At 51.6% G+C, this 283,277-nt stretch overlaps 6 protein-coding genes across 16 annotated transcripts; 4 read left to right on the top strand and 2 right to left on the bottom strand.

Annotated features, from left to right (window-relative positions):
• The first annotated feature begins 10,683 nt into the window (after positions 1 to 10,683).
• Positions 10,684 to 20,761, top strand: AMN (amnion associated transmembrane protein). The gene is made up of 12 exons (XM_059915873.1): positions 10,684 to 10,756; positions 11,567 to 11,685; positions 11,789 to 11,833; positions 18,393 to 18,480; positions 18,623 to 18,840; positions 19,010 to 19,147; positions 19,340 to 19,448; positions 19,571 to 19,653; positions 19,857 to 20,034; positions 20,123 to 20,312; positions 20,387 to 20,480; positions 20,551 to 20,761. The coding sequence occupies exons 1-12, from the start codon at positions 10,714 to 10,716 to the stop codon at positions 20,635 to 20,637; spliced, it is 1,392 nt and encodes a 463-aa protein (XP_059771856.1). The 5' UTR covers positions 10,684 to 10,713; the 3' UTR covers positions 20,638 to 20,761.
• Positions 20,762 to 22,888: 2,127 nt separating this feature from the next.
• CDC42BPB (CDC42 binding protein kinase beta) lies at positions 22,889 to 134,807 on the bottom strand. Its single transcript, XM_059915055.1, is given in 38 exon segments — positions 22,889 to 24,256; positions 24,258 to 24,284; positions 30,723 to 30,793; positions 30,900 to 31,005; positions 31,429 to 31,546; positions 31,627 to 31,744; positions 31,867 to 31,951; positions 32,039 to 32,136; positions 34,956 to 35,552; positions 36,532 to 36,594; positions 36,722 to 36,938; positions 38,146 to 38,227; positions 39,444 to 39,583; positions 40,140 to 40,276; positions 40,954 to 41,059; positions 43,212 to 43,289; positions 43,587 to 43,676; positions 47,241 to 47,320; positions 49,185 to 49,279; positions 49,602 to 49,750; positions 52,288 to 52,393; positions 52,847 to 52,971; positions 53,342 to 53,447; positions 53,552 to 53,796; positions 55,060 to 55,170; positions 57,038 to 57,280; positions 58,478 to 58,611; positions 59,493 to 59,612; positions 59,692 to 59,858; positions 61,804 to 61,883; positions 63,286 to 63,534; positions 65,268 to 65,468; positions 67,308 to 67,401; positions 75,655 to 75,803; positions 83,065 to 83,160; positions 86,964 to 87,047; positions 93,022 to 93,113; positions 134,368 to 134,807. Coding segments are annotated over 38 exon segments (5,250 nt in total). The 5' UTR covers positions 134,543 to 134,807; the 3' UTR covers positions 22,889 to 24,040.
• Positions 134,808 to 147,445: 12,638 nt separating this feature from the next.
• Positions 147,446 to 168,670, top strand: LBHD2 (LBH domain containing 2). 5 transcript variants are annotated; one of them, XM_059915056.1, is made up of 4 exons: positions 147,446 to 147,755; positions 157,771 to 157,857; positions 167,352 to 167,508; positions 168,545 to 168,670. In XM_059915056.1, the coding sequence occupies exons 1-4, from the start codon at positions 147,711 to 147,713 to the stop codon at positions 168,640 to 168,642; spliced, it is 387 nt and encodes a 128-aa protein (XP_059771039.1). In that variant the 5' UTR covers positions 147,446 to 147,710; the 3' UTR covers positions 168,643 to 168,670. The 5 variants fall into 5 exon arrangements, 2 of the variants coding, with proteins under 2 accessions (XP_059771039.1, XP_059771040.1); XM_059915057.1 differs by lacking the exon at positions 147,446 to 147,755 and adding an exon at positions 156,201 to 156,285; XR_009501025.1 differs by lacking the exons at positions 157,771 to 157,857; positions 167,352 to 167,508; positions 168,545 to 168,670 and adding an exon at positions 152,384 to 152,881.
• Positions 168,671 to 173,248: 4,578 nt separating this feature from the next.
• Positions 173,249 to 186,771, top strand: EXOC3L4 (exocyst complex component 3 like 4). Of its 4 annotated transcripts, none has more exons than XM_059915062.1 (13): positions 173,249 to 173,374; positions 173,908 to 174,096; positions 177,957 to 178,378; positions 179,271 to 179,922; positions 180,894 to 181,005; positions 181,216 to 181,338; positions 181,708 to 181,808; positions 182,011 to 182,091; positions 183,219 to 183,333; positions 183,903 to 184,022; positions 184,106 to 184,258; positions 184,936 to 185,057; positions 186,273 to 186,771. In XM_059915062.1, exons 3-13 carry the CDS (start codon positions 177,973 to 177,975, stop codon positions 186,463 to 186,465), a joined length of 2,178 nt encoding a protein of 725 aa, XP_059771045.1. In that variant the 5' UTR covers positions 173,249 to 173,374; positions 173,908 to 174,096; positions 177,957 to 177,972; the 3' UTR covers positions 186,466 to 186,771. The 4 variants fall into 4 exon arrangements, with proteins under 4 accessions (XP_059771045.1, XP_059771043.1, XP_059771042.1 ...); XM_059915060.1 differs by lacking the exon at positions 173,249 to 173,374 and adding an exon at positions 176,452 to 176,591 and having other exon boundaries at positions 173,425 to 174,096; XM_059915059.1 differs by lacking the exon at positions 173,249 to 173,374 and having other exon boundaries at positions 173,425 to 174,096.
• A 9,646-nt stretch (positions 186,772 to 196,417) lies between these two features.
• On the top strand, positions 196,418 to 209,908 carry TNFAIP2 (TNF alpha induced protein 2). Of its 4 annotated transcripts, XM_059915066.1 has the most exons (13): positions 196,748 to 197,465; positions 199,314 to 199,677; positions 199,986 to 200,631; positions 202,823 to 202,937; positions 203,092 to 203,214; positions 203,401 to 203,501; positions 204,122 to 204,220; positions 204,814 to 204,937; positions 205,837 to 205,959; positions 206,156 to 206,311; positions 206,500 to 206,621; positions 208,096 to 208,228; positions 208,677 to 209,908. In XM_059915066.1, exons 2-13 carry the CDS (start codon positions 199,329 to 199,331, stop codon positions 208,839 to 208,841), a joined length of 2,256 nt encoding a protein of 751 aa, XP_059771049.1. In that variant the 5' UTR covers positions 196,748 to 197,465; positions 199,314 to 199,328; the 3' UTR covers positions 208,842 to 209,908. The 4 variants fall into 4 exon arrangements, with proteins under 4 accessions (XP_059771047.1, XP_059771049.1, XP_059771046.1 ...); XM_059915064.1 differs by lacking the exon at positions 196,748 to 197,465 and adding an exon at positions 196,418 to 196,502 and having other exon boundaries at positions 208,096 to 208,790; XM_059915063.1 differs by having other exon boundaries at positions 196,749 to 197,465; positions 208,096 to 208,790.
• Positions 209,909 to 276,723: 66,815 nt separating this feature from the next.
• LOC132360011 (ras-related protein Rap-2a-like) lies at positions 276,724 to 278,807 on the bottom strand. Its single transcript, XM_059915067.1, has one exon. The coding sequence runs from the start codon at positions 277,958 to 277,960 to the stop codon at positions 277,358 to 277,360; it is 603 nt and encodes a 200-aa protein (XP_059771050.1). The 5' UTR covers positions 277,961 to 278,807; the 3' UTR covers positions 276,724 to 277,357.
• Positions 278,808 to 283,277: the final 4,470 nt, after the last annotated feature.

The raw sequence follows: 283,277 nt of genomic DNA on the forward strand, positions 1-283,277 counted from the left end.
CGAGGGCCCTCTCAGACAGCCCTGTACCTGCTGAGGAAGCCGGGCCCCCTCGTCGGCTTCTGGAGCCTCCACTGCTTCATTATCACAGATTCCAAATCTCTAGGCCCCCACAGCGAGCAGTCCGGCCCGCGTGCAGGCAGGGACAGGGCCGGAGCCACGCCTCTGCGTCCCCGGGCTGCGGGCTCCCACACCACCCGCCGCGGGGCCCTCCGAGCATTCCAGAGACTGCTACCCGGGGGGCCGCCCGGGCTGAGCCACAGGCGTCCCGGGGCCCGCCCCCCTCTCCGGAAGGGTGGCCCTGGGGTCTGTGGTCCCAGCCTGCGCCTGTCCGGGCGGCATTTCCCACCCCTGTTTACCTTCTCTCAATGGTCCAACTGTGACAGAGCGGGGCCCTGCTCCTGTGCCCCCTGCTATGCACCACGCTCCATGGGTGCTCTTACCACTGACGGGTGCTACACGTGACGGGTGCTTCTTAGGCAAAACCAATGTGTGTGAACCGCCGCATCTGTGCCACTCATCCAAAAGACGCGCCCACGATTGGCCAGCTGGGCCGCGCACCTCAGACTGCCTGCCTCCGGGCTCCCCGTGGCCACGCGGGGGACGGTGGGGTGGTGCCCGGTGGCCCCCGTGTCTCTGGTGCTGCCCTCCGCCCTGGGTGTGCCTTCGCCCCAGTGCCTGCTGGAAGCACCTCCTGGCCACCGCCGTCCCAGGCTTCCATAAGTGACCTCATGGGTTCCAAGCACCTGCCCTGCCCTTCGGCAGTTAAAATGCTCAGTTGTCTTCATCTCTTTTTCTTTCCCATCCCCTGACCCCAGAATTGCTTTGAGGGCGAATGAGTGTCATCAGTTCTGCCCAGTAAGGAGTCGTGTGTCCCCGCTCAGAGGAGGGCCCTCCTGCAGGTGCTGTGGGACCACTGTTCCCTCCAAGTGCCCAGACCTCCTCCAGGCCTGGGCCCGGTTCTGCCCTGGAGACCCGGGGGAGGGAGTCTGCCCGGCGGGCCCCACCCAGCCTCAGGTGGCTCTCCCAAGGCCGGGGGTCACCAGCGGACTTCCTCCCCCTTCACGGAAAGTATGGGCGACGTGAACAAATTCAGGATAAGCAACATCTCGGTCTGGTAAAAAAAAATTCTTTCCCTCCCCTGGGTTGGAATCCTGTTGGGGGCGGGCCGCTGGCAGTGCCCCAGAAGCATCCGTCCCTTGGTGGGGGGACTTTTCCAGCAGCTCCTCCCGGTGGGAGACGCCAGGCCCCTGGCCGCCACCCAGGAGCCCAAGGGACCCAGCTTCACTGTCCCCCGGTGGGAGGCTGGGACACGGCGGGAGCTTCAGGTCGTGGCTCGGTGACGGTTGGTGGTAGCGGGTCGCACGCCTCCCTGGTGCCCGCGGGCCCTCCCGCCACCAGGGCCCCAGCGACAAGTGACGGGTGCCGGACACGGCACGTGGGTGCGCTTTTCCCGTTTACCAAAAGTGACAAATTCCGCACAGAACAAAACCGCTCCAGTGCCGCAGAGGAACCGACGCCGAGTCCCGTGCGGGGTCAGCGCCCCTGCTTCCCCGTCGCCGCCTGTCCTGGAAGTGAAGACTGGCCGGGTCCGCCTGCCTGCGGGCCTCTGGGCAGGGGCGGGGGGCCAGCACGGAGCCCGGCGGCCGGGCGGGCTCGGCGAGTGCCGGGCTCTGGCTCTGGGGCGGGAGCATCCCAGGCGGCTCACCTGGGCCTCTCTTTACAGGTTGGGGTTCTCAGTTTCCCGGGTTTGTGGTGACGCAGAGGAGACGGGTAAATTGCTCCGAGACCTGTCACACGAGAGGGTGGCGCCAGCCCCCGAGAGCGAGTCAGGCGCCGTCACCGAGTGGCCGACGAGGAGGGCCGCCGTCCACCCCACCCCGGCCCCGCCCCGGAGCCCAGCTGCCAGCTGAGCCGAGGCTCTTGGCCAGGCGGCCCTCCTGCCCCCTCCTGTCACCTCCCTGTCCCGGTGGCCGACTCCACCAGGCCCCCCTGACGCCGGCCAGGACGGCGCAGCCTCTCCCCAGCAGCTCGTCTCCTGCAGCGTCCCCAGCCGCCCGGGGCCACACGTCCCTGTCGACGCCCCCTGCGCTCTCAGTGTCATGGGGGTGGTCGCCCGCGGTGGGCCCAGCATCCTGCAGCCCTTGGGCAACATCAAGCAGAGGAAAGGGCGGCTGGACGAACCCTTAGGCACAGCAGGGCCCCGAGGGGGTGCGGAGAGAGGCGGGACCCCGAGTGCACCCTGGGGGGCGCGCTGGCCCCTCCAGCCGTCCAGGCCCGCTCCTTCTTCCCGCCTGCACGTGGAGGAGTGACCATCATCCTGTGCTGGATGCAGACCTTTCCGGCCCCAGCATCGCTGCCTGTCTTCACAGGTTGGGCAGGAGATGAGATTCCTCGTGGGGCCTCTTGCCCACACCTCCGCTCTCCAAAACGTGTCCCTCTGCTTGCGGTGATTATCAGTGCTGGAAAGGGCTCAGGTGGAGCCGTAAAGTACTATTTTTTAACTTCTAGTCCAGATCTTTACTGATCAGGCCGCCGAGGAGAGCTGGGGGGAATTCCGGGAGTTCCTTTGCATCTGTGACATGAAGGGGGGATCTGTCACCCAATCTCCTTCTCAGCCCAAGACCATGATTCTGCCTTCTGTTTGCAAATCTTGATAGTTGTGTTTTTTCCAAAGTAGAACGTGTCCACTAGGGTCAGGTCAGACAAGGTCGGCGTGAGGCTCCAGTGAGGGCAGGTGACCCGGTCGGTCGTCTCTGCTGTCTGTCTGGCGGTGCTGGTTGTCACCAGGGCCCCGGGGCAGTGGGGGCGGGGCGCAGACCTGGAGGCGTCCCGGGCGTTTTCTGCTGGCCTCGGGTGACCCAGGCCACAGGTGGTTGGTGCCGTTTGCGGAGGCCCGAGTGGCACCAAGCAGTGCTCGCATTTCATTTCTGCCACTGCTGCTGTGTCTAGAGTCTGTCTTGTGAACTCACGACGAGAGAGGTGGAGTCCAGGACGGCTGCACCACTCCTGCAGTTCGTGGTGATCCGGGTCGTAACTCAGTCCCCTTAGACCAGTGAGATAACTTCCACAGCAAACTCAACGACTTAATCGGTAAACACAAAAGCTGGCATGATTTTCAAGGATTTCTGTAAGAATTCTCTGTAGAATAACGTCTGTGGTAAAGGAAGCGCGTAAATCCACGCAGACAATCGTGTCGCATTTCCAGAATCGATTCTTTCTCTGATGGCACCCTCTGTGTTCAGGTCTCTTACCCAAAACAAAGACCAAAGAAGGCCAATCTCTCATTTGACTCTGTATTTTTAACCTGCCTGTTTTAAAAATTGCATCTGTATAACCGCTCGCTGTGAGGACCCATCTCGACAGTCCAAGTGATTGTGACCAGTGATTCGCGTCCCGTGTTCTTCTGCTCTTCTAAGAAAAAAACCACAAAAGGACAGTGTAAGTCATTGCCCAGCAATAATCATGTTGTTCCTGTGGGCTAGCAACATGGCTGACTTCCTGGTAGCATTATTATGTTTGATATTTTTGTTCACTGTATACTGTGTGTGGTTTTATTTGGTATTTATTTGTGTTTTGAGGTCTTGCAACGTTTTTGTGTTTCTGATGCTAACAACTAAAGTTTGTACGAGCGTAGAATGCAAACCTTTGAGATGCTGAACTGTCTGATGAGAGGGAAATAAATGTTACTGGGAGTCTTGGTTTCTCTCTCACACTGACTCACAGGCCGTGAGGCACCCCTGCCTCCCGCGGTCGGGCCCCTCCAGAGGATTCCGCGGGCCCTGCCTTGGCTTCCCAGCCTTCCCTTCAGGCGGTGGCTTTACCTTGAGGGGGTCCCCGGGGCCTGTGCACCCAGCAGCCGTGCTCAAGTCCATGGCTCGGTCCAGAGCAGGCCAGGGGGGCCCTCACCCTCCCGGAGATCCTGTCCCATTTCCACCACTTTATCAGCTGTGGGACTTCGGGCTCTTTGAGCCTCGGTTTCCTCGCGTGTCAGGGGAAAGACAGCGTCTGCCTCCTTTCTGAAGCCGGGGGGCTGGCTGTGGGCCCCGCCGGTGCTGACGCCGAGGGTGGTTGTGGGGCCTCCGGGCGGCGCCTTCCACGCCGCCACCCGCAGTAGGGACACTGAGGGCACAGGGCCAGCACGCGCCTGCCCGGCTCAGCACCAGCGGGCCGGTCTCCCCGGGGCGATCAGGCCCCGGAGCAGGAAGCCCTGCGTCTCCCACGGTGTTCCCCCGAATCACCAGGTGTGGGGGCTGCTTTCCAGCACCGCGAGGCAGCGCGAAGGCCCTGGGGACCGCTCAGCCCTTCCCCCACTGGCCCTGGTCCTCCACGTGTCGCCGCCGCAGCCCCCGAAGCCCGTGCTCAGCCTCACCCCTTCTCTAAGTCACGGCCTGGGGCCCGGGCCTCCACGTGCACCCACCGGGCAGCAGGAAGGGGCAGCGCAGGAACCAGCCCCCAAGGCTGCTCCCACCCAGGGGCCCGGGGCCTGGCCCAGGGGTGCTGCCCGGGCCCCAGGGGCTCAGTGTTCCTGCCCACCCCGCACCCGGAGCCCTGCAGGGGAGCCCGTGGCCCCCAGCTCTTCCTACATTGGGTCCCCCCACACAGGAGCTGCCAGAGAGGGGGGCACATTCAGTCCCTCCATCTTGGGGGAGGGGGTCCCAGGTCCACGCACCCCTTGCGCTCCACCCTCCTCCCTGGACGCTCAGGCCTGGCGCCCCACCTCGGACCTGATGCCACCACGGGTGCTGAGTGAGGCCCCGGGGGCCCCTCGGCCCTGAAGCTGGAGCGCCTGGCGGGTGGCAGCGCGCAGTGTGGACGGCGCCGCGGGCGGGCAGCGCGCGGAGCCGTGTCCGCGGGGTTTCCAGCGCCACCGGAGGGGCCGCTCAGCTGGAATTTCGGAAGCCGGATCCTTTCCACCTTTTGGAGTTTTTTCCCCTGCGTCGTACGGGGCAAGAATCGGCAACAACTCCCAGGATGAAGGGCCCGCCCCGCGGTTGCCCCTAGGCCGAGGCCGCAGACCCGGGCGCCGGTCGGCCGCAGGGCTGTTGAGGGCGGGGCCTCCCGGCGGCTCTCCGGGGCCTGGCCCCGCCCCACCGCGGTCCCCGCAGTCGGCCCGGGGGCGGCCTGGTCCCCGCCTGCGGAGGGACCCTCGCCGCCTCCCTCAGCCCCGGGCGCGGGGTGGGCTGCCTGTTCTGAGCCCTGCGATGACAGGGGGGCTCCAGGGGAGCTGGCTACTCGCTGCCGCTGTCCCCTCTGCAGCGGGGGCAGAAACGCCGCCACGCTGCCGGGACCGAGCCGTCCCGGGAAGTGTGCCCGGAGCCCCGGTCCCCCGCACGTGCCCCGGACGCCCGTGCTCTGCAGGGTCTGTTTTAGGTAAGAAGAGCGAGGCCTGGAGAGGAGGGGGCGCGGCCCCGGAGCCACCCTGCGCTTTGCTGTCTGCTGTGTGGCCGGCCTGTTTGGGGGCCGCTGGGACCTCACGGGGTCGTTTCCAGCTGTGGGATTGAAATTGGCGTCGGCGGCCTCTTAACCCCCCCAACCCCACCCCCCAGGGGAAGCGGCGCCAACGCTGACCCCGCAGAGGCCCAGGGCGCGTGTCCCTGCACAGCGTCGGCTGCCTGGAGGCTTCGTCCCGAGCCCGATCACAAGATCAGAAGTCAGAGATTGAGAGGAAGCTTGGAGTCACCCAAGCCCCGGGCCCCGGCCTTGCTCCCGGGTGACCCCTGGACCCCAGGGGAGGCCTCGGAGTGCGGAGGGCAGACCCCAGAGACGCAGGCAGCCACTGCCCCCGCCAGGCCCCGGGGGTGGGCTGGGATCTGAGGACCAGGAGAAGGCTGGCCCCGGGGTGGGGCTGCGGAGCTGCAGGCAGAGCCCCCCGCCGCGCCCAGCACCTCTGTTTCCTCGTGGGTAAAATGGGGATAGCAGCGCCTCTGCTCGCAGGCAGTCGTGAGGCCGCGTGAGGCCGGGTGGAAGGCGCTCTTGGGGGGGAACGTGTGCTCAGCCAGTGGTGCCGACACACCTGGACAGAGCACCTTGAGGTGACCTCGGCCTGCTGGGCAGGGTGGCCCGGCCCTGGACTTGGCCTCCGGTCATTCAGCTGAGAGGTCTCCAGCCACCGACAGGCACCCCGGGAGTCAGGGACCACGCGGTGGCCATGGCCCTGGGCTCTAGAGGCTCCCCCTTCTCCCAACTCCTGCCGAGTTTGGGGCGCGGACACCTAGTTGACGCAGCCTCCGTGGGTCCGGCCCCCTCGTGGCGGCCCTCAGACTCGGCCCCGTGTGGCCCGTCTCGTCCACTCACTTGTCCTCGCCCAGCCAGTCCCAGGGCTGGGGAGAGGGGTCGGGAGGTCTCTGACCTCCAGCTGTGGCTCCTCTGGGCCCAGAGGCCTGCGAAGTTCCCCCGACAAACTTCCCCTCCATACAAAGGCTGTAGGGGCGGTGACAAGTTCCCCTCCCCCCCCGGGGAGAGGGGGCAGGCAGGACAGCGCAGGCCCGGGCTGGACCCTTGCGGGACCCCTCCCCAAGGTGGGGGGCAGCTCCCAGGTCAGTCTCCCCCGATGTCCTCCTCTTCCCAGCGTCCGCAGACAGAAAAGGGATGGCGTGTCCAGGGCTGAGCATCTCCTGGTGCCCTGTGAGGCGGGCACTGCCACCGGCTTTGCAGGTGAGGGACGAACCGGGTTAAGTGAATCGTGTGGCCTTGCCCTGCATCCACACCCGGGACAGCCTGCCTCCGAGCCTGGCGCCCACTGCTGGACAACAGAGCTGCCCCGCCTGTGCTCCCTTGGCGGACAGGTGGCCAGCTCAGCCCCTTCCAAGCCAGGCGGAGACCCCCGTTCACACCCCCCTCATGTACATCAGACCCAGCCCCCAACACTGCCCTGGCCCCACCTCCTGCTGTGCTCTTCTCACCTTCCTTGGAGCCTCAGGGCCTTTGCACCAGCCGCTTCCTCCCAGGTCTCAGCTGGCATGTCCCCTCCTCACAGAGGCCTGCCCTGGCCACCTGGCCTGAGGGCTCCCGCACAGCCTCACGGCACACTCCGGCCCTCCCCGGATGCTCCGTGCTTCCTCAGAGCACCGACCAGCCCATCATCCGTCTCCCCGTCCAATGGCAAACCCAGGAGGCTGCGCTCCCAGCCCCGCTGCAGGCCTGGTGCCAAGCGTGTGGATGAACAAAAGGCCCAAGGAGAAATCCGGAGGCTGCAGGGAGGCCACAGGCCCGAGGGCGGGGAGTTTTCCAGGGGTCAGAGCCCCTGAGCTGGTAGGTCGTGGGGCGGCAGGGCCTGGGAGGTGACCGGCCGGCCCTGGGGAAGTGCCAGCCATCCCTTCCCCTCACGAATATTTTTGGAGCATCTCCTGTGTTGCAGGCAGTACGTGAGGAGGGTGAGCAAAGCCCTGTGGGCCCCACGGGGCACGTGGTGACAGATGCTGACAGTGGGGTGTTTGTGGCCAAGGTGGCCTCTCTGGGGAGGTGACCATGTGCAGAGACCTGAGTAAAGGGAAGCCCTGCTGAGGGGGGCTGCCCTCTATCCTCCCCCCACCCCCGCTCCTCCTCCTGGTGTCCAGGAACAAAACCATGTGTACTGGAGCTTCAGTCCCTCCAGAGCGACACTGAGGCCCAGAGAGGTATAGGAACCTGCCCAAGGTCACACAGCCAGTCAGGGACAAAAGTGCGGGAGAAGGAGCTGGGGAATTGGCCTGGGGGGGCATGGCTCTGTCCCCACAGACTTGTGGGGACGGGGGGGGGGGTCTGACTAGGGACCATGGATGCAGGCAGGGTGGGGACCACCCACACCCCCAGGGCAGCAGGACTCACTCACAGTGACCTCAACCAAGGGAGGGCTGCAATGGCCAGTTGGAGCACAGCAACTCTGGGCCACAGGATTGGTGCTCAGTTGGAAACAGGAACCTCACTGAGACTCTGCACAGTGGCCTAGTTGGGGAGGTAGCAGGTCCAGGTCTCCCAGAAGAAGGCTGACCACAGAGGGCAGTCAAGCCAAGACAGAGCCAGACAGACAGACACAGAGACTGAGAGACCGGACAGCCCAAGCCCCTGGATCCAACCTTGCCTAAAGCAGCTGCTGCATGGATTTCCTAGTTACTGGAAGAAATTCTCTTTGAGACTTGCATTTTCTCCTACTTCTCACTGGGGTCCTGACCAGTTGGAAAGAGTGTGCACATATCTGTACCTGCGTGTCCGGGCACCTGTGCGTGCAGTTGCAGGCCTTCTGTGAACACAGGTTAGGGTTAGGGTTAGGACTGCATCTCAGTCCAGCCATTCCTTACCTCATGTCTTTGCTTCTGAGTCATTCCAGGGACCCTTTGGCAGCTCTGGGCCACGGCTGGTGCCTGCCTCCTGCCTCGGTGCGGATGCCTCTTTGGGACACCCTCTGATAGCTGGACCCACCTCCAGCCTCTGCTCAAGGATGCCCCTTTCAGCGATGGACGCCAACACCCCACAGCCGACAAACCCCGGCTCCTCCTGTTCTGCCACTTTCAACGCAACCTGTAGCTGCAGCTGTGACCTCATCCTTCCAGTCTCAGCTTTAACACCACCTCTTCCAGGAAGCCTTCCTTGACTGCTGTGGAGGATGGAGCTTCCTGTCAGCCCTACCGGTGGCCAAAGCCAAACTCAGGACCACGCAGGACCACTCAGACCCACCTTCCCCATCCCAGGCTGGGCTGGGAGCCAACCCCTCCACACAGATCTGGCACCGCTGAGCCACTGAGAGCAGGTGCCCCGATCCCACCCAGGAGAAAGGGTGGGACAAGCTGGTGTGCTCACTCCCTCCTTCCTAGTCAGAGAAGTCTCTGTCCCTACCCATGGCATAAAGTGCTTTGAGTGCTCCCAGCGGTGGGCCCCATCCTCCTTGGATGAAATATCTTGTGTTGGGGAGAAGCAAAGACCCAGGCAGAGAGAAGAGTGCTCATGACAGGAGGTGTGCAGGTGAGAGGTAGGTGGGGATGCAGGAGAGGGCAGGTGAGCCGGAGGGAGGGAAGAAGGTGCTGTGTAGTTCCCCTTCACCCACAGCCCTCCATCTATACATCGACCTCCATCATCTACCCCTCCATCCATCCTTCTGTATTCACTCATCAACCACCAAGGCATCCTGAACCCAATGGCCCACCCACTATTCCTCTCCCTTCCAGCAACCATAACCAACAAGGCGTCATCTGTTGGTCTCCCACCATCCACAGGTCACCCCATTCATCTCACCATTGATTCACAGCCCATCCCTTAATAATCAGTACACCATCCACCCCACCACCCATAACCATCCAGGTTACCAAGCCCAATCTCTCTGCCCTCCCACTCACTCTTTACCGTCCCATCTCCAACAAATTCATCCTCCACCCACTCACCACCATCCATCCCTATGTGCATCTTACAGAGAGCCAAGCACCCACCTCTCCAATTAAACACAGCCATCTACCCCAGACTCATCCCTCCAGCATCCCCCATCCTCCATCCATTCACCCATCCTGTAGTGATTCAGTTTATCCACCTGTCCATCCACCCATCCATTTATATCCAGTCATCATCTCTACTCTCATCCATCCGTCCACCACCCCTCTACCGACCATCCATTCACAATTCATCTGAATCCCAGTTGCCATTCATTTATCCACCATTAATCCATTCATCCACCATTCAGCTCATTTACCACCCATTTCCATCCATTCCATCCAAAATCCACAAGCTTTTTTCACCCACCATCCATCTCAACAAGCCATCCACCCGTAGACCATTTAACATCCACAATTTATCTTTCACCCACCAACCATCCATTTATCCAGTCACCATTCCATCTTCCACCCTTTACACTATTCTTCTTCATCCAACTACCATCTACCATCCATTGCCCATCTTTCCACAATCTACTCTCCTCTATCCATCCATCCACCATCTGTGATCATCCATCCATTTATCCATCCACCACCCACTAACAACTATCTACATTTACCTGCCACCCGTCATCTGTCTACTCACCGTCAACCATCGATCCTCTATCCATCCACCATCCGCTATCTCACCATCTGCTATCTCACCATCCGCTATCTCACCATCCGCTATCTCACCATCCGCTATCTCGCCGTCCATGCATCCATCTACCATCCAGCACGCGTCGATCACGCACTACTCATTTTCCATCCTCTGTCACTCATTTACTGTCCACTTGTTTATTCACTCACCATCTCCCATCCATCCAATCCTCATCCATCCACGAACCAGCACAAATACGCTCCACCACTCACCGTGCACCCACTGTCACCCGCTCACCATTCCTCCATACGCGAGACACCAGGCGCCATCTACCTGCCACCGTCCACAGTCCATCCAGCCCAGGAGGCAGGAGGGCCTGCTTGGGAGAGTGGACACCCAGCCCCACTAGGCGGGCAGACTGGGTGCAGCTCCAGCTGCATCTGGGGCAGAGGGGGTGTGGGAGCAGAGGTTGTTTACCCGCCGCGCCCCCAACAGACCCGTTATTTTGGGCAAGTCGGTCCGACAAGCGCCCAAGGTCCTCCAGTCCTGGAGGGCTGAGTGTGTGGGAGGGAGGGGGGCGGGGCCGGGGCCGGCGCCTCCGAGGGGCCTAAGGGTCGCTGCAGGCGGGTCTGGAAGTAACTGTGTAACCTTCCCCGGCCGCCCCCGCCCCTCCCCGCCCGGTCACGTGGGCCCCGCGGGGCAAAGTCTCCCGGTCCGAGACGCGGAAGCCTGGGCGAGATGGGCGCGCCGGGCCGGGTCCTGCTGTGGCTGCAGCTCTGCGGTAAGAGGTGGGGAGGGGGGGACGCGACACATCTGGAGGCCAAGGGCCCCCGAGGGGCGGGCGGCGAGAGCTTGAGGGGCTGCGAAACCCGGCCGGGCCTCCAGGTCCCTCCGCGCTCAGCGCCCGCCGGGCGGTGCGGGAGGCGAGGAGCCCGGGCCAGACCTACGCCCGGACCGCGCCTGCCCTCGGGCGCTTGTCCGCCTTCGACGTGGGCACCGCCCCGGTCCCCGCCCGAAGCTCCGCCGCCGGCCTCCGTCCTCCCGGCCCCGAGGGCGCCGCGGACCCTCCCCGTCGCGCCCAGGCCGTAGCGTGTCCTCGGGGCCGGCCCCCAACCCCCGGGAACTTTAAAAACTGCAGCCCCGTCCCTGTTCCCCTCTCTTAAGCCCCTCGCGGCCCCCTCAGGACGCAGCTCCAGTTCAGAGCCCGTCTGGACGGGTCCTGCGGCCCCCCCCCCCCGCAGCCCCTTCTACCTGGCAGAGGCCTCCGCTGCCCCATTCGCCTCCGTCCCTTGGTCGTCGCCATCCTTGCCTGGCCCGGTCCTCGGCTCCAGCGCGGGGCGAACTGGAGGCGGGCTCGGAGGCGATCTTGGCGGGCGTCCCGGAGGAGGGCACGTTTGAGCGGGCTCTGCAGACCCCGTAGGAGTTCGTCAGGGAGCGTCGTGGCCAGGCTCCTGCAGGGTCTGGTCCGACGCCGGGAGCGGGAGTGGCGAGGGCCTGTCTGGGCGAGGTCGTCCTCCCTGGGCCACTGGGGCGTCTGGGCGGGAACCCCGGAGGCCGGGGGCCCGGGAGCACTCAGTCGCCCCCTCCCCAGCGCTGACGCGGGCCGCCTACAAATTCTGGGTCCCCAACACCGACTTCGACGCCGCCGCCAACTGGAGCCAGAACCGGACCCCGTGCGCGGGCGCCGCCATCGAGTTTCCCGCGGACAAGGTGCCTGGCCCCCACTACTGGGGCCGGGGTGGGGACCGGCGTGGTCCGGGCCACTGGGAGCCCAAGGGTGGGGTCTGCTCGCTGATGCCGCTTCTGCCTGCAGACGGTGTCAGTCCTGGTGCGAGAAGGTCACAGCGTCTCGGACATGGTGAGGCCGGGTGGCAAATGGGCCCCAGGTCGGTGGGGGGCTGGTGGGTCCCGCCGGGGTCAATTCCATGCCCCTTTCTTGCCTCCTGACTGGCCTGCACTCGCGTGGGGGACCCTGCAGTCCACTGGCCGTCAGCCTCTGGAGGGGCTTCGGGAAGGTCCGGGACCCACATGGGAGGGGGGGACGCCGGTCCTACAATCCCAGCCCAGGCTATGCCCCAGCCTTGTTGGGGGGTGTGGAGGGCGCCTCTTATCCCCACTGCCCTCTGCCTCTGGCCCCTGCCCCCCTGTAGTCTGTCTTCTCCAAGGTTTGCTCTGGGAAAGCCCCCGCTCCCGCCCCACCAAAGCCTTTCCCTGTCGTGGTGCTTCAAACTCCACCAGCAGAATTCCAGGGGACCTTTTTCTCAAACTGCTTCACAGTGTGAGTTCCAGGGTGGGGGTCCTCACCCGGAGGCCGCTGGACTCTGTGGGTGAATAGGGGCAGTCCGGGGGCCCAGGCCTGGGACTCAATCTCTTGCCCAGATGCAGGATCTGGGGACCCCTTATTTCCACCTGGAGGCAGCTCGGTTAATTGATTGTTTTCAAAAGCGGCATTAATTCTGGGAGCCTGGCGCCACGTGGGGCAGGGCTGTGGGCGCAGTGGAGCCCCGCCCTCACCTGCAGCCTGGGAAGGGGGCATGGGGCAGGATGTCCCCGTCCCCGCAGATCCGGGGTCGGGATGTCTTTCCCACATTTGTCCAACCCAAAGACTAAGGTGCGGAGGGAGCAGTGAGGAAGAGGTGACAGCAGAGCCGGGGAGGTAGGGGCGCAGCAGCTGCACCGAGGGGACCCGCCTCCGCAGTCCTGGTAACCAAGGCAACCAGGCGGCGGCCAGGAGCGAGCAGGGAGGGGTGCCTGGAACTCGCAGGAACCCGCGGGCAGAGGACTCAGCTGCGGGGGAGGGTGCCGGGACCTGGGGGCTCCTCCTGGCTGACTTCGTTACTTTGATGGTCTCCTTTGGAAGAGCTTGGGGATCCTAAAAGACACAACATTCGTTCATTCATTGTTCACTCGCTTATCGGGTCCCTCCATCTGCCCCTTCCTTCCCACGCCCCGCCGCCCAGACGCGAGCCCTTCCCCCGGCCAGAGGCGTCCGCGCGCCTGTACCCCTGCGCACGGCCCCGTGGGCCTCTCCCCCGCCTCCCCTGCCTCTCCTCCGCTCCGTGGGGTCAGCTCCCGGAGGACCCGGGTGGGAAATGACCAGGGGCGCAGGGACAGGGGGCCGAAGGGACCCAGCGCTGCCTGAGGCCCCTCCCACCCCCGCTGCACGCGGGTCCCCAGCGTTGTCGGCTGCTGAGATGTCGCCCTAGTAACAGGCACGACTGTCAGTGATTTCATTTGCGTTTCTCTTGGTTTGGAACTTCTCTCCCTGAGATTTTTCTCTTCCTGAACCCTTCTCCCCTCCCATTTCTACCCTTAGCCCAGGTTTCTTGTTTGGGGGAAATCTCCTGTTTTCTACCCGTTAATGATTGTTGAGATACTGCGTCTTCTCACTGTGGACTTTGCCTGCGTTTCCCTTTGCTGATCAGAAACCCCCATTATTAATCTATCGAATGCAAAAATCTGTTGCCTTATAACTGTGTTTTTGGTGTTTTGTTTAAGCATCTTTTTCCTGCTTCTCAGTCACAACCATAATCAACTATATATTCTGTCTGTTAAGTCACGGCTTTGCCATCAGGGGCACATGGCTGAGTGGGGCACTAACTAGGGAACCAGGCATATTTTTTCCTCCTTGGAATGAGCCCAGTTTCCAATGAATGTCCTCCTCCAAACCAGCAGCCTTGCCCCCTGGCTTTGTGGCGCTGCAGTCACTGTTCATCAGCTACCCAGTGAGGGCTCTCTCTGAGCTTTTCCTGCAGTTCCTTTGATCTTTTTGCCAGTTCTCCTGCCGGCACCACACTGTCCCCACTCTGAGGCTCTGCCAGTTGTCTTAATATCCCACTGGGTAATTTGCCTTCTTCACCCCCCTGTTACAAGGTTGACTAGTTCTTTGTGGATCTGATTGTTGCAGAGAGATTATAGTGTAGGTTTATCAGGTAACAACAGCACCAGCACCAAAACCCTGGAATTTGATTGGGAATGAGTGATACCTTTATACAAGCAAGTCATCCATTCAAGAACGTGGATTTTCTCTCCAGATATTTCAGATCGTTGGTCATAAAACTTTACTAGAGTCTTAAAACGGTCCACATGAGGTTTTGTGTAGTATTGGTTAATTTATGAATACTTTATAGTTTGGTTTCTATTGCAAATGGTGCCCTATTTTTAAGAATTATATTTTCTATCTGGTTATCTTTGTAAATAATGACCGTTGTTCCTCCTCTCTTCCAGTCCTAACTCCTTTTTTTTATATATATATAAATTTATTTATTTATTTATTTTTGGCTGCATGTGGCCTTCGTTTCTGCGCATGGGCTTTCTCCAGTTGCGGCGAGCAGGGGCTACTCTTCGTTGAGGTGCGCGGGCTTCTCATCGCAGTGGCTTCTCTTGTTGTGGAGCACGGGCTCTAGGCGCGCGGGCTTCAGTAGTTGTGGTGCACGGGCTTAGTTGCTCTGCGGCATGTGGGATCTTCCCGGACCAGGGCTCAAACCTGTGTCCCCTGCATTGGCAGGCAGATTCTTAACCACTGTGCCACCAGGGAAGCCCCCCTAACTCCTTTATTTCTTTTTCTTTCCTTGTAGCAATGTCCAGGGCCTCTACCCCTATGTTAAACAAAAGTGAGAAAATTAGGCATCCTTGTCCTGTTCCAACATGAAGAGAAGTCATGTCAGGTTTCTCCCTTGAGTGTAATGTTTGCTGTAGGGTTTTGTACATAAACTTTATTTAATTGTGGAAATTCTAATCTATTTCTAGTTTGCTGGAAGCTTTAAAAAAATCATAAATATGTTGTTGAACTTTTCAGGGTTTTTTTCCTACGTCCATTGAGATGTAGTTTCCCCCTGTCTCCTTTAGCCTATTAGTGAGGTTTTCTGAGGTTGAACCATCCTGGTAAGACTGATGTCCTTCTGGCACCTTCCTTCAGGTGCAGGTCAAAGTGTGCCACTTCTTCAAGACACTTGACTTCTGTCATACTGATTTTGCTGGCACAAGACTCTCCACTACCGTCTGCTGGGACACCATCGTACATACTGCAGGGAAGTCGTGATGGGAGCGTTCCCTATCCCATCCTTCCTGCATTCTTGGGACATAACCCTATGATCGCCATATATTTTTAAAACACATTATTGGATCCAGTCAGCTAATATTTTATTTAGGATCTTTGCATTTGCGTTTATAACTCAACTGAGCCTATAATTTTTCTTCTTTTGTACTGTCCTTCATTTGGCTTTGGAATCACACTTATACTGGCCCCATAAAATGGGCTGGCAATTTTCACTCTTTTTCTGTTTTCCAGAACAACTTCCTGTAAGAAGAAGTTAAATTTTCCTTGAGGGTTTAGTATACCTCACCTATAAAAAACACTTGGACTGGGAATTTAGGGAACAGGAGGTCTTTGACTAACATTTAAAACTCTTTGGACTTCCCTAATGGTGCAGTGGTTAAGAATCAACCTGCTTAATGCAGGGGACACGGGTTCGGGCCCTGGTCTGGGAAGATCCCACATGCCGCGGAGCAACTAAGCCCGTGCGCCACAACTACTGAACCTGCACTCTAGAGCCCGTGAGCCACAACTACTGACCCTGTGTGCCACGACTACTGAAGCCCGCGCGCCTAGAGCCCATGCTCTGCAATGAGAAGCCACCGCAATGAGAAGCCCGTGCACCGCAACAAAGAGTAGCCCCAGCTCGCAACTAGAGAAAGCCTGCGCGCAGCAACAAAGACCCAGTGCAGCCATAAATAAATAAATAAATAAATAAATAAATAAATAAATAAAATTTGAAAACAAAAACAAAAAGTCTCTTTAGGGACTTCCCTGGCAGTCCAGTGGGGTTAAGACTCCGTGCTTCCACAGCAGGGGGCGCGGGTTCTCAGGTTCGCGGGTTCATCCCTGGTCAGGGAACGAAGATCCCATATGCCACACAGTGTTGCCAAACAAACAAACCTTTAATGCTTACTTGTCTATTCTAATTCTCTATTGCTTCTTTTTTTAAAAAATATTTATTTTTCTTTATTGTTTTGGCTGCGTTGGGTCCTAGTTGTGGCACGCGGGCTCTTCGTTGCAGCACGTGGGCTTCTCTCCAGTTGTGGCGTGAGAGTTTTCTCTCTCGTTGAGGCACGCGAACTCAATAGTTGTGGCTCACGGGCTTAGCTGCTCTGCAGCATGTGGGATCTTAGTTCCCCGACCAGGGATCAAACCCACATCCCCTGCATTGGACGGCGGATTCTTTACCACTGGACCACCAGGGAAGTCCCTCTATTGCTTCTTGCATCAATTTTAATATTTTAAAATTTTCTAGAAATTGGTATATTTCATCCAGGTTTTCAAGTTTGGCAGTCCTGATTTCTTAATCTTTTCAATACCTGTATCTTCCCTCGAACAAGTAAGTTCTTTACTGTATGTCCGTGCCCTTGTGGTCTCCCCGTCCCCCATCACATTTTATTCCTAGATTTAAACATTTATCAAGAGACAACAATAAGCTTCATCAAAGTATTTCATCACCCTACTTCCCATATCTCTTCTCAGCTTCTGTATTTCTTTCCTTCTTACTTTCTCCTAGCATGTTTTCAGGGCAGGTCTTTGTGTGGCAATCATTCTGAAGTCTTTTAGGCTTAAAGGTATTTTTATTATCTTTTTTTTTTTTTTTTTTTTTTTTTTTAATTTTTATTTATTTATTTATTTATATGTATTTTTGGCTGTGTTGGGTCTTCGTTTCTGTGCGAGGGCTTTCCCTAGTTGGGGCGAGCGGGGGCCACTCTTCATCGCGGTGCGCGGGCCTCTCACCGTCGTGGCCTCCCTTGTTGCCGAGCACAAGCTCCAGACGCGCAGGCTCAGTAGTTGTGGCTCACGGGCCTAGTTGCTCCGCGGCATGTGGGATCTTCCCAGACCAGGGCTCGAACCTGTGTCGCCTGCATTGGCAGGCAGATTCTCAACCACTGCGCCACCAGGGAAGCCCTATCTTTTAATATATGTAACATACTATTCTGGAGTGCAGGGCCGTTCCTGCCCACTGGTGGGCAGGGCTGTGTCTAGGGGTGTGTCTAGAGGTGGCTGTGACTCCAGAAGTCTTCCGGCAGCCTATTCTGTCATATGCTTGCATTGTTGTTGCTGAGAAACCCGATTCCTGAATTTTTTCCTTCCTGGGTGATCTGTTCTTTCCCTCTGCTGCTTTTAGAATGTTCTCTTCGTCTTTGATATTCATGAACATAGTGTTCTGTGATTTTCCTCATTTGGCATTCAATGAGACCTTTCAATCCGAGGTTTCCCAGCTTTCTTCAACTATGGAAAATTCATCTTCATTGTTTTTCAGATATTCCCCCCGCCCACCCTTGTATCTGAATGTTGGTGCTTCAGTGTTGGGCGGGCTCCCATCTCTCCTGGTTTCTCCCACTCAGCCCTTTCCTGCTGTCTTTCAGCTATTACATTTATCATATAGTATGCACATCTCCCGCTTTGGTTCTTTTGAAAACCGAGTTCTTGTTCATGCTTCACACTGCTGGTACCCACCTCCGCCTCCTGAGGCGTATCGCGTCTGTCTGTCCGTGGCTCGTCCCCGGCGCCCGCAGGTGGGTTTGCCTTATTGCTGTCACAGTGCTGCACCCTCAGCTGTGGAGGTAGTTGGCCTGTGACCTTGAATCTCCCCAGTGTCAGCCTCTTGGTCAGGCCCAGTGCTTGGGGGACCGAAGAGCAGGCCCTACCGAGCAAGCTCGGACGCAAGGCTGGGCCCTGGGTGGCTGTCCCCTGAGATGTTGAACCCCCGTGACCCCTGCACTGAGCAGCTCCCCTGGTCCAACCCTCACCTTCAACCCCAACCCTGGCGGGGGCAAGGAGGAGGGACAGGGTCCTGGGGCTTGGAGCGGTGGCGGCGGGTGGGGGCCAGTCAGTCCTCCTTCTCCAGGCCTTCCCCGCTGCCCTACTTCCTCTGACGCCTGAGGCCTGGGCTTCCGTGCTGAAGGGGCTGCCCAGGCTGAGGGGGAGACGGGTGGCTCCAAGGCCCCACTACCCTCCCTGCTGCCTCTGGCACCCGCTTCCCCAGCTGTAGCCCCTCCCCTCCCTCACAGGCTCAGGGCTGACTCCAGAGTCCCCAGCAGCTTGGCTTCCTGGAACTTACGAGCCCCGTGGATTGTAGTTTTCCAGGGGTGACAGGGGAGGGCAATGGCCCTGACAAGAGTCACCCTGCCCCAAACGCCCCACACTCCCAGGTCTCAGGCTAGCTCCTCGCTCCTTGGCTGGCAGCCCTACTCCCTGCGGCCTATCTGACCTCCAGGCAGGGCGAGGTGCCCCCAGGCCCTGACCTCGCCTGCTCACTCCGTGGTCTAGATTCTTCTCCCCAGGGACAGGGGGACCGGGGGTGGGCGCAGAGTGGGACCCTCTGATGCCCCAGTCCACCGCGCGGCGCCGCCTCGGCCTGCGCTTCCTACAGCTCTTGCCGCTGGACGGGGAATTCGTCCTGGCCTCAGGAGCTGGATTCAGCGCCCTGGACAGCGGCTCGCACCTGGACTGTAGCACAGGTGAGGGGGCCGGGCCAGGGGCGGGGCTTCGAGGGGGCGCGTTCGTGGGTGGGGCCTGGAGGGGACGGCGAGGTCCGGGTTGGAGCGTGGCCGGGTTGGAGGGCGCGTTCTGGGCGGAGCTCAGGGTCGCGCGCTCGCCCAGGCGGCCCCGCGCTCTTCCGCGACCCTGACCGCTTCTGCTGGCACGACCCGCGCCTGTGGCGCTCCGGAGACGCGGCGCACGGTCTCTTCTCCGTGGACGCCGAGCGCGTGCCCTGCAGCCACGACGACGTCGTCTTCCCGTCCGACGCCTCCTTCCGGGTGGGTCTCGGCCCGGGCGCCGGCACCGTGCGCGTCCGCAGCGTCCGGGCTCTGGGCCAGGTGAGCCGGGCGCGCGGGCCGGGGCGGGGGCTGGGGTCTCAGCTCCGCGCCTTTGCCCGTCAGTGTCGCTCCCCGGAGCGCCTCCCACCCTGCTAGCCCGGTGGCTTCCGAGCATTCAGGTGCTGTCTCGTCCTCGGGCTGGCTCCGGTGGTCACCCGGCCACCTGCAGACGTTCACGCGCGACGAGGACCTGGCTGCTTTCCTGGCGTCCCGCGCGGGCCGCCTGCGCTTCCACGGGCCGGGCGCGCTGAGCGTGGGCCCCGAGGCCTGCGCGGACCAGTCGGGCTGCGTGTGCGGCCACGCCGAGGTGAGGGCGGCCCGCAGCGGGGTGGCTGGGGCACCGCGCGGCTGGGCCCGGCTCTGCGCCGGAGGTCGGGACTGTGCCAGGGGCCGCCGCGCCCCGCCGTCTCTGGCCCGCTCGCCTTCCCGGGCGCGTGGCCCTCTCACTGCGGTCTGCTCCTCGCCGTCTCCGCGCTGACCGCCGCTTCTCTCCTTCCAGGCGCAGCCGTGGATCTGCGCAGCACTGCTCCAGCCCCTGGGTGGCCGCTGCCCCCAGGCTGCCTGCCGAGACCCCCTCCGGCCCGAAGGGCAGTGCTGCGACCTCTGCGGTGAGCGCCCCGCCCGGCCCCTGCTAGCTAGGACGGCTTGGCCACCCTGGCTCGCCCCCAGCCTCAGTTTCCCTGTCGGGCCCGGACCCGCGGTGCTGACCCTCACCTTCCTGCTTCTTCAGGAGCCATCGTATCGCTGACCCATGGCCCGGCCTTTGACCTGCAGCGGTACCGGGCGCGGCTGCTGCACGCCTTCCTGGCTCTGGTAATGGGGCCGCACCCCGACCCGGGCCCCTGCCCTTCCGCAGCCGCGGTCTGGGACCACCCTCTCCGCAGGGATCCCCGGGCCCCACTCCGCCTCCTCCCTGAGGCGTCCACTCTCCGCCTGTCCACCGTTTGTCCCTGCCTCCAACGTTCCCGCAGGGCCGAGGGGCGGAGTCCCCGGGCCAACTCTGTGCCCCTCTCCAGCCCCAGTATCAGGGGCTGCAAATGGCCGTGTCCAAGGTTCCGCGCCAGCCCCGGCTCCGCGAAGCCTCAGGCGCGAAGGCGGACACGGAGATCCAGGTGGTGCTGGTGGAGACCGGGCCCGAGACCGGCGGCGCGGGGCGCCTAGCCCGGGCCCTCCTGGCGGACATCGCGGAGCACGGTAACCGCGGGCGCCCCCTTCCCAGCGCCGCACCTCTGCGCCGCCCCGCCCTGCTCGGGGCCGACTGAGCCGGCGCCCTCCATTGCAGGCGAAGCCCTCGGGGTCCTATCGGCGACCGCTCGAGAGTCGGGCGCGCCCCTTGGGGGCGGCTCGGCGGCGGGGCTGAACGCGCCGGGGCCGCGCGCGGGGCTGGCGGGCGGCCTGGCGGCCGCGCTGCTCCTCTTACTGCTGGCGCTGCTGGCGGGGGCGCTGCTGCTGCGCCGCGCGGGGAGGCTCAGGTACGCGGGGCGAGGCCTCGGGGCGGGGCCTCGGCGCTCAGGCACGCGGGGCTCACGCGCGTCCCTACCTCCAGGTGGAGGAGGCGCGACGAGGCGGACCCCGCGCCGGCTGGGGCGCCCCTGGGCTTCCACAACCCTGTGTTCTACGCGGCGGACCCGGCGGAGGCGGTGAGGGGGCGCCCGGGGGCGGGGGTGTGGGACTTCCCGCGGCCGGATCCCTGACTCCGCGCTCCCGCAGCTCCCCGCCCCGCAGCCGGACGTCGGGAGCTCCAGCCGCAGCTACTTCGTTAATCCGCTCTTTAGCGAAGCCGAGGCCGAGGCCTGAGCGGCCGCGGAACCGGCCCGGCCCCCCGACCCCCACCACCGCCGGCGTCGTAGGCCCTGCGGGATACCCCACCCTCCGCTGGCCAAGGACAGGGCGGCCTTGCTCAATAAAGGACTTTCCTGCACCTGCGGTCAGCCGTGGACACACTGCTTCCTGCGTTGCCACCTCTCTGCCCCTGCCTGGTGGGATGGTGAGGGGTGGTCCTCAGAGCCTGTGCCGGCTGGCGCCTGGCCACTCGCCCAGGGCAGTCCTGGGTACTACCTGTAGGCTGGGGCGGTCCGAGGCTTCTGGTCTGCGAGGTTCCACCCAGAATTAGGAGGGGGCTGCCCCGGTTCTGGAGGAGCCCATGCAAGAAGCTCCTAAGGCTAGGGAGGGGACTGCAGCAGGGGGGACGGTGGGGAGCAGCAAATCTGAGTGAGGCGCCAAGGAGCGTGGAGAAGTGGGCTGCCAGGTGCTCCCCTACCTCATGCCAAGCTGCTCAGGCCCAGGGCCAGCCAGGTGGACCTGGACTTCCGGCAGACTGGGCTGCGGAGGAGCGGTCCCAGGGACACAGTAGATCTGTCCCCTCTGCTGGGGGCGGGGGCGGGGGCAGGGGCAGAGCTGCCCGCCACAGTGGTGGAGCAGGTCAGAGAGCTGGCAGGTGCGTCCTGCTGGGTGGGGGCTGTTTGGTGTCCATCGCTGCAGGGCCAGGCCTCGCCCTCCCTCTTCTGAGGGCAGCTCTGACCTGGAGGGTGGGTGTCAGGACTGAGCCGCTCTGAGTAGGACACTCACTTGGTAGGGCTTGATGGGGCAGCAGTGGGACGGTGAATCGTGTGTGTGTGTGTGTAAAGTTGTACTGACAAATGCCCAGCTTGAACTGTCAGGGAGGGACACTTCTGTGTAAGCAGCATCTGGAAACATCCCCCCTCCCTTCCCCCCCCCAAGGGTAACCACCTGCGAGCCTCTAACAGTGAATTTGCTGGTAAGTTTCCATCACTTGGGAAGCTGTGCTCTGTGGCCACTATCCTGCCTGTGAAGCTCACCCATGTTGTTGTGGGTGGTCGTTCCTCTTGGTGTTGTGTAGCTGTTGCAATAGCTAATATTGCATTTAAAAAACGACTGACACTTCAGCACCCGTGTTTCAGACCTGTGAGAGGTGCTCACCTCACGTGGGGCAGACATCAAACGGAGGGAGGGCCAGTATCCAATGCCATCATCTCTGACCCCGAGGCCCCGGCTGCCCACTACCCCACATGGCCGCTCACCACTGGCCTATGCTCGCTTTTCACTTTTCCAGGTGCTGTGATTTCAGTCAATTGTCTCTGCCTGTGCTTTGGGTGGTCCCCTTTCAGGTACAGGTGGGAGAATTGTGTCTGTCTGCTCCTAAAATTTGCCATGCTCCTTCCCCAGCTGTGACCACGGAGGCCCACAGTGAGACGGGCCTGGGTCCCCGCCGGCCGGCGGGGCTGTTTTGGCTGCGGAGCCCGGGCCGTGCCAACTGGCGGAGCTGCAAGGGTGCCCAGGACGCCCCCCAAGCATCACCTGCCAGGCACCCGGGGGCTGCTCTCTGTGCTCTACTGTGTCCTCACACCACCACCCTCTTCGGCAGGTGCCGTCACTGCTCACACGTTACCAGGAGCTTACTGGGAGCAAATGATGAAACCCAACTCACCACAGGCTGCCCCCTGCCCTGGGGGCCAGAGCCCCCAATGTGGCCACCCATCCAGCCCAGCCTCCCCGTGAGCTCCCCCCTCCTGGTGGTGGTCTGCCCCACCCTACCCCCCGGGGCTGCTGAAGGGCCAGCGTGCGTCTGTCACATGCAGCTTCCCTCCCAGGGCACTGCTCTGCCTTGCGGGCTCATGGGCACATCCCCCTTTCCCAGCACTGGGGTCCCTGGTGCAGCAGCTGGCCCCACCCTGCCCCGGCCCTGGAGGGCACCTGCTGCTCTCAGGCTGAGTGCCCATCTGCCTGTCCTGGCACAGACACTTGGCCAGACGGGCCCCCTCTCCAGCCAGTGGCCCACCCCTGACCCTGCCTACCATGGTGCAGGGTGTCCCCAGGAGGCCGCCCCCATCGTGACATTGGCAGGCAAGAGGTCCCAGCTCTGGCGGCTGGCTCCTGCCACGTGGACACGAACCTTTTTAGCATGGACCCCGCCTGAGCAAATGACCAAGAATGGCTTCCACAGGCAAGACGGTGCTTTCCAGCACAGGGCGCTACTGGGGGGCCAGACACCGGGTGACACGTGGTCACATTCAGACAAACCACTGAGAACTTTAAAACTGCCGTCTTCTGCTTTATTGACAGGTAAATTGTTCAAAAATGTTCTCACGATTCAATAATTACAAAGACTCAGACTTACATTAAAAAAGTAAAAACCAGAACCCCCAGCAGGTGCCAGCCCCAGCAGAAGGCCCAGGGGGCGGGCAGGCGGGTGCTGGGCGTGTGACACGCACAGGCAGGCCACAGTGCCCACGTCACTCAGTGCCGACTCAAGGTAAGTGCACGTCTTCAACAGCGTTGCCACCGAGAACATCGACCGGCGGGAGAACAGGGAGAAGCCCAGCGGGGCGAGCCTTTATCGCAAGCCTTTACAGAGACAGGAAGCTGCCTGATACTCACAAACGCCGCGGGGAAGGCAGGCAGATACACGCGGGCGCTGCGGGCCGGCCCACCGGGCGGAGTGTGGCGGTGAGTCTACACGATCCAGAAGGGCACTAGTCACGGGGCTCCATGCAGGGCAGGGGTCCTGGCGCCTGCCGCAGGGCTACCCGGGGCTCTGGCTTCCTCTCGGCCCGCAGGCCTCGGGGCCCGGCTGCACGACACTCACTGGTTTTACAGCAGGAGGCAGAGCTGTGGAAGCGAGCGGGAAACGGAGCACAGCTGACTTCACAGTAGTAGATACGGGTGACACTTCGTGGTTGTGACCAGAAACGGACTGACACACACGAGGGACCAGGACAGGGCAGGCTTCACTCAAATGGGCCTCTGTCCATGGCTACAAGGTCGACAGAAGGACTTCTGCATCTGACTACGTAATGGCTAAATGAATAAAAAGGCCACAAACTAAGCTCCACTTTCCTCTGTCTTCAAAACTCTAGGGACACTGGGAATGATATACAAATTCCTACTATTCTCCTAAGGTCCTAGGAAACAGTTTCAGGGAACAGGGAACAGACGCGGCACCGAGGCCATCCCGAGCTGCCTGCTTCCTGCAGAGCCTCCCGGGCGCCACTGGGGTCTGCAGGAGGCTGGCGTCACAGGCCCCCCCGCGCTGCCTCAGCTGGTTCTGGGCAGGAGGGGCCGCAGGCGGTCCTTCGTGTGCAAACGGAACAGCTGTGCAGATGAGCAGATCTGGCCTACCGCCTCGGTGCGGCATAAAACCGATCATTATTATAATAAAGTATTTTCTTCATCTCCGTATCTACAAATCGATTCTACATTTCCTTGGACAACACTGGAGGGTCAGCTCAGTCTTGGCACTGACACTGGAGGCCACCTGGGCCCCCCAGCCCTGTTGTGGTGAGCCGGCAGCTTCAGGCATCGCAGGACGGCTGCTCCAGGCCTTCAAGGGGGAGCTGGCTCCTGTGGGGGGAGTTGGGGCTTGGTGGGCCGCTGGGGTTGGAGCTGTTCGATGGAGTCGAGTGTTTGGTGGAATCCGAATCAGGCTGTGAAGACAAAGAAGAGGGACAGCGTGAGAACCATCGCCCTGGGCCTGTGGAGGCGATGCTGCCTGGGCAGGTGTAGCCCCTGCTGGCTCCATTCTTGTTATGAGAACACACTCTCTGCAAGCTTGTCACGTTGTCCTTGCTGGTGAGAGATCATAAACCAAGGCCCAACCCCACAAATGACTCAGTAACTATTACAAAAAGGAGTAACTCTGCAGTGAAGAAACCAGACAGCATGGCAACCAAGCAGTCAGAGGTCACAGACGTGAAGCTCTTTCATGATAAAAGCATGAGGAACAGAGAGGAACTTTCTCAACATGACAAAGGGTGTCCATGAGCAGCCCACAGTTAACTTCACACTCAGTGGTGAAAGGCAAAGCTCCCCGCTCAGAGCAGGAACAAGACCAGGGTGCTGCTTTCACTGCCGCTATTTGATACTGTGCTACAAGTTCCAGCCAGGGCAAGAAAAGATGGCATCCAAGTTGGAAAGGAAGAAGTAAAAGCATCTCTCTTCACAGCTGACATGACTCTGTATAGATAGAAAATCCTAAAGAACTCCACAAAGAACAAATTCAGTAAAGCTGCAGGGTACAAGATCAACACACAAAAATCAGTTGTGTTTCTATACACCAGCAATGAACAATGTGAAAAGGAAATTAAGAAAACAATTCCATTTACAATAGCATCCAAAAGGATAAAATACAGCTAGGAATAAATTTAACCAATAAGGTGAAAGATTTGTATACTGAGACTATAAAACATTGCTGAAAGAAATGAAAGACCACCTAAATAAATGGAAAGGCATCCTATGTTCATGGATTGGAAGACTATTGTAAAGATGGCAATATTCCCCAAAATGATCAACCTACAGATTCAATGCAATCTTTACTGAAACTCCAACGGATTTTTTGGGGGAGAGGCAGAAATGGAAAAGCCAATCCTCAAATTCATATAGAATTGCAAAGGACTGAGAATAGTGAAAACAATACTAAGAAAAAGTGGGATGACTCACACTTCCCAAACTTACTACTTCAAAATGTACTACAAAGCAACAGTAATCAAATACAGCATGGTAGTATTAATATAAAGACCAATGCAATAGAATTGAGAGTCCAGAAATGCATCTATAAACCTGTGGTCAACGGATTTTTAACAAGGGTGCCAAGACCATTCAATGGGGGAAGGAACAAATGGTGCTGGATATTTGCCTGCAAAAGAATTAAACTAGACCCCTACCTCACACCACACAAAAACTAGCTCAAAATGTAAAAAAGACCTAAACAAAAGCTAAAACCATAAAACTCTTAAGAAGAAAACAGGACTAAATCTTCATAACCTTGAATTTGGCAATGGATTCTTAGATATAACATCAAAAGCAGCACAAGCAACAAAAGAAAAGAATAGAAAAACTGGACTTCACCAAAATTAGAAACTTTTGTACACTGAAAGACATAGAGAATTGTGAAAGGACAATCCAAAGAACGAAAAAAATATTTGCAAATCACATATCTGATAAGGGTCTGGTATCCTTTTTTTTTTTGGCTGTGCCACACCACACAACTTATGTGATCTTAGTTCCCAGACCAGGGGTGGAACCCGGGCCACAGCAGTGAAAATGCCAAGTCCCAACCAGGGAATTCCCTATCCATATTATATAAAAATCTCTTACAACTCAACAAATAATCCAATTAAAAAACGGGCAAAAGACTTGAATAGACATTTCTCCAAAGAAGGTATACAAATGGCCAATAAGCCTATGAAAAAGATGCTCAACATCACTAATCATTAGGGAAATGCAAACCCAAACCACAATGAGATACAACTTCACACCTGCTAGGATGACTATTGAAAAAAATTTTTCTTGTAAGAAAAAAAATAAGTGGCTTTCCCTGGTGGCGCAGTGGTTGAGAATCTGCCGGCCAATGCAGGGGACACGGGTTCGAGCCCTGGTCTGGGAAGATCCCACAAGCCGCGGAGCAACTAGGCCCATGAGCCACAACTACTGAGCCTGTGCGTCTGGAGCCTGTGCTCCACAACAAGAGAGGCCGCGATAGTGAGAGGCCCGCGCACGGCGATGAAGAGTGGCCCCCGCTTGCCGCAACTAGAGAAAGCCCTAGCATAGAAGTGAAGACCCAACATAGCAATCAATCAATAAAATAAATAAATCTTTAAAAAAAAAAAAAAAAGTGTTGGCAAAGATGTGGACTCAACCCTTGTACATTGCTGGTAGGAATGTAAAATGGTACAGCTGCTGTGGTTCCTCAAAAAGTTAAAAGTAGAGCCACCATATGACCCAGCAATCCCACTCCTAGGTACATACCCCAAAGAAGTGATAACATGTACTCAAACAAATACACGTATGCAGATGTTCCTAGTGCACTATTCATAACAACTAATGAGTACATAAGATGTGGTCCATCTATCCACTGGACTATTTAGCAATAAAAAGCACCAACTTTCTGATACATGCTACAACATGCATGAACCTTGAAAACATGATGCTGAGTGAAAGAAGCCAAACACAAAAGGCCACGTACTGTATAATTCATTCCACTATATGAAATGCCCAGAACAGGCAAATCCATATATTGTTAAGACTGGTGGTAGCCAGGAGCTGGGGGAAGGCAGGAATTGAGGAGAAACTGCTCAGTGGGTGGGGGTTTTATCTTGCAGTGATGGAAGTGTTCTGAGTAGACAGAGCTGGTGGTTGTACAACACTGTGAATGTACTAAACAGCCACTGAATTGTTGACTTCTTTAATTTTCGGCTGCATTGGGTCTTCGTTGCTGCGTGCAGGCTTTCTCTAGTTGCAGCGAGCGGGGGCTACTCTTCATTGCGGTGCACGGGCTTCTCACTGCGGTGGCTTCTCTTGTTGTGGAGCATGGGCTCTAGGCACACGGGCTTCAGCAGTTGTGGCACGTGGGCTCAGTAGTTGTGGCTCAGGGCTCCAGAGCACAGGCTCAGTAGTTGTGGCTCACGGGCTTAGATGCCCCACGGAATGTGGGATCTTCCTGGACCAGGGATTGAACACGTGTCCCCTGCATTGGCAGGCGGATTCTTAACCACTGAACCACCAGGGAAGTCCGAATTGTTGACTTTTAAATGGTTATTTTCTGTTATGTGAGTTTCACTTAAATAAACTTAAAAAGAGGAACAAACAGGTCAGTACAGGACAAACAGATACCATGTGCCTCAGGATGCAACACCCCAAGGACACCACGTCCTGTGTGCCGTACTCCATCCTGGGACACACAACCCAAATCTCAAAAGACAAGGAAATGTCAGACACCCAAACTGAGGAGTATTCTAGAAAATAAAAGATGTGCTCTCTGCCAGACAGGCTGAAGGCTTGTTCCAGAGTAAAGGGGCCAAAGAGATGAGGCAGCTAAATGCCACACATGCTTGGGGACTGGGTCCTGCGCCAGCAAAGGTGCTTAACGACATTATGGGGACATGCAGGTGGCTTCATCAGTGTGGCAGCTGTACCATGGTCACGTGAGGGAACAGCCTCGCCCTCAGATAAAGGGCACGATGTGTGCAGTCAGGAAAAAAGTGTGTGCATGTGTGCACGCACACTCATACACACTTGTTTGTTGGTCCCTGGGGAGAACCGGGCGGCTGGGAGACAGGTGCGGGGCCTTTTCACGGTTTACCCAATTCAAAAAATCAGACAAGCCTTGACTGAGGAACGTTTTGCAAAAAAACTGCACTTTTTGTAAACAAACTGCACAGTAGACTGAAGACTAAAGAGACGCGCCTACTAAACGCAGAGCGTGGCCCTGGCTGGATTCTAGGTTTAGGAACAGGACGTCGCCGGGCAGCGGGGAGACGCCCTCCCGAGGGAGGTGCGGGATAAGTACTTAGCGGTGGGTAATACTGCAACTCACTTTCTGCTGGTTCCTCCCCAAAAACCCAAATGGGGAAAATGGGTTAGGTACAGCTTATGTGGGTTATTCACTCTACCAATCTTGCAACTTTCCTGGAAGTTTGAAATTTTTCAAAACAGATAGTTGCAGGGAAAAAAATAAGAAAAAAACCCCCAGAAGACCTACCTCTCTAGCCATCAACCTCAGGCCCTTTTAAGGGAGGCCTATGAAACCTTCCAGGAAAAAAAACCCCTATATGATGGCAACTAAGAGATACAGATTTCCTAAGCCAGAGTTGAGGCTGGTGCAGCCCTGAAGACAGCTGAAAGAGAGCAGCTCAGAAAAGAAGGCACAGATAACTTCACTGATAAACACAGATGGAAAAACTGGCATCAAAATGTTCACCAACTGAATCTCTCACTGTCCCACGTTAAGAGGATTGTATTTTATGCACAATGGCAACAAGAACCTTGGAATGCTTAAGAATTAACTTATTTAGCCACCAACACGCGCAACCTGCAAGAGGGAACCCATCAAGGGGAGAGACGTGCAGTGTTCCTACACAGGGAAGGTCAGGACGGTGAGCAGCCCCCAAATTAATCTACAAATCCAACACAATCCCAGCGAAAAGCTCAACACAGTTTTCACTTTTTCTAGATTATGATGGAGTCAACAAGCTCCGTAATCTAAAAAAAATTTTAACTTATTTTATTTTTGGCTGCGTTGGGTCTCCGTTGCTGCACGTGGGCTTTCTCTAGTTGCGGCGTGTGGGCTTCTCATTGCAGTCGGTGGCTTCTCTGTTGCGGAGCAGGGGCTCTAGGTGCACAGGCTTCAGTAGTTGTGGCGTGTGGGCTCGGTAGTTGTGGCTCGCGGGTTCTAGAGCACAAGCTCAGTAGTTGTGGTGCACAGGCTTAGTTGCTCCATGGCACGTGTGATCTTACCGGACCAGGGCTCAAACCCGTGTCCCCTGCATTGGCAGGCGGATTCTTAACCACTGAGCCACCAGGGAAGCCCCTAAAAATATTTTAAAATTTATTTGAAGGAGAAGTTAAAGTGTTTTGAAAAGTGGGAATGAAGAGATGTGCTCTACCGGCTCTCAGGTTACAGGTGGTGCAGCAGAGGATCCAGGAATACAGACACGTAAACAAAGGAATTTAACAAATAATAAAGGGTAACACTTCAAGTTGGAAGTAAGTGGTGCAGGGCCAGCGTGTCATGTACCTTAGAAAGAAAGCAGCTCAGGTCCTTGCTCACACACACACACACGCTAAGACACACTTACACACTATCACACCCCCTCGCAGACACTTTCACGACGTAATGACTAACAGAAAACCCCAAGCTCTCAGACTACAAGAGAATGTTTATCTTAATTAAAAAGATAAAGACTGGACTGTACGAGAATTAAAAATTTCTGTATGACAATGCTCTTACAATTGAAGACAAAATTAAAAAATCAGCGATACAGGGAAAAATATCTGCAACAGAGTAACACCCACAATCTATGAAGAGTTTCTATAAACGAGTAAGAGGAAAGCATGGTGACTCAAGAGAAGACGGGTAAAGGGCACAAAGGTGGATGCAGAGGAAGCAGCAGCCGATCCACACCTGAAAAGCCGGCCAAGCCAGGAAGGTGAGGACCACGTGAAGCAAAGCCCTTCTGGTTTCCGCTGTCAGCTCAGCAGCCCCCGTGAGTACGTGCTGTGGGTGCCGGGGATGTTAGAACAGCCAGCGCACCCAGCCCCTCTCCTCCTTCCCATAAAAGTGCTGCTGGGGCACAGCCCTCAGGCTGCCATTCCTCCCATCCTCCTCCCCCACCACACACACAGGGAACCAAGGACACTGCAACCAGGAGCGGGGTCTGAAAGCCCAAGAACACTTGAGCCAGGGACGCCCCCACGTGGCCCCCCACACTCCGATCCCAAGGGGCTGTCAGAGGAGGAGAGAGAGGGCAAGACACATGAGGCCACCTGTGCTTTAAAAGGAACATGCCTACAGATGTGTTACAGCCACGTGCATAAAACTACACGGAAAAGTCTAGACAGAAGCCTTCCTGCACTTTTCACAGGAGGGCTTTCATCTCTCAGTTGTGCACGGTGACGCCCACCCGCGGTCAGTGCCCAGGAGGAGAGCCGGGCCCCAGCAGCTCCCTCGGCCCCTCTCCTGATGCCTCCTGAGCTCTCGGCGGCATCCTCCCAGGGCTGGCCCAGCCTCGGGCAGCCACGGCTGGGGGCAAGGGACCAGATGACTCGGGAGCAGGGGCTGGAAGGAGGCCCGGCACCAGGCCGCAGAGGCCTCGGTCCCCCTGAGGCCATGACCTGGAAGCGAGAAGCCACATCTTTCTCCCAACACACTCACAGCCACAGGGTCCATGTCCTCCCTCCTCCCGGCCTTGGCTCAGCCTGAGCAGTCATGAGTGGGGAGCTCCGGGGGACTGGTGACCACTGAGGCCCTATGTGGCCGCTCCAGGGGAGATGGAGTCTCTTCCTCCAAAGAACAGCTGCTTCGAGTCTCCTGCACGTGTGGAGCTGCAGACCCCAGGCCCTGTCCCTTGTAATTGGGCAAGTCTTACCTCTTTGTCAAAGTCCTGGTCAGGATCAGACATACTTCTTAGAGGCATAGCCACGCCGGGCTCAGATCCACCTACGGAACACAGGCAGCCATCGATCATCTTGGGGCAAACAGTTCAGAGACGAACTGAAAGCCCGGAGTCCCAGCATCCAGGCCCCGGCCCGGGCGCCCCTGGTACCTGATGAGGGCCACGAGATGTAGGGCTTGTTCCTGGGCGGAGGCTGGCGGGACAGGCTGGCGGGAGCAGGGCCGGGCCTCTCCTCCTGGGAGGGGGGCACGGCGCTCTGGGGCAGAGAGAACAGCATGTGAGCACGCCCGGGGGGAGCACAGCTGGGCCCCGGGCAGAGCGCGCAGGCCAAGTGCAAAGTCTGCAGCATGAGCAGGCCGGGGCCCTGGGCCTCGACAAGCAAAATGGGCTGGGAAGGACCTCGGGACAGTGGCATCAGGTCAGTTTTGAGCTAAGAATTGGCAATAGTGGCTTTAGGCCAAGTCAAATTCTACAGAAAACACATTTTTTAAGTAAAAAAAAAAACCCCACCAAGTATGCTACCTGCCCACACTCAGATGTTTCAGCAGTCACTGTTGACAGCTATTTCTCACAAACCCCTAACGGACTGAGACGGTGACAGACACCTCAGGAGCATACAGGCAGGAGCCACAGGGGAGCCGGGTGTGGGGAGGGCAGGGGACAGCACCCGCGGGCTCACCAGAGGCAGGTCCATGAGCACCTGCATCCCGTCGCCCGGGCCCATGTGGGCCACGTGGTTGAAGTTGGTGGGGTTGGAGATCATCTTGGATCTCAGCTCCGGGTCTCTGAGCATCTCTCTAGGAGAAGGAAACACCGTGAGGTTCAGGAAGGCGTCCGGGTCCTCTGGGCCCAGCCCAGCCCCCAGCCAGGTTCCTACCGCCGCTGCTGCAGCCTCTCCTCCTCCGGCACCTTGAAGACAAACCGCCTTTTGCTTCTGGTCCGCAGCATCTGCTTCCTGCTGTTGTCAGAGGTGTCAGGCACGTTGAGAGCCGCTCCTGCAGGACAAGGAAAGGCCGCTGTGGCTCCGTGGGGCCGGGGGGAGGGCCACGCGGCCGCCAACTCCCAGGCAGGCCCCCCCTCCAGCCCCCGTCCTCTGCTCCCCCCGAGAAGGGCTCACCCGAGAACTTGCTCTTGAAGTAGATCAGGCGGGGAGGCTCGCAGTTGAGGAGGTTGAGGCTGCCCTCCGAGTTCAGTGGCCGGATCTGCGTTGGAAACCAGAGAGGGAGGCTGGCTGTTGGGGGAGAGGGGGGCGGCGGCTGGGGGAGGGGCCGGGCACCGCCAGGCCTTACCCTGCGCAGGCCGACTGTCTGCACCCACTCCATGGTGCGTACGTCGAAGACATCCACGCCGTACTCGCTGTAGACCGTGACGTGCGCGGGGCTGCAACCTGGCGCACACGGAGCAGAGCGGTGAGCCTGGGGCCCCCCCGGTGCCGGGGGCCGCCCGCCCCGCGTGGGGTGCAACGGCCCAAGCCGCAGGGGCCCTGCCCCTCACTCTAGAGGGAACCTTCACTTCAAGGTTCAGACAAACACAACCGACGTCTGAACGCTTTACCTCCACTCCTGAAACTAAACAGCATTTCAATACCATCGCATAGGTGCCGAAGGTGACCTGTTTAAACACCTGGCTTCCCCTTTAGCTTTCTTATACAACTACCTCAGAAGCCTGTCACTTCAGGCTCAACACATCTGAAATCCAGGAAAGGGCTCAATGTCCTGTTTCTTAAGGCAAATCCCTTCTTTCAGAGATGCCAAAAGGTCAGATTTCTGGGTAAATATTTAAAATCTCCACCCAGAGACTCCTGCTGGGCTCTGGGCAAGGGCGTTGGCTTACCCTGGAGCTTTCAGGCAGCCCTCTTGTAATCGGGTGTGAACACACACGCAGTAGAACGACAATTACTCTCCTGCGATGAGCTGGGGAGTTGGTGCTGTCTTTCCCCTTCCCCGCTAAGGGATGGGACACCGTCAGGTCGTGACGGAAAACCCTCCCAGCGAACCACACGTGTGAGACCGAGGACTGGTGGCCCTGTGGCACCCGAAGTGTAAGGGGCCTTTCCCACGTTTAGGACAGCGGTAAAAAATATCTGAACTATCTGAGAGAGAGAAAGCAGCGGTGGAGGCTGCATCCTGCCATCCTGCCACGGGAGGCGCAAGGCTGGGGTCCCAGCATGCTGGCTGGCATCACACAGCCTCGCCCGGGCTGGCACGCAGAGCTGGCAGGTGGCTCTGGCTCAGCCCTGGTTCCAGGTCCTTCTCCCTTCCAGGGTTAATCTTCCTCATGTTACGCTTAACTGAAGATGAATTTCTAAAAAGCTTCTGCTATGCTGTTATTACAGATTCCAAATGGGCTCTCTGATCACACCTGTTCTTTTGAATACAAAAAAGAAAATACAACAGGGTTTAGGAAACAGACAAAAGATGCTGGAACCAGTCACCAAACTGTCCCAGAAGTGACATCTCAGATAAACCATGAAGCCTTCTTTTTGAGTGCCACATGCGAAAAAGATGGTCAGAGAAATCAGAGGGCCCTGAAGTTAACTCAGAGGACCTTCCCCCACATGGGGGCTTCTGGGGCAGCTCTTCTTACTTGTGAGCATGTGGGGCTTCATCTGCAGGGAGCCAGGAGAGATCTGTGCATACGACTTACTGATAAAGTGATAAACTGAGATGTCCAGTCTAAAGAAAAATTTAAACTAAAAAGTTAAACCTGTGGAAAGAACATGGGCCGTGAAGTCTGACAGATCTGAGTCTGAAGCCAGCCTCTGCTGTGTGGTTTGTGCAGGTCACCTCACCTCGTGGCCCTCAGGGTCCTCCTCGGTAGGATGGGACCGATTAACGCCCCCCCCCCCGCCCCCCGAGTAACAGGAGAGGGGGGCGAGAACACATGCATGCTCAGATGGGGCTTGGGACAAGCAGGCAACACTTTTAGTTCTCCATCCTGAAAGTTACTGAATTACTTTTTGCCAGCTCTAAAACTGACTTGGCATCTGTACTGTGCATGGAGGTGAAACAAGAGAGCACAAAGGTGGAGAGAGAGCTGGAATCAGAGGAGAACGCAGAAAGCTCGGGCATCCCTGCCAGGTCACTCACGGTCAAGATTACAGAACACGGCACTCAGTGACCTGCATCCTGTCAGACGTTACTGGGTGGTCTTGAGGCCATTCCTGCACTGGCCGCCCATGAAGACGAGTGGGTGCGGCAGGGAGAGACCAGGAGGAGAAGCGCCAGGGCCACGCCTCGGCCCTTCCTGCCGGCTCTGGCTGCCCGCACCGCACCCCAGGCCCTGGCCAACGGCTAACAAGGCCGAGACACGTCCAGCGAGCCTCCGCCGGCTGAAGGCCGGCAGCTCCCCTCACGGGCCGGGCTCCTGGTCCCAGCGCCTTGGCTGTTCTGCCAGCTTGCTGAAGCCAGCAACGAGGCAGCCACAAGACTGTACCTTCAGGTAATTAAGGAAAAACCGAACTCCCACCTCCCGCCCCCACGACCCCATCCCCGCCAGCTTGAAACCAACGTGTGCCCTGTGGCTGCCTACTTACTCCTCGTCCCTCTGGCCCTCGGGTGTCGTGACGCAGCCCACCTGCTATTCCCTATATCGAGTGGGCAGAATTTGAGGTTTAGGGTCTTTAGAAAGTGCTCAGCCAGCAGGCCCAGCAGGAAGAGCCCCCCGTGGAGTGCGGACTCCAGGGCCTCGCGCCCAGTGCTGTCATCCACGCAGAAGGACACCTGAGCCGGTTAAGCAACAATTGTTCTCCAGAACAGCTCCTACCCCTCGGAACAATATCTGTCCCAAGAGGAACTCTGACCTGGATATCAGAACTGGGTATTTTCTGGTCACTGGAAACCTTTAGCTTGTTTTCATCACCGTGTAAGTTTATACATCATCATGAAGAACATCTTGTAAAACGTAAAACAGTGCAGGTCCTGTCTTCCCTTGGCCTCGCCTTCCCCCAGGGAGGCCAGCCGTCTCCGTCGGGCTCCCGGGCTGAGGGGCCCCCGCAGGGCCCGTGGGAGAGGAGGGCAAGCCCACCCCAACGGGCCCAGGGTGTGGCAGTGGGACCGCCCTGCCCCCCGCAGCAAGCTGCGGGGGCCCGCCTCTCCCGACTACTCAGCTGAGGGAGCTAGAGGACAAACCAAAGCAAATAGGACACATGCTGACCGGCGATGCGACAGCGGCAACGGGGTATGGCAACAGAAAACATATACATACTACAGGCAACGGGCGCCGCAGGCCACATGAGCTCCTGCGTGCGTGACCTCCGACCTTGTGGGTCCACGTACAGTCCCATGTGGCTGAAGCAAAGCAGGTACTCCTCACTTTTGAGCTCCACAGCACAAAGGGCATCAAAAGACTGTTGTGAGAGGAACGTAAGCGAGGGGTCATTGGGATTTACCAGGTTTAGAGCCTGCCCATCTCCCTGGGTGCTCAACAGAGAGAACCCGGAAGGGTAGCCAACACAGAGCTTGTCCTTGACCACGGCCATCCACTGTACATTGCCAGGGGCCACAAGCTCGCTGAACTTCCTGTGGAAAGGCTTAGTTCTCTGGATCTCATAGCAAAGGACCAGCCGCTTCACCGCCACGAACAGGCAGGTGGGGCTGCTCTTCTTCAGCGTCCCAGTCGCCATGAGCTGGCAGCCTTTTGTCTCCGGAAGCTTGATGTCCACGCTGCTCTCCACACCGTCGAAGGAGGACCATGGACACAGGTGGACGTGGTGGTTCCGGCCGCAGAGGAGGACGGCGACTCTCTCTCTGGGGGCAAGCTCGATCTGGTACACTTTCTTGTAGTCGGCCACGCGGACGATCACTGCAGGACGGGCGTGACAGCGTGAGGCCAGGGCCTCCACTCGCGCCCCACCCGGAGCGCCCCCTCCTCGTCATCTCACACACACCCCTGGCGCCAGGACCCTGGCTGGGAGGTGCCAAGGGCAGTGAGGCCCTGCGTGGGGGGACCTGGACGCCCTTCCAGCTCATCCCTGAACCCAGGAACCATGTTTGGAAAACAAAAAAACCTCACTGGATCCTTGGAGAAACTCGCTGAAGGCTCCCACCCGCTCACTGGGCCCCCAGACCAACCCAGGACCCTCGATACCCTAACAGGGGCAGGGCCTCCACGCGGGCTCTGAGAGCCGGGGGTCCGGACCCCGAGGGACAAACAGCCCGCGGCAGCAGCCACCATCCCAAGACCACGTGTGTTCACCCTTCTTCCACTGTGCCGGGACCCCAGGCTCGTCAGGAAGGGACCACCGCCACCTCGGGGCAACTCCCTATTCCTTGGGGGAGGCGCCCAGAGCTGGGCCCAGGGCGGTGAAGCGGGGAGACTTGGGGGTGCTTTTGCTTTTTCTTCTGGGAAGAATGAAAGGTCAAAATTTGAAGCAAAGGAAGGAGAGTTTTGGTAAGGCCTCGGTGCACCCAGGAATTAAGGAAGCATTTCTCCTCCTGGGAAGCTCTCCCTGCCCCGACTCCCTGCTCAGTCCTCTCCCCGAAGGGCCTAATATACACGGCAGTCAGCTCACCACCAGCCCTCGAGGCTGGTCTCTGCGTTTTACTGGACCCGCCCACAGCCTTCGGGGCTGGGGGACACGAGGCAGAAAGTTACTGGCCATCTGTCCTATCTGTGGCGCATCCTTCTCCTCAGCCGCTGGCCTTCCCCTTTCTTTATACAGCTCTCTGACGCGGTGACTTACTCCTCTCACCCAGGGAATCCGTCTTAACCCGACACGTTGCCACCACCGACCCCGCGCGCGTGGCGCTAAGCAGGCAGCCCGAGCGCCCGGCTCACTCACCGTCCCGGGTCACCTCTATGACGTAGAGCCCTTCCTCGAGGCCGACGGCGATCCTGTCCCCGTCTGCGAACAACGTAAAGCGGTCAGTACCGGCGCGCGGGCCGTCTGCTTCCAAAGCGGCGGGGAAACTACCAGCTCAAACGGGCCACACCGCTGAGCCCGCACGCGGCCGGGACGTGGAGAAACGCACCCAGGATGGCGGCCGTGAGGACGGCCTTGATGAGGGGCAGCGAGCTGTCGTAGGCCTCCTGCGGGACGTGCACCACCAGGTTCCTCAGGCGGTTCTTGTGCAGGATGGCCCGCAGGCCTTCCAGGATCCCCACCCACTTCCTCTTCTCGTTCTCATTTTCCGTCAGAATGAGCAGCGAGCTGGTCTTAGAAGGTGTACCTAAGAGAGAGGCCGTCACCTTCACGACGGAAGACAAAACAGACAGAGAAGAGCCGTAAGACAACCGGACACACCGAACCGACGCCACGCGGCCTGCAGGGGTGAGGGCGGGGGCTGCTGCCGGAGAGCTCGCCTCCGTGGGCGGGCCGCCGGGGTCCTGGTCCAGCCGCCCGCGGGCCGCGACAGCCCGGCTCTCACACGGCGCCCGCAGCCCGGCCTCGCCAGAGCTCAGGTGACTCGGCTCTGGCCAGAACTGCAGTTCACTGTTCACTCGAGAGCCGCCTTCTTGAAGGCTCTGATCACAGCTGAGAAACACACTCTCAGAACACGTCAAGGGACAACAGGATCTCAAACAAACAACTTCCCTGTGGGCGCTCCCCAAACACTTACCAGGGCACGGGACAGCCTTAGTTGCTACAAATCATCCTTTAGGCACACAATGATGGGAATTTTCTGTATTGTATACAGAGACAGTTTCTGAAGAGATGTGATTTAACAGAAAGTGATCCATAGACTTGGTTTTGTGGTCAACCAAATTTCTCTGTACTTATAAAAATTCCCAGTGGAGGGGGATCCACAATCTTCTAGAAGCTTCCTGACGCCACAGCAGCTAACACTAGCTCAGCAGGGGGCACTCCGACTCAGCCAACAAGACCGCTGATAAGCAATGTCTACTGATTTTTCCCCGGCTTTGCTCCAGTTAATGGCCAACAAGTCCTCAGGAGGGAGGCTGAAGGGTCCGTTTCATCTACAGCCAACCGCGTGTCGGCCTCCAGCACCTAGTGCACTGGACTGGAGCAGCCGGGACACAGACCGAGGAGGGAGGACGGAGTGGGAGGGCCTGAGGCTGGGGAGACAGGGCTCTGCCGTGTGCAGAGAGGGTCTGTTACCCAGTAAGGGGAGGGGGACGGGGGACACAGGACACATCGACAGGTGTGAAGGAATCTGGAGAAATGGAAGGTCCGCCCTGGATGTGCGCGAGCCCCTTGCTACAGGACAAGGAAATGCTCACAACAGTCCTTTTATTTTAACCACATGGATTTTTTCTTTTTTTTTTTTGGCCGCACCACGTGGCATTCGGGATCTTAGTTCCCCAACCAGGGATTGAACCCGTGCCCCCTGCAGGGGAACTGCGGAGTCTTAACCACTGGACCGCCAGGGAAGTCCCCCTACGGATGTTTTATTGTTAATGAAACGTCTCTAAAAAATTGGAAAAGAAAACATACCCTGAATATACACGGAATATCTCGGCGTGAAGCGTGTATGACGTCTGAAGCCAGGACTGAGCTCACAGAGAACTCTTCATCTCTGGTAAGAAATAACACACTCAGAATATCGGAAAAGAGACACACACACAGGACCCTGTCCTCCACCCTTTAGGAACATTATGAGAAAGGATACTTTGGGGACTATTTTCTAGAATACAAGGGAGGCTCCTTGCCTCCACCAGGATAAGAAAACGCTTATAATGACAAAGCCAACAAACAAAAGACGAGAATCTTGCATGCGTTTCAATGATTAGGGATGATTGAGAATAAAACCACCTTCCTGAGTCACACTGTTCTATACTGTGCCAGACTGTCCCACAAGTACAAACATACCACATCTTTGCTTTGGCCTGTACCTGGCTATAAACGGGAATAAAATGTGCTGAGATAACCATGGAATCACCTCCAGTTCGCTCTAAACCCTGGGCTACGAGCAGCGCTACGCCTCAGGACACCTGCCAGTGGTCTCGTCACTGCTGGGCCAGGGGCACACCTGTGTGCAGCGAGGGGTGAGCAAGATCACCCGGGGACGTTTCCAAATCACAGGTGCCCAGCTGTTCACCCCTGCCCCATGGGTCCCCCGAATACCAATGCCGGAGAATGAAGCTCCAGGCCAGGCCCTAGCCCCGGACAGGTGCCATACTGTGTGGCACTGGGGGTGGTGACAGAGGGACGGGCGCTCCACCTTGTGAGGAGAGGACGTGGCAGCAGCAACAATAGCTCCGCCCGCCAGGCTCTGAGCTAAGCACACCCTGTCTATTCACTTGCTTCATCTTCCCAACAACCCTCGTACCTCATGACGTTGCTATTATGTCCATTTCAGAGAGTTAACCACAGAGAAGGTGGGGAGGGAAGGGTGCTGTGCCTTTTTGTATGTTGATGGCAGGAAGGCATCTGACTAGAGATGGAAGCCCTAAGAGACGGTGCCACTCAGCAAACGCTGTGGCCACATGAAGACAAGGGCTCACGAAGACAAGAGCACAGACTACCTCAGGCTGTGCAGTGTGTCTCTGGGATCTTTTCTACTTGTTCTTGGGTATGTATTTTTCTTATTAGATGCCTATTTGGCAAATCTTTCAGGGCAAAAACATTCACAGCAGGAAAGTTTCTAGCAGGCACCTGTTTTTGGAGCTGCCCAATAATTAAGGGCGTGAAGGTAGAAATGGGGTTAAAGGCTACCAAGCAACAAACTCTCATTCTCAGATATGTAAGTCAAGTAAACCTCCTAGAACGAGGATAGACTGCGCCACACCGACCTGAGGTCCAGGACTTGGCTGGCCACGACGCCAGGCTGGGTGGACCTGCCCTCGGGCAGATCGTACAGAAAGAGCTTGCAGTCACAGACGACCGCGTAGGCCCGCTGCCACCCCTTCTTCACCCCGCTCGGCTTGGGGACCTGCGGATCAAAGTAACCATGTTCCTCTGGGCCAGGGGTGCCGGCCGCAACAGGTCCGGGCAGCGGGAAGTGGCGGTGGCAGGCCCGGGAGACTTCCTGGAGGCAGCTGCTGTGCGGTGGTGCCCTCCTAGCTGCTGCACGGCCAGTCCAGGCCGGCGGCAGAGCTGCGTCTGGGCCCAGGATGACTCGGGCAGTGCTGGGGAGGGGCTCTGCCCATGACAGAAGGTGACGCAGGGGACAGTGCAGACGGCTCAACGAATGGGTGTGTTCACAGCAGACGTGGAGCGTCGTGGAATGCTGGGCCGGGCACAGCGCCTTCAAATGGCACTTGGCTTTGAAACCATAAGCGCATCAGCCCAGGAGGTGGGGACGAGAGGCCCCGGCTGATGCTGTGTTTCTGGGGGGGTCCTCAGGACCCCAGGAGGGGAGGGCTCCCAGGACCGGCATGTGGGTCGCTTCATGCAGCAAAGGGACCGATTTCCAGGGCAGCTGGGCATGGCTGTGGGTCACCAGGCTGGGTCGCCTGCCTGGGCAGGCAGCGGGGGGAACGTCCTACCTTCACGTAGCCCTTGTAGGCCGTTCCTATGCCTCTCTGTACGTCCACACCAAGAGGCCGCTTGGACTGCTCGGGGGGTATGGGGCACACCTGGGGAGCGCTGTCCTTGCAAGACACGTGGCAGGCAAATGAGCACACTGCGAAAGCACAGGACACACTGTCAGACCTGCGCCCCGAAAGCAGCAGTTGCCTCAGACGTGCGTGGCACCCCAAGAAGGAAACAGTTTTTAGAGCAGTTCCCACAAACGCTCAGGGTAGGCTGGCATCGAGCAACTTTTCCACATGCTCACTAGCACTCGCTGGGGGGCTGGTGCCTGTGCTCGGGGGCTCCGGCCCCAGGCTCGTCCCACCTCTCACCGCGGGACCTCGGCTGGCCACGCATGACCGCCCAGCCCCAGTCCAGGGCGAGAGCACAACACAGAGGCCTAAGATGCTCACAGTGACAAACCAGCAGGAGAGATACCAGACCGTGGTGCTCATCTCTAAATGACCTGACAGCGGAAGATCGTAGAGTTCTTCTTACTCTCTGCTCTTCCTCATCTTGGAGAATGGACGTGGACGGGACGTGGATGCTACGTTTTGTAACAAACAAGGACCAACAGACACCCTGGTCGCCCCAGAGCAGCGCGCTGTCCACTGCAGCATGATCTCAACTCAGAGACCTGCACCGAGCTCTTGTAAAGCCAGAGAAGGAGCATGTGCCCTGGGCCCCTCACGGCTAGGCGGCCCTTGGCCTCGCCGGCCTTCACCGTGACTCCCACGCCCGGCCCCTCTCGGCTCGCAGGCCGCACTCACCCTCGCAGGCCGCACTCACCCTCGCAGGCATAGCCCTGGCGGATCAGCCCCACCATCAGGGAGGTGCAGTGGCTGCACTGCGTGGGGCTGGAGAAGGACTTGATGCTGAACTGGTGCGCTTTCGGCTGCAGGAGGAAGGTCAAGGTGGTGAGACACGGGCGGTGGGGACCGGGGACATGCCTGCTTGTAACCAAGCGTTCCAACAACTGGAGCGCGCCCTGGAAAAGCTGAGCCACACGCTTTCACCACGACGTGCGCGGTTCCCGGCGTGACCCCACGCACGGAGCCTGAGCCAGAAAATGAGTCCACACGTGTGGCCTTCAGTGAAGACCCTCGCTGCCCACACCAGCGAGGCTGGTCGGGCTGGGGTGCCACGGTGACCCGAGCCCCTTGGCTGCCAGAGGCTCTGGGGCTGGCCTGGGCCATGTTCTGGAGTGGGCTGCCACCCGCAGCAGCTTGTTCCTCCCAGCAGGAGTCTGGAAAGACGCAGTGCTCCTTGTCGGGAGAACAGACACAGGACGCCACGGACAATGGAGTGAGAAGCCCAGCCAGCGTCCGTGAAGCCTAACACGGCAAATGAAAGGATTCCTTTCAGGGGCCCGTGAAGACGCGGAACCGTGTGCAGGAAGCAAGGGAGTGACCAACACAAAATCCAGAGAGCGGTCTGACCCCTGACTCCACGAGAATCGTACTCCAAAAGCCAAGCCGTTAGCTGGTCTCAAACAAAATCAAGCCCCCTGTCTCTAGCTGGCATGGCTGCCTGTGACTGAAGGCTTAGAAAAGACCGTGTCTACATTAGAGAAAAGAAAACATCTAGTACGTAAGGCCAGACACCTACTAAGCTTGAAACCAGGGCCTTGTCACACCTCGAAGCCATGACCTACGCTGAACCCGTGCGTACTGACGGCACAGCTCTTCAAAATACATTTACGAAAAAGACAAGTTACGAAGCTGCACACTGAGCAGAATTCCATTCACGCTGAGGAAGAAGTGCCTCCCATAGACCACGTGGTTCTCTGAGGCTCAAAGTGCAGCCAGATGAATGGGAACAAATGTGGAGAAGGGACTTAATGGACACTGAGCACAGAGTGGTTACCAGGGGACGAGGAAACGCGGTCTGGGGGTGAAGACAGAGGGGCGGGGAGGTTAGACTGAAATCAGCCCATTAAAATGCATTCATGTCTCATTGGTTTAATCAAGAAAACACAGAGGGCTTCAGCTGGTGGCGCCGCGGTTAAGAGTCCGCCTGCCAGGCTTCCCTGGTGGCGCAGTGGTTAAGAATCCGCCCGCCAACGCAGGGGACACGGGTTCAAGCCCTGGTCCAGGAGGATCCCACATGCCGCGGAGCAACTAAGCCCGTGCGCCACAACTACTGCGCCTGTGCTCTAGAGCCCAAGAACCACAACTACTGAGCCCATATGCTACAACTACTGAAGCCCACGTGCCTAGAGCCCGTGCTCTGCAACAAGAGAAGCCACCGCAATGAGAAGCCCGCGCACCACAACGAAGAGTAGCCCCCGCTCCCGCAACTAGAGAAAGCCCACATGAAGCAACGCAGACCCAACGCAGCCAAAAAAAAAAAAAAAAAAAAAAAAGACATATAATAAAGTTGGCAGGGTTAATTTAATAAAAGGTACTGGAACAACCAACTAGTCATTTATAATAAAATAAATATGGATTCCTAATTCCTTCCTCAATCCAAAATAAGCTCCAGATGGATCAAAGATTTAAACATAAAAATTAACCATGAGTCTGGGGGCTTCCCTGGTGGCGCAGTGGTTAAGAATCTGCCTGCCAATGTAGGGGACATGGGTTCAAGCCCTGGTCCGGGAAGATCCCACATGCTGCGGAGCAACTAAGCCCATGCGCCACAACTACTGAGCCTGCGCTCTAGAGCCCGCGAGCCACAACTACTGAGCCCGCGTGTCACAACTACTGAAGCCCGTGAACGTAGAGCCCATGCTCTGCAACGAGAAGCCACCACAATGTGAAGCCCGCGTACTGCAAGGAAGAGTAGCCCCCGCTCGCTGCAACTAGAGAGAAGCCCGCGCGCAGCAACAAAGACCCAACGCAGCCAAAAATAAACAAATTAATTAATTAAATATATTTAAAAAAAAAGAAGAAGTATAGGAAACACAGGGTCCTGATGCTTTCTGGATTACACACTACTCAGAACAAAACATTACCGTGTACGTGAAAATACTAAGTTCATCTTATTTACACAAAAGTTGTCTAAATCTGAGAAGGTCCCCCGGGGAAGAGCAAGGTCCCTCCTACCTTTGGTCCCGTCAGAGCGAGGGTCTGTGTGGTGGGCAGCGGCACGGTGGGTGGCCTCTGAGGGGCCCGAGCCACGTCCTGGGGGACAAGCGTGGACAGGTGAGCACTGTCATAGCTCAGCACGCCTCTTACACAGCAGAACTGATTAATAATGAACAGTCCTGCATTTTAATTTACTACATTGTTGAGACACCTGTCAAAGCAGCCCTCATCTGGCTGATGCACTGACAGTAATTCTCAAACACAAGCCGGGCTTGGAGTGACAAGCTGTGAGGCACCAGGGCAGCTTCTGTTCGAGGGCAGCGAGGCGCGTGGACGTGGGGGCAGGGGGCAGACCCCAGGGCTCTCGGGGCGTCAACAGGGCAATACTCTCACCTCCTGTTGTTCTGTGCTTGCGGCCACAGAGACTGGTGGGGACGCCTCTGGCTTTGGAGCTTGTGTTTCTTGCTCACTCGTTGAGCTGGTCTGTGAAAACAAAGGCAGAGAAATAGTGTGGGAATAAAAGAGCTTATTCTGCAGAATTCAGACTCTAACTACATGTTCTTTATTTAAAAAGTGCATTTCATTGGGGACCTAAGGTCCCAGCACCGGTCCTTAGTCCTGGTACGTCCCGCCACGGACCCCACCTCACTCACAGCTGTCCTACCTTCTCTGCGGCCTCTGCCCCCGGCGTTCTAAGGCTGGGGTGGCGACCGCGTGGGAGGGTGGCCTCGGACAAGTCACGACGATCGCCAAAGGCCTCACCCTCCAACTGCAGCCCGGACCCCCCCATCCTCCGGCCCCAGCCATTTAAGGGCAGGAACGGGAGCTGCCAACCCTCTGAGGTCACTCAGCAGTGACTTAACTCTGCACCCAGGAGCCCTAAGATCAAGTAGCCACGTGCTCCATAACCTCAACTCAGGGATCGAGAAAAAATACTAACGTCAAAAAAGGTCTATGGACCTGTGACCAGAAGTAGGAATTTCCCTGGAAGCTTTATGACACAGGGAAGCAATGTTCTGTTCTGATAACTCAAGATTCCCAATTTACTTCCACAATTTGAAGCTCAAGCTGCATTCTAAAACCACCTAAAAATGACTTCACATTCATGAGTGTTCCTGATTCTAACGTTTCCTCATCACCAGCAATTACGATTCACACAGATGCACATACACAGTTTACAAAGCTTCATAAATGTGACACAGAAGTAGCTGGGTAGGTGCCTACAAGAGCAGTATACAGCTGTTATCTTGTGTTCCGAATCGAAATCCCATTGAACCAAATCAGAGAAACACTTTCCAATGGCTGGAATTAATTAGGCTGCTGTCTAAGGAGCCAAATTCAGATGGGAAGGCAGCACATACACAAAAAACACATGCACAACTGTGTACTCCAATATTTGAATTTGTAAGCAAACTCACAAGGGAAAGGCTAGATCAATTAGCTACAAATATAAGCAAGTTTCTCCCATAAATAAGATATGTTAAATGAGTTACAGTTCCATCTTTAGATAAATGAAGGGCAAAAGAACATTAAGTAATTTAATTTTAGCCGTGTAACAGCCCCACTAGTTTCATTTAGTTGGTTAATTAATCAAAAGGATGCAAATGAAGGAGGAGGAGAGGTGCACATCCAGTGCCGCTCTGCTGACGTGAGTGAGGGCGCGGGGAGCGGGGAGCGGCGCCGGCAGTGACTTCCTTCTTCCCAAGAGGCTGGCAGAGAGGATGAGGAGGAGGAGACAGAGTCCTCGGTTGCGACAGATGAGAGGAACAAAACCATCATTCCCACCCAATAAAAACTTGCGTGAAAATACACTGATTCACTCATTGTGGCAAACATTTCTAGTATAAATAGCAAGCTTAATATGGGGAAAGCGGAAGAGAAGCTTCAATCAGACATTTCTCATGTCTGGAAACCCTCCTAGCACACTCAGACTCTGACCAAGGATTTTCTTCTTTCCATCAGGAAATGTCCTTCCTACTTAAATCACAGGCTAGTGAGGGACTAAAGCATGAAAATGGCAGGAGTGCTGGCTACACAGGATAAGGTTCAGAGATCATAACCTCCGCCGCCACTGAAACCGCTCCGCTGGCCGCCCACGGAGATGGAAGGCCCGAGCCAGAAACCACCTGCCACCACATGGATTGCTACTCTGTCCACTAGTTTTACAGAAAAGCCACTGCTGTCCTGCCCGCCACCCCCCTCCCTGCATTGGCAGGCAGATTCTCAACCACTGCGCCACCAGCGAAGCCCCAAAAAACCCTCTTGGGGGCTTCTCTGATGGCGCAGTGGTTGAGAATCTGCCTGCTAATGCAGGGGACACGGGTTCGAGCCCTGGTCTGGGAAGATCCCACATGCCGCAGAGCAACTGGGCCCGTGAGCCACAACTACTGAGCCTGCGCGTCTGGAGCCTGTGCTCCGCAACAAGAGAGACCGCGATAGTGAGAGGCCCGCGCACCGCGATGAAGAGTGGCCCCCGCTCGCCGCAACTGGAGAAAGCCCTCAGACAGAAACGAAGACCCAACACAGCCATGAATAAATAAATAAATAAATAACAATAAGATGTCACTGGTTTAAAAAAAAAAAAAAAAACCCTCTTGACGGGTGAATGTAAACAGGTGTGTGCCCAGAATGGTGGGGGCAACAGATCCGCTTGGATCTTCTAACAACTGATCTAGGCAAGGATCACGGTCGTCCGCTAACCCACGGTGACCGCTGACTGCTCCCGGGGCCCTTCCCAGGGCGGGGTCTGGCAGACACCACCTCCACCGAAGGGTCAAGAAGCTTAGCGTCGCCAGCGCTGAGCAAACGGGCCTCCGCTCACGGGGAGAACACACCACCTCCCGCGCAGAGTTCACATCAAGACGTTCAGCCCACATCTAATCAAGAGGAAGAGTGGAGGGCTTTCTACAAGACAACTGGTCTGGACGCTACAAAAATATCAATGCTATAAAAAACAAAGTGTGGGGGTGGGGGAGACAGGGGCACGGCTCCAGATTAAAGGAGACCAAAGAGACACGAGCTCTGGCTCCTGAGCAGGAGGGAAGGCAGCTGTGCGCTGCGGCATCAGTGCAAACCGTCCCCGCGCGGTGACGGCACTGTGGATAGGCAGGGGAACGTCTTCAACTCAGGAAAGTAACGCTGGAGTATTGAGTGTATTAGGGGTCATGATGCCTGCGACCCATGCTCAAATAGCTCAGGGGAAAAAGGTCCCTGTGCGTGTGGAGAGAGAGGGGGAGAAAGCAAGTGCAGCAACAGGCCAGGTGAGAGATACATATGTTCACTGTACTATTCTTTCAAGTTTCCTGCAGGTTTAAAATTTTCTAATAAAAAGTTAGAAAACAAAAGCAACGGCAAACACATCAGAAGTCCCATTAATGAGATTTCCCTTCACTAGTTTCCCGTTGCGGCTTGCTTCAAGGGGCTGCTGGGAAGGGCCCATCCCTGCAGCTTTGCAGAGACCGTCCTGCCCCCACGGAGTGATGTGAAGAACGCGCCGCGGAGGAGGAGGGAAGCGGGATCCACTCAGACCAGCAGCCGCTCCCCAGGCTGGAGGGGCTGCTCTGGGTTCCTCCTGCGCGGGTCGGGTCTCCCTGAGCAGAGGCGATGAACTCTAGCACCAGGACCGCAACAGGGGCCCGGGCCGGACTGTTCTTCCAAGCCACCCACCTCCGCCCCGGCGAGGCTGCACCGTACTGAAGCGGGAACACGACCGGCTCATTCTTCAGCGTGAGAACTTGTGGTTTAAAAACTGCCTGAAATATTCAGCACACAGGCAGAGGCCGGTGTGGACTTCCTCCCGGAAGATGCCAAGCACTCTCTTAACCCTCCACCTAACTTGAGGGGCCCCTCTGTGAACGTCTCAAACACCCTAACTGCTTCCAACCGTACACGTTTAGCCCCTGGTCAACTGCAGGGTCGGCACAGCTGAGCTAAACTGCCAGGGGCCAATGTACTGTGGGTTTGCGGCCCCGTAGGTAGTCAAATCACAGTAAGTGATGTCTGACTTGTCATCAATTCATCTGTCACTTTAAAAAAATAATTACTTACTCTAAACGTCAGATCGTGCGCAAGAGGTGCAGTGTTGAAGTACTCAAAAATAGAATCCTGAAAATCTGGAAGTTTGAGTCCTGTAAGAACAAAACGAGACTAGTCAAGGTAAAAAATTTAAGATGCAAATACTCAGTATCATCGAGATATCAATTCTCTGTCAGTTAAATGATAAATCTGAGAGAGTAACCGAGGAAGACTATCCGGAAATCTCTAAAAATGAGGGGGTGGGTGGGGGGAGGAGACCTACCAGATACTAAAGCAGATTCATTAAAGCCTCTCTAATTAGAATCAGGGGGTCTCGCCCATGGACGATGAGCAGGGCAGAAAATCCAGGAACAGCCCCCAGGGCCCTTGGTAATTAAATCTCATCTATGATCAGACTCACATCTGAAATCAGTAGCGAGGGGAACTTTTTAATAACTGGCACTGCACAACTAACTAGCCACAGGAAAAAGATAAAACGGGGTCCGCCCCTCAAACTGTACATCATAGTAAATTCCAGATAGGTCAGTAATCTAAATGTTAAAAGTGAGACTATGCAAGCATCAAAAGAAGACATGAGCGAATTACTTGAGCAACTGGGGACTTGGGGGTATTGCCCTGTGACTCAAAAAAGGGAAAAAACTGATAAATTTGACACACAAAAATTTAAAAAAACAACAATAAAAACACCTTACACTTGGCAAAACAAAAAAACACAACAACAGCAAAAAACCATCATAAACAAAGACAAAAGACAAACTAGGAAAAATATTTGCAACTTCTGTCAAATAAAAGGTTCTAGTCCTCAATACATAAAAAGCTTCTAAAAATTAAGAAAAAGCCACAACTTGAATTTTAAAAAATGGGCAGAAAACACAGATACATAAGTCACCAGAATAAGAAATACAAATAGCCCTCCAACATATGGAAAGATGTGCAATCTTGCTCATAATAAGAAAAAATGCAAATGTGGTGCTACTTCTCACCCATTCAGAGTAAGATCATTCTTTGTGGGCGAGGCTCTGGGGCAGGGACCCTCGCCTGCACTGTGGTGGAGACACAAATGCACAAGCATCGGAGCAGAATCCAGCACTGTTGAGGCTAAGTGTATGCATGCTTGACCTCTGACTGGCAATCCCACTTCTGGAAATCTATCCCCAAAATTCACGGACAGAAATAGGAAACGCTATATGCACACAGCTACTCACTGCAGCACTCTGTGATAGCAAGAGACCAGAACAGCCCAACACCCAGCAGGGTGCTGTGCTGTGCTGGGCGAAGGGTCTGGGACCAGCTGAGGGCTGTGGCCTCGCCCGAGCACAGAACAGAGCAGGGCAGGCCTTTGTGAAGTCATGGGGGACACAACTGTCTAATTATACAGGTACGGGTATTTGCTTTATATTTTCAAGGTGAAACAAAGGAAGAATAAACCAAAAACTGTGGCTACCTTTGGAGAAGGCATCCTTGAACAAACTCTACTTCAGAATTTGGACTTTGGAATTATGCTAAGTGCTTTCTTTATGTAACTAAAAACTATTAAACCTAAAAGAAATGAAATCTAAAATAAAACCATTTCATTAAAAAAGGTTTATATTTAAATAATTCAGGGGCTTCCCTGGGTGGCGCAGTGGTTAAGAATCCACCTGCCAATGCAGGGAACACAGGTTCGAGCCCTGGTCCGGGAAGATCCCACATGCCGTGGAGCAACTAAGCCCGTGCGCCACATCTACTGAGCCTGCGCTCTAGAGCCCGCGAGCCACAACTACTGAAGCCCGCGTGCCTAGAACCCGTGCTCTGCAACAATGAGAAGCCACCGCGATGAGAAGCCCACGCACTGCAATGAAGAGTAGCCCCCACCCTCAGCAACTAGAGAAAAGCCTGCGCACAGCAATGAAGACCCAATGCAGCCAAAAATAAATTTAAAAAAAAGAAAATTCAGACACGTTGATTCTAATTTACCAGTATCTGCTCTAAACTTTTCTTCCATCTTCTTCTTCAAAATTTCCATTTCTTCTAATAATTCTCTATTCTTGGCTTCGGAATCCTTTAGTTTGCTAAAATAAAAAATAAACAGCTTTAAGTGCCCAGAGCCCAAGTCACCTCTGTGCTGGCTCAGAGAGTGTCAAGATGTTGGGGGGGGGTGGGGGGAGGGAGGGAGTTTAACCCAGGTGGCCTGGGAAAGCGGCAGGGCAGGCACGACAAGTTCCCCTGTTCATACACTTCAAAACTGCAGACTCTCATGCTCTCATTTTTTCCTGAAAACACTAATAAGCACAGCCCCCAGGAGGTGAAGTGCTCGCACATACCCGTGGCACCCAGGTCTAACTGAACACCGAATAAGTGCCAGCCCTCGGTGGCCCAAGGCCCCGCAGGCACCTTTCAAAGGAGAGATTCATGTCCTTGACCTCCCTCAGCTCCTCCTGGACGAGCTGTTTGGCCCGGATCTCCGCCTCTAGAGCTGACTGCAGTTCCAGGCGTGCAGACATGTCCAGCTTCTGACTACGGCGAACTTTCCAAAGGGGATCCTGTAGAGATCGGTTCAAATATTAAAAATACATTCTTAAGCTATTTACTTGTTTAACAAAATTAATGCTAACAAATAAGTACTTCATCTTCTTTGAATCTTAAGCTTTTATTATATTTAAGTATCAACTCTCAGATGTTATTAAAGTCCATGGGATCCAATTTTAGTTTTGTGACTTCTTTCTTAGAGGTCTTCTAAAGAATAAAATTTACAGGTTTTTTTTTTAAGAATAAAACTGATCCTATAGTGTAATTTCTACATGGCTCCACTACATTCTTTTACAAATTTAAGTTACAGTCTAGGATCACAGTTATCTTATTTTTCCTACGTCTTGAAACATTTTGCTATTTCATCATCTTAGTAACTATGTCCTTACTCATCAATTATTCCTACCCATGATAAAAGACTAAAATAATAACAGAAAGGAGGAATGATGGAATGACCTAGAAGGTTGAAGTCATAGTGAAATAAACCAGCTTGAGGACAGCATTCTTCCATTTTCTTATTGAGCTACCTGATGTATCTCACCAACTTTCAAGAGCATAAGAGAAATCTGGGGAGATTATCTTGTAGACTTTTTTTTAGGCTTTCACTGAATACGGTTAAGAATTTTTCATTTTTCCTCCATAACAAGAAAGAGAGAAAACGGAGTGAGAGAGACGGTTCACAATTAGTGGACAATCAGAGAGGGTACGGAGGAGCAGAGCAGGGCTCCATCTAGCGGTGACAGCGGGACCGCTAAGCTGAGAGAAGGCTCAGGGGACCACATCCTAGAGGAACTTTCTCAAGAATGGGTAAGTGAACAGACAGCACACTTCTAAGGACAATACACTTCTAAGGACATTCTCATCCAGTTAGGCCTTCAACACGAAGAACTATCCACACTGTATTTTGCAACAAGAATCTCAACGGGGGCTTCCCTGGTGGTGCAGCGGTTAAGAATCCACCTGCCAATGCAGGGGACACGGGTTCAATCCCTGGTCCGGGAAGATCCCACATGCCGCGGAGCAACTAAGCCCGTGCGCCACAATTACCGAGCCTGTGCTCTAGAGCCCGCGAGCCACAACTACTGGAGCCCACGTGCCACAACTACTGAAGCCTGCACGCCTAGAGCCCATGCTCTGCCACGAGAAGCCACCACACCAGAACGAAGAGTAGCCCCCACTCGCCCCAACTAGAGAAAGCCCGCGCACAGCAACGAAGACCCAACGCAGATAAAAATTAATAAACAAATTTAAAAAAAAATAAAAAAAAGAATCTCAACAATCCCATTTTGCTAAAAGGACATATTCTTTCATCTTTTATGAGGTTTGTGCACAAACTTTATTTAATGCAGTTTATAAATGCCAGTGTACTTGTAAACATGACTGGAAGAAAAGAAAAAAATAGAAACAAAAAAATTTACTGCTCATTCTATTTGGTGTTTATAAATGTAAAAATGAAAATGTTTTCCAATTGTGGAGCAAAGAACACAGCGGTATTTTTTCCTTCAATAAAATTATGAGCTGTCCATGTTTTCAAAAGTATTGTGTTCTGGACTTCCCTGGTGGTGCAGTGGTTAAGAATCCACCTGCCGATGCAGGGGACACGGGTTCGAGCCCTGGTCCGGGAAGATCCCACAGGTCGCAGAACAACTAAGCCTGTGTGCCACAACTACTAAGCCTGCAAGCCACAACTACTGAAGCCCGAGCGCCTAGAGCCCATGCTCCACAACAAGAGAAGCCACCGTAATGAAAAGTCCGCGCACTGTAACCAAGAGTAGCCCCCGCTCGCCGCAACTAGAGAAAGCCCGTGCGCAGCAACGAAGACCCAACACAGCCAAAAATAAATAAATAAAAACAAAACAAAAAATGTATTGTGTTTTGGTGATGGAAGCGCAAGAAGAGCGAGAGGTCAAGGATGAGCTGGAACCTATCAGAGACGGACTCCTGAGGTTCGGCGTCTACAAGCCGCACGTGCTCCAGGCCCCGTGGGACGGGGGCCCGCAGTTCAGTCCACCCGAAAGTACTGGCCCCCCCACTTTGGTAAATATACCTTCAAACCAGGAAAACATGGAATAAAACTGTGCGTTCACTAAGTTTAATTCTAGCCAGAATCCTAATGAAGTTGTTCCTCTTCACCTTTACTCTTACTCTGTATATTATTCACAAAGTAACTCACACATGCGTATTTTAACAACGGTAAACGGTGGAGGAGAGAAGGGGGTGCGAGCTGCTGCACGGGGACCAGCACCACCAGCCCAGCGCTCAGAGTCACACAGACTGCTGGACAGACGGACAGACCTACACACTAATAAAGCAAACCTCCTCGACGGCGGAATCCCGTCCTGCTAAGTTAAGACTGCGCCACAGAGCCTGCTACTCAACAGTGATTTGCTAAATGAATGAATGGTATCAAAGTAATCTGTGATCTCCTGACGCCCGACAAGATGCTAGCCACACAGAAACCTCCCACGTCACTGAATTACCTGCACATTCACACCTGGAGCCACTGACGATCCCCCAGCAACACAAGGGCGCATTTCAGAGCCAGACCTACCAGTGCCCTCGACCCCAGGCTGGAGCTCCTCAGCGTCTCGAGCTCCTCAGTCATCTTCGACGCCAGGGCCTGGAGATAGCCCCGGGCATCCTTCTCGTCGCTGACCCTGGAGGGGGACGGCCATCCCGTGAGCGAGAGGTGCCCGCCACCCCTCCTCAGGACACGGCGGCCCAAGGCCATGTCACCCCCCGTCACCCGTGACGAGCCCACACCCCGTTAGGGGAGGCCAGTCCCAGCTCGCTCTCTGGGGCTCCTGGGCCTTCGTGCAGCCGTGCTTCCCAGAAGCTCTGCCTCTGTTTCAGCCAGGACACGCGGGGCGGCCCAGCGCGACCCACACCCTCAGGGACTTGGTGGTGCTGTTTCTCCACCTTCAGTCCAATGTCATGATCACTGGACAGAACTGCTGTCCCCAGACGGTACCGATTTGGGGGAAACAGGCGAGATCTGTAGGGTTAGACCTCAGAGACCCAGCGTGCGGTGTGAAGGAGGAGGTGGCAGCTGGGGAAGCCACGACGGGGGCGCCAGCCGGGCCGCAGCGCGGGGCTTGCCGTGCACGTACCACTGGATGATTTCCGCGATCTGGGCTTCCCAGTGGGCAACCGACTCCTTCTTGGCTGCCAGATCCTGCAGTTCATCCTCCAGCTGTCTGTTCTGAGCTGTGAGTTTATCCACAAAGGAACAAAGCTGAAATTAAACAATTGTAACACACAACTCGTTACTGGGCATCCTTAGCGTTATGAAAACTACAAGTTCTTTTGAATTTTGAAAGTTTTCTTTAATCCTTATGAGAGTTTCCCAAACGAATTTTCCAATGTGGACTTTCTGATCATATCTAACTTAAGTCACGTTTCAATACAAATCTTAACATCAAAGTGATTAGAGCTATTGGTTTCAGGTAATTAGCAGCTTGTAACCAAATGAAAACATCCCACGTAAAAGATCAAACATATTACTTCATTTAAAAATTAAAATACTTAAAATACCAAACTTCTAAGACTCAAGATTGAAAAAACTACAGCATCCGCAAAGTGACAGTTCAGATCCTTTAAATCACCTTTTCGTTTTCAGCAGTTAATTTCTTGTTTTCCTCAAGCAGCATCGCCCTTTCTCGTTCATACTTGTCTTTGACTGTGCCCACGGCCTCCTCCATCTCACTGTGCCTGAGAAGGCAGGAGAGGTTTTAGGGGTTCCTGACTTTGCCAACGTTCCTCCCCGGGCCCGGCTCAGCCCGAGGCCTCCGCGCCGCGGGGCTGTGCGGACTCACCGCTCGCGTTTGGACTTCTCTAACTTGTCCTTCAGCACCAGGACCTCCTTCTGCAGGGCCAGCTGCTGGCTTTCAGAGTCGTGCACCTCCTTCTTCACATTCTTCACCTCCAGCACGTGGGAGGCCTCGCGTCTCACCAATTCCTCTTCATAAAACAGGACCTTCTTCTCAAGCTCAGATTTTATCTTGGAAATCTCTTGCTGATGTTCTAAGGCGGCACCTGGCCCACGGCCTCCTTGCTTCATCTGAAGATAAAGGTTGGAATAAATTACAAATCTCTGCGCCCTCCTCGAGGCTCAGGCATCACCCCAGCCACAGCAGACACTTGCAAGCACTTCTTCCTCTGCCCTGACAAAGGACACCGATCCTTCTAACAGCTGCAGGGCAGGCTTTGGGGCGGGGGGTGGTGTCTGCCCTGGGAGGGGTGAGCCCGGATCTGCCTGGGACCCAGAGGCCCCGTCTCACACTCTGACACGAATGGTCCTCAAGGTCTCCTCACGCTGTTCGTTCATTCACGCAACAGTATTCTCTGGAGGGCTGACCGTGTGCCAGGCACCCTCCTGCTAACAGGGTCACACGGGGTGGTGACGTGGGAAGTGAGCCATCAGGCTAGGAAGGTCTTCATCACGGGGGAGGTGGGGGCTCAGCCAGGGCAGAGGCACTGAGTGAGGGAGGTGGGGGGACAAGCTGCCAAGTGTCTGAAGAACAGGAGGAATCGGGGGGCACGAGAGAGGAGGTCAGGGTTATTCGAGCGCTGCGGGAAGCCGTCAGAGGGCACTAACGACCTGACGAGCTCTGACTCTGGTGTAACGAGCTGCTGTGTGGAGAGCAGACTGCAGGGGGCACAGAAAGGGACGGGGAGACGCAGTCACAGGCCGCCGAGTCCAGGCAAAAGGTGTTGCCCGTGGAAGCAAACACGACGGGGAGAAGCTGACACCTCGGGGGTGTGTGCTGGGGGGACGGGCCAGGTGTGAGGGCGAGAGAAGACCCATCGTTTGCATTTCACAGATGAGGAAACCCAGGCTCAGAAAGTGGAGTCCCGGAGCTGAAGTCTCGCCAAGCCCATGAGGAGCCACTAGGGCCCTCCCCCGCTCCCCCGCCCCTCCCCAGCCACCCACTGCCCTCTGGCCCTGGACGAGGCCCCCCGGCCACCAGCCCGGCTCTTGCAGTGTCAGCAGCAGGACATGGGCTGCAAGCTTCTCCAGAAGCGGGCTCCACCGAGTTTAGAAACCCAGACACAGAGAAAGCACGAGGCGTCAGTCTGCTAGGGCTGGCTCCAGACTGCCGGAAAACACTTACACAAGAAACGAAGGAACCCGGTTTTTAAAGGTGAGAAGTTCCCATAAGCTTTCACATCGCGTTCCGGCCCCCGCCGGCCCCGCCCCCGCCCCACGCCGGGTCTTGTCGGAGCCCCGACAATCGCATCGCTTAAGGTGACTCCCGCCCGGCAGCCGCTAAGGATAAGAGTCTGCTCTCTCAGTAAGAAGAAAGACCTAACCGAGCACTACCTTGAGGGCTTCAAGCTCACTTTCTATTTGCTTGGAGAAGTTCTCGCTGTGCTCACGCAGCTTGCGCTCCTTGGAGGCCTCGGCCACGGCGTCCTCGAGCTGAGCTTCCAGCTAAGGAAGGAGAACAGCGCTTTTTATCAGCACAAACCAGCTCCACCGCGGCAGCTAGACCTTTACCCAGAAGGAACTCTAAGCGAACGAAACCCTGGCAGACCTTTTTAATTCTTTGCTCTTCATCAGATTTTGATCACAAAGTAAAGGCTGAGAAAAACACTTCAGGACTTAACTGGAATGGCTGGTTAGTAATAAAACAAGTTTAAATTCTAATTTAAATTGATACTTTGAAACTATATTTCAAGAAAATATACCAGTTTGGGAAAACAAATACTCCGATACCTGTAGAATACAGATTTTTTTTTTTTTTTTAATTTTACTTATTTATTTTTGGCTGTGTTGGATCTTCGTTGCTGTGTGGGCTTTCTCTAGTTGTGGTGAGCGGGGGCTACTCTTTGTTGCAGTGCGTGGGCTTCTCATCGCGGTGGCTTCTCTCGTTGCGGAGCATGGGCTCCAGGCGCGCGGGCTTCAGTAGTTGTGGCATGCGGGCTCCGTAGTTGCGGCTCGCGGGCTCCAGAGCGCAGGCTCAGTAGTTGTGGCGCACGGGCTTATTTGCTCCGCGGCATGTGGGATCTTCCCGGACCAGGGCTTGAACCCGTGTCCCCTGCATTGGCAGGTGGATTCTTAACCACTGCGCCACCAAGGAAGTCCCAGATTCATTTTTTTTTTTCATGGAAGATTTGAAACATACACGAAAGTAGATAGAGTGGTATAATGATGCCCATGTGCCATGACCCGGCGTCAAGAGGTAGCACCCTGGGCCTGCTTCAGCTGCGTGGCTACTCCCCAGTCATTTTAAAGGAAACCCCAGACACAGTATCATTTCACCCAGAACTGGAACGGTCATGCTTAATTAGGGGTTCACTACGAAGAGTTACAGTTGGCTAGAACTACAAATGTACTGGGGTTGCAAAATCAACTGTCTAAGAAGAAAACAAATAGGCATTTTGAGGCCAAAGAGCCCTGAACACGAAAGGAACAAGAGCATATACTTCTGGGCCCTCCCACTCAGTTTACCGAGTAAACCCTAACAGAATTTTAAAGGAAGGGTTGTGGGAAATATGTTGCCTGCTGGTAGTAGAATGTTTGAAATCATCTCGGGCAGCAGTTCAAAGTGGGGTCTTGAGGCCCCCGTTAGGGTCTGCAAGGCCCTTCCCCTTCTAAGTCCCTACCTTAGGAGCTGGGCTCTCTTCATGTACATTATACAAAAAAGCATGTCCCTCCAGACAATGCAGAAACAGATACGAGAACCCGGTGTTCTCTATTAAGTCAGACATTAAAGAAAGGCATAAGCATGTTGCAAATGCCACACTTCTCACTATACTTTAAAAAACCAGTCACTTTTCATAAAAATGTTATGTTAACATGTAATGAGTCTGTTTTTATACTGAAAATTTTTTCAGTTTTAATTTCTAACATGGTAAACATTAAGACCTATAACCACACAAACAAAAAGCCCTTTGGGGCCCTCAGTGATTTTTGAGTGTCAAGGATCCCGAAGCCAGTCTCAGGACCGCTGCTCTGGGGCAGCCGGCGTCGCGCACCTAGAAGCCTTCGTGTCTCCTGAAGCCATGCTGCGGCACATCATGACGTGTTTCTATGGTATTTCTTGTTCATGAATACCCTCTATTCTGCTTTAAAATTTTAGTACTACAGGAACCTCTTTTAGTAACTTCACAAATAGGTAACAAGGGCTGAAAGCTACAAAATAAACGCTTAGCAAAGCGGCTACTTGGCTTCACATGAAATTTAAGACCCATTGTATGTTCAAGTGATTTACGTGACGCAGCCTAAGCTCCCAAAGCTGTTCTACTGGGGTCACCCAGGCACCCCACCAGCACCCCCCGAAGCCCTGAGAAGCTACCTCCTTCCGGCTCTTGTCGGCCCTGCGGGCCTCCTGCCTCAGCGCGTCCATCTTCTGCACAGCCGCCTCCACCTCCTCCTCCCGGTCCCGCAGCTGCCGGGACACCTTCTGCTTCTGGGACCGGAGCTCGGCCATGCGCTCGTTGAGCTCTGAGAACTCCTGCAGGGCCAGCTTCCGCTGCTGGTGGGCGTCTTTCAGTTCCCGGGCCTGGGACTTCAACCGCTCAGAAGCCTCAATCAATTGCTGAACACAAAGAGTTAAATTGCAGATGGTTTACGTTTGCCTGACAAGGACGGGAAGGCGAGAAGCGCTGTCTTCCACTGTGTGAAGGGGTTAAAGTGACAGCAGATCTGGTTACAGGCTGTAGCCACAGCCCCGAGAACTGACCTTCCTGGAAAGAGCCCTTTGTTTGTCCCAGCGCAGCCTGAAGAAGCCCACCTGAGACCAGTGAGACCCTCCTATGATGTGAGCAGCTTGCTCGCAGAGGCAAGTCTGGCTCGGGAATTTCGTACTCTCCCCTGTGTCATCCACACAATCACAAAAGCAGATGAAGCATGAATCTGGTCACCAATCTAGTTACTTAAACCCAGCAGAATCAGAAAAGAACATATTATATACAAAAATGCTTAAGATTTCAATCAAAGTAAAGAACTGAATAAAAACAATCTGCTCCCTGCAGCCGATCCCTCGACAACTGGGCTGCTCGGTCACCGTGGCACCTGCTGGCCTGCGGCTTGAAGCAGCAGGATCTGAGCAGGCCGGCAGGGCAGCTCCCGCCACAGGGAGGAGAGGCCCCTGTGGACCCGCCCACTGCAAGTTTCTCCAGCCCACTTGCGCCTCTGAGACGAAGCCCTGCAGGTGGTACGATACCACGGGGAACGGAAATCCTGCTCGATTCAGAAAACAGACCCCAACCACAGGGTCAACAACCGAATGTACTTTAGGAAACACGGTCCTCACCGGTGTGAACACACTGCTGTCTGAACACAGTTGGACGTGTCTCACTGAAAATCAATGTTATAAAGGAGCCGTGGCCTCTTTCGCAAAGCCTGGCCGGAACTGCAGGCAGCCGCAGGCCGGGCACGAAGGACGGGGACCCTGGCTTGGGTGAGGACAAGCGCCCTAAGCCAGCTGGGTCAGCGCAGGGAAAACCCTGAGTCCTCACACGGGGATACCGCCCGCTCAGCAGGCTCGTGCCCGAGGTTAAAGACGACGACCGGAAAGCGCGCCCGTGCAGCCGAGGCGCTGAAGAGCACCCACGACCGGGATCGGCCCCACGGTCACCGGGCGCCAGTTTCGCTGCTTGTGAGCCTCGGGCAGCAGGGGCCAGGATCCCGCACACAGACGAGGGGCCTGGACATCTTCGAACGTACGCACGAACTCAACCTCACACCCTGCAAGATCACGTAAACCTCTCTCACACACGAGGCCTCTGACTACCTTGTGGAAATCCTCCTTTTCCTGCCGCGCCAGGCGGTACTGCTTCTCCAGGCCTTTCAGTCGATGCGTGGAATCCTCGCGCTCCTGGCGAAGAGCCACCGTGTCCTCAAGCTGTCGCTCGAGCCTATTTGAATCTGAGCCAAAGAGAAAAGAAAGCGTATTCCCTTACATGCAAAACTTTGTGATCTGACTTACTGACAGGGAATTACTTAATAATCCCAAATGCCCTCGAGGCCTTTTTGACCTTCTCTCTCAGGCACGCACACGGCCACCTGCACACCTGAGCAGACCCACCAGTCTTGGCTCTGCCCCGCTGTCTACGCACCCTTCCCCGGGACCGTGAGCCCCAGGGCGGCATGCGCCTCTCTGTCTCGCCCTTGCTCCCTGTGTGAGCCAGCACAGTGCAGCCGAGTGGTGCAGGAGGGTCTCAGTAAGTAATGGACTCAATGGAAGCCCTTTTCTGGATCGGGATGGTGGGTCCCAGATAGGAAACAGAGAGAAGGCAACTGACTCAGGTTTGATTTGAGATGAGAGTCAAGTGCAGCACCAACCCATGTGTCAGGTAAAGGGTTAAGACTTAAAGGTGACTTGAGTCTTCAGGAAGCTCTGATAACCTAGGAACCACAAAACACACACTGTCGTATCAATAGAACCAGCACCTCAAACACTGGAAAGTAAGTACAGCCACTGAGGGAAGCTTCAGAAAGGAAAGTTATGGCAATTCTGTCTTAGAGCGACAAAGAGGAGAATTAAGATAGAGAAATGCAAAATATTCTGAGAGTTTATGCATAAAATATTAAGAACTGATTCTAGCTGTCACTATAACATTATAGTATTAGAGTTAAGCAAGTTGGAAAAATGATTTTAAATAACCTGGCAATACACCAGAACTCTTTGCTAAAGTTTAACCTTTTTTTCCTGCTTTTCCATCCAATGAAAAGGACTCTGAAAATTTTCTTTGCAGAGACGAATGCCCAAGAATAGAGACTAAGCAGTCTGACTTTAGAACACTTACCCGCTATTTTGTTCTTCAGACGTTCGATTTCTTCGTTCAGTTTTTTGATCTCTTTATCCCGGGCCGAACTGCCCAGCGCCCGGGCCGAGCCGTGCAGGGACTGGACGGTCTGGGTGGACTCTGGGGAGGAGACACGCGTGAGCGCCGGCCCGCGGCAGCGGCAAGCAGACCCGCCGGCACAGGCCCCGCTGCCACTCACCCTGCAGCTTCCTGCTCAGCTCCAGCCTCTCCTGTTCCAGCCTCCGGATCCTCCTCTCATAGGCTTCAACCTGCAAGCTGTTCTCCAAATCCCGCTGCACACCCTCGTCTTTGGTTAACGTGCTGGACTGCATTATGCTCTTCAGAGAGCCCCGGTCAGAAAAACAGCTGCAAATAAAGCAACAGGGTTTTCTGATCTACTGAGAATTTACAGTGATTCCATTAGCATTTAAAAACTTCCTGGGGTAAAAGATAAGCCTTTTTAAATTGGCAAACAAAAACACTTGTGAAAAGACTTTACTGTTTATGGAGCCAAAATTAGACAAGAGTCTTCCTTCCTGCAAATGACTGGGTGACAACGGGCAGCGAAGAGGGACGCCCTCAGAGCTGGTCAGAGACATTGCCTCTGCAGGGGAGGGGACAGTAATTTCTTTCTTTCTTGTTGAAGTACTGTTGATTTACAATGCTGTGTTAGTACAGAGCATAATTTCTAAATCATCGCGTCCACTCAACTAGACACTGAAAAGAGAAGGCCTTCTGCACGAGGAGCTGGGCTGGCGGGGCCCGGCTGGGCTCAGGCAGAGGCTTCCCGGGACGCTCACCCCGGAGGCCTGCGGCGAAGTGAGCCGGCGAGGGCATGCTGGCTCCACACTGGCTGCAGACGGTTCCTTCAACCCTCCGGGGCTCATCTTCCCCCAAAGACTGAAGACCCTGCAAGGGTCCTTCAATTCCAGCACTCTCACCAGCACAGTTAAGCTCCTCACCAACGGCCAGCCGACTCACAACACACAGACGAAGGCCGAGGAGGGTTCTCTCCATCAGAGCTTAACTCGGGGCAGGTTACTTAGCTCCTCTGCTTTTAACGTGACAGTGACCGACGTCAGGGACGCTTCTGAGTCCTACAGTGCGTGCAGTGAGGCACCCATCGAGCACGCGCACGTGCACACACACACTCACAGGAGGGGCCGGCTGGTGCTTCTCAAAGGCGGCCCGACGGTGCTGTGCCGGCTGGCACTGCCGGGGTCCGGGGTCTGTTCCCGGAGGAGGTCCCTGGACCCAACCCGACACACCTGAGCCTCGGTTGGGGGGCGGGGCTGGGATCCACAGGTGTGAGAAGCAGCCAGTGAGCTGAATGCAGTGGGAAGGCCTAGAGCCTCTGCAGAGGGGCTAATAAACCAATACGCCCAGCACACCCTGGAACGCCTCTTCTTGGCTGGAAGGTATGCGCCATAACTTTGGCTTACGTGCTGTTTAACTCTGGCATCCACACCTAAAGAGTTTCTACAAGCTTGAGCACAAGTAACCCTCTTCTGCAAGGAATCTGTATCACTTCAGGCACTGTGGCAGCTCCATTTGTTTTATTTCACTCGCCTTTCTTCCTAACCCCTCTCTTCTTGGCCCCGTTTCCTTTTAAAAGCAAATTAGAGCGTCTCCGGCAACACAACTCTGCCAGAGGCCCATCTGAGACAGAGGCCGACGCAGACAAACACCAGCCAGGGGCTCCCGGAGCTGGAGCCACACGTGGGGCTCATGCTCTCAGCTCTGGCGGGGACTGCAGAGCTGCAGCCCCACCCATGGGAGCGACGGGGCCGCGCCAAAGAGCCCTGCAAAAGTGAGTGGGAGCCCTGATGAAGACGGCGCTCAGCCGGGCGTGAATGGACACCGTGCCACTAACTGCGGCCACTGACGTCCCATCAGCACAAATCCTGCCCGTGCCGATGGCCTACAGAGATCAGGCGCCAGCAAACTATGGCCCGAGGGCCAAACCCTCTCGAGCCTGCTTTTGTACCTCCCATAAGCTGAAAATGGTTTTTATGTTTTTAATGGGTTGTTAAAAAAGAAAAGTATATAACAGAGATCACAAAGCCTAAAGTATGTGCTACCAGGCCCTTTATGGAGAAAGTCTGCCGACCCCGCTATATGTGGCATCATGTGCAGCACCAGGTGTGCATTTTTAAAGGACAAACCCATCCTATGCTCCCGTAAGCACAGCCCTCTCAGCGCTCAGACACGGGCATGGCCTCACACAGAAGCTCGCCCTCGGACTGCTCATCCCCACCTCCCCGCCTGGGAAGGCTCCTGCTCTGCTGCTGAACGATAAATGCTGACATACCTTTCCGTGGTGAACGTAAAACCGATGAATGGTAAATGTAATCCAGAAAAGCCCGTATGAGAACCAGGAGGTAATATTTCCTGCGCAAGAACACACACAACATAAATGAAATTATGTTCAAACAAATGGCAAACAGGGAGAAAAAATATTACCCCAGGGTGAACTCAAGAGTGCAGCGGGGAGAACGGAGGGCGCTTCTGGAATGTTGCCTCCATGGTGCCACCTGCACGGGGCCGGGTACCGGCAGGTCCACTTCCCGCTCCTGGCAGGGGCCAAAGCGTGACGCAGTTAAGGGGATAAACCCACTGCTTCTGATGATCATAATGGCACGGGCCCAACCTGGATCAGGCTGCCAACTGTGAACCTCCTGAAGCGGCAAGACCCCCACTCACCGTGACGCTGAGCAGGGAGGAGTGGGGGACACGGGGCAGGGGCTTGGGCTCTGCGTTCTTGGCCTGAAACAGAGGCCAAGGCAGAAGCAGGGTTTGGAACCCAAAGGTAGACTATTTTAGATAGGTTTACTACAACTCTATTGTTCAATATGAGGGCCCTTCTCTATTAAAAATAAAAGCAAAGTTATTGATCTGGAGAATTTCAGCGTGGAAACAGTTTCTTTGAAGTCCAGGAAAAATCCTTTCAACAATGACAATACTTTTCTCAGTCTTTCTCACATCATCTAAAGGTCAGCTCTTATTTTACTAAGAAAAAGTCTATAGGGAATAATCAAGATTTTTCTTTTATTTGGTTGAAACTTCAGTTTCTCTATCCCCAAACAAAGACACACGTATAGACTAATAAGGCTGAGTTTGATGAGGCCAAAATAGTTTTACAGCATATGAGCAAAACTCCCTGGGGGCCAAAGGTATACTGACAAGTGCATCAGAGGCCCTGGCAGAAAAGGTCAGACACCAGACGGGTCCCAGGGCCACATCCCACCTTGAAAAACCCACGACCTGAAACATCAGCAACTCAAAATCGGCCCGTCACCACTGTCACTCCCGACCTCCTGAGGCGTAAGGAGACGTTCACGCACACGCTGAACGCACGTGACGGCAGCAAGTCTGGACATCCTCACGCACAGGGCAGTGAGAAGGACCGGAAACCCCGAGTCCCACGTACTACCTGTGGGGCCGCAGGCGGGCTCCTGGCAGTGGTGACGACGCAAGTGACCGTCTAATGTGATAACGTACCTGGCGCTGTTTCGCAAAGGTACAAAGCCATGAAGATAAAAGTAATTCTGATGAATTCTAAAACAAAATAGCTATTTAATAACTCCATTTTACTCAAATTGAGTAACCCATCATTTTAAAAAAGGGATGTTAAGGACCAAGCCGTAGGCTGGGATAAAAGGTACGTTTCTTGCGACAGTTGCCAAAATTTCTGGAGCCCAGCACAGTTCTAAGATTCGCCACCTGCAAGGCGAGCGAGCCTGTGCGCCGCAGACCCCTGGGGCGCGACACGGGGACGGGCCGCCGCACTTACAGCGTTTCTCAGCACGTCGTCATCCACGTCGAAGTTGGACGTGTCGGAAGGACTGCTCACATCCGGGATGTAAGGGGCTTCCAGGTTTCGTATATTTTCCCAGCTCAGTCCTTGGAAAAATGCGTGCTTCTTGAAGTCCTCCACCCCGTTCTGCCCCAGCCGGCGCTCCCTGCTGCAGATCAGCCTCTGGATGAGGTCTTTCGCCTCCTCGGACACGTCCGTGACGTGGGATGGGAACTGAAACCGCTCCTGGAGGGGGAGGGGGGGCAAATCAGAGGACATGTGATGAAAGCACTCAGAAAAATCTAAGGTGCACAGACATCACAGGGAACAGAGTAGAAACAATAGCTCCAAAACAAGTCACTTTTTATTTCGTGGTAACTAAGTGCAACCAAAGCTAATGAAGCTGAATTCCAGAAAAGCAAACATAAAAATCGTAAGTCCTGCTGGTTTTATTCATGGCAGACTTGTTACCACATTGCACATAAATTAAAACAGTGATAAATTTTCACCTATCGAGGTGGCAAAGAATGTTGACAACAGGCTGTGGGTGGGAGAGAAACTGGCACAGCCTTTCAGAACGCATTTTACCAACAGCTGTGGCAGTTCCACTTCTAAAAATTTAGCCTAGAGAAACGGTCCCAAAGAGAAAACATAACATGTTCATGATGCCATTCTATTCTGACCAAGAAAACTGAAAATTACCTAAATGCTCATCAAAAAGGGACTTGTTAAAATAAGAGATGGTGCACACATACACAGAGAGTAAGGTCCCCCTCCACGTGCTGAGCAGAAAGATGACTAAAACCCCGGTCATATGCAATGTGATGCCATTTATTTAAATGCCACCCCCCCCCACGCCAGCTTAAGTCCACAAGGCCACACACCACCATGGCACAGTGGGCCTGAGCACTGAGCCGCCCCTGCTGTCCAGGGTTGCGGTGGAGACTGAATAAAAGAACGAAGAGACCACTAGGCCCGGCCCCACAGGCGGCAGGCGCTTGCAAACAGCAGGTCTTAGAATTTAACCAAGTCCTACTTGTTAACCTTAACCACGCTCAACACTGAGAAGTGCAAGGGGTGTTTTTCACCATCTATTTATGGCATGCACTTTTGCATATCTGAAGTTTTTATAGTAAGTATATATTAATTTATAAATAAAAAATTATATCTACTTTGGGAAAAGTGTTTTTTTAAAAAAACAGTATAACTTGCTTTGATTTAAACAGAAGACCCTTTACCACTTTAGTGTTCATCTGCTCCCTACTTGAGCAAATAAAGGGAGACAGGGCTGCAGGACAGATGGCAGACAAGTGAGAACCTTGCTGGGGTGTGTGAGTGACAGAGCAGGTGGGGAAAAAAAGAATGCTGTAAGCAACAGGCAGAAAGGATGAAACTGGCATTAGAAAGACATTTGATAAGGAGTATGAAGAAAAAACACAGATGACAAAAACATTAGATGGAAGAAGAAATAATAAACAGAAAAACGAAGGAAACAGAAGCAATGTTGAAGTGAAAAATGAACAGCTGGGAAAAGGAAAGGGGAAAAATAAGAGGAAAAGAAATAGGATCAAGAAAGGACTAAGAACGCTACTATGTTGAGATGTGTGATCTGTTCATGACAACTGACTTCTGGGCAAACAGGTTTGAGAGTCTGAGCTGGCATCTGACAGATCCAGACGCACAGGTCAAAGTGGTCAGTGGGCCACCCTCTCTGGCAATTCCCACCCCACACGGCACCGCGGGTACCTGCGTCCTCCTCCCGAAGCCCACGTCTCCTGCAGGGATCCTGGCCCGGATGAACCCGTCATCCGCCAGGAAACAGGATCGTCGCTGGAACTTCCCCTCCCACCCACGTGTTCCGTGCCAGCAGCCTGTGCAGACTCCCGTCTGGCTGCCCAGCCTGCCCCACCCCACCCCTCTTCCCCAGTCCCCAGTCCTCGGGGCCAGAACAAACAGGGTGTGGAAACGCAACAGCTTACTTCATGGTTCATGATCTTTCCATAGGTCTCCACAAGGGATTCTGCATAAAACGGTGTTTCTCCGTAAAGCATCTCGTACATGCAGACACCTAGAGACCACCAGTCGCACTCAGGGCCGTACTTGCCCATGCCGTCCTCCATCGCCTGCAGGATCTCTGGGGAGATGTAGTCAGGGGTGCCCACGGCCACAGAGGACTGCACCTTAGGGGAGAGGGCGGTTGGTGTTGAAGGGAAACCCTAGGGCATCTCTACTTTCAAATTCCTAATTACTTTCTCTAAAACAGGGACAGCAGATGATGAAATCATCATGGAATAAAACTGGCACCTGATCATGATTTTAAAACCTAAGAATTCAAAATTCAATGCAAATAAGTGTTCCTACAGCACTAAACATCAGGCAGTGTCCGGAATGCACGAGACTCTTGCACACTGGGTCTTTCAACGCCCAAATGCCCACCAAGCCTCCACGTGGCACTGCAGACCCACATTCTCCATTGCGGCTCAAAGTGTGGTCCAAGGACCACGTGCATCCAGCCCAGCCCTTCTCAGACTTTCATGCAGGGACACCATGCACCTGTGAGACAGAGATTCTAAGATGCTGCATTTCTAACATGCTCCCAGGGGAAGTTCAGGCTGCTCACCCACACCCTACCCTCTGGCCCCCAAACAGGAATGTCTGGAAGTAGGTCCAGGGACCAGCTGGGTGCCTGGACACTCCCTACATGGGGCACTGGGAATGGACCTGAACGTAGCGACACCTCTATGGCGAGCTACAACTGGCAAGGTGGCAACCATCCCGGAGGAGGCAAGGGGGCTGCGCAGGCTGAGAGGTCACAGACCGGCCTCGGAGCACGTGGAGTCCACAGGCCTGAGGGTCAGGCAGGACATGGAGACAACAAGCAAGAAGGCCCGTCTGCACAGACCAGGCTCTCCCTGGGTGCCAGCCCCAGAGCCATCCAAATGACTCAGCGGGGAGTCCTCAGGAGCTCCGACCGGGCAGCAGGGCGACAGCTGTCGGGAGCTATCGCAGGGTGAGTGCCACCAGGACGGGAGTGCCATGCAGGTAAGAAAGGCGACCAACGCTCTGGCTCAGACCAAGGCCACTGCTCCCGTCGTTACAAGACTGGCTTCGGGGACAGCACCAATATATCAGTCAACGCATGGTCAAGACTTCCAGAAATAAGAGACTGGCTTTGTGGAGAGAAAGTGAGTAAATCGCTTCACTCTTTTGAAAACACTGTCAAGTGATGCCAGTTTTACAGGTTCTTTTACTGCTGCTTGAAAACCCACAGTAAGAAGCGGGGCGGGGGTCTGCTCTCCTCTGGAGAAGTAGATGCATCAGACTTTATGATATGTGTAGGTTCTAAAGAAGAAAAGTCTCCCAAACACCTCACACTGAGACTGCAACAAGGGCCGCAAGGGAGAACGCAGACGACTCCCTAACGCGGTGGAAGCCGCTGGCTGGAAGCAGCTGAGTGAGGTGCGGCAGCCCCACTTGAGGCCACTCAGCCAGCGTGCTGGTCCAGCTGAGGCCCAAGCCCAGCCTCCCGGCGACGGCCACTCCGGGGAGGTCCTCCTGCTGTGCAGGGAGTGTCCGCTGGCCCTTGGAACAGGGGTATCGAGGCCCCCATTTCTACATCTGCAACACCCCTGGCTGACAGGAAGTCCCGCCCCAGACAGAAGCGAGAGTGCACCGTCACCAGTTAAGGTCTGCCCACCCGGCAGGCATTTTAAGCAAGGACCCAAGGGCTGCCTCTCTTTCACTGCCGTGCTGGCACGCTTTTAGCTGCCTAGGGATCTGAGGAAACCTGACAACCCCCCTTTTAGAAGGCATACGTATTATTTTTGTAAACATAAAAAACAATAAAGATGTTTTAAACTTAATAGAAAATTTCAACTGTCTCCTAAGTGCATTCGCCTTCATTTACATTAATAAACTTGGTTTCTTAATTGTATCTCAAATTGAAAATGTAAATAAGCCCCTTCTAATTGCAAGCAAACCCCAAAACCAAATGGAAAATCTCCAACAAAAATACCTACAGTTCCATCATCATTCATCTTCAAACACGATCCAAAGTCAGCCAGGCGGATATGACCATTCACATCCAAAAGGACATTGTCAGGTTTAATGTCTCTGTTAGTAAAATAAATACATAAATTAACCATTTCCATGCAACACATTAGGTAGGTCAAAGCCCTTGACTGGTAGCAGGTCATCGGGGGAAACGCTAGCGTCAGTCATGAGAGCTGTAACAATCCAAGAAAACGTCCCCGCGATGATGCAGTCGGGCCTGGCAGCAGCAGTCACCACCGGCGCTCATTCCTGTACAGCAGTTAATCCCCCATTAACACGCTGAGACACCGTTACTGTTCCCACCCACCCACCCAGCCTGCGACCCAATGCTTCCAGAGCACCTGCCTCGTGCCAGGCGCTGCTCTCGAGCCCGGGCCTACGACAGTACCAAGATGGCGCTGCCCTGCCTTCACGAAGCCTCACACCAGCTGGGGTGTCAGGAAATGAACATGCAAATGCACAGATATGCACACGGTCTTGGCACCCCTGAGTACAATCCACGGGGCAAGTGCTACAAAGAAACAGGAGGAGATATAAAAAGAGGTCGAGGGACAGAGTGTGAAGCGAGTCAAGGTTACCACTGAGAAGAGACACCTGAGCAACTGGGGCAAAACACCTACAGACCAACAAAGCACCACGTACCCCCAAACTGTATTTTATAGACAACGACAGGGAAGCTCCAGAGCGGAGTAGTCTGCCCGGTTACACAGCAGCAGGAAAGTAAACCGTCCCACTAAACCCGTGGTCTTACTGACTGTTCTGTGCACTTGCCAACACCGGGCAGGGATGCGGGGACGGCGGGGTGGACTTTAAGGAACTAGCCCTCCTTCCTGGCAGAATAAGCTTATGCGACTGGAAAAGCCACATAAGCACGAAAAGGAACATAAGCATTAAAAGCAGAGGAAGACATTCACCAAGAGGAGCACAAGGAGGTTTCCAGCAGCACGACTCGTCATAGCCACAAAGTGGGATCCACCTAACGTCCGCCTGCAGGAGACAAGTAAAGCAGTGGGCTGTCCTCACGTGACAGAATGCTGCACCTCAGTGAAAACACACGGGAGCACCAACTACTCCCAACACCACCGACGAGTCTCACAAAGAAACGTGAGCAAAAGATGATGACAATTCTTACCCAAAAAGATAAACAAAGCAAAAAACCCTTCTAGCACTCCAAACTGAAATAAATCTCCTTAAATAAACACTCAGGAATATGAAAAACAAAACAATATAATCCCTCAGTGAGTCAGAAAAATAAAAACTAAGAACAGGGGACTTCCCTGGTGGTTCAGTGGTTAAGACTCCATGCTTCCACTGCAGGGGGTGTGGGTTCAATCCCTGGTCAGGGAACTAAGATCCCACATGCCCTGCAGGGTGGCAAAACAAAAAGCAAATAAAAAAAACTACAAACAGAACTAGACAAACATAGGGAGAAGTGAAAAGAGAGTTGATTTAACCCAGGAAAGAAACAGAAGAAAAAGACAAAATCTTAATAGAAATAAGGACTAAATTATAAGATGCCAAAGGAGAATCAATTTAAACAAAAATCTAATGAAAGGCATTGAAGAAATGGAGGAAAAGGTCTGGAAGAATAAAAATGAGACAAAGAATTAAAAAGGGTCAGAGAGAAAGTAGCTGGAGACTGAAATGGAAGACAAGCAAAGAAGGCACAACATATACATAACAGGAGTCCCTAAAGAAATCAAAACAATAAAACATAACTAACATTTGAAACTATACTCCAAGAGAACTTTCCAGAAGTAAAAAAGACCTGAATCTACAGACTAAAGGGCCCATCAAATTTAAAAATAAATAAATAAAATGTCCTGTTTTTTGGAGCTAGACAAGTTGATATGGAACAACCAACATGGAAGAATAGCTAGAAAAACACTGAAGAGAAAGAGGTATGATGCGGGGACTTGGCCCTACGTGATTTCGAGCCTCCATGATTAAAGTAGTGTGGTCCCAGAGCACAGAGAGAAAGACGACAATGGAACAGAATAGAATGTCCAGAAACAGACCAAATTCATAAAGAAACTGAGTATATAATAAAGATGTTATCTCAAATCAGTGGGCAAAGACACAAATAAGTTTCATGCTGGGACAACTGAAGAACCTTTTAGTTAAAGATAAATCAGATCCATTCTTTATACAAGAATAAACTCCAAATGGATCAGACATCCATACGTAAAAAATAAAACTATTAGAAGAAAACATGGGTTCTCGTTTTCTCTGGGGTTTTAAAAAAAAAAGTACTTCTAACTATGACTCAAAATCCCAATGTAATACAAGACCAATAAATTTAATACATTAAAAAATCTGCATGGCAAAAGACTACAATAAGCAAAATCAAAAAGCAAATGGCAAACTGGGAAAAAATATTTGCAACATATATTACAGATAAAGGGCAAATATTTAGCAACTGAAGGGAAAAAGCTAGAAATCAGAAAAATGGGCAAATGACATGAAATAAACAACTCACACAGACACACACAGAAAGATATAAAAATGAAATTCAACTCCACAAGAAAGACAAAAAACAAAACCAAAAAAAAAACCCAACTGTACACCATCTCTAATCCATCAGATGGCAAAAGTATAAAAATACACTATGTTGCCAAGGCTGCAAGCAAACAGGCACTTTCATACACTGCTGGTAGGAACACAGAAAGGTATATCTCTATGGAAGGAAACTGGCAACATCTGATAAAGCTAATAAAAAATGTTAGTATATATCTAATATGCATTTTATTTCTCTGTTGGTCCAGTGATCTCACTTCTAGGAATTCACCCTAAAGACACACCGACAATACAAAAAGATGTATGTACAAGGTTATTCATTACTGCATTATTTATAATTGCAAAATACTAGAAACAACCTAAATATCCACCCACAGGAGAATGAACTATGGTACCGATATATGTGGAGTGCTATGCAAATGTAAAAAAGAATGAAGAGCTCCATGAACTGATACAGAATGATTTCTAGGATATATGTTAAGTGAAAATAACAAAATGCATAAGTGCATATTTAACCATGCTACCTTTTGTTTAAGAAAAGGAGAAATAAGGAAACATATCTGCTCATCTTGCATATATAAACACATACACACACACACACACACACACACACACTCGATAAACAGAAAACAAGGAACTGGTTACTTACAAGGGGCAGGGAATGAGGTGGATGCGATAAGGAAGGGAGTGACATTTCTGAGTATAACCTTGTTTAGTTTTGGTATTATCGAAGCATGCTTGTGTTCTACATGCTTAAAAAATGAAATGAAATCAACGAAGATGGGAAGGGGCGCCTGAAATGGAAAGCTGATGAAACCAGTGAACCCAACTGTATTTCAAACAAATAACACAACAGCACTGAAGGGAAATGGGGTAGAAAAAAACCCCAAACCTAAGTAACTTACGGCAGAGAACCTGACACTTGCAGTTGGGAGGTGGGGTTAGGGCTAGGGTTAGGTTTGTTTTTAGTAGGATAAAAGCAGAGCGAGGGTCCCTGGTAGCTCAGGACTTTCTGGTGGTGCAGTGGTTAAGAATCCGCCTGCCAATGCAGGGAACGCGGGATCGATCCCTGGTCCAGGAAGATCCCACATGCCGCGGAGCAACTAAGCCCGTGCAGCACAACTACTGAGCCTGCGCTCTAGAGCCTGCGAGCCACAACTACTGAAGCCCGCGCGCCTAGAGCCCGTGCTCCGCAACAAGAGAAGCCACCGCAATGAGAAGCCCACACACCGCAACGAAGAGTAGCCCCCGCTCGGCGCAACTAGAGAAAGCCTGCGCACAACGAAGACCCAACACAGCCAAAAATAAGTAAATAAATAAATAAATTTATAAATTATAGTAATAAAGCAGAGCGATTCTGAAGCTACTTCAGATACATGGCAGGGCTGGGCAAATGACTGGACGTGATGGTGCTGCTGGGAGCCAGAGGAGGAGACGGAAATGGAACGGGAGAAAGCCAGAAGGGTAACTCATGATTCCCAAATTAGACATGGGTCTGTGTGTATAAATGCAGACGTGTACGGACATGCACTTTACTCTGCCCACTGAGGGGCCTAAAGCAGACACCCTGTAACTCTGAGCACACCCAGCACCCAGATATGGTCTTTAAAACCATTCCCCACTAAAGGAACCAGGGTTCCTCAAAGAAGGTACGAGATGAGCCAGAAACTAAGGCAGTTCTCAAAAACGATGAGGGCATGTCAGAAACATGGGAGTCAGCTAGAAGGGGCTTCCACTGGCCAAATATGGGACAATATAAGCATAAAAAGAATTCAGACAATAACAAATTATAAACCGTTGGGGCGACAAAGGATCCATGTACCCACACTGATAATAAATAGACAAACGGGAGAGAAGGGAGGTGCTTCAAAGTGGAGGGGATCCTGGAGTTTGGAAATCGTCATTTTGCAACCATCACAGTAAAGGCTGGCCCAGGCAAAAATCATCAACAGATACTAAATGTAGGGGGAAACTCTGAAGAGGATGTATGCATGATCTTAAAGTGTCTCCCCACAGATTGCTTTTAGATACAAAGGGGGGAAAAGTCCTAACTATGCAGCAGTGAATCAAGACTTGAGTCTAAGAAGACGGGTGGGGAGGGTCTTCACAAAGGCTGCCCCTCTCCCTTTATACCCTCCAGAGGTGTTCACATGCTAACCATCTGCGTGCACCTTTTTTTTCAATGGTGTTGGATTATCTGGGCAGCATGACTCTCTATTTAAAATATAATATCATCAATAAATATGATTTAAAAAAACCCTGAATTGCCCATTTGCATGCAGGGAGGTTACCAGGAAAGGCCCTCTCAGCACACCCGCAGGGAGGCCGAGGGCAGTGCTTCTGAGCTGGGCAGCTGGCCCCCACAGCACCAACGGAGAGAGCAGCCAATCCAAGAGCTGACCGCCCCCATGGGCCACCACCCTGCTTGGGACTAACCCAGCCCATCCTCCCTCCAAACCCGGTGGTGGCAGCTTTTCCAGTAGAGTCAGGCGCACAGCTGAGAAGCAGCTCCAGTCCCCCGCAAGTGCCTTTTCTCTGTCGGCTGTTGTGACTCTGGTTAAAACGGTGGAATTGGCTGGGGCGGGGCCGGGTGGCTGGGTGGGTGGGATGACAGCCCTGGACAGACTGCAGTCTGATTTTCCTTTCCTGTTCTGCCCGTGACGCGCTGAGAAGGGAGGCCCTCCCGCCCACTGCTGTCCCATTTCTGAGCGACACACAGTGCGCCCGTGAGGCTCCCTACTGCAAAACCAACCCACAGGCTCGGTGGAGGTGGCGCAGGGCTGGTCCCCGTGCCTCCACAGACGGGCTTCCGTGCCAGCCCGGCTCCTGGAGGCCCCGGACCACCTCTGTCTTCGTCCAGTTCCTCTACTCCTACTCTACACCTCTTCTACTCGGCTTTCTAGTTTTTCTTTTCTAAGGCCTTTTTGTTTTCTGAATATTCTTTCTCTTAAAAGCGTACCTGTTCTTATTTCGATCGTAAGCTGTACGTATTCTGTTCTCTCTGGGGATGTGATTTCCCAGCTGCAATCCTCTGGGAGCCTGTCGCTCTCGATCTCTGCCTTGCTGGTATCTGGGGCTGACCTCTCAGGAAGCGGCAGCACCCACCAGGGTGGTGGGCTCCCAGGTCCGAGCTCCCCATTGCTTCTTGCACAGTGAGCCTCGCAGGGATCCAAAGCCGGGGAGCAGCCGTTCTGCATGCAGAAGCCTGAAGTCGCCAAGGCCCACATCCTCCCACGGGAAAGGGCCCCAAGCTACGGTCTGAACCACGCTCCTCAAATCCACCAGTGATAACACTCCCGTGCTGATGAAACTCATTTACTTCTGGCCCCGCCAAATGCAGCCTCAACTTACAACACATCCCCGAGACTGGGTAGGACTGACTTCCTGTATTACCAAACTTTGTGAACTTCCTAGCAAAAACGCAAAGCTTACTGTTTTCACTAGGTCATTCAAGCACTTAGTCTGAATATGGAGTTGACTTTGAGGGAAAAAAAGTTTTCGAATTATTTTAATGTTTTCTACCATGCCCAGAGATTAAAAGATAGAGCAAAACTTCTACACAACCAATTAAGAAAATGAGGAGAAAGCTTTCTAATTAGGGAAAAACAGGAAAGAATAAGCTATTCAAAAGGCAGTCAAATTAATTTCCCTGGAGCTCTGTGACAAATACAAAGACATTCATCTCTCTGTTGTGAATTAGGCAAAGTTCTCTCAAGAAAAGTATAAAATCTAATGTTGAAAACAACAACAATAACTGTTATAAAAGCAGTCATAACGACATTAAAGAAAACAGGAGAAAGAGGAAATGCCCTGTCCCAAACCTCATGGCCCTAAAAGCAGCAACCACTATGGGGGGCAGGTCCCTGGGCTCGCCCATGACACGGGGACCTACGCACAGCGCCCTGGGCAGGAGCGTGTGGCCCCAGGCAAGCTGTCCCCCCTCCCAGGGCAACGAGGTCACACTCTTGGCAGGACTTGAAGGGCTGTTACTTTGACACTGGGAGCCACTGCTACCCTCAGAGCAGGAGCTGCGTCTGCTTAGGAAAATCCCTGACAGGCTCAGAGGCTCAGCCCGACCACAGTGCAAGGTCAGGGGACTCATGACAGCTGCAAACCTCTCGACGGCAACACTGAATTCCACACGGGATCATCTATCAGTCACGTATGTGAATGGAATTAAGATGCTCCCCTCAAAAAAATTATTTCACACACCTCCTTTTCCAGAAACTGCTGGAGGATATGTGCCACCAAATCAAAAGAATAAACCAAGAAACAGAAAGACGCACGACTCAGAAAACAAGGGAGCCCATCCCAGGGAGATGGGAAGAGAACCTCTCCACTCAAAAAGAAACCTCAGGATGAGAGCCACCAGAGCAGGAAGGCGTGGGAAAGACAGAAGGGATGGATCCAGGAAGGTAGACCGAGGACGGCTGGTGTGTCTGAATGTACAGAGCTTTATACTTTGGTCATGATATTTGGGGATAGTTAGTGGCAGCTACATAAAGAGAGAAGTAGCCAAAGAAAAAACAGTGCAATTATTAACTCCAGAGGAAACAAAACTTTACATAGGAAGTGTAACTATTCATACCACAAGGCTCATCTGTAATATTTACACAGTATATTATAAACACCAAACACTGATCTAACCAAAAGTTATTACATTTGACCCCTGAACAACACCGGGGCTGGGGTGCCAACCTCTGCGCAGTCGAAAATCTGAGTAAAACTTCACAGTCAGCCCTCCATACCCGTGGGTCTGCACCCACAGACCGTGTAGGACTGCAGTATGTATTTAGTGAAAGAAATCTGAGTATAAGCGGACCCGTGTAGTTCAAACCCATGCTGTTCAAGGGCCAACTGTATTTTACTAACTGGGGCCAGATGGGAGAAGGAAGTTTGAGAGTTTGTGTGGGAGACAGGGATGAGAGAGAGATGTACTTACCTGTGTCAAAGAGTCAAATCTCCATTTCGACAGACGTGGTCTAAGACCTCCCCACCCCCCACATAAGGTGAAACAGCAACAGAAGCCCGTTATTTAGAAATATGAAAGTAAACAGAAGAAACAAGTAAAAATTGTCCATCATTACCTATGGCAAGGGGCATTAGAGTGGGGGATGGCTGGAGACTCACGTTTTGTTATAAGCCCTGTACAACGATTTGACTTTTTAAAGCTACTGCCGTGAAATACTTTGATAAAAATAAGTAAAACAGAACAAAACCAACAAAACCCCACCCAAACCCCACAGGACTAAAGCACTGTCTTAAATGGCAGAATGAGACCGACACAGAGGCACAGGCTGGCTGAGGCACTAAGGCCGCTGTCCTGGCGGGGGAGGGGGGGAGGGCAGGAGGGGGCCCCCCCACCCCCGCCTGACATGCAAGAGCAGTTACGCTCACTCAATTCATTTACGATGCTGTGATGTGAGCCCCTCTCCTCAACCCAAGCCCCCTTTCCTGAGTGTTTTATGGGTGACTGAGGCATGAGCTCTGGGGGGTGGGCAGGGGAGAACATGAGCCGATGGCAGGTAAATATCAAAAGACAAGGTGACTTCAGCTGACAGCAATTAGAGCGTCACAACAGTCCCGTAAAGCTGGGGTCTCCTGGGAGCCAGGTGCTGGGGTGCAAAGCGGCGGCCTGGTAAGGCGTCCTGCATCATGGCAGTCAAAGGGAGGACCCACTAACCGCACGACTTCCCTGCACAGCCTGCAACTGGGGTCCACGACTCAGGGGGCTCTGAAGGGAATATCCTGACTCATTAAAGGTGAGTTCCATGAAATATACGACACGGTGATTACCTGTGCACGTAATGAAGCTGATGGATGGAATCGATAGCCAACACCATTTCACCAACGTAGAATCTTGCCATATCTTCTGGAAGCTTGTCCTCAAATTTACTGAGCAGGGTCAGTAGATCGCCACCCACGTAATAATCCATGACTAAGTACTACAGTTGGGAAGAGAAGGGCAGAGAAGACAACACCGAGTCACCACGAAACCTCACCGCCAAAGGTCAGCTCGCACTGCAGGAGCTCCGGGCTCCTCAGGTCGGGGGCGGCTTCCTGTCGTTCCTGTCATCCAGGACTTGCCCCCAGAACCAGGGCCCTGATGGACCAGAATGCTGCTGTAGCTGAGAGCAGATTTCAGTAAACACTTATTCTTCTGGTCAATAAAATTTCTACCTGTACAACACAATCAGATGGTCTCAATACAGAAGTCACATTCTATTTATAAACTGATGAAAGGACCACTGGTTTCTCTTTTTTTTTTTGGATTTCATTTTATTTATTTTTATACAGCAGGTTCTTATTAGTTATCTACTTTATACATGTTAGTGTATGTATGTCAATCCCAACCTCCCAATTCATCCCACCATCCACCCACCCCCACTTTCTCCCCTTGGTGTCCATATAAGGGGACACCTGTGTCTCTATTTCTGCCCTGCAAACCGGTTCATCTGTACCATTTTTCTAGATTCCACATGTATATGTTAATACACTATATTTGTTTTTCTCTTTCTGACTTACTTCACTCTGTATGACAGTCTCTAGGTCCATCCATGTCTCTACAAATGACCAAATTTCGTTCCTTTTTATGGCTGAATAATATACAAGATATTGTTGTGGGGTTTTTTTGCCACACCGGGCAGCATATGGGATCTTAGCTCCTCGACCAGGGATTGAACCTGCACCCTCTGCAATAGAGGTGCAGAGTCTTAACCACTGGGCCACCAGGGAAGCCCCCCAAAGGACTGATTTCTTGGTATCGTTAAATCTTCCTATGTAAACTAGCAGTGCTATTATTTTTGATTTGTACAAATCATTTTTTCATATTCTTCAGAAATATTTTACCCCAATCCCCTTCATTTTTACTGAATGAAAGACTCTTTAAACTCTATAGTGCTTTACAATTTTCAAGTTTCACACACATGTTCTCATATAATCCCACAGAAACCCCCTTTTCAATTCCCTACCCCTATACTGCCCCCTCCCTTCCCTCTCCCCAATGGTAACCATTAGTTTGTTCTATAGATCTGTGAGTCTGCTTCTTTTTTGTTATATTTACTAGTTTGTTGTATTTTTTAGATTCCACAAATAAGTGATATCATACAATATTTGTCTTTCTCTGACTTATTTCACTTAGCATAATACCCTCCATCCACCCATGTTACAAATGGCAAAATTTCATTCTTTTTTATGGCTGAGTAGTATTCCATTATATATATGTTATATACATATATACATCTTCTTTATCCGTTCATCTGCTGATGGATGCCGAGGCTGGCAATTGTAAAAAAAAAAAAAAAAAAATGCTGCTATGAACATTGGGGTGCATATATCTTTTCAAATTAGTGTTTTTGGTGGGGTTTTTTTGGATATATACCCAGGAGTGGAATTGCTGGGTCATACAGTAATTCTATTTTTAGCTTTTTGAGAAACTGCCATACTGTTCTCCATACTGGCTCCACCAATTTACATTCCCACCAACAGTGTAGGAGGGCTCCCTTTTCTCCACAACCTTGCCAACGTTTCGTTATTTGTGTTCTTTTGGATGATAGCCATTCTGACAGGTGTGAGGTGATATCTCACTGTGGTTTTGATTTGCATTTCCCTGATGATTAGCGATGCTGTGCATCTTTTCATGTGCCTGTTGGTCATCTGCATTTCCTCTTTGGAAAAATGTCTAATCAGTTCTTCCGCCCATTTTTTAATTTTTTTAATTTATTTATTTTGGCTGTGTTGGGTCTTCATTGCTGCGTGCGGGCTTTCTTAGTTGCGGTGCGCAGGCTTCTCATTGCGGTGGCTGCTCTTGCTGCACAGCACGGGCTCTAGGTGTGTGGGCTTCAGTAGTTGCAGCACACGGGCTCAGGAGTTGTAGTGCACGGGCTCTAGAGCACAGGCTCAGTAGTTGTGGCACACGGGCTTAGTTGCTCCGCAGCATGTGGGATCTTCCCGGACCAGGGATCAAACCCGTGTCCCCTGCACTGGCAGGTGGATTCCTAACCACTGCGCCACCAGGGAAGTCCCTTCCGCCCATTTTTTAATCAGGTTAAAGACGAATAAACAAATAATATTTTCAAAATGTCTGAAGAAAAAAACAGAACGAAGTCCCATAACATACATTATAAAGAATTGAAAATTAAAATAGTTTTGTGTTGATTCACGGATATAGTGAGAGACTAATGAAATACAAAATTCAAAAGGAAAATAAATGTATGTGGAAATTTCACCTACAGTAAAGGCAGGAGAGGAAAGAGCAGACGCAGATTCACGGTGTCTCACTGGAGACCTCGGCCCACGGATAGGCAGCTGAGCCTCAGTCTCCCCAAGGGTCTGCTCCCCGAAGGGCTGGTGTTTCTACAAGTGCAGGGAGGATATTTAATGTTTGAGAAAGGGCATCTCGGGCTATGGTCTGTCGGGTATCTCTGCTGGCTCAGCACACACTATATAACCTGTTCTCAGGGTCCGTGCTGCATTCCCTGGTGAACTGAGCCATCACTGTCGTCAGTAAAGCTGTTGTCACCTGCACCTGACCCGCTTTCTCTGCCTGGGAACCTCGGGAATGGCCACACCTCATTTGAGTGATTCCAGCAGTTGATGACCTGCCTGATTCCAACTCTGTGTGGGACTCGACTCCCCCAGGGCCATGGGTGGTAAGTCTGCAATCGGTCCAGGGAGGGATCAAGCGTGTGGGGGACGTGGGGGCAGGACATCCCAACACTTGGATACTCTTTGTCTAGACCACAAACTGGCACAGGCAGAAGATGCCAACTTCTTAAAAAAAAAAATGTGGAAATAACAAACATCCTTGATTATGAAAAACAGATGATCTTCTTCTGAAGATATGCTAGAGTGAAAACTTCCTGGACAGGAACATTTTCTTTTTCTTTGTGAGAAATCCTCCCCCTCCAAAATTGGAAGGACTTTATAAATCATGTCAAGAGGCACACACGAACCAGCATAGGCAGAAGACGCCAACTCCTTTAGGAAAAAAAATATGTGGAGATGACAAACATCCTTGATTATGACAGACCATCTTCTTCAGAGCAAATGCTAAGATAATAACTGCCTAGATAGGGAAAATACATATATACACGTACATATATTTAATCAGTGGAAAAAATGACTGAAGGGTTCGATACTGCAGGAGGTGCTCTAAAAGCTAATGGCCCAAAATGGAAGCACAAATAATACTCCATCAAGTTCTGTGCGGTTTAAAACTATTTCTCCAGGTTCTCCTGCCACACGAAGAGGACACAGGACCAGAAAAGGGAGGTGAATCACCTAAAATTACAAAACCAGCGGCTCTTATTAGAAAAACAGTTTCATGAACAAACTGAAAGGTAAGTTCCTATGGGTGCATCCCCACGGAAGGGTCAGAGAATGCACTGCTGGAGTGGAGACCAGAGCCCCAAGAGGGCAAAGGCCGAGGCGCTGGGTGCGCCCCACCGACGGCGCTGGGCCGGCCCTTCGCCCGGCGCCCATGGGCCCGGGGCCAGCGGTGCTGGGCAGCCTTCCACCGGAAGACAGTCTTCCACCGCAAGGCAGCCCCTCTGGCTGCACCCGAGGCTAGGGCGGAGGAGCCCCAGGGGCTGTGGAGACCCGACGGGGTCATCCCACCAGTCAGAGAGAGACTGCTACTGCCGGCGCCCCTACTGCTGGAGAAGCTGCTCCTCACAGGGACCGCCCCCTCTGATGCTTTTAAGAGATGGATGCTCTGGTCTGAGCAGTTAACTTTGAACCAACGAACAGAGAGAGGAAATCCCACTCCCCGATGACTCAGCCAGAGAGACAATCCTTCAGTATTATGGAGACCCTAGTACTAAGAGCTACCATTCGTGGTGTAACTATGACGTGCTGTGCCTTCAGGTTCTACGACTTACGGCCACCATCACTGTTAATCCTCAAAACAGCCCTCGCCACAGCTACTGTCATGACCGCGGTTTACAGGTAAGGAAAGGGGGCTTGATGATGCGGCCTAAGTCACCCAGCTAGCGAGCGGCAGAGCTAGGATGTGAACCCAGGCAACTGGACTGCAGGCCCTTGATCTTAAACGCGGCGCACTGTCTCCTGGGAGAGGGCAGCCGTCAGCCTGTGGCCGGGCCTGTCTAAGGAGGAGGCCTTCCCTGCAGATCCCGGTTCTCAACAGCCCTCCCATCCTGCCTCGGAACTCGGCTTTCAAGACTCACCTCACTTGGCCCCTCCGCTGAGAAGCCTCCCTGACCTCCCTGCCCCCTCCTGCCCGACGGCAGCCTCGGCCGGGCCTCCCACCCTGGCCTCCTGGCACCGTCGCCCATCCCTTCCATCCAAGAGCAGCTTCTACGGGCGGGAGTCCTGTCTCTCCCGCACCTGGCACAATTGCGGTCACGCAGAGGACTCTCAAAGGACGTTTGCTCGCTCACTCTCTCAATAACAAACTTGTCGGCACCCCGCCAGGCGACGGGTCCCTGCTCCGCGGGGCTGACATCACGTGGGGGGAGGTGAACACAGGAATTCAGAGTGACGGGGACCAGGAAGAAAACCCAACTGTAGGCGTGGGAGGGCCCGACTGGCGGCCCCCGCACACGGACCACCGCGAGGATCCAGGCCCGGGGGTCTGAAGGGCAGGAGGGCGCCGGCTGGGCCAAGGGTCGCCTTCCAGACAAAGGGACTGAGAGGAGCAGGAACACGGGCCCTGGAGACACGGGAACCAGTGACTGGGGCGGAGCACGGTGAGTGCGGACAGGGTGAGTGCGGACAGGGTGAGGCCAGGCCTCGCGGGCCACGGCGGGGACTTCAGGCTCCCCTCTGAGAGCCATGAGAAGCTGCACCCTGCTCCACGCTTACAGCTCCCTCTGGCCGCCCTGTGCAGGGCAGACTCGAGGGGGAGGGACGGGAGCAGGACCAGAGAGGGGCCCGGCAGGAGGTGAGGGTGACAGCGCTGGGGACGGTGGGGAGAACGACAGCTGCGCAGAGCGCAGGTAATCCGGGGGAAGAGACCACAGCACCTGCGGACGGACACGCGGGTGAGGGAGAGCAGGTGGGTGAGCGGCCAAGATCTTCAGCCGCTAAAGAAAACAGTGGGAGTGAGGCAAGCGCCATATTTAGCTGAGCCTCAACAGTTTGCCTGACCACCTAGAAATCTGAAAAGAAAAACAAAAGTGTATCACAGCGGTGCCAAATATGATTGATGGGCTCCTGGAAAACAAGTTTACAAGAAGAGTAACCTGCAAAGGCTGATAAGGCAGGCAAGTAGAAACGTATTTTTGGAATAAGACAACGCTACCAATTACGTCTTCTGTCACATAACACACAATCCTGACTTAAGTCAACAAGGCAACACCCTTTTAGTTACTGGTGAAGCAAGTTTAATTTTTACGAAATGCCCAGTCTAGATACCCACAGTAGCAACTCTAACGCAAGCGGGCTCTGTGGGGTGGGCTCCGTGTCACGAAAGACCCCTCACCCCACTGCGCCTTGCGCCCCAGCGGCACTCAGGCCGCCCACTTCCCGCCTCGTTCTTCCTCACCTCCTCCCTGCAAGGCAGCGACTGCCCCTAAAAACGCCGCTCGCGGGTGGCAGAGGCAGGAGCCAAACCCGGTCTTGCAGCCCCGTGTTCACGAACTAGGGAGCGCCAGGGCCCCTGCCACCCTTCTCTCTGCAGTTTTCACCATACGTCTGATTGGGCAGCTCCCAAACTCAAGAAGATGCTCCGTCACCGGAATTCCTTACCGGCTGTCCTAACTCAGAATAAGCTGGCAACACGCTATGCTGACTGCAGGAAAAATATTTGAAACAAAAAAAGTTGTCTTCCTTCTGTACAGACCCAGACTAGCATTCCTTAGAGACTTCATTCAGTTCTTATCAAAATAGGAAGTGAACTGGAGACAGTCCACTCAACGCAGGGACACTGGTCCCGGAAGCAACGGGTTATGGAGAGATGGCCCCAGGGCAGGAGGACTCTGCCCTCGGCCAGAGGGAGGGCGCCGGGCACCACCTCCTGCCAGAGGGGCCTGGGCTGGGTCCTGGCACAATCCCTGTATCTGTGTGATAAGCTTGGACAAATGACTTCCTCCCTCCTTGCCCCAGACCCCATTCATAAAATGGTGAAAAACCATGAATGCCTAACTCACTTGGCCACCGGGAAGACTGACCGCGACAACCCACAGGCTGTGCTCAACAGACCCCAGCCGCCCCTTCCATCAAAACACGTATCTTTTCAATCTAAATAAAGAGTATAGCAAACTATTTTACCTAATCCTAGACTACTGAATCTAAGGGATTTCTCTGATGTCTGCAAGGGATTATTTTAAGATCAATAAAAGAAATCCTCCATGACTCCACTTGTTGTAAGCAAATGGAGCCCACTACTGAGAGTGAACTTACAAGTCAGCTGTTCTCGAGAACACAGCCGAGGCCCCTGCCTTCGAAGCCCCGTGCGGCCACTGCTGGGGAAACGTGCCGGCTGTGCCCCGGCCGGAGGAGCTGGGCTGAGACCGACTTCCCTGAGGTCTGCCCAGGCCCCGTCTACCCAGAGCTCCACGGTGCAGACATTTTTAGGTTTAGGCAAACCTGGAAAGTCATTCTCAGAGTTGAAAGTCCTAACAAAGCAGTCGTGAGTCACTCAGGGCCTGAGCCAAAGGTCTGGTTTCCCTTTCACTCCGAACTGGTTGTCTTGCATCTGTTCTACTAGGCGTTGGAGCTCAATTCTACCCACACACGTGAATCACAAAGCTGATTAGCCTACACCGCAAGTGAGCCCCAGCTCCAATCAGAACAAACAGGTGACAAGAACAAGGGGACCAAGAGTCACCCCAAAACCTGTGTCAGCGGCTCCAGTGGGGAGGGCTGCGAACCAGCACGTGCCACCCAACCTGGCCGTCAGGGAAACGTGGCAGAAACAGCCACTCAGTTAAAGGGTCAAACATTTTAAATCCCCACAGCAATTTCTTATTCTTTTACGTAATTCAAGATAGAAAATGTTTTAAACCCCCAGTTTATAATAAACCAAGTGAATAAAATAAGCACCTTATCTAGTGATTAGAGGAAAAAAGTCCACCTGATGATTACATGAAAACAAACCCTCAGTTTTATCTGTCAAATATACATTTAAGCAACGATAGTTCCAAAGTGTCTCACTCATTCTTTAATGGCAGCACAAAGGAATCAAAACACTTCAGTGAGATGCCGTTTGCCAGAGCCCTTAAGTTCTTGGCGAGCCACACCTACCAGGTAATTCTCATCCTGAAAGGCATAGTGCAGCGTGGTGATCCACTGGCAGTCCCCATTCACCAGCACGTCGCGCTCTTCCCGGAAACAAGCCGTCTGTAAAGAATTGGGGAGAAAGTCGGTCTGTGTCCATCGGGAAAGTGCCCTGCAGAGCACAGTCTCAAGTAGACAGAGGCTCCGGAGACAGTGTCCCCTGTCCTCTGGGACGCAGGGACCCAGGCGCACCACCGCCTCCCAGTGGGGCTCCTGGCACCAGCTGAACCCCTGCTCTCTCCTGCTCCTGCAGCCCGACCCTCACCCCAGTGCACCAAGGGCCGCTGAGAACTCACCTCCCCACCTCGGGCTCGCACCCACCCTCCCACACACGCCGCTTCCAGGGCCAGCACGCCAGGTTCACCCCAGCTCACGCGTGCATTTCAGCTACAGCTTCTGAGCTGCCCCCCATTCCAGCGTCGCCGACTTCTCATGTCCCGTCCCCTCCACCCCACCCCCATCGCAGGCCTACAGTTCAGGAGCCACACGGCTGGCGGGACAGGACACAAACCTGCTTACTGATCTGAGTTACAGATCTGGGTCAGTTATTTTCAAGAAATGTGATTTATTTACAGTATACTGATGCACAGGATCCTAACAGGATTCTACTATGAAGATCCATGGCCTGTAGCACATGGGCAAAAGGCCGTCTTTTAGGCTGCTGTGGGTTTTTTTTTTTTTTAAAGAGCTTTAATACACAGGTAGAATCTGTACTTAAAAGGGACTAGGTCTCTGGCATAATTATAATAAGATGTCCTCTTTCTTGACCACAGAAGATTTTAACTCCTCCTTGTATTTCCAACTTGCAAAGCTTAAGAAAAATAACAGCACCCCTAGGGGAGGGTTTGCACACACAGCACCGCAGCAAGCGCTCCACCGGTTCTCTCAGGGAGTCCTGGTGACCATTAGAACTTGTTTTTCTACAAGTTTTTCTTTTCTAAACTTTTAAAAAGAGTTTTTTTCTTTCTAAAACGGGACTGAGGTAGATGTGTCCCGTTCCCCTAACTGAAGCAGACGAGAGAACTACATGGGCCTATCAGCAGCTTACAACGTCCAGATGTGCAGAGACAAGTGGTTCTGGAACTACCATGGCCCCCAGACCACAGGCCTGGGGAAGGGGCAGCAGAAAGAAAACCTGAGTCCTGGGGCCGGGGTCAGCCCAGAACCCCCGGTGTCCGCAACACTGTTTCCGCCAGATTCTGATCCACACCCTCAAGTGCCTACCTAACAACATGCAGCATGAAGCCCGTTCTTAAACCGCGATCGCCAGTATGGTACCCACAGAGAGGAAATATACATACTGTTCAGTAGTTTTAAGAGCAGATAAACTTTCTAATGTTTTTTTTTAATGACCAAAAAAAAAAAGAACTAAAAGCCTAGGCTGGTCTACAAATTATGAACTTCCATTGCCTAGTGACTTTTCTACTGCCACCTCTTGTGGAATTCATGCTTTTAAAGATGAGTTTTTGAAGTCAATATTATAAAATTAAATGTTTAAAATAAGCCTACTAAGGGCTTCCCTGGTGGCATAGTGGTTAAGAATCCACCTGCCAATGCAGGGAACACAGGTTCGAGCCCTGGTCCGGGAAGATCCCACATGCCGCAGAGCAACTATGCCCGTGCGCCACAAATACTGCGCCTGCACTCTAGAGCCCGTGAGACACAAGTACTGAGCCCATGTGCCACAACTACTGAAGTCCACATGCCTAGAGCCCGTGCTCCGCAACAAGAGAAGCCACCACAATGAGAAGTCCACACACCACAACGAAGAGTAGCCCCTACTCGATGCAACCAGAGAAAGCCCACATGCAGCAACGAAGACCCAATGCAGCCAAAAATAAACAAAAAACAAAAAACAATACAATAAGCCTACTAAATGAAACGTGAATAAAAAGATAAATTACCTTAACCAGCATTGTACCTATATTACATTTTTATATGTATCACACACACATATACTTACAGCCCATTATACACATTCTAGGATAATCACCATGATTAGCAGACAATCTTGGACTTGGTACTGAGTATGCCAATTAAATAGGTTCTGTGTAACCAGATTTACATTTAAAAGGCAGTATTTACTTTTTAAAAATGTACTCACTCACGGTGACATCTGGGTAAATACTAACTAGTATGATAAGGTGAGAATCACCTCTCCTTAACCTGAGGACCTCACACACACTTCACTCCAGAGGTTAACATAACAAGTCATATCACATATGGCTCAGCTATCACCTTTCAAAAATCAATCACTCCTGTAAAAATATAAACTTCAATAGAATTTGCTACTAGTATTTCTTTCCCCAAACACTTATTCCTTTCCCAAACTTGCATGCAACAGTAGCTTTTTTCCCCCACAAGAGAACTGCTTCCGTGATTTTCCTGTGTTTGCCAACATGCCAGCGACGACATGAAGAAGGGCTGCCGGGGCCGAGGCTGCAGCACGCGGTGAGGAAGGCGATGGGTGAGGATGGTGGGGAGGACACCAGCGGAGCCAAGAGGGACAGAGGCTCGGAAGGGGGTGGCTGAGGCCGAGTCATGGGCCACCCACATTTCGGGCCCTGGTGGCTGCAAAACTGGTGACGACTCAGTCAACCAACATGCATTTACTGAGCGATAAACAGGTGTAAGACCTTGTGCGGGGTGCCACAGCTGGAAAGAGGAAACGGGTGTGGACAGGGAAGGAGGAGAAGCCACACACAGTTCAACATGATGAACCTGAGACGCCGGGGGGGGGGGGACGCTGAAGCGGAAGTGCCCGGCGAGGGAGGGAAAACCTGAGCTCAGGAGAGCCAGGCGGCCTCAGTGAGAGGCGTGTGTACTGTCCGCACAAGGTGGCGACTGTCATCGGCAGGTAAAAATCCAGAACAAAAGAGGAAAGGGCCCCCAGAATCACAAGGAGGGTTTAGTGACAGGATGGGAGAGGCCAGAAATCACAGAAGGAATGTCCAAAGGAGGAGGTGGCCGACGCTGGAGGGGAGAGCCCCGGGCAAACAAAGGGCAGCAGCGGCGTGAGGAGGGGAACAGCGGCCTGGGTGCAGAGCGGGCACTGAGCCAATCAGAGGACAAAGGACAGTGATGGGGCGGCTCAGAGAGGACAAAGCCAGGAGGTTGATGGCAACGTGCCCTTGGAAAGGAAGGACCCTTGGCCCCGAGGCGAATGTTAAATGGAGGCACACACAGGCCGGGTGGTACAGACAGACACTGGGAGGCAGCGGAGGCGAGCCTGGCGAGGACCAGAGGGAGAGCCTGTGTCTCAGTGGGGGCTGGGTGAGGGGCTGGGGAGAGCGGGGTCGGGGGCACGGAACAGCCGCCACAGGGATGGACGAAGAAGAAAGAAAAAGCGGGTCAGAGGCTGCCATGCAGCAGCCATCTACTTTTATTTATAATCTTCACTCCCCTCGAGGAGGGAGTACAAAACATTTCCAAATTCAGTAATTCCTTCTGCAGAGGGAGCAGAATTGAGATAAATGCCTGAAGGGTTTTGTTTTGTTTTGGTTTTTTTTGGCCACGCCACAGGCATGCAGGATTCTAGTTCTCCGACCAGGGATCGAACCCGGGCCCCTTGCAGTAGAAGTGTGGAGCCTTAACCACTGGACCGCCAGGGAAGTCCCTCCATGGAGGTTTTAAACTGCCCCTGCAGACACACCTGAGGGGGAGCTCACGAGCAGGGCACCTACCTGGTAATGAGTCAGCACCAAGGCAGACGGCACTGGGAGGGGGCTGAGGTCCTGTTTACAAAGGGTGGCCTGCTCTTGTCAAGGAAGGAAGGCCCAGACGTGGTCTTACCCAGCTGGGCTTCATCACCCCTTTCCTTGCATATAAACCCCTGTTTACTTATTTATTTAATGCTCCACACTTACCTCTGCTCTTTTAAGCATCTCCCACTTGTTGAGGATTTTCATGGCATATATGCGTTCAGTGTTCTTCATTTTGACAACAGCAACCTGCCACACAAATGGGAGTTTAACAAAAATTTAGTTAACGGAACACAAAAGGTCAGCACATTTCATATAACTACAGTGAAATCTTAATTGCCTGGAAACCCTGGAAAATGACCTGTTAAGGAAAGTAAAGTTTTCTATGTGAATAAAGATTTGCCCTTTTAAGCATCAAAACTTGATTTTAACCACACTGCAGCTTGAATGATCTCACCTGCTCAGTCCAAAACGCTTCAGTGCTGAGCACCGGTGCACACGGGGGTCTGCTGGCCTCTACTCTGGTGTGTCTGGGGATTTTCACAGTAATGGCTTTTGAAGTTCGTCAGTGGCTCCCAAGCTCCCCTCCTGCATTCAAGGGCTCCATCCCCGCTCACGCCTACCTGCCTCCACCGATGCCCATGTCTACCTCTCATGCCCACGGCCAGCCTTTGCACGTGCCCGGGCTTACCTCCGGGATCTTTTCTTCACTGGGTTGGTGAGTACCTGGGGGGGGCTCTGGAGTGTAACTTGGGCAAATTCACTTCTTTGTGCCTCAGTTTCTACAACTAGGAAATGGATAACAGTAGGACTGGCCTAAGATTGCTGTGCGGATCAAATGAGTCAACACAGTTAATGTGCTCAGAATGGTTAGGCACATAGTTATTAGCCCTTAGCGTGCTGGCTGTCACCCACATTCTTCAAGGTACAACTCAAATGCCACCTCTTCCAGGAAGTCCTCTTGGGACTCCTGGTCTTCATCAAATTTCAAATGAGCTCTTCCATTACTACCAACACCAGATGTGATGTCTGCACCATCATACGGTACATCCTACCCTGTATAAATCAGTCATTCGTTGACCTCAGTCCCCTTCACAAAACCATAAGCAGTGATAATAACTTCTGAGCCTTTCTGCTGCCAATGGCAGGCAGCCACACAGCAGGGTTGGAACAAAGAGTTCTAAAAGTGAATCACCTACTTCCTTGCTTTCTAAACAACACCACCACACAACAACATCGTTGAAGTGACCATGAGAGCTGACACTCACGGAACACTTCCCATGCCTGGAGCTGTGCCGAACAACGGACATGCACCCTCTCAGCTAATCGTCTCCAGAGCCCTGGGTGGTGGCTATTTCTAATATCCTTACTTTACAGATGTGAAATCAGAGGCCCAGAGGGGTTAAACAACACGCCTAAGAAGCGGCAGAGGCTCATCCTCAGGCGTGTGCCTTTTAGGACTGTATTATACTGATAGTCATAATTAGATATAATCCTCCCGGAGCCTGATGACAACGGGCGGGGCTGGGGGTCCACCACGAACGTGCCCTGATGTGGCCCCAGAGCCTGCAGATGGCCAGAGGCACCTGCCCTCCTCTGCAGGGCTCCCAGCCAGGGCCCCCTCCCCACGAGTGCACCGAGATCGCCCTCCGGCCATCGCCCTCAGTCACCCCTCTCACTGCCACTCCATGATACACCACACCTAAGCTGCTGTCTATTCGCTACGGTCACACCACACCTAAGCTGCTGTCTATTCGCTACGGTCTTAGAAACCACTGACCAAACTCGCTACGACTCTGAATAAATTAAAAATAAACGGTGCGTAAATAAAGGCTTTGTGGGCTCTCCGACATGTCTAAGAACAAGAATTCTGGGCACACACTCTGTCATCATGTTAGAAGTGTCTGTTTCTTCCTGGGAATTAGCTCTAATCTGGATAGCTGAGATACTAGAGTTAAAAAAAAAAAAAAATCACATAGTAGTTACTACACAAAAGGTCTAACTTGGCAAGAATGGTAGAGTTGTTAACCTTTGAGGAAAATAATGAAATTCTGAAAATGTTGAGCCTCATGAATGATCCAGATCTTGCTGGAAATGAGACGCAGAACACAGGAAGTTTGATTCTTTACAAGAGGCCTATTAGGGCACAGACCATTTCCAGAAAACATGCAAGATGGCTCTGATAAAATACGTAGAAGGAAAAAGAATGTATTTGTCCATGGAAAACATGTATCAAACCAAGAATATGTAGACGAGGACTTCTCTGGTGGCGCAGTGGTTAAGAATCCGCCTGCCAATGCAGGGGACACGGTTTCGATCCCTGGTCCGGGAAGTTCCCACATGCCGCGAAGCAACTAAGCCCGTGCGCCACAACTACTGAAGCCCACGCGCCTAGAGCTCATGCTCCGCAACAAGAGAAGCCACCGCAAGAAGCCCACGTACCACAATCAAGACCCAACGCAGCCAAAAAAAAAGAATAAGTAGACAAGTAAAATTTAATGTAAAAAAACCAAAAACAACAACCTTCTCTACTGTACAACGACCTATAAAAGAAATAATTTTTAGAGAACCTTGTTTGGTTTACCAGAAGCTTCTTCCTAGCCAAAAACTTAGTCTGAATTCCTTCAAAGAGAGATGATAATCCTATAAATCTCTCCAAAATTAGACACTTCAGCAAAGAAATACAAATCAAAATAATTTTACAAAACATTAAAAAGTGATTCTGGAACATGACCATTAAGTATAATACCTGATGCCAGCCCAGATCCAGTACAAGAGGGAAAAGGTAAGACAAAGAACATCACTGGGCCAAACTGGTATAAGACAGCAGATTGGATAAAAAGTGTTCTATCAGTTCTAAATTTAAGTTTATGAACTATGGTTATGTCAAAGACCATCCCTATCAGAACAGGAACTAAAGTATTAGGGGTAGAGGGCCTTGCTTGACATAAGCAACGTATCCACAGTGGTTCAGTAAAAATTACACACACACACACAGGGAGGGAGGGAGGGAGCAAGCTCCAGCGAGAGCAGCACACTATAATACGATCAAGAAAATGAGATAAAATGCTAACAAAAGGGAATTTGGGTAAAGGGTTAGACTGTTTTTGAACCATTGTATTCATACAACTGTTCTGTTAATTTGAAACCGTTTCTAAACAAAGCTTTCAAAGCTTTGTTTCTTTAAGTCATTCTAGGAACAAGAGAGACGGCAGGGCACAGTGTCTGGACACACAGGCCTTGGGTCACGCAGGTGGGGTTCAAGTGGCGCCCCCATAGCCCGCCCTGGGGCCAGGCCCCCCGCTCCGGCCTTGACTTCTCGTCTTGCCGGTGGGTCAGCGGTGTAGCCAGCGGCCGCAAGGCTTCCAGGGGCTCACGTCTGTGAGAGCACGCGAGGCCTGGGCTGCTCGGCGCACAGTCATCTGCGGGGAGCTGCTGTCACGCCGAAAGCACGGTCCTGGGCACCGCACCCCGGGAGCTGAGGAACGAGCCTCCAGAAGGGTGGCAGCGTCTCAGGAACTTCCTGGGCCGCTGTCCCCGAGATGCTGAGGGGAGGACGAAGGTGTTCTCAAAGCCACTGTGCTCCAGAAAAAGGGCAATGCCCCAGGACTCCAATCCTTGTTTGAATAATCATCTAGAAACGTTTTGCTAAACTCCGCTGAGGTAAGCGTTTCATACGCTCCCCTCAAATCGGACTCCGCGAGCTCTTTCTCAGGGGCAGGGCTCTTGAGCAGCCCGTGCCGTGGTCTCAGCAGCACAGGTACACACACCTGTGCACCAAGGTGAGTGCGCACACAGACTCTCACCCTTCCCTGGCCCATCATTCAATCAGAACCGTATGTGAAGAACACCCTGGATGCAACAATGATTAAGGGCATCCTCACTTCTGTGATCCACGTGGTGCTGTCAGAGACAGAGAGGCTGCAGTTGGCCGCATTTCAGGTACGTGATTACGAGACTCTCCCAGGGGGGCAGCGCGGTGGCGGGACTACAAGCCACAGAGCCCGGAATTCTAGTTGTGGCCGGAAGGCTGGCGCGCGCGTGCAGGGGACCCAGACTGGCCAAGGGGCCGGAGCAGTTGGGCACGGAGGGCTGGCGTGCTGAGCGCAGGCCACAGGGCCCAGGGAGAGACGATGGAGGGGGAGGGGGTGGGGAATGCACAAAGTAGCTGCTAAAGCCTGGAGAGGGAGCAAAGGCAAAGGGGGGGCTCCGAGAACACGTTCTCTTAATTTGGGAAGAGCTAAAAAGTGATCAATGTTATCTTCTTTAAACTCAGGAACTGAGTTTCGCATCAAGTCCTTTGGCAAAGAAGAGTACTAAAAGTAACCGCCAGCTGTTTTGACACAACAATGCTCTCTCCTGTGCTTCCTTTTTTCCTCCCAAAGGCCGCCTGGCTCCTGCCCTGGAGTCTCTCCCTGCCCCTGGCCCCCAACACCCTAACGGGCTCGCTGTCACTGCGGAGCTCCGCGTGGGCCTGGGCCTTGCTCAGCGCTGTGTCCAGCAGCCCGGCACAGCTCCTGGTACAAGGGAGCCAGTCGGTGAAAGTATACAGCGAATTGAATTGGGTTTAGCTTTCAAAGGCTTCCTCTTTCTTCTCACTGAGCAACAACAAAAACCTTCCCTTACCTCATCACATCCTACCTAGAGCTCAGAGATCTGTTACTTCTATGCAGAATTCAATTTTTCCCTGTTGGTGGCCATCGGGAGAGTGGCCACCTGGGGAAGGGTGGGGCTTACAGGAGGCGGAGGCTCTGGAAAGAAACAGGAAGGAACTTTCTAGGGAATAGAAATGCTCTGTATAGACTGGGGTGCTGCTTACACAGGTGTAGACATCTGTCATAACTCAAACCATACACCTAGATCTGTGCATTTTACATGGAAGTATACCTTAATATTTAAAAAGAAAAACCCAACAACCTCCCTGTCCCATCCCAGCCCAGAGCTGAATTCCGTCGGGGAGTCCTGGATCCAGGGTCGTTCCGAGGTCGGCCTGGGAGGAGATGCCGTCCCAGAGGACAAGGCTGCCACCAAAGCAGCCCCCCGGTGGCGCTACTTCCCCTCTACCCACTCCTTGGTGAGATGCGCTCTTAGCAGTGGGCTGGGGAAGGGGTGGGTATGAAGACCAGGCTGGGTGAGGGAGAGGAGGGTATGAGGACGAGAGACGGGGCTCGCCACAGAGCGTGGGGCTGGGGTCTGATCTGAGGTCAGGGCAGTTTCCAAGGAAGAAATGAGGGCACAACACACAACTGCCCACATTCACTCAGCCAGGCCAGAGCTTTCTCACTCGAGTATTTTGAAAGCATTTTCGTAGGAATGTTTTCTTTTGGTGTATTCTACTGAAGCCCTGCAAATAAAGTAGGGCTGTCATCAGGTGCTGGTAGCAGAAGAATCACCAAAAATATTGAGATGTTTTCCAAGACAGATCACAGGCCTGGTTTCCACTCCTGAGCTACTTCAGAACAAAGCAGCTATCTCGTTAAATTCCTGCTTTGCTTTCTTCCACGTATATTTTGCCCAATATGAAGTGTACGCCGTGCACGACAAATGCTGTCTCCCACTCTGCAGCACTTTAGAGTCACGTCCGGCAGGGCTGTGTTGGACAGAGCACACGCGCTGCTGGATGTGACACAGAGCCTCTCATTAACCCACACGCACAGCTCCGCAGCCTGGGCGCGCCACAGGCAAAACCTACGGAGAGGAGTTACTGTAGTTCAGTCAAGCGCCTGACTGTAAACACACCCAGGCAGGCTGGGCTCGGAGCCGGCAGGAGGGACAGCAGCTCCAGGCGGAGCGGGGGGGCCGCGCAGGGCGGGTCACAAGGACCAGGTGCACAAGCTGTTCTCCTCCAGACACAGGGGGCGGGACTCACAACCGCGTGAGGACTGACGGACGGTGGGCAAGCTACGACAGTGAACACCACTCCGATGCAACGCTTCTTGTATTTTTTTTGAAAACCGCAGCCAAGACTTTTTTTGATTGACAAACGGATGTTTTTAAAAACTTATCTGTCAGAAAGAACTATTTTGGTCAAGACAATTTTCAGGGCAATTCACCAGTCACCAGCTTTTGTTTTTTCTCTTCTTAACTCTATCTTTCAGATTTTATCCACCAAGAACTCTCCAAATGATACCAATAATTACCTCGTCCCAAAATCAATGTACAGGACCCTAAAACTGCTGATGGGAGCTGCTAGGCAAAATGAACAAAAATAAGTTTATCTTACCTCACCAAAAGCACCTCTTCCGATTACTTTAATTATTTCGAAGTCTTCTCGATGAAGTTGCATTTCCTTCACCAGTTGTGTAAATGGTTTAGCTACAAGTTAAAAAAAGTAAAATTAACAACTTTAATAAGTTGACAACAGATAAAAATTTAATTGATTGGGGCATTCCATTAAGTTACACTTTCTTTAGAAAAAAACTTTACTTTTTAAATGAATGAATACTTTTTAAGACACTTAATATCTGTAAAGTCATTAACATTTGGGAAGTCGGTATTTATGCCAAATTAGCGTGGATGTTCATACTGGCACCTGTACTTCAATATCTGTTATAACAAATACCATCACAACAAAGATCCCCTGGAAAAATCATGAAAGCTGAGCTCTCCCCGCTGGGCACCCGTCTGCTCTGCAGGGCGGCACAGGCACCGGCTCACCAGGTCCGTGAGCTCTGGGCACCACTTGCCAGCTCTCAGGGCCACAGGGCAGCTGGGGGGGGGGGGGGGGACACAAGGCGTTTCCACGACAACGGGCAACCACCCTTGAGAGACGCGCAGAGCCCCTGACAGTAACGGGGGCAGGGCTGGGAGCAGCACTCCACACCGCTCCCACGAGGTCCGCACACACGTTCTTGAGATTCATTCCATGACCATCCACATTTCAGGAAGAAGAAAACCGAGCCAACTTTCTGTGGAAAGGGACTGGGTTGGACAGTGTCTCCCCAAAACCTGTGAATGCGACCTGATTTGGAAGTGGGGTCTCTGCAGATGTAATCAAGTTAGGATGAAGTCACAAACAGGAATGGGGTGGGCTCTAAATCCAGCATGACTGGCGTCTGCATAAAAATAAGAGATCCGGACCAGAGACACAGAAAGGGGAAAAGTCACGTGAAGATGGAGGCACAGATTCGAGTGATTCAGTTACAAGCAAGGAACGCCAAAAACTGCCGCCACCACCAAAGGCTGAAAGAGACGGGGACAGACTCTCCCCAGAGCCTTCAGAAGGAGCATGGCTCTGCTGACACCTTGACTCTGGACTTCCAGCCTCAAGAACTGTGAGAGAGAAGAAAAATCTCTGCGACCTTACGCCCCCAGTTGGTGGTAATTAGTCACAGCAGCCCCAGGACCAGAAGCCCCGCGCTGTGAGACTCCAGAAGCAGCACCCAAGCGCTGAGCACCCACCCTCGGTCTAGCAGCCGCTCCGTGACATCTCCTACACCTTCTCCTCTTTCCACCTTCAGATCTAAATCCCTATGTTTATGCAGACTTTTATTTGTTCTCTACAGATCTTTTTCAAATCCTCCACGATTACAGCTTCACAACATTCCCATGGTGGGGGGAATGGGCAAAATGTACCAGGGCTCTTTCTGTGTTGTTTCTTGTAACTACACGTGCATCTACAATTATCTCCCCCCAAACCTGCAATCCGGTATTTTCTGGGCTTCTAACTGAGCTCCATATTATGAATCTAACTCCAAATTTTTTTCTCCTTAAATAGTTGCTTAGTACCACCAAGGTTTGACCACCATGGTTCAATGATCCAAGGAACAAAAGCCAGAGCACCACAAGGTTCTTGGTGCCTATTAATAGGCACCAAGAACGGTAAATACCCATTGGCACAGAGATTAGGGAACAGAACACACAGGCCCTGACTTACTTAGGGCGGGGGGCGGGGAAGCCAGGCTAAAGAAAACCCTTGAGCTAGAACTTAAAGGTCACCTATGGTTCATCTTTCTTTCAAATATCACCTAAGATATCCATTCCCAAAAATCCTTATGGAAATACAGACTTTAAACAGCCACTAAAGATCACAACCTCTCTTGGCATCTTCTGGGGGAACCTTCCATGGAAGGCAAAATGGTACCTTCCATTTTACTGTGAAGAAAAACAATCCCAACAAACCACCACCAGGACAGCGAGTCTGGGAAGGAGATGATGCCGCTCCGCTCACCTGTGAGGGACCCATGTCACGATCACACTTGGTGTACACTGCCGAAACACTCGCTCTGGCAAGGGTTCAACACAGCATTCTGGACTCTTCTACAAAAATCCCAAAGACTCACGAAACCTGCTGGCCACTGTTTTAAACGTGCAAATCAAACAGCAATTTCCATGGAAATCAAAGAAAATTCCACCCATAATTGTGCCATGAACCACTTTAACTTCACATGTTCCCATTCCAGCCCCTGACCGTAGACACGGTCAATGTTTATATAGCTATTTTTGTGTATTCTGCTTTTATCTCATTTCTTACATTTTTCATGTTTCTATACCACTCAACTAACATTTTAACAGTTGCGTAATATTTCACTAAGTTGACACACCAACAATTTATAATTGTGTCTACTGAATGGAGAGGTTAAATGTTTTTTTATATTATTTTCTTACGGTGAATAAATCTGCAATGAACTTTTCATGCACACAGATTTTTTACTATTTTAAATTAATTTTGAGGATGAAACTCCAGGACTCTCCAAAGGGCGCTAACATTCTATCTGGTTCCTGACCTGCCTTCCAAGCTGCATCTCCTGAGTCACACCCCCCTCACAGCCACACACTGACGTCTCGTCTTCCTTTGAAATCAGCAGTTCTTTGATGCCTGGCGAGGCGGTGTTCTGCCACATCCGGCTGTGCCCCGTGATGTTAATTATCCATTCATGACACTTGCTCATTAATCACATCTTGATGTTTTTTAATCAACTGTGTAAGCGCTTTACTTTGGCTCTGTCACACGTTAACAGCTGTAAACACTATTCCTCCATTCTGTTGCCTCTTTTCATCTGAACTATGCTATTTTTATTTTATAGCAATTATTACTTCCAATAAAAGTATCATTTTTAATAAAATCAAATTCATTTTTCCTTTGTCATTTTCTTATTAAGGCTTAGAAAGTTATGACTCGTTAACAATCTGACAGTCAATCCTATTTTTGGCCAAATGGCTTTTTAAAATAGTCAACCCATTATTCATCTGCTGTTCAGAGTACGTTGGAGCACGGTGTGAAGTGTTTCTCTTAATTTCTAGTGGTAGCGATCTGTGTGTATGTAAGTGGTCCAACGACACGCTATCCAGTTCTGTTTACTCCTGCCCGATCTGGCAGGAGGGGCCCAGGGAAAAGCCCTGGCTTCCTTCCACTCAAGAGGGTCAAGTCCTACGCGGGACACCTGGTCGCCGTGCCATCTTAGGAGAGTCGTCTGCTCCTCTGTGACTAAGTTTTCTCATCCCTAAAACAGGCAGAAAGTCCCTCCTCCCACCTCAGTGAGGGCTGAGGCAGAGAAGCGTGCAGTCCCTTGTGGCGGATGAGACCTGGCTAGCTTTCTCTTCATCTTTTCTTTCCACATCAATTGTCTTACTTGATGTTCCTCGACAAGTTTTTCTCTTATTCTTTTTATAGAACCTGTTTCTGTTGCTTATGCATTTTACACAGCCCTGTACAATTTCCCTGAAACGCATGAACACGGCTTTATCAGGGCCAGTCTGATAAACGGGGGAAGAACTATGGAAACACCCCAAATGAAAGCTTGGAAAGATAAAGAAACTAAGAGTCAAACAACAGGAAATCAACTATGTGAACAAAACCTAATGTTTAAAAATAGAGAGCACTAAAAAGGATCCAGAAGGAAAGCATTATTTTTGAAAAATATTAAATATTTTCAAACAGTTCTGAGGATACAGTAAAAATATTGTAGTGCTATATAAAAATCATTAAGACTGCATTAGCTAGAACCAGAATAGAAAATTAAATCACAGCAGCAGACCACCCCACGAACCATACAAGTACTGAGAGGCCATGAAATCACTCTGACAGGAAAGACTAATAAGAAAGACGGAAGGACTTACACCCGTGAAAAGGAAAAAGAGTGACATTTCAAATGGGGTGTCAATCAGTGTCAACACAAATACAAGGTGACCCCACCATCTGGACTGGGTAGAGTCAACAGACAGAAACCACACCAGTTATTTGAAGATAATGTAACAGAAAGGACTGTTAACTAGGTAACCAAAAAAGTTGAAAGGGGGTATTTCCCTGGCGGTCCAGTGATTAAGACTTCGCCTTCCAATGCAGGGGGTGGAGGGTTCGATCCCTGGTCGACCCCCGGTCAGGGAGCTAGGATCCCACATGCCCAGCGGCCAAAAGACCAAAACATAAAACAGAAGCAATACTGTAAGAAATTCAATAAAGACTTAAAAAAAAAAAAAGTTAAAAGGGAGCACTGGATTATCATGAGACAGCAGCTGCAGGAAGCAAATGCTAGGCTTAGGATTGGGGAACCAAAGGCAGAAGCTGGGATTTGTGAAACCTGGGCCAAGGGCCCCGCCCAGCTGAAACTCTTGAGGCTTGGCTGCTGCTGCCGTTTACTGGGGTCTCTAAGCACAAAGGCGGGCCCTAAGGGCTGGGACCCAGGGAGCTGAGAGGGGCACTCGCCAGCTAATGCTGGGGTCTCTGCAAGTGCAGGGAAAAGCCCAAACCGGGACCAGCTGCCCACTACCAGAAGACACTTCCTGCCAGGAGGAGGCTGGCTGCTAAGGTGCCACAGAGGAGGGAAGCCGGCAGGAAGCTGCAAGGCCCACCCCCACCTCCGTCTCCCTCTAGCGCCTCCTTTAGGCAGAGCCCAACGGGAACAGGGGTCGGAGCCCAAACTGGGTGATGCTGGGGTAAGGAGGACGTCCGTCCGGGGACAGGAGATTGTTACATACAGAAGGATTGATCACATCAGTAAACAGGTTCAGGATAACGGGGGCCAGCTTCCTCACTGTCAGAAGAGGGAGTTACGAAAAAGGGAGAACAGACCCTACAGCACTGGATTAGAAGTGGAGGTATCAGTGTGAGCTCGTGGTTTTCAGTATGTGGACGCAGAAAAGATGCAGACATAAATGGGTGTGCACACACATACAGAAGCCCTAGCTCTGCCTCTGGAGAGGGCCAGGAGGCGGCAACACCCGAGCAGCAAGAGGCATCACTAGTGACAGATCTTGGTTTCTAAATACCATTCTCCAGCTAAGGGACCAGGACACCTCCATCAAGTCCAGACGTGGGTCAGGGAAGCGCAGGTGAGCCTGGAACATCTTCTCGTGCCCGAAAATAAGAAAGCGCTCAAAGAATGGGAGTGAATCAAAATAAATACGGATAGTCACAGATTATCCAGCCCACTAAATAAAACAAAATCAGGAGTACACACTGATATTAAATAAATCAATGTTAAAATATCTGATGAGAAATGGGATATTTACATAGCTTCAAAGTACATCCAAACGAAATACTTGCTGATCAAACAGAGGAAACAGTGCCTGCGCAGTGCTGTCTGGGAGACACTACCTAAACCAAGCGATCAGAGTGATGCGATCAGGGTGAGACTGTGCGTGCCACCCCAAAGGACGCAATGAGAAAAACACAGTGTCACCTCTGTGATTTTCCTGGCAAAGTTATAAAAGCTGAATTTAATCATGAGGAAACGGGAGGAAAACCTAAATTGAAGAGATATTCTACAAAATGACTGGCCCGCAACGGTTTCAGTCATGAAAGTCAGGAGAGGCCAGAGTCCCCACAGAAGGGAGAGAGGAAGACAGCACGGAAGTCAAGTGAGCGTTGGTTCTCAGGCTCCTCTGCTACAAGAGAACAGCAGACTGGGGCTGGGTGATCCCTTGCTAGCTCCGTGTCAATGTCATACTCCCGACCTGGGGCTAGAGAGCAGCCGGGGCTGCAGGAAATACACGCCAAACTTTCAGCGGGGAGGGGGACCATGCAGGCAACTTACTCTCAACTCCCTGAGGCACTTCTTTATACTGTTATTTGCAACTTTTCCGTAAGTTTGAAACTGTTTCCAAAAAAGTTTTTAACCTCTTTTTAAAGATCATCTGTCGCCATTTGGAAAACAGGCCATGAGGGCAAGCATGGAAGGAGAGCTGGGGGACGCCGCTTCCCACAGGAGGTAAGCGGGGCTCGGGGTGTCGGGCCTGGAGCCCCGAGGAGGCCGCATCCGGTTTCCCTCTGGAGGCGCAGTCACCTGCGACATGGGTGAAGCAAGAGGAGACTCCAGGATGACTGCTGGGTTTCGAGCCTGGGCAACTTGATGAGTGGGTGCCACTTACTCATGTGGAAAGACCCAGGGATGATGGGGTGGGGTGGGGTGGGGAAGGGAGCAGTGATGGAGACACTTCACAGTTACTGCTGCAGAGCCTGAGACAGTGAACAGACCAAACTGATTTTTCTCACAAGATTCTACTGCTGTTTCACGTTTTCAAAAAAGTATCCCTTCAGAACAGCCAGCTGACCTGGGGGTGGGTGGGAGGAGAGAACCAGGCTACGGCTAGGAAACTGGAGCTAGAGCTTACTGGGAGGAAGCAGGGCAGCAGCACTTGAAAAGCATAAATGCTCCTCCACTAAGCCTAGAGCTTGCAATGCTCCTCAGAATACAAAATGTTATCGGCAAAATTTTATGAATTACATCCACTGGGGTGCAACACAGCTTGTCACACACTCTTAAAACATGCAGGATGCAAAGCAAAACCACAACCACCAAAACACCATTAGGGATTCATTTTAAATATCATTTATATTAAGATTAGAAGACAGACATTATGGATAGCTTGAAGAAAACAGATCGGCTGTAATGCTTAAAATAATGTTTGCTTTTCATGGTGATAATGAACTGGTAGATTCTGAAGTAAGACAACATCACTATTCTAAATTTTAGAAAGAGTAAAATGACCTCTCCTTCCCACGCCCTCAACAAAAAGCTGCCGAGTCAGCAAACACTGGCTGGGACGCCACAGTGCGCCAGCACCGGGACACCATGCTGCGGACAGACGGGCACTGCCGCCCTCCGGCTCAGAGAAGCGGGCGCAGGCCCACTGGCTGGCCCTGCGGGACTCTGCAGTCCAGCGACTGTGGGGTTGACACCCACTCGGAGTCCCGCACCACACACACCCTGACCTGCAGCTGCAGCCTCAGACCATTCCCCGAGCCCCCCCCCATCCCCATCCCCGTCCCTCCGATGCAGACCACCATCGCTCCCCTGCTCCTGCAGCTGGTCTCCTCCACCCACTCGCCACCTCTCCAGCCCTCCAGCCCCACGGTACCATCTCCTCCAAAATCAACACAATCCCATCACTCCCCTGCTGATGATTCCTCAACAGTTTTGCATGGCTCTTCAATAGCATCTAAATGCTCACAGAGCTTGCTGCAGGTCTGGGCCCTGCCTGCCTCCCCCCTGCCCCGCGTCGCCCCTGTGCTCCCCTCAATCCCACCACACCCGTCTTTCAGCTATTCAGGCCCTCGCTCAACCCTGGGTGGGATACTCCCTCCCCACCCCCATCTCCCCCACCAGCTGCTACTGTCCCCGGGGTCCCTGGCTCCAGCCAGGTGACTAGGTCAGGAGCCTGCTAGCCTTCTAATAAGTGAGCCTCGCACGTGTATCTGCTCACTGCCATCTTCCCCGCTGGACGGGAGGGCCCAGGAAGGCACGGTCTACCTCCACCTGGTTAACCGCTGCCTCGCAAGCCCCGACACAGACAGGGAACACAAAAGGGAACGCAGTAAGCACGGCTGACTCAACAACCAGTCATCAGGAAAGGTTACTCTCTCCACTGGGAGGGCTTTTACTTTTTTCTAAGGTAAGAATATATTCAAAACCTTGGGTTATTTGCCACCAAAAAAAGACTGAATAAAGCTTTAGCCCTTAGATAGCTAAACTTTAATTAGAAAATTTTTCCTAATCTCTTCATTCTTCTACAACCCAAGATTGTCCCCTATAAAACTTCTCTTGATTCCATAAAGGCAATGAATCAATCAACCAATCAAGGGCAACCACCGGCAAATATGAGGTCCCAACTGCAAGGGAAAACTGGGAGCCCAGTGTTCCCTTTAAACAGGAAAAGGCTTTGCCAGGAAGCACTGGGGGTGGAGGGAGGATCTCCGGCTGAAACTGACTGAAAACAGTTGTGAAATGAGAAACTGACTGCCCCCACCACCCCCCCACCCCCGCCCTACCTTTGGTTTGTTTATCAAGAGAGGAAATAAGATCAGACAGGCTGGAAGGAGTGCCCGGGAGGGGCCGTGTCAGGAAAGAGGGCTGTGTCACAGGGCAGCAGCCCGAGGGCAGCGGGAAGCCCGCTCAGCCCGCTCCCCTCCGCGTGTGCCCTGCGTGGCCTCCCCCTCCCCCCGGACCCGGGCATCACCCAGCCTCTCTCCTGACATGGCCTCAGCCCCTTGGCAATCACACATGGAGAACTGGAAACGGTCTTTCAGATTATCCAGTCCAAACAGTACATTTACTAATGAGGAAATGGGAGCCCAAAGGCCAAATGACATGCAGAGGACACTAGGGGCCGCTCTCCTCCCTCCCGAGCGAACAGCAGCTCCGATCCCGGGAAGTTCCCCCCGCCCCCCCCCATGATGGAGACCCTCTGCTGCCTGTAGCAACTACCCCCCACCCCCCGCTGGCTGGGTACAGTGACGGGCAGCTCTGCAAGGCGTCTCGTGTAGGGAGGAGAGGCAGGCACAGCACCCCAAGGACCCAGGCGTGTGGCCACAGGCAGGACAATGAAGCAGACAGACACGAACTCAGCCCCTGCTGAGCACCCACGGCATGAACTCCCCACGGCCCAGGAATACAGGGCAAGAGCCACGTCTTGATCCAGCACGTGGCAGGAAAAGCAAACACTCTTCCACCAGCCCCAGCTTTGAAGGAGTTCATAGTTCCAAGACGGCTTGAAATCTGTTCTCACAGTTCGGATCGCTGATACACCTATGGAAGAATAACACCCACCATAAAGTTTTTGAAAAATGTGCTTAAATTACATTAAATGGGTTTTACTTGTTTTAATAACTAAGATTTTTTGTTAACTGACAGAATACGATCCTTCATAGGGAGCCCGTCACAAATCCTTCACTATATGAATCAGTTTGAGAAAGCTGAATCTTCCAAGAAGCCCTGTTAATTCCCAAATAAAGTTCTCCAAGTACGAACTCTTCCACATAAGCTGATAATCAGGAACGACAATGCTGTGAAGTGAACAAACACTGATTTTAACTTAATGCAATTTAAGATTTTAGAGGATTGAAAAGGAAGCCCTTATATGTATATGTATAGCTGATTCACTTTGTTATAAAGCAGAAACTAACACACCATTGTAAAGCAATTATACTCCAATAAAGATGTTAAAAAAAAAAAAGAAAGAAAGAAAAGGAAGCCCTTTAATACTGTGACTCACAAGACAAGTGAGGTTCAGGTTGAGTCAGTGAAAATCTGAGAAGCTGGGGTGGGGAACGGGTGAGGAAGTTGCACCGAGTCAACAGTAAACCAGGAAACATCTCATTCCAACAGCCTGCCTGCCGTCATGTGAAGGCGGTTAGCCTTCCTAGACCCCGCTTGGGACCGACCCGGGGGTCAGTCACGTGTTCCTGCATCTTTGCCTCCACTCCATAGTTGATCGATTGCTTTTCTCAATTCCTTTTCATTTGGTCCATCTTGCTTTGTCATTACTGAAATAAAATCCTATTGCCTCACTACCGGGTATCAGTTAGAACTGTCTGCCTTCCTGCCTGAGAGCGGCACATCCCACTTGAAGCCTCCGATCAAGGAGGTAGTGACCCAGAGACAGCAGGTCTCCCCCACGAGCTGCCGTGGCGCTGCCCTTTGGGATTCCTTTGTCAAAGCAAAGAACCTGTGTAAAGTGAGTGACCTTCACGCACACATCTCTTCTCTAAAGCCAATTCCCGGGGCTTCCCTGGTGGCGCAGTGGTTACGAATCCGCCTGCCAGTGCAGGGGACACGGGTTCAATCCCTGGTCCGGAAAGATCCCACATGCCGCGGAGCATGTGGGATCTAAGCCCGTGCGCCACAACTACTGAGCCTAAGCTCTAGAGCCCGCAAGCCACAACAAGAGAAGCCACCGCAATGAGAAGCTCGCTCGCCACAACTAGAGAAAGCCCGCACGCAGCAACGAAGACCCAATGCAGCCAAAATAATAATAATAATAAATAATAATAAAAGAAAGCCAACTCCCTTGCTGATGTGAATACAAATATACATTTTGTTAAAAAAAAAAAAAAAAACCCAGTGTACAACAGCACAATAGGAAAGAGCCAACATCATCACATCCAGATTTCCTGCTACCCAAAGTAGAGTGCTCCAAGGAAACCTTTCCTAAGCCAAACTGGAGTAAAGCAGCAAAGCAATCACCTTAGGATAGACACATCTTGCTAACTGACGCACAGAGACAAAGCAGAGATGCTCTCAGACACAGTGCACAGCTCTGGGGAGATGCCGAGTGTGGTTCCCGGGGAGGCAGCCTGGCGGGGGCCCCTGTCACTGCTGAGGGTGCTGCCTCTGTAACGGCACTCAGCAAAATAAACACTGACCGGCATTTTCACTCTTTGCCTTTTTTCCTAAAAGTGGAAATCGTCCTAGGATTTCTCTTGGTTGTCAAAAACAGGTAGGTCTTTCATAAAAGCGAAGTGGCAGAAACCTAATTTTTGATGAGTAGGGGATATCTGTATACAAGTCAGAAAAATGCAACACACAAGTACAAACAGATGACAGCACTACGCTTTGATGTTTACACCAATGAGACAGCTAGTCTCCAGGCCATTTCTTCTGTGAATCATAGAGACATCCTATATATGTATATTCTAAACTTAAGAAAAAGAAAAATCAAAAGTACAGCATGAATACTGGTTAGCAAACTGGCGGGGGAGGGGTAAGGCTCCCCCAAGATCACGTCCCGTTACTCAGCAGAAAGCACACCCGCACAGCCAGGTCAACCACAACCGCCCTGGGTCCCCGTGTTAAGCCCAAACACCACCAGGCCACTGCGCGAGCCTGGCAGATTTCCCTGGCACCTCCAAGGCTGTCTCCTCACCCGCTGACTGAGAGTAACAGCGCTCCTCCAAGAAGTCACCGCGAGTATTAAATTAGATAATCCCCACAAAGCTTTGAGCACTGTGCCCAGCATACAGTAAGTTCTCATTACACGGCAGCTACTGTCATTATCACTGGATGACACTGTATTCTAATCAGTTATTTCTAAGTCATATTTAACACGTAAACTATACCACCCCAAATTATCCTAGCATCCAGCTAAATTACCAACCAAGAAGGTACACTTGTTACAAACAAGCTCTACCAGGCAGGTTACACATAGATGACACCTGGGTAGCACTTAGTAACTGCCACTCAGCAGCCCTGTAAACCAAGTACCCCAAAAAGGGCCCCGTGCAGCCCGGGAGGAGGGTCTCTTTTGAGGAGGGTGTAACGTAACCCACGAGCACGCCTTCCACAGCAGGGCTGCTGCTGGACCTGCTACATTAGCGGAGGGAGGGAAATTTTACCTGCAAGGTCCAGACCACCCCACAGTGTCCATTCTGCCTGCCCCATCCCTGGTGAATAAGCCATCACTGACCTTCCACCTTAACCAGCATTTCTACTGCCTCCCCCTCATGCACCAGAGAGCAGCTGTGACTCGTGGAAGGCGTGGAACGGCGTTCTGACTGTTGTGATGACCGTCACGTTTCCACACACATGGCTACTTTTCTTCAGTGATGCCCCGCTTAAGAACTTCTTTATAAAGGTGAAACACAAAGGGTCAACTAAAGTGAAATTTATGTCTGAGGCAGAGACTGTGATAGGCCCCCTCGGGTCAGGCCTTTAAGCTGCCTCTGCTTCCCCAACTTGCCCAAAGGCAAGTCACTAATTACAGTACAGTGACTAGCAAAACACACGAGCTGAAGACACGCCTGAAAGACCACCATCAGATATATCACCCTATTGCTTCCGGAGAAAATGGGACAAAAACCTTTTAAGAGATTCATACTTTTTTCTGTAGTAAGTAGAATTTTTGATGTAAGAGTTTTAGTTCTCTTTCTGTTTCGTTTGACCTCATTTTAATACGACAGGTAGAGGGCAAAGTCTACGCGGAGTGTGAATGTGGAAGAGTAACTCGCTGATTTAGAGCATTTCCTAGCGTGTCTGCTGCTGAACCCAGCATCGGAGTGGCCACCAACAGCAGGCCCTGAATCTGCACCAGACGTGAGCTACTACTGCCATCCCCCCCCCCAGCGCCAGCCGCCCTGCAAGCTCGGCGGCATCACCCCCATCTCAAGAGTGAGAAAACTGGAGCTGCACCCTGACCTTAGAGCTTCTTGAACCCAAAGCTGGCGTGGTGCCTCAGGCCTGTGTCTTCTCAGGGCACTGGGTCAGGTTTCTGGGACTGATGGGGAATGCTGTCTCACCTTTCCGCGTCTTAGATAATCTAGTGGGAGAAAAATGAGGCACCGGAGAGCAACTTAGAAAGTGCTGAGGACTTGTCAGAAGGGCCAGTTCTAGTAACCCTCCCGTAAGAGGTCATCTAAGCTACCTTGCTGCTTTGGCATTACACTAGCAAGACAGATATAAGGGGGAAAAAGTTTTAGGTTTTTGTTACCCTCTAATGTACCCCATTCCAGAATTTAACCCAAAAAATTTTCGTCGTTTAACAGAATCAGGGACATAGAGAATAGACTGGTGGTTACCAAAGGGGAGGGGGGAGGGAGAGGGATGGACTGGGAGGTGGGATTCGCAGATGCAAACCGGTACATATAGGATGGATACACAACAAGGTCCTACTGTACAGCACAGGGAACTATATTCAATATCCTGTGATAAGCCATCATGGAAAAGAATATGAAAAACAATGTATATATATGTATAAATGAGTCACTTTGCTGTACAGCAGTAATTAACACAACACTGTAATTCAACTATACTTCAATAAAAAATAAATTTAAAAAAATTTTTTCGTAATTTAATATGGCAGCTTGTCTTTCACTCAATTTTCTACCAACGAAGAAGAACCCAATCATGGAGTGAAAAGATCTGGTAAATTGCTTCTCCTTCTCGACTGCAACAATCACAGCTTCTCGTTCCTTTCAACACTGTTCAATTTTCTAGGGCCTTTCAGCCATCTCTGTAGTTTTTCTTCAAACCGTAAGTCTCCCACACCCTCTTTACTACACTGGTCTTCAAATGCAACAGTTCTGAGGAAATTTCACTTTAACATCTGGAATCATTCACCACAAGGGTGAATCCGAAAAGGCCCAGCTCCGTGGGCAGGCAGAGGTGAGGCTGGCTGGTCCTCGCCACGTCCGCCTGGCCCGCTGCCGGGCGCAGCACCTGCCGGCTGGCATGCTCCCCTTGCTGTAAGCAGTCTCATCTCACAGCGACCCTCTGGTCTGTCCTGCGGGAGGGCCCCGCCTTTTTCTCCATCTCTAACACGCCCTGCAAGATCTGAGGAACGCAGGCCTCCAGTCCAAGTTCAATTCAAACCTCACTTACCGAGGAAAGCCCAACTGGGCACCCCTACCAAGGCCGACTCCCTGCAGTTCAGAGTCCCCTTGGCTTGGCAGAGGGCAGGGACAGAAACACACTGAATACAGCACATGGGTGAGCAAGGTAAGAGCCATAAAGAATTTTAAGAAAAAAGCTGTATGGGTGAATTTTATGGTCTGTGAATTTTATCCCAATAAAGTTGTTAAAAGAGAGAGAAAAGAAACCACCTGTGAGGGTATGAGGGAGGGAACTTACAATCTTTTTTGCTTTTTTTGAAGGGAGATGTGAGGATAGAGGTAGAGGGAAAAACAAGTAAAAGCTCTGTGAGGACACAGCTTTTAAAAGCAACCCTAAAGTCCTGCTACCGTATTAGACAGGAAAAAGAGAGAGAGAGAGAGGGAGAGAGGGAGAGAGGGAGAGAGGGAGAGGGAGGGAGAGGGAGAGGGAGAGGGAGAGGAGAGAGAGGGAGGGAGAGGGAGAGGGAGAGAGGGAGGAAGAGAGGTGTATGCACACATCCATCAGCAGAGTGATTTAGAAAGAGCAGCCTGAGCAAACAGAGGCAGGGAGAAGGGAGCCACAGAGCATCCGAAAGAACACCCAGTATAAATTACATGTAGGGATGTGGAGAAAGATCTGGCCGTGAAAGTGGGACAAGCCAACGTGAACACAGACATAGCATCTTTATCTCTTTTGGGGGCCAGAGCAAGGAACCCACGGATTTTGTACAGGGGTCTGATACAGTGACTGGCATTTGTGTTAGCTGAATAAACGAATATGTGAAAGCATTTTGTAAACTGCAATCCTGTATATAAATGCTGTTGTCAATGATACAATGACTACCACCTAATCAATAAGGACCCAAAGGGCTTTATATACACGTTTCAAAATTATCAGAATCAATTAAACAAATACTTATTACGCGCCCACTGTTTGCAAGGAACTATTCTAGGCAGTAGGAATAAATCTGTGAACAAACAAAAATCCCCAACTTCATCAAGCTTACATTTTAGTGGAATAAGACAGAAAAGAAACAATACATATAAGGAACAAGTAGATTATACAGAAAATAGTAAGCCCTTTGGATAAAAGGGAAAAAAAGCAGGGAAACTGGGAGTGTGGTGGGGCAGGGAGGAGAATTACAATTTATATGGTGACAGTGGTCTGAACAGTCAGATTCTGACTATATTTTGAAGGTGGAACCAACAGGATTTCCTGCTGGACTGGATGTGCAGTGTGAGAATTATCCAAGGCGCTGGCCTACGCACTTGGGAGGAGGGAGCTGCCAATGAGTGAGGTGGGGAAAGCAGGACCGGGCAGACTGCGGGGTGAGCTGCCGGTGTCCAGCAGATGCCCAGGAGGCAGCCGGCAGCCAGTGCACGAGTCTGGATTCTGGAGAGGAGCCCGGGCTGGGGCTGTGAACTGGGGTTTCGGTACACGACTGCATTAGGGTCAGGAGCCTGGAAGAGGTCCCCCAGGGAGTTAGCGGAGTAGAGGAGGGGACCAAGGACAGCCTAGGGAGCTTCAGTACGAGGAGAATGGGGAGAAGAGAAGGAGGCAGCCGGGAGCCTGGGGGAACAGCCAGCACGGTGCGCAGGAAGCCAGGACTTCCGTCCTGACGCTGAGAATTAAGCAGTTTCTGCCATGTGGAGACCACAGGTGGCCTTGACAAAAGCAGTTTTGAGGGAGTGGTGAGGGACGAAAGTCTGATTAGACTGAGTTTGAGAATGGGAAGAGGGAGTGAAGACAGTGAGAATAGACAACTCTGAAGAGCTTTGCTGCTTTAAAAAATAATAATAAAAAGCATGGATTAGATGTTTGACTTCATTTTCACCAAATGTTTCGTTAAAAAAAAACAACAGGACTTCGCTGGTGGTCCAGTGGTTAGGACTCCATGCTTCCACTGCCAAGGGCGAGGGTTCAGTCCCTTGGGAGGGGAACTGAGATCCCGCAAGCCGCAACCCCACTCATTTTGGAATGGAGAAGTCGATCTATTCCAAACCTGTGCTCACATCACACTGATCAACTAGCCCAACAGCACAGGGAGGGGGAGGGGGAGGGGAGGGGGGGGATAGGGGATAGGGATGGGGATGGGATGAGTATTACCGACATCTCAGAGGTTGTAAATAAAAAGGTCACTTTCACTGGCTTAGATGCTAACAATAAACCATGACTCCAGGGTTACAAAGATAAATGTCTCAAGCTTCAATAAGCAATCCACAGAATACAGCTATTTCTTTAAAATGAACATCGCACTTCCCTGGCGGTCCAGTGGTTAAGACTCCACACTTCCAAAGCAGCGGGTGCCGGCTCGATCCCTGGTCGGAGAACTAAGATCCCATATGCCCTGTGTCGAGGCCAAAAAATTAAATGAAATAAACTAAATTAAAATGAACGTAATGGCACTCGACACTTCTATGGCTAGGCCCCACTGCTTGGCGGTGTCACTCCCCTGAAGGGCCTGCCCACCTGCGTCAGGCTCCCTCCCCATGCACCCTCACTAGCACTTTATTACTATGAGGGGGGGGGGGTGGAATTAGTGATTTTACTCAATGGTTTTTCTTCAGTTTTTCCAGATTTTTCTCTACTGAATTTTGAGTAAAAACTCTGATAAATAGACTATATTGATAAACATACAGACTGCCTTATCAAGTCAACTACTGGGATTATACGCATATATACTTTGCTAATACACAGACTTCACAACATGCCAAACTGAAGTATTTAAAACTATCTACGATTTCAGAGTATGGCTTTTTGCTAGTTCAGCAATACAGTAACACAGCCATCTAGAGATGGTTTTATAATTCCAAATCTTACTTGTTAAGTAAATAGATATCTAGGAAACTCAGTAAATGACCAGTTTCACCCTCAGCATTCTGAGTTACTTTAAAGACAAAAAGCAGTACACAGCGCATTCTGTGGTTACAGATGACGCCCTGCAAGTCAGCTGGGCAGGACCCTGCACACACCCAGCGCTGAGACGGGGACGCCCTTGGAGGACTAGGCCGTCACCAGGAAGAGGGGTCGGGAAATGAGCTTAGCTGCGGTGCAGAGCAGGAAGAGAAATCCCTGAGTTCCTCACCCCTTCCCAGCACAAAGCCAGACCCGGGGACCCCCTCCCACACACTTACAACTGGGCTGTGACCCACGGGGGCAAGAAGGAGGGCGTGAGCAGCGGCAAGGAAGGGGACATCTACAACTCTTCCTCCGAGAATGCCTCAGATTTACAAGGCCTGTTGGATTGAGGCTGAGGGGCAAAAAGGAGCTCAACGCTTCGCCCCTGGAATCCTGTAACAGAGTGAGGCCTCATTTACTCTTCCTGGCCCCTGACTCGCAAGTCTGACCTTGCTGGCACATTCCTAGAAGACACTGGTCCCGAGGCTTTTAACAAAGGACACTGATAAAAACGGCATCTAGGAAGGAAATGGCAACTAAGAAGGGAGTGGGGAGAGTAAAATAAGAAAGTAAGAAGTTTGCAAGTCATCAGCAAATTAGTACATTCAAAGGAAGGCAACTTATTTTCAGTAGTCAGTAATTTGGAGGAATTTTTAGCAAGCGAAAATATTCACCAACATTCTGTTATGATTAAATCAAACTTGTGCCACGGTTCAATTTAGGAAACCTAAGAAGACAGGATCTTGACTTAATACTTTACATTTGTCTTTTACTCTCTTTTCCACCCCAATTATTTGATAAAATTATCACCACTTTCTGAGCATCTACATATGTGTCAGGAATGTCATCTAAGTTTCTAAAACCTACAGGGTAGATATTACCTGCTTTTGATAAATAAGCAAACTGAGAAAACACAAAGCCCAAGTTCATATAAATGCTTGGTATTTTTATTCCCTTGTTATTTATCTTTATTTCCACATATGTGACTTCACATTTCTCATAAAATTAAAAAATTTCAATTTTAAAAAACAAGGGAAAAAATTAACTCCACTTATTCTTCTTCTTGTTCTTAATCATCATCAAGTCGGCACTATTTTATCAAAATTTTGTGTGCCATTGCTGCGAATTCAGAAAAGCCTGGTTTTCTTTCTGCACAGGAAAATAACAGCTGCTTTTAATTTCATGATTAGTACACCTTCTGAGGAACTAACGGTCAATGGTAGCCAGTATCATTTTAGTTAAAGGTGAACTGTAGCACTCAAATTCTTTGAAAACTGGTAATCCAAGCAAACAATTCTTTCACTATCTAAACAGAATATTTGATTTATCGCCCTTCCATGCCCCCATTTGTGTCTGTATCTCTTAAGCGAACATACCCTACAACCCAGTTACACCTACCAAAAAGACAGAAGAATGTTCATAACAGGTTTACTTATAACCCTCAAAAACTGATAGCAACCCAGATGTTCACTAACAGGGGAATGGAGAGAAATCTGTGGTATTCCTGCAATGAGATTCTACTCATCAAGAAAAAAAGAATGACCCAGCGCTACACACAACGCTGATGCACCTCAAGGACAGAGCAGGAAGCTCAAGAAATCATACACAAAATATTCTTGATTTCATTGTACGAAACTCAAAACCAGACACAACTCCACGAAAACTCAAAGGGGAAAGAACAGTCTCTTCAACCAACAGTGCTGGGACAAATGGGACAACCACAAGCCAAAGAACAACTGGACTCCAACCTCAGACCACAGACGACGATGAACTCAAAATGGATCAAAGACCAAAAAGTAAGCGCTAAAACTATAAACCTCGTAGAAGAAAACACAGGTATAAATCTTTATGACCTTGGATTAGGCAATGAATTCTTAAATATGAAACCAAAAGCATAAGCAAGAAAGAACGTTTTAATTAAGTTAGACTTCATCAAAACTAAAAATGCTTGCTTCCAGTTGTGAGACAAATAAGCACCAGGGACGTCCTGCACAACATGACCCATATAGTATTAGCACGCTGCTGCATGGTAGAAGTGAAGGTTGCTCGGAGAATACAGCCTTTTCTAAATCTCTCCTGTCTACTGAGCTATCATTGACACACAGCACCATGTAGGTGTTAAGGTGCACAGCACAGTGCCCTGACTTACACATACTGTGAAACGAGGACCACAATAGGGTTAGTGAGCCCCCATCATCTCCTATAGACACAACATTAAAGAAATTTAAAAAAATGTCTTTTTCCTTGTGATGAAAATTCTTAGGATACATAATTACTGACTGTATGCCCCACACTGCACGTTTCAAAGCTGTGACTCGTTTATTTCGTAACTGAAAGTATGTACCTCTTTATCTCATCACAAGGAAAAAATTGTTTTTCTATGTCTTTAACTGGATTAATGGATAAACAAAATGTGGTCTAGCCATACAATGGACTATTATTAAGCCATAAAAAGGCACTGGTGAATCTTACAAACATTATGCTAAGTCAAAGAAGCCAGTCACAAAGACCACATATTTTACGATTCCATTTACATGAAATGCCCAGAACAGGCAAACCCATAGAGACAGAAAGTAGGTTAGTGGCTGCCGGGAGCTGGGGGCAGGGGGGAATGGGGAGTGGCTAGTAACGGGGATAGGGTTTTTTTAGGGGTGATGAAAATGCTCTAGAATTAGATAGTGGTGATGGTTGTACAACTCTGAATATACTAAAAATTACTGAACTGTATACACTTAAAAAAATAACAAACTTAAAAAAAACAGGCATTAACTAATCTGTGATAGGGGTCACAGCAGTGCTTACTAGTGGGGAAGGAGTTCTACACAGGGGGACAAGGGGGTCACAACAGAGCCTGCTTGGGTTCATGACTCATTCATTCATTTACTCAACAGGTATTAGGGATATTTAAAGAAGTTACTGAAATGAAGCAGACACAGTGGCTGAGAGCAGGCACTTGAGTTAGACCCAGCTGCCCCACTGGTGTTGCAAGATCCCTGATCTGAGCCCTGGTTTCCTCACTGGTAAATCAGGGATAATCCCAGCACTGACGGTTATGGGGAAGATTACATGAGACCTGGACATAAACCACGAGCTCCCTGTATCCAGACGTGGAGCCATTATAATCGTGTGTGATCACATGCCCATCACAGAAGACTCACCGTGCTCCCCCCACCTCGATTCCTTTTCCCAGGGTCAGCCCGTGCTCAGGCAGGTGCCAGCACCTGGCCCTCTCCGGGGACACAGGCCTTGCCTCCCTTGCTGCCTCGAGCCCGGCCCCGGCCCGGCCCCTACCGCACCGCCCAGGCTGCTCCTCACGGCCACAGCGCTTTGCGAAGGGCCACTCCCTGCCAGGCCCTGAGGATGCTGACCTCACAGGCCCGCCCTCCGAGAGCACTCCAACACTGACCTGGTTTGAATAAAACAAAATCTATTGCTTCCAAGAAGCATTTTTCAGCATCATCTCATGACCTTCATTATATTCCATGCTCATGACCCGTACATATGGAGCTGGACTCTTTTATCTGAACACAAGTGCGTGGAATTCTTGGTTAATGGGATTGTTATTTACTTTTACACTCATTCAACTGAAAACAAGAGAAAAACGAACTTATGTCAGGGCTGCAAAAAAAATTCTAGCACACGTCCAGAGACCAGTAGAGTCCTATTCAAGCTCCTAAACCTTCTGTACGTAAACCATTTTCATCAGTGTTCATAATGATTGCCCAGAGCCAAATACTGAATGACCCAAGTCCGATCTGACAATGTCTCTGAACTGGATGGTTGACATATAAGGTGTTTAAAAAAAGGGGGCGGGGGGAGGGGGTTTAAAAGTAATCCTTTTCATGGGTGATCTTCTCTTATTCAAAATTCACTCAAGCTTTACCATATTCAGTGACTAGCTCTGTATTTTTGCCCAAGGAATAAATGTCTCTGGAAGGATGTGTTTCTAATGAAATTACATGAATCTTCTAGAACCTACTCCTATGTCAGACATCTGAGGCTACAAAGAAATGCTAGACTGCAGCCCCCAGTGGCCAGACGTGAAGGAGAATAAGAATATTCAAAACGGCAACAGCAAGCCACACAGCAACTCCAATATTTAACCTACTTTCAAGGCAACTGCTTCTGAGCCAGAGAAAAGAACCAGGCAAGCTGCCCTCAGAGTGATGCACTCACTTCCCTTCCAAAAGGGGGAAATAAGGAGCAGCCGGCCTCTGTGCCTGCCTCGGCCCTGACAGGAGGGCGGCTTTGACCTCTGAGCAGCTGTCACCCACCTCAGCCCCAGATGGGCCTGCGCTTCCGGGTGCTCGAGCAGTTTCAAAGCCCTCGCCCTGCAAGACTAAGGTGGAAACCAAGCCTTTTCAAAACGCTCATAAATGTACAGAAGAACCGAGTTGTGTGGTTTTGTTTTTTGTTAAAGAAGCTTATAAAGTTGTTGGAGAAGCACTTTAGATGTGACAAAAATGGCTTCACTCATTGTATGTGCTGTTTATTTGAACATCAACAATTAGATATGTCCAAGGCTGGATGCCACACTCTCCACATTAAGTGGTACATCACATTATCCAACTGAACCCATGTGCATTTCTGAGGTACTTTTTAAAAAGTAAGCGAACAAGCCCTCTGCTTTGTATTTTTTCACTAATAAAATGTCAGCGTAAAGGAAATGAAACACAAAGGAAAATAATCCAGACACTAGAGAAGGTTAAATGTCCTCCTGTATCTTCTATCTTCGGCTCACCGTTCACAAAATAAGTTAAAAAGTAGGAAGGAAGCCGTTTGTATATAAGACTTTTTAAAGCGTCACTCCGGTTTCATCTAGCCATTGGTAAGCCGGTCCTCTTCTCACTAGACGGCCAGAGATGAGACAAGCTGAAAACAAACAAATGACAAAAGCTTCCCGTAAATCAATACAATTTTACTGAAAGGTTGGCAAATGCTAACATTTCAAAACAGGACATCTAGCTTTGTGAAGTCTACCTTTGCACACTATAAGAACCAATCAAAATAGCTTTCTCCTTAAGCAATCCTTCAGTAAAATGAAAGATTTATATTACAAGTGTTATTTGATTAAAAAAAAAAAAATCACACTTCTCCAGAATGTCTGGTGATTCTGAGTGAACTGAATCTGCACACACCCACCCCACCCCCCACCCCACCCCCACCCCCCCCCGCCCCAGTGCTCTCAGCAGGAAGCTGTTTGGCTCTCCTAACATTTCAAGGGCACAGCCTTTGTTTGGCCTGTCGGCAGGTTGGCTTTTCAGAGCTGGATGCACCAGAGGGTACGGCTTCACTGTCAGACACAGCCAAGCATAAACTACTTTTTCTGAAGTCCAATTAAAAAACCAAAAGCTTAAGATCATATTTTAAAAACTGAGTCCTCAGCAATGTCAATTCCAAAGTGTCTCCGGCAAACAACTGTTATGCTATTATTTAAGACCTGCCTTATACTTTACAAAATATCTAAGATAGATGCTACGAGCCCAGCGTGTCTCTTGGAGCACCGTGCTGGTCATCCAAGCTGAACAAGCACCTAGATGAGCTTCTGGCCTTGAAGTCAGCGAGGACCCCTTCCCCACGTCCTGGGCAGCGTGGCCGTTTCTGACACGAAGGACCCTAGAGGCAACCCTGCACCTCTCACTTCCCTCGTCCCCCTGCTCGGTCTCGGAACGCCGTCCCCGTCCCCCACTGGGAGCCATCACATCCTCCAGTGCAGATGACACTCACAACCTCCCAACCAGCCTCGAGGGCTCGTCCCACCCTGACCCTGACCGTGCGAACCCCAGTTTAAGAGGAGACGCTGAGAATCACTGTGGCTTCCCTATGGGACCAGCCTTCTCACACCTAGAGGCCCTGGAACTCTGCGGCGGGACGGGGAAGGGGAGCACCTCACCGGCACGGAGGACGCTGAGCGGCAGGGCGGGCAGGGGGCACAGCAGGCTACCCCAGAGCCCCGCCCACCATCATCTCCAGCCGGGCCCTGGCCTGCCCCGCACAGCCCTCCGGAATCCCGGGTGCCCCGGGTGCGGGCCGCGCGGAGGGGCCTGCGCTGGCGTGACCAAGGGTGGGGGGTTAAGCGAAGGTGCGAGAAGGTGACCGGGAAGGCCTGCGTGGGCACCGGAGCAGCTACCAGAACGTGTCTTTAGGAGACAGGACCGGCGAAGGGGCGGCTGGAGTTGTGTGCCACGGTGTGCAGCGTCACCGCCTCTTCCATAACCCCAACGGTCACTCAGGAAAGGCCGGCGGGGGGTGGGCCGCCTGTCACACGGCTGCACAGCTGTCTGCACCTCCTTCCCCCCCGGGTGGCTTCTACCCTCTGAGGATGCTCCTCGCCCCTTCTTCGGGCTCTGACCCACCTTCCCAGCCTCGGGCTCCCCACTCCCAGCCCGCACCCTCCACGCAACTCCTCAGCACCGTCCAGCCACGCCCTCCACCCAGCAAACCTCCACCTGCTCTGCGACCAGATCAAACGCGCCCGACCGGCTCACGTCACCGAGGCCTCTCATTTCTCCAGACAGAGGAAGCCGCTCTGAACTCTGGCCACCCAGCATTTTCTCCAGCTCCACGCCAGGCAGTGCTCACTGGCTGCCTAAGGACGCTGGTGACAGAGCCTAGCCTACCCGCCATCCCACACAGGAAGAGGGGCACCCGGCACAGGAAGAGGGGGCAGAATCCGGCACAGGAAGAGGGGGAATCTGGCACAGGAAGGGGGGCACCTGGCACCGGAAGGGGGGACGGCACTGGAGACCTCAGACCCCGACACCCTCCACTTCAACTTGCAGTAATAAACTCAGAACAAAACACCAGCGAGTTCTGACAAAAGACAAACTAAGAAAAACTATCAAACATAGAATATAGAAAAGATGCTAATTTCCCTAATATAACAGGGAAATAGTAGGGAATATTAAAATACAAAGTTCTAAGAAATTTATAAGAAAAAGCTGAACAAACCAATATGAAGTGTGGGGAAAAGGGAAGGATACTAGCAAGACATTAATCAACTCTTCAAATTGTCATAAAATGCCGGGAGCGGGCAGGTGGGCTGAATCAGACACGTGGGCTCCGCAGAAAGGAGGAGGGGTTCAATATTCTATTCTCTCATTGAGATTCCTATAATAAATTTTTTAATGGACTTAGAAGATAATACCAATTGCTATCACTTTTATTACACTAATCACGAAAACAAAGAATACCAACATGTGAAAAATTCAAGCCATTCCAAAAAAGGAACAATGACATTTTCAAACATGGGGTCCTCGACTATTTCATATCTAAATGGACAGTGAAGGCATGACAAGGGATATTAGGCTAGAAGTTTTTGACAAATGAGTTTCCTTTTACAAATACTCAAATCAACTGAAATCCAAACAGAAAGAATCCAATCTCCACAAGCTCTTGTCACAAACCACACGGCAGTTTTCCTCACTGGAAGCATATCTGGGCATGAAAATCAGCTACACGCCCAGTTTATCTGTTATGAATTCATTTGTTTTATTGCTGGCATTCCTTCTGGGTCATAAAAGTTTTATGAGCTGGTAAACATTTCGTACAAACTCTGCAAAGCTGCCATGACTAACGGCTTCAGTATTCGGCGTAACAGATCTCTACAGACCCTGTCCTGGTTAACGCCGGTGCAGCAGCGCGTACCCTGGACTCTACTTTCGGAAGGTCTAGGTAATGCTCTAACTGCCAAATGTTTACCTGAGGACTCTCTTTCACTTTGAAGAAAAGAGAATACCATGGGAAAAGTGGAAAACAACAGTTAAATTTCTCCACACCAAACTTTATTTTAAAAAAACATTTAAAGTTCATTTTACTGGAGAATATTTTTCGCAAATAATAAATGTAATATTTTTAGCATCGTTAAACTTGCAATACAATTCACAATAATTACTGTAGTAGGGAAGAAATAAGCCATAAGAAAAGGGATGTGGGTGGTGCTGTGAAATAGATATTAAGAATGGTGTGAATTTTTAAAGCTTTTTTTTTCCTTACAAAATGAAGCTTTGTTTATATTACAAACCAATCGTTATGAAAATGCTACCAGAGAGGAAAAACTATAAAATCTGATGGAGGGGGTGAGAGGTAGGATGAATTGGGAGACTGGGATTGACATATATACACTAATATGTATAAAATAACTAATAAGAACCTGCTGTATAGCACAGGGAACTCCACTTCGCTGTACAGTAGAAACTAATACAACACTGTAAAACAACTATACCTCAATTTAAAAAATAAAAATAAATAAATAATAAAATCTGACGGACTAAGGATCTAGCAGTACTCAAAAACATCACCACTCAGTAGGGACAACTAGTAATTCTATATCATTTTTAGGGAAGTTTTCTAAATAATCCACGATAAAAAGAACAACCAAGAATTACCAGTATTTGAAGGAAAATCATTAAGAGGAAAAGTTCCAAGGTGAACAAAGAAGTGACCCCACAGGAAACATAAATCAGGGAGAACACTTTTAAAAATTCTAATTAGTATCCTCAGAAAGAGAAAATTACAGCCAACTTCTACCCAGCACCTCACCATGATCATGAAGCAATATCTTTTTCAAGAGGGAGACATTTCGGGGCTTCCCGGGTGGCACAGTGGTTGAGAATCCGCCTGCCAATGCAGGGGACACGGGTTCGATCCCTGGTCCGGGAAGATCCCACATGCCGCGAAGCAACTAAGCCTGTGTGCCACAACTACTGAGCCTGCGCTCTAGAGCCCGCCAGCCACAACTACTGAGGTCCGTATGCCTAGAGCCTGTGCTCCGCAACAAGAGAAGCCACCTCAATGAGAAGCCCGTGCACCGCAAAGAAGAGTAGCCCTCACTCGCCGCAACTAGAGAAAGCCTGCACGCAGCAATGAAGACCCAATGCAGCCAAAAGTAAATAATAAATTTAAAAAATAAATTAAAAAAAAAAGAATATATATATATATATATATCCCCCCACCATGAAAAGACTCTAGCAAATCACTGAGTCAATTTGGTAGTTTTTGTCTTTTTAGGAATTTGTCCATTTCACTGACAAAATAAAAGAATCCAAGAAACAGTGACGTGAGCAATAAGAAACGGTGGCAGCTAAGTATGCCCAGAAGCAGCAAAGGAAGTTAGGAAGAAAGTCCAGGGGCTCTTCAGCGCTAACATCTGGACGACTCTCCTGCTCAAGGCACAGGATAGGTGCCTTCTCGCTGGGTCCAGTCACACAATTGGGTTTTACAGTGAATAACAGTTACATACCTAAAATTATTATACATTCTATTCATTAGTTTCCAATTCTTACAACCAACTTAGACAGAATGAAAAAGACTTCACTGTAAGTCACAACATAACATAAATGCTATAAACTTTGACAACATAACATTGGTAACGCCCCCTAATTAACTACTGAGAGAAAACTAAAAATGATGTAGCCACAGGCATAAAAGAAATAAAAGTAGTTAAATTATTTCATATACAATTCCATGTTAATAAACCAAAGGTTAATGATAAAATGAATGGTGTTTCTTAAGGAATATTAATTATAAAATCAACCAAAAGAGACAGAAAACCCAACAGAATACTAAGTTTGAAAGTTGTCTAAGAATATCCCCCACTGAAAGTCACTGTATTCAGATAGTTCTTCACTCTGTAAAAATTTTCTTGAACACAAGACTGAAAGCTTTATAATTTTTCATAAAAAATCTTATTTCTTAGCATAATTCTGATACCAAAATATTCCAAAGACAACATACAAAAGTTAAAACCACTAACTACAGACTCCTCTTCAATTAATAAACAAAACATGAATACAACAGGTTTGACTGTGCAGTTAGAGAATAAAATGCCATGGCTAAGTGTGCTTTATCCTGGCAATGTATGAATGATTCAACAGCATTATGTATATTAATATAAACAATAAAAATTAATAGTCTATCAAAGACAAAAATCACAATCCTCTTGATATATGTAATAACCATATTCTAACATTAATTTCTTATGAAAAATTTTAAATGACTATAAATAGAAATATATTTTGATGTTAAAAAAATCTTTCAAATCAATATTCAATTTTAATGGAAATTCTAGAAGATGCTCTAAAATTTAAAAAGAAGTAAAAAAATTATAATACAACTAAGGGGAAGAAGACTTTTAACCTCTATGACATACCCTTCTGTACTGCCTGAATTCATTAAATCGCAAGCATACATTATTCTTATAATTTTAACATTATTTAAAATAAAAATAGCACTAGCCAAATATAAGTTCTGTGATATAGGTTCTGATATTTTTTTTTTTTTTTTTTTTTTTTAAATTATTTATTTATTTATTTATTTATGGCTGTGTTGGGTCTTCGTTTCTGTGCGAGGGCTTTCTCTAGTTGCGGCAAGCGGGGGCCACTCTTCATCACGGTGCGCGGGCCTCTCACCGTCGCGGCCTCTCTTGCTGCGGAGCACAGGCTCCAGACGCACAGGCTCAGCAATTGTGGCTCACGGGCCCAGTCGCTCCGCGGCATGTGGGATCTTCCCAGACCAGGGCTCGAACCTGTGTCCCTTGCATTGGCAGGCAGATTCTCAACCACTGCGCCACCAGGGAAGCCCGGTTCTGATATTTTTAATACTTGGTATGAGGGACAATCCTAAGCTACAAAGAACTGTGACTTGGACCATCTGTGACCACCCTCCACAAACTATTATAGAATTCAACGTTTGGAGAGAGGCACTAGATTTAGAAAAATCATTCATTCTTTCTGGAGAATTTTAAAAACCAAAACAATTTCTGGCAGCATCACTCTTCATTAACAGCCCCAAACTGGACAACCCAGATGTCCATCTGAATGAATGGATAAACTGTGGGAAACGAATTCAGTGGACTACTATACAGCAACCAGAAAGAATGAGCTATAGTTACTTACACTCAACGACATGGATGGATTTCAATTACCTTTACTTGCAATTACTTTTTTGTTGAGATAAAATATATATAACGTAAAATTTGCCATTTTAACCATTTTAAAGTTGGTCAAGAAAAAAAAAAAAAGAGAGACTCAAATTGCTAGAACTGAAATGAAAGAGGGGACACTACTACAGATCCTACAGAAATAAAAGGATTAAGAAATACTACAAACAACTGTATGCCAACAAATTAACCTCAATGAAATGGACAAATTCCTAAAAAGACAAAAACTACCAAATTAACTCAAGAAGAAACAGAAAATGTGAACAGATCTATAATAACTACAGAGACTGAATTAGTAATCAAAAAACTAACCACAAAGAAAGCCCAGGGACTTCCCTGGTGGCGCAGTGATTAAGAATCCGCCTGCCAATGCCAGGGACATGGATTTGAGCCCTGGTCCGGGAAGATCCCACATACCGTGGAGCAACTAAGCCCGTGCGCCACAACTACTGAGCCTGCGCTCTAGAGCCTGCGAGCCACAGTGACTGAGCCCGCATGCCTAGAGCCTATGTTCCACAACAAAGAGAAGCCAAAAACTAAAATAAAATAATTAAAAGGCCCAGATGGCTTCATAGGTGACTTTTATCAAACATGGGAAGAATCAAATATTAATTTTTCACAAACTCTCAAAAAATGTAAGAGAGAACCCTTCCTAACTCATTCTATAAGGCCAGTATTATCCTGATACCAAAACCTGACAAAGACATATGAGGAAAGAAAAACACTCCAGACCAATTATCTCTTATGAATATAGATGCAAAAATCTTCAACAAAATACTAGCAAACCAAATGAAGTAACACAGAAAAAGAATTGTACACCGTGACCAAGTGGGATTTATCCCAGGAATGTAAGGTTGATTCAACATACAAAAATCAATTAAACATAATACACCATAGCAACAGAATAAGAAACAAAAGCCACATGATTATCTCCACAGATGCAAAAAAGCAGCTGATAAAATCCAATAAACTTTCATGACAAAAATACTCTGTAACAAACTAGGAATAGAAGGGAACTTCCTCAACCTAATAAACCTAATAAAGGGCATCTATGAAAACTCACAGCTAACAGCATACTTACTGGTGAAAGATTTAGACGCTTTCTCCCTAAGATGAGGAATAAGACAAAATGCCCACGCTTGCCACTTCTATTCCACACTGTACTAGAGGTTCTAGCCAGGACAATTAGGCAACAAAAATAAATAAAAGGCATCCAAATGGGAAAGGAAGAAACAAAACTACCTCTATTCATGGGTGACATGATTTTGTACACAAAAATCCTAAGAAATCCACTAAAAAATCATTAGAACTAACAAGTTAAACAATTTTGCAGGATACAGAATCACTATAAAAAAATTGTATCTGTATAAATTTGCAATGAACAATCCAAAAATGAGATTAAGAAAACAATTCCACTTGCAGTAACATTTAAAAAGAGACAAACTTGGAAATAATTTAACAAAATAAGTAAAAATCTTACACTTTGCATTGTGAATGGAATTAATGCAACTAAATGATCACTCAAAAAGTTAAAATGGCACATTTTATGTCATATGTACTTCACCACAGTAAAAAAGTAAAAACAAGTTAAACTCTGAAAACTACAAAATATTTTTGAAAACAAAATTCAGAGATCTAAATAAATGGAAAGACATATTGTGTTTATAGATAGGCAGACTTAATATTGTTAAGATGGCAATACTCCCCAAATTGATCTACAGATTCAACGCAATCCCTATCAGAATCCCAGAGGGCTTCTTTATAGAAATTGACACATTGATCCTAAAATTCATATGGAAATTCAAGGAACCCAGAATAGCCAAAACAATCTTGAAAAAGAACAAAGTTGGAGGGCTCAAACTTCCCGATTTCAAAACTTACTACAAAGCAACAGTAATCAAGAGAGTGTGGTAGTGACATAAAAATAGGCATATACATCAACAGAAGAGAACTGAGAGCCCAGAAATAAGACCATATGTTTATGGTAAGTTGATTTTGACAAGGGTGCCAAAACTATTCAATGGGAAAAACACAGTCTCTTCAACAAATGGTGCTGGGACAACAGGATAGCCACATGCAAAAGAATGAATTTGAACGCCCGTCTCACACCTAATATAAAAAATGATTCAAAATGGATCAACAACCTAAATGTAAAAGCTAAAACTATAAAATTCTTAGAAGAAAACACAGATATAAATCTTTGTGACCCTGGATTTAGCAATGGATTCTTACATATGACACCAAAAGCAACAAAAGAAAAGTTCAATTGGATTTCATCAAAATTAGTAACTTGTGCTTCAAAGGAAACCATTAAGAAATCGAAATGACAACCTACGGTATAGGAGAAAATATCTGCAAATCACACGTCTAATGAAGGATTTGTATCCAGAATATATAAAGAACTCTCACAACTCAACAAAATAAACAATTGTATTTATTTTTTAACACAATTAAAAAAAACGAGCAAGGGACTTGAATAGACATTTCTCCAAAGAACATATAAAAATGGCCAATAAACAATAAACAAGATGCTCATCATTAGCCTTTAGGCAAAAGCAAATCAAAACCACAATGAGATACCACTTCACACACACTAGGATGGTTAGAACAAAAAAGACAAATAATAACAAGCATTGGTGAGGATGAGGAGAAACTGGAACCCTACTGCTGCTGGTGGGAATGTGAACTGGGATGGTTGTTATGGAAAACAATCTGGCAGTTCTTCAAAATGCTAAGCATAGAGTTACCAAATGACCTAGCAATTCCACTCCCAGGTATACAATCAAGAGAAATGACAACATATGTCCACATAAAACCTTGTACATTAACGTTCATAGCAACATTATTCAAAATAGCTCAAAGGTAGACACAACCCAAATGTCCATCAACTGATGAACGGGTAAACAAAATATGGACTATCCATGTAACAGAATATTATTCAGCAATAAAAAGGAATGAAATACAGATATATCTTTGAAAACATTACGCTAAGTGAAAAGAACCCAATCACAAAAGACCACATATTATATAATTCCATTTATAGGAAATGTCCAGAATATGCAAATATATAATGAAACTAGATTAGTGGCTGCTTGGGGCTGGTGAGGGAAGGAAGGAGTTGGGACTGATAGCTAAAGGGTTTAGGATTTCTTTTTAAGGTGATGAAAGTGGAAATAAATAGCTGCACAACTCTATGAAATACTAAAACTACTGAACTCTACAATTTAAATAGGTAAATTGCATGTGGATTACATCTCAAAACTCTTACAAAAAAAGAAAGAAAAGAAAAAAGAAAAGAAATCATTTGGTAATTGTAAATGGCAGAGAAACCTTTCTTTTTCACTAAACTTAATCAGTTAGCTGTGTAATTCGATTTAAGTTTCTCTCACGTTGTTGATAGACATCCAGTTTCTGTTCAATATCCCTCTTAACGTATTTCACAAGGATTATCAAAACTTCATAAACAGAAATCTTGCTTTTTAAAAAATAATTATATACTTGTACAAGAAATATATCCTGGCTTATCACTTTGATTACATAAAACCATAATAATGCCTTAGGTTTTGAGAAACATTTTTGTCCTAATACAGTCTAATATAAATGCTACCCTTGACACCTTAACTGGTGAAACTGGAAATAGAGCATTCTTAGTAACTTCCCAAAGTGCTGCTAGTTAGACAATATATCCTACATATTTGAAAGCAATGTTTCATCACATTTTCTCAGATTCATTTAAAGGTACATCAAAAAGGTAATTTGTTAATATACTTAAAGAGTTTTCAACAATCTGATTCCAAATACTTAGGGTTAAAAAAGAAACAAATCTGAGCTGCAAAATTATTTTTTAAGGATTGCTGCAAACCCATTAATTATGAAACCAACATCTTTCTCAATAATGAAGAATCAATATAAATGCTATTTCAAGTTTAAAATAATGTTAAAAATCAATTTAGCCCTCTGATTTAAATTTTTTAAACAAAATCAGAGAAACTCAACGTTTCTAATTCAATTCTTTCACACGAACAGGGGTAAAGTACAAGAGAGCAACAGCCTTAAAATGTAGTTTGGGTGTCCTGGTAAGGGAGGTCTATTTACCTTTGGGTTTTTTTTTGTTTTTTTTTTTTGAGTGCTTAGGTTTCCTTAACGTTTTTTTAGTATAAATGCTTTACGATGTTGTGTCAGTTTCTAGTGTACAGCAAAATGAATCAGCTATATATATGTATACATATATCCCCATATCCCCTCCCTCTTGAGCCTCCCTCCCACCCTCCCTATCCTGTCCCTCTAGGTGGTCACAAAGCACCGAGCTGATCTCCCAGTGCTCTGCAGCAGCTTCCCACTAGCTAGCTATTTTACATTTGGTAGTGTATATATGTCAGTGCTACTCTCTCACTTCATCCCAGCTTCCCCTCCCCCCCCCCGCCCCCATGCCCTCAAGTCCGTTCTCTACGTCTGCGTTTTTATTCTTGCCCTGCCACTAGGTTCATCAGTACCGCTTTTTAAAATTCCATATATATGCGTTAGCCTAAGGTATTTGTTCTTCTCTCTCTGACTTACTTCACTCTGTATGACAGTCTCTAGGTCCATCCACCTCACTACAAATAACTCAATTTCATTCCTTTTTATGGCTGAGTAATATTCCATTGTATATATGTGCCACATCTTCTTTATCCATTCATCTGTCAATGGACACTTAGGTTGCTTCCATGCCCTGGCTATTGTAAACAGTGCTGCAACGAACACTGTGGTACATGTATCTTTCTGAATCACGGTTTTCTCAGGGTATATGCCCCGTAGTGGGATTGCTGGGTCATATGGTGGTTCTATTTTTAGTTTTTTAAGGAAAGAGGGAGGTCTATTTACCTTTGGATTTCATTTCTGTTTTTTATGTTTTTATAAAATCATGACTGGCAAGAACATTTCTTATTCTGCTCTTTATTTTAAATTGGTGATTTCTTCCTACATACCAAAAGCTTTACAGTTAAACAGAATCAGCTCTGTGTCACTTCAAGAAAGATAAAGTTTATACACCGGGTCCCTGAGTCACAAACACCCAATTCAAACATCGCCACGTGACCTATCCATACAGGCACACTCCTGCTTCACGCCTATGCTCACCCAGGGTGCCTCCCCAGCCCTCCTTCCAACCACTTTTCAGGCAACCACTCTTCTGCTTTCAACACACCCAAGTCCCCCTTCTTCACATCCTTTTACCCCTTCTCCTTTCTCTCTCTTCCAGTGTTGTACAATTACTAGAAAAAAACTTGCCCTCCCATATCTCCATTTCTTCCTTCTACTTATGCAGGAACCCTTCTAATAAGTGAGTAAATATAACAAACAGAATACGTCCAAAAAAAAATGAAACAGCAACTGTACGCTCTGACTTCATTTAGAGATGAAAACTAGGGTACCTTTCAGTTACCTCCAGTGTATGGACACCCTTATCTCTGAACCATCTGGAAATCTCATAAAATGATAGCATAGATTACAGTGGGACGTAGCCTCAAGGATAACATGAGCTCCAGAGAACGGTAATTTTGTTTTGTCATCACTGCAGTGCCTGGCACTTCTTAAGTCCTTAAAAAATGCTTGTTGAATGAATGACAGTAGACTACAAATGTCAACACAATTTTGCACAGTGGGGACAGCAAATGGACAAGTGGCATCTAATTTAGCAAAGCTAGAAAAGTGAAAGTGAAGTAGGGATGAAGCAGCACCAGTATCTTGAAGGCTAAACAATAATGGACAGAAAACAGAATTGGCTTTAAGTCTGCAGAAGAAGTTATACTCCAGACCTCCTCCCACCCCCATCCCCGCCAATGGCCCTCCTCCACCTCACCCCACCTTCGCAGAAAGCTGGCAGCTGGGCATATACCACTCTCACCATCTAGGCAGGAGACCAGAAACCCCACTCTGGGGAAACTGACAGCCCAGAGGAGGAGCTACTTTAACAACTCTGGCAACGCCCCTCAAACGAGCCACGTCCCCATCTGACTTCTAATGCTGAGACTCAACATTTGAAGTTTGTGCACACAGAGAGTTCCAATCAGTCCAGCATAATTATGGAAGACAGCCAATAATCACCAGACATTTGAAGAAGAGCTTCTGACAGCAAAGACAAAGACCAAAGTAGGAAACAGGATAAAAAGGACTCGGAAGAAACAGAGACAGCACAAGAAACAAAAGAAAATGTCTGTATAACATAAATGTATGCACATAAATCAACAAAAAAATAAAGAGAAAAATTTTTAAATGATTGCCTTCATGAAACAAAAACAAGATGTTATTAAAAAAAAAAAAACAAATACTAAGGACAAAAACACTTAGAAATGAAAGATATGATGGCAGAAATAAAAACTCAATGTAAAGACTAGAAGACAAAGCTGAGGCTCTCTCCCAGAAAAATAAGGGCAAAAGATCAACGAATGGAAAAAAGTAGGAGAAAGGAAACTAGCAGAAAACTCCAGAAGGTCCAAAATATGAATAACAGGCAACCAAAAAGGCAAAAATGAAGAAAGCAGAGATCATAAAGATATAATACAGAAAAGTTTTGGAGAGCTGAAGGACCCAAGTGTCCCCACCAAAAAGACCCACCAAGGAACACTAGGGATAAATAAAGACCTTGAAAGCTCCCAGAGATGGAACAAGTCTCACAAAGGCGTGGGAATCACAATGGTCTCAGGCTTCCCCTTTGCAACAACAGTAGGTAGACATCTGAGTAAAGCTTCCAAACTTCTGAGGAAAAATGACCTGTAACCTAGAATTCAATACCCAGGTAAACTGCCATTCAATTGTGAGGGAAGAAAAGGCCATTTTCAGACAGGCTAGGTCTCAAAAAAATTTCTCTCTGATGAACTCTTTCTCAGGAAGCCACTAGAATATAAGACACAGGATCCAGGAATTCCCATTCAACACAGGAGAGGCACAAAAAGAATTCCCATAAGGAACGAAGAGAAATCCCAGGATGACTGCTAAGTAGCAGGCCTAGAGAAGAAACAGCCTAGAATGGAACAGGAAAATGAAGGGCTCTACAAGGGATGAAAAGTGAGCGATTACTCGAGGTGTCTGACTGCACTGGGGAGTTCTATTTAGAAGCCTGGACTAAATTCATGACTGTACACTGGCATCCTCGCTAAATGAGAGAAAAAATAATTCCTTCCAATTAACACAAAAATAATTCCTTGCCTTAGCAGACTGTGAATTAACTGTATCCTATGTGGCTCAGCTGTTAAAATGTTTACCCAATGATAACAACAAACACTGAGTATCAATTTAAACAAAAATTATTATATAGCCAGATTTGGAAAAGCGGAGAGAAAGGAAGGGTGTGTGTGTTTCGGGCAGTGCAGGAAAGAAGACATGTAAAGCTCCAAAGCCTTCCCTTCCACAGTAGGAAGTTAACAGATAATATATAAAATGGCAAATCAGAAATCAGCAGTACAAGCATGCTATTTAGATGCATGAAATTTGAGGCAGGAACTGCTAAACAGATGACCATCAGCATCCAAGAATCCTCCCCATCCACATAACACCTTCACCCTCTGCCTGGAGTGTAGACAGGAGGGCCCCCATCAGACCACACAGTGGACTTAGCAGGAAAGGGCCCAGGTCCCTGAAGACTTCTTGGAATGAGACTGTCTTCCTAGCCTGGACTGACTACCAACAGTGTCACATGAAATAGAATTCAATTTGATTTTAAGTCACTGTTGTTTGGTTCTCTATTACTGGCAGTTCAATGGGATCATAAGACAGTTGATGATAAGGAGAAACAGAAGGGTTAAAAGAGGTTGCTTAGGGACTTCCCTGGTGGCGCAGTGGTTAAGAATCCGCCTGCCAATGCAGGGGACATGGGTTCGAGCCCTGGTCCGGGAAGATGCCACGTGCCGCGGAGCAACTAAGCCTGTGTGCCACAACTACGGAGCCCGCGTGCCACAACTACTGAGCCCACGTGCCACAACTATGAAGCCCACGTGCTCCAGGGCCCGCATGCCGCAACTACTGGCCCCACGTGCTGCAGCTACTTAAGTCCGTGCGCCTAGAGCCCGTGCTCCACAACAAGAGAAGCCACAGCAATGAGAAGCCCGCGCACCGCAACGAACAGTAGCCCCCGCTCGCCGCAACTAGAAAAAGCCCAAGCGCAGCAACAAAGACCCAACACAACAACAACAAAAAAGTGGTTGCTTAGAAGTTAGACCCAGAGTGGGCTGGCTGGTAGAGGGACTACTGTTTTGCATTATACTGAATAACTCTGTAGAACTACTTGACTTTTAAAACTGAGTAAATGCATTACTTTAATAAAAGTAAAAGTGTATTTAATGAAAATTACCCCCACAGGATATGGTCAGAGGTGCCGTTAATCTCAACCTCTAAAACTAGGATTAGTTGTATCTTTTTAGGTTTATTTGTTTTATTTATTTATTCATTCACTCATTTATTTATTTTTGGCTGTGTTGGGTCTTCGTTGCTGCCCGCGAGCTTTCTCTAGTTGCAGTGAGCAGGAGCTACTCTTCGTTGCGGTGCGTGGGCTTCTCATTGCGGTGGCTTCTCTTGTTGCAGAGCATGGGCTCTAGGCGCACGGGCTTCAGCAGTTGTGGCACATGGGCTCAGTAGTTGTGGCTCACGAGCTCTAGAGCGCAGGCTCAGTAGTTGCGGCGCCCTGGCTTAGTTGCCCCATGGCATGTGGGATCTTCCCAGACCAGGGCTCGAACCCTCATCCCCTGCATTGGCAGGTGGATTCTTAACCACTGTGCTACCAGGGAAGTCCCTTAGGTCAATGTTAAATTCCAGCGTTGGACCATGGATTTCAGACCTGATTTTTTTAAGGCAACAGAATACAAAGTCATTGTAGAAGTTTTAAAAGGGGGAGTGATGAAATGAAAAGCAGTGTTGAAGACTGATCTGGCAGAAATATTTAAATCTTCAAGCGAGAAAGGCTTTAATTTAGGTCTATGGGCTTGAGAGCTTCAGCTAGGCCAGTGATAATGGGAATGGGGGGGAAAGAAAGGTTACAATAAAACTAAGATATTTCAAAGCAGGTGCCGGCAAGGAGGCCCAGGGCTGACCATGGGTCCGTGAAGGAGAGGAACCCTGGTGAGAGGGCTACTTGCTCAGAAATGATTAGGGAAAATGTCCAGAGCCCGGTTTACCCAAAGGAGAGGGGAGATGGGGGTGGAGGGCAGATCATGGGATCTCTCAAACTCCTAACCGTTTTCAAACCCATGACTCTGTGATTTTGGAGGCTAGTGGAATCATCATCATGCCAGTAAATGTTAGGACTCCCCCCTGAAGAGTAAATTCCTTACGTCTCCAAAGAAGCTCCAATATAAGAACAGAAATTATATAATTCAATTCAAATTTCTCTTCAAATTTCTAATTCTTTCCTAAAGATAACAAAAATCCAAAGCCTCCTATTATAGGGGAATTCCCTGGTGGTCCAGTGGGTACGACTCTGCACTCCCAATGCAGTGGGCCCAGGTTCGATCCCTGGTCTGGGAACTAGATCCCGCGTGCCGCAACTAGGACCCAGCACAGCCAAAATAAATAAATTAAATTAAATATTTAAAAAAAAATTTTTTTCAAGTCTATTATATAATTGATCCTTTTTGCAAAGTTTTAATCTGAAAACAATTTTGCTGCCAGTTACCTACTGGCAAAAATCTAATATGAAACACAGGTTATTTAAAAATCATACCATAAAGTGTGCCCTTCATCTCATAGATAGTATGTTTTATTTGAAATGAACAAAATTTAAAAAAATAAAATAAAATAGATACTAATTGTTTAATTGTTCTTTGGTAGATTTTAAGTCTAAATAAAGCCTTCAAAAATTACCATATTCCTCCGCGGCATGTGGGATCTTCCCAAGCCAGGGCTCGAACCCGTGTCCTTTGCATTGGCAGGCAGATTCTTAACCACTGCGTCACCAGGGAAGCCCCATTTTACCACTTATGATTTTAAAAAAAAGGGTAAAAAATCTATATGTGGTCTCTTCTAGCATGATCCTTTTTACTTTACTAGTCTCAAAAAACACATTTTGCCTCTTTACCAAAAAAAGCATTCAATAGCTTTGCTGTACTTAATATAGTTTGAAATTAACAGTCCTGTTTGCTCGCATGTTTATCCAGCATCACAGACGTCAGCACAGACAGGACAAGATTTCCAAGGGCGTCAGGTGCTGCAACAAGAGGCAGGGCAAAGGCAAGGGGCGTTCCTGTCAACACTGCCTGCAGCGCTTTCTGAGTTTTTACCTTACCTGCATTTGCAATTGAAGAGCAATTCACCACACAGCATAAGCTTTTTCAGGTAGCTCACACAGTGGTATCTCGAAGTGAGAACAACTCACTCCAACTCCAGTTTTACTTATTGCAAGTCTAGATTTAACACAGACACTGCTGTTTACTTCAAAGCCCAACTGTCAATGGAGGAGGTTTTAAGAGAGAAAAAGTAAGGCTGGCCGGTTAATGTTTAATGGTTTCAGCTGTTCCATCACTTGCCTTGTAGTCAATATCACCACGCATTTCAAATACCTATTTACAAATCCAAACTATGTTAACCTAAATTTTATTACACAATCCCAGTATTCCCCTACAAATTGGATCTTATCATTCAAAAGATCTGTTTCTTATATCTGTTACTTAAAAAACGTGTTCCGATGTTATGCAAAAATTCTATCTGGGGGCTTCCCTGGTGGCGCAGTGGTTGAGAGTCTGCCTGCCAATGCAGGGGACACGGATTCGAGCCCTGGTCTGGGAGGATCCCACATGCCGCGGAGCGACTAGGCCCGTGAGCCACAACTACTGAGCCTGCGCGTCTGGAGCCTGTGCTCCGCAACAAGAGAGGCCTCGATAGTGAGAGGCCCGCGCACCGCGATGAAGAGTGGCCCCCACTTGCCGCAACTAGAGAAAGCCCTCGCACAGAAACAAAGACCCAACACAGCCATAAATTAATTAATTAATTAATTAATTTAAAAAAATTCTATCTGGAGAAACCATTAGATTCAAATGTATCTTGAGATGTTTAGCACCATCAGTTCAGCCTGAACGTATTAAATTTGGTAGTCATCCCACTAACACCTAGGGCTGAGCATCCCCAGGCCAAGAGCTACAGGAATTCACACAGATGAAGGTGAACTCTGAGAAGGTACCACTTCCTTCATAACAAGAAAAATCACCAATGAGGAAATTAAACAGAGGGCTACAAAGATTAATTCTAGCCCTTATAGAGGAAGCATGGTGGCACGACGAGAGAAGATGCCCTGGACTGGGTGGGAATCGGGAAACCCACGCTCAGGTCTGCCCCAGCAGCGAGCTCCAGGCCTCCCACACCTGGTCTGCAGGCCACATGGGGGTCAGAGCAGAGGGCCACTGTGGTCCACCCAATGCCAATGGGCTGGGATTTCAAACATCAGCTCTGTCCAAATAGAATACGAGCCATCATTTTTAAGTCACAAAAAAAAAATTTTAAGACATGTGAAAGTATTTTTATATAACGAAGATGAAAAACAACAATTTCACCTCATTTAGTTGTCCATATTTGTTGCTGTTTACTCGTAGAAATTTCAAAGTGTTTCATATGCTCTGCTTCAAACGGTATCAAATTTGCATTTAAAAAATAGCTTAAAGAAATACACATGCGAAGCAGGGTATTTCCAACTTTTAATTAAGGTCCTGTATTTCATAGAGGAAACTAATCAAACTATAAACACAATCAAGGCAAAATTAAAGGCAAAATCTACAGTGAAGCCTAGGATGAGTCTTGTCCCAAGCAACCACTGTGGAAATAAGAAAATCTTCTTTTAAAACTTAAAATCTTTATTACTTATAGTTTCCAAATTTCCTCAAAGATTCCCCAGTAAGTCTCAAATCTGGGCTGAATCGGCTATTTTTCTTCACTAAGTTTCAAGAATTCTACATAACTGTTAACAGACACCTAGCAAGGTTGGCCCCTCTGCATGAGAGGACTCAACACATCAGAGGTCTCAAACATCAGGCAGAGTGTAAATCCAAAAACTCAACAATCCGCAGGTTGACAGCCTATGTATGTGTTTCTTGAGCAGAGCAGAAGTAATTCCACTTGGAAGTCAGGGCACCTAATAATGCTCCGCAAACAATTCCACTTGAAAGACCATTCTTTGCTTTCCAAACGCAATGACTGCGCATTCGAAGTAACACTAAATAATGACTGCACACACATCCTAACTAGTAATACACACTGCGGAGTTACATCGGTGCGTGTTAACACACATGAGATGAAATACTGCTTCTAAAATATATTACTATTCCATGAAAATGCCACCTTAGAGTACATTCTTCTCTGTAATTTAAAGTTCTGTGCAGACTGAGTTCTTTAGAATAATGTAATTTATTTGTAATCATAATTTCCAAAGAGCCAGCACACAATTTTCAAAATATTTCTATATTACAGCACACAGCTTAGACTTGGAAAACCCAAATCTCGTAAGATCTCCGCACATGCAGAGAAGAGCTTCCTCCAGTGAAGCCCACCAGTTCACAGAGTGGCTGGTACCGTCTGGTGGTGAGGGGGCTGCACAAGGAAGGACCACTGCTCCACAGGGCACCCAGCCTTCAGGATAAGCCCCTCTGAGGCACTGCAGGTCCCCAGGCCAGAGGCTAGCTGGACCACACCTTACCTAACTCAACCTCCCCTCTGCCTCGGCTTTTCAGTCACACGTTTACTCACATACCAAGCACTGAGTTGAACCTGATCTTGAAACTGGATTTCAAGATCAAACGCTCAGCAAGAACAGCAAAGAGGATACTCAGAAGGCTGGGATGTAACAGGCACCAAAGACTTCACTCTCAAAGCAACCGTGAAGCCAGTTAATCATTCAGGTGGAAATCATGTCACTGATAAACGACCCCAGGAAATGAATAGTACTCTTATTTTACTGATATCGTATATAATCAAGAAAGGTGGACCCCACCACAATAAAGCACAACAGGCTGTCCTGGGGCTGTGGGCCTCCTTCTACTGCTGCTCTCACAAGACATCAAAATTCCACTAAAGAGCGAAAAACAGAAGCTCTCTAAAGAATATCGCAACTTAAGTTTTATTTTGTAAACAAAATTCCAAATTCTAATTACCATTTTGGCAGAGTAGGTGGCCTCACTATGGACTACATTTGTTTGTTTCTTCATGTCAATATCAGCTTTATCAGCCCCAAAGGTTAGAAATTACTGGGTCAAACTGCACAGCCCTAGTCCAGTGACACACATGACCCAAGAATAAGATTTTCATAGATCTGGCCTGAACCCTGAACAGAAACATTGCATCTTCCTTCTCAGTATTTTTATATGAGGCTGAGGATCTTGACAAAATGTCCAAGTTAGAGAAAGAGAATGTAAGAAGATTTCACTTTACACGTGTAGCTGTTCTTGAGATTCTAACCATTAAGTAGCTTAATCAAATTTTTGTTCTAATAAAGCATAATAGCTTAGTTGACCAATGATTAAGGCACGCAAAGATCAGACGAAGAAAGTTCTTAAGTGACTTCCATATACTAACAGTTCCAGCTGGCCCCCAAATATTACAAGGGTCTGGCAAAACTATAATGAAAAAAATCAATTTGCTCTCGCATGGCGTATTCAAAATAAGGCTTTTAACCTTAAAATTCCCTTAGAGGTGGTACAGTCAAAGGGATGTTCAGGCTCCGGACACCAAGGGATGCAGGCAGGCTGTCACCTAGGAGGGGCTCCCAGGAGACGTACGGGGGGGCAGACGCAAAAAGCACACGCCGCTGCCCCTACAAGCCAGCAGGGCGAGCGGGGGGGGGGGGGGGGAGCAACTCGACGCGGACTCCGGACCCCAAGGGCGAGGGGCGGATATCCCAGGGAGTGCTGCAGGAAACGATATCCAGACTCGGAGGGTGGATGTAGGAAGCGGCCGGGGCGATGGCCGGGCGCGGGGGTGGGGGTGGGAACGGAGGATGTGGCTCCGAGGGGCAGGATGAGGGGGCGGGTCGGCCGAACGCGGATGTGCGAAGGCCGAAAAGGAGGACAGGGCGGGATGGAGAGCCGCGAAGCGGTGAGGGCGCCAGGAGCGGCCGGACAGGGATGGGGCGGCGGGTCTGGGAGCGGTGACGAGGCGGGATGAGCGGAAGCCCGAGGACAGGGAGGAGGCGGGCGGAGTGGGGGGAGGGCGCGACCGGGCGGGGGTCGCAGAGCCGAGGGTCAGGCCCGCGCACACTTACCCCACTCGAGGAACTCGGCCACATACTTGTCGCGGCGCAGGGCCGAGTGGCTACACTCGGTGTACAGGCAAACGAGCACGTCGAGCAGCGTCTCCACGCTCAGGGCGCTTTCGTTGCGCCAGGGCCCGTCCAGGAGCAGCTGCTCCAGCTTCTTGAGCCGCACCTTGGCCGACATGGTGCCGCGCGGCCCGCTCCCAACGCGCCGGCCTCTCGCCGCCCGCTCGGCCAGTCCGTCAGGGCGAGCCCTCAGCGTCCCGGCGGCCGCAAGCCTCGGCAGCCGCGGCCCCTCGTCGCCGCCCCGTCCGCGTCGTCGCGCCCCGGCCTAGGCCGACATCTTGGGCTCGGTCCCGGCGGCGCAGCGTCTGGGGCGCCGGGCCCCGCGGGTCCATGGGCTGGTCTCCTCCCCTCGGCGCCGCCGCCCGCCCCCGCCTCGCGCTCCTCGGCCCCGCCCGCGGCCGCACCCTCCTCGCCGCCCGCCGTCGACCTGCAGCGGCGCGGAGCCGAGCGCTGCGCAAGCCCGGCCGGCGCCCGAGTCCCGACCCCAGCCCCGACCCGGCGGCCCAGCCCCGCGGCCCGCAGCCAACCAGGGCGCGGCCAGCGCGGGCGCAGCCAACCACGGCGTGGCCGGCCGCCGCCGCGCTGACCTCAGCGCGCCGCCCCGCCCCTGCGCTCCCGGCTCCCGGCTCCCGGCGGGATCGGACCTCGCCGCTTGCCGTAGGGGTTCGGGATGCTGGGAAGGTCGGGCGGGCGGGGTCGAAGGGGAGCGTCGCCCGGCGGGGGCGGGGCGAGCGAACAGCCAGTGCTCCGCCGAGATTGCGGCGCAGGCGCGTGCGCAGAGGGCGGCCGGGCGGCGTGCGCGAGCGCGTCGGGGACCGGGCCTCTGTGTGCGAGGCGTGCGCTCCCGCGCGCGCACGTCTTGCCTCCCGAAGGGGACCCGGGGTCTCGGAGCAGAGCCGCGGGCCCTGGCGTCCCTGGGGGCTTCGTGGCCGGTGGGCTGACGTGAGCGTCGAGGGCCGTCCCGCAGACGCAGCGCTGGCAGCCTCGGCCGTCTCTTTTAAAATCGGGTCTCATCTGGGCTGGGAGCGGCCTTACGGAAAAGGCGGCCTTCTTCTAACTTGACGGGCGGGAGACTGAGGCCCGTACAGGGCGGGGGCTGCTGGAGAGGGACGCCCCCGCGGGCTACCCAGCGCCCCGTGAATTCGTGATGCACCCGCAGTGGCCGCTTCAGACTCTACTGCCCACCTTCCCCTCCCCGCAAACAGATGCCTTGGGGTGGCAGTTTGGTAGGAAGGGGCCTGCTGTTTGTCTCCAGGCTGGGTTTGCCTAGCGAGTCCCTGCTTATACCAAGATTGCGAGTTTATTCGTGTGCCGGGGGAAGGAGGGTGACGGAGAATGTCTTCCACCCAAATAAACCCTTGGCGTCGGGAGAGGAGGGGCGGCCTAGAACTCGTGGGAGGTCACTGAGGCCATGGGGGTGGGCGAGGGCTGGGGAGCCAGGATGCAGGGTTCGGGATCCTCAACCTGGGAAAGGGAGGCGGGGGCGGGGGGAGCTTCAGTAGGAGCAGGGCAGCCAGGTGGAGCAGATGAGGGGACAGATAGAGGTTCGAAGATGGAACACTAAAGGAACCTGTGGCAAAACTGGCTCATGGAGAGAAAATCACAATAGCGTCTACCTCTGTGGGAGGTATTGACTGGAAAGGGTAGGAGGGAGCCTTCTGGGCCTCTAGAAATGTTCTGTAATTTGACTTTGGTGATGGTTATGCAGGAATACATAAAAGGACCATTCTTCAAGCTGTACACTTAAGAGTAGTGCATATCACTGTATATCTATTATACCTTACTTTTTTAAAAGCAGGCAAAAACAATCTTTGGTGTTAGAGGTCAGACTAGAGGATACTTTGGGGGGATTATGAACTGAGGGGCTAGCAACATTCTGTATCTTGACCAGACCCATCTTGGTATATGGGTCTGTACATAATTAATCAAACCGTACTCTAAATATGTATGCACTTTATGTGTATGATACCTCAATTTAAAAAAAAAAAAAAGGCCGAGCAGCCCACGTGGCCATTTTACAGTTAAAACCAAATTCTTCATGTTAGCTTTTAAGTAGGGTGATCAAACGTCTGAATTTGTCTGGGACAGTCCCCATTTTTTGCCCTTGTCCCAGTGTACGTATAACAACGTCCTTCATTCCCGCTGTGTCTGCATTTGCACAGTATATTCTCTCATGCTCAGACCCAGGAGGGTCGCCTGGCCCTGTTCAGCCCTCTAGCCCTGTCCCTACTCTCTTCTCAGTCTCTGACTCCAGTCTCACTGGCCTCTTTGCTGTTCCTCTACTATTCCTGCTCCCTCCTGCCTCAGGGCCTTTGCACTTGCCTAGCCCTTCACGTTGGATGCCCCTCCCTGACCACCTTCTTCACTTTGTGTGCTCAGCCCCAATCTGTTTCAGGATTGTCCCTTCAGGGCAGCCTTGCCTAACTGCCTGGGCTGGATCAGGCCCCAGCTCACCCTGTAGTTTTTCTTAGCACTTGCCTAAGTGGATACCTGTGAGTCTTGCCCATTAGTCTGAATACTAGAAATCTTCCTGTGCCTCGATTTCTTCGGAGGTAAAAAGAGAATAATAATAGGACCTACCCCAGTATTTCAGTGAGTTTCTGGAAGGATTAAATGAGTTAATACCCAGAGAGTACTTTGAACAGTGCCTGGCTTGCTTTACATGCTCACATATTGGTAGCTGGTATTGTGCATTAGAGTTTTTATTTCTAAAACTAGGGGCTCTGTGGCCAGCTGATGGATAGAGTGTCTTGTGTTCCCCAGACCAGGGAATCCCAGTGTCCTCTGGCATCCATGAGGTTCCTCTGTGTCTTAATCACTTTGGGCTGCTATAACGAAGTACCATGGACTGGGTGCCTTACAAACAACAGAAGCTTATTTCTCACAGTTCTGGAGGCTGGAAGTCCAAGGTCAGGATGCCAGCATGGTCTGGTTCTGGGTGACTGCCCTACCCCTGGTTACAGAGGGCTGTCTTTCTGTGTTCTCACATGGGGAAAGAGGTAGCTCTCTGGCTTCTTATAAATAGGCACTAATCCATTCATGAGGGCTCCACCCTCATGACCTAATCACTTCCCAAAGGCTCCACCTCCTAAAAACATCACATTGGGGGTTAGGATTTCAGCATATGAATTTTGGGGACACAAACATTCAGTCCATAACAGTATCTTTACAATAAACTCCTCCTACATAGGCTGGTATGGTGGGTTTCTGGTCTTTGCAACACTGCAAGCCAGACTAAGCCTAGCTTTAGCCTCAGACCCTGAAACATGTACAACATACAGTAACCCAGTCACAAACAATATCTCAGTTCAGAAATTAGAGTGTCCAGGTCTACAGAGTCAAACCTTTGAACCTGATTTAACTTTAAATCTTACCCTTGGGCCCTTTAGGGCCTGGGATGAACCCTGGGGAAAGGGGGCTGTGCTCAGCAGTCTCCCTCGTTCCTTCCGCAAGCCACTCAGCTAGCTCGGCCCTGCTGCCACCCACCCGGGGCGGCTGCCAGAGAGGAGGAACGGAGAGGCACTGGGGAGGGCTATGGCCTCACCTCTGGTCTGGCAAAGTGTAGGCTGACCCCTCTCTCCTGGGAACATTCACAGGCTCCCCAACAGTTCCCTGATATTCTCTCTTCTGGGCAGCAGTATCACTTTTCTGGGTGGGTGTTTTATCTGGTGCCTGCAGGGGACCCTCTGCCCTTCCATGGAGACCACCGGACAGGACCTAAGATGACCCATCCATGCAACTCACATCTGTCCACACAGCTCACGTCTGTCCACAGGAAGCACCCCTCACCCTGACATGTTCCAGAGCAGGCAGGTCCCCGCGCAGCAGCACACTCCTGGCTCTGCCTCCAAAGCAGCTCGTGAGTCTTCTCTCCCGGCTGGGGGTCCATCCCCAGTCCACTGTGCCCCCAGATGGAGGGCTGCTTTTGAAGCTCACTGAGCAATCCCTTGTACATGGACACCAGACAAAGGTCATTGTCCCTTTGCTGGACAGTCTGGTGTTTGTCTGCCTGGCACCCCCTGTCCCCTGAACCCCATTCCCCGTAAGTCTTTGTTCTGGCTCCACTCTGCTCATGAGATCCTAGAGGGGCCGCCACAGGGGTTGGACATGTCACCCAAGGCGGCTGGTCAGCTCTCCATCTCCCCCCAACCCACAGCGACCCCAGATCAGGGGCACCATATGATTCACGCCAGGCCAATCGGTGAACTCCTTTAGGATGTTGTATACTAAAACTGGGAGAGGGACTTCCCTGGTGGTCCAGCCGTTAAGACTCCACAGGCCCAATGCAGGGGGCCCGGGTTCGATTCCTGTTCAGGGAACCAGATCCCACATGCCACAACTAAGAGTCTTCATGCTGCAACTAAATATCCCGCACGTGGCAACTAAGATTCCACGTGCCGCAACAAAGACCCGGTGCAGCCAAATAAAAAATAAAAATTAAAAAAAAACTGGGAGAGAGAATTTCTCGTCTTTTCCTTTTGACCAGGGGCAGGTGAGCTTTTTCAGCCAAGGTCCAGATAGTAAATAGTTTAGGTTTTTCATATGCTAGTCTCCGCCTCTACTGTTACGGCATGAAAACAGCCATAGACAATATGTAAACAAATGAGCATGTGCCCCAGAAAAGCTTTGCTTACAAAAAAGGAACTTGGCCCACAGGCTGCAGGTGGCTGATCCTTGCTTCGTAGCCCATGTTGTGATGGTGGGACGTCACCCCAACAGCCACAGTTCCTGCTAGAGAAAGAGAGAAGGAGCAGGGGGTATTTTGTTACGTAAACAATAAAATTTCCTCTTTTCTTTAAACCAGTGTGAGCAAGGGTCCTGCCATTTACACTAAAAAGTGCCCTTTCAAATCATTAAGAACAAATGAAAGTAATCCAAAAGAAAAACAAGCAAATAATATGAACAAGGGTATGTACAGAAGAAGAAACACCAAGGATCAATAGATATATGAGAATATGCTCAATCTTATTGACAGGAGAATGCAAATTAACTTCTGCTTTCAACTAAGACGGAGTAATGGGGATCAGATTTACCCTCCTACCTGAAACAGTGAAGAAAATAGTCAAAATACACGAAACAACGATTTTCATGCTGCTAGAAGCCCGATGACAAAGGACTGTGATCCCTCAGCCACCATAACAAAAGTGATCCCTATGGCTGCCCATCCAGGGAGGGGGGACTGGGGTGGAGCCCCGTGGGCTGCTTGAGATGAGGAAGCAGAGCTGAGAGTCTGGCAGCTGGAAGGCTCAGGACAAAGTACCAGAGAAGAGTGAGCTGCACAGAGAGAGAACCCAGGAGATCAGCAGAGGGTCCCCCCGAGTACCCAACAGCATACTGACTAGCACTTGTGTAGAAAGAAACTACCCAAGGCTGGGGAAAGAACCAGGCATAGTGCCTGGTGCTCACACACATTGAAAATAGTGTTGTTTTGCAGCAGTCAGACTAGAAAAACTTGTTAATTCACCAGCACTGGGCAGAATTCTCTAGAAGGTTATACCTTGGGAGTGGGAACTAGCCCTGGACTGAGCATCGCTCCAGAGCTGCCTACTAACAAATCATAAAAACAAGACCCAAAAGTATCAAACCATTTCCAACTAACTTAACTGCATCCCAGAACAAAGCTCCAGAAAATTTATAGGAACAGAAAAATATCCAGCACCCAAAAAGGTAAAATCACAATGTCTGGTATCTAATCAAAGACTACTAGACATTCAAACAGGCAAGAAAACACAACCCATAATGAAGAGAATAAGCAAATAATCAAAATCAACCCAGAACTTACACAGATGTTAGAATTAACAGAGAAAGACATGAAAGCAGTTATTATAGCTGTATTCCACATGTTCAAAAAGTTAATAGAGGGACTTCCCTGCTGACGCAGTGGTTAAAAATCTGCCTGCCAATGCAGAGGACATGGGTTCGAGCCCTGGTCCAGGAAGATTCCTCATGCCGCGGAGCAACTAAGCCCATGCACCACAACTACTGACCCTGCATACCACAACTACTGAAGCCCGCATGCCTAGAGCCCATGCTCGTTAACAAGAGAAGCCACTGCAATGAGAAGCCCATGCACCACAATGAAGAGTAGCCCCCGCTCGCCGCAACTAGAGAAAGCCTGCGCGCAGCAATGAAGACCCAGTGCAGCAAAAAAAGAAAATAATAAAGTAAATAAATTTTTTAAAAAACTTAATAGAATCATAAAAGACATTTTTGAAAAACCTAAGAGAACTTTAAGAGATGAAAACTACACTTTCTGAGATGAAAAACACACTGTATGGGAATAATGCCAGGTTAGACATTACACAAGAAAATATTACTGAATTTGAAGGCATAGCAATAGAGCTTATCCAAAATAAAACAGTGAGGAAAAAAAGAATTAAAAAATGAACAGAACATCAGTGAGCTGTAGGACAATATCAAGTGGTCCAGTATGCAGACTGGAATCCCGAAGGAGAAGAGCAAGAAAGAGGAGGGACAGAAAAAAAAAAAATTGAAGAAATAATGGCTGAAAAATTTCCAAACTTGATGAAAACCATAAATCACAAATCCAAGAAGTTCAATGAACCCCAAGCACAAGAAACATCAAAAAAAAAAAAAAAAAAACCCAAAAAACAAACAACTATACTAAGGCACATCATAATCAAAACCAGTGATAAAGAGAAAAAAAATAGCCAGAGGGTGAAAAAAGACAAGTTACATGCAGAGCAACAAATTTCTCATTGGAAATTATGTGAATGAAAAGACATTGGAGCAACATCTTTAAAGTACCAAAAGAAAAAAATTAACTGCCAGCCTAGAATTCTATACCCAGCAAAAATATCTTTCAAAAATGAAGGTGGAAATAAAGACATTTTCAGACATAAAAAGGCCCACCATGAAGACAGAGGTCCATTGCCTGATTGGTTTCTGTGGATTTTATAGGCACGTTTACTACTTGGGTACCCACTAAGACTGCTAATTTTGAGTGGAACCCAGAGAACAAATGGGTTCTTCATCAGGTCTAGGCTTTGATGCAAGCTGCCTTGCCACTTAAACCCCATGATTCAGCAGAACCTGTTGTTTTTAGTGTGTGTGGCAGACAGAGGTGCTCTGTGGAGCAAGTCCCAATAGGAAAATCACTGTGTGTGCACCCAGAGTTTTGGAGTCAGGCCATGTCTTCTTCTGCCAACAACTCTTCTCCATTTCAAAGGGAGCTCCTGGCTTGCTGCTGGATCTGAGTGGAGACAATGCCTGGCCATGGATACCAAGAAACTATGACTAGGGGCTTCCCTGGTGGCGCAGTGGTTGAGAATCTGCCTGCCAATGCAGGGGATGCGGGTTCGAGCCCTGGTCTGGGAAGATCCCACATGCCACGGAGCAACTAGGCCCGTGAGCCACGGTTGCTGAGCCTGCGCGTCTGGAGCCTGTGCTCGGCAACGAGAGGCCGCGATAGTGAGAGGCCCACGCACCGCGATGAAGAGTGGCCCCCGCTTGCCGCAACTAGAGAAAGCCCTCGCACAGAAACGAAGACCCAACACAGCCATATATACATACATACATACATAAAAAGAATGTAAGCAGACAAGAATAGCATTAAAAAAAATAAAAAAAATAAAAAATAAAAAAAAAAGAAACTATGACTCAAGCTGTCCATCATAAAATAGATGTTATCTTATCTACTAAATCTTAAACATGGACATGCACACAGCATTCCATTGTAAAGTGAAACTGGTCCCTGACAGACCTGGAAGGAACAAGGAAGCTTCCTGAGTAGGTGACTTAGACTCCATGGTACCTGCTCCTACTGTATTACCAACTCTTTTAAACCCACAGCTATGCCCTCATGGGAAGTGTTGTGATCAGTCAACAGAGGATGAAAAGGTGTGTGTCTGATTTAAAGATTTGTCTGCCTGGGGTGGTGACTCCAGCCAGAGATGGATGGCTGTGGCTTTACAGACACACTCAGAAGAAGCCCTGAAAGACCATAGTGAAGAGAAATTCTTCCAGAAGGCAAAAATGTTGATTCTATGTTGACTCATGGGCAGTGGCTAACAGGTTGGCCAGCTGATTAGAGACTTGGAAAGAATACTTTTTCTAGGAGATCTGGGGGAAAGGCAAGCAGATGGAGCTCTCAGAATGGGCACAGAGTGAGAATAAATACTCACCAAAGGACATCTACCATGGAGGAAGCTCTTGCGTGTCAAGTGGACGAGATGACCTATTCTGAGGACGTCAGCCTCTTTCCTCCCCTGCCCCAGTGCTTGCTCAACGGGTCCACGTACAAGTGACCGAGGAGGCGGGAATGGAGGCTACGCAGGGCCTCAGCCGCACAAACTTCCCTCAGCCTGGCTGACTTGGTTTCCATTATGGCTGAGAGCCCACCTTGTCACCAGCAGGGACCCACGCTGAGCTCCTAATATGGTGCCATTCCCCAGAGGGACCAGGCAGTTGCCTGGAGATATAGGACCTCTTTCATCATGGAAGGCACAGTGATTTGCCCTTGTATATTTCAGGTCAGGACTTGCCTTTCCAGCCGCATTGCTTCTACCGACACTGCCATTTGTGGACTCAGAGAATGCTTTATTTATCCATCACCATGGCAACTGAAGCAACATTGCCTTGGACTGAGGGACTTTTTTTTTTTAATATTTTATTATTTTTTTAAGATTTTTGATGTGGACCATTTTTAATGTCTTTATTGAATTTGTTACAATATTGCTTCTGTTTTATGTTTTCTGGTTTTTTGGCCACGAGGCATGTGGGATCTTAGCTCCCTGACCAGGGGTTGAACCCGCACTCCCTGCATTGGAAGGCAAAGTCTTAACCACTGGGCCGCCAGTGGACCACCAAGGGACCCATTTTTGATGAAGAAAGTGTGGCAGAGAGCTCAAGCCCATGAAATTCCCTGGACTTAGCATGTATGTGCCCCATCACCCAGAAGCAGCTGGCTGGGGAGAATGGTGGAAAGGTCTGTAGAAGACTAGTTATGGTGCTGGTTGAGAGCCAACACTCTGCAAGGTTCAAGTGCTATTCTCCAGGGTGTAGTGTATGCCTTGACCCAGCAGGCATTATATGGTGTCATTCCCCCACAGCCCAAACGCATGGGTCCAGGAACCAAGCAATGGAGGTGGGAGTGGCCCCTCCCACGATTACACCAAAGAAAGAATGCACTGGAGGAATTTTTGCTTTCCTTCCTGTGACCTTGGGCTAGTGTCCAAGAAAGGAATGCCTCCATCAGGAAACACAGTCATGCTTCCGATGAATTAAAGCCGAGGCTGTCCCCTCCCCCGACGGGCTATTTCTGGTTCCTTATACCACTGAACCAGCAGGCATAGAAGGGGATGTTGATCTCAGTCATCATAGGGAAGTTGAATTGAGTCTACACATTGGGCCCAGGTGGACTACATGTGGAGCCCGGGGTTTTCACTGTGGTTCTTCTTACTGGGAAAAAGGAAGGGCGTTCCTTAATGATGGGCCCACAGAGCGCTCAGGTCCTGAAGGAACAAAAGTTTGGGTCATCCCTTGGGCTGACCCAGGGTTCAGTGGTTGCAGGACGTTTTGCAAGCAGGCGCTGGCCCAGCAAGCCCCCTGGGGGCTATTTCCTGCTCACCTGCCCGGCTCCACCCTCGCGACCTTACGTGGGGAGCGCTGTGATGCCCCCCACCTCCGGCTTCGGGTCGGCTGCTTCCCCGGTTGCCCATCACCCAGGACGAGCAGAGGCTGATGCAGCATCGTGTGCCGTGGGTGTTGCGGGCACATGTCCCCCACTGAACAGGGGTGGATGCTGAAGGCTGAGGAGTGGGTGCCCCTCCCGGTCCACTCTCCGTCCTTCTCTGCCTGTTTTGTGCCCCAGATGGGCTGTACCCATGGGAGGCGGAGCTCAGGAGAGCGAGACGGGTATCTTGTCCCCACCTCCCCCTTCCCATAGTTGCAGCCACGGCCTGCTCCAGGCCCCTCTCCTTGAAACAGCTGCCCCCAGGTTCCGGCCACCCCTCCCTCCCACTGCCCCTCCCCCCCATAGGTGGTAATAGCTCCCTGCCGCTGCCAGCCTTGGGACCCCCCTCCCCCATCCCTCCCCAAGTGCCCGGGATCCTGCTTACACGTCAGTAAATAAGCCATTTTATGCTTTCCTGGATCTCCCTGCTTTCGTGTGCCCCTGCTGGGACTCTGCCCAATGGAGTCCTGTGTACAGTAATATTCATGAACTGGTTACCTCCAATTAAAATAATGAAAATCTAATATGTCCATCAATGGACAGATAGATAAATGACGGTACCTTCAAAATATGGAGTTCCATGTAGCCATTAAAAAATGATACAGGTCCAGCACTGTTCTAGGTGCCAAAGATACAGCAGCGGCCAAGATGGTTGCCCAAGCGTCCACTCTGGTCCAGGAACAGATTACAGAGGAGTAGAAAGAGAGAATTTTGGAGAGTGATGAGGGCTTGGAAGAAAGTGGTCACGGTAATGAGATAGGGCAGTGCCTGCCTTCCAGATGGGGGACACGGGGAGGCCTCTACAGTGCGGACACTGTAGCTGAGAAGTGAACAAAAAGGAAGGAGCTCTGTGAGGCTTTCCAGGTAGAGAAAACCCCGTCACAGAGCGGGAACAGAGGGCAGCCAGCGTGGAATGGCGGAGAGGCGGGCAGGCCTAGACGTGTGTGGCCGGGTCTCAGCTGATAGGCCAAGCAGCTCCACCTTCCCTGACAGTCGCTGCCTGGGTCCTGCGGCCGCTGTGCCCCTGATAGTGGTTCCTGAGGTTTCCTGCTGCCGGCCTCCCTAGGCCACAGTTCTTCCTGAGGAGTGTTTCTCTTCCGCTTTCTCAGCCTCCGAGCTGACAACGTGGAGAACTTTGAAGGTCAGGGGCACGAGCGGGTACTCTGCCAAGGTCAGACACAAAGAAAGTGCCCCCGCAGACGTGTGCGCAGGAAGGAAGGAGTCAGGGAGCCCACAGTGAGGGCAGCGGCGGGGAGCGGGCGAGGGGAGGTCAGACGGTCCTGTCTCGAGTGTGCGGCCTCTCGTTACCTTGGCACCTTGGCATAGACCTGGCTGCAAGTTTGTGAGCCCTGCGCTCCTGATCCCCGCCCCATTCATGTCCCTGTGCGAAACGCCCCGTGGCTGCCTGGAATGTTCTCTGCATCCAAAACCACTGAACCCAGCAGTATCCAGCAGCTGCCCACGTGGGATGCTCTGAGGGCTGGATGAGAGGACTAGACCGAGGCCCATCTCTGTGACCCCCAGCTCCTCCTCTGAAAGAGAGATGGAGACCCTCCATCGCAGGGTCCCGGAGAGACTTCAGCGAGGTCACGGGTGACCTGCAGTCGTACTGGGTACATTAATGCAGGTCGTCCCAGTCCCACTAATAGATAGTAGCTGCTGACAGTGATTAAAATGGAAGATGAGAGACTGGAGGCGGCGATCGATGCAGCCGATGCAGCCTCATCCCCACCCGGCCGCCCTCCCCTACCTGGTAGTCTCCCCCATCCTCCACTGGCTGCCAGACGCGTCTTCCCAAAGCCTGGCTCTGATCACATCTCTCTCTTGCTTGGAAGCCTTCCTTGGCTCCCCACTGCCTCAGGGATAAGGGGACCCTTTGGAGCCCTTTTTTAAAAAATTAATTAATTTATTTGGCCGTGCCGGGTCTTAGTTGCAGCCTGCGGGATCTTTAGTTGCGGCATGTGGGACCTAGTTCCCTGACCAGGGATTGAACCCCGGCCCCCTGCATTGGGAGCGAGGAGTCTTAGCACTGGACCACCAGGGAAGTCCCCTTTTTGAGCCCTTGACCTAGGACTTCCCCTCCCAGAGTCTACAGTGCTGCTGCCAGAGGGAATTACTTGCTGCTGGTGTGGCGGCTGGACCAGGAAGTCAGGGAGGAGGTGTAGGGTGGGGATGGGGGGCTTCGGGGAGGACATCAAGGCTTTGCAGCAAAGACTGCAAACACTCTAAGCGCCCTGTGCTCTTTACAGACTAATCTGCTGAGAACCCAACGAGGCAGGGACAGGAATCGCCCCCTTTTTCAGAAAAGCAAACTGAGGCTCGATGAAGCAAAGTAACTGCTGGTAAAGGCAGGGCCTGCTTCCAAGCCTAGGCACCCTGGCCCACCACTGTGCCACCTTCCCTCGAAGCAGCAGGGGCCTCCTTCTAACCCAGGCTGGTGTCTTCTTCCCAGGAAGAAAGAGTAACTCCATAAGGAATACCAACCCCAGTGACTTCTGCATGCCAAGCATTTTCCACATGGCCCCTCGCTTATCTGCACACAGCCTTGTCCTCCTACCCACTGTGCAGATGAGGAAATTGAGGCTCAGAGTGGGTGAGAGACTGTCCAGGGGCACACAGGGAGCTGATGGAGGAGCTGGGGCTTCGTCTAAGCTTGTGTGGCCAGCTGAGGTCTGAGCATTGACCTTGAGCACAGCCTGCAAGGCTGACATGTCCTGTTTGGTGTGTGGACAGAGGAGGCCTGGAAGAGGCAGACTGATGACACTCCTGTCCCTGTGGCCACCCTTCCACCTTGTGGTTCTCAAAGTGTGGTCCCCGGACCCGACCAGCAGCACAACCCCTGGGGACTTGTTACAAATGCACCCCAGACCCACAGGGGCAGGGGCCTCCATGCCATTCTGCTGCACGCTGAAGCCTGGGGACCATTGGTGGCTGTTTTCCCTCCAGGGCCTCTGCTCTGGTCTGTGGCGGGCACTCACCTCCCTCCTACTCCCCTCAGTCCCCCAGGGCTGAGTGAGAAGGGGAGGGAGTCGGACTGCCGGGCCAGTCCCCGCTTCACCTGACTGAGCCCGAGGGATGATTACACCTGTCAGCAAATTATCCCTCATCTGCTGCAAGGGTATAAGGATCCCCACCTCCCAAGGCTGTGAGGATTAAGTGAGAGAATGCGCAGGGTGGGCACCGAGGGCACTTCACAGCTCACGTCTCCATCACCATGAGAACTGCTAATCTTACCATGGATCTAATCCACCATTCCATCACCCCGTACCCGCTCCCCACACCTCCCCCGGGTGCCACCCGCAGAGCTCAGAGGATAATCTCCCTAAATCGGCCTCCAAGACCCAGGGCTCCAGCCCCCCACTGACTCTCCAGGGTCAGGGAGTCTGGAGGCCTGGCCTCTGCCCGCAGGGCCTGCCGCCTGGGTCGCCCCTTCCAGCAGTTCTTCCGGCCTTTCCCCACCCTCCCACCCAACTAGGGAGCGGTGCAGAGCGCCCGGCCCTGGGGCGCGGGGTTTGGGGGCCTCTGCTCCCGCTGGCGAGGTGCGCCTGGAACGGCGGATGTCGCACTGCGCGCTTGGGGGCCTGGTGAACGGATGCGGGAGAAAATGGTGGCCGCGCGGCTGAAGGACCAGCCGGAGGTAGGGGTGGGGTGGGAGCGGAGGAGACGGGGGCTGCGGGGACCGGGGCAGAGTGTGGCGGGCGTGGGCTGTCCAGGCCTGGGCTGGCGATCTCCTGGCAGCTCCCGGGCGCAGAGGCCGGGCAGGGCCGGGATGCCAGGCCCCACCGCTCAGCCCTGACGCGCGGGGTCACCATCCGCCGGGCCTCCAGGCCGGGAACCCCGCCCCGCCCCGCCCGCAGGCGGGGCTGCAGCCCGGAAGGGCGTCCCGCCCACACCCCGCTCCTGCTCCCCACCGGCCGCCCACCTCGAGTTTGCTCAGGTCGGGCCTTGCCTCGCCAGCCGTCAGGGCTTTGCCCCCAGGCGCGCAGGAGAGTCACGCGGGGGCTTTTAGAGCCCAGCTCCCGAGAATCGGTTAAACGCGAGGGCGCCGGGGAGCGGGCAGTTTCTGCGCCGTCCAAGGGCCTAACATCCATCCCGTCCGTCTGGCAGGGACTCGACGCCCCCGGGGCGGGGGTGGGGGGCTGGGGTGAGGGAGGACTCCGGGGCGCCCCTTGGAAGGCAGGAGGGGCCGGGAAGACTCGAGTCCCAGCTTCACTTCTGCGCTGGGAGCCCTCTCTGAGTCTCAGTGTCTGAGCCCGTATCCGGGACCAGAAGTTAACCGCCCTTGATTCCAGGGCTGCGGTGAGGTCTGGAGGACCCGCGGGGTTGGCCGGGCCCCAGCTGGGGTGTGGCTGGATGGACAGTGTTAAATGGAGGTGCGGTGAGAGGTCTTCCTCCCTACCCCTTCGCGCCCGGTACCCCGAAAACGACAGCCCAGCGCAGTGGTTTGCAGCAGGTCTCACGTGCCCACTCAAACCCGAGCCCCGCCTCTCAGCTCTGTGACCCTGGGCAAGTTCCTCAGCCTCTCTGTGCCGGTGTCCTCCTCTTTAGAATGAGATAATAATATACCATCCTCACAAGGTTTCCAAGATTAAGTGAGCTTGGCAAAGCACCGGACAGTGCCTTGTACACAGGAAGTGCAATGCAGGCTCAGCTAGAATATTGGTGTACTTTCAGAACATTTCAATGCCATACAAACATATATACGCATAAAAGGGCACATGTTTTAAACTTTATGTTTATTACACAAAGGGGCTCAGGACAGGCATTGCTAATTTACCAGCGCGTCTTGGAGAACAATCTGTCCCCACCTCTGTGAACAGGAACTGCAGCTTAGTGGGGCGGCCACGTGGGGCAAGACCTGGGGTGTCTCCGAGGCTGGCCAGCTGGGTTCTGCCCTCTGCTCCTGGCAGTGGGCGCGTCCTCAGGAGGCTTTAGAGATTAAAACTCAGGACCATGAGGGACGTCGCTGGTGGCGCAGTGGTTAAGAATGCTCCTGCCAATGCAGGGGACACGGGTTCGAGCCCTGGTCCGGGAAGATCCCACGTGCCGCGGAGCAACTACGCCCCTGTGCCACAACTACTGAGCCTGCGCTCTAGAACCCGCCAGGCACAACTGCTGAGCCCATGTGCCACAACTACTGAAGCCTGTGCGCCTAGAGCCGGTGCTCCGCAACAGGAGAAGCCACCGCAGTGAGAAGCCCGCGCACCGCAACGAAGAGTAGCCCCCGCTCGCCACAACTAGAGAAAGCCCGCGAGGACAGTGTTAAATGGAGGTGCGGCGAGAGGTCTGCCTCCCTACCCCTTCGCGCCCGGTACCCCAGCCGCAGTTCCACCGAGGAGCAACAAAGACCCAACGCAGCCAATCAATCAAAAATAGAAAAACAACAACAACAACAAAAAACTCAGGACCATGAGCCCTGCCCAGCCCCAGCCTCTCCCTGCGCACATCGGGCAGGGCTGGGGTGAGGCACAGGGAAGGGCAAGCGACAACACTGTCCCCTATGGTAGGCGGAGCGCTGTGGCGGGAATGACCGGGTGGCCTCTGCGGCCGTGGCCTTGGACAGCTCACTTCCCCCCCTGCTGCCTCGGTTAGCTCTGCGGTGGCACCGGCGCTGAATCCCAGCAGCAGCCCCACTTGCCCGCCTCGCTCTCCCTACACCTGGGCTGCCTCTCTCGCTTCCATCCCCACCTGTCCCACGTCACCTGTCCTCCAGGCCGGGGCCCGGCGGAGACAGACACCCCCGCCCCCACCTTCCCCTCTCCGCCCGAGCTGAGCTCCCTGCGCGGGGTGGAGTGGGGGTGGGGTGGGGGTGGGGGTGGGGTGCGAGCGAGCGCCTCGGGCCTCTGAAATGGGGAGCAAGCCCCTTCCTCCCCCAGAGAGCAGGGTGTCCGCGCCGCGCGGGGCGCCTGGCGCCGGTTCCCGTCCGGCTCCGCCTCCCATTCTCGGGCGAGCCCGCTCTCTCCGGGCCCCAGTTTCTCCGGCTGTGCCTGGGGTAGAGGCTGCAGGCGGCGGCGCTGAGCGAGGAAGGAAGGTCAACTGGATTCCCCTTCTCTGGCTCCTGCAACCGGAATCCCCGCCCGAGGGAGGGCCGGAGACCCGGAGAAACAGAGACCGAGAGACGGACTCCGGGCCGCCCACGTCCAAGGGGAGAGCGGGTGTCGGGCCGCGCGCGGCACCTCCTCCACCGCCCGCTCCCACCGTCGGAGGCGGGGCGAGGCTCCCAGGCCAGCCGCCCTCAATCTGCCTTTCCTGGGTCGGGGTTCGCGGGAAGCGAGGAGTGGGCCGGAGGGCCTGGGCGCCCCCGGGCTCCCCGCCCGCGCAGGGTCGCCTCGTCGCCAGCGGGCGCTGGAGGAAGGCGAGCGAGCGGGCGTCGCCCGGACCGGGAGGGGGCGCTCGAGAGAAGCAGTGAACGCCCAGCCCCGACCCCTGGAGCCTCCCGGCCGTCGGCCCGCCCACCCCAGCTGACGCCCTGTCTCAGGACCCCAATCCACCCGGTCCCCGTTTCAGGCTCAGCGCAGCGGCAGTGCAGGTCAAGGAGGGCGGTTCGGGTCTGGGGGCAGGCCCGGGTCCCTCTCCGCTCCCCACTCTGGCCTCACCGGGAGGACAGATTCCCCCAACCTCCAGGATCTGTCCCCGCGCTTGTCCCGGCGCGGCGCTCAGCGTAGGCGGAGCACATCACAGGTCTCAAGGGCTGATGGCAACGCCGGCGGCTCTTGGGGTCCTATAGACGCTGGGAAGGGCGCCGTGCACCTGTGCTCTGCACACCTACTCGCCCGTGCTTTCTGGGTGTGATTCTCTTATTATGGCATTTTAAAAACTCTGAAATCTGATTATTTACATTAGAGAGAAATGTCCAGAAACTTTGTGCAGTCAACCAATCTTTAGGGGCTGGGGATTTAGTGTTGGAGCAAAGGTTGAAAATCCCTGCCTCAGGGCCTTCGTTCTAGCGGGGTAGGGGTGGGATGTTTTCTCCAGCCGGACCTCCCTCTTCCCTCGCTGTCAATCCACCCCCCGGGCCCGTCCACTCCTCCCCTGGGGTCATTTACTTAGGACCCTCCGCCCAGCAGCCCACCAAGGGCAGAGGGACTCCGTTCTGGACCTGCCTCTCACAGAGGATCAGCACGCGAGGACAAAGTATAGGACCAAGGTGCTCACATTCAAATTAACACCTGAATTTCCCTTTGCTCTGCTGTGGCCCTCGCGGGAGTCTGGGGTATTTTACTCTAGAATCACCACAAGAGGGCGCCAAGAGCAAACCTTCCTGGCCCAGAGCCAGGATTCCACCCGCTCTGAGTACCCCCAGCTGGGCGCTGCCCTCACCTCCATTCAAGCTTTGGAGGGTGCGTGTAGGTGAGGGGGCTGGGAAGGGCATAACTCCAGCCTCACCGGGGCCAGGGAACATCAGAGTTGCTTGGTCCTTACTCTTCATTTGGTACTCCATTCTCTTACTCCATTGGCAGGAACACCAAAGCCCAGAGAGGGGCAGGGCTTCCCAACGGCACACAGCAAAGGCTGGGAGCGGCCGGGACACACAGCTCCTGCCTCCAGTTCTGTCCGTCTCCTGTGGAGAAGGGCGCATGGTGGAGGGCAGAAGGGAGGAGGAAAAGCAGAATCGGAGGCTGAAGGCAAAGATCGGCCCCAAGACTGGACTCTGTGGGCTCAGATACAGGCCTCCAGGCCTGTCCTTAAAGATACGCCCCGTCCCCAGCCGCAGCTCCACCATCAGAGCTTTAAGCCTCAAGGGCCTTGAGCACTTCCTGAGAGCCCTATTAGGAGTGAGCGAACCCCAGGAGCCGTGAGGCCCTTGTCAGCTAACATCTTGGTTGAAAGGCAGCACCTTGGGTGACAGCTATCACCCTCTAACAAGTAGGGAGAGAAAATTCTGCCCAAGTGGAAAGGAGGTGGGATGGCCTTTGGGAGGATGGGGTGGTGGGAGGGGCGCGTGCCCGCCCACGCTTCCCTGACACAAGGGTGCCTGGGTGTTGAGAGGGTGCGGTTGCAGCCACAGTGACCGCCCCAGCATTGCCCCTGTCCTGGTCCGGGTACTGTCCAATGAAGAAGTGTATGTATATTGGGGGAGGGGTCCCTTCTCAGAACTTAGCTGAATGGGGTACTTGCCTGCCTAAACACTGCCCCCCAGAGCTCCCCCTTGTCACCAGGAACCCATCATCAGGGACCAGTCCCTTAGCCGGGTACTCCCAGCCTTGCCTCATATCTGCCAACCTCTTTTCCCATTCTCACCTCTTTTCTCACCCACATCATCAGGTCTCCCACGCTGCAGCCACCTTGCCCAGATCAGGCCTCTGCTGATCCTGATGTGATGCCGCCTCCCTGGTCCTCCTCCTTGGAAACTTGTGCAAAGAGCTATGGCCATTCCATGGCTAGAAGATGGAGGCACCAAGATTTGGACGCAGTATGCATTTTGACACTGACACTTCTCTGTCTGGCCTGATTCCCCTTTTTTTTTTTAATTTAAATTTTACTGAAGTATAGTTGATTTACAATGTTGTGTTAATTTCTTCTGTATAGCAAAGTGACCCAGATATATACATATATATAAATTCTTTTTCATATTCTTTTCCATCATGGTCTGTCACAGAATATTGAATATATAATAGTTCCGTGTGCTATACAGTAGGACCTTGTCGTTTATCCATCCTGTATATACTAGCTTGCCTCTGCTAATCCCAAACTCTCATTCCCTCCCTCCCCCCCTCCTTGGCAGCCACAAGTCTGTTCTCTATATCTGTGAGTCTATTTTTGTTTTGTAGATATGTTGATTTGTATTGTATTGTAGATTCCAAATACAAGTGATATCATATGATATTTGTCTTTCTCTGTCTGACTTACTTCGCTTAGTATGATAATCTCTAGGTCCATCCATGTTGCTACAAAGGGCATTATTTCATTCTTTTTAATGGCTGAGTACTATTCCATTCTTTTTAATGGCTGAGTACTATGTACCACATCTTTATCCGTACATCTGTCAATGGACATTTAGGTTGTTTCCATGTCTTTTTTTTTTAATATATTTTTAAAATTTATTTATTTATTATTTTTGGCTGCGTTGGGTCTTTGTTGCTGTGCACGGGCTTTCTCTAGTTGCAGCAAGCGGGGGCTACACTTCATTGCAGTTCGCGGGCTTCTCATTGCAGTGGCTTCTCTTGTTGCGGAGCACGGGCTCTAGGCATGCCGGCTTCAGTAGCTGTGGCTCACGGGCTGTAGAGCGCAAGCTCAGTAGTTGTGGCTCACGGGCTTAGTTGCTCCGTGGCATGTGGGATCTTCCCGGACCAGGGCACGAACCCATGTCCCCTGCATTGGCAGGCGGATTCTTAACCACTATGCCACCAGGGAAGCCCTGTTTCCATGTCTTGGCTATTGTGATGTTTCCCTTTTTTGAACCATCAGACTGAATTCATCAGACTGTGAATATAGATGAGATCTTATTCATTTTGATGATCCCAGAACCCAGCACTAGCACTGAGTAATAAGTGTTTACTATTTATGTTTAATATTAAGATTTATTAATAAATAAATGCTTAGTTTATGAATGAATGGGCAGAAGAATGGTGAGAAGATGGGTGGATGGGTGAATGATGGAGATGGGTGGTGGAAGAAGAGAAGTGAGAATGATTTACTTCTGTTTATGTGTATGGATAACATAAGAATATAAGGAATAGATGAATGCATCTCAGAATGATGGATGGGTAAGTTACTAAGTGAATAGATGGTTGGTGGGGAATGAATGACTGGATGGGAGGTGAATTAATGGATGAGTGATGGATGCAGTGGCAGAATGTGTGTGGTTGGGTGGATGGTGTATAGGTAATGGTTGGATAAGTACTGGAAGGATGGTAGATAGTGGTGCTAGACGGTATATGGTAGGAAGATGGTGGATGCACCTACATAATGGTAGTTAAGTGATGACGAATAGATAAATAGACTGTAGATTGATCGATGGAGGGTGGGTGAATGTGGACACTAAATTGATGGATTGATGGATACTGGAATATCCATAGATAGTGGATGCATTACAGGTGATAGGTGGTGGGTGGTGGATGCTTGTTGGGTGAATGAATCATGGGAGTATGGATGGATGGTGGATAAATAGTAAGTGGACGCTTGTGAAGGATCTAGCTGTAGAGAATGGATGGCAAGATGGTAGATGAATGTGAATAGATATATGATTGATGGATGGATCATCAATGGTGAACAAGTAAATGGTGGCTGGATGGTGCATGAATGGCAAATAAATGGATGGTTGCTAGGTCAATAGATAATGGTTTGTGTACTGTGGAAGTGTAGATGAAAGGTGGATGGTGGACCGATAATGAATGGGTGGATTCTGGATAGACAGATGATGATTAGGTGATGAATGGATGATGGCTAAATGATAAATGGCTACATCTTGGAATATAGATGCATGAAAGGTGAATGGTGGATGGGAAGATGGTAGAGAGATGGTAGATGGATGGTAGGTGGTCAGTGTACTGTAAATGGAGGGTTTAATGTATAGATGGAGGAAGATGGCAAATGGATAGTGAATGGATCATAAATGAATATGGATATTGAATGAATAGTGAATAATGGATGGGGGATGATGCCCTGATAATGACTGGCTGGCTGGTGAATGGATTGTGATGGTGGAGGAGTTACGGTGGATGAATGCTCACTGCTGTCTCTCTACTCTACCCTCAGCACCTAAAATAATGCTTGGTACATAGAGGGCACATAGTAAGTTTTTCTAGAATGGATGAATATGGATGGGTGGTAGATGATACTTGAATGGGTTTTGGATGAATAATGAATTATGGATGATGAATGGATGATAGAGGATATTGTGAGATGGGCAATGAATGGATAGATATGTGTGAATAGGGATAAGAGGTGGGTGAATGGTAGATGGCTAGTGGGTGGGAGATGGTAGATTATGGTTCATGGAAATACGAATGGATTAGGGCAGGGGCATGACTGGTGACTGAATTGTGAATGGGTGAATTGTGGCTGGCTGGCTGGAGGCTAATGGTTAGGTGGTGAATAAATTCAGATAAATAGACAGTAGATGGTAGATTGATGATTCACAGCCAGATATGCGGTGAATGGATAAATCATCAGTAGATGTATAGATAGTTGTTAAATATTGATGGAAAGCTGTTGCATAGTGAATGATGGATATGTAGGTGGTGGATGGATGGATGGTGAATTAATGTTGGACTGAAGGGTAGGTATTTTCATGGTGCACTGATGCTTGGTAAATGGTGGGTGTGGTGGGGAATGGATGGATGCATGGTGGTTGGATGGTGGTTGAATGGTGGCTAGTGAATGGATGGTAACTGGATGGTGGAAGTTAGGTGATGGATTGTGGATGGGACAGATGTTGGTTTATTGATGGAGGGTAATGGATGGTAGGTGGTCGATGTTGGGTGGTGGTTGAATGGTGATTGGGTGGTAGAAGAGACGTGAATAGATGGTGCACGGTAGATGACGGTGGTTGGATAAGTGGATGCTGAATGGTGGTGGATTGTGGATGTTGGATGGACGTTGGATGTTGGATAAATGATGGTGGACGTTAGGTGCCGGATGGTGGAAGGGTGGGGAATTATGTGGATCAGAGCTTAGGCATCTTGGCCTCAGGTGTCAGGCCTATCCACCAGGCTGAATGAGATGATTGTCCCAAGGCTGTTTTGTTCCTTTCGGGGAATGGCATCAGGGGTGAAGAGGGGACTGTTGCAGTGACACACACACACACACACACACACACACGCACACACACATTGGCCCTCACACTTGAGTGTAGTCCTTGTCCTCTTCACTCCCCCTTCCAATTGGAGGGCGTCCTCTAGGTATCTGGCCTCCCCGAATTCTGCCCCCTGAATTCCTGCACCTCAAACTTGAGGCTGGGAGCCTCAAGTGACCAGGATCGGGTTCTGGGGGATGCGGTCTCGTCAAAGGGAGGATGAGGCCGGGGTGCTACCTGGGAGCTGGAGCTGGGAGGGGCGGTAGCCGGTAGCCGAGGGGCGTGAGTGTGAATGAAGGGCCGGGCGAGGGAGAGCCTGTGGGCGGAGAGCGCCGGGGAGGAAGGGAGGGAGCGAGCCAAGGAGGGCGAACGGGGCGAGCAGCTCCAAGCCTGGCGTGGCAGCCCCGGCGCGAGCATCCAGAGCGGGCGGGTGAGTGTGAGTGAGGCACAAGGGGCGCCCCTCCTCACCCTTGTCCCGGGCCGGGCCCCGCGGGGAGCCCGGGCGGCCAGGCGCGGCGTGGGTGGGAGAGGAGGAAGGGGCGAGTGGGGGGGTTTGAGTCGGAGCTCCCTGGAGAAGGGGAGGGTGTGGGGACCACAGTCAGCCCTTGGCTGCTAGGCGCTGGGCTTTGGGCAAGAGCAGTATCTCTGGGGGCTGTGCGCGGCCATACCTGGCCCTACACACCTGGCAGCTGAGGGAGGTGTGGGTGGCGGGAGCCTTAGGTGTGCGGATGCCCCACTGGCACTGGCCCCTGGCACCGGGCCGCGGGGTGGCAGCCCTCAGGCATTTGCTGGCTGCCTGCTTGCCCCCTTGGCTCTATCACCTGTCTCTACCAGCCCTCCTTTCTCCTTCTCCATCCGCATAATCTCTCTGGGTCTGTCTTCTCTCTGTATCTCTCTTTCTCCAGTTCTATCAGCTCTGCGTTGTCTCTGTGGCCAGTGGGTTTTTCCTGCCTGTCACTCTGGCTCTTTCTGGCATCTGTCTGAATCTCTGAGTCCACTTTCCTGGTCTCTGTCCTGGCTCCCGGGCTCTAGTTGAGGTTCTGGGGTCCTGGGATGGGATCCCCCATGAAGGGCTCCTCTGGAGGGACTGATCTGGGAGCATCAGCCCGGGGGGAGGGGCTTTCACAAGCTCTGGGATTGGGTGGAGGCTCAGGTGGGTATGCCCTGGAATGCCCACTGCAGTGTGTGGTCCCCTCGCAGCCTTCCCTGGGTCCCAGTGGGACTTCAGCTGACCTAAGCTGGGTGCTGGGTGAAAGAAACCTCGTTTCCCAGAAAGGCAGCCTTCCCGTTTTGCTGGGTGGGCGCAGGATCCCCCCCCCCCCCACAACCAGCAGGGCATCACAAGCATTCCAGCCTGCCAGTCAGTGCCCTCCCTCCCAGCACTCCTGCCCCTTGCACGTGGCCCCTGCTGTCCCCCCAGCCAGCACCCAACTAGGTGTCTGCCTGCCAGAGCCCGCCCCCATTTCTGCCTCTGGCCTAGTGCAGGTGGAGAGTCTGAGGCTGGTGCCCACGAGTCCTGGCAGGACCTCTCTTCCCAGAGCCCCTGCTGTGTGGTCTCTGGCGGGGCTCCCTTGCCCTTGTGCCTGGCCCGAGTGGGGTGGCCACATGCAGGCAGGAGGTCAGTTTCCCTTCGCCTTGGGTGTGTAGGGTGTCTGTTCTCAGGGAGGAACTGGGCACTCCTGCCACCGCCCCACTGCAGCCTGGGCACACTGTGTGGGACCTGTCCCTCGGCGCCCCCTCTGAGGGTGGGCTCAGGCAGGGAGCAGCAGTGAGAGAGGTCCAGCCTGGGCTGTGGGTGCTGGGCCTGGGGTGGGGCGGGTGTGGGCTGGAGTCGTCTGAAGCTTCCGGGAGGAGGGTGGGATCGAGCATCTGGCCCACAGCAGACACCACGTTTCTGCTCCTTGTCTCTGAGCAGCCCAACAGTGGCAGCAGCATGAGTGCCCCCCAGCCCGCCGTGCCAGAGCTGAGCCCAGCTGAGGAGGCTGGAGGCCTGGCAGGAAAGGTATGCAGTTGGGACCCTGCGGTCTGCCACCCTGGAGCCCTGGCCTGCGACTCAGCGCATGCCTCAGTTTACCCATCTGGGTGGGGGAAGCGGTTCTCCTCTACGGGGGTCTGATCTGCAAAGCAGACCTTGGGACCCCAGGGCTTGCGCCCAAGACAGTCTGCTCTCCGCCAGGTGAGGCCATGCCAGGGTCCCCTGCCCTTAGCGCTACTTTTCCGGGGGGTATTGATGGAGCTGAAAAGTGAGGTCCCTGCCTAAGGGGTGCCGTCCTGATATCCTAAGTGCTGGAGTTGTGTGGTGGCCCCCAAGCTGTAAGCTTATTCAGCTTTCTGCTTTGCGGAGAACTGCTTGTCTCTTTCTTGGTATGCACTCCTGACGCTGCGGTATTGAGCGTAAAAAAGGAAAATGGCTTGCGGCCAGTTTCGTTCCAGGTGCCTGCTCTGGATCTAAGAGCCCCTGGTTGTTCCCCAGAAGGACGTGCTGCCCTGAGGGGGAAGTCTGTATCTCCAAAGAATGGCCCATAAGGCATGCTGACGCATAGATAGTGATGCATAGATAGTGATGCATAGATAGTGATGCATGGATAGTGATGCATAGATAATGGCGCATAGATAATGGCGCATAGATAATGGCGCATAGATAGTGGCGACAGAATTATGTGGAAATACAAGGTTTGCTGATTTGTTGTCTGGTATTCGTTCCATACTAAACCTATATATACATTCATGCTCTTTGAATAAACTAGCCTTGCAACCATCAGTTGTCTTGGCCCTTCTGACCCCATACTGGTGCTTTTCAGTTCCTTACCCCTCACCGCCAGGAACTTCTAGCTTTCTGCAGCCGGTCTGCGGCAAGTGGCGCCCGAACAGGGACCTGAGTGCGTGAGGCATTTCGGAAGATTTCAGGTAAGTAGAACTCTCGAGTGAGATAGTGTGGCCACAAGAAATAATTTCGTTTTTAGGACGGTAACTCGAGAAAGAGTCAGAAGTAAAATAATATGGGACAAAAGGGCTCTAAGGAGCGTGATTTATTTGCTCAGGTTTTGCTTTCAATGTTAAAAGCCCGTGGAACTAAGGTAACTACCTCACAACTTCTGGAATTTTTGCAATTAGTATATGATGCTTGTCCTTGGTTCCCTGAAGGAGGATCAGTGGACTTAGCAATTTGGACTCGTGTAGGAGATGAATTATCTAAATATCATGAAGCTCATGGACCATCTTCTGTTTCAGTTTCCATTTTTAGCTTGTGGAATTTAATAAGAGATTATTTTAATCCAATTTATGATTCAGTTCCAAAATTAACAGCTAAATCTGTAGAACATATTGCTGCAGTAGATACTGCTCCTCCGTTGCCACCGAGGATAAAAAGTGTTAATTCACTTGATGATGATGACTTTTCTTTTGATTTAGAGGGTGAAGAAGCCAAATATGAGGCTGAAAAATATCCTGATGAAAATATTCTTCCGCGGTTACAGCAATTACATGTCTCTGTCCCTATCCCTCCTAAGCTTAGTCCTTTACAACAAGCAGTACAGGGAGCTCTTAATAGAGGGGAGGATCCTTTATTCTGCTGCCCGGTGGTGGAACGACCCAATCCTCAAAATCCACAACAAAATAATCGGGAATATCAGCCTCTCTCCTTTAAGGTTTTGAAAGATTTAAAAGCAGCCTGTGCACAATATGGGCCTACAGCCCCTTTCACTATTACTATGTTGGATACTATTGCAACAGAAGCATTGCCTCCAGCAGACTGGAAATCTATTGCTCGTGCTTGTCTCACTGGTGGCGACTATTTACTTTGGAAATCAGAATATTATGAAAAGGCTGCTGAACAAGCTGAAAGAAATACTGCACATAATGTGCTAGTAAATTATGAGATGTTGATTGGTGAAGGACAACATCAGTTATTACAGGATCAATTAGCTTTCCCTTTTGTGGCTTATGCTCAGATCAATCATATAGCTCTACATGCATGGAAACATTTACCTGCCTCCACTAGGACTGAAGACCTTGCTAAAATAAGGCAAGGGGCAGATGAACCTTATGCTGATTTTGTGGCTAGATTATTACAGGCTGTTAATAGAATTATTTCTGATGGTCCTTCTGGAGCAATTATCGTCAAACAATTGGCTTTCGAAAATGCTAATAATATTTGTCAAGCAGCTATACGTCCATGGAAAAGGAAAGGAAATTTAGAGGATTATATTCGAGTTTGTTCTGATATTGGATCATCTTACTTACAGGGAGCAACTATAGCTGCAGCCCTAACTAAGGCAGGATTTGGGCCAAATGCTAAAAGTAAAAACTGTTTTAAATGTGGGAAGCCAGGTCATTTTGCAAAAAATTGTACTGTTGATACTCCTAATATGCCTATCGTAAGTTCTGTGCCTCAAGGTAAATCTCCTCCTCCCACAATTTGTCCCCGATGCAAAAGAGGACGGCATTGGGCTAAAGAATGTCGATCAGTGACTCATAAAGATGGAACTCCCTTGTCGGGAAACTTCCGGAGGGGCCTGCTCCGGCCCCATCAAACAATTGGAGCAATGTCAATAATCCCCTCACAACCTGCTCCACCGCCTCCAGCTCAGACCTTTGTTCCTCAGGGAATGGAATCTCCTCCCTTCAAAGGGCCACGCCAAATAGTGCAGGACTGGACCTCTGTGCCTCCACCCAATTCTTATTAACCTCGGATATGGGACCCCAAGCCCTTCCTACGGGAACTTTTGGGCCTTTACCCCAGGGAACGGTTGGTATAATCCTTGGAAGAAGTAGTATGTCTATGAAAGGCTTAACTATTATTCCTGGGGTGATTGATGCTGATTATGAAGGGGAATTAAAGGTTATGGTTCAAACATCAAAAGGATCTTTTCTTATCACACCCGGTATGCGAATAGCTCAGCTTCTATTAATTCCATACATACCAGAAGGAAAAATTTTACAACATAACAAAAGAGGAACTGGGGCTTTCGGTTCCTCTGATGCAGTTTATTGGATTCAACAAATTGGTAGGGAAAGACCACAATTGGTATTAAAAATAAATGGAAGGCCTTTTTCTGGGTTATTAGATACTGGTGCTGATGTTTCTGTTATTTCGTTTATACATTGGCCAAAAAATTGGCCCGTGCACCAAACCATTACACAGTTGCAAGGTATTGGCCAATCTAATTCTCCACAACAAAGTTCGCAATACCTACATTGGCAGGATGCTGAAGGTAATCAAGGAATATTCAAACCCTACGTATTGCCCGGATTGCCAGTTAACCTTTGGGGAAGAGATATATTACAACAAATGGGAATCCTATTGCTTAGTCCCAACCCTACTGTAACTAATATATTGTTAAATCAAGGGTATGATCCTAGGAATGGTTTGGGAAAAAATCAACAGGGAAATAAAGTACCCTTACAGACTGATAATAAACGGGATAAAACAGGCTTGGGTTTTTTCTAGGGGCCTTGGATTCTCCTCCACCACATGCTGACCCTATAACTTGGATTTCTGATAATCCTGTCTGGGTGGACCAATGGCCCCTTTCTAAGGAGAAATTAATGGCGGCTCATAATATAATTAATGAACAGCTTGCTTTGGGCAGACTAGAAAAGTCTAATAGCCCTTGGAATACTCCTATATTTGTTATAAAGAAAAAATCGGGAAAATATCGTTTATTGCAAGATTTACGTGCTGTTAATCAAACTATGGTAATTATGGGAGCTCTGCAACCAGGTTTGCCTTCTCCTGCAGCCATACCTAAAAATTATATGATTATTATTATTGATCTTAAGGATTGCTTTTTTACTATTCCTCTATTTCCGGCTGATAAGTTGCGATTTGCTTTTAGCTTACCCTCTTTAAATTTTACAGAACCTATGCAACGTTATCAATGGAAAATGCTGCCTCAGGGTATGGCTAATAGTCCTACTTTATGTCAACAGTTTGTAGCTCAAGTTATTGCCCCTGTTCGTAAACAGTTTCCTCAGATATATTTTATTCATTATATGGATGACTTATTACTTGCTTATTCTGATAAACATATTTTACTTAAGGCTTATAATTCCCTTCAAAGTCATTTGTCACGATCAGGACTAGTCATTGCTGCTGACAAAGTACAGATGAACCCACCTTTCTCATATCTTGGTAAGTATATCACAAATTATAATATTACACCTCAGAAGATAGAGATACGGACTGACGTTCTTAAAACTTTAAATGATTTTCAAAAGTTATTAGGAGATATTAATTGGCTGCGACCTTCTTTAAAATTAACTACGGGTCAGTTACAGCCTCTTTTTAATATCCTAAAGGGAAGTCCTGATCCTTCTTCCCCTCGTATTTTAACTTCTGAAGCTCAACAAGCACTCAAGCTTGTAAACAAAGCAATACAATCTGCTCAGCTAACTAGAATTGAGCCTTCTTTACCTATACTATTAATAATCTGTGCTACGTCACATACCCCTACCGCCTTATTATGGCAAGAAACAGGAATTCTTGAATGGATTCATTGAAAAATACGCCTAATAAAGTCATTACACCTTATTATGAGTTAATAGCAACCCTTGTTCAATTGGGTCGTAGAAGAAATATTCAGTTGGTAGGATATGAACCAAATTCTATTATTATACCTTATACTACTTATCAATATTCTTGGCTATTATTTGTCTCTGATTTTTGGGCTCTTGCTTTTGCTGGATATTCAGGAATTATTGATAATCATTATCCTTCTAATAAGCTCCTTCGTTTTGCTACTCAACATCTATTTATTTTTCCTAAAACTATCTGTTCAACTCCTATTCTCAATGCCCCAAATGTTTTTACTGATGGTTCTGCCAATGGCATCGCTGTGGTTATTTCTGATGACTTACTTCATAAAGAACAAACAGATCATACCTCTGCCCAACGAGTCGAATTACATGCGATTTCCTTGGCTTTTCAAATCTTTTCACATTGTTCTTTTAATCTCTATACAGATAGCCATTATTTGGTTACTATTTTGCGTAACATAGAAACTGCTATAATTGGCAATACTGTTGATTCTCAATTGTTTCAGACTTTCTTTCAACTACAAAAGATTATTCGTCAGCATGAGTTTCCTGTAGCCATATTACATATTCGAGCCCATTCAGGTCTCCCTGGCCCATTGTCTTTGGGAAATCAATTGGCTGACGAAAATACAAAGATTATAGGCTTAAGTTTATCTCAACCTCAGGATCTTGCTACTCAATCACATAATTTACATCATCAATCTGCTGCTATGCTTCAAAAACAATTCTCTATTTCTAGAGAAACAGCCCGATACATTGTTAAGTCCTGCTCTAAATGTTTACCCCACCTTCCTGTTCCACAATTTGGAGTCAATCCTCGGGGTTTACTCCCTCATCATCTTTGGCAAATGGATGTTACTCATATTCCCTCTTTTGGTAAATTACAATTTGTTCATGTAACTGTTGATACTTACTCTAATTTTATATGTGCTACGCCTTTGGCTGGGGAATCTACTAAATATGTAATTACTCATTTATTTCATTGTTTTGCATCTATGGGAATTCCTAAAGCTTTAAAAACAGATAATGCTCCAGGATATACGAGTAAAGCTTTTGCCAATTTTTGTGCAACTTTCCATATTTCACATAAAACAGGCATTCCCTACAATCCTCAGGGTCAAGGTATTGTAGAACGTGCCAACCAACAATTAAAAATTACATTACAAAAAATAAAAAAGGGGGAATATGATAGATCTCCTCAGATTATGCTTAATCATGCTTTATTTATTTTAAATTTTTTAACTTTAGATGCATTTAGTCACACGCCTTATGAACGATTGTTTACAGGTCTTTCTGGAACCCCTCCTGAAAAAGCGCTTGTTAAATGGAAAGATCCCATGACTAACCTTTGGCATGGACCAGACCCTGTTTTAGTATGGGGCCGAGGCCATGTTTGTGTTTTCCCTAGGGAGGCAGACTCTCCGCGGTGGCTCCCGGAGCGCTTGGTTCGACATTATCATGCCATCACCAATAAACACCCTGACTCGAAGAATGCGTCGCCTGAGGCTCTCGCAATCGACCACAGCACACCCCAACCGGTTCCCCCGGCGGACGAGAAGAATGCGGCGACGGAGTAGGAGAGAACTTGTCAGGGAGGCGAGGGGAGATCGAAATCAAATTACTTGACTGTTCCTAGACGAGAAGATTTATCCACCTTTGTATTTTGGTATAAGGATAACGTTCCCATTCACATGAATGCTAGAGTAACTAAGCTTGCTTCTAATACTTCGTTGGATCATTCTCTATGCATATATCGCTTGAGGATTGAAGATACTGGACATTATTTGTGTATTGAAACTACCATAGGTAATCAAGGGACGTTATTAGCTGGACATCAAATTACGGTCGTAAAGACTGTCACAGGACTACAATTTCCTGCTTTTATGGCTTCTGAATTCCCGCAGTTTGATTTTCCTGTTTGTAATGATACATGGACTAAAGCCTCTGTCTGGTGTACTTTAGATTATGATAATGGCACCATACTAGTTTCTTCTGTCCCCGTTAATAATAACAGCCTTGTTTTTTACAAACAATGGGAATTCTGGAAACTTGCCTTATCCTTTTCTTATAGACCGGTGATTACTTGCGTCGCTCCTCCTTATGCTTTATTGATTGGAGATTTAATTGTAGAAAACACTATGAATCCTATGGGTTATAATATTACTTGTGTTAATTGTATCTTTAGTAGTTGTGTTTTGCCCGTTAAAGGATCTGCATCTGTTATGATTATGAAGCAACCTTCTTATATAATGTTACCTGTTAATTTGTCTGAACCATGGTATCATAACACTGGCATGCAAGCCTGGCTGGAACTGACTGAAGCATTAAAACGACCAAAGAGATTTATAGGTGTTCTAATATGTGCAATCCTAGCCTTAGCAGCTTTAACTGCTACTGCGGCCACTGCTGGGATTGCTCTTTCACAAACTATTCACCAGGCTCATTATGTTAATCAGTTATCTAAAAATACTAGTGTAGCATTAGCCCTACAAAGTCATATTGATACCCAACTAAAAACGGAAGTAGATGAATTAAAAAATGTTCTAATAGGAATAGGGGATCAAGTTATGGCTTTAAAATTAAAAATGCGTTTGATTTGTCATGCCAAATATACCTGGATTTGTGTAACTCAACATTTATATAATGATTCACAATGGGATTGGGAAAAAGTAAAAATGCATATATTAAGTGTATGGACTGATGGACACATTAGCCTTGATATTCAAAAGTTAAATGCCGAAATACAAGCTATTCAAGAGGCCCACCTGGACGAAGATGGACCCCAGAATTTGATTCAAGGATTATTAGATCAACTACAAGGGCTAAATCCGATACAATGGATTCATGGAGGGCTCTCAGGCCTGATATCAATTGGTGTACTACTTTTATTGGTGATCGGTTTATTACCTTGTATTGTTAGATTTGTAATGGGGCGCTTCGCTATCTTGCGTCAGGATGTTCATGGCTTAAAACTACATTATCAAGCTTTAAAAAATAATAAAAAAGGGGGAAATGTGGTGGCCCCCAAGCTGTAAGCTTATTCAGCTTTCTGCTTTGCGGAGAACTGCTTGTCTCTTTCTTGGTATGCACTCCTGACGCTGCGGTATTGAGCGTAAAAAAGGAAAATGGCTTGCGGCCAGTTTCGTTCCAGGTGCCTGCTCTGGATCTAAGAGCCCCTGGTTGTTCCCCAGAAGAAGGACGTGCTGCCCTGAGGGGGAAGTCTGTATCTCCAAAGAATGGCCCATAAGGCATGCTGACGCATAGATAGTGGCGCATAGATAGTGGCGCATAGATAGTGGCGCATAGATAGTGGCGCATAGATAGTGGCGCATAGATAGTGGCGCATAGATAGTGGCGCATAGATAGTGGCGCATAGATAGTGGCGCATAGATAGTGGCGCATAGATAGTGGCGCATAGATAGTGGCGCATAGATAGTGGCGCATAGATAGTGGCGACAGAATTATGTGGAAATACAAGGTTTGCTGATTTGTTGTCTGGTATTCGTTCCATACTAAACCTATATATACATTCATGCTCTTTGAATAAACTAGCCTTGCAACCATCAGTTGTCTTGGCCCTTCTGACCCCATACTGGTGCTTTTCAGTTCCTTACCCCTCACCGCCAGGAACTTCTAGCTTTCTGCAGCCGGTCTGCGGCAGAGTTGGGCTCTTCTCATTGTTGGGGGCAGTGGGACCAGAGTGGGGGGACCAGGCCAGAGCTGCACGAGGGCCAGTCTGGAGCCTGGGCTTGCCCTCCTGGTGGGGCGGACGAGGAGGGTGGACACCAAACTCCCCGGGCCCGGATCGCCTTCCCCCACTGTCTGGGCAGAGGAGCGTCCCTGGGTGGGGACCAGCAGGGTTTCCTGGAGGAGGGCAGGAAGGAGAATGGCGGGGTGGGATGGGGGGAGAGGGATTGCCAGAGGGGGAAGGAGCCCTTGGGCTGGCAAGGCCAGCTGGAGGTCCAGTCGTTGGGCCATGCTGGGGTCCCTGCTCTGTTGTCACTCCGATTCCGCAGATGTCCCAGCCTAGTGACGCCTGTTTTCACACTTAAGGGTCACCTGTGGTACTTTGTTAAAATGCTGTTTCCTGGGCCCCCACCCAGCTAGTGCATTTAAACACATGTTCAGATGGTTCTGCTGGGGGGACTTAGGGCCATTTAGCAAAGTCCTGCCAGCTGTGTGCCTGCCCTTCCTCGATGCACCTTTGGGGGAAGGCAGACACGCACCAAGCAGCTCTCCTTCTGGGTAAAAGGTGGTGGTGGGGGGGCGGGTGGGGAGTTCCAGGAAGGGGACCAGCCTAGGCAAACGCACGGAGGTGGGTTGGTACAGGGAAGTCAGGGCTGCTACGGCGTCAGCGCCGGGCTGGAGGCCTGTGCAGCGGCACTGGTGGCTGGGGCCTCTACCTTGGAAGGCCTTGAATGGGAGGCGGAGATGCTGAGGGCACCAGGAGAGCTTGGGGAGGCAGCCCCCGCACGGCTCCTGTGGGCACTGAACAATGAGCCTGGAGCAAGTCACTCAGGTTGCCATGGCAACAGCTTCCCAGCTCCTCCTCCGAGGAGGCCAAGGTCCCAGTAGGAAAGACCCCAGGAAGGGGCTTTGCAGGATACTCGAGACAGCTGGGGATGCACAAAAGCCCTGAGCTCGCTCACCATGTGACCTTGGCCTTCTGGTCCCAGGCTGCTGTTTGTGAAATGGGCCTAAGGGTTCAGCCCAGGTGGGTCCTGTGTTGCCCCAGGGAGAGCCCGCAATCCCAGGTGCTGAGTGCCCCAGCTCCAGCGGTGGGATGGGGGAGGGGCTGGACCCTCTGGGGGATGTGCACGTATGCACGTGCTCACCTGGCCCTGAAGACTGGGAGGGATGGGCCCCCGACTCTCCCAGTGGACAGTGCAGGACAGGGGTGGCAGGGAGTGGGGAGCCCAGGCCTGGCGTTGCCTTGACCCCCGCCCACCCTCCCTGCAGGCCATGGTGGGTGCCAGGGAGAAGGGCCCTCGGATGGGCCAGCGGCTGCCCTCAATCGTGGTGGAGCCCAGCGAGGCGGGTGCCGTGGAGAGTGGGGAGCTGCGTTGGCCTCCGGAGGGCGCCCAGAGGGGGTCCGCCCAGAGCCAGGCTGCTGCCGGTGAGTGAGGCGCTGCCTGTAGGGGTCCCGAGAGGAGTCAGGGCCCGGGTCCTCCACCCTCCAGCCTGCTCGCACCGTCCATCTGCCCGCCCTGTGAGCTTCTGCTCGGCGCTCAGGCGCTGCCTGGCCTGCCCCTCTCCCTGTCGCCGTCCCCCTCCCATCGGCACACGAGGTCCCCTCATCCACTGTTGTGGCCCCTGGCCTGGCACACAGGTACGCGTCGGTTCTCCCTCCTCACCACCCGGTCCCGCCTCCTCTCCCCTCGCCCTCACGATTCATTACCTTTGGGACAAGCATGCATTGCCCACCAGGGCCTGGACGGGGTAAGGGTATGGGTGCGAGGCGGGAGAGATGGGTCAGCCTGGTGGGAGGTGCCTGTCTTGGCGTGGGTGCCCTGGTTAAAGGCCGAGGGGCTGCCAGAGCCAGGGAATCTTCTGGGAGGGGGATGTGGGCAGGAGAGGGGTCAGCCAGGAGCCAGGTCTGCAGGCTGGGCAGTGAGGGCCTCTGTGGAGGGTGCATGAGGGGTGAGTTGTGCCCTGGGCAGCTCTGTCCCCTGGAGACCCCTGGGGGTCTGTCCCAGGGAATTCAGCCTTGGCCGGGGCTGCTTGACACCCTGCCGGCCGGTTCCTCCTCCCCAGAGGTCAGCTCCTCCCCCACCCCCGCTGCGGCCCTCGCTGGTCCGAAGGCCCCTTGCAGCTTGGGCCCAGAAGGAGCCTGTCCATGCCATAACGCCCACCTCTCCCCAGACTCCCCTCAACCTCTGTCGAGTCTGTCCAGGGTCCACCCCTTGGGTAACTGGTGACACGCGGGCTCTGGGGAGGTCCCCGGGCCTCCTCCCAATCTCTGGTGGCCACGCCAGGGGCGGGGGTGCTCTCGCTCCCAGAGACCGGCCTCCTCCCTCTCTCACTGAGAACCGCGCACCCAGCACCTCCTCCCCCACTTCACCCGCGGGTGCCTGCCCCGCCCTCGCACGTTTCCTTGCAGACCTGTCAGAAATTCATCACCCATCAACATGGAGGCCCTTGTGTTTCTGCAGCCTCCTCACCGCATCTGCCGGGAGCACCAGGGAACGTCCCAGACGACACTGGCAACAAGTGTGCCAGCTCTGAGGACCAGTGCCCCTGCACCCAGTGATGGGACAAGGACATGGCCAGATTCTGCTATCCCTGGGCTCTGACAGCTGAGAGGGCCTCAGCCCCAGAGCGGCTGGGCTGATGCTGAGAGAGGCCTGGGCCTGCCCGGGCGCCCAGTAGGCAGAGCCGAGCTACCACCTCCTGCCTCACCAGCTCCGCCAGCACTGCAAGCCCCTGCCCTCTCCCGTCCACAGCCCAGGGTCCGGATCACACCCCTCCTTGTTCTCTGGTTGGAAGCAGAAATAAAGGCTCTTCCTGGTGGTCAGGGGGCGCGCTTGGTGGGGATTCGAGGAGCTGAGGACAATTCTGGTTCTGCCAGTGGCCTTCCAGGCAAGGGCCTCTGTCCAGAGCCCATGCTGACCAGACCAGAGTGCCCAGTGAGTGACCCCTGGGTGTTCCACACTGGGGGTGAGGGTGGTTGGCAGGGCTGTCGTGTTCGCTGCTCTGGCGCCCTGCCTAGGGCCCTCTGCTCTGCTCGGCCTCAGCTGAGGCTGTTCAAGGCAAGACCAGCTTCCTCTCGGTGGCCTCCCCCCCTCCTTGGGGCCTCCAGCCCTGGCTGGACCCCAAGGCAGGACTTCTCCTGTCACCCCCTACACACTCTGGGTGCAGTAGGGCACAGGAATGGTACATGGGTGGGGTGCACTATTCCAGCTTGAATCTTATTAAATCCTTGCGTATTCCCATTGTACAGATGAGGAAGCTGAGGCACGAAGTGAGGTGCCCAAAGCTAGTGCTGGCCCCGGCTATGGCGGGATCCCTGAAGTTGGGAAGCCACTGATCCAGCCAGAGTGCCCATGTGGGAGATTGGGTAGCACCTCTTCCTGAGCCACGCAAGGGCCCTATCCCTCCATGGGGTCCAGCGACTTCGTTTCTTGGCTCTGCTGACCGGTTGGGGTGGGCCTGGGGTGCAGAAACCTGATCACTGCCTGGACCCACTCCCCAGCTGTGCCACCCTCCCTCCCATCGTCCCAACCTGGCCCCCTGCTCTCAGCCAGGCTGACCCAGGCCTGAGGAAGCTCAGGGCCTGGCAAGGGGGAGCCCTGCATAAATGTTAGCTCAACAAATCCACAGGCCCAGGTGGGCGGTAGCGTGAGGTCTTGGTGAGCCTGGAGGAGGAGGTGGGAGACACAGGCCCCTCTGTTCTTTCCTGGAGGCCTTGCTAACCTCCAGGATGAATAAGGCACTTTCTCCTACCCGCCTTCTTTCTAAAAATAGCCCACCCCCCAAATGCAGGAGAGGTGGGGGGCAAGGTGCGGAAGTTTGCCTGGCAGCCTGCTTTAATTTTAAACCTGTGGCCAGTACACAGGCCCAGGATGGCTCCTCTTAGGAGGGGGCTGGGCTGTCCTTCAAGGTCCTGCCCCTCTTCCTCTGGCCCTTCCTGTCGGCTCCACAAGGGGGCAGGGGGCAGACATTTCACAGGAAGCCTTGCCAGGACTTGCTGACACATGGGATTGGGTTGAGGGCCTGAGCAAGCAGGAGTCATTTCCGGGTTCCTGGTGTGGAATGCTGCGGGGGGCGGGACGATGGTGCCATTTACTGAGATTTCATCCTCACCTCTCCCAGGCAGAGTGTTGCAGCCATTCAAACGCGACTTTCTCAAGGTCCCACATCTGACAAAGAGCCGGGTGGGACAGAATCCCAGGTGCGCCTGAGACCTAAGCCCTAGCGGTGCCCACAACGCCACTCTGGAGCTCACCCCCTAACAGGGCAGGTCTTGGGTGGAGGCGACCCATAACTGGAGGTCCCGGGTCCCCGTCGTGCCCCATGAGCTGGGGAATAGGGGGGTGTCAGGGCCGGGGAGGCAGCCCAGTGGGGGCGATCTTCACCCTGTGGGTTTGCTGTCCCGCACAGCTCAGGCCCCCAGCCCACAGGGCCCCGGCCCTTAAAGACCAGCGGGCTGAGACCACGCACACAGCGACTGACCCGCGAGCTTGCGCGTAACTGTAGGGGGCGGTGCCAGAGACATGCTCCGCCCACCGACACCCCCCTCCCGCCTCCTGCGGCCCCGCCCCCAGCACGCAGGAGCTGGCCAACCTAAACTTTGCAACATCGGCCTCTCGGAGAGATTGAGGCTCAGAGACAGACACTGACCCCTGCCCAGGCCCACAGCCGGTTAGGGTCAGAGGCTGGAGCCTTGGTGTCCTGTTCCCAGGCTGGTCTCTGCCCTGGACCCGGCGGCAGTGTAAGTGGAATTTGCCGCTTTGGGAAATTGTAGCGTGTAGTAGTCCGGCTCCCCAGGAACCCCCAGGACAGGCAAGCATCTGGTGGTGTGGTCCTTCTCCCTCCCTTCCTGCCCTGGGTGCCAGGTCCTCTGATGAGGTGAGCCCACTGGATCCCAACAACAACCCCATTTTATGGAGGAATAACCTGAGGCTGAGTCAGAAATGCCTCTCCCAGGGCTGTGCAGCCCAACATAGGGCAGAGGAATTGTTCTCTTATTGGGGTCCCCAGCTGTGCCACCCCTTCCCAACTGCCCCCTCTGCTCGGCCTTCTCCTGACCCGGGCCAGACCGGCCCTGTGCCCAAGGCTCCTCTGAGACAAGGCTGGGACTTTTCCAAAGGGATTTTACTGAGAAAGTTGGGGAAAAACAAGATGGAAGTAGAATAAAAGAAACATCACAGCCTCATGCTGAAAAGTGGGCACAGGTTTGGGCAGGGGTGGGATGCAGCCAGGAGTTGGGAAGAGGTCTGGGGGCAACCCCCTAGGCCTGGGCACCACCAACTTTTTAGGGACCTGGCTTTTGAGTGGAGGTGACCTACACTGGGAGGTCCCAGCACTCAGATGTGCCCTGTGACCTGGAGAACAGGAGGGGCAGACCAAGGAGCCCCCAGTGTCCACCAGGGCCCTGCCCCATGGGAAGACCCAGTCCTCAGAGGCAGAGATCTAGGCTGGAAGCCTAGCCTCTTTCTTGTCAGCTGTGTGGCCGTGAGCAGGTTCCTATGCCTTTCTGAGTTGGTGTCTCAGTGCAATATGGGTGGAGACCAGCTACCCCACGGGGTCCCAGGACTTCCACCGAAGAGCCCTGGGTGATCACCTCGAGGATCCCCCCGCTTCTGTCTCTTGAGTTGTGCTTGCCCCTCTCATCTCTTAGTCTCTGACTGCTGGAGACACATGGGACAGGAGGCCAGAGGGCAGGCCGGCCTGAGCGGGGGGGAAAGACCCACCCAACCAGCTGGGTGCCTCATAGGCTTGAGCTGGGACTCTTTTGGCCCCACTTCACAGAGGGGAACCCAGGGGTCTGGGAGCTAATGACTCAAGAGAAAACTAGAGGGCTTCCTGGAGGAGGTGCTGGCATTCCCAGGTACAACTTGGTCCATCTGCAGATGTCAGCAAGGTACTGCAGCATCTCAGGTGCCTTCCAATCTGTTATGGGCTGGATTTTGTCCTCAAAAAATTCTTATGTTGAAGTCTTAACTCCCAGTACCTCAGAATGTGACTGCATTTGGAGGTGGGTCTTTGTAAAGAGTGACTAAGTTAAAATGAGCCTATTTTGGTGGGTCCTAATCCAACATGGCCTTATAAGAAGGGGAGATTAGGACACAGACCCGCAGAGGGATGACCATGTGAAGACACAGGGAGAAGATGGCCATCCACAAGCCACGGAGAGAAGCCTCAGGAGAAATCAGCCCTGTCAACACCTTGATCTGGGACCTTGCAGCCTCCAGAACTGTGAGAAAATAAATGTCTGCTGTTTAAGCCCCCCAGCCCATGGTACTGCGTTATGGCAGCCCTGGGACAGCTCAGGGGCTTGTTTCTGCTCTCTTCAGAATGCTGCCCAGAGCCCCTCCCCTGCTCTGCCCCACGCCCCTGTGGCTCCAGCCCGAGTGAACAGGCCTGGATCTGTCCTCCTTGGATTTTCCCTAAGTTTTTTTCCCTAGGACGCCAGCAGCGGAATCCCCCCAGGAAGGTGTCGGGCCAGCCTCTCCTCAGTGACCCTCCCCACAAAATGTCTTCAGCTGGAGCCACCTTGGAGGAGTGGGACCTGTGCTCCTGGCCGGTGAGGCTCGGGCCCACCTCCTCACCTTCCCTCATGGGCTGACCCCTGCTATCGCTCCTGTCCCTGAGTGTAATCCCATCTGTCCTCGAGGGCCCCTCTCCTTCTTCCAGCTGCTGGCAGGTGGCCTACAATGTTCCCTTTGCTGTCGCTGTCTCCCCCCCATTTCTGCCCTCGGGGCTCTCAGCGCCAGGCAGGGCACAGGGCTGGCGCTGGCGACTCTGCCCTGGAGGGGGGGGTCCTTCTGGGCTTGGCCGCTGTGGGCTGGGTGCCCCCCTTCCAGCCAGCTGGCGCCTGCTCCCTCTGGCCTCAGTCTGACCACAGGAGGGACAGGCCGTCCCACCGTCCCCAGCAGCGTCCACCCCCTCCACGCCTCCAGAGTGCTGCTTCCTCGTCCCTCCCCTCCACGGCCCGTGGCCTGAGCCTGAGCCCTGCGCTGCCAGGAGTCAAAGGTTGGAGTGATTGCCTCTGGAGTGGGAAGGGGGTGGGAGCATTTCTACAAGTGAAAGCATGGGGCTGGGGGTGGGGCTGGGAGTGGGGCTGTGGTGGAGGGTGGGGCTGGGGGGGGGGCTGGGGGCCGTGGCCAGTTTGGCGGTAGCTGGGGAGTCCCAGCTGTTGGTCACTCGCTCTGGCTGCTCCAGAGGCCCCAGCGCCTAGGCCCCTCTCTGAGGCCCCAGCTCGGCCGGCTTCTCCTGGCAGCCCCGTTCTGTTTGGGGCCCGGTGTCTACTCACCCGGCAGGTATGTCTGTGCAGGTGGAGCGGGAGGGCCACCGGGGTGCTGTGGGGAGTAGGCGGGGATTCAAGGGGCTGAGGACAATTCTGGTTCTGCTAGTGGCCTTCCAGGCTGAGCGCCCCAGCTCGGAGCCCAGGCCAGAATGGCAGCTCAAATCACAGTGATACACACTTGCACACACAACACACAGAGATAGAAAGCATACAGACATGAACATGAAGACATGCAGACCTACATGGACTCCCGAACAGAACTACTCACAGACACTCTGAGGCACACACATTCTGGAACAGAGGCACACACGTACCGGGAGACACACTCAGGTTAACACATAGTTGTGCAAAACCCATATGCACAAAGTAGTGGCACACCTATGGGCTGATGCACCTCCATGAAATTGCTTATCTGTTTCCCTTGGGCACCTGCCATGTACCAGCCCTGGCTGGAGGCTGGGTCAGGCCCACTCTCTGCCCCGGGGGGCTCCTGGTCGAGAGGCAGATGCCCCAAACCCTGTAACTGTCCCCCGGTCATGGGAGAAGGTGTGTCCAGGGCAGGAACCAGGCCCAGAGCAGGAGGCGCTGACCATGGTGTGGGGCTCAGCTGGTCGGAGAAGGCTTCTTGGGGGAGGAGCCACACGTGCTGAACCTTGAAGGAGTCAGCAGCTGAGAAGGCGGGGGAGAGCTCACTGCTGGCAGAGGGAACAGTCTGTACAAAGGTGTGGAGGAGAGGTGAGTACACCCACGTGATCAGAGTGGGCGAGTGAGTGAGCAGGTGAAACTGGAGGGGCCAGTTAGGAAGGGTCTTGAATGCCCAGCTAAGGAGTCTGTGCTTCTCCCGAGGGTGATGGCAGCCCAGGGTGGGGAGAGGGGTTATGTTTTGTTGCTATTAAAAAGGGAAGCCTTTTAAGTGCCTTTTAAAAATAGGCTTTTCTGGAGTATAGGAAAGCTATTTCTAAGCAGATGATCATATCACCTACAAATAATGCCATTTTTTATCAGGTCCTTCCCAATATTTATACTTCTTATTCATTTTTCTTGACTTATTGCCTTCGCTAGTTCTTCTAGGCAAATGTTGAATAGTGTGAGAACACATGCTTGTCTTCCTCCTTATTTCAGGAGAAGAATCTTACCTTGCAAGGAAGGGTTTTAAGGGAGGTTTATGTTTTGGCAAGACCCCCAATTGCTCTGACGAGTTGGGTTCCAAGGGGTCTAGGAAGGGGTACAGTTAGGACCTGTGATCAGGTGATGGGGGGTGGCAGGTGGGAGGTATGAGGGAGACACAGTCCTCTGCCCGAGGTGGCTACTTTGGAGCTCTGAAGGATGCGGTGGTGGTCCAGGCCCAGGGGAGGTGGAGAGGTTGGGAGTGGGAAGGGCGCCGAGGGATACCTGGGAGGAGATGCTATAGGAGGGCAGGCCTAGGAAAAGTGGGTGGAAGCTGGGGCTGGGGATAGCAAGTGGTGGGGGAAGCCCAGACTTGACTTCTTGGTCACAGGGTGGCCCCAGATGGGAGCTTCCAGTGACCATGTCTTCCGGGTGGCATTCCTGCCCCTGCCACTGGCCCTGTAGTGGGTGCCTTGGCCTGACCTGGAGAACATGGGGCCCGGGGCTCAGGCTGGGCCTGGGCCTCCTGGGCCTTGAAGCTCATCCAGCACCGAGTCCCAGGCACAGGGGCCAGGGCCTCTGAACACACAGGGCAATGGGACAGAGAGAAAGAGAGCCAGAGAGAGGCCCCATGGGTGGGGAGGCAGGCACGGGGCAGGGGCCAAGGTAGTGTCAGCAAGGAGTCTGCGGCCCAGAAGACACCAGCGTGACGCCTGACCAGGACAGCCCAGGCAGGGGGTGACCCTTACATTGATGGTTCACTCCTCCTCCAGGCTGGCTCTGGGGTGACGGGGAGGGGGTAGATGAACAGAGGTCCCCAGGCCAGTGAGGAGGCCCCATCACCACAGGGACAGTCCGAGGGCCTGGCGAGCAGACAGGTGGTACAGCACAGCCCGAGGACTCCTCAGAGGTGGAGGCACCTGCACCCAAGGTTCTGAAGAGCAGGTCGGATTTAGGGAGCAGAGGGGGAGGCTGGGAGAAGGAGCAGCCTGGGCAGAAGGTGGGAGGCTGGACAGGCACGAGGCGGCTGGTGAGGCTGGATGGATGCAGGTCAAGGAGGCCCAGAAGTCAGGCTGGAGAAAGTTCGGTCCAGGATGGGGGGCTTCGAATGCCAGGCTGTGGGGCTCAGGCTTGGCCTGAGGGCTGCGGAGAGCCACGGAAGGGTTTAAAGCAGGAGAGTGACCGGGTTGACTTGTGCCTTGTGAAGGTCAAGAATGACTTGGGAAGCTGCAGAAGTGGGATTCAGGGAGCAGGGGGCAGAGGGACCAGCTGGGGGCCTCGATGGGCCTTCAGTGCCGCTCCGATCTGGGACAAGGGTGGTAGAGCAGGGTAGGTGGGCTCCAAGTCTCTGCCTCTGTCACCTCCCATGAGACCCAGCCGCCAGCTGCCCCTCCTCCCCCAGAATTTGCCTCTAGGCTTCCTGGGAGAACTTCAAGCCCGACCCCGCTCCCGGCACCTGGAGCTGACCCCCCCTTCAGAACCTCTGCCAGGAGAAAGGGTTCCTCAGGCAGCAGGGCTTGCTGATGCTGGGGGACACAGGAGTCCAGCCTCTGCTCCCAGGGTCCTAGACAGACCTGGGCTGGCCCAGGCTCCCCACCCGGGAGCTGTGTGGCTTAAGACAAGACCCTGTCCCTCTCTGAGCCTGTTTCCTCATGTATGAAATGTGGTGAACGACACCCTGCCACTTTGTTGTCATGGGGATCTGACGTGTGCCGGGCATTGGGCTGAGCATGCAGTGGGTGCTTACTAAGTGTGAGCTCTTCCCAAGCAAGGCAGGCCAGCTTGTCCTTCCCCCACACTCCCTGGAGACAGAGCCCGGAGCACGGCAGGCTGGGCACAGCTGGAATGGCTTTCTTCATCACCACACCTGCCCCTGCTGGGCACTGGGGGACACCAGGGGTGGGGTGCGGGGGGAGTGGGGGGAGGGGATGGCCGGCTCCTGTGACAATGCTCCCTGCCGTGTTTGGGCTGGTCTGTGGGCAGGGTCCCCGAGTCCTGGCACCAGGGGAGGACAACGACCTGTGGCCAGGGTGGGGCTGATAAGGCCCCCATCAATCACCTGAGCCTGCCCCTCCCTCAGTGGGGCCTCCTTCCAGCAGCTCAGCGGCCTCTGGGAGAGGAAGGTAGGCCTCAGCGGACCCCCTGTATGTCTGACCCCTGCACAGACATCTCGCTGGAGGGTATGAGGGGGTGGATAGGGGTCTGGGTCCTGCCCATCCTGGTGTCAAACTGAGGCCTGGGGAGAGGCCGTTCCTGCCCACTATCACCCAAGAGTCAGGTGCTGACTCCAGCCTGGCCTTTGTCCCCATGGTGGGGGGTGATCTGGGAATGGGGGGGTCTCAGCCTCTGGTTGGTCAGTGACTTCAGCAGGTCCTGCCCTTCTTTGGGCCCCAGTTTCTTCAAGGCTAAAGTGAGACCTTGCTGGCCCCCTCCCATCTCCAACCCCTCTTAACACAATGGGGTGGGTGAGAGGTTCCAGCAAGCCGAGAAGTTTCTCTCCTTTCTCCCACCCCTAGCTTAACCTAAAGCCAGAAAGTCAAACACAGCCAGGCTGGGCTGAAATGGGGTGGGGTGTGGGCGGAGCCTAGGGGAGCCTGGGTGGTGAGGGCCCCGAGCTTGGCGTGGGTCAGGGGCAGCCCCTGTTCTGCACCCCCATGCCCTGGGGACTCCCTCCCCACCCTCTGTCGGGGAGGGGCCAGAGCATACCTGTCTGGGTGGTGGGGAAGAGGTGCAATGGGTGAGAAACAGCTTGGGAACCTCCCGCCCCTGGTTAAATATAGAAGCATGGCCCCTCCCACAGCCTTCCCTGCAGGCTGCAAGGCCCCGATAAGCCCCTGGTGGCCTGGGCCAGCCCCCTCCCGCCTGACCCCACCTCCCTCCAGTTCTGAGACACCCAGGGAAAAGGCATGGCCTCCCAGGGGGGTCCCTGAGCTCCGCTTTATGCAGAAGCAGTTAGGCCTGATGGCTGAATGGGGGTGAGCTGAAGGATGGCGGGGTGGGGGGGGGGGCGGTGCGTGGCTTGTGGAGGGGGTGGGCATTTTAGCCTCAGGACCTAAGGTCCAGGAAGTCCTGGATGTGGTTTCTGGGCCCAGCCCCCGGGACTGTGGGCTGTGGGTCGGGCTGTGCCCCAGAACCCACGCGTTCAGTGCCCTCTCCAGCTCCGATGGGAGGGTCTGGCCTGGCAAAGCCGCTGAGGTGGGTACCTGGGGGAGACCTTCCTGGAAAATGGTGTCAGGGAAGGTTTCCTGATAGAGGCAGCTGTCTGTGTCTGCAGAAGTAGCTGCAGCCTGGCACAAAGACGGCTCTGGCCATGGGAGCTGCCTGGTGACATTTCCTTTTTGACAGCCCTGGGGTCACCTCCTGGGGAAAGCTTCCCTGACTAAGCCACTGGGCCCCAGCACACCCCACAGGGCTCTCATGGGTTTCTGTGTCTGCTCCTGGGGGCTGGGCACCCCGCAGGGCTTCCTGAGCCTCCTTTTCGCCCCCAGCTCTGCTGCTGCCAAGATGCCGTCGCCTCAGACAGTGGCCTCCGGGCCGGAGCTGCACAGCCCCAGGGAGCCCGTGGCACCCCAGATCCCAGCTCAGGGCACTTGGAGGGCAAGCAGCGAGGATGCGTCCAGCGCCCATCGTGAGGGCTTGAGGCCTGGCCTGGGCACCTTTCGGCGGGCCTTCTCAAAGGCAAGCCAGCGGGCCTTGGGCTGCGCCCCCCAGGAGGACCCAGGCCTGCTCAGGCGCAGCTCCCGCTTCCTTTTCCGGTCTTTACGGCATGCTCTGGACGATGGCCCGGCTGCTGACCAGACCCAGGCTACCACTGGGCCAGGGGTGGCCCACAGCCGGGAGGTGCCCTCAAAGGCCATGGACGGTGTCCGCCGGCAGTCGTCCACTGGGGCGGGGCCTGCGGAACTAGAAGGTGAGGGCTTCCTCAGCACTAAGCAGGGGAGGACACCGAGGCCAGAGAGGGGGGCAGTGGGGCCCAGGCTTCCTGACAGGCTCCCCTCCCCAGCTACCCCAAACCCCTGCCCCTGCACAATTTCACGTTAAATTCTTCCAACATTCCAACGAGGGCAGCTGAGAAAAGTGAGGCTCAGAGAGCTTAAGTGACTTCCCTCAAGTCTCACAGCTGGGAAGTGGAAAAATGGGATGTGAACCCAGATCTGCAGGACCCCAGAACTCCACAGGCTTCCACAGCCTGGCTCCTGGCCAAACCAGAGTGGTGGAGAAGGCACTGGCCCTCTCAGATCACAGGGTCACAGAGGGTGCCTGTGAGCCATGGGGCAGAGGGGAGGTCAGGGGGCTGCCCAGGAGAGGACACATTGGAGTCGGGCCCTGAAGGGGGAATGCAGGTGAAGGCAGAGTGCTCCTAGGGGCTGGAGGTTGGCCCAGAGCAGGGAACAGCAAGAAGTGCTGAAGCTGGACCCTGGGGCAGGAGCCTGGGCGTGCCCAGCCTGAGCTCTGACCCCACTGGACCTGCAGTCAGGACTGTTCTTGAAGCCACCAGGTCCAGTTCTGTAGAGCTGGGAGTGGGAATGGGAGCGGGGCGAAGGGGAAGGTAGGGGCTGACAGCAGGGAAGGCAGGGACTGATCCCAATTGCTGTTTTGAGCCAAGCTTGGGACCTGGGGTTCTGCCTCTTCAAAGGTGATTCCAAAGGACATAGGGCACCTGGGGCTGTGGCTCCTGGAGCAGGCCTTCAGATGCAGCTCTGGGGCGCGGCAGCCCGGCTCCGGATGTGAGGGATTGGGGCCGACAGGCCTAGCTGGGGCGTCCCCCTGATTGCCCCTCTTCTCACCCGACCTCGCAAAAGACAAATCTGTGGCCGACCTCATCACGGAGCGGAAACTGCTGGCGGCCTTCGAGCAGCTGCGGCACCTCGAGACTCGGCTAGTGGCCGAGAAAACCTCGCGCACCTTCGAGCAGGACCCCACGGGCTTTGCGCGGCGCGCCATGGACGTGTGCCTGCACTACGACGGGCTGGCTGCGGAGATCGGCGCCATCGTGCTCGAGACCCTGGGCCCGGACGGCGTGGACGCGGCCGTGCTCGCGGAGCTGGCCCGCGTGGTGCGCGCGGAAGAGGAGGCCCATCCAGAGCCCCCTGCAGACGGCGACTTTCTGCGCACGCCGCGCCACTGGCGCCAGCGCTGGGAGGACGCGGTGCGGCGGAGCGCGCAGGAGCGCGTGCAGCAGGCGAGCGCGGGCGAGGCCCCGGGGGCAGTCGAGGGTGCCGCCGGCTTGGCCCAGCTTCTGGCCGAGCTCGGAGGCTTGGTTCGCCGCGACCTGCAGAAGGTGCAGCTGGAGGTGCACCCGGCTTACGCGGCCGCCGGCTATCCCGCGTGGGAGGCCTACCTGCGCGCCTTCCACGGCGCGGTGGCCCAGCGCCTCCAGGAGCTGGCGCACGACGCCCGTGGCTGCGAGCAGCTCTACGTCCTGCTGGACTGGGCCTCCAATGTCTATGGCAGGTGAGGCCCCAGCCAGGACGCCGTGAGGGGCAAGGAGGGCTGGAACTGCCCACACGAGAGGCCTTCAGGAACCTGCTCTAAAGAGCACAGGGCACCTTTCTTCTCCTTTTCCTCCCCGGAGAGTGCTGGCGATTGGGCGTCCGATCCGGGAGCCTTTGACATTCTCCCCGTTCTAGACCATGGTGCTCTCCTGAGAGGGGAGAGGGGCCATCCATCTGCCGGTTCCTGAAGCTGGAAAGCATCCGGGTGGGGGGCGGGGGTTGCTTATGAGGCAGGGGGCCCAGTTAGGCACAAGCTAGTGCACAGGGTGCCTCTGAGTGAATTAGCAAAGGGCACCCCTCCAGGCAGGACACAACCGTGGGCTCACAGCGCTTGGCATGAGTTGGTTCTCAGCCCCACTCTCGCATTGGATGGACACCTGGGTTCAGGGCTCTGCAGGACGTGATGGGGTGGATCACCTCTCCCGCTGAGCGCTCCCCAGCCCCACGGGCAGACAGGCAAGCTGGAGGAGGGCGCCAAAGTTCTGGGCTCCTTAATATGCCCTGTGGCCTCAGACAAGTACCTGCCCCTGTCTGGGCCTCCCTAGTGTGGACAGGATAGTGGCTGGTCCCTGAGCTGCATGGTCCTGGGGGCGTTTAGAGTTCAGTCTTGGGTGTACCCTGACCGTGAGGGTAGAGGTCACACCCGAGGCAACCTGGTCAAGGTCCATCTGGACGGCCATCTTTATCTATTCTGTGCACGCACAGCTGATTGCTTAGGGTGCCAGGAAATCCTGCAGTCAGAAGCTGCGGGGAGGGATGTCTGGCATGGAAACATGGAGGGCGTGGTGCGGGGCTGAGTCTGTGAACAGCCCAGATGCGGGGCCCTCACGGTGATGGCGTTAGGCTTTGAGCCTGTCCAGAGGGGAGTAGGGGCAGCCGCTGCCCCATCAGAGTTCCGCTCAGACCTTCGGGCTCCACCCTGCCTTCCAGTCCTGACTTCCTGGGCTCCCAGGACCTGGCTCTGCCCTCGGAGCCACTGCCCCCGCTCCTGGCACCCGATGTGTGGGCCCGACTCGAGAGCGACTACACCAGCTTCCTGGAGGTAAGGGCGGCGAGGGGCCAGGCCGGAGGGGGCGGGGTCCAGGTTGAGTGTGGCCGCCGCCCCGCTGCAGGGAGGCTCCGTGCCCTCAGGCGTGGGCCTGTGCACCAGCAGGGTGGCCCTTGTCTCCAAGGGCGCGCGACGGGGCTCAAGGAGGTAGGGGACCTCCTTCCTGGGAGGGTCTCACCGCAGCCCCTTCCTTACCCCGCACAGACCAAGATCATGAGCTGCTTCGATGGCATCCTGCAGCTAGAACAGAGTCGCTGGGTGGCTGCCGAGGCCCCCGACGTGCTGCAGGGCCACTACCATACGCCGCTGTCCATCGACGTACACATGGTGCGCCCAGAAGGAGGGACATGTGTTTGGGTCTCAGGCGGTAGAGACACCCAGAGCTGTAAAATACAGTCATAACCACCTCTCTCCGTTAGACGGGAGCTTGAGGCCCCATGTGGGGCCGGATCAGAGGCCCTCGGGTCACCTGGCCAAGCTGGGAGCGCCAGGCCATAGCTCCCAGCTTAGCAGGTGGCCCCGTGGGTGTGGGGAGTTGGGAGGGCTGACCTCGAGGTTGGGGCCGCTGGAAGTTGCGGGCGAGACTGTGAGGAAGAGCAGGGCAGGCTGGAGACATCCCTGGGCCACGAGGTGGGGGACTGGGGGCATCGGGATTGAGGGCTCAGAAGCGCCTTCAGCGCGTGGCGTCGCTCTCAGCTCGTGGCAGAGCACGTGAAGGCAGCCGGCGCCATCTCCGCGGAGCTGGAGGCCACCACCTTGCAGATCTGTGCGCGGGCCCTTGGCCTCTTCCTGCGCAGGTAGGGGCGCATCTTGGGCCAGGGTGTGGTGGGTGGAGTGGCCAGGGTGTGGACGGTGGTCGTCCCTGGGGAGGGCCCATCCTGTTTGCTCAGAGTCCGAGATGCCCCTAGACAAGCCTCATCATAAGGCCCATGGGAGGGCGGACACGAGGTCATAGAAGCCAGAAAGAGTCTCCAAGACCTCTGCGTACCTCTCCCCCAGGTTTGAAAAGGCTTTTCTGGAGTCGGGGGCGGTGAGCGAGCCTAACCTGTGCGCCAACATCAATGCCTGCGAGGAGTTCAGGTGGGTTTCTCTCGCCCCTCCGCAGGGGCGGTGCCGAGCACGGCCGGCAGGGGGCGCGCAAGCTCAGGGAACCGGGACCCTGAAGGCTACCGCGGCCGCCTGAGGCGGCCTTCCCAGGAGGCCTCCAGGGATAGCCCCCCTCTCCGCCTCCGTTCCCGCTGTGGGGTCCTCTCTCGGCCCCGCCGAGCTGAGGCCCTGGAAGGGATGCGGGGAGTTCCAAGGCTGAGCAGAGGCCAGGAAGCCCTCCCTGACACTCCCCCCAGGGCCTTGCTCGCGCTGGGGCCTGGGTTTATCTACCCTCAGAAGGCAGAGGCCCCCCGTGAGCTGGCACTGGCTGTCCCCCTTCTGTGCCAAGCGTTAGTGTCCCCCCACTTAAGATGCATCAGCTGCTGCAGCGCAAGGGTGGGGTCCCCATGTACAGATGGGAATGTGGAGGCTCAGAAAGGAAATGCCACTTGTCCACGGTCACACAGACAGTACGTGCTGGATCTAGGACGTGAACCAGGTCTGTGTGAACCCAAAGCCTGACCACGCGGAGGCACTGCTTCTATAACACTCTCTTGTCCCTAATCTGTGCCATACTGGTCCTGGGCACGGGGGACCCTGGGGTTCAGTCCCAGGGAACATTCTCTGTTCCTTGCTAGTCAGCCTCTGGCCAAGCCTCTGATGGAAATTTAGCCTGCCTTTCTGTGTCCCTGGGCTGGGGACCGGGCAGAGCCTGGCCCTCGGTTTACTCAACAGTGAAATGGGGACATTATAATATTTGGAGAAGCAGTTATGAGGCTCAAAGGAGGGCCCCCTGTGTCAGGAATGGCTGCGTTGCACTGTTCTGTCACCAAGAGGGATGGAGGTTCGGCTCAGCGCTGCCACAGGGGAGCTCTGCCATGCAGTGGGACCACCACCACTCCACTGCCCTGCCCCTCTATGGTCTGGGGCATAGTGCTGTCCCCTCACTTGACTCTGCTCCCAGGGCTACTACACTGTGCAGCCCCAAGGGGGCTGCCCTTCACATTAGAGTCTAAGTGAACAGAGTTGGTGTGGCACCAGCCTTCATGACTGTATGCCAGGCCTTGACCCCAGCTTGCTCCGCCTTGCTCACTTTGTCCCCTGTCCTGGCCCCTCCCCAGAACTCATCTTCTGGCCAGGTTCCCAGGAAGCCTTGAAGAGCTGGAGAAGCCCCTGGTGGCTGCCACCTGCGCCTTTCAGAAGCGGCTGCTCCAGGGCTTGCAGGGTGATGTGCAGGTGAGGGGGATGGGCCCTTCTCTCCCCACTTTCCATGCCCAGCAGGTGCCCCCTGTGTCCTGGAGCCTGGGAGCCCAAGTCACAGCATTCATTTACCGTGGGAGCAGTGCTGGGGTGGTGTGTCAGGGGGTGGGCAGGGGACCCAGACAAGTTCCCAGCTGAGCAGGAACAGTTGGGAAACAACTACCTTCTTCAGTCTCCATGTCTCAGACAGGGTGTGTCCAAGGAGCTGCTCCTCATCCGGCCCCTCAAGGCCCCCCCAGGACTCCCCAAGCAAGGCCTGGCTAGAGGCTCAAACTCAAACTCCACCTCTGCCCACTGGGGCTCCGAGCCTGGAGGAGGCAGCCCCTGGGAAAGGCCTAGTGACATAATTTGTGGCAGGAGAGGGGATGTCACCAAGGTACCGTAGAGAAGGGGGTCAGATGGCTCCCCAGAATTTCCTCCTGTTGACAGATTGTCCCTTGGCCTGAAACACCCCTGTCAGGAGCCATGCACGGGGCTCCCAGGGGAGGGTCTAGTGGATGGGGAGGACACCTGGCTAGAAGACTCCTGACCCCCTCTGCCCCCAGCCGCTCTTCAAGGTCCTGTGCACCAAGGCCTGGCTGACACAGGACGTGCTGCAGCCCCTCCTGGACAAGGTGGTGGCGTTCGCCGGCCACCTCGAGCACGTGGTCCGGCCCCGGGCGCAGGTATGGGGGGGCGAGCTGTGGTGGGGGCATGCCCAGGGCCCCTACCGTTGACCCTGACCCAGACCCCCGCTTCGGCCGCCCAGGAGACTCTGCAGGAGGTGCACCGATACGTCGTCCGCGAGTACCTGGCGCAGGCGCTGAGGCCACGCGAGCGGTTCCGGGGTGTGGAGCGCGTGAGTGGCTCCCAGAAGATGGGCCTGGACGCCCAGGCCATTGGCAACACCTTCCAGGGCTTGGTAGGAGCATTGTCTGGCTGCCCGGAGTGTTGGCCTCCTCGGGGGGCCTCCAGCGTGGGGACCCTCCACTAGCGCCCCCCATTCTCATTTCCGCCCGCCCCTGTAAGAGCCCCCGCGGGGCCGGCTTTGGCGGAAGTGATTCTGCGCACTCGCCCCCCAGCTGGAGCGGGGCCCGGTGGGGACGACACTTTGCATACGTTTGCATTCATTTGCATGCAGTTTGTGGGGTGTGTAGGGAAGGGATGAGGGTCGCAGCCCCGTCTGATGGGCGGGGACTATGGAAGACCTCTCCTGCGACCCTGACCCCGAGCAGTTCGAGCTCAGGCACCTCCTCCCTACACATACACCCCTTCTCTGGGCTGCTGGTCCCCCACCCGCTGTACGACTCCAGGCAGGACTTGCCCGCGGGGCCTCGGTTTACCCATCTGAGCAGATTCTGGAAGACACCTCCGGGCTCTATCGTGGGGGAGGGAAGACGACTATTGAGCTGCGACTGAGTCCACGGTGCCGAGGCCCGCGTCCCCTTCCGCGATGCAGGAGGCAACCCAGTGGGACCGCGGTGGTGGCTTCAGGAGGGCTCTACGGGGCTCTAATGGAGGGGCTGCAGGCAGGGGCGGCAAGGGGGTTCCGGGGGGGGGACAGTGGCCCGCCCCGCACGCGTCTCCCTGTGTCCGTAGGGCTCTGAGGCCACTTGGTTGGGCCGAGCTATCCCGTGCGTGGCGGACATACTGGGCGAGACTTACAAAGACGACATCCGGCGGCACCTGGAGACACTCATCGGGAGCTACCCCGACATCAGGTCCGTTCCCCACTAGATTCTGACGGGCGCCGCGGGGCCCTGGGGTCAGGGGACTCGTGCCTTCAGAAATGTCCCTGCGGCTGCAGGTGGGCGGGCGAGGAGCCTGAGGGCGGCGCGAGCTGGTTCGGGGGAGGGGCGCCTCCCGGGCGGGGCTCGGACTAGCGCCGGCCTGAGTGCGCAGGTGCAGGTGCAGGAGCTGCGGGCCCCCGGCCTTCAGGCTGTGGGGAGGCCTCGTGGGATCGGGGCTGCCCTTACCTCGTGGTCTATTCTCGCCATCCTCATTCAGTCCTGTGGTGAGATGGGGAGACACGTCCCCACCCCTGGAGTCTGAAGGGAGTGGGAGCCCCTCCTCCCGCGTCTGACGGTGGGGACACGTCCCTCCCCCGGGAGGCTGAGGGGAGGCCGCGGCCCCCACCCCTGGGAGAAGGCCCTTTCCGGAAGCCCCAGACCTGGCCAGGAGGAAGGAGCCTTTGATCCCTGGGTGTGTGTTGGGAGGGGGGGTGGTGAGTCATGGTACCCATGGAAATCCCAGCCCGAATCTCTCCATGGCCTTGGAGATTCCAGGGTGGGGAGACTGCAGAAAACCCCCAGCCTAGCTCCTTCCTGGACCCACCGCCTTGCCCTGCGCCCCGCCCCCCCGGGGAGAATTCCCGGCCCCCAGCCCGCAGTGGCCACCCCTCCCCTCCAAGCGCCCGAGGTTCCCCTTCTGGCCCCTCCCGGTTTGCCTGCCCTGGGCTGGCCTGCCCTCCCTAGCTTGTGGGGCGGTGCTTCGAGCTTCTTGGGGTGATCGGGAGGGGAGGGGGAGCTCCTGACGCCACTGGGGCGCAGGCCGCCCACCCCCATGCTGCCTCTCTGCTTGCTGCCTGGCTTGGCTCCCTGCACGGGGCTGGAAGCGGGAGGCCCTGAGCTCCCCCGGCCCCGCCCCGGTGTGGCCGCATTGCTGCATCCTTCAGTCCACTCGGTTTCTTGAACCTCTGCGGAGGCCACAGAGGCCTGCCCTCCCGGCTCCGCGTGGCTTCGCGCCCTTCAAGGCCCAGCCACCTCTTCCGGAGCACTGCTCCTCCTGACCCACTCTCAGTCTCTCGGAGACCAGGCGCCCGGAATGCTGGGTGCACTCGTACTTCCAGCCCAAGCCCCCGGGGTTCTCCTCACCTCGGGGTCTGGGGTGTCACTGAAGCTGCTGGGTCTGCAGTGAGGGTCCGCGTGTCTCTGCAGGCGGGACCACGTGCTGGCCATTCTAGCGCTGCGCCGACTGGGCCGCCATCGGAACCAGCACCTCCTGACGCATGCCCAGGACCTGCTGAGGGCCGCGGCCAAGGCAGGGGGCCCCGGCGCTGCTGGGGGCCACGTGCTCTTCGAGGAGATCGAGGTGCCCCCCTCCATGGATGTGCTAATCACCTGCATCTAGCGCCCCTGGGCCTGAGAGGGGGCCGACCCCAGGTGGAGGGCTGGCCACCTTCCCCCAGGCACTGAGCCCCGAGTCAGGAGCCCATGGCCATGGAATTTCCATCCTCAGCCACGCATGTCTGGTGACCAGAAGGAACAGCCATGAGAGAGGCATTTCAGGCATTTGCGGGGGAGGGTTTGGGAGTGTCAGAAGTTCCCATCAGTACTGCCCACCCAGGAGGGCCTCCCTGCCTAACTGTCCAGCACCACCCCAGTCTGAAAGTGAAGAACAGAGTATTTATTTTTAAAATAAACATGAATTAAAATGGTGTCTCCCTAAGGAGGGGCAGGCCAAGTTGACTTCAGGCAGGAGGTCTGGGTTCCCACGCACCCAGGGTCCAGCCAGAGGTTCCGTGGTGACTCCGTTCGTGATGGCTGTTTCCTGCTCACTGTACCAATGGGGAGACTGAGGCAGGTCTAGAACTGGGAAGGCCCACCCCTGTGGCTGCAGAGCAAGACAGGCTTTGACCCCGGGCCCCCGGTGCCGTGTGCCTAGTGAGCTTTGCCCAGCGGGGTGGGCGCTGCTCTGTCCCGCTCTAAGCAGGCCTGGGCCCTGGGAGACAAGAAAAGGCCAAGCCTTGTTCTGCAGCTTGAGGTCTTTGGGTTAGTTGTGAGAGGGACTTCCCAGCAGTGAGAGTTGGGGGCTGCTGCAGGGCAAGTGTCAGCCTGGAGTGTGTGTATGAGGGGTTGACCCTGCAGGTCTCGGCTCCGGACGTGGCGCTGCAAGGAGATTACCCCGCTGTGCCCCTGCGCACTCCCCTCCTCATTCTCCTCTCACAAAAAGTTGGCACTGAAATTTGGCTCCAGCCTGCAGTTGAGGCTGCTGTGGAACCCATTTGCGTCCATAGCCTCGGGCTTGCCAGGAAGGCTGAGCTCTGAGACGGGGAGACTGACAGGATCCTGCAGGAGGCAGCGATAGGTGCCTTTCCCCCCAGTCCCCTTTCGGGGTCCCGGGGGAGCAGGAGCAGGTGCCAGGGGCAGCCTGTCCCATGGGTGCACCTGGCCAGGGGTGGGGCAGGCAGGGGGCCGAGGGAGCGTCCAGATCTTCCCAAGTGGGGAATCCAGCGGGGGTGGGGATGAGCAGGGCGGGAAGGAGGGAGAGGAGAGGATGGGGTTCCCAGGCTCCGGGAACAGGCGCGGGGCCGGGTGTGTGAGTGCTGACGCTGACAGGCGGTCCTTGTGTCAGTGGGGAAACTGAGGCCAGCGGAGGATGGAGGTTGGCACTGCTTCACAACAGGCCCCAGCACGGGTGGCCTGGGGTCCTCACAGCCAGGGAGAGGGGAGGTATCGGAGGGGCACCTCTTTCCTTAGGGAGGGGCAGGTGATTGCCAGGTCAGCCTGACCCCGCATGTAAGCCCAGGGGCCGGCAGTGGTCTGGGTGAGAGCCTCAGGCCGGGTGGGTGGGAGTAGAGGAAGCCTTGATCTGGTTTGGGCCTGGCCAGGTTCTCCCCCGGGAGCCCCTGCCACCCCATCCCACATTTGAGTCCCAGGCCCCAGGGCCCTCAAGGAGGCCCCCTCCTGCAGCCCCTGGTCCTCACCCTGACCCTGATAGGCCTGACCTTGCCTGAGCCCCTTGGCTGCAGGCTGAGGGTCCTGGGGCTGGGTTTCTAAGCCAGGCTGCAGAGGTGGGAGGGGATTCAGCTCTACCACTTTCCAGCCAGGAGACTGTAGGCAAGTTTCTTCACCTCTCTGTGCCTCAGTTTTTCCAGCTGTGAAATAGGGGTGCTGTCTGTGCCTCCCGGGCCGGGGAGAGTGAAGTTAAGAGCCTGCCGTAAAGCCAGGCCCTGGTCCCCCTGTGACCCCATGTTCGCAGGTGTCTGGCCAGGCCACCATCTGCAAGAAAAAGCCGAGAAGAGCCTGGGTGCAGGGGTGGGGGACTCTGTCAGTGAATCCTGAGGTGGGTGGTGTCAGTGAGTGGGGAAGGCCCCCAGGAGGAGGCTGGGGAGGGGTGTGGGTCTCAGCAGCCTCTTCATGTTGCAGTGGGAAGGATTTAGGCTGAGACCCAGGCCCAGAGACAGAAAGTCAGGGTTTTCCTGGCAGGAACCTCCGTGCCCAGGTGGGTATGTGTGCCCTGTGGATGTTCCTGTGAGCCCAGCAGAGTCTGGGGGCTGGGGTCAGCCTCCCAAGGCCAAGTTGGGGTGAGCAGGAAGCCAGACGGCAGCTCCTATGAGGGTGCGGCCAGGGAGGCTGCGGACTGGAGGGAGGGCTGCGGCCAGGGGACCCAGGGCTGGCTCAGGTCCAGGGCTCTGGCCATTGGCTTTTCTGCCCCAGGCTTGGGGGCTGTGCTCAGGACCCCCCTGCCCACCAGGTCCCATGAGGCCTTGCGAAGAGCCAGAGTGCTTCCTTGGCCATCCTGTTGTCCAGGCCAAGCACGGGGGGAGGGGGCTGGTTCTCAGAGCTGCTTCCGGACTTGTGAACCATGTTGTCTGGCTGATAAGGAAACGTGTGTGCGTGTGTGCATGTGTGTGTGTGTGTGTTCACATGTGTGTGCATTCCTGGAATGTGCCAGCCCCTGTCAGTGCCCGGGGATGTGGGGGCGCCTTGCCCGGTGTCTGTGTTCCCCTGTGCAGCAGGACATCCTGTTTGCCCCTAGAGCTCGGGTCCTGGACCCCACCTCTGACCCCTGGTCGCACCTCTGCCTGGCCACTCCCTCCCCCCGCATGGCCCCCTACTCTTCCCGCTTCGGCTCAGCTTGGCTTCCCCCAGTGCCCATGTTTCCTGGGGCTCCTTCGTGGACTGAGGGTCACCTCTAGTCTCTGGCCCTGAGCCTGTGGGTCCTTGATGAGGCTGGAGGGCAGTGAAAGAGTGCGGGGGCCGCCTGCCCAAGGCAGGGTGCTCGGGTCCGAGGACAGGATGAACCTAGCCTGATTACCCAAGGATAGCCTGGGGTGACAGGAGGGACCTGGGTGTCCACCCTAGCTCCACCTGGGCTTGTGCCCTCTGTGGCCCTTCGCCCATGCTTGAGCGTGTTCCGGTCTCAGCGCTGCCCTCCCACAGCTGGTGACCTGGGCCCTTTCCCCTCTGAGGCTCGGTCTCCTTATCTGCGACGTGGGAGGCAGCACCCAGCAAATGAGGGAACTCAGGGGTAGATGACACCGGCCACAGAGACCCGGCACCAAGGGCTTGCTGCGAGGGGCAGTCATCGTGTCACCTCCGTGCCTGCACGGCCTCTCCCTCTTCCTTCCTTGCCTGGTGACCCCGGCCCCTTCCTTCCAGGCCCTGGACCTCATGGGGCCCCTAGACACAGGGGCAGCACCCTCAGCGGCTAGGATGTGGTCCTGGCGGGGCCCCGCAGCACTGCCCTGGTGGGGAGAGGAGGCTGCGGGGTCCCCAGGGCCGCTCTCCGTCCCCTCCCTTCCTTTGCTCCCTCCGAGTCCCTCAGGCAACTCCAGCAGGTCAGAGGCCCCTCCCACCAAGGTCAGTGTCTGCCACTGTCCATCCTCGGCCCAGGGGGAGGAGATGGGACGGTCCTTCCCCAGCCAGTCGGTGCAGCGCACTGGGCAGTGGGCTTGTGCCAGGCACTGCAATCAGACGATCGGAGGGGGCTGCTGACAAGGGCTGAGCCACAGAGCTCCAGGTCTGGGGGAATCAGGGCCCGCTGGGTGACAGCGCAGGGCCCTTTTTGGCGGAGTTGCTGGGAACCGTCACACCCCCGTGGCTAAGCGCCTCCAGGGACTCGGGGCAGCCGCCCTGGGCCCCTGCTCTAGTGAAATGCTTGGAGCGGACTGATACTTGGACAGGTCACACCCACCTCTGGGTCCACTCCTCTCCTGGGACCCATGGGCTCATTACAAAACCCTTCATCCTCCCAGGGATTCCCATCCTCTGGGTGCACATACACCCACCCGCTCATTAACGGCTTTTAAAATGCATTTGTTGGGACTTCCCTGATGGTCCAGTGGCTAAGACTCTGCGCTCCCAATGCAGGGGGCCCGGGGTTCAATCCCTGGTCAGGGAACTAGATCCCACAGGCATGCTGCAACTGAGTCCACATGCCGCAACTAAAGATCCCGTGTGCCACAACTAAGACCCGACCCGGCGCAACCGAATGTTTAATAAATAAATGAATGTTTTAAAAAATAAAAATAATAAAATGCATTTGTTAAATGTTTTCATTTTTAACCTTAATGTTTTAGTGATACATTCACATAGTTCAAAATTAAAAAGGTACAAAAAGGATATACAGTGAACGTCTCCTTATTCCCATCTCCCTGTGTCCTTCCCCAGAAACAATGAGGGTTCCTTATAGGACCCTTGAGCTTGTAAGAAGCAATATATGTGGCTATACACATGGATATATACACGGATAGTGGGCTGTATACACGGAACATCCATGGGATAGTGACATTTCAGGCATTGGTGAAGCACCTGCTTTTGTTGGAGGGAGTTGTGTTGGGGGGGGCAGCAGTCTTTCCTGAGCCCTGTGAAAGCAGATGGTAGAGAACCTAACGCTCTTAGATTGATAGGATCCCCAAGTATTGGACTCTTAGTATGTGGGAAAGAGGAATGTTGTGAAAAGTCCCGCTGTTTCTGGGGCACACTCTGTGCTGGCTCTGCACAGTGATTTATGACTTTCCTCCTTCCTAAGGATTCGGTGCAGGGGTTAAGAATTAACCTCTTATTTTATAATAACTTTAAATGGAGTATAATCTAGAAAAATATCGAATCACCATGTTGTACACCTAAAACTAATATAATATTGTAAATCAACTATACTTCAATTAAAAGAAAAAGAATTAGCCTCTGGATTCAGACCTCTCTGGGCTGGGATCCCAGCTCTGCACCTTCCTAGCTGTGTGACTTTGGGCAGTTACTCCACCTCTCTGGGCTCTAGCTCCTGGTGTAAAATTGGGAGCATTACAGAAGAAAATGCTGATGTGCTGGATAAGGGCCTGGCCTGGGGTTTGCACTCCCTCCGAGTAGCAGTTGTTGTTATTTATATGCGCTCTCTCCTTGGAGCCTTCCCTGGCAACCCCCTGAGCAAGTGTCTGCTCCATTTCCAGAAGGGACTGGGAGGTCCCAAAGGGTGAAGCAACGCGCCTAAAAACACAGATGTGGGAATTCCCTGGTGGTCCAGTGGTTTCACTGCCAAGGGCCGGGGTTCCATCCCTGGGTGGGGAACTAAGATCCCACGAGCCGAGGCGTGGCCAAAAAACAAAAACAAAAAACACAGATGTAAGTGGTGGAGTGCCCCAGGGTCCAAGTGGCCCCATGCCCGAGCCCCACCATCGTGCCTTCCTTCTCCAAAGTCTAGAAGGGCAGAGCTCCCTAGTGTCGGATGAGGAGGCGTTCCAACACCCGGACTTGAGGAACTGGTAGGCCCCGTGGTGGTTTGGGGCAGGCTCCCCCCCTCCCCTTCAGCCTTGGCCGGCTCTGCACAGCACTGGGCTTCCCACCAGAGCTCCTGCCACGTGACCTGCCTCTGTCACTGGGTGGGACTTTATGTGGAGTAAGGCTGTTTTCCTGGAAATGATGCCGTCTGGGAGAAGGGCCCGCAGGTTGCTGGACCAGGGCAGCCCCGGGTCTGAAGGGCTAGGAGCTGAAGTTGGCCGTCTTGCATCACCACCGAAAGCCATTGTGAAAAGCCAGGCCCATTTAGGAAAGAGGCCAGGCCACTGGGGCTGGCACGGAGATTCCCTGATGCCCTGGAGGGACGTCCCTCCAGGGAGCCCTCCTGCATTACACTCCTTAGAAGGACACTGGGATTAGGGTCCTGCTGCCCAGTGGGCCCTGCTTTCTCCCGAGTGGTCCCACCTCCAGCACGGGAAGTGGGCCAGGCTCATTGAGCACCAGTGGAAGCCATTTCTCCTCAGGCCTCATTTTCCCCATCTGCCAAACACAGAAAGGAGTGTGGGGTCTGACTTCCTCCTGGGAGGAAGGGAGGGGCTATTAACAAGTAGACGGCTGCCTGGGGGTTGGGGGACACTGCCTGTCGGGGTAGGCCTGCTCTGATGCGTGCCCTCCTGGGAGGGGCTGGTCTGGGAGGGTGGTGCCTGCTCAGCTGTCCTGGCCATTCCATGGTCCTCAGGGGGGTCAGGAGACTCTGGCCAAAGTCAGGTGCAGCTGCCAATGACCCTGAGCAAGTGACTTCCCCTTTGGGGAAGGCTGGGTGGCAGCAGAGATCCCAGCCTGAAGGCCTCAGCTTTTGCATTCACTTACCCCTCCAAGACTCAGTTTCCTCACCTGTCAACAGAGGATCTGATGGCTCTGCCTAGTGCTCTTAGTGAGTGGGACATCCCCAGGAAACAAGAGGCTCCAGGAAGGGTCCCAGGTCAGGTGACCGCCTGAGAAGTGAAGGGAGAAGCAGCGCCGTGAGAGCCAGGGTTGGGGCAGTGGGAAGTGCAAGTCATCTCACAGAGGGAAGTTGGCAGGGCCGTGAGGAGGAGTCCACCCGCGGTCAGCACCGCCCTGCCAGCCAGGCCCTCCCGGTGCCCCTTGGTCCCAGTCCCATCCCCCAGATGGCTTTTGCACCTGCTGAGCCCTGTGCCAGAATGGGCTCCCTTCTGCCTTCCACTCCCTCTCTTCCGGGGAGCTTCGGGAGGGGGAATAGAGGGAGGACGTTAAACACACACCGCCTGCATTATCCTCTGGCTGGGCTGCCAGGACTGGGTCAGCCCCTCCTGCTGCCCCACAGGGTGAGGGTGAACACTCAGTTAATTGACTGGACAAGATCGTGAAAGAGATTGGGAAATCTTTTTTTTTTTTTTCCCAAAGATGAAAAAGGAGTGGAGGGCAGTAAAAGCTCCCATTTCTGCATCGAAGCTTCCTAGCCCAGCAGTCAGTCCTTCCTTGTGTCAGACTTAAATGCATCAAGCTGTATTTCAGTTGATCAACATTAGGGGATAAGTAACATAGCACAAGGCTTAGTGTGTGGCTTCCAGCTCCACCGCTGACTACCACGTGACTGGAACTATCTGTGCCTCAATTTCCTCATCTGTGAAAAGGGGATAATTAAGGAGTACCCATTTCATAAGATTGTCTGAGGAAATCAGTTAGTGCATGTGAAGCACTTAGAACAGAGCTTGGCACCTGTCGACAAATGTCAGCTGTCTACCCAAAAGAACTGGAAGCAGGGTCTGGGAGAGAGTTGAGTTCCCCTGCTCACAGCAGCATTACTCACAACAGCCAAAAGGCGGCAGCAACCCAAGTGTCCATGGACAGATGAAAAGATAAACAATGAAACATTATTCAAGCTTAAAAAGGAAGGACATTCTGACACATGCCACAACATGGATGAACCTTGATGACATGATGCGAAGTTACATAAGCCAGTTACAAAAGGACAATCACCATCCTTTTGATTCCACTTATATGAGCTACTTAGAATCGTCAAGTTTATAGAGATGGAAAGTAGAATGGTGGGTGCCAGGCTAGTGGGAAGGTGAGGAGGGGGAGTTAGTGTTTAATGAGTATGGAGCTTCAGTTTTGCAAAGTGAAAAAATTCTGGCGATGGATGGTGGTGACGGTTGCATAACAATGTATAACATCATGCCACTGAACTATATATTTAAAATGGTCAAAATGGTACATTTGGTTATGTGTATTTTACCACAATTAAAAAAAAAAGTCATCTGTCATTTCCAAGCAGAGGGAAGGCACGTGTCCTGGGCCTCCCAAGCCCTTGGTTGCATGCAAGGAGCTGACTACAGCTCCTGGCCAGGTGCTGGTGCACTTGACTTCCGGGCTGGCCTGGAGGGTCTACTGCCAGTCTGCTCCTGCGTGCTGCCCTCTCTGCCAGGTGGAACTGGGCTGCAGCCCCCCCCCCCCATCCCCTGGGGAGGTGGCGGATGGGAGAGCAGCTGGCCAGGGACACTCTCAACCAGCATCTGATGCTCATTTCCTGCTGAGGGTGGAATTCTTGGCTGGCCTTTGGCTCCTTCTGGAAGTGTCTGCTCTGGGGACAGTTTCCTCATCTGTCAAGAGGGGGTTAGAATAGCTCCTGCCCTATGGGCCCGAATGGCAGTCACACCCCTTGGCCCTCTATGCAGCCCTATTTTCAGAGGATTCCCCTTGAGTTGGGGGTTTCATGTATGTGATGCTTGACCCTCATGCTTGAACTCACAGAAAGGGGAAGTGCCTGACGCAGCCACAGGAGGGGAGGGCAGCTTTTCCCACCCCCTGGCCGCAGCCTGGAGCTCGGTGAGGCCATGGAGAGGGAGCGCAGGTGTCATGGCAGCTGGGGACGAGGGCGGTTGCCCAGCATCTGCCCGGTGAAGCATCCTTCCTGTTCCTGAAGACCAGGGTCTGGAGCTCTGAGGGGATGGTGGGGTCTTTGAGCCTGACACTGTCCCCTCCCCCCACTACCCAGAGCACTTTGGATTCTCCAGCGATTTCCCAATCTGTTTGGGGTTAGAAGAAGAAGCCTGGCGGGAAGGCGTGGGGATTGCGCAATGAGGCCACAGCAGGCAGCCACGGAGGCACTGGGCCAGGACCCCTTGGTTCTTGTCCTTGTCACCCTGTCTGGCTGGATGAACTTGGGGGGAGGGGGGTTCTGGCCTCTAGTCTCCCCGTCTATGCACTGGGAGCCGCTGGGATGACCCTCCCTGTCAAGGGGCACTGTGACCGTTGGTTCAGATCTGAAAAATGTCACCCCTGAGGCTACAGGGAGAGAAGGGGTGGAGCCCTTCTTACTGCAGCCGCCCCTTCCCCGCCCCCACCACCCCCAGGGACAGGATCGATGTCCAAGCCCAAAACTGGCCCTTGGCCACCATTCCCAAGGAGGGAGAGGAAGTTCTCAGTTCCAAGGGGCACCCCCATCTCCCCCCTGCCTTGCCCACTTGGCCATGCCTCCCAGGCTGCAGAGATCTGTGCCCAGTTCCCAGGGGGAGCAGGGAACCAGCAGGGAGGGGGAGGGGTGGCAAACAAAAGGGAGGGAGGAGCAGAGGCTCTATTAAGAAGCAAAAAGGAAGCTGGTGCCCAGGCGGGAAATTCCTGAGCCACAGGGTCCTTTCCAGAGGGCAGGAATTCCTAAGATGTGAAACGGGGAAGGGGTCCTCTTCACCAGCACCCCTCCGGCCCCTTGACAGAGAAACAGGGCTTAGATAGGGAAACTGAGGCCCAGAAAGGGATGTGACCTGCTCAAGGCCACGCTGAGTGCGGACAAAGCTGGGCTGAGTGAGACTCAAGCCTGAGCTGTCGGGGTCCCCATCTGGTGCCTTTAGGAGCCTGTCCTGGCCCAGCGCCGGTCCCAGAAAGGGAAAGTGCTTCAGTGGGAGTCCTACAGGCCTGGGTGTGGGTTCCGACCACCGTTTACTGCCTGTGTGCCCTCGGGCAAGTCACTCACTTTTGTGAGCCATTTCCCCGTTTTAAGCAAGACTCGATGGTGACAGCGTATGCAAGGCACCAGCACAGGTGCTTTGTCCATGGCTGACCAACCCCCGATCCCTTAGGGAGGCTCCTCCACGAAGGCCCCCTCCCATGGCTCTCTGCGGCCACAGTGATACCCAGAGCGGGAACACTCTCTCCAGAGGGGGTGATTCTCGGCGCGGCCAGCCTCCGAGGGAGTCAGGTGGGACCGTCCCCCGCACGCCGCGGGGGGAAGGGGACTCCCCACAGTTGGGCTCAGCTGGGGTGGGTGCTGGCTCTGTGACGCGCGAAAGTGGTCCTGAGCGCGGGGGCCCCTCCCAGCCAGCCAATCGGAAGCCGTCGTCGGACAACGGGTCAGCGCCAGACCCACTCCGTCCGCCCGGGGTGCCGGTCCCGCGCCCGACACAGCCTGGCGACGCCTGGCCAGCCCAGTCACCCCGCCCGGGCTAGTGGGAGGTCGTGACCCCTTCCCCCGCTCCCCTGCTAGGCAGGCCCCGCACCGCCTCGGGGGGGTGGGGCGCGACACCGGACACGGGACACAGGCAGCCCCCGCCACGCTCTGCGTTGGCCTTCGCCCGCGGGTTTTCCGCGGAGGCGGCGGGCGGGACGGGCGGGGCGGGCGGGGGCGGAGTCTGCGTCTATTTCAGGCGGCGCCCGGCTCTGCCCAGACAGCGGCGGCCCGGCCCAGACACAGTAAGTGACCTCCGCCCGCGGTGCGTCCGTCCCCAACCTCTCCGCGCCGCTGCCCGCCCGCCCTGACCCCGGGTCTCCGGCCCGATCCCGCGAGGGAGCAGCGGCCGGAGCGACGGAGGGGACCAAGGGGGCGGGACGGAGTGCAGGTCTCTGGCAGCCCCTCTTCTAGGGAAACTGAGGCCCCCGGCCTGAGCTGCTGCGTCAGGGTGCAGAGGGTCCGGGTTAGATGCTCCCAGCAGAGGACTGCGTCCTGCAAAAAGCATCAGGGAGGGGCTCTGGGGAAAGGTGCCGGGTGTCCCTTCCTTTTGCGGTAGGAAGCAGGACCTATAGGCACAGAGGAGCTAGGCACAGGGGCCAGGGAGGCTTGGGTGGACCTCAGCCCTGACCCGGGAAGGAGTGAGGAAGTGAGGACCCGGGAAGGAGTGTGTGCCTGAGGAGAAGCTGGGGGTGCTGGGAGGACCTGAGGGGTGCCACTGTTGGGCCACAGGCTGTGGCCACAGGGTATGACTCGGAGCACTCCCCTTCCTGTCTCAGTGTGCCCAGCTGCGAGCCTGGCCTTAAAGGATCCCTCTCCTGCCCTCTTCTGCTGTATCCGGGCGCCAGGGTTAGCCTGACAGACACTGGGACACGTGACGCAGACCCTTACTGAGGCCTGGCTAGGGGCCAGCATGTGTCTGAGTGGTTTCCTCACATCCTTTCAGCAGCACTATGAGGTGGGGTCCTCATCCCCATTTCCCAGATAGGGAGACTAAGGCCTATGAAGGAAGGGTGGAGTCTGGTCCACACCCTAGTGGGTGGTACAGCTAAGCCCACAGTTGTTTTCTTTCTACTGCACCAGCTGCCTCAGAGTCAAGGCCTGGGACGTGGGCCAAGGGGGCTGCTGCAGGACCCTGAAGGGTGAGGAGAGTTTGTGCCACAGAGGCGAGGAGGCAGCGATGCCATGCGGGGACCTGCAGGAGCCAGGTCTGGAGGTTGGGTAGAGCCTAGCACGCGTGGGGACGGAGGAGGTGGGGGGCAGTGAGGGCAGAGGGGAGGCCGGCGGGAGCACAGCGGGTCAGATGGCCCTCTCCCTCACCCCAGCGGGGGGCAGAGGTGGGGCCTGGGGGCCCAGGGTGGCACTGAGCAGCCCCAGCCAGCCGGCCAGACCAGCTCCTGTGGGTGCCTGGCATGAAAATGGGATGGATTGGGAGGGAAGCTGGGGCAAGGGGTCGGCAGGGCAGAAATGCCCAGTGGCCTTGCACCTGGGGACCCTGGCTTTGGGGCTTCCCAGAGTACCCCCTGCTTGGTTCTGGAGTGGAACTCTCAGGCCAAATGGCACAGGGGACGCAGCGGAGATCCAGCAGTGTAGGACTCTGCCCAGGCATCTGGTGAAACCAGTGGGAGTGGGAGAAAGCCCGGCTTCCTGGCCACTGAGTGGCTCTGGTCAAGCTCAGGGGTGTGGGACGAGTCCCTGGGCGGATGCGAGAGGAGGCTGGGCCGATGGGGAGGCAGTAGGGGTTGTAGAAAGTCTGACAGGCCTAATCCCACCCCGCCTCCTGCTGCCTCAATTTCTCTCCCTGGATGATTGGATCACCCCATCTGCCTTGCAGGCCCGTTGCAGGGGCGAACTGAAGTCATTGTTTTGTATGAGTCACAACTTGGTGTGTTTACTCTTGGGTGGTGGGGCAGGCACTGTGGTTATGGGTCACCCCAGTTACCAGGGAGGCCCAGCCCTGCCCCGCTCCCTCCTTTGGGGTCAGCCATGTTCCCCTCCACCGGCCCACAATGGTCAAGGCGCTGGGGAGGGTGTTGCCCCTCTGAATGCAGCTCGCGAGGTGTTGGGGGCCACGAGGCAGGGGTGCCCGGAGCCAGGGGATCTGAGTTCCAAGCCCAAGCTGTTGACCATTGGGGCATTTTAAGCCTCTCTGAGCTAGTTGTGTGAGATGAGGAAAATAACACGCCTCTTGGAAGGGAGTGCGGAAGTGACGGGATGGGCACTCAGGAAGCGCCCAGAAGGTGGACGCTTTTGTGATGATGATGTCACCCCATTTGGGAGCAGGCAGGGTGCATGGAGCCGGGAAGCTTGGGTTTCCAGTCTGAGTTGCCGTGTGACCTCAGACAGCCCTGTGCCTCATTGGGGCCCTTGTCCCTACTGACATGGGAAAGACCCCCTGAAGTTTGAGGGGGCACTATGGTTTCTGTAGACTTGAGCCCCAAGGTCATGATGGGGGTCAGGCCCTGCCTACCCTGTGGTCCCAGCCGGAGCAGCCGTGTTTCCGCTCAGAACGTTCCTCGGTGACCCCAAAGCTGCACGAGTCAAGAGAAGAACAGGCAAGATGGAGGACGGGGCTGGGGCTGGATTCCCGCCTCGGCCCAGCCTCTCGTGCTCTGTGACTTTTCTGGACCTTGGTTCTCGCCCTGTGCCGTGGGACAGCGGCCCGTGCTCTGCCTGCTCCCCCAGGGTCTCGTGGGATCCGGGGTGTTTCTCATGCCCCGCAGTCCCTTCTCCCTGCCCAGAGGGTGGGCTGTCAAGGAAGGATTTGCCAAAATGAAGTGAGGGCCCCCTTCTGTCTGGAATGCCTCCCAACCCCAGCTTCCTCCCTGCCTCGGCAGTTCTCGGATCTCGGAGGGGCGGTGGGTACTGAGGAACTGGTGTCCAGGGAGAGAGTTGAGTTGTTGGTGCCCATCTGGGCCAGGAGAAGGCCAGAGCCTGGTGGTCATACGGGTGAAAACACATCAACCTGGCTGTGTACCTGGGCCGGGGAGCCGGGAGCCAGGCCCATACCCTGGTGACCGCTGACCCTTTCATTCCCTCCCCTTGCCAACCCGCAGGCCTGAGCCGGCGTGATGCTGAAGATGACCTTCCAAGGCTTTCCAGGCCAGCAGCCTGCGCCAGGGGCCCTTGACTTCCCCGGAAGCCCCCAGAAGTTGCCCTTCGCCTCGGAGGCGGAGTCAGAAGCCTCCATGTCCGAGGCCTCCTCCGAGGACCTGGTGCCACCCCTGGAGGCCGAGGAAGCCCCAGACAGGGATGGAGAAGAGGCTGCGAAGAAGAAGAAGAAGAAGAAGAAGTCGAAAGGCCTGGCCAACATGTTTAGCGTCTTCACCAAAGGGAGGAAGAAGAAGAGTCAGCCCAGCTCAGCAGAGACAGAGGGCGACACTGAGCCCCAGCCCCGGCCGGCTGGCCGGCTGCCCACAGGTAGGCAGGGGCCCCAGGTCCCAGCCGGGCACGGTCTGGGCAGGATGGGGGCTCACTGGAGTGGATGCCCCACTCAGCCAGGACAGAGAGGGCGGGGAAGGTGGGCGCAGAGGTGTCTCCCTTGCGGCCTTTCCCCTGCGCACCCCGATCTCAGGGGCTGGGAGTGGGCGGAGGGGTCCTCGGTCCTGTCTGGGACGTCGACTCGCCTCCTTGGGCGCCTCACCTCACCTTCTGAGGTCTCGGCCCACGGGAGGCAACTGGTGGGTGTCGGAGCCCCGGGCCGCGCTAACGTCGGGTCCTGGCCGCAGTGGAGGAGCTCAAGGCCGACCTGGAGCACGGGCGGCTGGAGGCGGCGGGGCCGCTGCTGGCGCTGGAGCGGGAGCTGCAGGCGGCGGTGGCGGCGGGCGGCATGAGCGACGAGGAGCTGCTGCGGCGCCAGAGCAAGGTGGAGGCGCTGTACGTGCTGCTGCGCGACCAGGTGCTCGGCCTGCTGCGCCGGCCGCTGGAGGCGGCGCCGGAGCGGCTGCGCCGGGCTCTGGCCGTGCTGGCCGAGCAGGAGCGCGAGGACCGCGCGGCGGCGGCGGCGGCGGCGGCGGCGGCGGCGGGGCCCTCGGCGCTGGCGGCCACGCGGCCCCGGCGCTGGCTGCAGCTGTGGCGGCGCGGCGTGGCGCAGGCGGCCGAAGAGCGCCTGGGCCAGCGGCCGGCCGCGGCTGCCGAGGGCCGCACGGAGGCCGAGCGCGCCTTCCTGCACATGGGCCGCACCATGAAGGAGGACCTGGAGGCCGTGGTGGAGCGGCTGAAGCCGCTGTTCCCTGCCGAGTTCGCCGTGGTGGCGGCCTACGCCCAGAGCTACCACGAGCACTTCGCGGCGCACCTGGCGGACTTGGCGCAGTTCGAGCTGAGCGAACGCGACACCTACGTGCTGCTGCTCTGGGTGCAGAACCTCTACCCCAAGTGAGCGGCTGGGCGGCCGGGCGCCCGGGCGCCCGGGTGCTGGGCGGGGCCCCAGGGGCAGGGAGGCCGCTCTGCAGGGGCTGTCACCGCGTGCAGGGAGTCCCAGGTGGGAGAACGGCACAGATGGGCTTGGACTCAAGGGGGCAGGGCCTGGGCTGGGTCTGCTTTGCCCTTGGAGTCCTTAGTCTCTTGGGCCTCGGCCCCATTCCACAGTTGGGGAAACTGAGGCACAGAGAATGGCAGGGACTTCATCATTCATTCATGAGTTCCCAGTCTGGGGAGGGCATGAAGGAGCGCCCATCCAGAGCAGGAAGGGGTGTGGCAGGGGAGCCCGGAGGAGGGGGCCCTGACCTCGCCTGGGTCAGCCCGGGAAGCCAGCTCGGAAGAGGCGGCGCAGACTTCTGCCTGCCACAGGAGTTTGCTGCTCTGGGGCAGCTCACAGTCTAATAGAAGTCAGGCAGTCAGGCAGGGGAGGAAAGAGGAGGACAGGCCAGTAAGAAGGCAGAGGGAGGGTGGTGTTCCCGGCAAAGGGAGTCATCTTCCAGGGCCTGAGGCTGAGCTGTGAAGCATTCTGGGAGCAGTGTGGAGCTCGTCAGTGTTTGGATTATCCAGCAGGCCCTTGGGGGCACCCCCAGGCAGGACAGGGAGCAGGGGCAGGGTGGGGCCGCTGGGCCTGCTGGAAAGATCCCCATTGTGCAGGGTCATTCAGTGAGGCCACGCAGAGCTGGGTTCTGGCCACCGAGGCCTGGAGCTCCTCAGTTTGGAAGGTTCGCTCTGCCAGTGGAGGATACCTGGTTACCAGCTGGGTACCGCCTCAGGCATCCCCTCATTTCCCCGGACCTCTGGATCTCTGGGCACGCTGGTTGTTCACACAAGCTGGGTGGGGAGAAACTTATACTGCAGCGTGGAAGTGACCAGGGCACGAGAGGCCAGGGGTTCCCATAGGGACTGGCCCCGGCACCTAGTGTAAAGCCCACAGAAAGCCTGGAGGTGTAGCCCGTGTGAGCGATGTCCAAGCATCTCGGGGACACATCTGGGTGGCCAGTGGTCTCGGTCGGTGCTGGTGGGTCCGCCTCCCGCGGGGGCCGGAGGAAGGGCCGGTGGGGAGTGGTGGATGAGGAGTCTGCAGGGCATAGGGAAATTGGCACAGGGCAGGGGTTACGGGAGGGTCAGGGCGGCTCTGAACCTGTTCCTTCTTGCTTGTCCTGACTCACCAGGAAATGCCAGGCACTTGCACCTCTCACCCTCAGCCTTCCTGTCCCAGTGACCCCAGGAGATTTTAGCCTGGGACCCACTGGGGTCACTGCAGCAGGATACTGAGGCCAGCCGGGCATGGAGCCCCGAGGGGGGGAGTCCTGGGTGGCTCCGTGGAGGCCTGTGTGGCCAGAAGTGCGGGGAGCAAAGGGACACAGCGCATCCAGGCTGGGGGAGGGGCAGAGAGGGCCATTCTTGAGCCTCCAGGCAGACAAGGTCCCTGAGGAAGTGCCAGGGCTGGGCAGTCCCCAGGGGGCTCTGGGACCCAACAGAGGTGCCACGGGGATGGGTGGATCTGCCTCCACAGAGCAGTTCAGGGTGGTGCGGGAACAGCCCTTCCTGCTTGGACTGGCCCACCTCTGGGGGCAGCAGACCCGGCTGGGGGTGGAAGGGGCCACAGGGCTAGTGGATGTCCAAGGCCAGCAGGGCTGGAGTGTGGCGGGGGACGGGTGAGAAGGAGGCAGAGGGTAAGGAGTTGCATTCTATCTGTGTGAGAGCGGGGAGCCCTTAGAGCCGGGAGATCAGACCTGAGAGGCGGTACTGCCTGTTGGGTGGAGGGGGGATTGTTGGAGGTGAGGGCAGAAGCGGAGAGCCAGGGAGGGGAGCCCTGCAGCGAGCCAGGCGAGAGAGGGTGGTGGCTGGGCAGTGGGGTGCCTCTAGCGGGGTATCTTGAGGCTCATCAGTTTCGGGGCAGTATTTTGGAGCAGGAGCAGATGGGGGTGAGGGAGTAAAAGGAGGCACGATGATTCCAGGGTTTGGGGCCTGAATCCAACTGAGCAAATGGAGGACCCATCACATGTGATGGGGAAGCAGGGATGGGATTAGGTGGAGGGAAGGCAGCTGAGTTCTGGGCCTGCTAGAGGCTGAGGCCGAGGAGGAGGGCTCTTGCCTGAGGGGTGGTGTGAGTTTTCCTCATGCCAGCCCCCTCTGCCCACAGTGACATCATCAACAGCCCCAAGCTGGCCGGTGAGCTGCAAGGAGTCAGGCTTGGGAGCCTCCTGTCCCCCAAGCAGATCCGGCTGCTGGAGGCCACGTTCCTCTCCAATGAGGTGGTGAGTCCAGCGCCAGCGCCAGAGCCGGGGCAAAGGAGGGGCGGGAAGGAAGCGGAGGGGGGGCCGGGGCAGACAGGACGTGGCAGGGAGCCTGACAGGCACGTCCACGTGGGCTCCGCTTCGCGCTCCCCTGACCAGCCCCTCCTCCCCCAAGGACAGCGTGAAGGAGCTGATGGCCCGCGCCCTGGAGCTGGAGTCGCAGCGCTGGAGCCAGGATGTGGCTCCCCAGAGGCTGGACGGCCACTGCCACAGTGAGCTGGCCATTGACATCATCCAGGTAGCACGGGCTGCCCCTCGTGTGCTAGTGCGCTAGTGCAGGGTACCGAGCCCACATCCTCGCGTGCAGACACACGCTCGCCCCTGAGCACAGCCCCCCTTTTCCATGTCTCACCGACCCCCACACCTGGCCCCGCCCCAGCCCTAGACCAGGTGGGCTCCTGCTCAGTTCACCTCACCCCTGCAGATCATCTCCCAGGGCCAGGCCAAGGCCGAGAGCATCACCCTTGACCTGGGCACGCAGATAAAGCACATGCTGTTGGTGGAGCTGGCTGCGTTCCTCAAGAGGTGGGTGACGGCCTGTGCGCGCACAGGAAGGGGTCCCTGCGGCCACCCCTCTCAGTGCCCCCGCCCCTCCCTCGTGCCCCAGGTGGGGAGCCAAGCTAGATCAGTGCCCCCTCCCTGCCCCTAGGGTGTCTGTCATTATGAGCAGGAGTCCTCATCCCCCTGTACCACCCCCCTGGGTGCTCAGAGCCTCAGGTAATCTGACCACCTGCTCTCAGCAAAGCTCCCAGCAGAGCAGCCCCCAGCTGCAAAGAAGATGCCCCGTGAGGGGCTGAGACACTGGCCTCCCCATCAGGGGACGCCCCAGTCTGCACCCTCACGGTTCTCTTGGCTGACTCCCTCCTCCTCCTCTGAGGACTCCTGCGTGGCCCACGCCTCCAGTCTTCCAGCTCTAGAGGGGGCCTGGGGGAAGGAGGGAGGCAGCAGAGCGGGGTGGACACCCTCTTCAGTAGCTCTGCAGGGGCCCTGGCCCCACTGGCCTGAGCACGTGAAGCCAGTTACAGGTTCCTTCGGGGCTAGGGGCCCCTCCCTGTGCTGCGGGGAGCCCATATGTAAACCCAGGCGGGCTGCTCCTGTCCCGGTGTTCGTGCTGGCCCCGCATGTTCCCTTTCGGGTTTCACCAGCTACCAGCGTTCCTTTGATGAATTTCTGGAGAGGTGCAAACAGCTGAGAAATTACAGGGCCAATGTCATCGCCAACATCAACAACTGCCTCTCCTTCCGGTGAGGGCACTGGGTGGGGTTTGTGGGTGAGGGCACTGGGTGGGGTTTGTGGGAGCGGGAATCACTGGGGCTGCCTGCCTGTGAGAGAGAGAGAGGGTAGCTGGAAGGCGGCCGGGAGGTGCCTGGGATGGGGGAGGGGGGCGGGAGGAGCAGCTTCAGCAGAGATGTTGAATTAAAACGAGCAGGTCCATAAGGAAATGCCGGGGCCTGTGGCGGCGGCAGCGGTGGCAGCAGCAGTGAACGTTTATCTAGTGCTGGTGGGTCAAGCACTCGCGCAACTGATTTACTTTATTTTGTTTTATCCTTATGACAACCCTATTAGGTAGGTACAGTGATCACGTCCATTAAGCAGATGAGCAAAGTGAGCTGTGGAGAGGCCGTCAGTTAGAAGAGGATGTGGTGTTACGTGTGTGCTGGGGGTGGGAAGGCTGGGCCCTGCCTAGGCAGCATGGGTGGGATGACTTGGACCTGCGCCCACGGGGAATGGGGAGCCAGTGAGGGTTCTAGAGTAATGGTTTAGGAAGATTTGCCTCAGGCTGACGGGTTCTCTGGGCAGGACTGGTGTGATCTCCCTGCCTCCCATGTCCTTCCAGGATGTTCGTGGACCAGAAGTGGCAGATACCACAGGACCTCCCGAGCCACCTGCTGAGCCCCCTGAATGAGCTCAAGAGTCATGGCGTTGATACCCTGCTCCAGAACCTGTTTGGGGTCCTGAAGGTAGCTGGAGCCTCCTGCCGCGTGTCACATGCTGAGTCTAGTGCTGGGGGAGGGCGGGGAGGGCCTGGGAGGGGGCTGGGCAGGGAGGATGGCAGAAGCAAAGGGCTGGCATGTGGAAGGCGTGGTGTGAGGCCAGCTGTAGCGAGGCTGGTGGCGCCCAGGTGATGGGGCCATGGCGGGCCCTTGGCCTCACTCCCAGCGCTTCAGCCCGGGGCTTGGCCTCAGAGGGCCGCCCAGGGCCCTCGGGTGCAGACAGGAAGCTTCAGTGCCCGTCCCCCTTAGACGCAATCCAGTCCTCAAGTTTGCATGTACTTTTCCTGCGACTCCCCCAGACCCTCCTGCCCACGCCCTGTCCCCGTGCCTAACTGCCAGCTGCGATGCTCAGAGCCTTGGCAGCCATCACCACGTCTGCTGTGGGCCGAGAAACCCACGGAAACCCTTTAGCGCCTTTAGCAGAGGATGAGGCAGGGGTCTCAGGAAAGGAAGAGGAGGGACTCCCTGCCTGCCCTCCATGGGAACCCGCCCTGGCCTCAATGCCCAGCAGCTGTGGGTGGCCAGGCGGTGACCCTGGATGACTTGGCCGGGTCCTCACAGGCCCAGCCAGGCACAAGGCTTTGTTTATGCAGGAATTTATTTATTTAAGGAGGGCGGCCAGTGGAAAAGGCCTCAGGGCAGGCAGATGGCAGCTGGTCGGCCTCTGAGAAGGGTGTGCAGACCACGCCTCCAGTCCCTGCCTGTGAGCAGGGCCCGAGTGCTCCCTGGCTTCCCTGGGTGTCCTTAGCATCCCCGGCCCCTGTCCTGGACCCCGTGTCTCCGTGTGTGTCTGTGTGTGCATGTTTCTGCGGCTGGCCCTTCCTCTGCAGGGCGTGGCCAGACATCCTGCTTCTCTCCTTTCGCAGCCGCTGTTCAAGAGGTTCACGCAGACCCGCTGGGCGGCCCCCGCGCAGACCCTGGAGGAAATTATCTCCGTGGTGGACGAGAGGCTGCCCGAGTTCTCTGAACTGCAGGACTGTTTCCGGGAGGTAAGGGGTTGCTGAGCTGGTGGCGGGAGCCGGTGGCGGGGAGGGGGGGGGGTGGTCTGGACACACATGCGCACACACGGATGCGCTCCTCTGCTCTGGCATCCGCCCCTTCCTGGACCCTGGCTTCGAAGCTTCGAGGGAGGTGGTGAGTTCCCTGTCTGTTGGCTCACGTGACCCTGCCCACTCGCCCACCCAGGAGCTCATGGAGGCTGTACACCTGCACCTGGTGAAGGAGTACATCATCCGCCTCAGCAAGCGGCGCCTGGTCCTCAACACGGCAGAGAAGCAGCAGCAGCTGGCGGGGCACATCCGGGCCAACGCCGAGCTCATCCAGCACTTCTGCACTCAGAACGTAAGCCCCCGCCCGCCCCTCCCAGCTCCCGCTTCCATAGGCTGCCCTCCTGCTCCAAGCTCCTCATGGGCCAGGACCGCCCCTCTGGGCCTCTCCAAACCCAGTCAGGTCAGACCTGAGCCTCTCTGGGCCCCTGGGTGGCCTCCGGGGCACGGACAGCCTCCCTCCGACCAGGCCTGTGCCTGCAGGGCTCCCCGGCCACCTGGCTGCATCGTGCCCTCCCCACGCTCGCGGAGATTATTCGCCTGCAAGACCCCAGTGCCATCAAGATCGAGGTGGCCACGTATGCCACCTGGTACCCTGACTTCAGGTGAGAACAGCGGCACCAGAGGACCTGGGCAGGCAGCATGGCCCTGATGTCCCCGACTGTGGTCAGGGCCTGGTGGAGCCGGAATTGAGTCCCTCCAGGGTGGGTAGAGCTCAGATACCGGCCACCGTGATGCAGTCCCTTTGCTGAGTGCTGTGTGCCGGCCGCCCTGCCCAGATCTTTACAGTGGCCGTTCACTCAGTCCTTACTGCCACCCTATGAGGCTGACACTCTTCATCCCCGTTTACAGATGAGACCTGGGGAGCTTAAGGAATGTGTCCAGGGTAACACAGCTAGTCAGTGGTAGAGCTAAGACGACAAAGCCAGGGGTTCTGGCTCCACAGCCCACGTTCTTAGCCTTTATGAAACTGTCCCTCAGAGGGGGATCAGAGAGACCAGGGACCTGCTGGAGGCCATGGCGAGTCAGTAGTGAAGCTGGGGTCCACCACTCAGCCTAGAGGCCCTCAGGGACGTGACCTGTGCCCTGGGTCCTAGTACCCCTGTTCCGGAGCGGAGGCTTAGCCCCTGGCTGCCTGAGGATCTGCTGAGTCAGGGAGATTGATTCTATGGGCTGAGTCCCCTGATACTGTCAGACTGTTCCAGTTATGAGATACGAGTTGGACGGTCCCAGCATAGCCTAGTGCAGCCACTGGCTGATCCACTCCACCTACTCACCTACCCATCCCCTCACTTACACACTCAGCCATCCATCTCCCCACTCATACCAGCACCTAGTTACCCATCTGCTACCCCATCTTCTATCCGTCCGTCTGATCACCTGCCCATGGACTCATCTGTCCATCCATTGATCCATCCACCCATCCACCCCCCATTCATCCACCCTTCCACCTATCCATCCATCTATCCATCTGTCCACTGACCTATCCATCCATCCATCCACCCACCCAACCATCCACCCATCCCACCAACAGTTATTGAGTGGTCTCCTACTAGGTACTGGGCTCTGTTTTAGGCACCAGGATGCAATGAAGTACAAGACAGACCAGGTCTTCGTTCTCCCTCATGTTACTTACAGTCTGTTTAAGGTTAGCAAGGATGAGGTAATCAGGCAAAGGAGTACAATTGCAAGTTTTAAAGATTGTTTAACCAGGGTTGTGAATGACAGGAGGTGCTGACTTTAGAGATGGGAAAGCCTCTCAGGGGAGGTGACGTTTTAGCTGAGAGCTAAAGGGTGAGAAGAAGCTGGTGAGCTCAAGAGCGTGGGGAAGAGCATTCCAGGAGGGACAGCCAGTGCAAAGGCCCCAGCTGGGCGGGAGCTTGGCGCACTCTGGAGACGCACGGTGGCCAGTGCCGCTGGAGCTCAGTGGGCAAAGGAGAGTGTGTGGGGGGTGCTGCTCGTGGGCAGGGGGTTGGCTGCAGTGCCCTGTGGCTCCGGCCCAGAGTCTGGGGAGCTGGGAGGGGTGTGAGCAGGGGTGTTGGCGAGCGGGCTGGACTAATAGGATACTCTCTTTGCCAGCAAAGGCCACCTGAGTGCCATCCTGGCCGTCAAGGGGAATCTGTCCAGCAGTGAAGTCAGGAGCATCCGGAGCATCCTAGACATCAACACAGGGGCGCACGAGCCCTCCAAGTCCCTATTTTCACTTATAAAGGTTGGTTAGCTGTTTCTGCGGCCTGACCTGCTTGTGAGCTCCTGGCGAGCATCGGATGCCGCCCCATTCGGGGGCCGTTCAGACCAGCACCAGCTTCACAGCCCCACACGGCCTCTCACGGGCGTCCTGCCTTCTGCTGCTGCTTCTGACCAGCCCTGGCCTAGGCGCAGGTCCCTGGGCCGCGGGAACTGGACAGGCCCTGGCTTGTTTACCCCTCCCGTGGCGGGGGGCAGCTATGGGAAGCCAAGGAGGCCACACATGAGAAGCTCCCTGTAGATGACAGTGGATCTTGCACGCGCTGAAGGAGGGGGCCAGGAGGGGGAGTGGCCAGGGGACAGAGCTCCGGGGTCACCGCCTGTCTATGGAGTCCTTCCAGCCTGGGTCTCGGCGCCTCCCCAGCTCCTGGGTGGGGGCCTGAGCCTCACCCCTCCTGCCTCCTCTGGTCCAGGGCTGTGTTGAGCTGGGCTCAGCCAGGGCGTGGAATGGAAGGCAGAACTGGAGGCGAGAAAAGGGAAGGATGAGCTCTCATCTGGGACCTGGAAAGGGGCCTGTGGGGTCACATGGCAAGCTGGGGGCAGGGCTGGCATCAGAGCCCCTGCAGCTCAGCCCCTGACCCTTCTCTGCTTCCCCATGGGCTTCCCCTGAGGATGGGTCCAGGAGGGGCAAGGACCTCCTGGGTTTTCTCGGCCTCCGCCTTCCCCCACACGGAGACAGGCCCAAGGGTGCCTCTGTGGGTCCTCCCCTGGAAGTCAGGCTGAGGTCTGGGCAGGGCAAGCTTGACTTCTGACTCCTTGGCCTCTGGATTAGTTTCCTATTGCCACTTCAGCAAACTTCCACAAGCTTAGTAGCTTAAAACAAGAACTCTCTTTCAGTTGTGGAGGTCAGAAGTCTCACATGGGTCTAGTGGGCTTAAGCCAAGGTGTCAGCCGGGCTGGTTCCTTCTGGACGCTCTGGCGGGGCATTTCCTTGCCTTTTCCAGTTTTTAGAGGCCGGCCTCCCCTATTTCTTGGCTAGTGGCCCCCTTCCATCTCCAAAGCCAGCAATGGCCGGTCGATCTCTTTTTCACATCTCAGTACCCCTCTCCTGCCTCCATCTTCCTTCCTTAAGGACCCCAGTGATGACCTTTGACCCACCCAGACAATGACCTTTGACCTACCCAGACAATCCAGGATCCTCTTCTGATGTTAAGTTCAGCTGATTAGCAACCTTAATTCCACCTGACCCCTTAACTCCTCTTTGCCTTGGAACCTGACGTAGTCACAGGTCCAGGGATGAGGACGTGGGCATCTTTGCGGGGGGGGCGTTATTTTACCTACCACAGCCTCCACCCATCCCCCTTGTTCTACCCCAGGAAAACATGGGTTCAGTTACCCTCCTTGGCCTCTGCTTACCCCAGAGACTCTCGGCAGTCAGACTTAGGCACGACTCCACCTCGCCTGCGCCTCTGGGCACGCCGTGACGGGGTTTGCAGCCAGCTCTCTTGGGTTTGTGCTGCCTCTTTCCAGGTACTGTGGCCAGAAACTGGCCCGTGTAAATGGTGCACAAAGGCCTGTGTACATTTGTAGGAGTTAGCATGTTTGATGTTATTATTATTATTTTTGATAGTACTGCTTTTGTATGTGTTTTTTTATAACATGATCTTGGTTTTTATAGCTTGATATAAAGCTGATTTCAAAAGTGGCTGTGGAGTGATTTATTTGGGGAGCAAGGACGGGCCATCAGTGGCTTTCTCAGCCTCCTGGGGTCTGGCAGACCCTGTGCCCCCAGGTTCTGTGTCAAATCCCCAATGACCCCGGCCCCCCCAGTGCCTCCTGGCCCCCTTCTTACCTGTGAGCGTGAGCTTTGGGAGGGTGTGCTTTGGGGCAAGGCCCCTCACTTCACCCTTCAGTTCCCTCACCTGTAAAGGGTGATCAAGACCCTGTGCAGCCTCCCCACAGTCCTTTACTGAGGAGGGGTCAGGCAGAGCCTCCAGACAATCATTTCAGCTCCACGCACAGGGCCCAGTGGGAACTGACTCTCATATTTCTGGAATTGACCTTGAAGGCTACAGCTGTGAACAGAGCTGACCCCAGCTGTCCTCTGCATCCCCATCCTGGCCCAGGACTGGGGGAAGGGCAGAGTCCCTGGGAGGGAAAGGGGAAGCTGGGTGAACACATTCCACAGAGCTGAGGGGGGGGCCCAAGGGAGCCAAGGGTGGGTGGAGTCTGGAGTCTGGCAGGAAAGGCCTGGATGGGGAGGGAAGGTCCTTTCAGATGAGATGGGGGTGGGGTGGACCCACCAAGCAGTGTTGAGCAAGGAGGGGAGGGGAGGGGACAGTGGCGACTGGGGACGCCCTGCATTTGGGCTCCGAGTGCATGCGGGGTCCTGGGCGTGTTGAGCCTGGCAGCACGTGGTGGGAGTGGCTGTGGGTCCCTGGCAGCACGTGGTGGGAGTGGCCGTGGGTCCCCCCAGCTCCTCCCGCAGAGTACGGGGTGAGGGAGCAGGAGGGAAGGGGGTTGCGCAGGGAGACGAGAAAGGAGCTGAGGACCAGATGGAAAGTTTAAAGTCAATCAGGGCAGACATTAATGGACCAAAGAGGATGGAATGGGGCCCAAAAGTGCCGAGGTGCTGAGACCCCCAGTCTCGCAGCAGCGGGGTGGGCCGGGGTCCGAGGAGAATAGAGGCAGCCCGAGGCAGGCACCCTGGGGTGGGTGGGAGCGGGGCCAGGTCAACTCCAGCGCAGGAAGGGCCACCCCCCGCGGGGCAGGCGAAGGGCAACGAGAAGATGGCAGTCGCAGTTAGGGACACATTGCTGTTCCTGCAGGAGGTGTAGAGATGTAAGAGTTCCCGCCAGGGTCGCCAGCTCGGGCGCCTACTTCAGTAACTTCCCGGTCGCCGCAGGAAAATTCCTTTCAGGGGAGGATTTGCCCCAGAGTGGGGGAGTGAGTCACTGGGCAGAGGGGACAGAGGGCAGAGCCTGGACGGGGTCCCCAAGACCCGGCTCCCCCGTCCAGGCTCCTGTGCACTGGAAGGGAGGCCACGGTCGATGGTGGGACAAGCATGGGTGGGACCCTGCAGCCCTTGCCCCACCCCTGCTGGGGGCCGGGGGGAGAGCTGGCCGAGGCCGGGAAAGAACAAGGAGCAAGTAAGTAAACAGTCCAGGCCCAAGTGCAGGGGGAGATGGGGAGGGAGTGATGCCGCAGTTACAGGGCGGAGGGCCAGCTCTCCCTGCGGCCACGGGGAGTGCTCACTGAGGAGGGGACCACGCATGGTGACCCATTTGCACAGACGGGAAAGGGGCAGTGCGGGACGGGGACAGCCTGGCCACGCCAGGAGGTGGGAACTGGGAGGGGCTCAGGTTTTAGGGAAAGAAAGAGCTCAAGGGCTGGGGTGACCGAGAGTGGGCAGTGGAGTGAGACACACCCAGAGAAGCAGGAGGGGGTCCGGGGGCCTTCACTGGGGCTGGGAGTTGGGGTTCACTCCAGCTGTAAAGGGAAAGTGCTGGAGGGCTTGGAAGAGGCAATTTGCTGTGATGTGTGACTTGGAAAGGCCTCGCTGGCTGCTGCAGGGAGAGTGGGGGGCAGCGGGGAGGCCAGGAGAGCCCTTAAGGGGTGCTGGGGTGCCTGGGGAGAGACAGCTTGGTCTGTGAGCGCTGTGATTGGAGGGAGATGAGCCTGGCTAGGGGCAGGATGCGGGGGAAGAGCCATCCCCATCCCAGCCGGGGACCTGGGGGCCTCTTCGCAGCCAGGGGAGGCCTGGGAGGAGACAGGAGCTCCCTGGGGGAGAAATCTGGGGAGTTAAGTTTGAAAGATGTGCAGAAAGCGAGGGTGGCTCATTAGACTGTCCAAACCTCAAGCGTATGGGTGACAACAGTGTCTGGCGAGGCTGATGGCCACCAGGCGTTCTCCTCACTGCTCTGGGAGTGTGATTTCACAGCCCCTGTGGAAGGCCATTCAGCAAGATCAGTGAAGCCCACAAATATTCCTGTGAACCAGCCATCCCACTTCTAGAAGTGAATCTTATCAACACTCCAACATCCATGCAAAACGACACAGGGATCAGGACAGCCGCTTCCATTGTAGCAGCAAAATGTTGGAAACTCCCTGCATGTCCATCAATAGACACTGGGGAAATATTTGCAGCGCGCCCAGACAATGGAGTACCATTCGGCCAGAAAAGAAAATGAGGAAGTTCTCTTGGTTCTGATTTGAAAATTGTCCCAACATATAATGTTGAGGAAAAAAAGCACAATGCAGAACAGTTGGTGGTGTTCCACCATCGAAAAAAACAAAAGTAGGAAAAGATAGACATTCGTGTCTGCCTGCGTGTGCATTAAGGCAGCCTGGAAGAACACACCAGGAACTAAGAATGGTTGTTGGTGAGCGCGTGCGCACAAGTGCGTGTGCACGGGTTGGTGGGGTGGAAGGAGAGGAGGGGAGGGGGAGGGGAAGGGGAGGGAGACAGAAGTTGGGGAGGAGATATTTCACGGTGTGTCCTGTTTTAATTTTTTCATTATTGAGCCATGTGAACGTGTTATACATGTTATAATCTAACCTTTCATTGAGATGCTGGAGGTTCCAGGAGAGAGGAGACTTGGAATTCTCTGGTGTGGGATCATCCAGTGAAGCTGAGTGCCCTTGAAGTGGGTTCATCAGCAGCCTGAGATTTTCTCCAGCCAAGTTCAGTGCTCAGGTGCCAGCCTGGAGTCACAGAGTTGGGTTTAACCGAGAACATGGTTTGGGTCAGGAGATCACACCAGGGGGTGAGCAGAGCTGAGGTGTGAGGGGTTCCCCCAGGAGCGGTTAGAGCAGTGGACCTGGGGTCTCAGCTGGCAGGAGGCTGGTGGGCGTGTGAGATGGGGAGGGGCTCTGAAATGGTGCTGGGTCAGAAGATGGGGTCCCAGGGGGCTGGGGTGCTGTCGCAGGGGTGAGTGGGTGGGGTGGGGATAGGAGGACAGTTGAGGTCGTTTTACTGCTGCAGTTACCGGTGAAGATGCAGCGGGGGTGAGGCTCTGAGATAGCGTGGCTGAGGCTGTGGGGAGCCGAGGGCTCCAGGAGCCGGGAGGCAGATGTGGATGCTGACCACGTGGTGGAGGGGCAGCGGGCAGGGGCTGACGTCCCCTGAGAATGCCAGGGAGAGGCCCAGAGGTGAGCAGACCACAGCAGCATCGAGGGAAGTGGAGACGGCTTGCCTGCCGCGTAAGTGGGCACGGACCAGCCTCAGCCCCTGGCTTCTGCCCATCATTGTAGGGCGGTAAACAGTCCTTGGATTTAGTGGATGGATCAGGCTTGTGCTGGAGCCTCCCCTGGGAGGGCTGCATGGGGGTGACCCCAGGAAGGAGGGAGCCGTGGTGCTCCAATCCTCTGAGCCTTCCAGGTGGGTGCCGCAGATGCTGAACCTGCATTAAGGACTGCGGTGAATCAGGCGGCCTGTGCTCCTGTACGGACAGTCATTTCCCTGCAGAGACACCCTGAGGGCCTGGGACAGGGTGACAGGGTCAGGAGGACGCAGGGATGGTCAGCTAAGATCTCCACTACTCTGACTCTGCTTCTGGTGGATGGGGGGATGGTCCGATGGTTTAGGGCTGGCCCTGAGGCTGGACCCACAGCCTCTCTTGTCCGGATGGCCCTGGGCCCTGAACTGTGGAAGTTTCTGGGTTGAGGAGGATGGCTGGGACAGCTGGGGCCTCTCATTTCCCATGAGGCTGTCCTGAGCTTGTTTACACAATGGTGGGAAGGCTCCTGCAGCAATAGAGGGCAGCCTGGTGCACAAGCACTTCCTCTTTCTTTTATTACTATTTTTAAAATTGAAATATAGTTGATTTATAACGTTGTGCCGGACTTCCCTGGTGGCACAGTGGTTAAGAGTCCGCCTGCCAGTTCAGGGGACACAGGTTCGAGCTCTGGTCCGGGAAGATCCCACATGCCGCGGAGACACTAAGCCCATGCGCCACAACTACTGAGCCTGCGCTCTAGAGCCCGCGAGCCACAACTACTGAGCCTGTGAGCCACAACTACTGAGACTGCGCTCTAGAGCCCGCGAGCCACAACTACTGAAGCCCGCGAGCCTAGAGCCCGCGCTCCGCAACAAGAGAAGCCACCGCAATGAGAAGCCCGCGCACCACAACGAAGAGCAACCCCACTCGCCGCAACTAGAGAAAGCCCGCGCGCAGCAACGAAGACCCAATGCAGCCAAAAAATAAATTAATTAATTAAAAGAAAAATAATGTGTGGCCAATGTCTGCTGCACAGCAGAGTGACTCAGTTATACACCTATATACTTACATTCTTTTTTTATATTCTTCCATTATGGTTCACCGCAGGTTATTGAGTATAGTTCCCTGTGTTATACAAAAGATAGAAATTCTCAACCATGAATTCTATTTTGTCTTTTTTAAAAAATGTTTTTGGCTGCACCACTCAGCATGCGGGATCTTAGCTCCCCAACCAGGGATCGAACCTGCGCCCCCTGCAGTGGAAGCGCGGAGTCTTAACCACTGGACCGCCAGGGAAGGCCCCACTTTTTCTGCTTGTGTCACATTTGCTAAGGTCCCAGTGGTCAAAGGCAGTCACATGATCAAGTCCAGATTCAAGGGCTGGAGAAACCGGCTCCCTTTTGATGCGAGAAGCTGAATGTTGGGGCCATTTCCCCCTACGATCTACCCTCTGACCACAATTATTATATTCCTCCCTCATGAAAAACATGTGCACCCCCATCCCAAGATCTCCCGAAGTCTCGTACTATCATGGATCAGGCTGTCTGTCTGAGATCCCGTGATCCTGTGAACGCAGATGGGCTTCTCAAGTACAGCTTCTTGGGTGGAGCAACTCTTGACCCAGCGTCTTGTGAACTATAAAGACTAGTTAGACGCCCTACGCGCAACACAGAGGAGAGGATGACGTCAGTTAGCAACGCCATGCACAAAAGGAGGGGCCGGGAGGCAACTCTGAAGGGCAGCCTCTGTGTGCTGCCCGACCCCCTCTTCCGGGAGAGGGTGGCTATTCCCTGGGGTGCCCTTGAGCATCCATCCTTCCCCCCAGCTCTGGACGCCACCACCTCTCCTCCGCTCGTGGCTGTGCCCTCTCAGCACCCCTCGGCCATAACAACGGCCCACGCTCGTAGCTGAGCACCTTTCTGGTCGCTACATCATTCAGGGTCCAGTCAAGAGGTGGAAACCACACAGTCATTGGGACGGGGAACATGTAAAGCAGGACGGCAGCCGGGCATTGGAGTGACAGAGACTGGCTACTGAGCATGAAGAAAGCTCTCACCGCGCAGGCGCAGCAGGCACTGCTGAGGGCTGAGGCACAGTTCCGAGGAAGGAGCAAATCTGGAAGCGTCCCCTCACCTCCACACCGGCACTGGGACCTGACTCAGGCCTCAGTGGAGAGGAGGCAGCCCCGGTGAGGTGCTCTGCCTGCAGAACTTGCTGGAAAGTCACTCCCTGGGATGCCAGGTGAGCCACGCACCGGCAGGTGCCGTGCTCAGAGCTTGCTGCAAAGCCACCTCAGGAGGTGGTGGAAGAAGCAGTCCACGGAGAGCTGTGCCAGGTGGCAGCCAGCAAGCAGTTTGAACCTGAAGACCCCTTCGCACTTCACTGTCCCTCCAGCGCCCTCTACTGACGAAGCTTAGCACTCTGCAAGGGAGAAAATTCCAGAATCCCCAAGCAGGGCAATGAAAGAGGAGTTTGGGGCTGGGGGCTGGGCGGGCAGTAGATTGCTGATGGTCAGTCAGCTTCCAGACACACCTTCTGCACGTACTTAACCTTCCATAAACATTTCCACTCAACACAAGACACCTATCCTTCCTACAAGTGAAGGTGCTCACTCTTTCTCCAGAATGAGGAGATGCAGTCCCAAGAGTCATCGTATCCCTCGCTGGCTGTGCTTATTATTCCTCAAATTTAGTCACGGCCCACTGGATAGTCTGTTACCTGAACTCTGAATTGTAAAGTTAACCTCCAACAAGTTGCACGTACAATCACAATGTCAAGGGGAGAAAAGAGGGAAATGGTTTGCATGTGCAAACAAACGCATTAAACAAGCAAAGAGAATCAGGCAAAGGTACCACGGCCCTTGTTTCTGTAAGAGCTGTGGAGAGCTTATGGAGAGGCCCTACGGTGTCTTTGGCTTTCTTCTCTCATTACTCATCCTTCTTTCCTTACCCAGCTCGGATTTTCCCCACCCTCAGCCAGAACCTCAGCTGGCCGGGGATGTTTACGTGATGAAATGACCTGAATGAAGATTCCCAAGGGGTCTGAGTCCCCAGCTATGCTGCCCTGCTATGGTTGATGTGGTTTTCCGTTAACCCTTCCTGTTGGTCGTGGAAATTGTCAGAAGAGCTGCAGAGAATGCCCTGCTCTGCAGACCCACCCTCCTGTGCTTACTGCAAAGCAGCAATGCAGCTTCCCCCCAGTGATCACAATTGGTCACTCCAGCCACAGAGCAATCCGTTGCTGGCTTTTGGCTTCCATGCATAACGAGCCCCAGAGGGCTAGGTGGTAGTATTGTCTTTCAATTTAATGAAGCCTCTGTGTGTCCCCAGGCCGCAGTATGCCCCACCTTGGGGACTGAGACCCTCAAATCAGCAGAGCTCAATGTTGGGTATAAGAGTGAGAGGGCTCGGCACAACACTTCTTGGTCCCTGGACCAGTGCATTGTGGCCACGGCGGAAACAGACCCATGTAACTGTCTCTGATCCAAACATATAAAGAAGCCTGTGAAACAGAGCCTCATCCGTCCTGGATGTTGTCTCCCAACTGGCACCATAACTGAAACTTTACTAAGTCGCTCAGCCTTTCAATCAGGCCAGCCACTTCCAGGTGATCAGGTATGCAGTAAGACCAGTGAATTCCATGGCCGGGAGCCCACACTGATGCATTTCCTCGGCTGTGAAATGAGTTCCTTGGTTTCAGAAGCAATGCAGCGTGGAAGCCATGATGGTAAATAAGGCATTTCATGAGTCTGTCAGTCATGGTGCTGACAGAAGCGCTGTGGGCAAGAAAGCCAAATCCATGTCCAGAATGCATCTATTCCAGGGAGGCTGAATCATGGCCCCTTCGTGATGGAAGAGGTCCAATGTAATCAACCTGCTACCAGGCAGCTGGCCGCTGTCCACAGGGAATGGTGCCACCAAGAGCTAAGTGCTGACCTCCAGCTGTTGTCAGATAAGGCACTCAGCAGTAGCCAGAGCTGCCTGGTAAGAGGAAGTGTGTGTTGTTGACCCCGTGCATAGCCTCCATCCCTGTTACCAGAGCTGCTTTGTTCGTGGGTCCATTGAGAAAGCACTGGGGTGGCTGGAGAAAGAGGCTTTTATGGGTAGAATTGTGTTCTTCCCCCCTGCCTTCATATTGAAATCCTAGTGCCCAATACCTGAGAAAGTGACCTCATTTAAAGACAGGATCTTTACAGAAGTAATCAAGTTAAAATGACATCATTAGGGTGGATCCTAGTCCAATATCACCGCTGACCTTATGGAAAGGGCAGATTTGGACACATACACACACACACACACACAAAATGCCATGTGAAGATGAAAGCAGAGATTGAGGTGATGCTTCTACAAGCCAAGGAACACCAAACATTCCCAGAGAACCTCCAGAAGCTAGGTGAGAAGCATGGAACAGATTTCTTCTCACAGCCCTCAGAAGGAAGCCAACAACTTGATCTTGGACTTGCAGCGTCCAGAACTGTGAAACATACATTTCTGTTGTTCAAGCCACCCAGTTTGTGGTGCTTTGTTAAGGAAACCCTAACAAACTATTACAGAGGCTGACTGACACCACTACAGTGCTTCATTCTTTCACCTGATTAATAAGTGTCTTCCGAAGTGAATGCCCTTTGATAGGTATTCATACCACACACAAATCTCTGTCTGTACCCACTCTGAGAGGTGATCTGTCTACACACTTCTTCCCCAGATTTTCTTGTCACCAAACTCCCAATTCTGTTTGAGGTCCATCCAACCAATCTGTTAGCAACTGTCTAAATGAGCGTAGATCTGTCCCTTTAGCCATCTCTCACTCTAGACATAGTGGAAAACCAATTGTATCTCTGTGGAATATATTGTAGCACAGAGCAGGAGAATTTACATAGTTATGAGGCAACATTGTTAAGGTATACTGTTGACCCTGCCAGGTAAAAGCAAACTGTTTCTGGTGGTCCTTGAAAATTAGTACAGAGAAAAAGCTATTAGCTAGGCCAGTAGCTACATACCTAGTGCCGGGGCCATTTTGATTTGCCCCAGCAAACTTACTACATCTGGGACAGCAGATACAAGTGGAGTCACCACCTAATCACATATTGCAGTTCACAGTCATTCTCCAAGATCCACGCAACATCTGCACAGGCTAAGCTGGCGAGTTAGATGTATCGGACTGTATTAGGCATTCCCATTCCTGCTTCTTTCAAGTCTTCAGTGGTAGCATTAATCTCTGCAATTACCCAGGGACACAATCGGGGCCAGGACTAGGATGAAGCAGTGAGGCACCAGGGCACAGAATTTAAGGAAGTGCTCTTCTAAGGATCATGCAAATACCAAGCCTGCACTTAAAACTTGTGCCCTAGTTGCCTCACTCCTAAAGCAACACCCACTCCCAGGGTTACACAAGCAAAGTGTTGGAAATTAATACATGCACCCACCATTGGCACAAAATTTCTGGAGGGCATTTGAACATTTATTTTTAAAAATGTAATTCCAAGGTTTCAAAATTATCTTGTAACTTCTCATAAATGTGTTCTGTCTTGTGAATTTTTTCAAATTTCATTTTATATTTTTATTTACAGACTAACAATGTAAATATTGTTCAAAAAAGTCAAATACCAGTTCTAGGCTTATAATTAAAAACTCAGTTCTCTGCCCCCTGCCACCAGCACCACCCCAGGCAGCCCCTTGCACTCTACCCATGGATTCCGCCCCCACCCCTTTTTTTTTGTGGCCACGCTGCATAGCATGAGGGATCTTAGTTCTCTGACCAGGGATCGCACCAGAACCCATGCCCCCTACAGTGGAAGTGTGCAGTCTTAACCACTTGACTGCCAGGGAATTCCCTGGTCCTCTTTCTTGATTTTTAGCTTTAAATGTTCTCTATTGAGCTGTTATCGTATAGGTCTTGAACAATTCTTTTTAAACTTATTACTAGGCTTTTCATGGTTTTAGCCAATATTGTGAATCAGACCTTTTCCCATAAAAATTATCTTATGAGGTCCTGGGCATAAAGTGTTAACCTACTGAGTTTTGTACATTTGTCTTGTAATCAGTGACCTTACCAGATTGTGTTATTTGTTCTAAAAGGCTTTTAGTTTCTTTGATTTTCGGGCTGAACAATACTATCATTTGGGGGCATTGTACACGTATATGTGCATTGTTTTATATCTGTATAAAATACACACCTTGGAGAGGATCCTGGGAAGATGGCAGAAGAGGAAGCACCAGGGATCTATGTCCCCACCTAGACAACAATCACATGGACAGAGACTGTTTGATGTAACTATTTTGGGCCTCTGGAGTCTGTTGAAGGCTTGCAAATTGTAAGGGAATACTTGAATGATAAATTTTGATTGCTGATTAATTTTGGTGAATTTCAGCTCCTAGCACAGTAGCAGCTACCCATCCCCCACCCCCAGCCATGTGGCAGGCAGCTTTTTTTTTTTATATTGGAGTATAGTTGATTAACAATGTTGTGCTAGTTTCACATGTACAGCAAAGTGATTCAGTTATATATACACATGTATTTATTCTTTTTCAAATTCTTTTCCCATTTAGGTTATTACAGAATACTGAGCAGAGTTCCCTGTGTTATACAGTAGGTCCTTGTTGGTTATCTATTTTTTTAAAAATTATTTTATTTTATTTTATTTATTTTTGGCTGCATTGGATCTTGGTTGCTGCACGTGGGCTTTTGGCGAGCGGGAGCTACTCTTCGTTGCGGTGCGCAGGCTTCTCATTGTGGTGGCTTCTCTTGTTGCAGAGCACGGGCACTAGGGCATGCAGGTTTCAGTAGTTGTGGCACATGGGCTCCATAGTTGTGGCTTGTGGGCTCCAGAGCGCAGGCTCAGCAGTTGTGACACACGGGCTTAGTTGCTCCGTGGCATGTGGGATCTTCCTGGACCAGGGTTCGAACCCATTTCCCCTGCCTTGGCAGGTGGATTCTTAACCACTGCACCACCAGGGAAGCCCTGGTTATCTATTTTAAATATAGCAGTGTGCACATGTCAATCCCAAACTCCCAATCTATCCCTCCCTCCACTTACCCACTGGTAACCATAAGTTCATTCTCTAAGTCTGTGAGTCTCTTTGTTTTGTAAAGAAGTTCATTTGTATCATTTTTTTTAAGATTCCGCATATAAGAGATATCATATGATATTTGTCTTTCTCTGTCTTACTTCACTTAGTATGATAATCTCCAGGTCCATCCATGTTGCTGCAAATGGCATTATTTCATTCTTTTAATGGCTGAGTAATATTCCATTATATATATGTACCACATCTTCTTTATCCATTCATCTGTCGGACATTTAGGTTGCTTCCATGTCTTGGCTATTGTAAACAGTGCTTCAGTGAATATTGGGGAGCATGCATACTTTCTAACCAAGTTTTTCTCCAGATATATGCCCAGGAGTGGGATTGCTGGATCATACGGTAGCTCTATTTTCAATTTTTTAAGGAACCTCCATACTGTTCTCCACAGTGGCCATACCAATTTACATTCCCACCAACAGTGTAGGAGAGTTCCCTTTTCTCCACACCCTCTTCAGCATTTATTGTTTTTAGATTTTCTGATGATGGCCATTCTGACTGGTGTGAGGTTATATCTCATTGTAGCTTTGATTTGCATTTCTCTAATAATTAGTGATATTGAACATTTTTTCATGTGCCTCTTGGCCATCTGTTTATCTTCTTTGGAGAAATGTCTATTTAGGTCTTCTGTCCATTTTTTTTAAAAATAGATCTTTACTGGAGTGTAATTGCTTCACAATACTGTGTTAGTTTCTGTTGCACAACAAAGCGAATCAGCCATATGCATACACATGTCCCCATATCCCCTCCCTCTTGAGCCTCCCTCCCATCCTCCCTATCCCACCCACCTAGGTCATTGCAAAGCACCGAGCCAATCTCCGTGTGCTATGCTGCTGCTGTTTGTAAATTTTGGAGATTAACCTTTTGTCGGTTGCGTCACTTGGAAATAGTTTCTCCCATTCTGTGGGTTCTCTTTTTGTTTTGTTTATGGTTTCCTTTGCTGTGCAAAAGCTTTTGAGTTTCATTAGGTTCCGTTTTTTTATTTTTGTTTTTATTTCCATTGCTCTGGGAGATGGATTGAAAAAGATCTTGCTGCGATTTATGTCAGAGAGTGCTCTGCCTATGTTTTCCTCTAGGGATTTTACAGTATCCGGTCTCAAATTTACGTCTTTAATCCATTTTGAGTTTATTTTTATGTGTGGTGTTAAAGAGTGTTCTAATTTCAATTTTTTACATGTAGCTGTCCAGTTTTCCCAGCACCATTTATTTATTTTTAAAATTTATTTATTTATTTATTTATTGACTGAGTTGGGTCTTTGCTGCTGCACACAGGCTTTCTCTAGTTGCAGCAAGGGGGGGCCACTCTTCATTGTGGTGTGGGTTTCTCACTGTTGTGGCTTCTCTTGTTGCCGAGCATGGGCTCTAGGAGTGTGGGCTCAGTAGTTGTGGTGCACGGCTTAGTTGCTCCATGGCATGTGGGATCTTCCCAGACTGGGGCTCGAACCCGTGTCCCCTGCATTGGCAGGCAGATTCTCAACCACTGTGCCACGAGGGAAGCCCCACCCAGCACTATTTATTGAAGAGAATGTCTCCATTATTCTACAGTCATGCCTCCTTTGTCATAGATTAATTGAACATAGGTGTATGGTTTCATTTCTGGGCTTTCTATCCTGTTCCATTGATCTATATTTCTGTTTTTGTGCCAGTACCATACTGTTTTGATGACTGCAGCTTTGTAGTATAGTCTGAAGTCAGGGCGTTTGATTCCTCCAACTCTGTTTTTCTTTCTCAAGATTGCTTTGGCTATTCGGGGTCTTTTGTATCTTCATACAAATTTTAAGATTTTTTTTTTTGCTTTAGTTCTGTGAAAAATGCTATTGGTAATTTGATAGGGGTTGCATTGAATCTGTAGATTGCCTTGGGTAGTATAGTCATTTTGACAATATTGATTCTTCTAATCCAAGAACATGGTATATCTTTCCATCTGTTTGTGTCATCTTCGATTTCTTTCATCAGCGTCTTATAGTTTCTGGAGTACAGGTCATTTGTCTCCTTAGGTAGGCTTATTCCTAGGTATTGTATTCTTTTTGATGCAATGGTAAATGGGATTGTTTCTTTAATTTCTCTTTCTGATCTTTCGTTGTTAGTGTATAGAAATGCAACAGATTTCTGTGTATTAATTTTGTATCCTGCCACTTCTCTGAATTCATTGATGAGCTCTGGTAGTTTTCTGGTAGCATCTTCAGGATTTTCTAAAGTGGTCTGCAAACAGTGACAGTTTTACTTCTTCTTTTCCAGTTTGGATTCCTTTTATTTCTTTTTCTTCTCTGATTGCTGTGGCTAGGACTTCCAAAACTATGTCGAATAACATAGTGGACATCCTTGTCTTGTTCCTGATCTTAGTGGAAATGCTTTCAGCTTTTCACCTTCAGTATGATGTTAGCTGTAGGTTTGTCATATATGGCCTTTATTATGTTGAGGTATGTTCTTTCTATGCCCACTTTCTGGAGAGTTTTTATCATAAATGGATGTTGACTTTTGTCAAAAGCTTTTTCTGCATCTATTGAGATGATCATATTTTTTTTTCAACATCTTTATTGGAGTATAATTGCTTTACAGTGTTGTGTTAGCTTCTGCTGCATAACAAATTGAATCAGCTATATGCATATGTATATCCCCATATCCCCTCCCTCTTGTGTCTCCCTCCCACCCTCCTTATCCCACCTCTCTAGGTGGTCGCAAAGCACCGAGCTGATCTCCCTGTGCTATGTGGCTGCTTCCCACTAGCTATCTATTTTACATTTGGTAGTGTATATATGTCCATGCCACTCTCTCACTTTGTCCCAGCTTACCCTTCCCCCTCCCCATGTCCTCAAGTCCATTCTCTATGTCTGTGTCTTTATTCCTGTCCTGACCCTAGGTTCTTCATAACCTTTTTTTTTTTAAGATTCCATACATATGTGTTAGCATACAGTATTTGTTTTTCTCTTTCTGACTTACTTCACTCTGTATGACAGACTCTAGGTCCATCCACCTCACTACAAATAACTCAATTTCGTTTCTTTTTATTGCTGAGTAATATTCCATTATATATGGGCCACATCTTCTTTATTCATTCATCTGTCGATGGACACTTAGGTTTCTTCCATGTCCTGGCTACTGTAAATAGAGCTGCAATGAACATTGTGGTATACGACTCTTTTTGAATTATGGTTTTCTCAGGGTATATGCCCAGTAGTGGGATTGCTGGGTCATATGGTAGTTCTATTTTTAGTTTTTTAAGGAACCTCCATACTGTTCTCCGTAGTGGCTGTATCAACTTACATTCCCACCAACAGTGCAAGAGGGTTCCCTTTTCTCCACACCCTCTCCAGCATTTATTGTTTCTAGATTTTTTGATGATGGCCATTCTGACCAGTATGAGGTGATACCTCATTGTAGTTTTGATTTGCATTTCTCTAATTATTAGTGACGTTGAGCATCCTTTCATGTGTTTGTTGGCAATCTGTATATCTTCTTGGGAGAAATGTCTATTTAGGTCTTGTGCTCATTTTTGGATTGGGTTGTTTGTTTTTTTTGATATTGAGCTGCATGAGCTGCTTGTATATTTTGGAGATTAATCCTTTGTCAGTGATCATATGGTTTTTATTCTTCAATTTGTTGATGTGGTGTATCATGCTGATTGATTTGCAGATATCGAAAAATCCTTGTATCCCTGAGATAAATCCCACTTAATCATGGTGTATAATCCTTTTAATATATTGTTGGTTTCGGATTGCTAGTATTTTGTTGAGGATGTTTGCATCTATGTTCATCAGTGATATTGGTCTGTGATTTTTTTTGTGTGTGGTTTCTTTGTCTGGTTTTCATATGAAGGTGATGGGGGACTCATAGAATGAGTTTGGGAGTATTCCTTCCTCTGCAATTTTTTGGAATATTTTCAGAAGGATAGGTGCTAACTCTTCTCTAAATGTTTGATAGAATTCTCCTGTGAAGCCATCTGGTCCTGGACTTTTGTTTGTTGGGAGTTTTTAAATCACACTTTCAATTTCAGTACTTGTGATTGGTCTGTTCATATCCGTTTAAATTTAAAGTAATTATTGATATGTATGTTCTTATTGCCATTTTGTTAGTTGTTTTGGATTTGTTTTTGTAGGTCTTTTTTCTTCCCTTCCTCTTTTGTTCTCTTCTCTTGTGATCTGATGACTAATTTTAGTGTTGTGTTTTGATTCCTTTTTCTCTTTTGTGTGTGTATCTATGGTAGATTTTTGTTTTGTGGTTACCATGAGGTTTTTGTTTTTGTTTTTTAACATCTTTATTGGAGTATAATTGCTTTACAGTGGTGTGTTAGTTTCTGCTTTATAACAAAGTGAGTCAGCTATACTTATACATATATCCCCATATCTCCTCCCTCTTACATCTCCCTCCCACCCTCCCTGCTTGTAAATTTTGGAGATTAATCCTTTGTCAGCTGCTTTGTTTGCAAATATTTTCTCCCATTCTGAGGGTTGTCTTTTCATCTTGTTTATGGTTTCCTTTGCTGTGCAAAAGCTTTTAAGTTTCATTAGGTCCCATTTATTTTTTTTGTTTTTGTTTTTATTTCCATTTCTCTAGGAAGTGGGTCAAAAAGGATCTTGCTGTGATTTATGTCATAGACTGTTCTGCCTATGTTTTCCTCTAAGAGTTTTATAATGTCTGGCCTTACATTTAGGTCTTTAATCCATTTTGAGTTTATTTTTTTGTATGGTGTTAGGGAGTTTTCTAATTTCATTCTTTTACATGTAGCTGTCCAGTTTTCCCAGCACCACTTATTGAAGAGCCTGTCTTTTCTCCATTGTATATTCTTGCCTCTTTATCAAAAATAAGGTGACCATATGTGCATGGGTTTATCTCTGGGCTTTCTATCCTGTTCCATTGATCTATATTTCTGTTTTTGTGCCAGTACCATATTGTCTTGATTACTGTAGTTTTGTAATATAGTCTGAAGTCTGGGAGCCTGATTCCTCCAGCTCCGTTTGTCTTTCCCAAGATTGCTTTGGCTATTCGCGGTCTTTGTGTTTCCATACAAATTGTGAAATTTTTTGTTCTAGTTCTGTGAAAAATGCCATTGGTAGTTTGATAGGGATTGCATTGAATCTGTAGATTGCTTTGGGTAGTATAGTCACTTTCACAATGTTGATTCTTCCAATCCAAGAACATACCATGAGGTTTCAATATAGCAATATATTTAAACAAGTTTGTTTTAAGTTGCAGTCTTTTAATTTCAAATGCATTTCCAGTATCCAGTATTGTGTTCTCCTCTTCGCACAATTTCTGGTTTTGATATTATATTTGTGTGTGGATGATTTCCTACCTTTACTGTGTGTTTGCCTTTACCATTGAGATTTTCCATTTGTAATTTTCTTGTTTCTAGTTGTGGCCTTTTCTTTTCCACTTAGAGAAGCTCCTTTAGCGTTTGTTGCAAAGCTGGTCTGGTGGTGCTGAATTCCCTTAGCTTTTGCTTGCCTGTAAAGCTTTTGATTTCTCCATCAAATCTGAATGAGAGCTTGCTGGGTAGAGTATTCTTGGTTGTAGTTTCCTCCCTTTCATCACTTTAAATATATCATGTCACTCCCTCCTGGCCAGAAGAGTTTCTGCTGAGAAATCAGCTGATAACCTTATGGGAGTTCCCTGATATGTTATTTGCTGTTTTTCCCTTGTTGCTTTTAATATTCTTTGTTTTTAATTTTTGCCAATTTGATTACTATGTGTCTTGGCATGTTCCTCCTTGGGTTTATCCTGCACTTCCTGGACTTCGGTGATGGTTTCCTTTCCCATATTAGGGAATTTTTCAGCTATTATCTCCTCAAATATTTTCTCAGGTCCTTTCTCTCTCTCTTCTCCTTCTGGGACCCCTATAATGTGAATGTTGATGCATTTAATGTTGTCCCAGAAGTCTCTTAGACTGTCTTCATTTCTTTTCATTCTTTTTTCTTTATTCCATTCTGCGGCAGTGATTTCTACCATTCCGTCTTCCAGGTCACTTCTCCGTTCTGCCCCACTCATTCTGCTATTGATTCCTTCTAGTGTATTTTTCATTTCAGTTATTGTGTTGTTCATCTCTGTTTGTTTGTTCTTTAGTTCTTCCAGGTCTTTGTCAAACATTTCTTGCATCTTCTCAATCCTTGCCTCCATTATTTTTCCAAGTTCCTGTATCATCTTCACTGTCATTATTCTGAATTCTTTTTCTGGAAGGTTGCCTATCTCCACTTAATTGTTCTTCTGGGGTTTTATCTTGTTACTTCATCTGGGATGTATTCCTCTGCTGTTTCATTTCGTCTAACTTTCTGTGATTGCAGTTTCTGTTCCACAGGCTGCAAGATTGTAGTTCTTCCTGTTTCTGCTGTCTGCCCTCTGGTGGATGAGGCTGTCTAAGAGGCTTATGCAGGCTTCCTGATGGGAGGTACTGGTGGTGAGTGGAGTTTGGTCTTGTCCCTCTGGTGGGCAAGACTTTAAGCTGCTTGTCTGCTGATGGGTGGGGCTGTGTTCCCACCCTGTTCATTGTTTGGCCTGAGGCTTCCCAGCCCTGGAGCCTACAGGCTGTTGGGTGGGGCTAATGGCAGCTTCCAGGAGGGCTCATGCCAGTGGGTACTCCCCAGAAGTGCTGCTGCCAGCGTCTTTGCCCCTCCAGTGAGCCATAGCCACCCCCCACCTCTACAGGAGACCCTCCAATACCAGCAGGTGGTCTGGCCCACTTTCTTATGGGGTCACTGCTTTTTTCCCCTGGGTCCGGTGTGCACAGGTCTTGTGCGTGCCCTCCAAGGGTGGAGTTTCTGTTTCTCCCAGTCCTGTAATTCCTGTGATCAAACCCCACTGGCCTTCAAAGCCTGATTCTCTGGGGGCTCCTCCTCCCATTGCCAGACCCCCAGGCTGGGAAGCCTGGCAGGCAGCTATTTACATGTTCTTGGAGCAGCCCGCACATAGCATGTGGGAGCTAGGGTGGGAAAAAAGGACTCTGCCCTCCAAATATTGGGAATTTGTGCCCTCATCACTGACTGCTGTGTCTGATCACAGAGGTGCAGACAAAGAGGTGGCAGCTATTGTTGCTGCACTCCCGCCTCCCCATTGTTGGAAGACCCTCTCCCACTAGCTGAAGTGACTTGCAGGGGATTTAAAGGGCCATTGCCCTTCCCCCCCTTCATTTTTGCTTTTTCCCCTTTTGGGAGCCAGAGTAGGGCATTCAAAAACAACTGCATGTACGGGGGAAATTAGTAAGTGACAGTGCCTATCCAGGAAAGACTCAGAAAGACATTATGTTTACATCTCAGGCTAATCCTCAGCACAGAGACAGCCTACAACAATAAAAATAAAAAATAAAAACAATAACAAAAAACAGCAAACCCTGGGGAAGTAGGACAATCTGATTTCCAGAGTTACTACATTGAAATGTCCAGTGTTCAACCAAATAATCACAAGACATACAAAGAAACAGGAAGGTATGGCTCATTCAAAGGAAAAAATAAACCAACAGAAACTGTCCCTGAAAAATACCTGATAGAAGATAAACTAGACAAAGACTTTAAAATAATTGTCTTAAAGAAGCGCAGAGAACTAAAGGAAGATGTAATGAAAGTCAAGAAAATGATGTGTAAACAAATTGAAAATATCAATAAAGAGAAAACCTAAAAAGAATCATCTCCCCCCAAAATTCTGGAGCTGAAAAGTACAATAAATGAAATGAGAAAGAAAGTAGAGGGATTCAAAGTCAGATTTGAGCAGGCAGAAGAAAGAACCAGTGAACTTGAAGGTAGGACAATAGAGATTATTGAAGCTGAGGAACACAAAGAAAACAGATTGAAAACAAAGTGAACTGAGCCTAAGGGACCTGTGGGACACCATCGAATAGACCAACATACACATCATAAGAGTCCCAGAGGGAAGAGAGAGAGTATACTTGAAGAAATGATGGCTGAGAACTTCCCAAATTTGATGAAAGTCATGACTATAAACATCCAAGAAGCTCAACAAACTCCATGTAAGATGAACTCAGAGACTCACACCATGGCACATTATAATCAAACTTTCAAAAGACAAAGACAAAGAAAGAATTCTGAAAGTAGCAAGAGAGAAATGAATACAAGGGATTTTCAGTAAGATCGTCAGCAGATTTCTCATCAGAAATTATGGAAGCCAGAAGACAGTGGGCCAATATATGTAAATACTAAAATTTAAAAACCTGTGAACCAAGAATCCTAAATCCAGCAAAACTGTCCTTCAAAAGTGAGAGAGAAATGAACATGTTCCCAGATAAACAAAAATTGAGAGACTCTATGACCACTAGACCTGACCTGCAAGAAATGCCCAAAAGAGTTATCCAAGATGAAATGAAAAGGCATTGGACAGTAACTTGAAGCCGTATGGAGAAATAAACATCTCGATAAAGGTAAATACATGGGCAATTACAAAAGCTAGTATTATTGTAACAATGGTTTGTAACTGTACTTTTGCTTGTTTTCTGCATGATTAAGAGATTAACACATTTAAAGAAAAAAAATTACTAGTATAAAGCTAGTATCACTGTAACTTTGGTTTGTAACTCCAAATCTTGTTTTGTACATAATTTAGGAGAATAATGAATTTAAAAGAATTATTGATTTATGTTTTGGGAAACACAAGTGTAGTGTAAGTACCTAAATTAAGCTTTTGATTGTAGTGTAAATGCTGAGACATCCATTTCAAATAAACATATTGCCATCTGTTTGAAAAAGCTACTACCAAAACAAACAGTTAAGGAACTAGGCCACCCGCACTCAAGAAGTTCCGCTTTCAGAACACTGTGGGAAACCTAGAAAACTGACAACTTGGTAGAAAACTACACCCTAACTCTTGTTCTTATGTTTCAATGATGAGTGACCCACAAAACCCCAGACACCATCTTTGGACCCCAATAAGGGCAAAGCCACAGGTCCTCTTTCTCTGTCTCTCTTTCTGTCCCACAATCTCACTGTGTGGCCCTCAGATGTGCTGTGCACCCTCCAGGACCTGTGAGTAATAAAGCTTGTTCCTCAAACTTCCCTGATGGGTTTTTGCTGAAGTGCATGCATCCTGCAATCATACTAAGAAACACAAGATCAGCCCAGCCACAACATTTGTCCTGATGGCAGAAATGCCTGTGTTGCTCACTATGAGTAACACAGGCCCAGGCCAGTGCCTCAGACATTCCCAGCCAAGAGCGTTCCCCTCAATAGGCTGGGACTGACACAACAGTAATCTTTAAAGATGTAATTTTGTGATACTGACCATGAAAGAGGTGAGGACAGCTGAGTAAAGGAGCAGAGTTTTATATGTTATTGAAGTTAAGTTGGAAGAAATTTGAATTTGGGTGTTATAGGGATTTCCCTGGTGGCACAGTGGTTAAGAATCTGCCTGCCAGGGACTTCCCTGCTGGCACAGTGGTTAAGAATCCGCCTGCCAATGCAGGGGACACGGGTTCGAGCCCTGGTCCGGGAAGATTCCACATGCCGCGGAGCAACTAAGCCCATGTGCCACAACTACTGAGCCTGCGCTCTAGAGCCTGTGAGCCACACTACTGAGCCCGCATGCCTAGAGCCTGTGCTCTGCAACAAGAGAAGCCACCGCAATGAGAAGCCCACGCACCGCAACAAAGAGTAGCCCCCGCTCACCGCAACTAGAGAAAGCCCGTGGGCAGCAACGAAGACCCAAAACAGCCAAAAATAAATTAATTATTTTTTAAAAAACGTTATGTTAAAAAAAAAGAAGTACTACAAGAAAAGAAACCTGCAGGGCCAATATCCTTTATGAACATTGATGCAAAAATTCTCAACAAATACTAGCAAACCAAACTTAGCAACATTAAAAGGATTATATATCATGACCAATTGGGATTTATTCTTGGAATACAAAGATGGTTCAACGTATTAAAACAATCATTGTAATATACCACATCAACAAAATGAAGGTAAAAAATCCACATTATCAACTTCTTTTATACAGAAAAAAATTTTGACAAAATTCATCACCCTTTCATGATAAAACACTCAAAAAATAGGAATAGGGCTTCCCTGGTGGCGCAGTGGTTGAGAGTCTGCCTGCTAATGCGGGGGGCACGGGTTCGAGCCCTGGTCTGGGAGGATCCCACATGCCGCGGAGCAACTGGGCCCGTGAGCCACAACTACTGAGCCTGCGCGTCTGGAGCCTGTGCCCCGCGGCGGGAGGGGCCGCGATAGTGAAAGGCCCGCGCACCGCGATGAAGAGCGGCCTCCGCACCGCGATGAAGAGTGGCCCCCACTTGCCGCAACTAGAGAAAGCCCTCACACGAAAACTAAGAGACCCAACACAGCCATAAATAAATAAATAAATAAATAAATAAAGTATTAAAAAAAAAAAAAAAAAAAAAAAGGCTCACAGGAAAAAAAAAAAAAAAAAATAGGAATAGAAGGAAACTGCCTCAACATAATAAAAGTCATATATGAAAAACCTACAGCAAACATCATACTCGATGGTGAAAGACTGAAAGCTTTTCCTCTGAGATCAGGAATAAGGCAAGGATGCCTACTTTCACCACTTCTATTCAACACAGAACTGAAAGTTCTAGCCAGAACAATTAGGCAAGAAAAATAAATAAAAGCCTTCTAAATTGGAAAGGAAGAAGTAAAATTATCTCTGTTTGCAGATGAAATGATCTTATATGTAGAAAATCCTAAAGACACCGCACACACACACACACACAAAGCTGTTAGAACTAATAAATGAATTCAGCAAAGTAGCAGGATACAAAGTAAAATGCAAAAATCATTTGCATTTCTATACGTGAACAATGAACAATATGAAAAGGAATTTTTAAAAAATTCACAATAGCAACAAAAAGAATAAAATACTTAAGGATTAACCTAACCTAGGAGGTGGAAAGACTTGTACAATGTAAATTATAAAACACTGCTGAAAGAAATTAAAGAAGAAACAGATAAATGGAAACACATCCCATGCTCAGGGATTGGAAGACTTAATATTGTCAGATATCAATACTACCCAAAGCAATCTACAGATTCAATGCAATCCCTAGAAAATCCCGAATTCTGCAAACTAATGGCATTATTTGCAGAAGTAGAAAAACCCATTCTAAAATTCACATGGAATCTCAAGGGACCCCAAATAGCCAAAATAATCTTGAAAAAAAACAAAGTTGAGAACACACATGTCCTGATTTCAAAGCTTCCTACAAAGCTATAGTAATATAAACAGTTGTGGCTTTGGCCTAAAGACTGACATAGGTCAATGGAGTAAAATGGAGAGCCCAGACATAAGCCCTCACATACATGGTCAAATGATTTTTGACAAGGGTGCCAAGACCATTCAATAGGGAAAGGACAGTCTTTTCAACAAACGGTGCTCAGAAAACTGGATATCCACATGCAAAAGAATGAAATTGTACCCTTTCCTAACACCATTTACAAAAATTAACTAAAAACAGATCAAGAACCCAAATGGTAGACCTAAGACTATAAAACTCTTCAAAGAAAACACAGGTCAAAACCTTCACAGTATTGGATTTGGCAATGATTTCTTGGCATATCACCGAAGGCATAGGTAATAAAATTAAAAATAGACAAGTTAGACTTCATTACAATTTTAAAGTTTGTTCATCAAAAGACACTATCCACAGAGTAAAAATGCCACCCACAGAATGGGAGAAAATATTTGCAAACCATATATCTGATAAGAGATTAATATCCAGAATATGTAAGGAACTTCTAAACCTCAACAATAATAGTAATTTTTAAAAACCCCACACTATCTGGTTCAAAAATGGGCAAGGCTTGAACAGACATTTCTCCAAAGAAGAAATATAAACAAGCACATGAAAAGATGCTCAATATCACTAATCATTAGTGATAAGGCAAATCAGAACTATGATGAGATACCAACCTCATACCCATTAGGATGGCTACTATCAAAAAACCAGAAAACAGCAAGTGATGGTGAGGATGTAGAGAAATTGGAACCCTTGTGCACTGTTGGTGGGAATGTGAAAAATATTGGATTGGCCAAAAAGATCATTTGGGTTTTCTGTACCATCTTATGGAAAAACCAGAATGAACTTTTTGACCAACCTAATAGTACAGCCGCTGGAGAAAACATACGGCGGTCCTCAAAAAATTTTAAAAAGAATACCCTATGATTCTTTATTCTACTTCTGGGTATATATTCAAAAGTGAAGGGAGGAACTCAAAGAGATATTTGTACACCCATGTTCATAGCAGCATTATGCACAATAGCTAAAACACGGAAGCAACCCAACTGTCCACTGATGGATGAATGGATAAGCACAATGTGGTGTATCCATACAATGCAATTAAAATGGAATTAAATGGAGTTCCACTGAATTAAAATGGGATTAATTATTCAGTCTTAAAAAGGAAGGAAATTCTGACACATACTACAACATGGATCAACCTTGAGGACATGATGCTAAATGAAATAAGCCAGTCACAAAAAGACGCATATTGTATGATTCCACTTAAATGAAGTACTTAGTGTATTCAAAATCGTAAAGACAGAAAGTGTAATGGTGGTTGCAGGGGGCTGGCGGGGGGAGAGAATGGGCAGTTATTATTCGATGGTTATGAAGTTTCAGTTTTACAGGATGAAAAGCATTACGGGGATGGATGGTGATGATGTCTGCACAATGATGTGAACATACGTATTTAATATCACTGTAACTTTAAAATAGTTAGGATGGTAAGTTTTATGTTATGTGTATTTTACCACACACACAAAGTACCCAGATACCTTGTAGAATGCATGTATGGCATGTGTATAAACTGTTGGCATACAATCTCATTGCTAGGGATCCAGTAAATGACCCAGTGCACAATCTGAGTTTGCAGGCAGGTGAAGATCAAAATATCCTGGTCATTACTGAAAAAGCTTACGCGGAGAATGTGGCTTTCACTTCAGGCTCTGGGCTGTCCAACACTGAGCACCACTGCTGGACACACAGACCCCCTTGGATGTGAGCCGCAGTGCTTCCCCCGGGCACGTCTCCCCCTTGGCGACAGAAGGAGACAAGTGGAACAAATGTAACAAATAAAAGACAGAGAAAGGCTTAATAACACCACCCAACTGCCAGCCAGGTAAATGCTTCCTCTCTCTCCTGGGGCGAGGGGTGGGGAAGGGCAAGAGGGGCAAGGTCAGGGTCATGGCTCTCCTGATGGCCCCCGAAGAGTGAAGAGGCACGCACACCACCCTCTGCTCTGCACACACACTTCCCCCTTAACGTCATATCTGGGGGTAATTACTGTATCAGAACCAAGAGAACTTCCTCATTCTCCTTTATGGCCGCATAGTACTCCATTGTCTGGGTGCACTGCAGCTATTTCCCCAGTGTCTACGGATGGACATTTAGGGAGTTTCCAACATTTTGCTACTACAATCGAAGTGTCTAGCTGGTCCTTGCGTCATTTTGCATGGATGTTAGAGCATTGATAAGATTCATTCCTAGAAGCAGCATGGCTGGTTCCGTTTGTGCATTTGTCACCTTGACCGATATTGTCAAATGGCCCTCCACAGGGGGTGTGAAAATTACACTGCGAAAGCAGCGAGCGGGAGCGGCTGGTGGCCGTCAGCCTCACCACTGGAAAATGGTAGCTGATCTAACTAAGAAAGCGGGTCTGTCCCTGCCCGGGGGGTGGTGAGCAGGGAGGGCGAGGAGAGGGATTACGAAGGGCATGAGAAACTTTTGGTGATGATGGATGTTTTAATCTTCATCTCTGTGATAGTTTCATGAGTATATATACTTATGAAAATTTACTAAACTGGATACTTTAAATATGTGCAGTTTATTACATGTCAATTACATTTCAATAAAGCCCTTAAAAATTTTTTTTTTTAATTTTTTGGCCGTGCCACGTGGCACACGGGACCTTAGTTCCCCAACTGCACCCCCTGCAGTGGAAGCACTGAAGTACAGTCTTAACCACTGGACCACCAGGGAAGTCCCCAGCCCTTTTTTAAAAGCATGAAAACATGCTAATTTTGTGTGTGTGTGTGTCCTATCAGACTGTCCGAAAATAAACAAGATAATTGCCGCCAGTTCTGGCAAAATTGTGAGGAAACCGGCTCCCTATTGGTAGAAGAATGAATTGGCCTAAGTCTTTTTGGAATTAATTACTGCAGTATCCATTAAAAAGCGTTTCTATTCTTTGCTGAAGAGAAATTATATGTGCTCCTTATTCAGCTGTTATTAATTAAGATCCTATTCATTCATTTCTCTTTTTGGCTCAGTAAAATGGAGCTCCACACATCTGTTTTTTGCTTCTAAGGCCAGCTAATGAATTTCCAGAACCTGGCCTTAAAAACGAAAGACTACATAGTTAACAAAATGAAGTCGAGAGTTGAAGATGTCTCCTTTCCCCTGAAATCATGGAGGGAAAGATATCATTCTGAATTATTAAACTTGATGGAAGAATTTGATTTGATAAGGTGTTGAATTCAGACCACTTACTCTGTACAAATCTTGTTTTCTGGTACAAAACTGGGACTTGTCTGAACATTTATACTGTTACCAACTTCTCATTTCTGTTACAATGAAGCTGTTATTTAAACAGAAGTGTCTTACAACGGTTCTAAGACTTTAGAATTTGTTGCCATGACTCATGAGAACAACTTCCAGTAGAAACCTGAACTCTGCTTGCTGGTCTTACTTGCTGGTAACCATGTGTAATCACATTTCTGGGTTCCTAAACAGTGTAAGTACCTAAGAGATTTCTCAGACAAACAGTAGACAGTTTGCCTCTCTGCTAGATTTCTCTTTTTTATTTTATACATTTATTTATTTATTTTTGGCTGCGTTGGGTCTTCGTTGCTGTGCTCAGGCTTTTCTCTAGTTGTGGCGAGCGAGGGCTGCTCCTCATTGCGGTGCACGGGTTTCTCATTGAGGTGGCTTCTCTTGTTGCAGAGCACAGGCCCTAGGCACGCAGGCTTCAGTAGTTGTGGCACGTGGGCTCAGTAGTTGTGGCTCACGGGCTCTAGAGCGCAGGCTCAGTAGTTGGGGCACACAGGCTTAGTTGCTCTGCGGCATGTGGGATCTTCCCAGACCAGGGTTCGAATCCGTGTCCCCTGCATTGGCAGGAGGATTCTTAACCACTGCGCCACCAGGGAAGTCCTCTGCTAGATTTCTTAACTTAAAAAAGAGATAAAGAGTCTTATCTCACCTTAAACAAGATCTTTGAGGTAACAATCGTACTTCTAGGGAATGTACGTATCTGAAATAAATGGACATGTGTTGTTATGTATACAAGGATTCTTGCTGTAGGAGAAACTGGAAAATCCCCAAATATCCAGCAAGAGGGAAAGAGGCAAATAATTACACTACATGACAATGTGGTCATTTAAAAAAAATGAGCAGTCCAGTGGTTAGGACTGTGAGCTTCAACTGCTGAGGGTCTGGATTTGATCCCTGGTCAGGGAACTAAGATCCCGCATGCCGCAAAATAAGCCAGGTCCATTTCCACTCACTGGAGAAAATGTCCGTGACATGACATTAAGTGAAAAACGCAAACTTGCAGTAGAGTATCTATGGCAGGATCGCTGCGTGAACATAGATGTGTTTGCACACCTGGGGAGGGGATAGAGGAACACACAGGCTGAGGGCGGAGGGGTCCCGTCCAGTCTGTCCTTCACATAATACTTTAAAATCTGTGGGATGGTGGGTGACTTTTCTTTGTTCAGATTTTTTATAATTATTTTTTAAAATATTGTTTATGTATTTATTTATTTGGTTGTGCCAGGTCTTAGATGCGGCAGGCGGGCTCCTTAGTTGTGGCAGGCAAACTCTTAGTTGCGGCACGCACGTGGGATCTAGTTCCCTGACCAGGGATTGAACCCAAGCCCCCTGCACTGGGAGCGCGGAGTCTTGTGCCACCAGGGAAGTCCCTGTTCAGATTTTTAAAAACAAAATGGTATTTTGTACAAACATGGTGGAGAAAGGAGTTTGTTTAACACGTACCCATGTCTGTAGTGCTTGAGTCTGTTGGAATTGTGAATAATTTCAAATTTCTTATTTGATATTTTATTTAGTTTGGACATTTTCTACAGTGAAGTGCTTTTGAAACTAGAAAATCGTTTTGTTTTGTTTTTTCTTTTTTTACGTCTATATAATAGAGCGAAGGGTGCCTAGGGTTTTACTTCAGAAGGAGACTGGTCGCACTGGTATATTATGTGACGGGGCCTGAGTTGGGGCCGGGCTCCTCCCAAAGGGACTGGCCAATCCTTCTCTCAGTTATTCCGTGAAGAGTTGATCCAGGCGGAGGACTGAGCGGCTGGGAGGCTTAGGCCTAGGCTGGGGGGAAGGAGGGCAACATCGTCCCCTCCTGGAGGGCCAGGGCCCACCTAGAGCTTGGCCAAGACCCCGGGGCTGCAGCTTCCTGAAGTGTTGCCAGGAGTGGTGGAGGGGACCCAGGTTGGGGTCCCCGGGACAGGCAGTAAAATTTCGTCACCCTCACTGCCTGCTCTGGGCCCTGTGGTGGGCGGTTAAGAGCAGCTTGTCTTGGTTTGGGGCAGAGCCACCCCCTGAGGGAGGAACCCATGCTGAGCGCTGCCAAGTACCTGGGGGGCTAGGGGGTCTTTGCCCAGGAAGCTGTCATTGGGGTCACAGAGTGAAAGGAGAGCTGGGTCAAGCTTGGTCAGCAGAGGCGCTCCTGGACCCAGAGGGCGGCTGTTTCTCAGGGCTGGGTGGGCAAAGTCCGGAACTTGGAGGTCAGGAACTGTCTCGCAGGATAAGCCCTGTCAACACGCCATGCCCCCCAGTTGCCCTGACCTTCACTCTGCTCCCTGTGAGCTAGAGACCCCGGCCCACTCTGTGCAGGAGCCCTTGGGCCCTTCCCCAGGCTGACCAGGGGCACACGAGTCCCACTTTAGCTGTGAGGGGCCCTGCCTCAGCTCGCCCCAGCCCTGTGGGGGGAAGGAGGCAGTTCTGTCGGCGGCGTCCGCCTGCCAAGTCTTTCCCCTGAATGCAGCGAGCGTCCCAGGCTGTACTACGTCATCAATAGGTGGAACTTGGGAGGCCAGGAGAGGAAGGGGAACTCTTATTTTTCCCAAGGTGATCCAAGGACTGTTCCAGAATTGTTTAGCAAGAAGGGCTGAGCTGGCTAGTGAACTTCTAGATAAACTTAAAGAGGAAGCAGTGTTGGGATTCCCAGGGACACAGGGCGCTCAGCTGGAAGGAGAGAAGCCAGGTGGATTGACAGGTGTCCCCAGAGAGAGGGGGCTGCATGGTGGGGGCCAGCCCCTCCCCTCTGCACTGTGAGGAGGGGAATCAGTGGGCGGGGGACAAAGAACAGGCTGGGTCACCCACAGGGACAGCGTGGAGAGTGGACACCAGGGCGGGGAGCTCGGCTGGGCCTCCCTTTGGCTGTTTCCTCCACGTGCCTTCCCCATGAGGCTTGGGAGGGAACTGACGACCCAGCACGTTCCCCGCCGGCCAGTGGCAACAGCCTATAAGTCCCTGGCTGTCATTACTCTGAGTCCCCCTTCCAGATGTCACCACAAGGACATCTGTCAGCCCTACGCCCACTCTGTTCCCATGACTCACCCCTCAGATCCCTGGCCCTGGGGATCAGCGCACAAGGTCCGTGCTGCCCAGCCTTTCCTGTGTTCCATATGCTGCCCGGGGGCAGATGGCAGCCCTGGGTCCTCCAAAGGCCAATGATCCCAATGACATCCCTGAAAAGGTGGGCCAGCCTTGGGGCAGGGCAGCTCCCGGGAGGGGGGCCCCAGCCAGGCAGTGGCCCTGGGGACTGCCCAGGACTGCGGGACACTCAGGTTCACAGAGCGACAGCTTCACAGACACTCAGCTTCACATACCCTGGACGCTGTATGTCAATCAACGGGAACCAGGACTGGAGAGAAAGGGAGGGGGGCGTTGGGAACCCCCTGGTGCAGAGGAACTTTTGGAGAGCAGGGTTCCCTCCGGGAGAGGACACCAGCCCATCTCGGCTTTGCAGGAGGCTCTCTGGGGATTGCAGACTCCGGCCTGATGCCCTGATCTGGAAGCTCCGGGCAGACGCGCTGCTTCTCTTCCACCGAGCTGGCTGCGCCCCCTCGTGGTGGCAACTCGGGATGGACCGCTCCCGAGCACATCCCTTCTCAGGCCCTTTGCCGGCCGCCTGGGTTACTTCTTGTTCTGACTCCCTGAGTGGGGAAACAATCACAGAAAGAAAAGACCACAGCTTTAAATATTTTATCCAATAAAAATTTCAAAATGAAAGTAAATACGTGAAGTACGGCTTAGCCTGGGTTTTCTAGAAAACAGCCTGAGGCAAAGGTGAAGTTGGCACGATGCTTTTTCAGGGGAGATGCAAACCAGGGAGCAAGGAGGGGAGACAGAGAAAGGCAAGCAGAGTGCGGCCCAGTGTGAAGTGATGCGTCGCCACGCTGGCACCAGTTCCCAGCGAGCCCAGAGGGGCGAGCAGATGCTTGGCAGGTGAGATCGCTTGGCCCGTGGGACTTCTTTGGAAAGACTGGGAGGGGGAATTTCCTCAGCACTTCGTGAGAGGGAAGAGGGGAGGAAATGTGTCTGCCTAGATGCCTTCAGTTTTCCATTGGCCAAAGTTTGCCCTCCAAGGAGGTCACTTTCTCACCCTTCTACGTTACGTCATCTGGCCCTTCAGTGGGCAGTCAGGGTGCAGATCCTGCAGCTTGGGATGTGGCGCTTCATCCAGAGGAGTGAGGAGAAGGCCGGCATTGCAGATGTGTGTAAAGTAGGTCTGATAATGTAGTGGCAACCAAGGAGAGGCGTCCAGCGTCCACAGAGCACAGGGCTATTCTGTCCCAGGTGCCAGAACAATCTGGGCGCTAATTGAGTCAACTGGGAGTAGAAACAGCTGGGGAGGAACAAGCCACAGGGAGGTTCAGGAGGTGGGCAGCACCGAGGGGACCCAGGGGGATGCGTAACATTTGTGTCCATTACTGTCTTCCCCTTGCTGCCCTGGATCTATTAGTTTCCTTGCATGTTATAATGCGGGGGCTCACTTTTTCCTCTTTTTCAATGAAAACAAGATGGCGTCATTCCAATCAATCACAGACTCCCTCTCAAGGTGACGGCCAGCAGCTGTCTCTTGGAAGCCTTAAGGTGAGCTGTCCCAGGGAATCCCCAAGTCCCCACAATCTCTTCCCTGTCCCCATCATGCAGGAGCTTCTCGTGGTGATCAGGGTCTGGTACCGTTTTGTCCTTGGTCCACTGGCATGCAGAGTCAATGATAATTTGTGGAAACTTTACCAGTGATAATTAGTAGCCAAGTGGTAATTAGCCAAACTTGCTGTGTCCCAGGTTTCAGTGTTCTCTCCTGGGAGAGATCCCTGGGAACTCTAGCTTGACAGAGTTTTAGGGACCAGAAGCACAGATTCCACAAGTGGGTCACTGGCCCAAGCCCATTATTTTTCCACCAGTTGGTCATCAGGAACTCCCCAGGGGCCGTGGGTGAGGCTTGAGAGAGAAGAGGTGGTGGATCTGTTGGAATTTACTCCTGTCTTCTGCACTGGCTTGAGCCTGATTCAAAAGTGCCACTACCATTACATGACAGATGGCTCCTGGGCATGCCTGCCCTGTGACTGACTCTCTTATGACTCAGTGGGTCAGATAACAGCTCATGACGGGAAGCTCTTCTGCATAGTCACTTGTGGCCATCACCCTCTGCTGTATGTCTACCAGGGCTGATAGCTCCCAGGAGCTGTTTTATAAGTGCTGGGGAGAGTGTGGACCTGCCCCATATTCTGGAGGGCTTTGCTGCAACTCTTTTATCAGGGCTCGCCAGAGAATCCAAACAGCATTCATATCCAATCCTGATACTTTTATTTCCATTAGATGTGCTGGATCTTGTGGCTCAAAAAGCATCCCGAACGCACTGCAAAGCCCACTTTTGCTCTGGGTCCTATTCAAAGCTGGAAGTCTCTGGCTCACTCAATAAGTGGGTGCAGTATCTGTTGCCTCTAAAATACAAGGAGCCCCTTTACATAGCTGTACCTCCTTTTTAGTGGTAGGAGATGCAAAAGGGAGCAATCTTCCCTTCCTTTCCCTTCTCTTAGAGAAGATGTTTCAGCAGGCTCAGACCACTGGACCTGTAAAAACTTCACAGATGTGCCAGTCCACTGAATTGTCTTTAATTTCCCATTATCTGGCATATATGAGACCCACTAGTATATCCAAAGTACTTGCCTCTTCCTACTTAACAGATCCCATTAGCATGGTGTCATCAGTATAGTGAACTAGCATGACGTCAAGCAAAATATCAAGATGATCAAAGTCTCTCCTGACGGTACTGGAACAGAGGGCAGCAGAGTTAACACGGAGCTGAGGTGTACTGATTACCTTACCACATAGTGCTGAATGGCTTTTGCTCCTCTGTCTTCATAGGTGTTGAGACTAAACCACTCACTAAATCAATAACCGTATATCATATTCCAGAGGGTTGATTGATCTGCTCCAGTAAAAAAATATCATATCCAGCACATCAGCTGTAATTAGAATTACTACCTGTTTAACCTGTTTAAGTTCACATTAGTCCACCACCATCTGCCATGATCCATCTAGGTTATGTGTTATGTAGATGCCAGACAGATGAATCAAATGAATATTTTGGAGGGACCACCATCCATACATCTTTTGAGTCTTTGATGGTGGTGCTTTTACTTGACTCTTCCTACCATATTGGCCTGTACTGCGTAGGTCAGAGAATTATTGAAAAGGCAAGTCACAAAGAGCAAGCACTTTGCAAGTCTCTGTTGATGATATGCTGGCTAACGTCACCTTGGCCAAAGAAAGTCACATGTCCAAGCCTGAAATCAAGAAGCAGAGAGACTCCACTTCTTGATGGGATGAGCATCAAAGAATTTGTGGTCTTTAAAAAAAATGACTGCAGCCTTCCTGTAGGAAGTAGAAAGGTTGCATGGTGCCCACTTGACTTGGGATGCTGTCAGCCTGCGCTTACATGGAACTACCTGTTACACTTGTGGCTGAAGACAGAGTGGGCTGAGGATGGGTAACATGGGACATCAGGGGCGTCAGCCACGGTCAGCCTCTTGCACCTCTCAGACCCTCTCATGCCATACTTAAGTCCAATTTTTCAGTTTCTTTCAATATCCACAAAAGGCTAAATGCACAAAAATTAGGGGGAGAAGCTAGAGTTGCTGATGCACCTGGACTGAAGATGGCAATTGATATTCATCTTCTTTTCTCCACCACTCATGCTAGATTTTCCTCGCCTTCAACAATCATTTAAATTGGCTTAGGTTGCTTGCTTGGTAGGGTGACCAAGACTTTCAGACTTAAGGAGTCTGAGACTTTAGTTGCCTTGCTTTTGTCAAAATACGGTTGCTGCAATAGGCCAGTCACCATTTTCACTTAGGATATAAGCACCCAGAGGTGCCCCAGAGAATCCCCTGAGTTCCAGACATGTTCCTCTCTGTCTTCATTGTACAGCAGCTCCGTGGCTTCTCATGATAACCAGGGTCAATTACCCCCACCAAGACAGTAACTCCTTTCTTTGCTGGTCCATCAGAATACAGAGCTCAGAGTGACCAGACGGTAGTCACAGCTTCAGGTTCAGTGGAACCCTTACTGTACCCGGAGGAAGAATTCATCCACTGGATAATAATGTAGTGGAAGCTACTGCTTCAGGGACAGGAAACACAAATCCTTCACAGGGGTTTCCGGGAGTGATGAGAAGAGTGGTCATTCCCACCTCCCCCGGCGTCTTCTAGCTATTTGGACATAGTATCATATATGGGCCATTGGTTCCGTTCTTACTCTACACCCTGGTGGACAGACCCTCAACCCTGTAGGGTGAGGTCCCCAATCTGATGTCTTAGCTGAAGGTAATTCCAATCTTCTATCTGTCCAGCTGCTTCAGGGTGATATGATCTCTATTAGGAACAGAAGATCCTGCAGTCATAACCCATTGCCACACCTCTTTTGCTGTAACATGTGGTCCTCACTCTGAAGTGATGGTATGCAAGATCCATCAGGCATCAGGTAAGCCTTTGGAGAGCAGAGCTGGCAGAGGAGCTCTGGGCATAGAAAAAAAAAAATCTATATCCAGGTTAGGTATTGATTCTGTTGAGGAAGAATTTCTTCCTCTCCTGGTTGGAGGAGGTCTGATGTAATAAACTGGCCAAGTGAGTGGTTGGTCTTCTCAAGGGACAGTCACCCTGAGGGCTACCATCTCTTGCCCTGACAGGTCAGGCTTTCCGCGGCGTCACTGGTGAGATAAGTCTCGGGGAGAGGATGTCCCCACACAGCCTCCAGCTCTGCCACAACTGCCATCTGGTCACGGTCCCACTGTGCAAGTACTAGGGTGGCTGAGGACAGAGGCCAGCTGACGTCTACTGGATAAGCCATCTTGTCTACCAGGTTGTCAAGTACTTCCTTAAGGCGGGGAGGGGGTCTCGGGTGGGCTCTGGTGATCTGCCTACTTTCTGCCCAGCCCCCTCACATTCGCAGCCTCTTTCCCAGACCTCCTCATCACTGGTCTTCCAGTCTCGCCCCTTTCTTACCTCTAACCAGCAGCCAACCATCCGCCACTGCCCAGGAATCAGTATATCCTTACCTCAGACCCCTCCCCCTCCCCTAAATCAGATGACCCAGGAAGCCCTGACCTCCTGTGTTGAGGTTCAAGGAAAGTGCTAGAGGCCCGTCTGGGAGAGGCCGGGGGTTCACTGCCTGCACAGATGGAATCTGGAGAGATATCCCCCTGTGGGCTTCCTCAGCGCCCCAGTGCCTGCCCTCCCCAAGATGCCTTCAGACGGCTCCGGGGCCTTCATGCCTTTGGGACTGAGCGTCTGTCCCCATTTTACCTGAAAGCACCGTTGACTAGTTGCGCCCACACTGCCCACCCAGCCCCCTCCCCGACAGCGCAGGGCAGGGCAGGCCTTTCCGAGGGAGCCGAAGGGCCTCCGTCCTGAGTGCAGCGTGCAGGCGCCACTGCAAAACCCATGCCACGTGCCATCCCAGAGGCCAGGTGGACTGGAGTCCCTAAGAAGTTTCCTAAGGGGGGGCTTCCCTGGTGGCGCAGCGGTTAAGAATCCGCCTGCCAATGCAGGGGACGTGGGTTCGAGCCCTGGTCCGGGAAGATCCCACATGCCGCAGAGCAACTAAGCCCGTGCGCCATAACTACTGAAGCCTGTGCGCCACAACTACTGAAGCCCGTGCACCTAGAGTCCGTGCTCCACAACAAGAGAAGCCACCGCAATGAGAAGCCCGCGCACCATAATGAAGAGTAGCCCCCGCTCGCCGCAACTAGAGAAAGCCCGCACGCAGCAACGAAGACCCAACGCAGCCAAAAATAAATAAATAAATAAATTAATTAATTAATTAATTTAAAAGTTTCCTAAGGGAACTTAGAACTTTTGGATGAAATATAACAAAAGTCCTTTAATTCTTAGTCAGGACCCTAGTAAACAGAAAAGCCCATTGGCGAAAAGTGAAAAAGGCACTGACAACCAGCGTGCTGGGCAACACTAATGCCACAGGCCCTGGGGACGTTTGCTAGTCCAGGTGGCCAAGACCTTTCCACTTCAACGGCCACTAGAGATGGGAGAGCAGGCCTTGACCTGGGCAAGGTTAGCACTGAGACCCCAAGACCGGCAAGGACTAGACTCTCAGTGAAAGGGTGGGCCAAGGGGGAAAGTTCCATCTAAGGGTGGCACGGAAGATGTTTGTCTTGGCCCGAGTTCTGGATAGATAGAAAGTCTCCTCTGTAACTCGGAACCAGGGCCAGCCTTCAAGTCGGCTTGCAGCTCAAGCTTAAGCCATGTGCTTTGTCTTGGAAACTGCAAGCTGAGAATCCAACGGAGAGGTCTGAGCGGTACCAAAGTGGGTTCCTGGGGTACCAATTACAGGAGGGGGCTGACTTTATGAAAATCTTTCCAGCTGGACATTTATGATTTGTATATATTTCTACATGTATGTTATGCTTCAACTTAAAATTTTCCTTAAACATTTTTAGGGAATGGTTCTCCTTAGAAACTGCCCCATCCTCAGGCTGTTAAGGCCTGAGGCACAGGCCACGCCATCCAGCTGAAGACCCTGTTTTCTGTGGCACAGCTGCCAGCAGGTGAGACCCTGACAGCAGGAATTGCTAAGTGCTTGGGGCTGACAACAGGGAAATAAACGCAAGCCACCACCAACACCTGGGGCATCTCCTCTTTTAAAAGCTCCCATCACCCCTGCCTTCCCTCATGGGAACACCTGGTCCAGATCAACCCCTAAAAATCAACTCAGCACTATTTCTTGATCAGATCACTGGAAAACAAGCCTTCAGTCAATCCTGGTCTGCCCTGTGAGTTCTTTATTCTAAATTTAAAAAAATGTTTTTAATTGAAGTATAGCTGATTTACAATGTTGTGTTAGTTTCAGGTGTACAGCAAAGTGATTCAGACATATATATATATTTTTTTTTTAGATTCTTTTTCATTATAGGTTATTACAAGATGTTGAACATAGTTCCCTGTGCTGTACAGTAGGTCCTTGTTGTTTATCTATTTTATATATAGTAGTGTGTATGTGTTAATCCCAAACTCCTAATTTATCTCTCTCTCCCCGTTTCCCCTTTGGTAACCGTAAGTTTGTTTTCTATGTCTGTGGGTGTATTGCTCTTTTGTAAATAAGTTCTTTTGTATCATTTTTTTAGATTCCAAAGAAGAAATGGTATATATAGTCAATGGAATATTACTCAGCCATAGAAAAGAATGAAATAATGCCATTTGCAGCAACGTGGATGGACCTAGAGATTATCATACTAAGTGAAGTAAGTCAAAGACAAATACCATACGATATCACTTATATGTGAGTTCTTAGCAATTTGCTTTATAGTGACAGCACATTAATTTGTCCCCTTTTGTTGACTGACAAGGAATAAAATAAACACAGAAAATGAGTTTAATTTCATCTCAGCGAATAGGAGACAAGGATCAATGATAGCTCATCAGATTCCTGGAAATCCTCAGCTGCAAAGGTTACAATGGAACCACGTTTCTGGGGCCAATTTGACAATTTATGGAAAGCACAGCAATTCCAAAAAGGAATTTGGCTATGGAAGTAATTAGTAACAGGAATGCTCACGGACTCTGGCTAAAAAACACAATGGTCATTTTAAACTGCTAAAAAAAAAACAACCCAAAATTGGAAACCACTCAGATGTGGAATTCATAAAGTGACTAAGGAAATATTAAACTATCAAGTAGAGTGAAATAAGTTTAAAACTATGTTATACACATATATTTGGAATCTAAAAAAAAAAAGAAAATGGTTCTGAAGAACCTAGGGGCAGGACAGGAATAAAGACACAGACATAGAGAATGGACTTGAGGACACGGGGAGGGGGAAGGGTAAGCTGGGACGAAGTGAGAGAGTGGCATGGACATATATACACTACCAAATGTAAAATAGATAGCTAGTGGGAAGCAGCCGCATAGCACAGGGAGATCAGCTCGGTGCTTTGTGACCACCTAGAGGGGTGGGATAGGGAGGGTGGGAGGGAGATGCAAGAGGGAGGGGTTATGGGGATGTATGCATATGTATGGCTGATTCACTTTGTTGTAGAGCAGAAACTAACACACCATTGTAAAGCAATTATACTCCAATAAAGACGTTAAAAACAAAAACAAAAAAACTATGTTATAGAAGATGCTTCTCCAACTCTGGGGTAGATCAGGTAACCTGGAGAGAGAACAAAGCACAGGGCCTCAGCTCCATTTGACGAGATTTCCAGGCAACTCAGAGGCACCTGACCTTTGAGACCACTCCCAAAGCTGGAAGAATATTCCCGAGGGGAAACGATCTGTCACCAAATGACAAATAACATTAGTTAATGTCATTTTCTTTTGTGAACATATTTGAAAGTGTACAGAGATGAAGAGCAGAAAGAGAAGCCTTAGGGCTTCCCTGGTGGCGCAGTGGTTAAGAGTCAGCCTGCCAATGAAGGGGACACAAGTTCGAGCCCTGGTCCAGGAAGACCCTACATGCCGCGGAGCAACTAAGCCCGTGCGCCACAACCACTGAGCCTGTGCTCTAGAGCCTGTGGGCCACAACTTCGGAAGCCCACACACCGGGAGTCTGTGCTCCACAACAAGAAAAGCCACCACAATGAGAAGCCTGGGCACCGCAATGAAGACCCAACACAGACAAAAATAAATAAATAAATAAATTTATTTATTAATTAATCAATTAAAAAGAAAGAAAGAGAAGCCTTATGTTATGTTTTCTCAGAGGGAAGAAGGGATTCTGGTGTTTCACATCTTCCTTTGGTTCACCTGAGACATCCAATCTAGTCTACGATTAGAAGATGACTGACAGGACCTGGCCTGGGTGCTGGAGAACCCCAGGCAGCAGCTCACTGGGGGCTTGTGACCCCAGGCAGCACGGACCCTCCACAGCCCTGAGCACTCAGACGGGAGGAAAGAGCCTCCCTGGCAGGACCTTGGGGCCTCAGGGTCAGGAAGAGGCAGAACAGGAGGCAGGGCAGGGGAGCCCCTTCCTGAGCCTGAATCTGGGGGAGGGGACAGGTGCGGCCACAGGCAGACACCTGGTCAGCACAGGGTCCCCTAGAATGAAGCCACGTGGTCCTGGCGACTCTGGTAGGAGGCTGGAGGGAGGAGCCTGGGTGCCCCCCTCCCAGGACCCCACCAAGTCTGGCCCCTGTGAGGGGGCCGCAGATCACCTGCTCCTCCCCGGGGCCCGGCACAGATGCTGCCCCAGCTCCCCCCAGGCCAGCTGCCCCCAGGCCTCGCTGCTGGGCTCACTCAGGCCAGGAGGGGAGCCCCGCCCCTGCCTGGTCCCAGTCCTGGCCCGTGGCCGGGGATGTAAGGAGCCTGGGGTGGGGCCGCAGGGCTCACCAGGTGACGGCCGGGCTCCTTGGCTACGCCTTGGTGGGCCCAGCTCGGTTTTGTGCTGGGGGCGCCCCGGGAGTCTCCTCCTGGGGAATCCTCGTCTCAAGTTTGAAGAAGCCTGAGCCTCGACATCCCAGAGCATGGGGGCTGGAGCCCCCTCCCACCCAGAGACCCACGGGAGGCCTCACTAGCAATCTGCGAGCCCAGGACAAGCCTGTGATGTCTCCCCGGCCCCATTTCTGGCTCTCCCGCAGCCATCCCAGCAGGTCTCTGTCCTTGTCCTTCAGAGAAGCCACTGGGTGGCCAAGGAGGACATCTCCTCTGTCCCCACCCTGCTCTCTCCCACCCCTGAGGCCAGCAGTGGCGCGCTGGGCCCAGCGGGGGGCAGAGAGGGGATTCGAGTCTGGGGGCCATCTTCTTCCCAGAAGCCGAGCCTGGTACTGGGTGCCCTGCACCACAGGTGAAGGGGGAAGGCGGCAGCTCCTGAGGGTGGGAAGCTCCCTCTGCTTGGAGGGGCTCTGCCCCCCTGGGTTGGGGGTCAACTCCGACTTCTTAGATCCCTCAGCTCACCGTGGGGCAGCCAGGGGCTGTGGGTCATAACCAGCGCCTACTGTGAATTTCACGTCTTCGCGTTCTGCACCTGCTGAACAGGTGAGTTGAGCTGATCTCCCGAAGCCAATCCCCTCCGTCATGGCACAAGCGCCCTGCTGGGGTGAGCTCTCCTGACCATGACCCTGACCCCCGCAAGGCTGGGAGGTCCCTGTGCTCGGCCCTTCATTCCCTGGGACCCCAGCGGTCCTCCATTGTGGCCACACATTACAATCACCTGGGCAGCTCTGTCTGGCGCCAGATGCTCTGTCTGTCCCACCTGGACCAAAATAAGTCAGGGTCTCTGCAGTTGACGGCTCAAAGCTGGATGATTACAATATGGGGTGAGGGCTGAGACATCCTGCTCTACAGGGGTGCGCTGGGACGGGCTCCTGGGGGCTCCTCCTTCCTCAAGTTCAATGGCGTTGACCACACAAGGGCTCTTCTGTCTAACTTTCTGGAGCCTGAGCACGCAGCATTCTGTCTTGGTCGATTTCTGGTTGACTCCTGTGTTCCGGGGTTCGGCTACAATGTCCAGGACAATGGGGGTTCCTGCACTCGGCTGTGTTGTCTGCTGGGGGGTTGGCCCTGCAGGGAACTGAGTCTGCGGACGTGGGCTCCCAGGCCTGCCTCTGTCATCTGGGCCAGGTTGGCTGGGCGCTGGCTGGGCGCTGGCTGGGCGCTGGCTGGGCTGGAGGCCCTCCTCCAGCCCCTCCTCTGGCATCAGGCACTGGTGTCCACTGGTCCTGGGGGCTCTCTGGAGCCTCCATCTGGCTGCTGGCGGTCTTGGCTTGAGTGCTGCCCCCTCCTCGGTTCCCTCCCTCCCCAACCCTGGGCCCTGCTCTGGGGACACCCTCACTAGTCCCCGCCCGTGACGTTTGCTGGAAAGTGCTGCATGCCCCGATGGCTCTCTGCTGCCCCCTTCCTGGGCCCCCTCCCCAGAGACAAGTCCTGTGAGTCGGTCTCACCCTGCAGGGACCCTGAGGAGGGTCAGGCCTGTCCCATGAACGCAGACACCTGGCTGGACTCCAGCCCCAGCCCAGCACCTGCCTCCTGATCCCCACCCCCAGGTGCCTCCCCTCCTGGCTGGGGTGCAACTTTCTCCCACCTGGTGAGCCAATGGCTGTGATTCCCGCCAGCTCAGAGGTGGGAGGGGGCCCGAGGGGCCACCTAGCCCCTCTTTCTGGGCCTCCACCCAAGGGGACGTGGACCCCCGGGGGACTGGTCCACCAGCATGCTGCTCTGATAGGTGGGGGCTGGGAGCAGGCGTGGAGCTGCGGTGGCAGCGGGGCTCTCGGGGGCTCCCTGAGCGGTGAGCTGTCTCAGTAGCTTCGGCCCCTCCTGATGTCTGTGACCCTCAGCTTCCCCACCTCGAGTCCCAGGGTGGACTGGGTAGGGGACCCCTCGCTCGCCCCTCCTGGCAGCGGCTCAGATGGGGTCAGGCCTGGAGCTGCCTCTCCTTCCTGACCTGCCTGTGCCTGGGTCCCCAGCGTCGCCCCTTTCTGCTCCATGACTGTCCGCGATGCTCCGCCACAGGCTCGGGGTCAGAGTTTCAGCACAAATGTCGAGCGTGAAGAGACCTTGGGGCGCTGGCCCCGCCCTCCCTGACTGAAGTTCTCCAGCCCTCTCCACCCTGCCTGCTGCACAGAAACACCTGACAGGTCACTGGCCGTACTTCGCACAAAACAGCACTTCTGTATCCCATGTCCCTGCCCATGGGGTGGCCTGTCCCCCGCCACGTCCCCTGTGCCCTGTAGAAGCTTCCCTCCCCTCCCCTTCCCATAGGGCCCCAGCCGGTGCCTTCTTCTCACAAATTTTGGGCACTTGTCCTCCGATGGCTCCTCCAAGGTCCTCAGCTGAGCCCCTCCTGCCACCACCTGGAGGCCCCCAGGGCCCCCCTCCAGTGCTCTGGGCCCTTCAGGTGAGTCTGGGGAGGGGGTGGTTGTAGGCTCTGGATGGGGAAGTGGTGGTGAGGGGCAGGGAGGGGTGACCTGCTCAGGCCCCAGGGGAGCCCCTAATCCCAGGTCCTGAGAGCTGCCCGGGGGCCTGTTGCCCCTTCCTCCGGCCTGGAGGCTTTGGGTCTCCACACCAAGTCCTCGAGGGAGAGACCCGGGGGCCTGTTCAGCATGTCGTGCCAGGCGCTGAGGTGAGGGCGGAGCTGGCCATGGCCCCCTCCTCCGGCCTGGAGGCTTTGGGTCTCCACACCGAGTCCTCGAGGGAGAGACCCGGGGGCCCCCCCTGAACACCTGTGACCCGGCTTGGCGGGGGGAGAGGCCGGGCCACATGTTGCTGGGGACCTGAGGTGCTGTCATGTAGGCAGGTGTGTCCCCAGAGCCTGGGTCCGGCCACCATGGGCAGGTGAGGGAAGGGGTCCCCTGGGCACTGCAGGCGCTGGTCGGGGAGGCTGGGCCACCTGGGGCTCCTCTTCCCCTCAGGAGGAGAGCGGGGCCGGTGGTGGAGCTGGGCCAGGCAGGTCAGGGTTAGGCTTGACCCGAGGGCCTCGTGGCCCATCCCGACCCAAGAGGGGGACATTGAGGCCCAGAAACCTGGTGTCCTGCTCACGGCCTCGTTCTGGGACAGTGCTGGGACCTCAGTCCTTCCCCTGCTCTGACGCCCTGTCTGCCTTCACCTCCCCCCACCCCTCAGACCGAGCGCCGCCGCCTCCGGGAAGCCCTCTGCTTTGTCTTTCCCTCCACCTGCGCCAGTCTCTCCAGAGAAGTTAGCGCTGCCATCTCACCCGCTTGTGTTCACACTTTCTGTCCCGTTCCCTCCTCCGCTGGGCCTGTCCTGAGTCTCTGACCTTGGCGCCATTACTTCCTTGTGTCCATGTCTCTGTACCTGCGGCTCTGCATTCGGCTATCTGCCTCCCCCATCCAGGCAAAGCAGCCCCTGCGCAGGCGCGGGGAGTGGGCGGTGGCCTCTGGCTCCCCCTGGCGGCAGTGCTGGTCCTCTGCATCAGACTCCCCATCCCGATGCCCTGGCCAGTCGGGGGGCGGGGGCGGGGGTGGGGCTTGAGTCAGGAGGCCGGAGTCTGGAGTCAAATCATGGCCCCCTCATGCTGCCAGCACGTTCTCACCCCTGCGTGGAGCAGGACCTTCGCCAGGGTCCAGGGATGCCAGGCGGCCTGCAGAGTAGCAGTGGGCTGGGCCGGAGCTGGGGCAGCGGGAGCGGAGGGGGTGAGCAGCCTCGCTGTAGCCCGAGGCCCTCGGAGCTCCGCTTCCAGAGGCCCCTGGGAGGCCCCCCCACCCCGGGACCCTCTCCAGCGTGGCCGAACTGCCCCTGACACAGGCCTCCTCCTGAGCCACCCTGGCTGCTGCGAGCTCCGCGGTCAGGTAGGAGCACCTGCAGGGTCCCACCAGGTCCCAGCTGTGCCGAATGACCCCACCCAGCCTGTGACCCAACAGCCGAAGGCGGGGTGCCCAGCCTTCCTCACAGGGGAGGCTCCGGGGCCAAGCGGAGAGCAGCCCCGCTAGAGCCCAGGCCCACGGGTCAGTTCAAGACCCAGGAGTGGGGGGCACAGAGCCAGCTTCCCCTGGGTGACACGGAGGAAGATGATGGGGGGCAGGTCGACCCCAGAGTAATGTCCACATGCCTTGGTATCATTAGGGCTTTGGGCTGATGCTTAACTAGCTCAATTTAAGCAAGTTCTTCAGATCCTGGACAACTTTAGTAAGAACAGGAAACACCAAGGCACCAAGAAGAGGTAAGACACTCCTGCTCTCTCCTCATGTATTGTGAGTGGCTGTGGTTTCCCAGGAGTCTAAAGGATGTGCATGTACCTTCTGTGTCAATATATTCATTCATTTTTGAAAAAACAAAAAAGTGCCTTTAGGAGAAGTTAATACAAATAACATATGTGCTTTAAAAATCAAGGGAGAGGGCTTCCCTGGTGGCGCAGTGGTTGAGAATCTGCCTGCCAATGCAGGGGACACGGGTTTGAGCCCTGGTCTGGGAAGATCCCACATGCCGCGGAGCAGCTGGGCCCGTGAGCCACAACTACTGAGCCTGCGCGTCTGGAGCCTGTGCTCCGCAACAAGAGAGGCCGCGATAGTGAGAGGCCCGCACACCGCGATGAAGAGTGGCCCCCACTTGCCACAAGTAGAGAAAGCCCTCGCACAGAAACGAAGACCCAACACAGCCATAAAATAAATAAAATAATAAATACTTTAAAAAAAAAAAAATCAAGGGAGAGACCATCTGCTTCCAGCCTGGGCCCAGACGTGGGAGGTGATAGGACCCACCGAGGGATTCGGCAAGTGAAAAAGATCTAAGGGAAGTGGTCATGTTGGCCGAGGTCTTCACACCCTGGGAAGAAGTTTGAAAAAAGCAAAACAGTGATTAAAATCGAGTTGACTCCAAGTTGTTGGGTTATTTGGAAGGTGTTAAAGGCTTATGAAGCTTTATGGCCAAACAGAACATTAGATGACAGAAAACCCTCAGCTCCCCTACTGTATCTGGTCTCACACCAAACTCATCCCTGAGTAAATGGTCTGCTCCTTACAAAAGAGGGAAGATACTATGTTCTTGTCTTAGCTTCTTCGAAGATAAAACTCTTGGGACTTCCCTGGTGGTCCAGTGGTTAAGACTCTGTCTTCCACTGCAGGGGGCGTGGGTTTGATCCCTGTTTGGGGAACTAAGGTCCTGCATGCCTCAGGCTGTGGCAAAAAACAAAACAAAACCCAAACAACTCTTGTGTAGCTAATTTGCTGTGTTTAGTCTGTCTAGAATTAAAAGAACCGTTTCTTGGCCTCAGGCTGTCAGAGCAGCGCTGGCATCTCCTCCCCTCATGACTCTGATCTTGCCTGTCCCAAATTCAAAGCAAAAAGGCATCAAACTCTCTCTACAACAGTCTCTCCCCGAGTTTCCCCAGACGGCCGCTGGACTACATCAAAGATTTATACTCCACTTGCAGGAAACAGATCTTATAAGTAACTTGACTTGGTTTGCATTGTCCAGATTTTAATTTAGTTCAGCACTATTGAGAACTGCCCTGTTTATCATGACAACAACAAGAGAATCTGGCAAATCAAGTGTTCACCGTCCCTTGGTTCTGTGTATTCAAATAACATAAGAATATTTCAGCCATTGTGCGTTCCCAATAGAAGCTTCCTCACCTTGCTGTTCAAAGGCTGGACTGAATGAACTTTTTATTTAATTTTTTACGTTGCTGATTTTATTTTTTATAATTTTTAAATTCTCACTTACTTTTTTAACTTATTTTTTTTAAGTATATTTTATTGTGTATCCACTGAACTTGAGAGGAGAGAGGTTGGGAATGGGGATGGCTCCACAGGCGAAACCAATCACAGCTGCAAAGGACCAGGTGATGCTTTGCTTTCTTCTGTAAAATGTAATCTCGGAAATGAAAGCAGACACCATTCTATTTATATGTAGCCAGGGCTTAATCTCAACCAGCACGAGTATTGTGTGCTAGAAACGCCGCCTGGAGTGGAGAAGGAACTGGCCCCCAGACTGTAAGTTCCTCAAGGGGGAGCACTTACCCTCCTGTGAAGCAGCTTAGTGGCGTATCCTGGAGAAGTAATTGTACAGGAAAAAAAATACTGTCCATGTCCCTGTACCCTAGGACCCTCTTTTGTGGCACCTGTCACATCCTGCTCCCAGGTGTAGTTTTAGTATACTGTATAGTGTGCAGGCACTTCTACTCTAACAACATTTATGCATCTTAAAAAAGTTACCTTCTGCAAAATTGCTCAGTAAAAATAACATACTTATGGAAAAACAAGATTGGGGCAGACCACTCAAAATGTACAGAATGTCGTATGCAAAGCCCTAAAAGCTCAACAGTGCATCCTAATCCCAATAAAAATACTAGCACAGTTAAGTCAAAAATATATATATATATATATGTATATATATATATCGAGGTATAGTTGATTTACAATGTGTTCATTTCTACTGTACAGCAAAGTGATTCAGCTATACATATACACATTCTTTTTCATAGTCTTTTCCATTATGGTTTATCACAGGATATTGGATATAGTTCCCTGTGCTATACAGTAGGACCTTGTCATAGGACTTTGTTATTTATCCATCCTGTATATAATAGTTTGCATCTGCTAATCCCAAACTCGCAATCCATCCCTTTCCCTTGGAAACAAGAAGTCTTGAATGGACTTTTTAAAAAGCAGTTTCTAGGTCTAAAATACTTGTCAATGGTGACAATCAAACATGTTTTGTGGGATAAACTAAAACGACCTGGAAGTTCTTCCAGTGTCCATTTGCACAACAGTCATTGGCTAGATGCTTAACTGATCTTGTTCTCAGGAGAAGACTCATCTCTTCCGTCTGACACGTGGGTTGTGACAGAACTTAGTGACTCTGGCCAACTGTCATCAACAGGTGGTTTCCACTTCTCTGTCACTTACTGAAAGGCCTGTGCTTCAAACGACACATCAGAGTCAGAATCCCCTGGAAGGAAACACTTCACCTCCAGTGACCGTACCAGTCCCCTGACCCACTGACACTGTAGAGACTGGACTTGGGACACAGGCTTCCCAGGGTCACCTGACACAATTTCCACAAACAGACAAGCCAACTGACGGATGACATCCTGGGATTTAGTCCAGAAACGTTAGTAAACTGCTCAATGAGACAACAGTTAACTAGCTAAGCCTACGTGGACCAAATGGATTCAGCTGTGTTCTATTTTATGGGTTTGTGACTAGCATTTCTGTTAACCGCTAAACCTTGGTTTACCAGGTGACACTTGGAAACTGGAATAAAACATTTCAAACGGCTTTGTGTCCGACTGGCTGCCTGTGTCCATTTCATCGAGGTTGCACAACTTGTCTGCATGGCTGTTCACAGCTCTCGCAGGCTTTATTTCTGCTGGATCAAGAGTAGCGTCCCCTCCCATCTCTCGTTTCAGTAATTTGAGTCTCTCTTAGTCCATCTCCCTGAATGTTTGTCAACTTGTTTGATCTTTTCAAAGAACCAATTTTTGGTTTCACTGACTGTTTTTTCCCTCATTTTGCTATTCTCTGTTTCATTTATCTCTGCCCTGTATTTCCTTCCTTCTCCTAGCTTTGGGCTTAGTTTTCTTTTTTCCAGTTGCTTAAGTTGTGAAGTTAGGTGGTTGATTTGAGATCTTTATTTGCTTAATGCAAGCATTCGTGGCTATAAATTTCCCCTTAGTGCTGCTTCCTCTGAATCCCACACATTTTGGTTTGTTGTCTTTTGTTTTCACTTGTCTGTAACTTCTTATTTCCCTTGTGATTTCTTCTTGATCCATTGGTTGTTTAGAGTATATTTAACTTCCAGTTTTTGAATTTCAGTTTCCTTCTGTTGACCTCTAACTTATCCCCTTGTGGTCAGAGAAGATATTCTATATGATATGCATCTCTCTAAATCTATGGAGACTTAATTTGTGGCCTAACATATGGTCTATGGTAGAAAACATCCCGTGTTCCCTTGAAGAATGTGTATCTTGTTGTTGGGTAGAGTGTTCTGTACATGCCTGTTAGGTATAGTTGATTTATAGAGGAATTGACCGCTACAGTCTTCTGTCTGGTTGTTTTGTCTATTACTGGGAGGGGGGTAGTGAAGTCTCCTACTATTGTGGAGCCAACTGTTTCACCCTTTCTATTTTTTATTCGAATACTCTGGTCTGCCATTAGGTACATATATGTCTATTACTATATCTTCTTGCTGTATTGAACCGTTTATTATTTTGTCTTGTAACAATTTTTTTACTTAAAATCTAATTTGTCTAACATTAGTATAACCAACTCTGCTCTCTTCTGGCTACTCTTGGCACAGAATCTTTCCTACCTTTTTTACTTTCAATCTATTTGTGTCTTTAGATCTCAGGTGAGTCTCTTGTAGACATAGTTGGATCATGTGTGTTTGACAGAATGGATACTCTTGACTGGACAGTTTAAATGTAAATGGATTAAAGTAAATGGATTAAAGTAATTACTGATAAAAGGGACTCTTGTCATTTTGCTGTTTTCTATATGCTTTATAACATTTTGTCCTCATTTCCTGCATTACTGTCATCTTGTGTGTGTAGTTGAATTTTATGGTGAAACAAATTCCTTATTTCCTTTTAATTAAAAAAATTAAATTTTTTAAAACTTTATTTATTTTGTCTGTGCCGGGTCTTAGTTGCAGCACATGGGATCTTCGTTGTGGCATGTGGGCTCTTAGTTGCGGCATGCGGACTTCTTAGTTGCAGCATGCAGACTTATAGCTATTTTCTTTGTGGTTGCCATGTGGATTACATTTAACATTTTAAAGTTATAACACTCTAATTTCAATTTATACCAGCTTAACTTCAGTATCAAACTCTGCTCCTTTACAGCTCCATCCCTTTTAGCTGTTGTCACAAAACTGTATCTTTAGACACTTTGTGTCCCAAAACATGAACTAATAGCTAAATGCACTACTCTTAAATTATACAGAAAACAAATCGTGGAGTTACAAACCAAGGTCACATCAATATCTTTTATAACAGCCCATGTATATCCTGAGATCTTTGTCTCTCCACCTGGCTTAAAGTTAGTGTCCAGTGTCCTTTCCCTTTACCCCACAGGACTCCTTGAGCATTTCTTGCAGGGCTGGTCTAGTGGCAACCAACTCCCTCAGCTTTTGTTTATCTGGAATGTCTTTTTTCTCCCTTACATCTGAAGGACAGTTTTGCCAGATATAGGATTCTTGGTTGACAGAGGTTTTTGTTTTAGCACTTTGAATCTATTAACTCACTGCCTTCTGGCCTCCAAAGTTTCTGGTAAGAAATCCACTTTAGATCTTATTGAGGATCCCCTGTATGTGATGAGGCACTTCTCTCTTGCTGCTTTCAAGATGCTTTGTCTTTCTATCAAACGTGTGATTATAGCAGGTGTGGGTGTGGCTCTCTGCATTCATCTTATTTGGAGTTCATTGAGCTTCTTGGACATCTATATCCACATGTTTCATCATATTTGGGAAGATTTCAGTCATTATTTCTTCAAATATTCTCTCTGATGCTTTTTCCTTTCTTACTCTGACTCTCACAATGTGTATGTTGGTCCACTTGATAGTTTCTGACTGATCCCTTAGATTCTGTTCACTTTTCCTCTTTGTCTGTTCTTCAGACTTGGTAATTTCCATTGCCCTATCTTCCAGCTCACTGACTTTCTTTTGCCTACTTAAATCTGCCTTTGAATCCCTCTGGCAATTTTTTCATTTCAGTTATCATACATTTTTAGCTCCAGAATTTTTTGGGTTTCATTTCAGGTTTTCTACCTCTTGACATTTCCATTTTGTTTATACATCATTTTCTTGACTTTTTCCACATCTTATTTCTTTGGGCATATTTAAGATAGTTGTGTTAAAGTCTTTGTCTAGGAGATCTGCCATCAGATCTTTTCCAGGAACTGTTTTGTTGATTTCTTTTTCCTTTGAACGGGCCATGCTTTTCTTTCTTTGCCTTGTGTTGCTGTTGTTGAAAACTGGACATTTGAATCTATTGTGCTATCTCTGGAAATCAGATTCTCCCCCTTCCCCAGAGTTTCCTGGGGGATTTGGTTATTTTTGTTCTCTTAAGGGTTGTCTTTATGCCAAGGAGCAGCATAAAGTGTAAACTTAAGGTCTTCTCAGCTCTTTTCTGAGCCTGCATCTGTCCTGGGCATGTGCAGTCATCTCTGGCTGTCACTGTATATGTAATTGTTTTTGAGTGCCCTAGTCTCCGATATCCGGCTCCCAACAGAGGAAAAAGAAAAATGAAAGTGGGAAGGGCACTGGCCTATTATATCCCCTAGAAGTCACTTCGGCTGGAGGGGAGCGGACTGCAATAATGGGGGAGGGGCAACATCAAAGGTTGCCTCCCTGTTTGGACCCCTGTGATCACAAGAGTAGCTGGAGCACACGTCTCCACTGTTGGGAAGACAGGGTCCTTTGGGCCCACCCGGACCCTGCAGGCTGTATGGAGGCTGCGCACAGCTGGCTCCCACAGGGCTGAGGGTGGAGGACGGGCATCTGCTGTGCTAAGACCTAAAAATGACTGAAGTTACATGCAACTTACTGTCCAAGACTTTGCCTGGATGCTGAAAGCCTTCAGTAGACTCTGGAGTCCCCAGATAATAACATCGGACAGATTCTGCCAGGGCAATTGTTGGCTAGGTGGTAAGACAGATTTCGGGGCTTCCTACTGTGCCATCTTCCCAGAATCCTTTCTGTAAGCAAACTTTTATAAACCAGCAACTTTACTAAAGTCACATATTAATTGTCACTTATCTGTAGATACTTTGAGATTTTCTCCAGGGACAAGGATATCGGAGTTATGCCAGTTTTATTCATACTGCTGCTGTGTCTGGTTATTAAGCCATTTAGTTAGTGTTTAATTTTAGTTGAATTCTTAAAACTTTCATTTCTAGAAGGTCTACTTGAATCTCTTACAAATCTCCATGGTCATTATTTAGGGTCAATTCCTTACCATTTTAAGGAAAAATATAAAGTAAATTCCAGGGGCACAGGTTCAATCCCTGGTGGGGGAACTAAGATCCCGCAAGACGTGTGGCCAAAAAAAAAAACAAAAACAGCAACAACAACAAAAAGATGTTATATTTAAACCCAATTATAATTTAATTACATTAACTATAAATGGAATAAATTCTCAATTTATGAAACAAAGATTATCAGATTAGATTTTAAAAATCAAACTACTGTTGTTATGAGACATTTAAAATGTAAAGATGCATAAGGTTTGAAACAAAGAATAGAAAATTATAGTGGTGCAATAGTAACTAGAAGTTGATTTCATCTCTTTAAAAATATAAAGTATAATTCTGTGTCTGATAATCCCATTCTATCCAGTTTATATGATTCTGCTGGCGTGCTCTCATGGTGTTTCACTTCCTGTGTGCTTTGTCATTTTTGATGGTAAGATGCCTCTTCTCCTTGGAAATACATTGGATGTTTATGAATCCTAAGTTGAACTGTGTTTCTTTTTTTTTTTTTTAAAGTGAATGTTTTTTGTTTTTTTAAAATTTATTTATTTTATTTTTGGCTGCACTGGGTCTTTGTTGCTGCACGTGGGCTTTCTCTAGTTGTGGTGAGCGGGGGCTACTCTTCATTGCGGTGCACGGGCTTCTCATTGCAGTGGCTTCTCTTGTTGCAGAGCACAGAGTCTAGGTGCACGGGCTCAGTAGTTGTGGCTCACAGGCTCCAGAGCGCAGGCTCAGTAGTTGTGGTGCACGGGCTTAGTTGCTCCGCAGCATGTGGGATCTTCCCGGACCAGGGCTCAAACCCATGTCCCCTTCCTTGGCAGGCAGATTCTTAACCACTGTGCCACCAGGGGCATCCCCAGCCATTAGCTCTTTTTTTTTTTTTTTTTTTTTTTTTTTTTTTTAAATTTTATTTATTTATATTTATTTTTGGCTGTGTTGGGTCCTCGTTTCTGTGCGAGGGCTTTCTCCAGTTGCGGCAAGCGGGGGCCACTCTTCATCGCGGTGCGCGGGCCTCTCACCGTCGTGGCCTCTCTTATTGCGGAGCACAAGCTCCAGACGCGCAGGCTCAGCAATTGTGGCTCACGGGCCCAGCTGCTCTGAGGCATGTGGGATCTTCCCAGACCAGGGCTCGAACCCGTGTCCCTTGCATTGGCAGGCAGACTCTCAACCGCTGCGCCATCAGGGAATCCCCCCCATTAGCTCTTAATATGCTTTTTTGTGGTCTAATCTCTGCCTTCTTTGGGGACTCAAATTACACCTATGTTGGACTTCCTCACCTACTCTCTTACCTCTCCTCTCTATTTACTACCTTTTAAAAATTTATTCTGAATAATTTATTTTGAAATCTCTCAGAGTTCACTGATTTTTCTCTTGAGCTGTGTCTAATCTGCAGTTAACTTGTCAACTGGGATTTAAGTTTTTCAATTTTTTAGTTCTAGAATTTCTATTTGATTCTTTTTCATATATGCTATGTGATTTTTACAGTTTCCAGTTGTCTGCTAAATTTTTCAAGCTTTTTTGTTTTTTCTTTGAACAGAGTAAAAGTTTGTGTCTGATTAAACCAGTATCTTGGGTCTCTAGGGTCTGTTCTTATCTTTACTTTTTTTTTTTTCTTCATCTCTCATTGTGGGCCTGATGATCTTTTTTACATATTGGATAAATCACTGAAACAATTTGAAGCTTAGGTTGTTCTCTTTCTCCAGAAGAGTTTTAATTGTTTTTTTCCAGGTGCCTGGGAGCACTAACCATAAGAGAGGACTTAATCTAATGTAATTTTCAGGCTTAATCTAATTTCTGGGTTTGAGATTTCCCTGAAAGTTTTTCCTAAAGCTGGGCTCCAGTCTCTCTGAAGGTTGATTTACTTCCAGTTAACCCTCACTTCTAGGGTTCAACCCTTTAAGATTCCAGCTCAAAGTAGCATGTGTTTTCCCTGGGGCCCCAATCTTGGTGGGCCACAGACTCTGTTGATTATTTGTTGCTGCATAACAAAAACCCAGAGACTCAGTGGCTTAAATTTAAAAGATGTATTATTTCTTATGACTCTGAGTATTGACTGGGCTTAGCTGGACAGTTCTTCTGCTAAAGTCACTTATGCAGCTCAGCTGAGGAGGGAAGGTGCATGGATTCACTCATCCGGGAAGGCTGCAATGGCTTCAGCTCTTTCTCTTCATATAATCTCCCACCATCCAGTAGTCTAGTCTTGACTCCTTTATCTGGTGACTGCATCCCAAGAGGACCAGAGAGGAGCTGCTGGTCCTCTTAAGGCCTTGGCCTGGACCTGACACAATATCACCTAATGCCACATTCTATTAGTCAAAGGAAGTCAGATTCTAAGGGAAAGGAAACAGACTCGCCTCCTTACGGAAGGAGCAGCTGTGTGTGCAGGAGTCATCAGTGGTCATCTCTACAGACAAACCTCAATTCCACGCCTCGAAGCCACTGAGGCTTTCAAAGATGCAGCACAGCCTTCCATCTCTCCTGGATTTGTCCCTAGGGAAAAAGCTTTCCCAACTGCCAGACTCACTTCTCCGGATTCCTACTGTGTGATGCTGCCTGGGTTGTTTTCTCTGGGTTGTTATCTTGTAAGCTCTCTGGTGCCCTGAAGAATATGTTTTCTAGATCTTGTTCATCAGTTCACTTGTCTTTGGCAGGCAGTTCTAGACTACCTAGGCCACCATTACCATAAACTTCCTCTTCAATAGCCTGTTGAGAGTGATATGGTCCCCGAATCAGTCAGACACTTCTTAATAAGTTGTATGCAGAAGGGTTCTCATGTCACTTCTTGGAATGTGGAGGTTCTTTTTTTGTTGTCTAATAGGTCAAAATAATGGGATCACCCAGACTCAGTTTGTTCACTGACTTCTCTGGGTCTTGCCTCATCTGTTTCATTCACCATTCTTCTCAAATCTTTGTTCTGGGTTCAATTTCCTTTTTCCTGAAGTGCATGCTTTAATCACAGTCTGTTACTAACACTTTCCATTCTTGTTTCTCTGAAAATATTTTCATTTTATCCTCACTCTTGAATGGTAGTTTAATGGGGGGTATAAAATTCCACAAGCTCTTCATGCCTTGGAGGGCCACCCAGACCTTGGCAAGCACATCGGGTGGTGGTGGAAGCTTCAGCAAGTGAGTTGAGGGGCTGACAGTACAGGGCACACACTGGCCTGCTAGGGGCGGTGCTGGGGTCTGGAGGTCCCAGCAGAGAGCGAGGCCCTGGTGGACCAGGTGTGCACTCAGGTCCAGCATGAGGTGGAGACTAGCCTGAGGTGGAATCTACAGTGAGGTCCTGTGCCACCACTTCAGTGTCCCCAGATGGGGGCCTTGGTGCTGGCTGGGTAGAGGACCAGCCTGTGCCGTGGCCTTGGCCCCGCAAGATCCATGGGCGGAGAACAGGGGTGCTCAGTTGTTCCCACCAGTATGAAATCTGGTCCTTATCAGTCAGCCCTTTAGCTTTCTAAGATCTTCAAAATGGTCGAAATGCAAGGGATGGTTTTTAAAAATATAAATGATTTTCTTAATCACATTCTGTGCTTGTAATGAGTAAATATTTGAGCTCAGAATGACCAAATCAGTGTCTTTTAAAGAAAGAAAAAAAGAATTGAGCCTCAAACCAGTGGTTACTTAGTTAGAAACTTTCTCCCTGTCTGGCATACTCAGGCTTTGACACTTTGTTTCCTGGGAGGGGAGACACACTAAGACACTGCTGTATAGATGAGATAATATGCAGAACCTGCTCTGAGAGTTATAATTAATGTTTTCACTGGACAATTTAGCTGACGAGTAAGCTCAGAATACTAGGAAGCTTCACACATTTTAAAGCTTAGTTGCAGCCCTGAACTGCAGTTGTGGCCCTTTCTGTATCACTCTAAATATAGTTATGACCTCCCTAGGAATGCCTTGAGAAGGCCTGCATCGCTGGGGTATTAATTGTGTATCCAGACCCAAGAACTCAGCTCTGCCAGTTTTGTAAATTTTCGTTTTAGTAGACATTTGCATCAGTAAATTGAGCATAAATAAAGTGATTTTACATTTGTCTGAATGAATTTTAAAGCTGTGTTAACTAGCTGTTAGCACATCTATGGCACATCTACTTTTTTAACTTCTCTCCCAAGAATTCTGTTAAGAGGAAGGGCAAAATCGGCATAATGAGAAACAACACCGAGTTTTGCAAATGTATTTTAAAAGGTGTTTAGCATATCCCTCTATTCAGTCTGACCTCTCGAATATTTTAAAGGTAGCATCAGCACTGGAACAGAAAACCTATCAAGCCTAAGTCCTTTTTTTTTTAAGTAGTTTTTTTTTTTTTTTTTTATTTATTTTTGGCTGCATTGGGTCTTTGTTGCTGCGCGACGGCTTTCTCTAGTTGCGGTGAGCGGGGGCTACTCTGTTGCGGTGCGTGAGTTTCTCATTGCGGTGGCTTCTCTTGCTGCGGAGCACGGGCTCTAGGCGCGTGGGCTTCAGTAGTTGTGGTACATGGGCTCAGCAGTTGTGGCTCACGGGCTCTAGAGCACAGGCTCAGTGGTTGTGGCGCACGGACTTAGTTGCTCCGCGGCATGTGGGATCTTCCCAGATCAGGGCTCGAACCCGGTCATTGGCAGGCAGATTCTTAATCACTGCGCCACCAGGGAAGTCCCCTAAGTCCTTTTTTAGATCCTAGTTTTTGATAGTGGTGTATGGGGAACTCTTTTCTGAAAGGTTTTACCATTTGCAATTTTAGGAAGGATTATCTTTTTAGCTTGTTTTGAAAAGCTGCAGTTTGTGTTGATTTGTGGCTTCTCTACTTCATCAGCTACACCGGCCGGCCACACGCTTCCAAATAAAATAAACCCCAAACAAACCTCAGAACCGTATTTTGATCTGTAACAACTAAATAACTTTGTCAAGGGGAGTTCTATTAATATTCCATATAACATTTAAATAAGGTGATGGCTTTTATCTTACTACCCACCTCAAAAACAAAAACAAAACCAAAGAACTCAATTCTCAAGCCGAGGCAGGGCGGGCTCTGGGGCTCGGTCGGCGTCCCCTCCCTCCGAGGTGTTGGACTGTGTTTTGAAGCCTTGGAAACCAAAAGGCTCACCGCCCTGCTCCCGCGCTGGGTGGGCCTCCCCTCCCCTCCCCTCCCCGGCGGTGTCACCTTACACCTTGAGTAAGGACGTCCTCCTCTGGACACGCCCCTCCCTCCAAGTCACCGAGGAGGCACCGAAGTAGCTGCCCTTAGAGGCTCCTTCCCCGCCACCCGAGTGCGTCTTCGTCCCAGAGATGGCCCCTCCGCCGCCGCAGCACAAACACCTCGTGGGGGCCAGCGTCGGGGGCCCTTCGTGGCCCGGCCCGCCCCCTGCCTCCCGGCCCACGGCAGCCCAGACTTCCCGCGTCCCGGCCTCCCTGCGTAACAGACCGCGTTCCCAACACAGGCACCAACTTTCCATAAAAGCTGATTCTCCGCAGCCCCGCCCCGCGCAGGCGCAGGCGCATTGGCGGCCGGGGCGGGGGCGTGGCCAGGCCGGCGGGAGGCGCGGTCAGCCAGCCGGGCCACGGGACCCGCCTCCGCCCGCTGGAATGCGCAGCCCCTCCTCGCCCCGCCCACGGCTGCCAACCCGGGTGCGAGGTCTCCCCTGCGGCCTGCGATCCTCCCAGGAATGCGGGCGGGCCTCACTCACTAGCTGAGTGTGACCTCACAACACGCATGTGTAACAGGACGTCTGAGAGTTCGAGCTCTGGTGTCCGCACCCCAGGAAGCCCTGACCTCCTGTGTTGAGGTTCAGGGAAAGTGCTAGAGGCCCGTCCGGGAGAGGCCGGGGGTTCACTGCCTGCACAGATGGAATCTGGAGAGATATCCCCCTGTGGACTTCCTCAGCGCCCCAGTGGCTGCCCTCCCCGAGATGCCTTCGGACGGCTCCGGGGCCTTCATGCCTTTGGGACTGAGCGTCTGTCCCCATTTCACCTGAAAGCACCGTTGACTAGTTGCGCCCACACTGCCCACGCAGCCCCCTCCCCGACAGCGCAGGGCAGGGCAGGCCTTTCCGAGGGAGCCCCAGGAGCCCTTCTGCCGCAGCCGATACCTGGGCTCCTGCTTTCGCAGCCCAGAGTCCCAGACCCAGACCCCCGGGAGACCCTGCTCTTCCCCGCGCCAGTCAGCAGTCCGGACCCAGTGGGGTTAAACCCAAAAGTTTGGTTTTGTTAAAAAAAGAAAAAGAAAGAGAAATCTGGAAGTGGGTCGTGCAGCTGCTCGAGGCCGCGTTGGGGGAATTGCTAGAGCCGCGTGTCCGCACTTCCTCCGTCCCGGATCTGCATGGGAATTGGAGTCCGCCAACTGCATGATCTTCCAGGAGCTTTGGAAGTGGGAAAGGGCGTGGAGGCCATGCCCCCGCTGCTCTTTGCTCTTTTCTGCTGATGAGCAAGGTCGTGAAGCGATGGGGACTCTCTGAGCAGGTTCCCGTGTCCCCTCCCAGCTGCCCGGGTGCTGGCAGGCGGGGACAGCAGTGAGAGTAGCAGCAGAAGCATCTCTATTTTGGCTGCCAGAACCTGGGATGGTAGCTCTGGATGTTTTGCAAACTCCTGACTCTAGAGGCAGGTCCGGAGGGCGGAAGCCCCACCCCCACCCCCAGGCAGCTTTTATTATTCTGGAAGTGTTCTCAGAGGCCAAGCCCACAACCTGTTCCTCCAGCTCTTCCTGATCCTGTCTAGTAAATCAGCCTTGTTTAGATTACCTCCCGTGGTTCTGCTCCCCGCACCCTGACTGCCCCAGGTTTTGCTGCTAGAAATGATGTGGCCTTACCACCTGTGGTAACAGGTGAGGTGTGGGTCATGTCGCTGCCCTCCAGCTAAAGACCAGAGGAGCACACCTGTCACTGAACAAGTTGACTTTACTCCGGGGACTTCCCCGGCGATCCCGTGGTTAGGACTCCACGCTTCCCCTGCAGGGGGCACGGATTTGATCCCTGGTGGGGGAACTAAGATCCCGCAAGCCGCGGACTGTGGCCAAGAAAAAGTTGACTTCACTCCACACTGCAGTGAGGGGAACACACACCTGGGAGCCATGGGGTGTCTCAGTAAGAAGATGTTAGAAGGCACTTGGTTACGGGCTTGTATGAGGTGGTTTTGGTGAAAGTTTAATAGGAAGCAGGGCTTTGCTCTGGATTAGATGCTGTCAGGTAGTGGGGGAAATTACATGCTTGAATATCATAATCACTCTTATCTATAAGGAGGGAAGCCTGCACTTGGTAAAGAAGCATTCATCACTCACAGTAGCTGAGAGAGGGGGAATGTTTGGTCATTTTTTGTGGTTTGAAAGTATTCACATTTTTGTCTGTGTTTAGACCTGATGACAGGGCGCTCTTGTTTTTGTCTTGATCCGTCTAGGTCATGTTCTGTGAACTTGTTTTTGTTCAACAGGAGAACGCCGTGGTGTAGCTGTGAGCGCCAGGCCGGCTCCCAGATGGCAGGGGCTGCTTTGCCCTTGGTGTAAGTATGCATCTAGGTGGGCTGGGAAGCCGGTGAGCCCTGTGCTACCACGGCAAAACATTTGGTAAAACTGTTGTCCAGTGCCTTTGAAGGTAGACCACGTACCTAAAGAGTCTGTGGAAATGTGCTGATAGGCTGTGTCTCCTCACCCACAATCCACACCTATGGCCTCACAGGGAGGTCCTTATGACTAGCAGATTGAGGAGGAAAAACCTTGATCCTGGTTTACAGATGGTCCAGGAGTGGATGGCTGCGGCCCTACAGTCCCACTCAGAGGTGGCCCTAAAGGAGTGATGGGGCTTCCTTCGTGGCGCAGTGGTTAAGAATCCGCCTGCCAATGCAGGGGACACGGGTTCGAGCCCTGGTCCGGGAAGATCCCACATGCCGAGGAGCAACTAAGCCCGTGCACCACAACTACTGAGCCTGTGCTCTAGAGCCCGTGAGCCACAACTACTGAGCCCACGTGCCACAACTACTGAAGCCCGCGTGCCTAGAGCCCGTGCTCCACAACAAGAGAAGACACCACAACGAGAAGCCCGCGCACCGCAACGGAGAGTAGCCCCCGCTCGCCGCAACTAGAGAAAGCCCGCACCTGGCAATGAAGACCCAACACAGCCAAAAATAAATAAATAAAATAAAATAAAATAAAAAAGGAGAGTGATGAAGGAAAATCCTCCCAGCGGTCTCCATTTCAAGCATTCCTTTGGACTGAAAGATGGCTAGAAGTGCGGCTCTACATTTGCTCATGGACAGTTGCTAATAGCTTGGCTGGACCATCAGAGACTTGGAAAAAACAAGACTGGAAGATCGGGGGAGGGTGAGAGGGAGAGGCAAGAGGGAGGGGATATGGGGATATATGTATATGTATAGCTGATTCACTTTGTTATAAAGCAGAAACTAACACACCATTGTAAAGCAATTATACTCCAACAAAGATGTTAAAAAAAAAAAAAAATCGGTGAAGAGGTGATCTGGGGAGGAGACATGAGGATGGACCTCTCCGGATAGGCATAGACTATGAAGAAAATTGACCACATGTGAATACCCACCCAAAGGCATCTACTGCAGAGGAGGCTCTCAAGCATCAGTTGGGCAAGGGACTTCCCTGGTGGTCCAGTGGTTAAGACTCTGGGCTTCCACTGCAGGCGGTGCAGGTTCGATCCCTGGCGGGGACCTAAGATCCCACAGGCCGCGCGGCATGGCCAAAAAATTAAAAAATTAAATAAATCACTTGAGCAAGACAGTTCATCCTGTGCATAGCGGTTCAGCCTCTTTAGCCGTCCATCCAAGTGCTCGTTCAATGGGCCCATGTGCAGAACAGCCAAGGAGGCAGGGACAGAGGCTATGAAGGGGCTCAACATCACGGACTTGGCCTCACCAAGTCTGATTTGGCTGTCATCACTGTTGAGTAACAGCAGAGACTAATACTGAGCCCCTAGTATGGTGTCATTTCCCAAGGGACCAACTAGTCACTTGGTGAAAAGTCAATTACAGTAGATCTCTTCCCTTGTGGAAGGAGCAGCAATTTGCCCTCACTGGGTAGACATTTATTCTGGATATGGATTTGCCTTCACTGCCTGTAATGCTTCTGCCAGCACCACCATCCACAGATTTACAGTACGCCTTATGGACCTTCATGCTATCCCACAGAACATTTCTTTGATCAAGGGATTAATTTTACAGCAAAAAAAATGAAATAATAGGCTATGCCCATGGAATTCCTCCACTTGTGTCAAATGGAGGAAAGGAACAGAAAAAAAAGATTTTTACAAAATAATAATAAAATTTAAAACTGAGCTGTTTAAATGTTGCTGTTTTTACCTGTCTGTTCTTGTCCCAAAGTGGGACATTCCCAAGGAGAAGAGGAAGGTTGCACTTGTTTCCTTAAATCGCCAAAAGCCTCAGCCCAGAATTCAGCACCCCCTACCCGCTGAATTCTTGCAACATTATTTCCCGGTTGGTTGATGCCAAGGCAAAAAGACATCCTTTTAATGGTTAGAGAGGATCAGTTGTTTAAATGATTTCATGTCAGTGTTGTATTTATGGTTTTACAATAAAATGACCTTTAGAGAAAAAAAAAAGACTTGTACTATGAAGACAACAATAAATTGCTGAAAAAATTAAAGACACAAATAAATGGGAACACATTCCATGTTCATGGATTGGAAGACCTCATACTGTTAACATGTCAATACTACACAAAACAATCTATAGATTCAATGCAATCCCTATGAAAATTTCAATGGCATTTTTTCAGAAATAGCAAAAAACATCCTAAAATTCATATGGAGTGTCAAGAGATCCCAAACAGCCAAAGCAACCTTGAAAAAAAACAAAGCTGGAAGGCACATTTCCTGATTTCAAAACTGCTGCAGTGCTTTGGTGCCCAGAACAGTGTAATGCTGGCATGAAGACAAACACAGACTAGCAAGCAGAATAGACCCACCCCGTGTTTCCGTAGGTCAGAGTCTTCGCAGCCTTGGATTCGGCAGTGATTTCTTGGCACAGGCAACAAAAGAAAAACTGAACAATGGATGTCATGAAAAATTTTAAATTTTGTGCATCAAAACACATTATCAAGGGACTTCCCTGGTGGTGCAGTGGTTAAGAATCCGCCTGCCAATGCAGGGGACACGGGTTCGCGCCCTGGTCCGGGAAGATCCCACATGCCGCAGAGCACCTAAGCCGGTGTGCCACAGCTACTGAGCCTGTGCTCTACAGCCCGCGAGCCACAACTACTGAAGCCCGCACGCCTAGGGCCTGTGCTCTGCAACAAGAGAAGCCACCGCAATGAGAAGCCTGCGCACCGCAACAAAGAGTAGCCCCGGCTCGCCGCAACTAGAGAAAGCCCACGCACAGCAACAAAGACCCAACTCAGCCAAAATAAATAAATAAATGTATTAAAAAAAAAAAAAGACATTATCAAGAGAGTAAAAAGGCAACCCTTTTGCAAATAATATTTGCAAATCACGTACCTCATAAGAGACTAACATCCAGAATTTAAAGAGAATTCCTAAAATTTAACAACAAAAATACAACCTGATTAAAAAAATGGCCAAAGAATTTGAACAGACATTTCTCCAAAGAAGAAATACAAATAGTGAGCACATGAGAAGATGCTCAACATCACTAATCTTTAGGGAAATGCAAATCAAAACTACAATGAGATATCACCTCACACCCATTAGAATGACTTCTATGGGGAAAAAAAAAGACAATTACAAGTGGTCATGAGGATGTGGAATAATTGGAGCACGTGTGCGCTGCTGGCGTTGGTGAGGATGTACTGCTATGGAAAACAGGATTGTGATCCCTAAAAACTTAAGCCTAGAATTACCATACGGTCCGGCAAGTCCACTTCTGAGTATATTTCCAAAAGAATTGAAAGCAGAAGAGAAGATTTGCACACCCATGTTCTTAGCAGCACTGTTCACAATAGCCAAAAGGTGGAAGCAACCCGAGTGTCCACTGATGGATGAATGAATAAACAAAATGTGGTCTATACATACACATGTATATGTGTACATAATACAGTGGAATGTTACTCAGCTTTAAAGAGAAAGAAAATTCTGACATAGGCTACAACATTATGAACCTTGAGGACATCACTCCAAGTGAAATAAGACAGTCACAGAAAGACAAATACTGTTTGACTCCACTTCTTTGGGGTACTAGAGTAGTCAAATTCACAGAGACAGGAAGTGGGATGGTGGGTGCTAGGCACAGGGAGGAGGGGGAAATGGCAAAGAGCAATTGTTGTTTAATGGATCCAGAGTTCCAGTTTACAAATGAAAAAGTTCTGGGGATTGGTTGCACAACAACATGAATATACTTAACACTACAAAACGGTACACTTAAAAATGGTTAAAATGGCAAAATTTGTGTTATGTGTACTTTATCACAATTTAAAAATCAACTATGGCCTTATGATGGGTTACAGAAACAATGCCTATGGTAGCCATGAAAATTTTCTTCCTTTCATGTTATGTGGCTGTGTATGCATATCACTGATAGCTTCTTTCTCTCCTTCTTCCCATTATTTTATAGAAGGATTGCAAGTGGTGGTGAACCTTAAAATTTAGTCTTTCGGTAACAGCATATTCACGTGGGACTGGGCCTGAATTTATGGAGTCATTAACGCAGTCCAGAGATGGATATTGTAACTGTATCCCAGCGATGGATGCAATGACTCTTGGGACTTTTTGTTCCCCGTGGTTTGGGATGAGGGGGAGAGCATTTTCAATTTAGAATAAATAGTTACATCTTGTTCAGTAGAAGCATAAAGTTGTTTCTGTTGTTGTGTGTGTAGAAGTGTATGTATGGGTGCTTAGCAGTCAAAGAGGGGGACTGCTATTATTCTCTCTCCTTCAAACCCACGCTTCTACACTCTGCTTTCTGATGCTAAGGCAGGGTCTCTGCAAACACATTTCTCCTTTGCCAACTAGCTGCCTGTTAGCATCTCACCAAAGTAGGTAATGGATGTCGATCGGAAAGCTGGAAGAGGGAAAAAGCACTCATTCTTCTCTGTTTGCCAGAGAAATGGTGCTTCACTTGTGAGTGTAGCAGGTGATTTCAACAGCAGCAGTGGATTCCGGTCTGCAGTTTTCCCACATTTCTAGAACCAGCCTCACTGCATTCCTCCTCTGGAATACCAGCACCAGCGCCCTGGTGCCCTCTCCTCAGAGATGTTGGATCTCAGCTCTCTGAGGTCCCTCCATCCAGCTACTGAGGCATCAGCACAAATCAGGCATGACCCTTCCTCAGAGGTCTGGCTCTCAGTTCCTACAGGATCCCTTCTCTAAGCTTCTAAATTTTAATAATCTCAGCCTCTTACCTTTGTTCCCCCAGCACTAGGCATGGTCGCTGCTTCCTGAAATACCAGCTCTGAGATAAATTATTGCCGCCTTTTTGCTTTTTCAGTTTTCTGATACCTGGTGAATAATTCTTTATGTTGAATTCTCTCTGTTGAAATAATTAGTCTAGTTTCCTTCTTCTGAATTGACTGGTACATGTAGTAAAGGAAGCAGTTAGAAAAAAACGAGTAAGTGGCATGTGTTGGCTGCTTCAGGCTAACTCTAGCAAAGTTATAAGAAAGAAAAACTTGAGGCATGAGTTAGCTAGACTGGAAGCAAACCAAGGAGAATAAAGATCTGACTTATTTACGCCACCATTGCCATGAAGGACTGCAGAGGCACTGCCCAGATTCTCCTTCAACAGGCTTGTTGCCTCAGCTGCTGGGAGGGCTGTTGATTGACAGACTTCAGCTGTCAATCAGGGACTACCTCAGTGTATAGAGCAGGCTTGCTCAATATCACACATCCAGTGACTGACCTGACGGGGCAGTATAAAGACCTGGCCATTCTCACCCAACTCAGAACACCTGAAGAGCCATTCTAGTTGGCTGGGGCCATTATCATGGTTGGCTGGGGCCATTATCATGTTTGCATTGCTCAACTCCTCCCTCTGCCCTCCTACTTCCCTTCCCTTCCTTCCATAGCTGTCCTTCCTAAAAGCATCTCTTAATGAGCGTCCTGCATGCTAAACTCATCTTAGAATCTCTTCTGAGAATGTATCGACTTTTTCTTTTGTGAATTTTGGAGTAAACCAAAGATAGATAGAGAAGGAACTAGAGAAAGAACTGGAGCTAGAGAGAGGGCATAAATAAACAATATTAGGAACAAAGCGGAGAATGTAACCAGAGATGCTACGGTTACTCAAAATCTTGTAAGAGGTTGTTACGAACAATTTTATGCCAACACATTTGAAAAGACATAGGATGTATAGATTCCTGGAAAAATACAAACTAGGAAACTAAATTAAGAAGAAAATATAAAGCCTGTAACAATGAAAGACATTAGAAATCTTTTCAAAATAATGGATTTACAAGCAATACCTGCCAAATATTGAAAGAACAGATCATTTCAGTCTCACACAGAATCTACAGAGACTAGAAAAAGAGGGGATAGTCCCCCACTACGTTTTTGTGTAGGTTAACATAATACTGATACCAAATGCAAACAAGGGCAGTATAATAAAACTGTAGGCAAGTCTCATTCGTAAACACAGAGGCAAAAATATGAAGCAAAATCTTAGGAAAACCGATTTATCAAATGTATCAAATTTATAGCAAATAACAGCCAGTTGGAGTTTATCTCAGGAATGCAATGTTGGTTTAACATTATAAAACGGATTAGTAATCATCCATGCTTGATAAGCTTAAAGTTTACAACCTTGTCATCTAAATGAAGTCTAGCCAGGATGAGGCCCCTCTGGTGTAGTTCCTTAAGTAAACAGCTGCTCAAATATAATTTCTCTTGGCCTGTAGATCCATGCAACTAAGAGAAAGGTTATCCGCCTCTCCCCTGCCACACATACCCTGCATATACAATGGTGCAACTGGCATAGGAGAGCTGCTGTCAACATTCCTGTTCAAAAAGGGGGGCAGATGGGAAACACAAAAGAGTCACCAGTCCATAGCAATTCTGAAACCCAGCCAAGAAATTCTTTGGTTTGGTCTTAATCCTGGAAATAATCCTCCATTGCTTCGGGCTTTGTCCTCTGAGCTCTTTATTCTACTCTCTGAGTCATCCTTTTATTTTTTTAAAACATTATTATTTTTTTTAAATGAAAGATAGCACATGTTTGAAACCAAGTAGTTTTCTCAGCCTGCTTCCTTCCAGTAAAATTTTGGGTGACCAGGGATGGGGAGGGGTGATTCCAAAATCTCCGTTCATTTTGAACTGGCTCAGTGTCTTTTAGTCCAAGCTGGTAGTGCTTTTGCTGATACAATTCTTTCAAAAACTTTGTGGATCACCTATGATTTGAGGCTAACTCCATTAGAGAAAAGATAAACCCACCAAAGTCTTTGAGATAAGCCCTGCTCCACTTGGGCTCCTACTGACTTGTCTGAGGAACAATACCTAGGCCCTGTTGTTTGACTGGGAGGATTTGTGGGCTCACCTCAGTCTTCTTAAGAGACCCATTGTGTGACTGAACAGTACTCTGAGGTATCAACTTTGATCTTTCTGAGGTCTTAGTAAAAGCTTTTACAGTCACACCATTGGCTTCATTTTTAGACCAATTCTTCTGGATTTGAAATCCACTTGGAAGTCATTTCTTAATTTTAGCCCCTTTTGCCATTTGGAGAAACTGGTAATTCTCAAAACCATCAAGTACTTGTTCCTTTTTGTTTACCAGTTCTCTCAATTTCTTTCTTTCTTATTTCTTTCTTCTCACATTTTAAAATAAGCAGCAAGAAGAAACCAGACAGCAACTTCTGCACTTTGCTTGGAAATCTACCATCTAGATCATGAATTTCAATGGGCACCTTTTGGGAAATTCCATGGTGGTTGAGTGGTTAGGGCTCAGCGCTTTCACTGCTGGGGCCCGGTCAGGGAACTAAGATCCTGCAAGCCACGTGGCGCAGCCAGAAAACAAACAAACAAACAAACAAGGGACTTCCCTGGTGGCGCAGTGGTTAAGAATCCGCCTGCCAATGCAGGGGACATGGGTTCGAGCCCTGGTCTGGGAAGATCCCACATGCCGCAGAGCAACTAAGCCCATGTGCCACAACTACTGAGCCTGCGCTCTAGAGCCCACAACTACTGAGCCATGTGCCACAGCTACTGAGCCACAACTACTGAGCCCATGTGCCACAGCTACTGAAGCCTGTGTCCCTAGAGTCCATGCTCCACAACAGGAGAAACCACCACAAAGAGAAGCCCGCTCGCCGCAACTAGAGAAAGCCCGCGTGCAGCAACAAAGACCCAACGCAGCCAAAGATAAAAAATAAATAAATAATAAATAAAGCCCTATTAAAAAAAACAAAAACAAACAAAAAACAATGAGCACCTTTTGGGCTCTCCATTTAACTACAGATTTGACACACAGCTGCTAAGCTTTCTGCCATTACATAACAGGAACCCCTGTTCTTCGCCTCCTTTGAACCCTCGCTGACAGCCTCCTCAAAGTCCAGCTTTCCACTGATGGTCTGTCCATGGTTATTTAGCATTTATCTAACGCTCCTCAGAATCCTTCTGGCCTCTGCCCGCGTGGTTCCAAAGCCAGTCCTGCACTTTTAGGTATTTGTGTGTCAGCACCCCATTTCCAGATACCAAAAAGCTATATTAGTTCTCTATTGCTGCATAACAAATTACCTTAAAACGCAGTGGTGTACAACAATGAACATTCATCATCTCAAGTTTCTGTGGCTCAGCTGCGCCCTCCGCTCAAGGTCTCCCGCAGGCCGCAGCAAAGGGTCAGCTGGGTGGCCGTCATCTCAAGGCTCAACTGGGAAAACATCCCCCTCCCGAGCTCCCTCATGAGGCTGTCAGTGGGTGTCACATCCTCTCTGGCTGCCGGCTGCAGACATCAGTTCCTTGCTACAAGGCGCTCTCCACTGAGCTAGTCACAACGGGCCAGCTTGCTTTTCCCGGAACGAGGGCTCTGAGAAAGAGACAGAGTGGGTGAGCAAGATAGAAATCAGTGTTTCTGGAACATAATCTTTTTTTTTTTTAGAGTTTTTTTAAAAGTTTTACTTTACCTATCATATTTAGTATTTCCAAGACTAAAACATATAGAACGCTTCACAAATTTGCGTGTCATCCTTGCACAGGGGTGGAACATAATCTTGGAAGTGACACCCGATCACTCTTGTTATGTTATATTCCTTAGAAGAGAGTCACTAGGTCCTGCCCAGACTCGAGGGGAGGGAACCACACAAAGGCATGAGTACCAGGAGGTGGGGATCACTGGGGGCATCTCAGAGGCCAAGAACCAAGAAGAAAAGGACAGATCACACAATTTTAAAAGCGGGCAAAAAGAGCGGGCATTTTACAGAAGAGGAACCCAAATGTCATTTAAAAACCTCAAAAAGAACTCTCAGTGTCACCAGTTCTCTGGTGGTCCAGTGGTTAGGGCTCGGCGCTTTCACTGCCATGGCCTGGGTTCGTTCCCTGGTCAGGGAACTGAGATCCCGCAAGGCACGTGGCAAGGCCAAAAAAAAAAATTCTCAGCATTACCAGCAATCTGAATAATACAAACTGAACCATAACACACTGGCAAGAAAAAGATCTGTCCGTGCCCTGAGTTGCAGGGCATTTGGAGAATCAGAAGCACTCACCCTGCTTGTGGGTAAGTGAATGTTCCACACTCTTTGGAAACCAGTTTCACATTCCCCAGTGCTAAACAAAGGGCTTGTGATTTGAACACCGCTTTCGAGCTATCAGGTTGGCTGCCACAGTTTCATGGGTCCCTCCACCTGGGCACAGTGCTTCCGGGTAACATGGTACCCTGACAACTGTTCATATCGGCCACTTGCAAATTCACCGTAGAGTTATTTAGGCCTCAGTTGAGGCCAGAGGGACTGCAGGAAACTTGTAAATAACATGCATAAGTTAGAAATTAGAAATGCAGGAAGAGAAAGAAAATTAGTATCTGGGTCTTTAATTTTATGTGTGTGTGTGTGTGTGTGTGAGCATATTACACCCAGAAAGCTGCTTCATACATATTCTTGAGGTCACAGGAGCTGATCACGTGAGGCTGATCATTCCTGCGTTGACCAGTCAGTCAGGAACACCCCTGGGCTCTAAGCCGACACTTGGATCTGAGTGGTAGTCTGAGATAGTTCTAGTAATTTAAAGGAAGAAATGGCTATTTGTGTATTTTTTCCTGGATCAGGCCTGACATGCAGAGGGCCTGGGATCCAGGGACACAGAACCTCCCCGGAGGCCTCAGCATAGGCAAGTAGAGTCAGAAAGGCAGGGCAGGCAGGGCGAGGGGAGCCGCCAGCTGGCAGTCCTGGGGGCCCAGCTCTCAGGGCTGGGAAGGAGCTGCTGTTCACCCGCCCACCCCAGCCCCACCCCCTGCTTTCTCTGCACCGCCCACACCCAGTCAGGGAACAGTCTTGGCTCTATAACCTCTGCTTCTGCAGGAGGAGGGGGCAGCTTTGGACAAAGCTGAGGCCAGGAGATGCTTCCTGCCTGCCCACCACCCCACCGCCCCCTCCCCTCCTCCCTGTGTTTGAACTGTCCCCTTGGAGAAATGATGGTTCCGGAAAAGGGTGTGAGGTAATACTGCCAGGAGGAGTGACCCCAGGAGACAGAGGGTCAGAGAGTAGTGACTTAGCTGGGTTTCAAGGCTTCAAAAGTAAGCACCCCAACTGCCCCGGCCCCCAACATCCAGGGGAAAGAGAAAGGGATAAAAGACAGGGGAGGTCCCAGCCTAGCCCTCTCCTGTGGGGCGGACTGGCTCTCAGGCACTGTTAGGTTCTAAAATCTATTTTTTGTGTTAAAATCCATTCTTCTAGTCAAACATCATATACAATATAAATAAAACTCCCAGAGCCTTGTACAACCATCACTTTATAGATAACTTTCCTTTAACAAAATTATTTCAGATCACAGGCACGGAGCTTTCTTGTTTATTATTTTTAGAAGTTTGCTCAAATGGCTAAGTTAGGTTCCTAAATTTGAAAATTTTGTTGCAACAGCTGAGGTAAAATTGTTAACTTGTGCAAATAAACACAAGCAACTCATATCAAAGACCAGTTTTTAATATTATAAAACAATAATATTTTTAAACCAGTACAAGAAAAGTCTCTTCTATCGTTACGTGAAAACTATGCAAAAAGATTCTTCACGTTTTGCTTCTACTTCAGTACCCCTGTCACTGTTAAACTAGGCAGGTATTCAGACAACATATCCGACTCTGGCAAGTGACAAGGAAAAAAACACTAGCTGCAGAAAGCACCTCTGCCAAAACACAAACAGATGTGGTGCCATTTTCACCCTAGCAACTAACTTGTCCGGAAAAATAACTGAAAAGCAAAGATATGGTGTATGGAAACTTTAGGAATTGTAGCTTTAGGTTCTAGAAAGACAAATATTAAAAACTATCAACTTCTAGAGTCATTTTATTTTCACTTAATTTACAGATGCAGAAATCGACTAGATGTCAATTACAAAACTGAAGGCAGAGCTGAACTATCTCTGCCTGAGTACACAGTTGATTTTTCCCCTCCCAGGGTATACAATATCCCTTTCAAACCAATGCTATGTATGTCATAACTATATTTAGAAATACGCAGAGAGGAAAATATTACTACTGCAATTCAAGGCTGTATTGAGAGGGGAACACATGAAAGCCTCATGGATTGGAAAGCTTCGATTTAGGTCATGTTCCTCAATCAATGTCAAATGTCAGATGACATTTGAAGGTGTTAATTATGACCAAAAAAAAAAAAAAAAGAATCCTGCAACAAATCCCACTCGAAGAAAAGGGTAATACTCTCTCCATACAAGAAAAAAAAAATCGATTTTTAATTTCTTCTTCCAGTACTGTCAGAGGTAAACAAAGTTTTCGACAAAATATTTAAGAAGCTCTGGACAGTCTGAAGCACCGATCTGAGTCAATATATAGAAGCAACCACTTGTTTACAGCTGGATAACTTTCTTCGAAAAGGCAGAGGAGTAAAGTGAGCTTCAGAAATCAAGAAAAGCGATGAATACAGGAATCATGAACCGTTTGCACATCAGCCGATGAACCTTTCCGATGGCCACGTCTCCTGCGCGTTGGTGGGGATGGCCGGAACCTCTTCCTCGGGCGGGGCCAGGGCCTCCATCTCGCGCACCACCTGCGTGAACACCTGGTCCACCATGAGTTTGCTCTTGGCCGTGACCTCCAGGAACGGGCACCGCCACTCGCGGGCCAGCGCGCGGCCCCGCGCCGTCAGCACCTGGCGCTGGGCGTCCAGGTCGGCCTTGGTGCCCACGAGCACCAGCGGCACGGCCTTGGGCCCCCGCAGCCGGCCCATGCGCTCCCGCAGCGGCCGCACCGCCTCGAACGAGGCCTCGCTGCACACGCTGTAGAGCACCACGAAGCCGTCGCTGTTCTTGATGTACAGGTCCTTGAGGGTGACCAGGTGCTCGGCGCCCACCGTGTCCACGATCTCCAGCAGGGCGGGCGCCGCGTTCACCTCGATCACCTTGCTGAAGAGCTCCTCCACCGACGGCTCACACTGCTCGGGGAAGCTGCCGCAGGCGAACTGCGTGGCGAGCGCCGTCTTGCCCACGGCCACGCTGCCGAGCAGCACCACCCGGTAGCCCTTGGCGGGTCGCGGCCCCAGGCCCGCCATGGCCCAGGCGCGGCCGGCGGGACGCGCAGCCGGAGGAATGGCGCGCGGAGGCGGGGGCCCGGCCGCCGGGGCCGCGGGGGGCGTGGGGGCAGGGGCGGGGAGGGAGAAGCAGGGGGGAGAGGGGCGGGGACGAGAGCGGAGGGGTGGGGACCCCGGGGGGCCTGGCGCGCTGGCTCCGGCGTCGGGGCCGGGGTGGGCGTCCTCCGTCGCGCCCAGACCTGCCCTCGCCCGGCCCCGATCTGCTCCCTGCGGCTCAGAGGTCACCCGCCCCGCCTCCGGGACGGGGCCCCGCGCCCCCCTCTCCGGCCCCTGGTTCCAGCGCCCGGCGCAGCGTCTGCCCCGCCCCCGGCCCGGGCGGTCTGGCGCCGGCCTCCCACCCACCAGCTCCACGTCCCGGCCTCCCTCTCCAGTCGGTCCCGAGCTGCCAGGCCGCTCTCCGCCTTTCCCCAGTACCCCGTCGGCCTGCCGGCTGGGGCCCCTCCCTCACTCCCTGCTCCCTGCCACCGGTTCCTAGGAGAGCCCGCTCCGCCCGCGGGACCAGAAGGTAACCTGATCCCTTCCACGTCAGCCGGGAAATACCAGCATTTCTCCACCATTTCAGATCCAGTCTCGTGGCCGGAAGCCAGACTGGCCTCGCTCAAGGTCAGGCCTGGTGGGGCTGCGCCGCCGGGGCCCCTCTCCTGGCCGGGAGGACCCCACGGAAGGGGGAACCGGTGAGGGAGCTTCAACCGAGGGTCCCGAGTTACTCGCTCCTGGCACCCATTCTGTGCCCCTCGTGCCCCTGCCTTCACTCTGGCCCCCGCCAGCGCCCTCTTGTCACTGAGCAGAGCACAGGGGAACTTGATAAAATGTACATCACATTTCACTCCCCCACTTAAACCCTCCCTGGCTTTCTATTGGGCCCTCCTGATCTAAGAGTAGAGTGACCGCATAACTCCAACCCAACCCGGACAATGAAAGCATGAACCCATTCACCCAGCGGCAGGCAAAAACCGAAAAGCCCCGGGAAACGGGTCTTATCACCCTACTTATACAGGGGCTCCGCCAGGTCTGACTCCCGTGCCCCAGTCTCTCTCAAGCTTCTATTCTCCAGCTACACAACCTTCTTGCTATTCCTTGATGTCGGAGCAGAAAGGCTGTGTAGGGACAGAGGGGGCTGGACAGAACTTCTGGGATTGTCCACCTGAGTAAACTCCGCCCACTGTCTGTTTCAGGCACTAACAGGTGCCTTAGGACTTCAGGGGGCCTGCAGGCCTGGGTTGGAAGTGGAGATGAGATATCCGCACTGTCCCTGTCTCTAGGCTTGGGGTACCACTGAATCTCCCTCATTCCGGTGCAGCCCTGAGGGAGCAGGGCCGCAAAACTGACCGAGCTGGAATTTCCTGGCCCCCTGGCAGCACAGACTCAGAGATAAAGGTTAAGTGACAATAGGACATCCTGCACCTCGGTGTCTGCGGTCAGCTGCAGAACGTGCTTTTCTATAAACAGTGCATGGAACATCCTTAATGTATAATGTTAATTATATACTTATTACGACAGACAAGTTGATTTCTAAATTGAGAAATCTTACAAGACTTATTCTCTGACTGCAAAGTAACAAAACTAAGAATCGATTTTTAGAAAAGGATAAACTGCAAACATTCTCTGGAGAAATGCAAGTTCCATATAGGTTTCAACAACTCCCTATGGATAACTTTTGAGAGAACATAGGGGACTCACTGTCCAAAAAAAAGTCACAAAATGCACAAGGAAAAAAGAAGTCACTCTGAGTGAGAGCCATTGGAAACACCAGACAACAAAATCACATCCAGAAGATGGCAGATATTAGTGTTATCAGACACACAAAATAATTATGTATGTGTTTAAAGAAATAAAATATTAAAAATATGAGCAAGGAACAAGAGACTATGGCCAAGTAGTTTGAAAGAGATTCTCCTCCCCGAAAAAGAAAAAAAAAAACCTTCTAGAAATGGAAAATATAATCATTTATTATTTTAATTAACACAAAACACCCACTGATAGGTTAAACAGGAGATTAAACATGGCTGAAGAGAAAATAAAACCAACAGTATTCAGAGATGTGAATAATCCTGGACCAATTTTCATCATACAGTGACCTGTGCCTGCAGGAGATAAGAGTTTCTTCAGGTTGCCATGAGGCTGCTGGACAGTCACAGAGCGCCTTAAATTGATAGTTGGCTGGTCTGAACCTGTCATTATTATTTGAGGCTTTTAAAGCCCTTAGCAAAAGTCAGCCTAACCCACAGTCCTTCTTCTTACCCTTGCCTCAGTTCGATTAAAGGACCACTGCTACGTGTAGGCCCGTGCTTTACCTTCCATGTGCATGACATCCTAATCCACCCCTAGTGAGTCACGGTAACTGTGCCACAGGCCAAAGCTCATCACCAGCTCGCTTACCACCAGCAGTAAGGTTCCTACAATGGGGTCTGAAAGGTGTGTGACATATCTTAGAATTCTTTCCCAATGTTCTGCTTTCTACAGCCTCTTCTGGTACTAACTCTCTTAATTCAGGTTCCCTCCAAAAGCAGAATCTATGACATGGGACATGGTCTTGTGGGCAAATAGTTTATTTTTGGAAGTGATCACAGGGATCAGGAATGGGGGCCCTGGAAAAGAGAAACAGGGACGGGGGAATCTTATGCCAGGTGCATTGTTGAGTTCTCACGGCTGTGGGAATACTTGAGGAGCAGTAGAGCACGAACATCAGAACTGTCCACTCATGCACAGAAGCGAGGGGAGCATGTGTCCACTGGCACCCGTTCCTCATTGCTCCAGGGCTGCCCTGCAAACTCCCTCTTGCATGTGTGCGCACGTGCCAGGTAGGCTGAGTGAGCTCCAGAAGCATTCCAAGCAGCAGCCAGGCTCTATCTGCACAACCAGCTGGTTGCTGTAGCCATGACTAGAGCAAGAAAGTGGGCCCAGAGTACACGAGGTTAGGGCATAAAAGAGGACTGACTCAGTTCTATTTTTTTTTTAATTGAAGTGTAGTTGATTTACAATGTTGTGTCAATCTCTGCTCTACAACAGAGTGACTCAGTTATACACATATATATATTCTTCTTCTTTTTTTATTCATCTCCATTATGGTTTATCCCAGGAGACTGGATATAGTTCCTTGTGCAATACAGTAGGACCTCGTTGTTTATCCATTCTATGCATAATAGTTTGCATCTACCAACCCCAAACTCCCAGTCCATCCCTCTCCCTCCCCCCTCCCCCCTGGCAATGACAATTCTGATCTCTATGTCTGTGTGACTCAGTTCTAATAGTTTGAAAACACCTCATTTGAGGCAGAGGGGCGTGTTTAGGAGCATATTATCTGCAAACAATGGTGAGAATATTGCTTATTTCCTTTTCTTATCTTATTGCTTTAGCTAGACTCTCCAAAAATAACAATACTGAACCAAAAACATAATTGCTGGCATCCCTCATTTCTTTTTTTTTTAAATTAATTAATTAATTAATTTTATTTATTTATTGGCTGTGTTGGGTCTTCGTTGCTGCACGCGGGCTTTCTCTAGTTGCAGTGAACAGGGGCTACTCTTCATTGTGGCGCACGGGCTTCTCATTGCAGTGGCTTCTCTTGTTGCGGAGCACGGGCTCTAGGCACATGGGCTTCAGTAGTTGTGGCACATGGGCTCAGTAGCTGTGGCTCGCGGGCTCTAGAGCGCAGGCTCAGTAGTTGTGGCACACTGGCTTAGTTGATCCGTGGCATGTGGGATCTTCCCGGACCAGTGCTCAAACCTGTGTCCCCTGCATTGGCAGGTGGATTCTTAACCACTGCGCCACCAGGGAAGTCCCCCTCCTCATTTCTGAATAACAGAAATGTCTTTGTATCATACAATTAATATGATGTATGCTTTTGCTCTCTAACCAATATTCTTTATCATAAGAGGAAGTTTTCGTCTATTTATACCTTAGAGTTTTTACTGGGAACGTCAGCTGTTTTTTGTTTGGTTTGTTTTGTTTTGGTCCCTGATAAATACATAAGGTTTTTCTCCTTTAATTTTGTTAATTTGTTGATGGATTTCCTATTGGTGAATCATTCTGTTTCTCACCTCATCTCTTACACCACTCTTCTCCTTGCTACCTTCTAGACACAATGACCTGTTCCTTTGGCAGGCCAATCGGTTTTCCTGTCTCAGAACCTTCACATTTGCTGTTCCCTCCTCCTGGAATTGTTCTCTCAGATGTCTGCAGGGCTCACTCCCTCATTTTATTCAAGTCTCTTGCTCAAATGTCACTTACTTAAAGGGGTCTTCCCTTGCCCCTTTAAGGGGGCAAGAAGTAAGTGACAGGTAGAGTTGTATCCACCCCCCAAGTCATATGTTGAAGTTTTAACCTTCAGTACCTCAGAATGTGACCCTATAGGGTTGTTTCAGATGTAATCAGCTAAGACAAGGTTCTACTGGAGTAGGGTGAGCCACTAATCTAGTATAACTCATGCCCTTATAAAAGGGGAAATTTGCACACACACACACACACACACACACACACACACACGGACAATGATGGGGAAGACAGAGATTGGGAGGGGTGTTTCTACAAGCCAAGGAATGCCAAAGATTGTTGGCAAATCACTAGAAATTAAGGGAGAGGCATGGAATGAATTCTTCCTCACAACACACAGAAGGAAGGAACCCTGACCACACCTTGATCTCACTCAGGCTTCTGGCCTCCAGACTGTGAGATACTAAATTTCTGTGTAAGTCACTAGTCTGTGGGGCTTTGTTAACAGCAGCCCCAGGAACTAACACATCAACCTGTAAGAGGGCTAGGACTTCAACATAGGAATTTGGGGGATACAGTTCCACCTACCACAAACCCAGAACTTACTGTCCTACTGTCTTACTTCATTTGGGCTGCTGTAACAGAATACCATAGACTGGGTATTTATCTCTCACATTTCTGGAGGCTGGGAAGTCTAAAGTCAAAGCGCCAGCAGACTTGGTATCTGATGAGAGAAACTTCCTGCTTCATACGTAGCTATCTTCTTGCTGTGTCCTCATATGGTGGAAGGGGCCAGGAGCTCTGTGGGGTCTCTTTTATAAGAACACTAATCCCATCCATGAGAGCTCCACTCTCAGGACCTAATCACCTCCCAAAGGTCCCACCTCCAAAAGCCATCACCTTGGGGGTTAGGTTTCAACATATGAATTTGGGGGGAGGGTGATACACAAATGATATTATATGAAATTGATTATTTACTTGTTTATTGTTTCCCTCATTACACTGTATCTCCCACGAGGGCAGAGACAGTAGATTGCTGAACCTACTGTGTGTCAGGCAGTACCTC

This window comes from Balaenoptera ricei, chromosome 2, assembly GCF_028023285.1.
Source record: "Balaenoptera ricei isolate mBalRic1 chromosome 2, mBalRic1.hap2, whole genome shotgun sequence".
Taxonomy (NCBI): Eukaryota; Metazoa; Chordata; class Mammalia; order Artiodactyla; family Balaenopteridae; genus Balaenoptera; species Balaenoptera ricei.

What these genes read in the sequence shown, in the direction of transcription:
- AMN (XM_059915873.1), top strand. Translation starts at nt 10,714, where the DNA reads ATGGGCGCGCCGGGCCGGGTCCTGCTGTGGCTGCAGCTCTGCG. An exon ending in GTCACAGCGTCTCGGACATG is followed by an intron (nt 11,834 to 18,392) that starts GTGAGGCCGGGT and finishes CGCTTCCTACAG; the next exon opens with CTCTTGCCGCTGGACGGGGA. An exon ending in CGGCGGACCCGGCGGAGGCG is followed by an intron (nt 20,481 to 20,550) that starts GTGAGGGGGCGC and finishes GCGCTCCCGCAG; the next exon opens with CTCCCCGCCCCGCAGCCGGA.
- EXOC3L4 (XM_059915058.1), top strand. Translation starts at nt 177,886, where the DNA reads ATGGGTTTCTGTGTCTGCTCCTGGGGGCTGGGCACCCCGCAGGGCTTC. An exon ending in ACTACACCAGCTTCCTGGAG is followed by an intron (nt 181,006 to 181,215) that starts GTAAGGGCGGCG and finishes TACCCCGCACAG; the next exon opens with ACCAAGATCATGAGCTGCTT. An exon ending in TGTCCATCGACGTACACATG is followed by an intron (nt 181,339 to 181,707) that starts GTGCGCCCAGAA and finishes CGTCGCTCTCAG; the next exon opens with CTCGTGGCAGAGCACGTGAA.
- LBHD2 (XM_059915056.1), top strand. Translation starts at nt 147,711, where the DNA reads ATGCGGGAGAAAATGGTGGCCGCGCGGCTGAAGGACCAGCCGGAG. An exon ending in GGCTGAAGGACCAGCCGGAG is followed by an intron (nt 147,756 to 157,770) that starts GTAGGGGTGGGG and finishes GTCTCTGAGCAG; the next exon opens with CCCAACAGTGGCAGCAGCAT. An exon ending in CCAGAGCCAGGCTGCTGCCG is followed by an intron (nt 167,509 to 168,544) that starts GTGAGTGAGGCG and finishes GTGTTTCTGCAG; the next exon opens with CCTCCTCACCGCATCTGCCG.
- LOC132360011 (XM_059915067.1), bottom strand. Translation starts at nt 277,960, where the DNA reads ATGGCGGGCCTGGGGCCGCGACCCGCCAAGGGCTACCGGGTGGTGCTG.
- TNFAIP2 (XM_059915066.1), top strand. Translation starts at nt 199,329, where the DNA reads ATGCTGAAGATGACCTTCCAAGGCTTTCCAGGCCAGCAGCCTGCGCCA. An exon ending in TGCAGGACTGTTTCCGGGAG is followed by an intron (nt 205,960 to 206,155) that starts GTAAGGGGTTGC and finishes TCGCCCACCCAG; the next exon opens with GAGCTCATGGAGGCTGTACA. An exon ending in ACCTGGTACCCTGACTTCAG is followed by an intron (nt 206,622 to 208,095) that starts GTGAGAACAGCG and finishes TCTCTTTGCCAG; the next exon opens with CAAAGGCCACCTGAGTGCCA.